The sequence below is a fragment of the Caenorhabditis remanei genome, chromosome X (genome assembly GCF_010183535.1).
Source record: "Caenorhabditis remanei strain PX506 chromosome X, whole genome shotgun sequence".
NCBI lineage: Eukaryota > Metazoa > Nematoda > Chromadorea > Rhabditida > Rhabditidae > Caenorhabditis > Caenorhabditis remanei.
Genome location: NC_071333.1, coordinates 11,021,332 through 11,304,865, shown reverse-complemented (window position 1 = coordinate 11,304,865; position 283,534 = coordinate 11,021,332). Strand labels below are relative to the sequence as shown.

Here is a 283,534-nt window from a genome sequence, read left to right as displayed (position 1 = left end):
GATTACGTACGTAAACTCTGAGTTTTTTCCCCGGATTTTCTGATAATAATATGAAGTTTCAAAATCTGAATCTTTGATCACCTTGTAATGTTTCAGCAGATTTAGTTAAATGTCAATTCCTCCGGTAAACTAAACGACTTTTAAAATTAGTTGAAGGAAATTTTCAAACCGAAATGATTTCTTTCACAAGTCAAGAAAAAGAAACAAGAAACATTGCGCACAAAAAAATGCAGAAAAGATGAGCAAAAAAGGGAAGAAAAGAAAAGAAAACTGAGCCAGAAAGAGATAGGTTTCTATCACGTGTTCTATTTGAGAAACGAGAGAAAAATAGAGAAAGAAGGCCTTCTGGAAAAATGAGACAAGTCGCTTCGAACCAACAAAACGGAGACGTTGGTTTTTTCTTGTTCCATTGTTGGTCCGCTTTCGTCAAGTAACTTGGGATTTTGTCTTTTTCTTCTCCTCAGAGATAACCAGATTTTCGAAAAAAGGAAGAGTTTGAACATCTCTAGAGTGAGATTCAGAAACGTTCAAAGAAGAGTATGCAAAAATCGAAAGTTAGTTTGTTTTCGTAGTAAAACTGTTTTTGTTCAGGAGCATACTCGAAACAATATAAAATGCAAGCTATCAAGATAAATCTACAATTTTTATTCAGTCAGCATTTCGATCAACTAAAGTGGCATGAGTATCATTTTGTACATCTGATTGATCTAACGAAACTTTATTTGATTTTCAAATACACTGTCTTCATTCTCGTTCAATTAAGTTTCTGTTAACTCCAAATTCATAATGCGATATCAGAGATTCACAATCAGAAAATCCATCGTCATATTCTCCTTGTGGACTGACGCAGTAGGCGTAATCCTGAAGCTGCTGCATACTCATCCCTGAATAAATCATCATCTCGTTGTCTCGCAAACTTGTGAAATCATAAACATCGTTATCTGAAAATAAATTGATTCGCTGCTATCATTGTTTGTGGTTTGTGGTTTACTCGTTGCCCAACAGTTGCAAATTGCTTGATTCCGTCCAAGTGCGCTTTTAAATAGATTGATAACTTCCTGAAATATTTTTTATGCTGGAAGATTTGAAGAGTTTACTAGGTACCTGATCAGTGAAAATGAAACGGTCATTTGGGTAATAATATAAAAATGCAAGTGCTTTCAGATCAAGTATCCTGAATCGTAATCCGTCCCCTGAAAAAGTAGAAAAAACACTTTTAGTTGTAATGTACGTGACAAACCAATAAATGTAATTATAGAACACGCTTCCGGATCCATACATAACCTAAACAGAAACGACCACAACCATTCATAAGCTGAACTCAAAACACTTGTTTACATCATCACATGCATTACTTACAGTTTCTTCTCAAATGACATTTTCCGGCGTAAAATTCAAACCAACTCCGATCATGCATAGTTGCTAGTCACTATGAGGTGATAACTGCAAATTGATAAGAAATTGAAGAAAAGGACTTTGTTTTGTTTTTCTACCATAAATACCATCAGAAATGTCTTCAAAACTGACTCAGCACTGTTGTCGCTGTTTCTTTTGGAGTCTGCCAACAAAACAACAAGCTGATAAACAAAAGAAAAACGGGAAGGAACAACACAGGACGTATTCGCAATTGATGAATAACTCTTTTATAAAAATAGAACTTTTCAAAGTTGAAAAGAGGCAAAAAAAAGAAGAGCGAGGTATACAACTGTACAAACATATGAAAAACGTGCATAAATTTTATTATTCGACAACATTGTACTGTTCATCAAGTTTTGTGAAATGCTAGCTTGGTTATGTTTTGGGAATGTTACAAAAATACACCGAAGAAAAACTGATTATGAGCCTCAAACGGCATCAAAATGCGAATGGGAGACAAATAAAAAGAGTATGGTACAAAAATAGGTAACAAAGAAAGAAGAATTAACGTTTCATGGAAGCCTAATGTCACTAACCCGAGTTTTCTTCATTTAAGTTTGTTGGGATTCTCAATGTATTCTCTTAAATGAAGATACTAAACTTATTCAGATTATTTGCTACATATTCTTATCAAAATCGTAGGACCCAAATGTCTAATCACTATTCAATGGACTGGGTGCCTGTGGAGAGTTAGAATTGTTAAGGTCTGAGTTATCGAGGTATTTGTGCCCAACTTGCATCGCAAAGTTTGTGATGAATTCAATCGATTTCTCGGTCTGGTTGATAAGATCAGAGTAGGCATTCTCCGTAAACACATAAGAGTATGTCCCTAAAAAAGAATTTTTGAGAGATTGTTGCTGTGAATCAGGGTATTCTGAAAATCAAAAAACTTACTAGTTCCTTTCTTAAGTTTTCCTGCCTTTGAATTTGATGTATTTTTCTTGTCATATTTCTCTCGAATTGCCCGTGAAAGTTTATAATAGTCCATATCCTAAAATGAAAATTGTAATAATTGCAGGTCATACTGAATTCAGGCTTTCCAGAACTAGACGGTACACACCTTTGTGTTGTGTTTTCTATTTCCCCACATCTTTGCTACCAACTCCTTATTCACGAGAACGAATTCCAAACCGTTGCCTGTCCATCGAAGAGCTCGCCTTGCTCTTTCATTCATAGCGATGTGCACCAGGAATCCAATGAGACGAGAAGGACCTTTCACTAAAGTTTAAAAAATATTTGGCTTTCAAAACGCAATATCTTACTCTTAATCAGTTCGTCATCAGTCATAGGCTCTTCATTTATAACGGCTGGTGGGAACACTGGACTGGGTACATATGCTGGAGTTATTTTTGTGATAAGTTTAGATTTTTGTAACTTACAAAATAATGGTAACGTGTTCATGCCTGGTAACGGAAATTGAGGTTGTGGATTCCATCTGCTTCGTGTGTCTTCTGGGGTTTGTGGAATCCCATAGTTGTCAGAATATAAGCCTCTCTGAATATTCAGACTTTGTTAGTACAAATTCCAAACTGTTAACTCACCTCATTAAAATGAATCCTTGCTTTTTTCCTCTTCACATGCTCTTCTGGTTGCGGTGCCATTCGGGTAAGCATTTGTAAACTTTCGAAAACTGTCGTTGGACGCTCGGTAACAGTCTCCTCCGTCCTTGAGGTTGTGATCTGATGATAATGAAATGAGAGAAGAATTTCAAAATGGTGACGTTAAAAAGTTAAGCGATGATTCTTCAGTTTATTAACTGTTCTTCTTATCAATGTGACTCATTTTGCTTCCAAACAACTCAAAACGGTTCAAAAATTTGCCAAAAAGTATAGTTTGTCGATGTAGAGTTTTACATACTACTAAGCGTGTTAACTTATTAAATGTATTAATGACTCAAGAAAAATAGTTAAATTTACTATGTGCGTCTTCGTGACTAATTCTGAGGAAGTATTTTTGTAAAGTTTGTTCCGGAGTCGGTTCTAGTAAACTGTAGTTGTGAAAATTGCTCATAAATAATAACTAATATAGTACCGAAAGTTGTATAAAACGTGTGAAACAAATTATTGGAAATGTCACAAGAGTCATTCTTCGCTGTAAACACAGAAAGTTGCTGGTTGTGGTTGATAAGAAAACCACAAGGTTATAGTCTCAATTTACACGAATCGACTGGTGACATGTGTCAATTCTAATGACAGGTTTTAGAACCAGTTTTTATTAAAAATGAGAATGAGCCAGTTTTTTGAAAAGTTTGTTGGCCTGATCTGACATTTCGGGAATTTGAAGGAAAGTTTTCAAAAATAAATTTTGTGAAAAGCGATTTTTGTCTTTATTCATTCGAAAAACTGACTACAGAAGCCACTACAGAAAAATTTTCAAAATCCCAAAAGGTCATAATGGACAAAAGTGAAAGTGTTATGAGAATATAAAATACCAATTTCCGGTGCAGTCACAAGGGTTGTGCATATCAGGGACAGGAAATTGAATATCAACCAAACACTGTTTCGACACAAGGTCACAAAAATAGTGTTGTTGAGCATTCCCCAATAAGTTAATACCATCAAAAAGAAACTCACTCGATTGACTGCGTGAGAGGTTGTTGACATACGATCGAAAATCGAAGATAACTGTGGTGGACTGCCCTCTTTTTCCCTAGTCGATGTTGATTCTTGCTCTTCTATACTTTTTTGAGGTTGCATCTAAAGGATACCTGAAAATCAGACGATATGAATAAAATCAAGAATTGACCTGAAATTTTACTGTATTTATACTAGTCATACCAGACTATTGAGTCACGACCAATTTTTGTAATCATAGATGACGTTACGATTTAGTCACACATTTATCTTCCAGAAAACGAAACAAAAATTATGAAATAAGAGAATCTCCTGACCACAATTATAACCGATAAAAATGGAATTGTTGATGGTGCTGGCAAAATGATAACAAAACAAACGTGTCGTATTGTTTCGCCTTTGCAATGCTTTATGAAATGAAAATAATGCAAGATAAAATTATCTGTAATGCATACAAAGTGTTCAACGAAACAACGTACCATCAATATATTTTACACACCTCTGCAAAAAAAAATAAAAATGACCATCAACATGAAAAAATTTAGAATATTCCAGAAACCGAAGAACAGGAAAAAAGAGCTGATAATAACAATAGAATTCCTCAGATTAAAGAATTCTATTATCACTTTCCTAAAGTAAACTGATAACGAGAAACTAACAGTGAAAGCTCATATTCTCTACCTGTGTTCTGAAGGTTTGCAGAGAATCGTACAGTTTCTGTTGAAATGGCAATGAGTCGAAACCGCAAGATTTTGTTATCTTAACAAAATTCCACAAACCCTTCGATTTTCCTGTCTAGACTCTGTATTTTGCATTTTGTTTCATGGTAAAGGAAACAAAAACTACTAGTATCTAGAAATGGTACGCTGCAACTTTTAATTTAAATACTTGCTGCTCACTTTTGTTCTTAAGCTATTTCACATAAGTTACTCTGCTTTTTTAAACTAATTTTAAATATATCAACATTTCTCAATAACGTGTCAAAAAACGTCATGTTCCATCATTACAGCCAAAGTGTAATACGCGTCGTCGGCTCTCCTCATCCAATTCACAATGTAGTGATTTTCTTCAGACCCACCAGTTGTTCATTATTCTCCCCCCTCCCCTCCACTTGCTGGAGTGTCTCGAGAAAAAAGAGTCCAACAGAGCTCGACTGCTGGATTTCAACCACAACTATTTCTATCAAACTGATATTATATAAATGTACACTCATAATGCGGTCGACACTTTTGACATGGTAACTTTTCATAGAGTACTTACTTTACTCATTATTTTGATAAATTCAGGGCTCTGCCGACAGTTCTATATCATCACTCAATGAAATCCCGATGGAAATGGATTTGACTACTGCAGGACCGCCTATCTCTGACGATGAAACTGAAGTGGAAACTAAGGAGAAAAAATTCTTTGTTGTAAGTTTTCAAGTGAATCAAAAAAAAATATTTATCAATCCGTTTCAGTATGCAAAACGGATTCTACCTCACGTTGGTCTAGTGATTCTTCTATTCTTGTATTTGATTGCTGGTGCATTTCTCTTCAGATACTTAGAAGCACCTAAAGAACTTGAGGTAAGATTCATAATTAGTATTACTAACCAAAAAAAAGTTCAGACTCGGAATCATGAGCTTACAACAATACTTGGCCTACGTGATGAATTTCAGGATCATATATGGAATATCACACAGGTATAATTGCAACATAAAAACTATGAATTAAATTTAAAACATTTAGGATTCTGACAATCGGATATCCAGAGAAGCATTCAACGCTATCAATCAAGAATACTTCGAGCAACTTGTCAAAAATATGTTTCAAGCTTATAGGAATCAGTTCATTACTGCAAAACACTTACTAAATAAAACAAGAGAGGATGAAGTACTGTGGACATTTCCAAATTCAATGTTTTTCGCGGCTACTGTAATTACTACTATCGGTGAGTCGGACATGAGCAAAATTAAACATGTGGTGATTTTATTGTTGACCGAAAAAAAGAATGATAAAAAATTATGGGTGGTTTCTGCGGTTTTTACAATGATGCCATCGAAACAATGAAAAGGTCAGAGAACTCGATATATACGTACAAGGAAACGCCTTTTTTAAAAACCTTTTCCGGTAAAATCGTAGACATGATGTCATCTAGTAGTTGGACTACGCCTTAATTTTGACTGAAAGGACAGTATGTCTCAGTATAAGCAAACAAAAAATGTAATAATCTCCAACTTCCTTATGTTTTGTTTTAGGATATGGAAACTTAGTGCCGATTACTGTAACTGGTCGTGTCGCATGTATCATTTTTGCACTGTTTGGAATCCCTCTACTCCTTGTCACTATTGCCGACATCGGAAAATTCTTATCTGAATTTCTGAGCTATCTCTACAAGTCCTATCGTGGATTCAAACGAAAGGTGAGTTTTTGAATGCTTCTGTTATTGAATGATATATTGCATCCCCATTTGGATGTTGAATGGATTTTTATATTAGTCGTAATCTCATTTTCAGTTGATAGCAAGACGCAGAAGTAGTGTTGCGCACGCGGTAAGACCCCTCCGTTTACTTCTCAGTTCTTTTTCTATCCTTGGATTTCTCATTCTTCTTCTTCCGCATCCATATTTTCAGTTCTACACAAACTAACATATTTCGATGTTGACAAATGTGACAAAAAGAGCACAAACTTGTCGTTCTTATGCATTTCTAACTCATCGCTTCTCACTTTTTTGGAAAGATTCTTTCTTTGCATATTAGAGCAAGGATGTTTTGTGTATGAGCGCACTAAACACACAAAAATAACAAAAACAGGACTTCAACTCTGATGAAACAAAAAATGAAACTGAACTAACCAACAGAATCATATCAAGTTGTGCATTGTGATGAAACATAACCATTTCAGCTCCGCCGTCAATCAAAAAAGATTGCTAGCCAGTACCGATCACAATCCCAATCAAGATCAAGTTCAGTTATGGGATCTTCGAAAGCAGGGTCAATGAATCTCCATGATATTGATTCTGAATCCGAAGACTCTGCTGGTGATGAATTGAGAATTCCTGTATTCATGGTTCTTTTGGTACTTCTTGCTTATACTGCAATTGGAGGATTTCTGTTTCAAGTAGGTTCTGACAAATATTTTCGAAAATCACTCTATTTTTATAGTCGTGGGAGCACTTGGAGTATTTCGAAGCATTTTATTTTTGTTTTATCACAATGGCAACTGTTGGCTTTGGAGATATTGTGCCGAATGAACAAGTCTATGTGTTTTTCACAATGGCATACATCATTTTTGGATTATCATTGTGAGTTGCATTTTACCATCTTGAAATGGTTTATAGAAAATTTAGTGACAAACTTAGTGAATGTTTTGTGCCTGGTAACAGTGACAATGTGAATTTTGTTTGCTCTGTGAAAGATAATTTAAGTTTCATCATAACGAATAACGTTTTCAGAGCAACTATGTGTATTGACCTGGCAGGTACCGAATACATTCGCAAGATCCATTACCTAGGTACAAAAATGGAAGATGCAAAAGGCGCAGTTATGACGTAAGTGAAAAATTTGATGTCGGCTGGTAAACTGAGATTTCAGTGGTTTACAAGCTGGAGAACACCTACTTAAGCATACTGGAATAGAAGTTATCAAAACAGCCGGAGGAAAACTTGTTCAAGGTAAACTTTAATCTTAAACACTGAAAAATGGAATTTCGTTTCAGTGCGTGGAGCTGTACTGAGTTCTAAAGAAGCCCGAGAACTGGGTATGAGTTACTTACTGCAATTCAACTATCAACACAAAAATGTTCTGTATGAACCATTGACAGGGAACTTGGCGAAAGTCGTCAAAGAAGCAAATATCAAAGTGGGATACTCAGATTCCTGTTTTTAAACGCAAAAAATGGAATTTCAGATTCTCCCAGACGATATCACCGAGAAAGATGGTTATATTGTGCAAAACAAAAGTTATGATCGTCCCGTTCTTGGAGAACGTGGATTTGTCCGATTAAATGGGAATGCAATCAAACGGATAATGATACCATCCAGAAATCAAGCAATATGTGTCCCATATTTGATACAGAAAGAATCAGAAATATGATCATTTATTGTCCAATTATGATAGGAAAAAAACGGGTTAATTTTTAATGAGCATATTACTTCAAACTGTCCAAACTTTCCGTGTACATTACTGAATTGTCCGATGAATCATTTTCACTGAAAAACATTATCTGTTCTGCTTGAAACTTTCATGACATACATTCTAGCTAACGCCACTGCTTCAATAAGTTCTTCCACAATCCAGGTATCTATGCGAAGACAATTGACATGAGTCATTGATTTCGATCTGAAATTCATGAGTCTAATTTAGAAAATATTCGCTTCTAAGCATGATACCTCTGCCATGCACACTTGCATTTGGCAACAATTACCATTTGAGCGATCCGCTCGACTAGTTCTCGTGCCCTACTTGACATCACAAAAACGGGAAAAAAAGAAAAAAGAAGAGCATTGACCAAGTGTATCAAGATTGCATGGTAAAACATGGCAAATGTTTGTCATCCGATGGGTTGGGCGCCTCTGCACTGGTATGCATTTGTGATGTGAAACAGGAGATCTTGACGCCGTTGCACTTCTTGTATTCATTCCTCGCGTTGCCTTCGGAGAAGGTTGTCTCTACAAAAGCATGGAGATCCAAAACCCATTTCAAATCAGCTGGGATAAAACTACTGCTCAATCTTTTCATGATTACTTTTTTGCTAAAATTTCAGCACATGGGAGTAACCTTGCTATTGTAAGTTTCTTAGTGAGAATATGTGAAAATTTAGGAATTCAGGTCGATGTGGACACTGGAAAACAATGGAGATATTCTGAAATTCGGAACTGGTGTGAGATGTGTGCCACACGGCTCAAGGAGCTCCAGGTAAATCATTCTTTGTGAAGAATTGATGTTGCAGCTACAAGAAGAATGTTATTTTTTATTTTTTGAAACTAGTCTTTGTTTTATTTCTAGGTAACATCTAATAGTCGAGTAGCAGTCATAACTGGAACAACTGGTCAAGCAATTTTTGTTCATCTTGCGTGTTCTATAATAGGATGCTCCGCTGTGGTTGTTAACGGTTGGAGTGCTGTTGGTAATGTTTTTCTCTAACACGATAAAACACTCATTATACAAAATTCAGATGAAATTTGGACACTTGTTGACCTATCAGAAGCCACCCATCTGATTGTTGAGAATCAATTTATGCAGAAAGCTGATGACGTCCGAAGAAAAGCTCAGATGAGAGGAGGAGGAAGAATAAAACATGTTCGACAGATTGAAGATGTATTGACAGCCGAGAGAATTAATGTGGACAGTGCACGAAAACGGTTTGAATTATAAATGTGATGAATTGAAATGTGTTGTTGTATATTTTCAGGTCAATTGATGTCAAACAAAAGTGAGAATTTTTACTTTTGAAGAATATATTTTGCATGCTTTAAAAATATTTATTACAGGCCTCCTCTCGTGAAAGAAATATCTTTGGCTAAGATGTTAGTGATTTCGAAGACTACTGAATCCTCTCAATTTTCAGAAACCTCGGAGCTGTGCTAGCCGAAGACATTTCGGATTTGACGTCACCAGTTTCGGAAATTTCTGGACAATCGAAAGAGATGAACGGTGATGTGGATAGTGGAGGGCAAGACGGAGATGACGTACAAACTCCGGTTCAACCACTCTCTGGGCAAAACCCAATGCTGATTCTGTTCACTAGTGGAACTACAGGACTCGCAAAAGTTGGTTTACACATTGTCTCAAAAGATAATATTTTTTCAGGCAGCAGAGCTTAGCCACCGTTCTCTTATTATCAATATTCAACAAATCAGTTTACCATTATTTGGTCCAGTTCAAGCGAAAGAGCGCTTCTTATTGCCTCTCTCAATCGCTCATATTTTTGGAGTTGTTTCTGCATACTATGCACTTATCAATGGCGCTAGTCTTTACCTTATCTCAAAACAGTCAAATAAACTTTTGATGGACACTCTTGTCAGTAATCAGGTAACTTTTGGATACTCGTCTGAATTGTCAATTTCGTCTTATATTCAGATAAACGTAATGCATATAACTCCGGCTTTTGTACATTGGATGGCAACTGAAGCAATGGTTGATGACTACAAGGCACCTCATTTGAGAAGCGTTTTATGCGCGGGTGCTCCAATTGATTCGAATCTTGCAAATACGATGAAATGCCGATTAAATATCAAAGATTTCCGACAATGTATCTTATTAATATTAATGTTTCTAATAAAATATACTATTTCAGCTTTCGGAATGACTGAACTTGGTGGAATCTGCACAATGTCTCCGTATCAAGATGACAAAATCGAGTCTGTTGGTAATCCATTGCCAGGAATGTTGTTTAAAGTGGTGAACTGGGAGACAAAACAATTGTGTCCACCACGTCAACCAGGTCAAATAATTGTGTTGGGACCACAAGTCGCGCCTTGTTATTATAAAAATCCAAAGGCTACATCAGAACTTTTTGACGCAACCGGATTTGTCAAAACTGGTATAAAAACATAAATAATTTTGTTTTAAGCATAATTCTTTTAGGTGACGCCGGATTCTATGATGAAGTTGGAAGAATATATGTCTTGGATAGAATCAAGGATATCATCAAGTGCAAGGGAACATTGGTTTGTTGTGGAGTACACTGTTGCACCCAATTGACAGCTTATTACAGATTTGTCCGTCAGAAGTTGAACTAGTTCTCCGAGCTCATCCAGGAATTGATGACTGTGCAGTTGTTGGGAGACAAGATCATGTAACTGGAGAGGTGCCAGCTGCTTTTGTGGTCAAAAACTCTGCACATCCTCTTTTGGCTTCTGCAGAAGTTCGTCAATACGTTTCGGGTATCAGCCAAATGTTGTATAAGTTGAAATATTTATTGTCTTTCAGGAAAAATCGCGACATTCAAAGAATTACGTGGTGGCGTATTCTTTATCTCTGAGATTCCGAGAAGTGTGTGCGGGAAGATACTGAGAAGGAACTTGCGTCAGTTCTGGGATAGAGAGCGTACTAATTCAAAGGTAACAAATCAAAAATGTCACGCAGAGACAACAATTATATTCTCAGGTCGATAGTCTGACCAACAAAGAAGGAGCAAAAACAGCTGGTGTTTCCAAAGGTGCACCTGTGAAGAAAACGAACGGTTCATCCACTCCTTCGAAACGCCCGCCATCTGCCGGAAGACCTCCAAAGAAATAATTGACTTGTTTTCATGCTTTGCTTTTTCCATAATAGGAATTGTTTACTGATGATATGTGCTTTTCAAAGAATTGCTTTGTATTCTGATAGAAAAATAAATGAAAATGATACTTTTCATTGTGTGGAAAACGTGATGGGAAACCGTTGTTCTCAGTATTATGAATTATTGGTTGCCACTTTGAGATTTTTAGCACAATTGCCAATTATTATTATGAATTGTCAATGAAACAACACAACGATTGAAAAAAAGTTGATTTTATTTATTGCGTGACAGAAAGAATACCGGAAGTATCAACTACGTCGAAACTAACAAATGCGAAATAGACGGAACTGTGATGGTATTCAATAGTTCACCTGGTGAGGGTCATTGAGAAACCTGGGTGGTTTGAACAAAAATTTACGTACAGATATGATTCGACCAAATATTGGCGGAATAACATGAAATTGACTAGCGAAAGAGGAACAAAAAAGAAGAAGCATAATCAGTTTTCAAAGAGATGTAGGCGACAAGTAAACTAGTTTCTAATTATTTACAACATGTAATACTGTACATTCACTCGACTGCAGTAGTCTATGAGGAGCTTGATGTGGAGCTTGGAGGACGTCTTCGTTTGGTAACCACAATTTTTTCCTGCAAAAAAAATTACCAGTTTGATATAAACGGCAGAAATTAACTGTTCATTTATTCATAACATTTCTTTCTTGGAATCATTCTTGATGACATCTTCCCTTTTCAAATATGTATTGGGCACATAAAATGCGCGAAATATTGTCCGCTTATGACCGTAATAGATAAGCCTCGAATTGCAACGTTTTGCGTAATAAACGGGTTGTAATTTTATTATTTCATTATTTCCCGCGTTTCGCTGTCTGTTTTCAATTTTTCAAAACAGCCATTTCTTCTCATTACGATACCAGGCTGCATGAACAGGTTTAATGTCTTCTACCAAGAAAATGAAAATGTCTTTGTTTCTTTGTCTCTATTTATTTATTCTGTTCTAAATGTCTAGGCGGTCAAGCTTTGTTCTAACCCAAACAGAAAAACGGACAGGTGACTTTATTGCAAAAGCTACCTTAATTGGTTAACGTACGTTCTTTGAAAATAATAGGTATTCTCTGAGAATGACACACGGAAACAACAAGCCCTTATATGTATTTGCAGGTCAAACAAGTGCATCTCTTATTACTTGACTTTCGGAGATCATCCGACTGTCCCCACTTGTGTTTGGATTAGAGTGTCAATTACAAGATGATTCCGAAACTTTCTCTTTTACAACATGTACCTGAATCATGAATACATCGTCATCTTCTATCTTGAAATAGTGTAACGGCATGTTATACGAGCTGGATGTAAAGTCCTCACTTCGGCCGTCTCCTCTGAACAAGAAGAGCTTCATTCGTGTGTACTTCACTCCAACTTTTGGCTCCAAGCATCTGTAATAAAGGGAATATAAGACGAGTCAAGGCTTCTTCATTTCTCACGTTACGTTTCTCAATACACTCAACCTAATTAAATCATGGGATTCTCCGTTTTCTATCTTTTTTCTTTTTTCTTTTCCTATCCTTTCTCCATATTACTATTTCAGCTGAGAAGTATGCATGACTAGTCAAAAGAAGAGAAAACAATGCAGCAAAGTATTACTTCATGAATTCGAGTATTGTTGGTTCCAGTGAGATTGTTATCTCTTGGTTGACGTCTTTCTCCTCGCATACTAATTTCACAACAGCATCTTTTTTGGGTGTCAGGTCAATGTTCACCAGTTTTTCAAGATTTCCGTGTTTTTCAATCAACGTTTTGTACTGTACCGGTTTCTCCTTTTGCTCCTACAACAATGAATGATGAAAGCAACTGATAACACGTGATGATCGTTGTAAACACGATACCTGATAATAGCGTATGAAGAACCGTTCAGATTGCTCTCTCTGCTCATTTGTTATTTTCGAGCCGTTGAGCACGCGCAAGTGATGAATGCGTCCGATGATAAGGTGTAACCTCTCTTCGTTGGTCAGAGGGTCTAACAATGGAATGTTGGGTATACGGAGATCAGTGATAGAGGTCATTTTGCTCAAGTTGTCCAAACTTATCCAAGAATCAATTGAAGTCTGAAATTCGATTCATGAAAACTCTAAACCTCTGGTGTGTCTGCGTCTACCTTTGCCAGGTTGAGAAAATTCCAAAATGGGAGTTGCTCAAATTGTTTGCAATGGGTGACATCTTTTAGAGGATTTTCGCAAACAAAAACTGAGCATACATTTGGAAATCGCTTGACAACATTCATAACAGACGACCATTCCTGGAATCCGCATCTGAAAAAATAAAAGAACTGTTTTGGTGTTTTGTAGTGTAATCCAATTTCAAAATTAAATTCAAATTCGTTTTCCCAACACATCAGTCACTTTGGCGGTCGAATCGAAAGAGGAACAACGAAAGGACGCGGAGACCAACGACTTCTCGTGACACATTCAAATAATGTACGTCTTCCGAAGACTCAACCCAAGTATTCCATTCAAATGACCATACTTTCATGTTCACGTTTACTGCCGCATGCATAATTTCATTTCCGTTTCACATAGTTTACGCGACCCCGCAGATTTCAACTGGTTCCGGTGTGCATTGCGGAAAATGTCACCACAAAGTGACTTTTCGGGCCACTTGTTATTATTATAAGCATCACCAGGTCCTGTGGAATATGAGCCCTCTGTCACATTCGATATGGAGCATGGAAATGTGAAAACCGAGAATGTATTCATGTCAGTTGAAGCATAACTAAAGCATCAAAATTTGGTTACTTTCAAATTTATTTTCTCAAAAGATCACTTTTTGTATAACACTCTACCACACAGATGAAAATTGAATTCCAGTTTTCATATTTCCCGATAGGAGAAAAAAAGGAACACAAACAATGTCGGCGCGTTGAATTTGCATTGCGCAGTCTTCATTCATCATCCGTCTATACATACACAACAAAAAACTATCTCGGAAATATGACAAAAAAACTCCTGCGATGACACTTCACAAAAATCAATATGTTTTACCTGTTTAAATGAATCGTTCGGACTGTGGTGCTGATGGGTTCATCGCAGTCATCATCTTCTTTAAATTTGTTGTCTGACATGTGGAGTTCATTGACTTTTGGTAGAACGGAGAGAACAGATTGAAGGGTTTTGAATGGGAGATGGGTGCCGTTAAGAATAATGGTGTGCAGTGTAGAAACTGGCAGTTCATGGTCAATCTGAAAAGAACACTTACATTTTACGTGCCTCCAGCAAGTGTTCACATGTTTTTGTTCGTTTAAAAAAATCAAACTACGGTCGAAACCTTTGAACTCTGAGTTCATAACTTTTCTAAGTACTCTCTGACTGTATTTGTTCGTTTAAACACGTCAGCAAATCAACTTTGATATAAATCTCTCCTTTTCAAAATATCATATCACTTCACAAGTGCAAACAAAACACCGCTGCCATCTCGCCGCTCTATCACAAGTTTGCCAAAGTCACATGAAACATTCTCCCTATCGTCTTGGTTCCATTTTTTAGATAGTCATTTGACACTTTACGCACCAGCGTTGCTTTGAAAAAACACCAACATACCACGGGATTCAAAGGGTTGTGACCGATGTTCAAAACGCGGAGATGTGGCAAATTTTTCAAGATGCAAGCGACATCGGACCACTGGGAGATTTGATTCCATCCGAGATCTGCCTGCAAAAAAAAGAATAAATCAAAAAGTGTATGCACAGCTGCATAGTGTGATCACTGATATCTTATCACATCCAGACCATCCATCTTTTTTCAACCAAAGAATTGGCAAAACACATGTGACGCGCCCTTCATTCTCCCATCTTCTTCTCAGGCGCTCTCTTGGCTTTTTGAAAGACGGAAAGGAAAACAAAAACAAAAAGAAAACACAACGAAAACACAGCGATTTTTCAATCTAATGACAGGGTTCTAATGGACATATGGCAAGAAGGAATTAGAGAGAAGAACGAGTTTGCCTACCTCAGAAACATGGGAAGCCAATGTGGCAAACTTGTCAGTATCTCCGATCGTTCCGATATTCATATTGTTCAACACCAGTAGCTCCAGAGCCCGTTGACTAGCCATTTTGCATGGGGAGCATCCAGTCTGTATTTCATAATAGTCCACATTTGATTCAATCATAGAGAGGAAGTAGGGCACACAGAAACTTACAAATCCAGTAAATAAGATGTCCTGGACAATGTCATCGTCATCATCCAGGTACTTCTGCTCGAGACTCCGTACCAATGTGCTGCAACCTTCTTCCATAATGGGACGGTACAGACAGGCAGCACTACCGCAGTTCGGTATGATCAGCTGAATGACTGCTAGCTGTCTTTGTGCCGTCGTCCTACCCGTCTCTTCATTCTTCTGCGTCTCTACGCCCTTCCGCACTCCTTTCTCACTCTCAGGTCGTTGTTCTGCGTCTCTTGCTTCAACGGGTTGCGTGCGCCGTCCGGTCGGAGGTCTCCTCCCACTTACGATTGTATGATGCCGACGGCTGTTTCACGCTATTTTGCGCCTTCTTCTCAAATACTCATCCGAAGGCTTCCTTCAGCATTTTTGCATTGACTACTTGAGAAGACGAACTGGCAAGCAGACATGCATACGTACATCTCATTATAAAAACAATTTGTGCAAAGTGTTACAACTTCTAAGGTGCGATTTTTGAAAAGTGTCAAAGGGCGGAAATAGAATATGAAATATGGATATGATGATGACTGACACTCCAAAAATTGAACAGAATACTCTATCCGATTTCATTGGTTTCAGCTCCATTTTAGAAACTTGTTAGTACATTCGAATAGTGCCAATTTTTGATCCTGACAATAGTTCTAGTGGCACGTAGTTGTCATGCATTTTATCGCAACTTTCAGAATACACATTGTTAGTGTTATTTTCGCACTGTTATCTTTCTGGCAACATAAGAAATGCATGCAGTTACAGCCAACACATTTATTACAGATTCATGAGTGGTCAAGTTACAACCAAACAAACATTCTGTAGACGTAGAAGCAAAGGTTTGATAACAACGGCAACTCTGAACAAATGGTCATTCACAAAACCGGGAAATACCTGTTGAAACTGAAATAAGTAGACTTTTTGCTCATGACAGCACACGTTTGGGGGGGGGGGCCACTATTCCAAAATCCAAGATTTTTTAAATAAAAATCAATTCAGAAAGCCAGGTAAAAGAGATCGTCGTTGAGGTAGGTCATAAAATTAGTCTGATACGAGTTATAAGAACCGAATTCGCTTACCCTCGAGCACTTTTTTACAGACTTGCAACGGGCCGGGCCGGGCCGGGCCGGAATGAAAATTTCTAGGGCCCGGTCGGCCCGGAAGTTCAGTACTGAAAAAACAAATTTTTTTTTCGAAAATTTTCCGATTTTTTTTGAAAAATATTTCTTAAAAACAATTTTTGTAGGTTTCGAAGGTTTTTGAAAAATATACTTGAGGAAAAATATGAAAAATTTTCAGAAAATAAATTTTTGGACAAAGAATTGTAAAGTTCAAAAATTCAAATCCGGGCCGAAAAAAAAAATTCAAATCCGGGCCCGGAATTTTGCAAGTCTGCTTTTTAGGGCATTTCAATAGAAATTTTTCTCGTGCACGTCAAAGGAATATTTTCAAGAATTTTATCAAAATATTCGAAAAATGACCATTGACGTACAGGGAGCGATTTTTAGCACTTTGAAGCCTCATAACTCGCATCAGACTAATTTTCAGACCCATCTCCAAAACTATTCTCTTTTTTCCCTGACTTTCTGAATTGATTCATAATAAAGGTTTTCTATTTTAAAACAGTGCATTCCTCCTCAAAGTTATTTCACAACTAGACAGAATAATTAACCCGTTCTAGTAAAACATTGGTTATTTTTTGTATAAAAACATGAAAACTGAAATCAAGAATAACCGAGAGTAATTAAGAAATCTGACGTGAATTGAAAAAGAGACTGTTGAAGACTCGAGAACATCTCTGATTTGTAAAAACGATTAATAGGGTGATTTTTTGATTTTTTGGATTATCTCTCGTTTCTTGCAAATTATGTCCATTGAAGAAGCTTGTCTGAAACGGCAAGTTATATTCTGAAGATAATCAGGATTATGAAGTTTGTTTTCAGAATTTCATCTGTTTGGGTCCACAGAGAAAAATAATGGAAACAGAATATATACATATAAATATAAATCATTCTGTATTATTTTGAAAGGAGACCATTTTAGAAGACCTATATAAATAGCATACAGAAGATTTTATTGCCCACTTAAAATAATTCAGTCGGAACAAGAATTGTCAAACTTTGTATTGTCTCAGCTTTACTGTACAAGTTTACCACTGACAGAGAAATGTCTGTTTCTCCTGAAACTTCTGAGACGGTTGTTGAGATATTATAAAATTATTGATTCGAATAGCTCACTTCTCCCTAACTTGAATTAAAAAAATCATTACCAATCTGACTGATATTTTCTAGGATCATCGCTTTACCAAGACCTCTGTGGAATGTATGGAAGAGCAACATGAAACAGATTACAAAAAGGCACTCACTGAATATCTCAAACTGACAAAGACTTCTAAACGGTCCGAAGCCAAAATTACAAATTCATTATGGAGAAAACTACAATCATCTGGATCAGCCCCGATTCGAAACCTAGCTCGCTGGATGAGGAAACATTTCAGATGAAATTGTTTTTCCTTCTTGATTTTAACCATATCAATATGCATTTAAGCTCAATGTTTTATTGTTTTGTTTCGTTCGCACTCCTTCCAAAGCGATTGTTTCATTTCTTTCGTTTAAAAAAACTTTCTTTCCGGGTTGAATTTTTTTGTGCAACTTCAGATTTGCCCTTTCTGGGCGTTTTTTCATTATAGTAATGTAACATTTTCTTAATTTTTATTTACAGGTGTAATGTTTGCTATTGTTCCTTTTCATGCTATGACTTCAACATTTTGAAACTAAAAACAAGAACGATTTACCACTTTCATAAATAATTTCCATTCTATCGAGTTTAAAATGTTTACGAAATCCGGTTTTTGTACCACAAACTATTTTCTTGTTTTGAAAATTATGTTACTCATGGTACTCATGGTTCTTCAAGGTTGCGTGCATCGTACGTCTTTTTTCATATGCAGATCGATTTTAACCAACGAAGCCAAACAACAACTTGTCGTGGCGGTGTTTGCGTACATTTGCATATGGCAGTGTTTGCGTACATCAGTGTTTTTATTTTGATGTTTCTTTCTAGCATCCGCTTGAATTCCGAGCTTTCTGAACATTTTCAATGAGATAAATTCAATGCTTTTCGAATTGCAACCTCCATGTCGCAAAAACTAAGCAGATGCATCATAAATACTATTAGGTTGGCAAGAAAGTTTTTGACCATGATTTGTTTTGAATGCTGTCAGACAAATGACGAGAATTAACACCAACTATGCATGGCCTATGTTAGATAAACTCTCTGGAATTCAGAAAGTATACAGCATTTCCCTCCGACGCTTCCCTTCTGGGAGAGCCCTGCCTATTTTCTTTCTTGACCAACAATTCTTACAGCAATATTTTCGATTTCCCATTACATGTTATACTAAAATTACTATAATAGCTCAACCGATAGGAAAACTTAGCAAGGGTGAAATCTTCTATCGACACACTAAAAGTAATTTAGATCACAACGTTGAGAAATGTCATTTTTTAATGATCAAAGTATCACGTACTAAAAGACCATATGAACAGGATTTGTACATGCTGTGAGTTATAGAGGAAGAGTATCCATCCAAGTATTTTTGTGAATTATCAATGACAGTTCACACTGTTTACTACCACAGTTAAAAACTTCTTGAAACGTGTTGGCAAGAATAAAAATTGAAACATGTGTTCGACATCTTTTAGTCGATTTTAACTTTTAGCGAAGGGTAGTCCTACGACATCAATTCCTCTCTTCTCCTCCAAAATTTAGTTGATTGAACCGCTTCTTAGTTTTAACAGGGCGATGGTCTTGGACAGTAATTATTACAGAAAAGTCAAGTGACTTGGCGTTGATTGAACGCCAGCAGACATCGTCGCACGAGAACGATTCCAAATGAAAGTCATGCCTTCCCTACACAACGTATATAACTGGAATCTTCTAGACAAGTGCAAAACCATAATCTTACACTACTGTTCTTTCACTGTGCAAAAAATTAAAGCTCTACGCAAGTCCTCAGTTTCACGCGGTCAAAAAATCCACCGCCTCCATGATGTTGCGCATCCGCATGTTACATAATCGACGACGTACATTTTCACCTACTTTTGCAAAATACTTCTTGCTCACACAAATTACAGCTGTAACGTTCCTCTAACAAAATATCATATATTCGGGGTAATACAGCGTGCTACAGCTGGACAGGAATTCGAAACTTAAAGTCAAGTCGAGAAATAGGTCCAAGTTTATTTTAGCTTGAAACAACCGGAGTTTTGGCAGGAGGGTATCCGGAATGTACCCAATAAACATCAGACTGTTGTGTACCAATATAGTCACTACGTATGCTATCGGGCATATTTTCTGTCTGAGTAGGAATGACTTGAGTTATGGTCAAAAACTTTCTTACCAACCTAATAGTTTCACTGAGTCACTCTACTCTATGAGCTGTATTGTTTTTGTTTCTTTCTTGTAAAATTCAAACTAAAGAAGTCCAAAAACCAAAAGGAATAATGTGGAGATGTTTTGCCTACTAATACCTTTTATAGTTAAATATTTCAGAAATTATGAGCGATCACTGGAATGAACAAAAACAATATTTGCTTATTGAGAAGGTTCCAAATCTTCTCGATTTGTGCTTGAAACCAGCTTCTAAGAGATTGATTCAAGGTAAGTGAATTATACAAAAAGATTTCACAAGCTTTGCAGTGTCGTTACTAAGCACTTCTGTGGCAAATCCCCATTAAATAAGTTAGATTAAAGTTTTGTGAAGTAAGGAATTGGTGGTAGGAATTGGTGGTGGTACTTCCCAAAGCATGCAGTGAAAATTTCAACTGTAGATAGCGTTTGGAGAAAAAAACGAGTTATGGAATATGATCACTTACTTGAAATAAGCAGCAGCAAAGTCTAGCCATGGACTTTCTACTCTTTTTGAAAATATTCAAGAAAATTCAGAAATGATTGTTGTCACAACAAGCCAATTCTTGTCAAAATTTTTGTTCATTTGCCAAGAACGATTGAAAATGAGTAACTAGTTGTTTACCCCAAAAGTCCAAAAAATAAGATAAAAAATAGAAAACATGAAAGAATATTTTTCGTAAACGTTGGAAGTTCTTGTGGCTGTGTTTTTTTGAGATAACCGAGAACGCTATAACTTATTTCAAACAATAATTTCAGGAACATATCCAGCCGGAATAACACACGAAAATGACAAAAAAATAAGCAATTTAATTTTTCGACAAATTTGCATTAACAATGAAACAATCAACGATAAACGTGCAAAAACGATAAACGAAACATTGGACATCACGGCGATCACTTTGGACTCGTGGATGGTCCACAAAGACTTCATGAAAGGTGTCATATTTCATCAATTGAAAACGCTGAGATTAAAATTACTGTTTCAAATGAATTGTTTTCAATCACCTAGCCCAACATGCACTGAGAGTAAGTCATAAGTTTTCGAAAAAGTTACTTTTGCAATATCACCATAATTTTCAGACAGAATGTATTATGTCGATATTATCGGAACGCTCAAAAAACTTATTGGAAAAGATCATTCTGATAAATTGAACAATCTTTGCATTGAGGGCAAACACGTGAAATTCGATGAATCTTGGATTAAAAATGTTTTTTGTTTTTTGTCAGTTTAAAAGTTTATTAGAGTTATTTTATTTCAGATGTCCAATACATTTCCCAAACTGGAATCTCTCGATCTGACAGGATGCGACCTGAATAATTCTCAGTTCAAAGAACTTGCAAAGATGTATGAGAACATGAAAGAACTATCACTTGCAAAGACGGAAATTACATCAATTAATGAAATATATCGAATGAAAAACCTCGAAATACTCAATCTATCAGGAGTTGAGTTTCGCAATTCTGAACAAATGCAAGGACTATTCGAGTTGAAAAAACTACGTGTCCTCGATATTTCTTGTTACGTGTGAGTGGATTATATTTTTTGATAGAAAACGTTAATTTTAATTTCAGAGAGGAATATGTCAGCAACGTAGAGTTTTACTGTGAATCAAGAAAACATTTGCCTGAACTTGAACATATCGTGTGCTGTGGAAATGAAGTAACCACTGAACAAGTTCTTTGGTTGGATCAAAATCATAAAAATTTGAGAGTTATTGATCTCGTCGGTAAGAGAAATACTATTCATTCGAAATGAGAAGATTGCTAATTCAGATACTGAACTTGATTGTGATGATTCAATTCAAGAAATGAAGACGAATGCTCAGTTGATGACTGTTCATACTTTGGAAAATTGCATTCAAGTTATGAAGAAATGTTATAACCCTTTCCGATCTCAACAAGTTCGCCGAAGCATGATGAGAATTCGAGAACTCCTCATTAGTGAAGTGGATGAGCATCCCCGAAAAATGTATTGGATATGTTTTCAATGGATCCAAAATATATTCATGCACAATGAGTCTTGTGATAATTTAATTGAAGTAGCCATCGAATGCATTTATCAATCAAGACGACTACTGGAAATCATGTCGGCGAGAGATTTCAACATAATTATTGAAATCTTTTCTGTACTGCTCAAAAAACAAGAATACGTTGATGGAGGGTATCAATACCCTGTGTATTGTGGCTCAATTTGGACAACATTATCGGAATTGTTCTTCCAAAATCATGCAACCACAAAAAATAAGAACCGAGTCTGTGATTTATGCATCGAATATATTCTTGCTGCAGAAGAAGTTAACGATATTTCTCTGTATCAGTGTGTGCTCACATTCGAGTTATGGCTTCCATCGCTTGGTCATCCAAGAAGCGGTGTTTTCAAGCATTTGGTGTCTTTGGTAGCATCTTTCGATGTTGACGATTTAGAGCATCCATATCATATAATCGACATAGTCAAGAGATGTTTATCGAACTTATGCAAAAATAAATTTGCAATTAGCGACGAAGAAGAAACAATACAATTAGCCACTAAATTGCTCGAAATTTTTAAAGAATTAGAAGAAGAAGAAGACAGAAATGCTAGAATGGATGTAGTTCACTGTCTCCAACTTCTGGTGAAGGTGGCGGTACCAGGGCCATTTTGCATACTTTTTGAAAAGCATAATCTAGAAATAATAATGTAAGTTCTCTGGTCTCTGAATTAATGGCACCTCTAAACAATTGTTTCAGGAAACCATTCGTTTTGAACAATGAAGACGAAGAAATAAAGGAATCGTTTATGACAGTGCTTATCCTGGCTTATTGCCGCTCTATCCGTAAAGTGATGATACCCAGATTTTCATCAAGTATCTTGAAGAAATTCTTACGCTTAACCGCTGCATTTGATTGGACCAAAACCGATGCATGTATCTCTGTTTGGAGTTTTATTAAAACAACCGGGTATCGGAGCATTGCACAAATGGCAGCGTGGATACTAGAACAAATTGAAGATATGGAGCTAATAGAAACGTTAGAAACAGGAGGAATTGAAAGCTGTGAGCCTTGTTTTCAAAGATTCCAATCGCCATTCAAACCATTTCTTCTGAAAATGAGCTTGGTCAAACTGCTATATTGGCTCCCTCGGCAACCTGATTCAGAATACGTCAGAGGCTATGTCGGACAGTATTATGAAACGATCTTAAGTCTATTGAATAACAACAACGCAACAATAGATATGATCAAATACGCAAAGAAATTTTTTGAATGCACGGCACGTTTCAAGAATCTTTTTTCCCAGCAACAAAAAATTGTCCTGATGGACATTGGCTTGGATACCCTGAATTTAATGAATTGGACAGTTGCAAACAAAAATAATAGCGATTTTGTAAAAAACGGTGTGATCTGGACAGCATTAATGGATCACGATATTACAAAAGATGCATCACTTGAAACTACAAATGGTTTAGTTAAAATATGCGTCAAGAGTATATTGAAACTCGATAAGCAACATATCACATTTTTGAATTTGTGTCTGCGTTTCCTGACTCAATCTCTCCCAGTACTTGAGAACATTCCATTTGACGAAGAACTAATGACTTTTCTGATTGAAGGAATTTCAACCGAAGATTTCAAAACGGATCAAATAAGATACTTCAATGCTCTGGAAATATTGAAAAAAATCTATTTGACTCATCAAGATATCCATACCAAAAAAATGGATTCCAGACTGAACAGAACTTTGATTAAAGATATCATTTGGTTCAAATCGAGCAGAGAATCATTGCACAAGCTACTGAATTATCTTACCTTTTTTGCAAATTATGTCAATTGGAGAATCTATTTTGAAAAGAAAAATTATAATGTTTTTGAGTAAGTTATGTTGAATATAGATCAAACTTGTAAAATTGTTTTCAGGGACTTTCTTGTCAGCACTTCCCCCAAAAGAAGACTATTCAAATCCAAGATATTCGGCGTGTTCTGGATTCTATATTATCGCTCAACTAAAGCCCCTGTAGACGATATGGACGAACAACAAGAAACAAATTACGAAGAAGCACTCTCTGAATATCTCAAACTGACAAAGACTTCTGAACGGTCCAAAGCCAAATCTAGAAATTCGATATGGAAAGAACTGCAGACATCTGGATCAGCCCCGATTCAAAAACTTGCTCGCTGGATGTCGAAAAATTTGAAATGAAAAATTCTTCTTCAATAATTATGCTAATATACATTTGAACTAGGTGTATCAATTCCGAATTAATTTTTTCCTTGCCATAAGTACATTTTCTCTTTTTTTTTGTCAGGACACCATTATTTTTTCACTAAACACGACTCTGATGATTGATAAAACACGAGTAATTTAAGAATTTCTTCCTAACGCTGTATGACTATGTGTTTATATCGAACAAATCTGACAATAAAAGCAATTTTATAGCAAAAAAACCAGCTTCCTGTGAATCGATGAAATGCTATAGTTGCAAAAGATTTATTTGCAATAATCCAGTATAATATAAATTATTCCAGTTATGTAAGCAGTAGAAGGCATTTCAAAAAATAATAATAACACTTTTTGAGAATTGGTCTAAATATACACGACCATCCGTATAAAACTATACACCACGTGAATTTTGAATTGCAGAACACACGGACTAACCGTATTGCACCTAACGGGTTAAGGGGGAAAATAGATACGTGACAGAAGAAATCAAAGAGAAAGAAGAGAAGAGGATCAATGGAATTCAAAACTTGTCAAATCAATGAAAGAAATGGAATAAAATGATGAATTATAGCATCTTGCTAACTTCCAGTTGCTTTGATTCAATTTCCTCATTGTCGTCCAAACCACCAATCAAAGTATCAGCAATAGTTGTTGGAATGTTTTCTTCAATCCATCTCAAGTCCTCTTTGATTGCTTCATCTTTTCTTTCTTGCTCTTTTTCAGCTTCACGGAGTTTGCGAGTCTCCGCACCAGATCCGGAAGTTCTCGCTGTCAGAATATCGTATCCAGGTGCAAACGCATTGAAAATTTCATCTGAAATGACGCACAAATTGGATGCTTTGTAGCTGTCAACTCCCTTACCTTGATCGTTTTCGTCTTCACTGTCGTCCAAAAGTGGTGTGAATGCATATCGTTGGTTATTCTGTGATGGACGCCAGAGAATCATGATCACGATCAGGATGAAGCAGAAAAGCACGTGCCAAAAGGCAGTGTCAACCCATCTGAAAAATTTCTTTTTGTGAAAATACGCGACTACTATGATACTAACAGTTCTTTCCAATCTACACGGCATGTTGGGAAAATATGATAAATCATACTCCAAAGCATGAAAATCACGGAAGCCAATACCGAAAAGGCAAGGGTGTTTGCAAAATGACGATAAACGTTCAACTTCACATCGTTTCTCTTGAGACGGAGCATACGGATAGTTGCAGCAAGAGAAGTGAAGATCCAGTAGAAAATAATCATTTCTGTGAGGACCAGTGGAAGGGCGGCAAACTGTTTTTGACGAGTAGCTTCTACAGTATTCTGAAAGAAACTTTTTCAAATTCTGAACGTTTTTTGACGACTTGACAACCTTAGAAACACGAGCGATTCCTTCAATTGAGCAGAAGATGAAGTATACCAAACCGACAGCAGCCACTTGATTCAATGTTTGTCCGAGTCTTGGTTTCACAACTCCGTATCCAACTGTAACGATGATCACGAGAACTCGCGACATTGTCTTCTTCGCGCAAGATACAATCTCAGCAATTTCGAGGATTCCGTCAATACTCGATCCGGTGTCGTTCATGGTAGCGTACTCAGACAAGAAGAACGCCTTCTCAACCATTCCCAAAACAATAACAGCTCCTGAAAATTCCAATTTTCAAAACTAAACTTAACCCAATAACACTTACCAATCCAGTATTGGATACGAAGAATATCACGATAGTACTTGATGCAATAGTATACCCAAATAAGAGCGAGAGCTGAGTAAAATACACACATGATTTTGTAGAATCTGAAATGTTACTTTCGTTTCATTTCGTCTCAGGAATACAATTTGGGTTGAAACAATTAGAACTGACAATAACTCACCTAAGCAGTGGCCAGTCAATTGCAGAAAGGAATCCATATGGCGCTTTCCATTGCACCGAAATCGTCACATTGGTGTTTGCATTTTGATTCAAAGGGAAGGACTTTCCGACCACCTGAATTGAAAAATGGAAATTATTTTATTTCAAAATCCTGCTTACCTTGATGATCATGTAATATATACCATCCCGTGGAATGCTTTGAGCTGGATGGAATGAGCCGAGCCCATTAGCGTCTCTCTTCACACGATCGACATGCACTGGTGTCACTTGTTTCACTGTCATTGGTCCAGTCGGGCTGGGAAATACAAATCTTCCATGAGATCCTTTGCAAGATATGGTTTGAATCGGCGACTTGTAGTAGACAATCTCATTGTAGTCGAACGTGTCGGGAATGTGATTCTGGTTTGTCTCGTTGAAGTAGAATACCTATAATAATACAATTAACTTGATGTTCCGGTGATTGTCCATTCTTACCAAGTTCTGGCGTCTCTCGTTTTCCTTGGTGTTGAAAAACTCTTTGTCACATGGCGAGGAGCGAAGCACATATTCGGTCTGGAAATCGGTTATATGCATTGAAACCTCTGAAATACATCATATGGAAAAATATTTCGAAACATTTTGACAGTTTTTTTTTAGTTATTCGGTAAATATGGTAAGTGCTGCAGCTCCAGTAAACCTAGACATACAATTTGTGTGAAACACTTCCACCAAGTTTCGCTTTTTCTGAAAACTTACATCAAATTCAAGTTCCACGTCCGGATCGCATGTGTATTCCAGTTGGACGACGGTTCCGTTGAGAGAAGCTTGTGGTACACCGATTAGTTGATACTAGAACAAAATTGCTATTTTTTTGCACTCAGCATATTCTTGTTACTCACCTTTCCCTGTTGAATCTCCACAACTTCTGTGTATATACCGGGCATAAGAAGGTTGGCGGCAGCATGGCCTAGTATCGCCAGCAAGAAGATGGCGGTTTTCATACCTGAAATAAATGATTTTTCAGCCATAATTTGTGAGAAAGTGACAAAAATCGATTGAATGAGTGCCGACAAGAGCAGACGAACGTTAAATGTCTGCGAAACCCGACAGAGTGCCGCAATCGTCACAGTTGTGTACACACCAGATTTGACGACATATTGCGGACCGCCGGCGGGTCGCGATGTCTGGCGGAAAGGAAACATCAGGAAGAGGCAAAGCAAAATTCGTCAGACAAAAAAGAAAAGGTTTCTCGAATAGTAATTGAGTTTGAACAAAAGTTAAGCTAATTTTCAAAAAAGTTTTATTAAATCAGTGGGTAGTAATGAAATAAATGCCGAAAATTGTTTCTAACAACAATGTATGTCAGAATTTGTAACACGCCTTTTAACAATGTAAAATATAAAATCAAAGCAACTGTATTCTGTGAAATTCAACGAAACTCGAAAAAAGAAAATGAACAAGTCAGGAAACGCGGAATCGGTCGGAAGAAGATTTGTTTCAAGATAAAAAACAAGACAAATGTTTTTATTGAGACACGTGTAGTTCATTTATGAAGAAATCAGGAAGCAGGTGAAGTCTTCGATACTCCATTCGTCTGTCCAGCTCTTCCCATGCTCATTGAAGCTTCATCCAATTTCAAAGTACTGAAATTTCATGCTCATTACTAGTGTACCCTCCCTCACCCTATTTCATACTTTCTTATGAGTAACTTCACGTCGTAAACAAGCTGACGTCTTAAAACGGAAGACGTCACAATCAGAACCCAAGGGTAATGTGAGTACATTAAGTCCATCATCGGATATCTGGAATTGGAATAAACCTCTAGTTGTTGACTGTTCTGGGTGCTTGCATTGCCACTTCAAAACGAATTACAACATGGATAAAATAAATCATTGGGTTCAGTGCTACAAGACACATTTTCTTCTTTCAACTCACGAAAAATCATAAGCTGCGAAAATGTTAGTCATCCCATTCCAGGAAATTATTATTTTCAATATTTGAAGCGTCAGATTCAACATCAAAACACAGAAAGATAGAACAGCGGATATAAACAAACCGCGTTCAGCTGACGATTGGGTACTGGTTTTTTTGAAAACCTGAAAAGTTGTGAAAATAATAACAACGCATGAACCTATCTATCTCACAGTGGAAGAACTGCGTTTCCAATTTTTTCGAATGAGAAAACCAGTTATGATATAACAAGATATACAAAATATACACGTTACCAAGCAACAAAATCCATCAATATAGGATATCAACTGAAAATAGACTGAATACTACGGTTTTAGTAAACAATTGCTCTTACTGCTGTAGAAACACCATCATTGGTCAACCTCATCGCTGTAGAAGTGATAACGAGATAAAAGTCAAATTCAGGCCACGCATGTGTTGGTAGTATGGCTAAGATGGGAACGAACCATTGTGTTATAGATATCCACATTATTGTTGTTGGTCCCCAAACCTGTATTATATGGAACAGTTTACTTATTGGTAATTGATTCAAAGATTTCAAAGCCGGAAGTAAAAATGTGACATTTCTCATCAATCCTTCAGGTATTCAAACACAAATCACAGAAAAAACTGAACCCAGTAATTACGGAAATATAGATTTTTTCGAACAAAACAGACCAGACCACTCTTAACCAACGTCATGTTGTAAAACGAACCGAAATGTTCTCTTTATTGTACGTAGACACTGTTAGAGCACTCAGCAACCTGTTTACCGCGAAGACAATGTACCCAATGTAAACGACAATCTTAATAAGGAATAAGATCGATTCAAAATATTCTCAACAATTGAAAGCACAAGATTAGTCATATTAACATATGCTATGATTCTTTTCAAAAAAACTGACCTTGATATAGTAGTGAACTCCTGAGATTATCCGTGGTACAATACCAGTAAATTGAGTACCAGGTTCGAAGAATGTATAGAAGTCGGTATACTTCCGGAATCGCATTGTTAATGAAAATTCGAGAAAAAAGAATGCTTCAGCATAGAACTGAAAATATTTGGATAATATCTAAAATTCTTTTAAAAGCACTTACTTGTAGAACAACTAATTTAAAGAATGTACCACCCAGTAGAGGTGTTTTCCGATGTTTTTTCAGTGTTCGAACTATCAATGTATACAAAAGTATTGAAAAAAGTCCTAACAGAAAAAGGAGTGTCTGCTCAAACGGCATCTCAGAACAAAATGAGCAATGCGCATTCAAAAAGTGGTGATTGTGTTTTCAAACACTCTTTTCGATATGTACAATTAACTGCCAAATTCTAATCTTTGCTTCGTCGAAATGTCTCAGAATATTAGATTTGTTTCTTTTCGACACTCGTAGAGTTAATACCGCACGTGATTTTAAGCTGACTTCCCGGATGTAAATTTGTTAAGTTTTGACACGTAGGTGAACAGCTGAATGTGTATTAAAGTTTGATCAATTAAATTTATACGACAGCAGCAAATTACAAATGAAATATATCAGGAAGAGAAGTCAAATACATTTTATCTGTTATAGAATTTAGTTTATACGAGCTCACTCCGTTTGTGAAGCTTTTGGTCCAAGAGGTGGATAGAGTTTTCCTTGTTCTCCAAGGCGAAGGAAAGCTTGTCGAACATGATGTGGCAGCAGAGGTTTCTTCGCTTCCTCCTCATTGAGATCTCTAATGTCGAGAGCCTCTTCGACAACTTCTCCCACAAAGACCTTTGCCAATCCAGCAATTGCAATGACAACACTTTGACCAATATTAGCACCACCAGTGAACTGAGTGATCAAGCGACGAATCGTGGACTTTTGGAAGGAAGATCTGAAACAAAATTTAGCAATCTTTGACTCGATTAGTTGAATCGAACCTTCTATATGACTCATATCGTTCAAGCTGCTCTTGCGAGAAGTTGGAAAGAAGTAGTTGAGTCTTCAAACGAGAAATCTCGTTTTCTTCTTCCGCACGGCTAGCAGGGTCTGTTGGTGCTGAAGGCGCGGGGCGACTTGATGGGCCAGGTCTGAAAATGAAAGACGATTTGACGATGGAGTACGTCTTGACTCTGTTACCCAGCATCTTGCTTTTTTTGAAGATGCATCAAAGCTTGTAGTTTCGAATCATTGATCTTGCTCAGGTCGAAACTCTCAAGTGAGATGCTCGAATCGTGCAAACTATCTTCTCGAGTTCGTGACTGAAAATTTCATGCATTAGGTTAATTTCAAATGTCGTATGATCTCTGAATAATTCAGACATTTGAAGTATCAAATAAGAAATCAGATGAACTTCTTGGTTTTCTCTTCTCAAAAGTTTTTTGAAAACATTCAAAATTGCAGTGAAGGTATTATTATTTTGAAAAACTAGTTAGATTTCCTAATTTTGTAGTAGACAAAACTTACATGACTGGGTCCCGGTTGATCGTCTAGCCGTTGTTGTTTGCGTGATGGCTCTGGTCTCGACATGGCTTCAATCTGTAATTGTTAGCCAGCGTTTAGAATAAGTAGATAGAACAATTAATTACCCTTCTTTTTTCCGCAGCAATCTTTTCTTCTGCAGCTTTTAACACTTCGGCAGCTTTTGCAGCCTCAGCAGCTTTCGCAGCTCGTTCTGCTGCTTCTGCTGCAGCTGCAGCGGCCGCAGCGTTCCTTTTTTGCATCATTTGATCAATATCCGGCATATCCATAGAGTTATCATCATCTGAGAGAGAAAAAACGACCGGCGGTCTTGGTGCTGGAGGAGTTTTCACAGGTTGCTGGACATTCGAAGTGTTTCGGTTGGTGTTTTGCGATGCATTGACAATTTCGTCAAGATCCTCGTCTTCATCACTAGAACGGATGAAATTAATTGAATAAATGTTTTAATTACGAAAATACTCACCTCAACTCCAAATCGGCAAGCACATTCTGGTGTTTTGGCGGTATCATTCGAGAATTGTCCTCCTCGTCACTGCTCCCGCTGCTGTCACTGAGACCACCAAACAAATCATTCGCATTCATTTTTCCCTATAAAAAACGTTTTTATTATTTGGGAAACTGTTTTTATAGGTGAGAAAAAGAAATAAATGGAAATGTAAACGACGAAGAAAAATGAAACACCGACGATGGCCGAGTTTTGCGGTGGACTTAGACCACGGCCTCCGCAGCGGAGGAAAAAGAAAGGCAAATGTGAGATGTGGGCGAATAGCATCAATGAGAGGGAGAGGTCATTTTATTGATTGAGACCTTGCCATTCGAGACAAGACAAGACTAAGGAGACGATTATGTGCATCTCTCTTCTTGGGAAGGTCTATTTGATGAATGTGAACGCAACGTCCAGTGTTGGCCAAATTAGTGTCTTCACAGAAATTAACATATGGAAATCGATCAGAGATATTTTTTCTATTTCACCACACAAAGGTAGTATGGTTATGAAACCTCTGGGAGTTTAAAAATAGATAGCTTTTCCAACTTTATTCTTTAGCAAAATAATGTTCCACCCAAAATATCGACAAAACACAATCAGTTTTTTATTCACTGGTGTAATAACCCGTGTCATGAACACATTTCAAATTTCAAGCCAATGTCTTGTTTGTTGTTTTTTGGGTCGCCGGAGACACCGTATGTCCTACTCGTATTGTGTTAACGGATGCGTCATCCAATTTGAAAGCGCTGAAAATCTTTAAACGGAATGTGTCACTTTTTGAAAGATAATTGTTACGTTCGTAAGAATATCTTGGTATCATATATCATCTGCTTTCTCAACACTCCCGAAGTGACTAATAGTGCCCATGGAAAATGAGAGTACATTAAGTCAATCATTGGATATCTGAAAGAAATTAGGACATATTCAGAGAAACGTTGCACCAAAGATTGTTTTGGGTGACAAAAAGTATTAGTTTTTTGTTGGGCGGTTTAGTTCCTGGTTCAGTGTGCCAGAATATCAAAAGCTGTTAATCAGAAGTAAACAACAATGATGATTAAATTAACGTGACTTACGAAAGATCTTGAACGAAAAGTAATGTTGTTGCGCCTCCCCAAGATATAAGAATAGTTACAACTTGAACAGCTGTATTCAGAATCAAGACAACAAAAGATAAGATTGCAGAGACCAGCAAACTTCGTTCAGCCGCTGACTGGGCAGCATTTTTTCGGAAAACCTAAATAGCACCAACTAATTATTTCAAGGAGATACACCGGAAAATGTTATATTCTTGTTGTAAACTAACCGAATCGTTCCTAACACGTTTCCAATTTTTCCTTATTAAAAAACAAGTTGCACTATAGCAAACCATGCAGAAAATACATGTTCCAAGACAGCAGATTCCGTCGACGTAAGCCACAAGCTGAAAATAACCTTGTTTATACCAAAAAAGCTTTTCTTGGAACATACAGCTGTCGATAAAGAGTCGTTCGTCAATCTAATCGATGTAGAGGTCACTAGGAACCAATACGTAAAACCAGGCCAAGCATGTGTTGGAATAACACCTAATAACGGAACTGTCCACTTCAAAATTCTCACATTTTTCATCAATTGCGGAGTCCATATCTGAAATTTCGAACAGTCAAGTCCAGTTTAATCTACATATCTTGAATATCATGCACAACAACATGAAATTGAAAATGTCACATAGAGGAACTCATGGATAGTTTGAGAAGATTAATTCTAGTAATGAAGTGATTATCATACTGAAACATTCACACTGTTATAGGATGAGATGTTTATGGCTGATGTTAGACGGTTCAATGCAAACGTCAAATATCCAATGTACACAACTATCTGAAACTTGACCTTATTTGATGGGCCAATCATTTAGTCTCTTACTTTAATGTAATAATGAAAACCAGATACTAATCGAGGTATTATTCCAATGAGCTCCGTATCTGGCTCAAAGAACGTGTATAGGCTGCTGTACTTTCGAAACCTCATTGTTATTGAAAACTCAATAAAGAAAAGCACTTCCGAGTAGTACTGAAAAAAAAACATTTTGATCTTTTGATCTCCCCTGATCAAAAATATCACACAGGTTTTTTTTTGAGTTTAAACCAGTACGCGTTTGATCACATTTTCTATGGTTATACCTGCATCTCGACAATCTGGAAAAAAGATCCGCCAAGCAAAGCGTTGGATCTATGGCGTTTCAAGGTGATAACTATCAATGTATAAATAAGTATTGAAACAAGGCAGAATAGGAACAAAACCCATTGTAAAAAAGGCATGATGGATCTGTAAAAAACATTCATTTTGAATTAGAAATGGAGTAATAAAAGGTGGCAGTGTATATGAGTTAGTTGAAGTTTACGGTTGAGAAGATCATTGAAACTAGAAAAGGAGAACACAGAGTTCAATTGAACAATAATTTTGCAAATTTTTCCTCTTTTTTTGAAGTAGAGCGCTCAACCTAGTAAAATCTTTTTTTTCCCTAGTTTGAAATTGTAAGAAAAAAATGCGGCACTTTGAGGTTTTGATAGAGACATACGAAAGAGCGTGACATGTGACATACAAAAAGCTCGGTTTATAAGAAATTTATTTTTAACAAAATGCTGATCTTGATTTATTGTCGTATTTTTGTTTATACAACTCTCCGAACCAAAACTATACAAAGTATGCATGCTCATGCGAAAAGGGCAATGTAATTTGGAAAAAACAACGGCACTCAAAAAGGTATTTCTTTTCAAGAAAAGAAACATATCGGATTATATGCTGAGCCGCCAAAAAATTCCTTTCCATTGTGGAATAAAAGTCGTTATTGCTGGCGATTTAATCATATTGCCATACTGCGCTAATAGTCATTTTCGCGCACATTTTTCCTGGTCGAATGCTGATTTTTGATAGTGGTTTGATACTGGTGTCAAATCAGGATAATGGGGTCTACAAGTCATGTTTATGCATTAAGGAGAATAAAAAGCAATCAAACAATATGTTTTTTTCTCTGTATAAGGATCAGTAAATCTGACGTGTGTTCCAAAGCATATACGTGCGAATATGCAACTAAAAATACGTGGGAGAACCTAACTTTATCTTTTTTTGAAGCAAAGATAAAAATGCTAAAATTAGTTTTGTATAGCTGTCAAATTTGAAAAATGAAGAGATCAATGGGATGCGTGCCATTTGGAAAGTAACTAGGCGGGGTTTACGAAAAGCAACCTTTACATTACTTTACAGAATTGAAGGGCTGTTATTATTTAGTAGTTTTAGAAAACAGAAGCTGTAAATTATCACATGTTAGTTGAAATTTTAGTTCCAACAAGATCAAAAGATTGGATTTTGTTGAAAGTTTGTAATAAAAAAGAAACAACATAAAAATGAAATACCATAACTCTCATTTATTCAGAAAATCTTTATGGTAAAGTCAGATTTATGCAATCGGTTCGATTCCAAGGCGTCTCCACTTGATCCAGTTAAGACGAGCCAGCAAGTCTGGAATATGTTTTGTTTTTTCACGCTTGTCACAGTGAGATGGATAACACTAACCGCTAGTACTCCACGATGGTGCTCCGTATTGCCCTGTTCTCGCCATGTGAACACATTTCTGGATATATTTTCCCGAGTCTTCTGGTGTTCTGAAATCGAAATGAGCTAATTACAACCACGTGCAAAAATAGTTTTACTTACCGTAGAACGTCATCGAGCATGTTGATGTATGCAATTGCCAAGTTCAAAGTATCAATTTTGGAAAGGCGTTTTTCATACGGAAATGTTGGGATATAATTACGGAGTTCCTGAAAATCAAATGATACAACATCTATTCCAAAACTTTTGAAAAAGTCAGATTGAACCAAAAGATTAACGAATGAAATAGTAACTCACGATGAATGCAACGTTGATACTGCACATCCTCTTTCTTTCACGAACAGACGCAGTTTGGCGTTCTTCAGGCTCTTCACAATAATATGAATCATAAGAGGGATCCATGAAAAGAGAAGCTTTGAAAGTGATGGATAAGAGGGCGTTTGGTAGGCAACTAGTGAGACCCTGCCACGCCCAGAAGACGAATCTGTCATTTACATAAGTGGTTCTGCTCGAATTCGCATTTGTAATTGGTACGTTTGAAGAGGCCGGGTGTTGAACCAAAACGCATCTCGCTGCTTTGAAATTACAATCGTACATCGTGTTGCGTGAAGAAGACAAAGATGGATGAGACTATTGAAATTATACGCAAAAATAGAGCTCCCATTTTTGATTAATCTGAATTTTCTCTTCACTTCTCTATGTAGCAGTGCTTCTGATCTTTGACTCGTCTGTACAAAATCTAAACTGTAAACACATTTTTTGTTCATTTTCTTAGACAATTATCTTATCAATTTGAAAAGTACACCTGTTTGCAATAAAAGAAGAAAAAATCTGAACCGGTTTGATTTGTTTTCTCAATTAGTGCACTTGTGATCAAGTGTTTTCAAGGAAGGTGTCCGCACTGGGAGAAATGACAGGAACGGTTAACAATACACAAACTCTGCAGAATTTAAAAAACACAAACAAATATTGTTGTTCTCACGATGTTTTTCAATGCTTTCCTTCAATTCACCGGAACATTATCATAACTTCCTCTTGTGTGCATTTGTAGTTAATGACGAAGTTCTGCTATTTTAAGAAATTTGGGTGTTACCAAAATGTGATGTCCTCGCTATAAGTTGAACTTCCTTTGACAGACACTGATCTTGTCTTAGTGGACTAGAACTGTTTCTTGTTTTCAACAGGTGACGAGTCTCGATTTTTGCTTGGTCTCTTAGAGTCACAAGTTGTGTTTGTTTATTGGAAAAGTTTACGTTGAAAAGGTTCAAAAGATCGGAGAGGGCCTAGATCACGGTCCAAATAGTGACAACTGTTCTTTGCAGGTCAAATGTACGGAATGTTGACACAGTTGCGGTTTTCTAGAAGTCTCCAGGATATTTACTGAAAATAAAATATTTTCTGTTGAAAAGTTATTTTGAAATGTAGCTTTCTCAAGGAAAATTTCAGGTGTTCGAGCAACTAATTGAAATTACATGGTTTCATTATTCATGTAGTTATTCATTCTATGGATTGAAAAAGTATTAAAACGATATTAATACATCCCGAGAAGTGCTGACCATCTCACGGGTACCACCAGATCCACCGATCGTCTGAAACCCACAAATTCCATCGGAAATGCCATTCTGTCTGATAAAACTGCAATGATACAAAAATAGACATTTCTTCCAGATTTAAATGATATCACAATTTTTCCTTGACTAAAGTTCAGTTTTTCATTACTATGAACTTGTTTTGTTAAGGCATCATTTCCTTTTTAATTCAGCTGTTTCTTATCTTTAAAACAACGTAATCATTGATCGCTTTGTAATCAGTCCCCAATTTTTACTTTGTACTCCAACGGACCCTAACCTCTAACCCATCGACCAGTTGGTCCTTACTTGTTATGACATCACTCATCAAAAAACAGTGTCCAAATTTGGAAGGAAACGAATAATAATAGTACCTGTTCGTCCGCCCACCACAACGCCGCCTCGAGAAGGGGACAGTTTTGTTCTGGCGTCTCTTCTTGTTCACAACACTATTTCTTATCTCTGCATCAGCGATAGTCGTATACTTTGTCCTCGCCCTCTTCGCCCGATAATCGGAGCCATCACCCCGCCTCTTGTTGAAGATCGCGTATATAAGCGACTATTGAAGACTAAGGCTCATCAGTCAACTGATATTCAATTTCATTTCAAACTTCAAAATGTCTTCTGCACCAAAACTTGTTCGTGTGGCTCAATCCGCCGTTTTCAACCAATTCATGACCAGAGAAGCGTAAGTCAAATAATTTCGTCAGGGTTAGAAAGAAATGTTTTGTTTTCAGCATCAGCTCTGCCACCTTCCGACCAGCCGAACCAAAAATGATGGAACAATCAAAAATGAACATTCGTATCCACGATGAATCCACGCATCTGAAGTTCGGATTCCCAAAAGCCGAAAAAGTTTCTAACCCGTAAGTTTAGTTGTAGTAAATCAAAAAGCCCTGGGTTATTTAGTCTTCCAGAAACAACGACGACTTCATCCAACTGAACTGTGAGAAATTGATAAAAGAAGAACAGGATCGACAATGCGCCTTTTTGAAAATGGCCAATCTACGTATTTAAATCACGCTTCTCTTCCCGTTTTATCATCTACAAGATGTGTTTGTAATTAATTTATGGTTGTAGACCTGTAGGAACATTTGTATCTTTTTTTGTGAACAATAACATTTCGCTTTACTCAATTCCTATTTTGATGTACACTTTGAAAATAAATGACATGATGATGATAAAGGTGTTGATGGATATAAACAGACTGGAAATGTGTGAAAATGTTGTATTGAAAGTCCAAAGAATATCTAACAGGTTTTTTTGTAGGACTGGCAACAATATGAATGTCTAGGTTGACAACAAGGCATCAAAGAGAAAAGAAAGAAGAAAAAGTGGCGAAGCAATTTGCATTTTCAACTAGACGACCGGTTTTTGGTCAGGATTTTTGACCACTTTTTGAATATAAGAGAAGTCAAAACGTTTTCAGCGTTACTATTAGAAGATGAGGTTGTTTTAAGTTGACAGTAAGATGTTTCAGTTTTTAACACAAAAATATCTGGAGTATTGTAAGTTCCGTCCAGAAAGTTGTCGCAACTTATAATGAATGAAAAAGAATTCCGGCCAAGTTGCTCTTGTCGCGGATAAGAAATGGGTTGAATTGTGATTGACTTGTGTTTCTGAAACTTAGCAGTATTCACGTACACGATTCAGAATGTTTGTCCAGTTTTACAAAATTTCCATCTGTACTCATTCTCATAGTCACAAATAACTTTAGAATCAAAGAATAATCTTTATGGGTTTCCCTCATTCTCGGAACACTTATTGTCACCTCATCGTTATCAGTTTCAACGAAATGCAAAATCAAAAAAGCTTCAACGAAAACAAGAAATCACCCCACAACCAGCACAAAATCATTTCCATCGGCTCATAAACTTTTCCTACAGTAATATCACGTGACATCAAAAATTGCCATACAGAGTCAATCAAAACAAGTTAACTTTTGCAACAATGTTGTTAATTTTGATTGTTCTCTGTGCCAGCTGTTTGATAATAAAACTCCCGTCACTAATTTTAGACACATATGTTTGCCATTGTGTTAGAATGAAATAATCACCGGGCAACCGATGTATGTTTCGTAAACAACGTAGAAAACGTGTCTGAAACAAAGGGAACAAAAGAAAAGGAGAAGACTTCTGTCACTTGTAACTTATTGAGCAGGAAGTCATGAAAAGAAAAAAGAGCACATGACTAACTAGCATGATTAGTTGGACTTTTGCACAAGAATAGTATCTTGAACGAAAATAAAAGATAGATGAGGTAAACAAGGTCCCATACTTTTTCAGTGTAATATAATGTTTGAATTGTTTTCTTTTTGTTGTTTTTTTGATTGCAGTCCACTATCAGCTGCCACCATCAACTTGTTTGTTTGTAATCCTTGCTGCTGTTTCTCGGTTTTCCTTCTTTCTCCATCTTTCTTTATGTGTGTATGTGGGTGGTCGACCCTTCTTAACTTCGCTTCAGATTTTTGGACACATTACGAACAAGGTCGATTTGATCGCGGATCACGTTGTTGGACTTTGTTCTTTTTTCTACAAAGCTACAAATGTTGGTCGGTATCGATAGTGATTTCGAATCACATGGTTCGTGAACAACAGGAAAATAAAATAAAAATGTCCTTTTGTCTGATAAGAAGTCTTAAATGGAGTACAACAAAACATGATGAGTACAAAGTTACAGGGCTCGTTTTAAAGTAAATGTTTATGTTGATGGTTACGACAAAATGAGAACGTGTCGAAAAACTATGATAACCGACCGAAAGTAGAGAACATTGTATGAAAATGAACATCCAGAGAATTGTATGGATAAATAAAAAATATATAAATTCTAAACCAAATATTCTTTGATTCAGTATATACAATGTTCATGGCAGGAATAATATGAAAAACTGATAGTGTATTTCAGAGCAATCAAAAGTACAAGTTGCTTGCTCCAGAGGTACAAAAATTTAAGAACAAAACGACTTGTGTAATGGTCTGGAAAAAAGAGTATATTCCTTTTACTCAGGTTCAGTATCACGAAACCATATTTTTCTGTACCCGCTTTCTGCTCATTTAGAAAGTACGGTGGGCTCTGTTCGTAGACGACCGAAGAGTTTTTTTGTGAATGTGAATATACACACAACAATGTTTTCGACTTTTACTTCGTCTTCTTTGTCGTCTTCCACTTTGAAATTTTCTGTTAGGACAAGGTCCGCCGTTATTCGAAGAAGGAAGCGTTGGGGCTGCTCCGCCGCATGTTTTGCCATGTTTAAGAAGATTTTGAGCAGAAAAATACTTTGTTTTTTCCTATCGTTGAGAGGTTGTGCTCGTTCGGCTTTAAAACTACTCTGATTACTGAAGACAATGTTACAAATCTTCTCAATCCACTCGAATCTATTCCAGTTTAGAATTCCAACTCTTTTTCTATTCTTAGCCCCGTCGTTTCGTTGTCTCAGACTGGACCCAAAAATCAAAGTGACTCTTTTGTTGTGGGAGTATAATCCTTACTTGCTCTTTTTGTGGAGATGAGCAAGGAAAAGAAAAAAGAAACACATTGGACCTTTCTGACACTCACGTCAAAGGCCGTCTAAATGTCTTTTGTGGTTTAAAAAAGTTGCGATATCTTTTCTTTTGGACGAGTTGGAGTCGGATTGTCTTCTTGTTTGGTTGCTTTTCTCGTTTTTCGGTCGAGGAAGTTTAGCTTAAGGTTTTCTATCTAACCTCAAGTCTTCATTCCTGTTTTAGTAGTCAAGAAAATAACAATTTATTATTCATCAAGCTGAAAATTCGCAATTCAGTTAATTCCTAGAGTCGATTTCAAAATCACTATGAAACAAAGTCAATCAAAAAGGTTTGCCGCCAGCAGGGGTCGAACCTGCGACCTTGGGCTTATTAGACCCACGCTCTAACCGACTGAGCTATGGCGGCACATACAGGTGTCGCCTACAAATGACTATAAGTTCTCTCATACTCTCATGACAAGTGAGAAAACGTCTTTCACTAACAGATACACTATTTTCTATTTATGATAGCTAAATTCACAGTTATAGTAGGAATTTTTGTAGTTTTTTGCTGTAACGATACACAGACTTTTATTATTCCTGAGTAAAACAAAAAAATCAAATAAGTCTGACTAAAACACGTAACTTTAGTTGTTTGACGTGTAGGATAGATAATCAAATCCATCAGTTTTCTGAATGCTGGACAAATTGAATTCGACATCCTATATTATATTGTCTCCCGAATCAACTCTATTCATTCATCTCCGATCTTGATGTCAGCTATTTTTGGGAAACATTTTGTTCTTCAACTTTTTTTTTCATCCTTTAAAAATTCTTATGTAACCTTACAAATCGTAGTAGAGTTTTTTATTATTAGCATAAAAGATGGGAAACTATAATTAAGACCTAGTCCGTGTATAATATATCAAATAAGCTTGTTAGAAATCACAAGACCTCTTCATTTATTTTTAACGTGATGACCTAATACTTGCCCTAATGTGTAAAAAATGTTCATTAGAAATACCGGAAATTGAATAGAGTAATGGGATTTTTATCTTTCGAGTATTCTCCCATTTGTGTTTTCGTTTCTCAAAAAGCAATTTCAAGTATTTGAGTATTCACCAAGTGTACACACCTCTCATCCATAAACCCTGTTTTGGTGTCTGGAGGAACCGATAAAATCTTAAAAACTCTTTAAAATGTTGTAATAAATTATGATGTTTTTTTCTTCTCGTTTTCAACATTCAGCTTGTTTTTTGCTTTTTTCAAATGCTTTAACAAGGAAGAAACATCAAAAACAACTATTTTGTCATATTGCCCCTGGGGGATTAATATACACTCAAAAAGGATGGATGCAACTTGATGCGCACAAACACATACAACAAAATACACTTTTTAGTGTACTTTGAGCTTCTAACTGACGCACTTACTCACCCAACGAGCCACAATTATCACAGCTAATCAGGTATTCTGCTTTGGGGGGCTCTGCTTCCTCATACACTTCTTTTTCTTCTTTTTTTGTCTTCAATCGCCACTTTACATTTCTTCTTTTTGGAAAAAGAGTTCAGGAAGTACAGAAGTGCATTAAACTAAATTGGTTCCAAAGAATCCAATTGGTTTATTGGAACTTCCAGTTGTCTGTTTCTGGACCGGAACATTTTTCGGAAAACACTTTAATTTTCCCTTCCAAACACTTTGGTTCTCGAGTAAAATCTATCGTCGAGACTTAATTATAGGTGTCTTCTACCTGCTTGTGCATCCATTAAAAAACGTGACGCCCCTTCTTTATTTCTCGTCGTAACTATGACGATTGTGGAGGCGACGCCGGAGAGAAAATGGAATTGTATTCACATTTTTATTCCTTTTTTAATGTCTACCTTCTTTGGGCTTCTCATTTCACTTGTCCCCGTCCCTTTTTCAGATCAGGAGACCAACAAGTTTAGAATTCTGATCAAAACTAGAATGAATTGCTGACAAAATATTCAGCAAAGTACAATCTCACGCTTTCAATTTTCTGTGTGTGGTACGTCACAAATGTACTTTGTCTGGTAGGTGACCACTAAATTTTGCATAATGGATCGACCAACTTCTGAACTTTGTAAATGGAGTTATTATTCATTGCTTTAAACGAAAAACTGAATGATTCTTCAGGAACAGCTTTTCAAAATTCTTTCTCAATTCTTTTCCCGACGCTTCCTGAACAAAACAGAGAAATGCGTTTTGCTCCTGAGATGGAACGCTTTTTTGAGAGTTCCTCTTTTTTCATTCGTTTTCCTTTCTCCGGGTTCCCTGAAAACTCTCAAACAAAGACATCCATAAAGAGAAAAAACCGCACGTGTTTCCCTCGTGTGGGTGGAAAACCATAGAAATATGAAATCAGATTTAAAGTCGCAACCAAAAAATTTCTGTTTACTGGATGTTCCTTGTTTCTGGTGGTCACGTTTTAGATGTTGTTGGATTGAAAGTCAGACTTTCGCTATTCTCACAACTTTTCCTTTTTCGCGTTTTTTTTTCCGACGTTTTATTTCAACTCATGGTCGTACAAGTTGAACAATTCCGAGTTTAATTCTTTCAGTTCTTGCATCGCGGACTCTTCAAACACAGCCACAAAATGCATCCAATTCGCAAACGCTCATCAATCTACCAGGATGTCGACTTGACTTATACAGTAAGTTACTCGTCAAATAAACTGAACCGCAGTAATAGTCACTGCTGACATCGTCAGAAAAGAGCAGGGTTCTAGAAAATTCACACCCTTCTGGGCAACGTTGGACATAAACGAGACTGTAGATTTTGATATATGATTATTTTAAAAATTATTGGAAACATTGTGGATACTCTGAACAATGCATAATGTTCAGATTTGAATTGGTTCGAGTGTTTTTAAATTTATGGTTTTCGGTTCATTTTTCAAACTGTAAGCTATGTTCTAAAACTAAGACACAAACGTCAGAACAGCTATTTCTGTTTAGATATTGGAAAATAGTAATTATAATAAAGAGCTGATCAGAACTGGTGAAATTCAATTTTCTCGTTCTTTTCAAGTGTTATTCCCAAAATACTTGAATTCAAAGAAGCTCATCACTTCTTGACTATTCACTTTTTTTTATAATAGTTAACTCCCCCACATTCTATTATTTTCTCCAAGCATCTCCTATTCAGATTTGAGAAAATGAAATGACTTTCTTCAAGAAATACATTCATAACTTTTTGAAAACAGGAGTAGATTTAAATGTTCCTCATATTTAGATGTTAATACTTTTAGTAAGTATTCTGACTATTTGATTTTCAAAACTATTCAAGTATTTCAAATAACTCCGAATTGAATAAGGTTTTGCTTTTCATCAACATAGTCATGTGAATCTTATGATTCATTTTTCCCATTCCCCTTCTCTCTGATTTCTCACTCAACAACCGTCTCCACGAGAAAGTCTAATTATGATTCCCAGGTGTGTCTTCCATATTCACCTAAAATCTCTTCCATTACGGAGGAGTAGATGTTTGACCAGTTTTTTTGACAAGCCATCGATCAAGAGAGTCACGGCATGCTCTCAAGATTGTCCAAGACATCAGATTGTCTGCCGATTCCGTTTTTGCCCATGAGCGCATTTTGAGACGGATTCAACCTTTTGCTTTCTGTTTCGTGAGAAAATTGTGGCTCGTGAATAAGTTGTTACATCTGATTCATCTAATTCATTCCCAGATTTTCTCTGAATACGCAATCACATAGCATTTGTTAGAAACGTTTTCATAGAATCTTGAAATATTTCAGTTGGATGTTGCCAATTCGTATTGTGCAAACAAATGTTTTGTGCCCTGTCAGTTTGACATTCAAAAAGTGACAAAATTCCACTCAGCGGCTCGTTATCCCGTTCAAATATGTCCTTTTGCAAAGAAATTTTCTAACAACGGCGGTTGTTGAGCAGCCATAGAAAAAAGAAAAACGTCTTCTTTCTTTGCCTTCTTTTAGACATGTTTTCACTCTTCGAACAAAAAACACGAAAAAGCGGAAAATGTTTGAGTTCACTGAATTTTTCACATTTCCACATTCTCACACATTGAAGCTCAATACTGATACGATCGGGTCTTCTCAAGTTTTTTCGCCTACTGGATCTTCTCTCTAAGAAAAATTCTATTCATATGCATGTCTTTGCAAATGACGTATTCTCTTCTTTCGTCCTTTTTTCCTAATCTCACTTCTTCCTAGTGAGAAAATGTGCAAGTGGTAGTAGTGGTGCAATTAATTCTTGTACTACTCTGGTCGTCGTTTTGTTCCGAACAAATACGTTCATTGTGAAAACTCTATTTGGGAGAGACTTAAAGTGCTCATTGGAAACAGACTTCTTTTGTAACCGAATTGCATTTTTATACTCTAATTTTCGTGAGTCCTAGAATTTCGATCTTCAAAAGTCTCTGACTAAAGTGCACAGTCATTGTTTTTCTGACTTTCTGTTTTGATAAGGTGTGGCATCTTTCAGATAAAAAATTTGACAAGAAAACATAAAAACCAATTTTCAAATTCAGAAATAATTTCCTAGTCAAAAATGTAAGGTTTCTGAAAGATATGTTGACAAAGATCATATCGAAAAAGAAGCAAAAGTATGAAGAAAAATGACAGATTTGACATGATTGACAGAGTTATTCCGAAGTTTTATTATTTTTCATTTATGAGTAGTTCTGGGCTCTGAGTAATAGTTTCCAAGTCAGTGACGTGTCATATTCATATTTTCTCCAGTTGTTTCCCTCAATTCGAAAAAACATATACAGTACACTCATCTAGGATTGACTCATAATGCATTTTTTCAAACGAAATGATGTTCTCAAGAGTTTGAATGATGTGTTTGAGAAGTGTGTACGGGTTCCTTGCGCACAGAATACAAGATGACGTTTTAACGGTTCACTCGAAAACGGAGTAGTTTTATGAAGCGAACCACTTTATAGCAAGCTCAATTTCATGTCTGTGTAGACCGCACTCAAACAAAAAAGAGTTCAATTACTAGGCAAATTGTATCCCGTCGGAAGAAAACAATCTATTTATTTCTACCTCCAGATGTTTTACTCACCTGTCTTTCAGTTTCTACGTCTCTTTTGATCATGTGTCCCAAACTTTGAATTTTGGATAATCTCATATTGCTCATTAGTCTTTTTTCTCATTTCTCACCCGATATTCTCATTTGAGTTGGCTTCAATTTTCTTCTTCATCTTCTCATTTTTTTGGTAATCGTTGGCACCTTCTTCTTCTTTTCAAACGCAACGAGCTTGCGCTCAGACTGCGAAAAAAAGCAGAAATGAGATAAAACATGCGGGAGAGTCCTTCTTCTCGTCTCAAATTCAAATCCCATCGCTGTCTTTTTTGATAGTAGGGACCCCGTTTTTGCCACTTTCTCATTACGTGTTTTTCTTTCCACACCACGTTTTGTGCACTCGGCTCCCACACTACCACCATTCGTGGTCTTAGTCTTCGTTGACAAAGTCTTCCAAGTTATTTTTTATTCGCGGTGAAAGGCGACTACTCGGTTTGAAAAGCGCCAGTCTCTTTCTTTCCAATTTAGGGCGGCTCCTCAGATTGCTCCTCTTTCAACGTCTGCTCTCATTGTTCTCCTCCTCATCCGTTATCGCTCCGCCCTTTACGTGCACTATCTTTCTCATTTTCAAGTTGTTTGAAACAAGTGTTCAGTTCCATTCCAACCATGCCAAATCAAACCGACGAGCATTCGGTGAAAAGTAAGCACCGGTCGGAAATGTTGGATCTAGAAGTTTCGGATAAAATCACAATCAAGGTAGTGTAAAAAGTTGTTTTAAAACCTGTTTCCTTTTCTTCTTATACTGTTCTCGTATTCCAGGTCATGCTTCTTGGCGACAGTTGCACCGGTAAGACTTGTCTCTTGATTCGTTACAAAGATGGTGCTTTCCTCAACAACAACTTTATTTCTACTGTGGGAATTGATTACAGAGTGAGTAATATAAATTACGTCACAACTGGAATTCTAGAATTTGTGATTTGTCTTGTCAAATTATAGCCTTCATGATACCATGTGCTTTTCTAACTTTTTGACGTCAATTGAGTCCATTAATAGCTATTGACATGTACTTTAACTCAACTTTAACATAGAATCACAATAGTTGTAGAAGTACAGGATGATTTCAAGTGCACTTTAGAGACTTTAGAGTAGTACTCGATATTCAGAAGCTCAGAAATCTTTCCATGTCTGGGGTGATATTCCCTTGTCATTCGCAAGGTCTACTCTTGACTTTTATCTCGAATCAAAAATATCGGGACTACAGAATTTTTCGAAAAAAAAGTTAAGATTTATAGCGTGAGAAAGGAAGTAAAGCATGAGGTGTGCATTTTGCAAGATCTGAGATTTGACTAAAACACCCCTGGGAATCGTATTACATTCTAAACTTGCAAAAGTTCTGCGTTAACTTTTTGAACAATGTCTGATCTTTTTATTTCTGCTCATGAAGTCTGAACCCTTTTCTGATCTGAAACCCAAATGAAATGTACTTTCAGAACAAGTTGGTCACAATGGGAGACAAGAAGGTGAAACTTCAGGTATGACACACCTAACTAGGGATTTTTTTATTTTCTTTTCTTTCTAGATCTGGGATACAGCTGGACAAGAGCGTTTCCGTTCCGTCACTACTTCTTACTACCGTGATGCGGACGCTCTTCTCCTGGTTTACGACATTGCGAACCGCGCGAGTTTCGAGAATTGCCGCGTAAGACTTGAAAGCTCTTCACGTTGAGTGTTTTCCTTGAATTTTCCAGAACTGGCTCTCTCAAATCAAAGAGTTTGGAAAGGAGGCGGTACAAGTGACACTTGTTGGCAACAAATGTGATTTGCCAAGAGCTGTGCCAACGGATGAGGGAAAACGTCTTGCCGAGGTTAATATTCAATTATGCTCTGTGAATGGGGTCAAGGGAAAATTCTATAAACGGAGAGAAAGTTCACAAAGAGTTGTGAGAGAAGAAGACTAGGTTTTTGATCTACAGCGTTTTTTTCTTTCTACCCTGGGAATAGAGAAAGCTCATTGCATGATGAGATTGACGTTTTACGCTTTTTTCTCATTTGGCCCTGATGAATAATTTCTTCTCCCGGCGTCGGAATCCAATTTTTGGTAGGTTTTGCTGCTTCTAATGAACAAGGAGCGTACGGCTTAGCAGAAATGGAGCAACAGAGAAAGTGACATCAGTGTCTGTAATTTGAGAAGAGGTTGCGTCGGGGGGTGCCCATGTACATACTACACGTTTTTTGTCCGAGTGATTATTCTGTGTGTACGAAGGGAGTCTACTCTAAGTGTAATAGTAAAACAATGTATTATTCAAGATGGTGCACTTTTTTCAACCAAATTGAGGTTCAAAGGGTTGACACAAAACAATTCAAGATGCGTCACTGCTCAGAAAATAAAGAAACGGAAATTAGTGTCAAGAAGCAAGATGAACTTAACGATTGCACGCCATCCGTTCTTGAGGTTCTCTAATTAAATTCAAATAGAACACGGAAACCTAAAATAATGGAAAATAGTGATGATAGAAATTCAGTTGGGGATTTCCACCATGAGAATACCAAAAAACTGGGTGCGAGTAGTGTGTAACTGATAAGTTGTGGCACAACTTATAGTATTGTAGCTCCGGAGAACATTCGCTGCTATCATCATTTATTTTGAGAGAATGTCGTCACATGCCTTTTAAAATGGAAACAAGCCGAAAATTGTCGGTTGACTTTTTCGATAGACCGTTTGTTGCTTGCTATAATCTGTTCAAAGTATTAGACTCTAATCAAAACATTCCGCGTCAACTTGTATATAAAAGTCACTATTTTAATTTCATTCACAGTTGATGAATGGTTCCAGTTTTCAAATCATGCAGTCGACAAATTCAAAGATAATTGATATCACTCAGTATTCTCTAGAGAAAAAACTTGACCGATAATCCCGCCCACCTAAAATCCTTCCTTGGTTCTAGTTTTACAAAAGAAGAACGACGGACCGATGTGTACTTTTCTATAATTTTTTCGATACCTTCGACCAGGAGAATTCCAAAAGTGCAACAAAAATTTACAAAATGTCGGAAAACGATGATAAGACTCTTTGCTCAACGTTATAGAATAAGTTCAACTTGGTCCGTTCTTTACTTCCCTTATCAGAATAAGGATTCTGATCAAAAGTTTCAAATTTCATATTGTAAAAATGTCAATAAAGTAGATAAGTTACTATATGCAGTAACACAAATTAGAATTATCAAGAGAGTGAAGATCAAAACTCATAGATATGATAAACATATAATTTATTTATTAACTGCGTTGATTTCTACGATCATAGAAGTTTTTAGCACAAATAAACATAAGTTTTTCTTTCGTGACCCATTCGAAATATTTTTCTAAAAATATACAGTTCAGTCTGTACCTGAAAAAAAACTACTTTCATTAATTTCATATTCATAATATACAATTTCATAATAAGTGAACGTTTGATATTTTAATATTGATTATGACTAAGTCATTCTTACAAACTATTTTCCAACATTTATGAGTATATCGAAAAAGTTTTATCAAAACATTTAGTAAGTGCTCCTTGAAAATTTTTAATGTAATCATTATTTCAGGCATATGCAATTCCATTCATGGAGACCAGCGCCAAAACTGGACATAACGTTGACAGAGCGTTCCTTGGACTTGCAGAGTGAGTTTTTTCAAGGGGTAGAACGGTACCGTCAGTGCAGTGACAAATCGAGAATGAAATAAGTGCTATTGTTAACAAGCAAATCGGATTCTTTTCAAATAATTGAAAAAATTCTCCGACGTGCGATAAAAACAAAAATAGACATAGAAATGCATGCGATCTTATTGTTACAGGAGAATGATCAAGATGAAATACGGTTTCGTTCCGGGAGGAGAGATGGCTGACACAATTTCAATTAACGAGCCGAAGACGGCAGAACTCAGCAGATGCTGCAATTTCAACTAAGTTCCAATTTTTAAACAAACCAATTCATTTGTACTCTGGCTATTCTAAGCCTTCATTATTTTCTCTTCTTTTTTTTCTTATGTTCCTATTTTCCTTTTTTCTCTTTTTTTTTCTCTTTTAGTGCAATTTCTGTGATCTCATTCTAAGTATCGATCCGATGAAATAACGAATATCTTCATCTGACGACTGAGTCAAGCTGGTTAAGTTATCTAAAACCATAGAAGAATGAGCAACATTAAGTAGATTAACTTTATTGCTTTCCTACACTTGCAAGTTCTGGTCCATTCAAATACTCTCACTGAAAAACTTTGCACCACAACCTGAAAAATCAAAACAGATCCAATTTCTTGTATACTTTTGACTTAAGAATTCTTTTTTTTGTAAAAACGTTTTCATTTTTTGCTCTGAAATTGTCTATTTCTTATTGAATGAGAAACATTTTCTTTCTCAACATGAACCTCCGCGTATGACTTCTATATAATAAACTTGTATTATCATTTGTTGTTTAAAACATTTGAGGTCTAGGAGAAATAAACTGTAGTGGGAAGAATCTCAATGAATTTTGAGAATGCGAAAAATTGTATTTTTCCATTTGGCAGATACCAATTATCACACTGAAGATAAGACTTGTAGTGTCTGATCCCAGACTTCAAAAGTACATAGGGAAATTTTTTATTCTTTATTTGGGAGATTGATACGATGCATAACTGTTCCAATTTTCAATTTGTGTTTTCTCGTTAATATTAAAACATTAGAGAAACAAGATTGTTTCAAATACTGAATGTGAAAACATTAGAAATGTGTAAAATATTTCCCCAAAATGTGACAGCGTTATGAAAAACATTTCACATTCTTCATTTCTGATTTATCTGATAATCTCTCGTGGGCGTTTTTCATGGCAGCTGATCTAGACAAAACATATTTTCGTCTGAACATATTCTGCTGTAAGAAGAAATCTGAGAACGCAAATGACTAAGTTTTGAGAACTTCTTCTTCCGTCTTGAAAATATGGGGAAAGTAGTAGGAAATGAGTGCATTGCTCAGACGGAAGTACATCAAGAATTGATAATCAACATGTGCATTTTCCATGAAGTTAAATGACTTCTTATTTTCTGAGATATATGATGAATGCTGCTAGTTGGAAACATGCAGATAGAGTTCAGACGCACTTTCCAGTTGGGAACTCTTTTTTCTTGTTTTTCTAGGTGTCAGAGCACGATCCTCTTAATTGAAAAATATCTTTTCAACTTGTGTTTTTATTATATTGATTGGGACAATTGAGTTGTGTACGGCGAACACAAAAAGACCCCTCTTGAATTGTCAGAAAAAAAAACTATGACTGAACTAACATGGTTTTCTTCTCTTCCGCCCTCTCATGACTGGACTGATTTATAATTTTGTAACTCTGTGTGGCATGTGTCATACTGTTTGCCCCGCCATTTAATCGACATCTCTTTTCTCTTTTTTCATTTTTTTCAGATTGGGAAATACGTGGGTTTTCTCTCAGTTTGGACAGCTGTTTTCAGTAGTCTCATGACGGGAATGAAATCATGTAAATCTAGTTTTCAGATAACTTTGAAGGCGGAATTACTCTTGTTTTTTTTCAAGTCATCATATTGATTTACGAGGACTACTGTAGATCGGTGGTAAGTTGATTTTTGGATTTAGTGCCTTCGAATTTTCCGGAAATGTTTAAACATGAATGTCTGCCGTTACTTTTTAGAACTCTCAACGTTTTTATGTGATTTCCTCTCTCGTCGAACATATTCAACACCAATGATATCAATTGGAAGACGAGTTTTGATAACATTTCAAAATCACTTATTTTTCAGTTTACCAAGTAACGTAAATATCAAATTTAGAGTGAAAGCTCCTGAGTCAAGGCTTGGATTGAGTATCGTATTACCAACAGATAATATTATTTCCAGTGAAGTAATCACGTGGCTTTAGATCACTTGACACTTTTCGAATATTACTTTGGCTTCTGTTATAACTCAGTTTCTGTATATTATTTTCGATTTTCATTTTCCCGAGTGCTTTTTTTAAGGATTATTCATGCGTCGACTTTCAGTTATTTTTTTCGAGAGGTTTCTTCTCATTCACATTCCCATTTCATCAACCATCCAATCTTCTATTTCATTTTATTGACTCTTTTACTTTTATTTGGTAGATGCCGCCGCGTTCCTATCTGTCGAGACGCGGGCAGTGAACTTTACTGAACAAAGAAGAAAGGTACCACCAATCAAATAAGATAAGTCTCCCACGGAGCAGACTAAGGAATGCACTTTCCCGCTGACAAGTACATACAGATAGAAGAGAGAATGAGTTTGTTTCTCGACCAAGATTGTTCAGTTGAGGAGTCATGTCATCATGAAAATATTCTATTTTTACTTTTTTCTTTCATCTTCTCGTTATTTGTCCCTTATCTCAAAAAACCCCCTGAAAATGGCATCACTCCTGCGTCAACCACTCCTTAGAATTCAGTGAATCAATTCATGATCCGTGATCATCAGCCCTTGCCCTATTTAATCCTCCAATTCTCCTAGATTGTACGGAGAACAATGTAGAGCATAATTAGATGTGATTAGCATGTATTTCATTATAGGATTATTGGGTCTATCTGAGAACTAGTTATGGCCACTTCACCTAGCCACGAACATTGTTTTTCACATACTGTGGTCGTATTGTCTAGAAAAAATATCAGAGAAAAAGAAAAAAACATTTCACTGAAGTACTGTTGTTGTTCGTATCGAAGAAGCTATAGTTTTTTTCGTAAGAGTTATTATTTTTCAGTTCCACCTTCTCGAAGTTTTTTAACAAGATTTTCTTCTGATTAAACAAGTTATACAAGCATAACAACCAGCCAACCAAGAAAATCAAGGCGTTTCCTTCAATCACAAATAAATTTTTCCTGCTTCTCCGTTTCCGATAGATGAAATTTTAGTATTCTACTCAACTCTCAAATTTTATGTAAAATGTCTTCAAACTAATTTCTCTCAGAAATAGTCAGACTTACTTCCGTTTTTGTAGAGGCGTTTCCTTTCCACTCCTCCACAAATTGTGAGCGTTGAAAAACTACAGTAATCCTCTGTTCCAATATCTGTCGATGTTGACACTGGTTTCAATAGATGAAGTAACATGCGATTATTTCCAGACATTAAAGTTGTCAAAAAACATTGTTTGAAGTTGGCATGATTCTACCGTATACCTTCCCCTTGTCATTTGAGTATCGTATTCAATCTTTCGAAGGCATTTTCCATCAAAAGGGCCCATAATTCCGACATTCGAAAAGACGGCCGCAAAACGCATACACACTCAAAGAAGAAGACGAAGAAGAAGACAGCCTCAGGCCGATGTCTATTTCCCTCTCTTTTCCTATCTTCTTTCAAAGTAAAAGAGGCTAAAATGTGGCGTCTTGTTGTTCTCCGTCTCGTTTTCTCCTACACTCACTCGTTTTTCCCTTGCTTCCTCACTCTTCTCTATCGTTTTCATCAGCGCGCTCACCCCAATGTCGTTTCCTCGCCAGAATCGCTGCGTCTTGCTCTTTGTACATTCTTATTTGTGGAGAACTGCACACACTGCCACTGCGTTTGTGTCTGTCGTCTCTGTCGCTCTATCTCAAAGCAGCTTTCCGTCGAGAAGCTGCGTCTCTTCAGCCATCAGTACTTACTCGTTTTGACGAGATGTCTCAGCATGGGAGGTCTATGTGTACACTACACACAAAGAGAGCGTTTGAGGGGTTTCTTTGTGCGTCTGATGTCTCTCCGACTGTTCAGTCTTCTTGCAGTCCTCTCCGCATTTCAAATGATGTCTTCGGAATAGTTGAATACGTATGAGACTCCTAGAAAAGCACACTATCTAGTCGATAGGCATCGATCAAATCGTGTCTTGTTGTATGATGGTCTAGCGAAACCATAGACTATTCACCATCCAACTGGATCCATCATCTGAATCCACCATAAACAGCAAAAAAGTAAAAGAAACGAGGTGCGGCACTCCTAACTGACGGTAGGTCCCTCCCGTTCAACACTAACACAACTGAGGGAGCTCGAAACTCTCTCTTCTTACACACATCCTCTCTTTCTCTCTCTCTCTCTCTCTCTTTCCTCTCCACACCCACTGGCCACTTGCTGCATTGGACTTCTGAATCTTCACGAGAGCTACAGTAGGCATGGGTGAGTCATTGGTTTAATAAAACACCATCCTAACCACGCCTAGAAGAGATCCACCCTGGAATTAATAGACTTAGAAAAAAGAGAGATGCGAAAAGATGTACTGGCTCTGAAAAACTGGCACCAATAAATGATTGCTCAATTCTTCCTGTGTTGCACACAAAAATTAAATGGGCTTCTCATATTTCATGAAGGTCTTCAATCTTCTAGAAACTACAACGATTGTGAAAGTATTCCTGCATATTTACATGGATCGAACTAACAAGAACGGATATATTTTTGTTTTGCTCGTTGACATCCGAGAAGAGCTTCAATGCTATGCAAGAGAACCTGAAAAACAACTGTAATTGTTATTGGAGGTAAACCGATTGCCATGGATTTTCTCTGAACACAAGAACATTGCTATATTACTAGAATACGTTATGGTACACTTTTTTGTTGGGCTGAAGAATATAAATTTAAGTTTTCAAACCAGCATGAATTCAGTTTTTCCCAAAACGTTTATAAAGTCTCCAATGGTTTATTGAAGAATTGAGACCGGCATTATTGTAAACTAAAATATTTTCATGTGTCTAAACAATAGAAATACTCATTCTCCACTCTTCAATTCACCACTATCAGTTTTCACATCACGTTTTGCCATGGAAGCGACTGGAATGTAAAGTAACAAATACACTGTAGATGGAAGGTTGTCAGTAACAAACGTCACAAAACTTATTTTATTTTCTATATTTTGTTTCATCTGCTCGAAGTGAAACCGCTTCTCTTTTTTTGCTTGGTATTCCTATGTAACCACCCCAAAGCAAATTTCTAATGCGAAGTTTTGGTATTTTTGACTTCCTCTTCATATAGGACGTCCTCCTGTCTTAGTAGGAAGATCTTGGTGCCGATGGCGGCCGACTTCTAGGAACGAGGTCTTGTTGAGACGTTGACGACGTCGTACGTCGTCTTTCCTTTCGAGCGCTCAGCCTTGACTACCGTATAATTTCTACCTAGGGAAAGACTGTCCTTGGTAATGCTTTAGCTTTAACGTTCCCTAGTATTCTATGCAAATTATTTCTTTTATATATATATAGAGCTTTTTTTTCGGAAAAAAATTATTCAAAAAATTCCAATAAATGAGAGAATTCACAACCAGGAAGTGTAGATCTTTTGTATTATTTTTTTCATGTCAAATGAAAGCCTGAGCCTTATCTGTATTCGTGTTCTTATGCAATGACGTGGACGAGCTTCTTCTCGGGTGTCATTATTGCTCCACCCCTCTGGCTGCGTGGTTGGGCCATTGAAGGCCGTCGTCTTGTGGGACCCTCCACATATTTCTTTGCTCTCCTATTCCCCATTGCTGGTGATAGGACATGGTAGTGTTGTTTGACCACTATTCCTACGTAACCTTCTGATAATGTCAAGTGGTCCTTTATCTCAACCTCTCTTATCTTGGTTATATACCATTACAACTAATAAAGAAAAAACTAATCCTTGTCATGTCTTTGTCAGTGTTGAATGTGACTTCACTTTCTGTCTACAATAAGAAAACCGGAAAAGTTCCCAAACAGTTTGATATAAAATATATTGGTGTAATAATTTAAAAAGTCGATAAAAAATTGTACATATTTATATTCAAAGTTTGTCAAATACTATATAGAAAATTATATTTACAATGTTTTGTAGTCAGAACAATTATTAAAATATCTAAATACGCTCTAACTCTTGTATGTGAACAAAACTTCCCATGACTAACATTTCTTCTCCCTAAAGTGGGTTCTTTCCTATTCTCTAAAATATTTTTGTTTAAACCATCCAAATAAGCCTTGTCCATGGTTGAATAGACAACACCCAACAATCGTCCCGTCTCTTTCTCTGTTTTTAGGTGGCGTCCAGTAGTTGTAATGGTAGCATTAGCCAGAAAGACGTTGATTTTTTTTGTATGGAGGGAACTGGTATACTGTACATTGTTTAACAATTGACTATAGATTTTAGATCTCATTCCGGTTCTTACCACATGGTCATTGTCTTCATTTTACCCAGCACGCCCTAAACAGCTGTGCGAGTTCAGAGATGGTTTGCAACCTAAAAAAGTAAGATCGGGGCAATGAAATCATCAAAAAGCTTCTATTCGGTCGGCCTTTCCGTCTTGGTTGTACTATAAAAATTTTTGTTTTATATTTCTCTACAGGGCAATCAAAATGGAATAGTACTCTTCCACGAGCCCTCTTACCATCTGCCAATTTTCTTTCCGATTCGAACAGACGACCTCAATGGATTGGTTTGTCCATTGAAATCGACGTCTCGTCCTTCTTTTTTTTCGACCAATTCTCAAACCGCCCGACTGGATCTCCGATGCCTAGCCCTTGTGCAGACTTCACATTCTCTTCAGACCATCAAGCCGACTGCTTTGTCAGACTAATTTGTGACGACAGGAAAGACGAAGTCAGGTGACGAGCATACGTTTTTCAGCGTGTGGATCCCACTTCTTTTGTTTTCCTGTGAAGTTCAATGTTCGGGTAACTGCTGTTCTTGAAACTTCAGCCGACTTGAGTGATGACTTTTGTCTCAACCATGAAAAACTCTTTATTGAAAATGAAGATCTGACGATGAAACCGAAAATTTTTGATAGCGAAATTTGTGAAAACTAGTTTCAATCGTTTTTATTTCTGAATTCTTGAGATAGCGTCAATCGCTGCCGCTGGCTTGCGGAGGAAGGTTTTTTTGTCATTATTGATTGCCTCAAAGATTGCTTTTTGCTCCATCCATGTCAACAATTTTCACCATCTTCTCCCTTCCTCCGCTAAGTTTTCGATCTACCTACCATAGGAAACGTTGTTGCTGATTCATTTTCCATTTCTATCGTATTGTCTCAACATCGAAAGTTTTTCCATCGGAAAACTTATATTTTCTTACATGTTCCTACATGCGAGAGGGAGACCTTCTTTTAGTGACACTTGAAAAATGTTCTCTTTTTGGATTTCAATGACAAACTGTAATCGCAGGCAGAGCGAAAACCAGCCGTGTGACGATTCAATGTTCAGAAAATTACGATTAGTTTTATTTTCTATCCCTGTTTCATGACTATTTCGAATTCGGTGAAAAGTAGTCTCTAATCAATTTTTAACCGTTTTGTTCAGTGACGGAGCAAAAATTCGTTTTCACATCTATCCATCTATTTCTTTATTCTTTTCCTATATATATATTTATTTGACAGTCATCTCTTAAGAAACCAATTCTGTCGATCAATCATCATAAGAGCTTTTTGTTTTCCCGTCCGACGCGAATGCGAGCTCAAACATCCCGATTTCGGCTGCAGATTACTGTAATCTGTGCATTTCCTTGATGACACGTGTTTTCTCTGTTAACCATCTCTAAACCAAAAAATATTGTGCTGTTTCGGAAGATTGGCAAAGACGATGTGTCCAACGGAGCAGTCGGGAACAAACCAAGAGAATAGCGACAAAAAAAAGAGGGAACTGGAGCCGGCTGGCGCCATGACTTGCCAACCAGACCACCACATCGTCTAGTCTGGGAGTGTGAAAAAAATATTTGCCTTCCTGCCGCTGTTAGTGGAACCAAACCCCTTACTGACACCCAATACTTTGCAATGGAAAACAAAAATACCGATGAAGACGATGATCACGCTTTAAAACATTTCATATCAAAAGTTTGACAAATTGAATGACAGGCAGCTGAAATTTCTGAAAAACATATCGGTTTCCAATAGATGCACTTCAGTTTGCCCGATTCATTTCAATAGTGCATCGAAGCACTGAATATCATATTTCAAATATAAAACCTTCCGATTCTTGAGGTTTCCTTATGATATTGTGGGCCATAGTCAATTCTGAAGGGTTTGTGAAATGTGAGCGATCCACCTACACTAAGTGTTCTTTTCATTCTATTAGAAAATATCTAAGATTTTATAATCAGCATACAAAATATTTATCTCTTTTTAACATGTAATCAGAATTTGTATGAAATCTCACATGATAGATATCCATGTCTTAATTTCTATCAACAAAATTCTTAAAGTGATGCGTACTCTCTTCTGCGTAGGAAGGATGGTGTTAAGGGATGAGGATATATGTAAAATGTTATTTCGGGATCTTGGAATCTGCTCACATCACAGCCTCTCTGCTGCTCGTCCACTCTTTTCACACCCCTGTTGTCCGTCCGTTTCTTAACTATTCATGTCGTTTACCTCTCAAAAAAAGTTTTTTTGTAAAGTGACTCAGAGGTGATGGTGGCTGACCCTGTTTTTGTCATTGTTACTTTCTTTCCCACTCCTTCCTTTCAGTCGCCTCGGACACATTTTTCCACGTCATAAGTATTGTGTTTTTCTCTTCTGCTTTCTTTCAGTTCTCTTTCTCTTCTTCCTTCCTTCCTTTCTTATTTCATTGCTTCGAATTTCTATTCTGAAGATTATACTTTCAACATAATCTTTTCGTTGGCGTATATGTCGTTCTTCTTTTTCTTTCACAAAATTCAGTCCTTATATTCAATCATCGTTCTTTTCAGGAGACGGGTCGGAAATCTCTGCTTCTAGCAGAGGCTTCGAGCGTTTTCACCACACAACCGTTGGCACAAAGGACATTGAGGAATTGAAAATTTGGCGCGCGGTTTTTTTCAGTTTCCACACGGCGGAGGTCGGCCTGACGACGAGAATAGCATCTGGGAGTGAGTTCAGCAGGAGGCATATCCAACTGCTGATCTCATTGATTGTCTGATAGGTGGCGATGCCAAAACGAAAGAGTTCCGGAGAAGCGGATGAAAATCACATGACATCAGGACTAGCCGACATCAACGAAGTATTCAAAAATTTGCCGCCAACATCAACTTTCTTTTCGCGGTTTTTACCCGATAATTCACTCCCAGCCCCTACACAGGTTAGTTCATTGAATACATTCTTACAAATAAAAAATCTCATCAATTATTCTTGTCGTCAATATCTGTTATCTTTTAACCAGTTTTCGCCCTGAATTTTTGAACTTTTTTATGTGAGACAATAGTCTTACTGTAACGAGGCCTATTTAGTACAAGCACCCCGTCATTTTGCGTCTGTTCTAATTTATGCTCGAATCAAATGCCTCCGTCAGAAATGGTTCACATGTCACACAGGTGAAGTCATTGATGACCGAATGGGACTATTTATTACCTCTATCTCCCCAGGGAAAGAGCAATAAGAGTGTCTTCTGCCCATCAACTTATTTCACTCAGCAATTCGCACCCTCTTTCCTTCCGCATTGCCTCACGCAGTATTTAAGCGATAATGACGATGATGCAAATATTTCCGAGTGTCACTGGAAAAATAACTTTTGTCGGAAATATATTTTTACTCGCAAAACTGGATGGCACACGAGAAAATAGATTTGTAAAACAGAGGATTAGGATTAGACTCGAATTTTGAAAACGCTGGAAGTGAGGATGAGAGGAGTCTTGAGACTCGTACATTTTGCTATGTTGTTAAAACTCTTATGAGATAAATGGTGATCGAAAGGCACCTCACAGATGGAGCAACATGTTGACTTCTCAAAGAAAACAAGACCTCACAAGACTAACATTTTTTTTCCGCAAAACGATTCCTTGTCAATGAGCTGACTTATCATTGAACATTCTCTAGTTGACTGATAAAAAATTGGGTAACAATATTGACAGATTTTTGGTTTTGTTCACCTCCACCAGCCCCATTTTTAACAGTTCATGCATACAGTCTGTTATCTCATCCAACTGACGACAATTTCCTATCGGTACTGTTGTCTTTGATACCAGGTTGCGCATCGAGACGTTTCGTTTTTCTCTCAAAAGTTTATCATAACAACTGATCAATACTTTCTGACGATTGAACATTGCCTACTTCAAATGTACGTGCGTTTTTTTTTGACTGAATTTTTTAGAAGATAGGTTCTCAAATTCCAAAAAAGGGAAACTTGATAACCAGCCCATAATAGCGGGACGCAGAATATAAACCGACGTTACGTTGTCGGTCGCGTTGGGTTTCGCAAACTGTCCTGCCTCTTCTTTCTAACAGAACGGGAATGAACTTTCTCTTTGGCCGGGTTGTAAAAAATTCTTCATTTTACCCTCTTGGCTAAGGGACTTTATCTGATCGAAAGCCGTCTCTCATTACACTTTTTGACACTTTTTCGGACGCACTCTTTTTGCGAAGCGGATAAGAAAAAAGAGAGAACCAAACGATGCCTATAAATTCAACCACGCATCCCGGCTCAATTCTTTGTAACCGGAACGCAAGTACTGAAACTCAATAAATTAGAAACGATGATTGTTTCCATCAGTCATTCCGCCATCACGAGATATCTTATCTTGTGTGGTATGACGCATTTCGAACTCTCTTTTCATTTGCTGCAGTCTCTCTTTCTCATCCTACTTGAAAAATAGTGGTTATCTTCTTTTTTTATATCTTTGTTTCATCACGTTGCGATTTTCTGGGTCCCATTCTCACTTTTGATTCTTTGGATAAACACCTATTAGATAGCACTCCCAGGTTCTCATGGGACTCTGTCACCCTCTCAATCCTTAGACATACAGTATTACGTTGTAATTTTCTTTGTATTATTTACGCTGGTCTACGTGAGAATACGAGGGTTAGGAACTATTCAATCAATACAACTGATTGATAGATTCAATTCCAGTGTTTTAATTGAATGTTAAGTGAGTTTGTTTTATTCTTTAATTTTGAGACTGAGAATAAAATGACGTGAAATACATTAATTTATTGATAATGGTTTCTCTCGATTCCGTATGACGGCCTCTAGGCAGTAATGTCTCATGCACATGGACTGAACCGTTTGTAAGAGTGCTAGGTCAGACCAGTACTTATTTCGACACCAGTGCACTCATAAATCGTTCGGACCGAACCCTAGATTCGTTATCTGACCCTGGTTGACCCGACCACTCGAGGGACCTTTTTCTCTTTGCGCACACAAATGAGCTTTCTCTCTGTCTCTGGCGATCCTCCCCTCCCTCATGGTCCAATTGCCAAGGCCCGAAGGTTTCCTCATTATATTCGTTCGCATAGCCGGCTTCTTACTAACACGTCGCCCAACATCAGCAAATATTTCAATTCGGTGGTATGAGACTTCCCAATGTCTTCGATACATATAGAAAAGCTCGAATCTTGATTTTGGAACCTTTAGAAGAAGACGAACAAACTGAAGATGTTGGTTTCGTTGAATTTGATTTATCTATTGCATCCTATAATTATCTTGTTTTTTCCAGTTCCAAAAACCGAACCCTTCCGACAGCGAGCTACGCGCACTGAAGCGGCGAGCGGATGAGGAGGTAACTTTCAATAGAAGAACTTTATAAATTCAAATGTTTTTCCAGAAAGAAGTAAACGCTGCCGCAAAAAGTTTACTGACCTCGTCTGGAGTTGCCAGAGCCGTCATTCCGGCGGGTGCCCCTTCGATTGCTTCTGCAACCAGTAAGATGGCACCGCAGTCAGTGACGGCTACCACAAAAACTACAACTCGTGGTAAAGTATCGGGAGAAGGAGAGTATCAGGTGAGATCGGGGACACTTTCATCGGATTTACACGTTTGGGGTATGGCTACTTACATCGCTGTATGTGAAAGTTCGATGTGTATGTGAAGTTGAAGTTCGGGGGACGTACGCTACCTTTTGTCATTACTTGATTGAGATCCAACTGTGATTAGAAGAGAAATAGTACTGTCGATAGAAAAATCTAAACGTTGTCTTGCTATCTCCAATGACATTCTCAAACAGCAGCATTCGCATTACGCGGCCTGAATAACCTTCGTTGCCAATGACGCAACTGTAGAACAACGAATGGGGAGACACCATCTGCGTATTCCTCGGCCCTTGACACTGCCCTCGCTAGGTTTGGTTGTCTCGCAGCGTAGGCCTGCGTCGAGTAGGCCCAGCTGCCGCCTAAAACCTTCTTTTGTGTCTCACTACTAAATTATGATCCGCTCTGGCCAAACATCTCTTGTTCTCGGTTTTCTATGTTTGTTAGGGGATTGGGGAACGTTTGGTATAGAAGGTCACAAGAAATGGGAAGGGAGAACTACCAAAACCATAACCAAAAAATTTTCAGCTCATCAAAAATGAGGTGCTGTGCTCTCCTTATGGTAATCAATACGAAGTTCTTGAATTTCTCGGCAAGGGTACTTTCGGACAAGTGGTGAAAGCTTGGAAAAAGGGAACCAGTGAAATTGTGGCAATCAAGATTCTGAAGAAACATCCGAGTTACGCACGTCAAGGACAAATTGAAGTGTCAATACTTTCAAGGCTTAGCAATGAAAACTCTGAAGAGTTTAACTTTGTGAGAGCCTACGAGTGTTTCAACCACAAAAGTCACACATGTCTTGTTTTCGAGATGCTCGAGCAGAATCTGTATGATTTTTTGAAGCAGAACAAATTCATGCCACTGCCACTCAATGCAATTAGACCTATTCTGTTCCAAGTGTTAACAGCTCTTCATAAATTGAAGACTCTCGGATTAATTCATGCTGATCTCAAGCCAGAGAACATTATGCTCGTCGACCCACAACAGCAACCATTCAGAGTAAAGGTCATTGATTTCGGAAGTGCTTCTCACCGCAACAAGGCTGTCACAAACACCTATCTGCAGAGTAGATACTACCGGTAGGCAATAAAAATGTTGCAGATCAAAACACACCTCTATTTTCTTTCAGGGCTCCTGAAATCATCCTCGGATTACCCTTCAACGAGTCGATCGACATGTGGTCATTGGGATGTGTGATTGCTGAGCTTTTCCTCGGATGGCCATTGTACCCAGGAAGCTCTGAATATGATCAAATCAGATTCATTATCCAAACTCAAGGACTTCCACCAACAACTATGCTTGAGAGTGCTTCAAAATTACACCGATTCTTCAAAGAAGTCAAGTCGACCAGCCCGAATCATGCCAACGTCGGAGGAAGCTACTATCGTTTGAAGACAGTGGAAGAGTACGAGTCGTCCTCAACCTCAGCCAAATCCAAGGAAACCAGAAAGTACATTTTCAATGTCATCGATGATATTTCTCGTGTTTGCTATGGATTCGAATCGGATCCAGTTGAACACCTTTGCGATCGTATTGACAGACAAGAATTCGTTGATGTGCTGAAGAAAATGCTTGTTTTGAATCCAGATTTCAGAATTTCACCTGCTGAGGGCTTGGAATCAAAATTTGTAACCATGACTCATGTTAATGGATACACCTTCGCAAACTACGTTCACGAGGCTCACAAGAGAATGGAGATCTGTCGCAAGAGTGGAGCCACAATCCCAACACCATACCGTGCTCCAAATGTTCCAACTCCAATCACTCCAGCTGAGAAGGTTGTCGTTCCACCAAAGATTCAGCAGCCGATGATTGCTGTCCTTCCTGCTCAAATGAACACTCTTCCAACAGCAAACCTTTCAACTGTGGGAACTCAACCGGACCTCACAAATCTCATGCACCATTACTCACAAATGGCCGCGGCTACCAACAACGCAGCAACTGCAGCTCAGTTCTTCTACCAACCAATTCCTCCACCACCACTGTTCCAGTATGCTCAACTTCGTAAGTTTCAGATTCACATATTTTATTCGATTGATTCATAACTCATGTGTTCAGATCATCCATTCGCCGCACGTCAACCACATTTTTTATCCCTGGCCACCCCGAGTCATATGGTTCCCCAGTTTGTTCCGGTCCCCATAATGGATCCATCAATGCTTCAGGGACAGTGGCCACCAGGGGCCGCACAACAGTTCGCCGTACTCGCAAATGACATGATGCGGGCGCCACAACAAGGAGTTCAACAACTCAATCCGATCAACCAAATGTTCGCTGCCACACCACAAGCATTCACTCTCCCTCAGTTTCTGACGTCATCGATTCCAAACACCGCATTCAATGCGAATCAACCACCAATCCCGTTTCCTGAAGAGAACTCTAGTTGGGGATTAGGAACAACTGCACAACAACAACAACAGCAACAACAACGGGCACAATCGATGATCAACGGAAACAACAGACCGAAACCAATAGTGTCACAACAGCAGAAAAAGAACTCCCCTGCTCCGTCAGTGATAACGTTGTCGAGTGACGAAGATAGCAATGGTCCAAGGTGAGAAACAACTATCTAGTTGAATTTACTGACCTTAACTTCCCATTCATTCCAGCTAGTATCACATCAGCCTATTTTCAGTTCAAGCAACAGTGGTAGTTCTACGCGTACCGGTGCCGTAAACCCTGTGAGAACCGACATGCTCCCATTTGCAAATGGTATCAAGCCCGAAGATATTGTTATCCCACCGACCACTTTTGATGGACTCTCCAACCTCAATTACTTCCCGATCCCGCAACTTTTCGATGCGCAAACTGTAGCTGGCCTTCTCCCAACGCCGTTTTTTGATCCCACTCACCTTCCCAGAAACTTCAATTAATCACTTCATTGCACAGTTCGTTTCATTTCTTTTGCTTTTCTATTTTTTTCAGTTGAGTATCAATTTCTTTTTGACTGGAAGGTTTTCCAGCGCTTACTTTCAAAAATTTTTAGTTCTGATGAGATTTTTCCTCATCCTTTTTTCGTGCGTGCACCCGCCTGTAATTTTATTCACTTTTTTCGCTCCGCTTGTCTTGAATTGTTCTGTTTCTCGTCATTTTTCCTGTGATGGTTGTTTGATTTGTCCAGTCATTCGCCCCATTCCACTAGCGCTACTAAGTCAACTGGTACATATTTTTAATTAGACAAACAGACACCTTTTCCTTTTTGCTTGTCCTATTGCTTTTAAACATCCAAAAGTACTTTTTTAAGTCGGCACGTAATTTATTGTCCCAAGTTTATCCTTTTTCCCACACTCCTTTTATTGTTTTCAACTGTCGCCTCGTCCCTATTGACAAAAATTCAAAACACCCAAAAAAAGTGAATAACCAAAAGCACAAAAAAATTTTGGTCATTTGTTTGCTGCACTGTAATTGCTTGAAACTCTTTATCCCCTCCTTTTAACGTTCCCAGTTGTTCACATTTTTTTCAAAGAAAAAACTTCTTTTTTTATTTTGTCCGTACAACTGTCTGTCGCAAAACTTCAATTTTCTTAGTGTCTCTTTTCCACGAGTACAACCGTTGGTTTTCATTCTACAGTCCTATTCTGACACTGTCTGCTCCTATTTCTGTCGGTATAACTGTTTTCTGCAAAGTTATTGCAATGTTACTAACTTTTTCGTTCGCCTAATTCCTTCCTTTGATCAATTTCTGTAAAGTTTCAATTGAAATCATTATTCTACACACCAAGTTTGTAATAATTTCCGAATTGTATTTTATATTCTCCCGGATATATCAAACTAATAATAAAAAATGGCGCTCGATAAATTTCTTTACACATCAAAACATTTCAGATCACAGGAGTTTGATGGAACACATTCAAAATTTATCTTCATCCAGATATGAATCAGAATTGCAAATTACTTTTTTTAAAGCGAATTTCAGGAAGATTTGAGAAAATCATGCTTTATTTTCACTGCAAAACTAACTAAAAATTCTGATGCACGACACACTAAAGTTTCAGTCATGACTTGGGAATCGATACTTTTGAATGGACAAAAAACTAGGATTCTACGGATTTTATTGAGAGTCGAGTTCTCCATCGGTCCCTCTTTTCCCGTTTTCTCCTCTTTTGCTCTCTGCTGCTCCTCTCGTTGGCCCGTTTGCCTTGTATATATTTCCCCCACTCCCTTTCTCCACCAACAGCAGCTATGGTTGAGTGGTAGTGGTGCGGTACTTCGGTCCTCGTACTCTATGGTTCGATCCCAGTAGCGGTCTGAATGATGATGCTTCGGCCCATCCTCTACAGATCGTGTATGTTAGGTGTGCTTCGGCCCCGAAAACCCCTCTAGTGTGCTTCGGCCCCGCTAAAAACGTTGTGATTCGTCCACGTTTTGCATTTTTTTTATTTTGAAATTTTCTAGTATTCGCTTTTTTTTCCAGCATTAAACATTCAAATTCGACACAATATTATTTTAGTGAAATTAGTGAAACGAAAAATTTTTTCGTTCGCTTTTAAATTGCCCATATCTGATATGTGTGGTATCAAATACTCTTATACGTACATTCAATCACTAATAGACGTTCAGCCTGGAAGATAATTTTTAAAATCAGCGTTGTGTTACTGATAGTTTTCATGACAGTGAAAACTGAACTAGAAAAGGAGGAAATGAGTTATTAGAAAAAAAAATACAATTTTGGAGATAAGAACATTTTTGAAATTTGTTCGACGAAATCGGATAGAACGTCAAAAATGATTTGTTTTAACACTAATTTTGTCAAAAAAAATATTGAAACTTGACAAAGTTACGGAAACTTCAAGAAGTAGTCGAAATTCTAGCATTCAAATGAATAATATACTACTTTGACTAATTATTTATTGTCAGTTTGGTTTAAATAAACTCTTTTCACACCGGCGTTCACTAATAAAGCGACATCAACCACCTCTACATATTATTGATGGGCTGTACTCTGGGAAATATTTAAAGGCACATACAATTATATGAGATAAGGGTCTCACAGCGAGCCCCCCCCCTCCCCGCGTACACCATCTGGCAGGAGAATAGAAAAGGTGAGTGGACCCTCCAATTCTACGCATTCGTTTCTCTTTTTTTCTATTCCCCCTATACCTCAAGATTTTTATTGATTTATTTACTTTATTTTTTAAGATGGCCGAAGAATTCTTCTACAAACTCGAATCGAGCGACGGAAAGGAGGTTCTCTTCTCCGAGACGGCAATCAAACAATCGAAAACTCTGAGTGACTTACTGGTAACCCTCGGAAACACGGATGAAGTCATTCCAATGGAGATTATCAAGGAGACGCCTCTGAAGAAGGTGGCCGCTTGGTGTGAGCATCACAAAGGAGAAGAAATTCCAACGGCTGAGGAGAGTAATCCGAGGATGGTGGAGGTTCCTGAATGGGACAGAGATTTTCTGAAAATGAGCAACATGGAGCTCTATGATCTGATCTGTGCCGCTAACTATTTGGATATCAAACGTCTTCTCAACTACTCTTGCAAGATTGTCAGTGAGATGTGCACAGGAAAGACTGCGGAGGAACTTCGCCAGATCTTCGGGATCCCGACGGATGAGGAGGATGCTGCGAACGGATTGCTGCCCGCCAGGGATTAATTGAATTTGTCTACATCTAAATTTTTGAATTCTGCTTTTTGTTTTTTTGTGAATGATCTTGATGTGATGGAAATAAATAAATTCAAACATATCTTTGGCTCTTGAATCTCAAATCAATAGTCTATATACGCGTTGCTGCCGCGTTGCGACCGCACTGTGTCTCGCATGCAACAGATGAGAAGAAATCAGGTAATTATGACCAAATGACGTTTTTTGCACTTATAGACCATTTTTTAGTTTCATTTTGAAAAAGTGTCTAACCTCATCGAAAATCAGTTATTTTTGAAAAACGGCATTTTTGGGCTAGGCATAGTTTCAATTTTTCCAATTTTCGTCCATTCTAAAGTTTTTTTCATTGATTTCGGTTTCTTACTCTTGGAAAATGTGTCATTTTCAACAATTTCCAAAAATGGTAAAAAGTCGAAAGCATTACTTCAAAAATGTGGTCAAATCGCGGAAATAATGTGCTAACATTTCGAATAAAAGCCTCTAGTAATTACGCGTAAAATAGCTAGGTCAGTCAACGTTGCTTCAAGGAAAATTGTTCAAAACTGCATTTATATATGATTTCCGTACAATATGAAATATGGGAACATGAAAAATAATAAGAAATGATTTTTGACGACGATGAAGTGGAGACAGTAAAGGATGTTTTGTTGACAGTCTCCTGGTCCCCGAATCAGGTTCCTGTCCCACTCCAAACTAAAATGTAATTTGTATCACTAAATTATTCTAATTTAGTTTATACTTATTACGTATTTTACTTTCTGTTAATTAACTCCCTTCTTCCCTGTCCCTTTAACCCCATTTCAGGCGGAAGTAATATTCCACAATTCAAGTTGCCGCCATTTAGTCGTGTCTGCGTCTCTCCAGTCAAAGGCGCACGCTGTTTCCGACGTCCGCTGGTCTCGCCGCGCGCACACCTGCTAAACGACTGTGACCGTACTCGACCGACACCCCTCGACTGGCCTAAAGCCTTTTATAATTTAGTTGTTCCTAAGTGTTGTTTTTCTTCTCTCTCTAAGAGAGTTATTATTGTGTTTTGTAAGAGAAGTTGTTAGAGAGCGTCTTGTAGCCCCTCGAGAGCCCCCGATACGTGTATCGGGCGCTTGCAGAGTCGCTACTATATTCCCTCGATAACCCTTTTCCCCTTAAATTCTATTGTTTTGTAAAAGGCAGAACCGAATAGGTTTTTAATGCAGTTCCTCGCGGGACATGCTTTTTCCCTATAATAAATGGTTCTTGTAAATACTTGAGTTGTCAGCACATCGGGCACTTCCTTTAAATCCACTGAACCACCTATTGGAAGTATAAATTGGGCGCATGTTCCCACCCTACTCGGCACATTACCGGCGGCCTTCTGGAGACAGAAGGGGTGGCCACATTTGGTGCATCTTGACCAGGATTTCTCCGCTAGACCGGAAAATTTCGAGTTATCGATTTTTCCCCTCGACACGGACGAATCAGTCGGTTTGCCCATGTTTTGTCCGAAAAAATCGATTTTTTCGATTTTATGTGCTGCGATTCTCGTGTTTTTCCTTTGAGATACATTAGAACGGCGAAAACTTCCTTGCATTTCGCAATTTCGGTCTTTTTGTTGCTTTTTTCTCGCAAAATTCCGCTCCCCTTATTTGAATTTGGCGCCATTTAAGGCCCCACCTTTAAATTTCGGTAGCAACTGCGCTCTAGTGCGAAGCGCTGCGCCGCGATGCGGCTTTAGGCCTTCCCACTTTTGCGCGAATTTCGTCGCGATTTTTGCATCATTCCCTCGCTTTTCGGCAACGTTTTCGCGATTTTTCGTGGAAACCAGCTAGAAAATCGACGGAAAAGGCCCGAAAACACTCGGACACTCGAGAAATTCGGATTTTTCTCCTCGAAATTCGATGTTTGTCTGAAAAATCGAATTTTCCTCGGAAAATTCTAATTTTTTGGCATTCCGCACATTTTCCCGGCGAAATTTCCCAATTCCACTCGATTTCTTCGCACATCAACCTCGGATTCGCTCTCCTCGAGGATTTTTCAACGGATTTTCTGAAAATTGGTTGGAAATCGATCGGAACGCCCTCGCATCGACTCAAATGGATGGCTCGAGCTTCGCGGGCATCAGTCGTTATTGCCCGGTCCCGCTTCCCTCGGTTTTCTCCCCAATTCCCCCGTTTTTCGAATTTCGAAATATTGCGAAATATTTCGAAAATTCCGAAAAACCCGGAAACGGGCAAGGAATCGATCAGAAGTTCTACGGATCGGGTACTCTGATTGCCTCGTGCTCATTTGCGTCAGTTGTCATCGCCCTCTCCCGCTTCCCTCGTTTTTCTCCCCAATTCCCCATTTTTTCGGATTTCGAAATATTTCGAAAATTCCGAAAAAACCGGAAGCGGGCAAGAAATCGATCAGAAGTTCTACGGATTGGGTACTCTGACTGCATCGTGCTTCGTCGCTTCGTCTGCTGCTGTTTTGGTCCACTTCCCTCGCTTTTTTCTCGAGATTACGACTGGATTTCGCGATTCCGACACGCTTTGAGGTTTCGTTTCTGGTTCTTATCCCTCGTGCTACGTTGGCGAACGGTGTTGCCCCTTTCTTGCTGTGTTTTAACACGGACTCGTCCGTTTGCGGAAAGGTGTAATACTTCTAGCTAACAGATCACATCGGAGACGTTCGAGTAACGAACTAGAGGCGTCTCGCATGTCCCGAACCACTCGGAAACTGAGAAAAAATCGATCAGAAGTTCGCGATTGGATTGGATGGCTCCCTCGTGCCCTGTGGCATCGGATGTCGTCTGCTGGTCAACTTCCCTCGGTTTTCTCGGGACTACGAACGGTTCTCGCGATTCTGACACCCCTCGAAGCAATTCGAGGCGTGCCACTCGCCCCGAACCATTCGGAAACTGGGAAAAATCGATCAGAAGTCTCGTGTTGGTCTCCGATGTCGTGTCGTGCTGGAATTTGAGCGGGATTGTTCTCGTTTTGGGCGCTTCTCCCTCGGGATGAAGCCACTTGGCTATAGTTCTCCGCTCTTATTTTTTGTGATAAGTTGGTAAAAGGTACTGCCGCTTCTTGCTGTGTTTTAACACAGATTCGTCTGTTTGCGGGAGGGTGTGGTACTGGAAGCCGACTGATCGCATTAAAGACGGTCGTTGAATAAGTCAAGGTCCCTTCATGCCAGCTTGCTGGATCGGAGGGAGTCTCTTTGCGGATCTGAGCGTCTATTGTAGTCACGTCTTTCCGAATAGTTTTTGATTTCGCCCTCTCCCCTCACCGGATATTTACGGAATTCTTATGAATTCTGTACTTCCGAAGGGGATCGGTGGTCAATTACAGCATTCGGATCGATACCCTACAATCGATTCCTCGGATCTAAGACGTTGTCTGAATGTCTGAGAACCCGGAACCCCCGCTAAGCAGCCGCAAGGTAGCAAAGCGGTTGGGATGCCGAGTTTTTAGACTGAAGGATGATATGAAAAACTGGGGTTCCTCGACCTCGTGTATGATTTTGATGTTTCGGATGCTCCCTTTGATGGTTTATCGGCATTTGTCTCCAGCTCCTCGGAGCGCGAGCAGTCCCGGTGACCGATTCCCTGCCCGAGCGGTCAGCAGTTTTTGCTGCGTACGACCCCTCTCGTGGGATAAGGATCCCTCGGAATGTTGATGTTTACATGAGATCTTGGGTCGGTTTGGTTTTGTTCAGCTCACTAGGCTTCATCGGTTTAATTCCGACCCGCCGAATGTGTTGAATTAAGTACCGAGCAGGCTGGCCCCCTCGTGTGAAGCCCGACTGGTTCACCAGATACGGTTTTGAGCTTATCGGCTCGTGTTATTGACTAGCGAAAGAGATGCCAGGCAAGAGACGATCAGACTCCTCCCTCTGGAGGGCAGTCCCTGTCCCGCCTCAGGTGCTCCATTTTCTGCGTCAGTTAGGGACTGTAAGCTCTGTGTCCCACCCGTTTCCCCCGAGCGGCTCCCATCCACTAACCGTGGTCGTCTTGCCGGCAAGGGTCTCTGGTCGGCATATGAATACAGAAACCTCGAGTAAGGTACGCCACGAATCAGTGCGTATGCCATTTTCGTATAACGGCCCCTCGAGTTAACACGCTCCAATGAGATTCATTAAACGTTCCGTGAGTCTGTTCTTGCCTTATCGTTTGATTTGGTAGTCGTTTGAGAACAGTTAGCGGAAATACGTACTGTATCTGGCCCATCATCGGGACTCAGAATTTTTCGTAAGCCGTCAGTAGATAGCAAGCGTGCCTTCGGATAGTATCCTATTGCTCGGGTTTAGAGCTCGACAGGAAATGGCGATATTTCCTCGACCTCACGACCCTCGCAATTCTGGAAGTTCGACCAATGGTGTTAATGCGAGCCTCGGCGATTTGATCTCCCTCGATGTATTTCGAGTCTTTCGAATCCCCCTCACCTCGATAATACACCTAGTCAATTCTTCTTGTTAGTCATCCGATTCGCTCCCTCGCTTTCAGACTTCTAGGTAGAAAGTCGATTTAGTTCATCGATGGTTCGAAAACCCACTGGTTTAGTAGCAGGATTCTGAAGGGTTAAGGCTGATGCCTACTTTCGAAAACATCAGCGCAAGCGCTGCATTGTGAGTAGATCCGAAGCGATCGAGCAGTCGGTACCCTCTGTTTACCTGATATGATAACTAGCGGCCTATTAGATAATATCGACTCACTAATATCCACTTTCTATCCCAAGAAGACGCTACTTCGCAAAAAAATTTGGGTAATTTCGCACTTGTCTTCTGTGTTAGAACCTCCAATGGAAAGGAACTACGCCTAAGCTCGTTGGTTCGACAGACGCTTTTCAAGCATCTGAACTGCCGATCCTCAGACGACCATTCCCTCCTGCGGAGCATTTGGTGCTAGCGAGTCATCCGTTCAAATTGATTCGGAGAGCTATGCATTGAATGGGTTCCAGATCGTTCGGTCTCACCGAGGCACGTTGAATTTCGTATCGAGACCGGAACCCCATATGGGCCTACTCCCCTCGGATACATGCTATTTGAAATTCGACCGACTATGTACACATCGATACGAAATCTGACCTAACTGCCAGAAGACTTAGTTGAAGAGTGTATATGCTCTTCGGCGACCGACATATTCAGTAGCGTATTAACGTGAACTGAAACAGTCAACCCGGTTATTCTGGCTTGTTGGCCCGCTCCCCTCGTAACCGGCCGCAAGGTTGGTTATTCGGTGATCGTCCCCAATGAGCTATAGGATAGTCGGCCGTGTTAGTACGAGAGAGTGTCTTTCGTATGCTCTTCCGGTTACAGGATTTGAGGAGGATACTCCCTATGGAGCATCCTCTGGCCCCCCGGAGCGTGGATTACGCTCTGGGGAGAGTTTCTAGTACTGGATCACGTTCAGAGATTATCGTAGTCAGCGATTCAGTGTAGCCTCCGCCGAAGCATATCCCTCGATTTCGAGTGAGACCCTTCAGAGCGGAGATATACTCGAATCCTCTGGCCCCCCGGAGCATGGGTTCTAGGACCCACTGCTCCAGGGCGCCATTGACTATGAGACCCTCGGGACCAGATTTGGTACTATCAGATCCGCCTATTGGAAGATGTGTATGAAGTACGGAATCAGAGTTTCGATTTTGAATCCTAGATATTCGATCATACATAACACGGAACTCTGAGTATCTCGTGAAGGATGTTCAGTATCGAGAGTAGTTCGACCGAAATAGACTTACATTCTCCCCCAGTGGGCGAGTGTGAGCGCGTTTCCCTCGAATTGCATAGGAATTCTTGTAGCACAGATTCTTTTTTAGAATCTCGCTGTCCCGCATGGGATTTGGGGTATTTTAGACCGGATTTTCGGTAGTTTCACGTCAGGTCGCGTGGCTTTTGTACTATTTGTACATTACTGACTGTGAATACTCCCTCGAAATCTGAAGGTTGTCTAACAACCGTTGTCGACATTATTACCAATCTGGAAATCCACTCGATAACCACATCTGGATGAGAGAAAGAGAATAAACTATGTGGTGCTTTAGTTTGCGGTATAGGCAGATGACAGCGATAAGCCGGCGTTGTATGACTCCCCCTTCTCCCTCGATTCTCTTAGTGGCCGTAGGTAGTCGTTTTTGATTACGGACCCTCTCTGTCATTCGAGTCTTCGTTTTGTTCTAAGTAGGACTTGAGGTTGAAGCTTTCGGTTTAGCCGTTTTGCAGCGATTTTAAGCGGATCGGTAGAGTAACGGGCCGGCCGCCTGGCAAGCGGAGGGCCTTATTAGGCTACCAATACCTCGTCTCTATCACGAACTACACTGAAATTAGTAGATCCTCGAGACTTACAAAGAACCGATGAGAATGATAGTCGTTTAAGAGAGACCGTAATCAGCTTACGAATACACTATATTGTCAAACTAATTACATCACGGAATCCGTTATGATTCCAAAGCCTCTTGCTTTCAGAGTGGTGATTTCGATCGCTACATAGAAAGCTCTCGCTTAGCTTTGAGATGGTTTAGTATCGTGTTGCGACGAAACTTCTCGCGTAGAGCTCTAGCCAGGGATGTCTGAGAAGGTGACTCCTTCAACTGACGTCGTGGACTATCTCTCGTCATCTCGAACCTTTGTGCCTGTTGTATACGCAAGTAGTTTCTTTTTTTTGAATTCTAACTTATTTTGCCCGTGTTTTTCCGTGACAGTTTCTCGTCATTGTTCCATCCGAGCATAGTTGAATCATTTATGTTTCAGCGACCCTCGAGATCGACGATGTCGGCTAACGGATCTGACCCGCCGCAAGGCTTCAATCAGCCCTCGGAACCTCCACAGCGTGAGATTAACCAGAATTCGAGCTAGAAATTACAGATGATGGTGTTTTAGGTGTGACAATGAGCCGTGCCGACTACGATATGCTGATTTCCGGTCTGAGACTGGTTATGGTGTCCATGAGACACTTTGAGATGCAGCTTCAAGCCAGCTCTCGTATTCAGGACTCTCTGTTCAAGTTATTGAATGGAAAGTTCAAGGCCGACCTCGGAGCGGAGATTAGCGACCTCGTAGCCAAACGCCTCAAAGATTCCGATCTTGGAACCGCCAAAAAAGAGAAGGACCCTCGCATTGCGCGAAAACGCTACTCTAATTATGCGGTACCCAGTCACACCTAAATATCCCAGCGTCACCGAATGTTCCAGAAGATCTCGAAGATCATGGATCGAATCCGTGGCGACGTGGCCAACGGAGAATTGAGTGCTCGAGGCATCCGAAAACGTATCAAGATTTTCCAGTCTATTACTTACGGAGACTCCTCGGAGTCGTCTGATTCGTCAGAGGATTCGGACGGTCAGGACTCCGATCCGGATACTCCCCCATCCAACTCTAACGGCGAAGAAGACGATTCAGATGACGAAGCCGGCACGGGTTTCCAATTCGCCCCAGCTCAGTCTGGCGCAGTTGCCCCATCTGCTTGCAACGCCTACTGAATCCACTCCATAGACTGCAATCTCGTTACAACCGCGCTTCCAAGATCTCTCAATTTTCCTCGCCACCCTCGTGACAGCATTTTTTCCGCCTCACTGGACATTTTCACATCTTCACGCGTTCAACGACGTCTTGATCAGCCTAATACCTCGTCCAATCTCACTCTCCTTAACGTGTCTATTAAATTTTTCTTAATAAAACTTGTTCTTTGAACCAGTTCACTTTCGTCTTCCACGTCGGGGTAATATCTGGTTTTAACCAGCTCTATTTGTGATAATCGATGAACATGTTAGGCTCATTTTAGGCGTCTCGAACACACGAATGAGTCACTCGAACCGTTACGACAGATTCCAGATTCTGTACATCTAGAAGAGCCCGTTGACCTCGTGATTATTCGTCCCTCGTATTCTTCGCCAACTCCTCGTAAGAGAAGACGGCACCGATACGAATTTTGATGAAATTTCACCCGGCCGCCTCGGAAACTTGATAAGTTACTTCGCTGATGATTCGTTAGGCATAGGCTAATTTCTTCTGATCTCAGCCGACCCCTCGAATTCAGAGTCCAGTAATACATCATGCTCGTTAGAAACATAGAAATTCTGATTCTCATCGAATGACGGATTTCGGATGATAATGAAATCGGAGTGAAGGATGCACCGCCCTCGTAACAGATCGGATGCATCAGCCTCTAGAGTCCCTCGGACTATAAATTTTTACGCAATTCCGTTTTGAATCAGTGGAATTTTGTGGTCTTTTCACTATTTTTTCAAAGTGAACTGTCGTTATTCAGATCGTATCATTTCATTGATTTATCACAGAAACGTGTAAAAACCGTTGTATTAAGTTACCTACAGAATGCCTCTGTCGGACAGTGCTCCCTTCGATTTCCCAGCGATCGGATTCAGTCTTCACTCGATCAATGCCCACGGTACTCCGTATCTGTCGGTACGAGTCGACTACGACCCGCTCAATTTCGAGTCCTTTTCGGAGGACGCGATTAAATGGTATCAATGGGTAGATGATAAGTTCGTTCTTTATCATATCAACCCACCTCGACCACCTCCTGGATGCCCCGAAGGCCCACATTCACATGTGAGAAAGCACTATTCGACTCAGCCTCGTTTTGTATTTCAGGACGGAGGATTCTTCGTAAAAGTCGAATTCGCGACTTGGCTGCGGAACTCGGTTCCCGTAGATCATCCGCGTTGCCAATGCAACCCGTGGTACGACACTCCGCTCTACGATCATTCTGATCCACCGGAGTGTCAAGCCCTCGCGTTCGCAGCGGTAATCGCCGATGGTCTCCGTGAAGGAAAAATGATGGAGGATATTAAAATCGAGGCTCATCTCTTTGAGCTGCCCTCGACTAGTCGTACCCAAAATTATTGGCCCTCGGAACCCACCCGCGCCGAGACCCTGTCTGGATTATCGTCTCTGAGAAGAGCATTTTCAACCTGGAATCTCTAGAAGCCCTCGTTTGAGCTTCTTTGGCCGTTCTACTAACTACTTGTACGTTTTTAGCACTGTCGCTTGGTAGATTTCAGCCTGGAAATGGCTTTTCCTTCAAGGAAAATGGCCATGTAGGTCAGAATTGCGAAATTTGAGAGTTTCGAAAAAGTACGCATAATTTTTTCTTAGCTAGTTTCGAGCCAGCAGGCAGCTGACGCACTTTGCGTGTTACCTGTACGCACTTCCGGTGTAGTCGTTTAACATGGAATGTACTTTATTTGCCCCCCCTAAAGTACCGATTTTTTTTGCTCATTCGATGAGTTTTGCGAAGAATATACAAGCCATAACGGGTTTTCCTGTGACGTGACCTTGTTTTTGAGAAATTGAGATTTTTCGAAAAAAAAGTTTTTTTTCGAAATTTTTTCTAAATTAATTTTTTTCACTAGCTAGATGTAATATTGAAGAAAAGGGATTGTTGCATAAAAGTAGCGAATTTCAAGGGCTTCAAGAATAAAAATTGAATTTGTAAAAAAAAGTTTTTTTTGAGTGTCAAATTTTCAAAAAACTGACACCAACTCGAATTTTCGAAAATTTCAAACCGCTCTAAAAAAATTTAACGGGATTATTTATTTTTTTCCTGTTAAGGGTAAAAAGTGCAAAAGATGTACATTATTGTTGTGCAAAAAAATTAGGAGGGTACCCCCCATTTACGAGAGAAATTTTGATTTGAATGGTTTTTTCAGTATACGAAAAGGGCCTGTAAGATAAGAGGTCAGAATTCTAACAAGACATCTATTTTAGGATGTAAGATGAGCAAGCTCATTTACATCGGTCGTGTTTCAGGTTCCTCGTCTCAATTCTCGCATATTCTCACCTCGTTGTTGTTTTTTGTTGAAGTTTGCTAACTGAAAATTCCGTTGGACCGGAACAGCTCCGTTACGTAATGATGAGATGATGGTAACGCCCCCGTGATTTCTTTCCGTTGCTATGAAAGATTCGTTTTTCAGAGCAGCTGCCGATGCAAAATAGCATTTCGTCACCGCCGGAACGAGATCCCTCGGGATTTCGTTAAAGAAGTCACAAATCATTAGATATAATTGTCGTTATATGAGATAAAAGTTCCCACGAAAATGCCCCCTTTATGTGTTCATTGATCCCCAGCGTGTTTTTGCATGTTTGTATCTTTGTTCTGTTCGCTTTACATAGACCGGTGTTTCGCGGCTAAACTTTTATTTCAGGTAACAGCACTTTTTGGCCAATCGTCAAGCGAGAATGGATCAATTCGGTAGACATCCCTCGTGTTTGAGAAAGGAGGAAACTTGCAAAAGTATCCAAATAGATCGAATCGGGCGGTTAAATCGACTTTTTCCAGGTTCTCGCTCCATCGAGGGGACTTTTCGCTCTGAGAAATCGGATCAGAAGTCAGTTAGTTTCGTTGTTGCTCCGAGTTTCGACGTCAATCGCCCTCGGGCATCTGAAGTTGTGAATTCTAGCAGAAACGAGTATAAACACCTCGAAAAAACGATGGTTGGCCAGAAAAAGCAGACAGTTTGATCTAATGATGCCTCTAGTTTTCAGATTCGGATAGATCGAATGCCAATGGAAGTGATGGTTCGAGCATACGCCTTCGCATCACGCAATCGTGTGTGGTCAACTTGGATCCTCGTCGAAGTTGAGAGTTGTCGAGAGCACAGTGTCCGGGCTTTCGAGTTGAACGGCGGATTCTTCCTCCAGAAGACTCCGGAAGCTCTTGGAACACGTATCCCTCGGGATATGTCACCATTGGACCAGTGGGTAGCCTATCACGTAGCCATTTTGGATTATGTTGATGTAAATGCTCCTCGCCCTCGGTACTCCACTTCACGATTGTCTTCGTTGAGTTTGATTCGTGAAAACGATATGAACTGCGGATACCTACCCTCGCTACTGTCACAACATGAAGCGTTCGGACTATCAGACTTCTGTCAAATCCGTCAAATCGCCCAAAAAGCGATGCTCTTGGTACATCACAAGCTCCAATCGGGAACCCTCGATAGGATGTTTTCACTCAAATGGAAGCCGTCATAAATTGCAGAAAGACTGATTGTTCATTTTTACCTCGTAATAAAGTTGTGTCCTTCACTCCTCATTTATGCTTGTAATTCAGTAACTCGGTTTTTACCCCGTTCGATATCTGTTTCGTAAACGACTCAGTGAATTAATCATTATTTTTGTATTGATTTAGCATAAACAGATGAGTGCAGCTAACACTACTCACGACCAGGAGTCGATGAACAATCAGGTCCCTCGCAAAGTGCTTCCGCCGGTCGCCTTGATCCCATGCCCCCCGATAAGTGAGCAACGCATCGTCGAGCTCCTTGAGGTCGGCAAAGGTAAAAACAGATCGATAATGAGTGGAGAGTGACTAGCCTTCTTGTTTCAGAATCCTCGCCCGCCCCACCAGTCTTCGGACTCGGATCGGCTAGCGTGGAGCCCGGATCAAATGAAGAGAAAGAGCTTCTCGATTATGGGGAAAGTTCAGGAGAGGACAACCATATCCTCGATGAGGCCGGAAAATCGTACTCAAATGAGGACGACCTCCCGCCAAACGAGCAGGTTCTATTCGGTCCGCCAGCGTTCTACGTTGATGTCAACTCGAACGCTGACGAAGTCGATCCCTCGCAGGATTCACCAGATAAGGACCAGGACGTACGTCCAGCGCCCACATCCGGTGATGAGACCGACGGAAAGATGCCAGAGGCCGTAGCTCAACTCCTCGATACTACCCAAGAATCGGAGACGATTCCCACGATTTTTGCGATGCTGAAAAAGATCTCGGATCAGCTCGAAACCATCTCGACAGCTTCAGTCACCCATGATGACCTCGGCAAATACGTGACCAAGAAAGATCTCGAAGTGCTGGCAACCAAGACCGACCTCGAGGCCCTCGCGAAGAAAGCAGATCTGACTGATCGTATTCCTTCCCTCGATCAATGGACCGATATGATTGAGAGATTGGCCCCGATCACAACTCTCCAGGGTATTTCCAAAAATATGGGTATCTTCTTGGAGCAGCTGACTCGGATCGCGATCGATCAACGCCGTCTCTCCAGAAGTCAAGGAAAAGGAAATGAGAAAGTTGAGATGCTTTTGAAGCAAGGTTCCCTCGATTGGAAAAAGTTCGAAAGCACCTCGTTGAAAATCACCAGAGTCTACGATTCACTGAGAAGCTATATTGCACGGAAAGTGTCATCGATGGAAACGGCCACGGAGGTCAGAGACCTAAAAATCCAAATGGCTGGAATTAAAAAGGATCAGGACAGCTTCAAGCACATCCTCGAACCAGATGCCGACCACGATGACACGGTCTTGATAGCCCTCGATGAGATCGCAGCGATCGGTACTTCCTCGGACCGTGCTCACAATCGAAAGGTTGCTGAAATTGAGGAGCGAAAGCTTCATGAAGCCCGAAAGACCGTACGTAGTGTGATTTTCTTAGATCATTTCTTAATTCAGTAATGTTCAGAGTTCCACAAAATGCTTTTACTGCACCGGAACACACGACGCAGCCTATTGTGACGTGCACCTCGATCTGCAATCGAAACGTCTGGCGCTGATTACTCAGCAAAGATGTATCATCTGCGGAAAAAACGACTGCGATGGCTCGCCAGAACTCTGCAAAGCGAAACACCGTCTCTGCCTCAGATGTGATCCGTCCATGCCCTCCAAAGAACGCGAGCATCATCCTCTTTTGTGCCCTTCCCGCCACCAGAAGCATCCGTCTTCCTCGGCCGGAGAAACCTCGAAAGCAGGAAATCGCTCAGAATCTGATCCTAAAGAAGATTCCTCGTACTTCGGCGCCAACATGGGCAAATACATCGACCAGTCTCGGCCTCGCCAAGAAGGTCGATATCACGTGCAGAGAAAGTACGTCGATTTTAAAGAGAACCACTTCTTCTCGGACTCCGGTTCTGATGAAGAGAAGGCCTCGTCGAGTCACCGAGCACTAGCCCCCTCGTCCAGCAAAGGATCCGGTGGCGAACCCTCGAAGAAATTTGGTGGATCCAAGTGGCAGCGTCGTGGCGCCAAGCACAGAAGCAGTGGAAAGCGCGACGATGCGAAGAGACCGAGACTCGCCCCAGTGGCAAAGTCGGAATCCTCGATAAAGAAGGAGCCAGAAACTGCCGACTAAATTTCCCTCGAGATTTTTATAACTGTTAACCAAATTTGTTGTTTTTTATCAATTTTTGTTACGGGTTTTCTAATAAATCCCAGTTGTTGTTGATCTCGGGCGATTTCATTCTCGGCTTTTATATGAGTTCGAACTCATTATTATTTCTGTTTCAGCGCTCTTTTTCCTCGTTTCCTGATGTCCAAACACGAACTGAATGCCACGTATCTGGGAGGTGCCAGCCAATTCGCTGGACCCCCCTCCTTCTATAGTTATGAATAGAAGTAAAACCTCATACTCAGTACGCTCTTCTGATCGTTCTGAGGCTAACAGGAGATTCATCCGTCCCTATGACCTCGAGTCCGGGTAAAATGATAAACCTCGTATGTCAGTCACAGAATCTAGTGCTCCAGGTTCTCTGGACACCGATTTAGTGCAATTTGGGTTGATAATTAGCAGGCAGCTAACGCCGTATTCCGATTTGGACTAGTTCCAGCGCCCTCGGGCATATGATGTCGGACCTATCTTGGTGCACTTCGGTGTTTTTGACTCATAATCGGGTACAATCTTCCCTTCCGATTGAAAATTAATTCAATTGGTAAACCCCCAAACCTGTAATCGAAGCGATGATACTAGGTGGCTCCTCGTTTAAGCCTAGATTCAGGGTTATCCGGGTCGGTGATCACTGTGATCTTAAAAACCGGTCCAATCCCTCGGGATAAATACTTAATTTCCGGATCTATGATGCGAAAGCTAGAAAAGGAATGAGGATATAGATGATAATTTGTGTTCAGAATCTTCACAGATAGTTCGAATCGCGATTTATCAATCAAGCTAGTACATTGGAATTCTATTCATATCAGCTGAATATGAAGGCATCTGGTGCATGTTGACTTGGTATAGCCTAGCGTATTTGGTGCGTCAGAAACGCTATTACTATACACGACTGTCTAAGATCTAAGTTTGTTCTGCGAGTGAAAATATCCTACGCCGGCCGCACGTATTGCAGTATCTAGACCATGTGAGTTCCTCGGATACGATTCCACTCCCCCCACCGCCTCAGCTCAATCGATAATCGTTCCTTCGGGACTCGAGAGTCGTTTGGTCTTCAGCGCCGGGCGATCTGTTATCAAGCCGACAACTCGGTCTAAGAATTTCCTCGGTAAACATCCTCCGGGACTATACCAACAGAAATTCGCGATATTTTCAATTTAGCGCCGCCCGCAAAAATTCGGTTGAATCAAGTTCTTTGGTAAAACTGGAGCGTATTGGCACAGGTTTCGCAAGAGCGGAATTTGAAGCTCTGTCATTACGTGGATCATTCACCTCGCATACTGACTGGCTCACAAGTGTACCGTCGGACGATGTCAGTGCCCTCGGGACGTGCTTCTTCGACAACTACACCTCGTTTATCTCTATACGTCTCTGACGACTTCAGGAACGTCAAGCGACCGAACTGAAAGTGCCTCTTGTACCGAGATTTCATCTCAAATTCGTTCATCAATGTATTTTCTTCCCCCCGTTAGGGCAATGGAGTTAATCGTTCATGAGCGGCGGTCTGATTGACTTGAAAAATGTCCGCCAGCGGAATATCTCGATTGTTCCAAGGTGCTCGTTTTTGAGCCATGACGATGGCAAAGGTGCTCGTCACCTCCTTGATAAGTGATATCATCTCGTAGTCATCTACAGATGAAACCTCAGTTCTTTCTAATGCTGCCTGATCGAACTGCAGCGTATCACGAAAAGCAAGGAACCGTCTCTACCTAAAAGGATTCTTCCTTTTAATTTCATGCATCGATGAAAATTCAGCTGAATTTACCGTCCATGCGTGGTCATACCCTCGAAGATGCATTCGCCGACTGAGACGTCACAGAAAGCTACCTACTTTGAGACCTATATGACACAACGAGGTTATACGTAAATTATTAGTGCGTGTACCCCTCGTATTCCTCGTTCATTATGAACGTGACCTCTTACGTGTACTAATAAACTTGTCCACGTTGATACGTGGCTAAAATGAGATGGGCGGTTCGAGCCCCAGTGTTCAGTTCGTGTTTCACATCTTTACCCTTCGCTCCTAAAAACCCCCCGCCTTATTTTGGTTGGACGACTTGTTTATCGGTGCTAATATCTGTAAATTCCAGAATGAACGGTGCAAACCCGCTTCCTCTATGCCCATCGGATGATTTCGCTAAGCGTTTGGATGTCTCGGAAAACATCTTGAACATCCACCGAGAGTTGACCTCGTATGCTGAGCGTGTCCCCCTCATCAATGGTGATGACATCGAATACCTCGACAATCCCACATCGCGTGGATGCCACTTATGGTATTTACGTAGGGAGCAGTTGCCACACCCTGCTATCTTCCTTCGGGAAGTAGTTAAGCGTGAGCCATATATGGCTAACAACTGCCGGCTCAAAAGATGGATTCGTTCCATGCTTAGAGGTACATATTCGAGTCAACATGATCCGGCGGACCACTTGATTACGAGCGCCTGCTCTGCGTGCGGCTCCTCTTGTCTTGGCGCTGCCCTCGTGGACCACAGCGAAAAAGACTGCGGATTCGTCCTCTATCTCTCCAACGAGGAGAAGCTACAGTTCTCGGTTGCGAATACTTACGCATTTTGTGGCTTCTGTAATAGCCGATCGGTGTCTCACACTCATTGTGATATGCCGAGACGCTGCCGCAGATGCCACCGGGAGGGTCATCAACACTATCATGGTGTTTGTGCCCTCGAAAGAACCCCGCTTCAATTCCAGGAGATGGTACATGACTTGAGAATCCAGCGAGGACGCCGCATTAAGTGGTTGTTAGAGAATGGTTCCCTCGGATTCCCATTGCCAAACGATTATATCCCCCTCGGCGTTCATCAGGAGATCCGTTTTGTCCACAATAGAGGACTCACCATTCGTGGTGTCGGAGCGCTCCCTCGTCCAGCAGCGGATGAGTTTGGAAAAATCCCGGACTGTATCTATCGATGGAAACCATACTACGGTCTTCTCAATCGGGAGTTGGATCATCGTGAATTACTGGTCAATGTCACCCTTACCAGGGACGAGCATGAATGGTTCATTTTGCTCGAACGTCAAGCTCGAAGAGTCTACAGAGAAATTCGTGACTCTGGCAGGGTCCCGTATATCATGAAGTTCACTTACCTTCTGGAGGACCCCGTCTTTCCACCTGAGATTTATGCCCTCGGTTTGAACCAAGTGAGAACAGAGAAAGATCATTCTTAGAAAGACAGTCTTACTGATTTCAGAATCAAGGTGCCCGTGTTGTCGAGCTTCCGAACAACGGCGATCCTCGTGTCCCCCTCGTTCATGAAGTAAGATAGCCGTTATGGCGACTTATAAACTATACAGTAGTAACTTAATGCTTGTAGGAGCGTGAGCCACAGGCCATGGAAAATATCGACGCCCTCGTTGAGTCCTTCCGCACCTACATCCAGGCGAATCCTCCAGTAGTGGCGGATCAACGCCTTCAGAATAGAATCGTGATGCAGAGCCCAGCCGGTACTCTGAGAGAGGAGATGATTCAAATCTCGAATCGTATCCTGGCCTCCCCTCGCGGGACTGTTTTTACAATGGAAAATGGTGTCGAGACGGACAATGTCGAACTGTACAGGGAAGAACGCTGGTCCCACCTCGTCCTCCAATACATCCGTAATTACATCAATTGTATGTCGGATGATCGATATACTTTCAAAGTCTGTGCCCTCGCCGTCGCTGAGTTTAACTCAGCAGATACTCCCACGTTTAGACCAGCCATATTGTGGCGCATCCAGACCTGGCAGTTGATTCTGACGGGGCAGTTCGATGATGAAAGAGTCAGCGAAGAAGTAACTGACGTTACCCTCGCTCGCTACGTTCGATTTTTGGCGGATCTCGGTCAAGGACTGGCTGGCGCCCCTAGTGCATATGTTCGATTGGCTTACGAAAGAGTCGATTTTAATTTCCGAGAGGTTTTTATGGTTATTCCAACGTTGCGTCTCTTCGAAGACCCCATTATGATTGACATTGTAAGACGTTGGATGGAGGAACCACTCGACGGATTCGCTAGATTCAATGCCCCTCGTCATCGATTCCCCTATTCGGAGGATTTGAGAGGACTCATTGATATCGGCATATCCGAAGAGCGAGAAAGAGCTCGCGAATTGGAGGTTCAGGCAGTCATCGACTTCCTCGACGTCCGTCGCCAAGCTTTTAATTATCGTCACCGGTTTCCCTCGTTGGAGGTCATGGATATTCTTCTAGTTTACCCATTTCCTGAGCAAAAACCTCAAATCATCTCCCGAGTCCAAACGATGCAACTCACTCTTACGGGCAATTCTGAAAGGACGGATGAGCTCAACAGATGTGACGCAGGCGAATTGGAGCGTTATTACGAATTTTGTAAAGCATCGCTTCACGCTTTTCGTCAGATCGCTACAACCGGAGCCTCGGCACCGGTACGCATGTCGGAATGTGTTGTTGAGCTACTGCACGGAGGAAAGACCTCGTTTGAAGTTGCCCTCCCGAGCATGCGTGTTTATCGCCTGGAAAGTCGCAGCTGGTGGCTCGTCTGGATTGATAAAACCCTCGTTCCGCAACTCTGCAGAATCTCGGGTAATCAATGCAGATGTGGCGGCCACTCGGCTCCCGCACGTCCTCGGGATCGCCACGACGAACCCGGTCGTTAATCATTCACCCCTCGTTCTCTTCCCTACTCGCTAATAGCTACTGCTGAAAGTTTATTAGGTCTCCAGTTTTTGGCACGGCCTCCAATTGTTTTATCCACCCATGACCCCTCGGTCATTTACTAATAAATGATATAATGGTGAAGGTGTTGATCAAATTCTGAATCAAACAAAGACAAATATAATTAGCCATGCTCCTCGCAACCCATTTGTAGACCGATCGTTTGAGGCAAATTGCTTTCGAGCTACCCGTGTCGAACTCTCCGTCTCCAATGGGTACTCCTTAGAAGTGGTCATGAATTCCAGCAAGATTGAACGGTCTTCCGGAATCCCATCACCACGACCTAGGAGTGAAAAATTCATAATATGTCCCCGGATATATTTATTTTGAGCATCATTCGGTACTTCTGATTTCCATCGAATTCCTCGTCAACCGACGATATTTGGTGCAGATGTACTAAGTACAGATAAGCAGCTGTCTCGAAACCGAGACAGTCCGATTAAAACAGTTACCTCGTCTATTACAAGTCTACACGTATTGAGAAAAAGCCCTTCTTGAATTCGAGATTCATGAACGGGGTAAAATGTGATGAAATCAACTCTATGCGATGAGTAAGAAGTAGACTCGATACGATCGTTCGAGCCGTCTGGGGCGAGATCGTACTACTTCTTAGCGTGTTAAAATCGGAAAAATGTTCACCATGTGCATAGAATACGAGAATCTAAGCATCGGATGCTTCAGAATTCAACCGGTTCACTGGGAAAAGTGGGAGCTTATGGAAGAAAGCGGCATCTTAGCCAGATGGAGAGCTCCATATGTTTTAAAAAGTCCACATCGGATTCAATTTTCGCGATGCTTTCCGCCAGTTGATGAGTGGGTCGAGTCCCTCCATCGTTTCACATATCCGAGTCTTTACTATGGTACAAGTATTAGAAACACGTACAATTTCATCTCATGTCTCTAGTACAATCCTCGTGGTGATACCGTGTAACCTCGAAAGATTGTTAAAAAGGGCGACTTCGGTCGTCTGGTCAAGGAGGACATATTCTCGACTTCTCTAGGGATCGATACACGTTATCCCAGCCATAAATCCTGTCTTCCGCGTGTCTATGATACAGCAGTGATTGAATGAGCCGATAATCGTGTTACCGCTAGAGAGGGTTTTGTATAAACCGATAAGCCTCGGACAAAGCCTAGTTTCCCTGTCTAGAATCTACTATGACCTTGATCGGGAGTTGGAATAATTGAGAGATACCCGACTCCTCCCACCGAGTAGTAGTGCCCTACCGAAGGGTTCCGAAGTTCTTATTAGCAGATCCAGTTTCATCTGACGGACTACTTCAGGTAAATTCGTAGTGTTATGTTTGAAGACCTCCGTGTTGTGGTGAGAAGCCACCAGACACTGGAGAACACGCCCCTCGTGATACAGTAAGTGCGATACTGCTGAGAACTCTGTAGTCATGTAATCCACAAGTGCCGGAGCCAACGCGGGCCCTCGTCCACCTCTGTGTTGCACATAGTCGACAGTAGCCTATCATGATTTGAACGGGTACTCGTTTGGTGAACGATATCCCAGAGCCAATTCAGAACTCTCATCTGAAAAGGTCCCCTCTCGTATCTCAGAGTTGCGAGGCTCTGAACGTGTCTAGCTGACGGTACAGTGAAAACACACCCCAGCCACTTCATTTCTCGAATTCTAGTATTCAGTCTGTGTCGACTCTTCGGAAGGCGAAGGTTTTTCAACTTCCGGAGTGATGGTCGATGAGTCGATGAGCTGTGATGAGATATACGTTGTATAACATCCATTTAGGATGAACTAAGTTAGAGTTAGACGTAATTATAACTTGGTATTCGTCCTACCAAGGCAACGTCTCGGAGCTCACCTGACTCGTCCTCCTACTGAGCACAGCTGACGCTACAATTTTAGTTTTGTTGTGTAGCCTGGTTTTCAGCTTCAAATCGCGCAGTTTGTGGATGGACGTCAGGACTCGCCCGAACAGGAGCGGACTTCTTAGCGTTTTGTTTCTCTGTTTTTTAATCTTTTTATAGTCCCGCTGTCCGGTCTCAATTCTCTTAAAGAATAATTTGTTTTCAGTTTCTCATCTTTCAACACCTCGTGTGAACAATCAACCATGTCTGGTACCGGACAACAACACTCGCGGATCGACCCCTCGTCAACATCTGGAGGAACCGCCGCAAACAACAACGTGATTCAACGTCAACCCTCGGAGAACTTCAAGAAGGCTCAGAAGAAAGTCAAGACCGCGATCACTCGTGCAAGTTCTGCCGGCGTCAAAGCTGTGGCAGAAGCACAACCTTTCATTGACGACACTTCGGTCGTCCATGATGCTATCGAGCTCAAGACTATCAACGACTTACGAAAGAAGTTGATCGTCATCAAAGCAATGATCGAGACTGATAATCACTTCCACGATTTCGTCTCCAAAGTCCAGGAAGTCCTGTCCGACAAGGAACGTCACCGTCTACGCGAAGCGGCAAAGGCTCATCTCAATCTGAAGCCTCGGACCAACACCTTGCCGGTTCTCAGGACGACCATATTGGCATTGCAGGAAGCCCTCGAGAAGCAGAAGTACCGCTTTGACGAAGAGGTATCCTCTACGGAAGCCGCGGATATCTCGGAGTTAGTGGAAACTTCACCCCAGGAGGATGAGATTGCATCCGAAGAGGACGATTCCAAATCAACCTCGTTTTTGGATACCACTCAAGAAGAAATCGATCCTCCAGGTGTCAACAACGAGGACCTCAATCGTGATCAATACACCTCGTACGCTGGCATCATCAACTCCGGTGGAACGCAAGTTCCTCCAGTGGTCACTTCGGATATTCGTTCAAATACCGAAACCCACAAAGCCTCTAGTTCGGCTCCTCAAAGATCGGCCTGTCCGCTCTGTAGAGGTAGTCATGATCTTCTCGACTGCACTAGTCCGAAGCTACCGGTCTTTTGCGCTAAGAACGACTTATGCGTTCTCTGCACGTCGTCTAGACATAAGACACACCAGTGTCCATTACGGGAACCCCGGTCATCACCAATTTTCGCTAGCGCAATGCGGCCAGAAAGCGGTGGACGTTTTGTGACCTCGGCTACCCCGATAGTAGCATCTACCCCTCGTCAGGTTCAATCGAATTTCCCAACTCTGTCTGACAGCGAAGGGAAAGAACAAGATGTTTCGGCTCGCTCGCCCGCCCCTCAAATTCGAACCGAAGTTTCCTCAGATGAGGAAGCTGACGACGAATGCCGTGAGGCTCAGAGAGGCAGAAAGATGAAGTCGAGTAACAAAGGGTTGTCTTATTACGACCTCGAGTCTATTCTTCCGAAATTTTCTGGTGATGCCCTCCGATACAAAAAGTTCATTTCGATGTTCGAAAAACTTGGAATGCAAAATCCGCGACTTTCCGATGAAATGCGGCTCGCTATCCTGGAAAAGAAGCTGGTCGGAGACGCAAAGCGCTTTTATGTCGACTTAAGTGATCCTCGCAAGGCCATCGAAGCTTCCTTGGAAGGTCTTCGAAGCACCTTCGAGGGCGATACTTCTGGCGTCACGGAAGCCCTAACGCGTTTCCGGGAGCTGACGTTCCACGAGACCGACCTCAAACGCTCCTCCCGCCAATTACAGGACGCGAAAACTCTCGTCCTACGGCTCAGAGATCTAGGGGAAGATGTTGACTCCCCTGCGTTTGTTCGCAATCTGATGGAAAAGTTGCCGGAAAAGATGATCCGTGTCATCAAGCCGTTGTTCGACAATGGCGGGCAGCCATCGACGAATCAGATCTTCGACCGATACGCAAGTTATCTTAACGACCGTGCCTTCGTCGACCGTTTTCGAACTGCCAAAGTCTCTGAGAGATTGAAAGAGATCCCGGGCGAGTCAGTAATGGCTACAAACGCGATCTCAAGTACATCTAAGAATCCTCGAGGTAACTCTACTCCTGGCGGCAGTACTCGTACCGCCCCCAAATTCGCTTCCTCCCCGAAACCGGCGAACGTTAGCAATAACGCGTCTCCTACTTCGGGCAAAGGCAGCAAAGGACAGAACCCCTCGAAGAATTCGAACCAGCCGAATAAATCCGGCAATCAAGGCTCCTCTGGTCAGGCCGGCCTCGGGTACTTCGGTTCCCAAGCAACCGCCCAACACCAGGGAAATCAGGCTCCTCCGAGCCAAGGTTCCGCACCATTTGGTAGACCCTCGTTTCCGAATCCGCAAGGAATCGCGTCACCCGGAAATCGCCAAGGAGGAGGCCCCACGTCTAACCCAAACTCAGGAACCCTCAAGCCTCGGATTCCCGGCATGAAAGGGCAGCCCGGAGAGAAACTCGAACCGTGCTATAAGTACGGTAGAGGATATGATGAGCGTTTTATCGCACATACTTTCCCTCGAGACTCCGAAGTTGCCTCGAAATGCTGTTTCATCTGTGGTCCCGGACACTCCATTCTACAGTGTGCTCTCCCATCGTACGAAGTTCGGCAATTCTTCCGTTCCAGTGGGTCCTGTCACAACTGTGCCCAGAGAACCCACCCCACCGAAGAATGCAAGAGCTTCAGTACCTGCGCTTACTGTCAAGGCAAGCACAATTCGGGAGCTTGCACTTTGAAAGAGTACTACCGCGACCCTCGAAACTATCCATCCGACGCCCCGGCTCCAATCCTGTCTGAATTTTTTCGTGGCCCCCTCGGGGGCTCGCAGTAAATTTCCAGGGGTAGACCTTGGGCCTTCCTCGGTTAGCGTACCGACTGTTGCCTCGCCAGCAACAGTGCCTCTAGTACTAATTGGAACGTTTAAACGCAGTAGCACCGGAGAAATACGCTCAGCGACTATCAGATGCACGGGCAAGATCTATGAGCGTTCCGAGAATCAACTGACCCCCCTCGAATTGTCATCCTCGGATGACGACCCCGCTCTTGAGCTGGTTCAGGGTACTCATGATTCTCAAGACCCTTCGGATCCCCCTCGCATCGCTACGTTCCCAATTCTTTATCAAATGTCTTTTCACACGGATGGTACGCCATTCTCAATGTCAATCGCTAGTTCCCCTCGACTTCCGAAAACGAAGTTTGTATGCCCTCGTTTGAGCGCTGCAGATATTCGCTATTCTCGTGACAATCAAATTGCCCCTCGAAGATTACTGACGGATAGTTCGTTCAACGGACAAGTCATCGGTATGATCTTGGGCATCGATTTGTTGCCTCGTTTATTAGGAACGTCCCGGAGACTGTTGCTTCCTTATGAAATATTTGTGAAGCTAGTTAGCGGTATTATTGAGATGGTAACCCCGGAGATGGACAATACTACAGATCCAGTCTATTACATCCCCCATCGAGTCGTAGTGAAGGAATCTTCGCTCACGACGAAGTTGCGGATCGTGTTAGATGCTAGTAGTAAAAAAGGGGGAGAGCTCAGTCTTAATGACTGCCTCGAACCTGGACCCTCGAGGCTGGTTGATCTTTATGACACTCTCATTCGCCCTCGGCTACCGGATTCCCTGGTGAAGGCTGACATAGAAAAAGCCTTCCACCAGGTACGTCTGGACCCCGAAGAGCGTAACTGTACTCGTGTTATCTTGAAAGATAACGCGAAGCCCCCAGTTCGAGATAATCTTATTGAGTACCGATTTACTCGGATTCCTTTCGGAATGACCTGTTCTCCGTTCCTCCTCGCCGCCACGATTGATCATTTCCCAAATGGGATGACCGATCCGATCGCCGAGCGAATCCGGAAAAACATCTACGTCGACAATGTAATGATTACCTCAAATGATAGGGCTCAAATACAGAATATTCGGATTGACTCGAGAAACGCGTTCACCTCGTTGAATATGCGTCCTCGAGAATATATCACAAACTGTGCGGAAGAGATGTCAAAATTCCCTCGGGAGGAGATCACAGCTGATACGACGGTCAATTTACTCGGGTATCACTGGAATTCTGTAGATCACAGAAACCCTGCTGAGAAATCAGTCGTGTCTACTGCGAAATCGGTAGACACTGTCGAGAAATCGACAAAACCTAATACGTTGAAGACCAGCGTTGAAGGAAAGAGATTAGCGAAAGTCAAAGTACAAAGCTTCAGCGAAAGTTTGGTTAGAACAGATTCGAAAGTTCCGGACTTGGATGTTGGTCGTTCTGGCACATCCATCGGAGGGATGAAGATTCCGTTCGCCCCGGATTCAGATGCTTGTCGTTCAGGCACATCTGGAGATGGCGCTAAACGGGAAGTCCCGAATTTGGAAGCTAGTCGATCAGGCGCATCCAACACAAGGAATGGACTGAAGTCATCTGGTCCCGGGAAATTATTCGATAGTGGTTCCCCTCGAACAGCTAATTCTTTAGCCTTCGATGGTACACCTCGACCGGATACCCCTCGGTCAGTAGAATCAGTTCCGAAATTGGAAGCTGGTCGATCAGGCGCATCCAATACAAGGAATGGACTAAAGTCATCTGGTCCCGGGAAAATATTCGTTAGGGGTTCCCCTCGAACAGCTAATTCTTTAGCCTTCGATGGTACACCTCGACCGGATACCCCTCGGCCAGCCACCGACTTGGTTGCTTGTCGCTCAGGCGCACCCAGAAAAAGGAGAAGACTGCAGTCTCCGGACTCAGGATCAATCATGGATGTTGGTCGATCTGGCACATCCATTAGAAGGATACTACCGTCCGCCCCGGATTCAGATGCTTGTCGTTCAGGCACATCTGGAGATGGCGCTCAACGGAAAGTACCGAATTTGGAAGCTAGTCGTTCAGGCGCATCCAAAGCTGGGAAATCTCCTCGTACTCCGGATTCAGATGCTAGTCGTTCAGGCACATCTGGAAATGGATTCATGCGGGTAGTCCCTAACTTGGATGCTAATCGCCACGCATCTGTTAACGATTCTGCAAAGTTGGATTCTGATTCTAATGCCCCTCGACAGCGTAATACCGAGATAAGGGATGACTTGACGAAGCCATCAGGTTCCGCGACCTCTCATGGTGATATGGTACCCCAAGACACTGCTAATCACAGTCCAGGGGTCAGTTATCCAATGATGTCTTCTCGCCCTGACAGCGTTGATCATGCGAAAATTCGCTTACCAATCCACCGTGTCCGACCTTACCAACCTCGCAAAGCGAAAGCTAAGCTTGCACGTTATGTTCACATAACTCAAGCAGCCGGGCCTCAGACCCCCCGGAGTGTTGACAGTCTCCTGGTCCCCGAATCAGGTTCCTGTCCCACTCCAAACTAAAATGTAATTTGTATCACTAAATTATTCTAATTTAGTTTATACTTATTACGTATTTTACTTTCTGTTAATTAACTCCCTTCTTCCCTGTCCCTTTAACCCCATTTCAGGCGGAAGTAATATTCCACAATTCAAGTTGCCGCCATTTAGTCGTGTCTGCGTCTCTCCAGTCAAAGGCGCACGCTGTTTCCGACGTCCGCTGGTCTCGCCGCGCGCACACCTGCTAAACGACTGTGACCGTACTCGACCGACACCCCTCGACTGGCCTAAAGCCTTTTATAATTTAGTTGTTCCTAAGTGTTGTTTTTCTTCTCTCTCTAAGAGAGTTATTATTGTGTTTTGTAAGAGAAGTTGTTAGAGAGCGTCTTGTAGCCCCTCGAGAGCCCCCGATACGTGTATCGGGCGCTTGCAGAGTCGCTACTATATTCCCTCGATAACCCTTTTCCCCTTAAATTCTATTGTTTTGTAAAAGGCAGAACCGAATAGGTTTTTAATGCAGTTCCTCGCGGGACATGCTTTTTCCCTATAATAAATGGTTCTTGTAAATACTTGAGTTGTCAGCACATCGGGCACTTCCTTTAAATCCACTGAACCACCTATTGGAAGTATAAATTGGGCGCATGTTCCCACCCTACTCGGCACATTACCGGCGGCCTTCTGGAGACAGAAGGGGTGGCCACATGTTTCAATGAGAATCAAGATCGAAAACAAAGACATGGTGTGTGATAAAGAGCATTACAGAGACCCGTTTCAAGCAAAACTGAGATGCCCAACGACTTGAAAACAAAAATATAATGAAATAACAATGATATAATAGAAGAAAAACACTACTCGCTAGGTCCCAATGAGTTTGATTATGTTCTGCTTGATGGTGCTAATGTATTGATCAAGTTTTTCTGATGAACTGTTAAAGCCTTTGAAGCCTATTTCCTGTTGTTTCATTTGATCCATCTCTGGCGTTATTTGTTCAATAGCGAGATCAATTTGGGACAGTAAATCCCACTTCTTCAGGCATTTCCTAGCCACTTCCATACGAGCTGCTTCATCACATTCTGTATCACTGTGACTGATTTCCCTGTAGACAGACAAGTCGTTGTAAAAGAATGCCCGTTTTACATTTGTGAATGTAAAAAAGGCATGAAGTCAACAATAGCCACTTCTTTGGTGTCTTTCCAGTAACCTAAATGAAATATTTTTTGTTAGTCGAAATTAGTAAAATATACATTTTTTGAATAGATAAAGTCTTGTAAACTAAAGGAAATCATTTAAATAATTAAAACACTAACCACAATTTTTAGAATGAAGATCGTCAATGAAAAGAAACGTGCCCAGTAGGAGAATCTGCACGAGAACATCGACACCAACAGCTTCCTCTGTGTTGCCAGATAGGGGTATGAAGTCGTCTTCCCATCGGGTGACAATGTACCTGAAGTTAATACATCTTTTAAATCAGAGAACGAATTGATATTCTTACAAAGACAGTTTACTGCCAGTGAATCTTTTCGGGATGATGAACTGAACTTGTGGTCCTACGTGGATCAGCTCCAACAACTTGTAGCAATAAATTTCGTTGATTTCTGGAGATTGACCATGAGCGGAGCTATTTGACGGACCAAAGTGATGACATCTAAAACATTAATAGTTGAGGTATTGAAAATAAAAATCATACTTGATGTTAAATTTGGTTTCCTCATTCTGTCCGTGAAGTTTAACGTAGGCAATCGTGTTTTTGCGGGATCCACCGAGATGTATCGGACGAGCCTCAAACCGGCAACCAAAATCCGTCTCATCCTCGGCTCCGAGTTTGTAGTGTTGTTGTTGGAAATGGTTTTTAGTCGCTTCCCGCATCAGTTGAATATCTTCGTCAGTCCATGATGCCGGCCAGACTTCATAGCGATGTCAGTGTACTTCTTGTACTGCTCCCACCATGAAAGATCAGAGTGCCTCTAAAACGATTAATATCTGTTAATATCTGAAAAATATCTCGAGAGCAATGTTACAAAATTCCCTACCTACCCAGGCTCTTATATTAAAAACAAATGTGTTAAAGTTTTTTGTAAGATTCTCAAAAACTATTAAATGATCTTAGATAAATTTTAAGACAATCAAATCAAAAAATTCAACTTACCACAATAATTTCTTCGGCAACGTTAATATCTTGAACAGGTCGCTCAACAACGGGTAGTGTTTTACTTCGGAATTCTACTTGTTGAAAACAGGCAGGCATTTTCGTCTCAGTCTCAATTCGTTTTTTTAGGTCAGAATACATAATCTGAAATAAATAAAATCTGTCAATAAGAATGAATTACCAAAGTAAAACCTCACTATCCACTTCGATACCCTTGAACAAACGGTCGTCTTTTTCTCTAACCAAACGAATTGTGATCTCCGTCATGTCTGAAACTAAAAAATTTTTGTAATAAGCAATAATAATCACGAATGGGACCACGATATTCTGAGGCGAACCTATGCAAACTTTCTGTTTAATCAGCACTATTTTCATGTTTTTAGTAAACTAACTTTATTTTGAAAATTGACATTTCTTCACAGGGTCTCAGGATGAGTAGTGAAAATAAACGCGCTCCGCTGAAATCAGCTGAAATTTTAGCGCGAAATTCAAAATAATTTTTATATTTAAACATTTTATCTATTTTTTCAATAGAATTGATCTCGAAAAGACGCGCGACGGTCGAAAAACTGACCGAAAATGCGGAAAAACAGACATAAATCGGCTCAAAAAGTGGACGATTAAGCTGCGTATCAAAGTGCCACAGTGAAACAGCGAATTGAAAAAATTAAAATTTGAATTTACCGCCAATGTCTAGTGGAGCGCATACGATTTCACTACTCACACCTAGACCCTGTGTTTCTTGACAATATTTCTCTTCAAAACAATTGCTCTGCAAAATTTTTCTTTTTTGAACGAAGAATTTAGAAATGCGATATTTATCGAAAGGGCGCATTTGCATAGGTCCACCTCGGAATATCGTCCAACGCGTTTGCATATCGTGTTGCGTGCGGCCGTTCCATTTTGTATTTGTGCTCTGTCACAGTAAGGAAGAGAAAAGAAGGGAACACAAACGGAAAGAAAAAGCGACAGTATGAAGGTGCCACTCCAAAGGAAAGAACTGTAGGAAAAAGAGAGAGCACTCACCTAAATCTTCTCGAAGGAGCTGGCAAACAGGTATAAAATGAAGAAAACTCTCCTTTGAAAAGGAATTGCGTCGCAGAACTTCTTCAGATTTTGAGTTGTTACTTCACTTTGAAGATGTGTTTCAAGCAGAGTTCAACATTTTATTCTAATGTAAGATGAAGGATGCTTCTAATGTGAAGAAATCTGCACTTTCAAAAGAGGAGACGTGCTATGTGTTTTTTTGCCTTATCCCTGATTTCCACAGTTCCATCATGCCGCAAATGTGATAGAGGAGAGGAACGAGAGAAAACAGATTTTCTGTTTGAAAAATGCAAAAGAATAGGAGGCATTAGAGATGCTAGAGAGGGGTTCTCTTTGCACAATAAAACGGGAAACACGCAACCTTGCCCAATTAGGAAGGCCGCGGAGAGATCCAACCACCACTTAACGCAGAGAGATTTGCGGCAGGGTCATTCCTCTCTCTAACCTGATGTTTGTCCGTTTCCCTGTATGCGAAAGACATATGGACAGGACCGAGTATTTGCCTCCGTTTCTCGACAGGAATGCGAAATGAAGAGATGAATTTACAATTATGGTTGCCTAACCATACATCTCTACTTGGTAGAGTAGTTTTTAAAAGTTGAAAAATAATTTCAGAACAGCTATTATTTGAGACAAAGCTTATTTTAGTTCTTTGTATGTTTTGAAAGACACAAATCACAAAATTCAACAATATATGCAGTCTGAGAATCTAAATCATATGCTCCTCTATGAAATATCAATTTTAAAGCACTGTTGAAGTTTACTAAAAGCATAGAAAGTAAAATCGAAAGCAAAATAATAATTTAACGTCTTTTTTTAAATTTTCGTAAAACCTAGCTACCTAACTTAACCCAATCAAATCAATTCGATGACCTGCTCATCCACGTCCAATTGCTTTGCTTTTTGTTCTCCTAATCATTTTCTGACGCGGAACAGAAAATAAGTAACAATTCATTTGAAACTTAAATAGAATTCTTGTTTTCCATTTTATCACGAAGTCGAGATTTCTTCTAACAGTTTTATTTTGAAAAAAACATAAAATCGACAAACTTCATTGCTTCAAATTTTACTGAATGCTAGCTTTTTTCATCTATCATTCATTTTCTAAATGATGACGGAACTTCTTGTTCATAAGAATAGAAAAACAGATTTTTCCTGTTTCAACATTCTTTATTCAGTGTGAGAATCTTAACCGATGCTTGTGGTTACCGAATGGATGTGGTGAAATAATTGATGTTTCAGATAATTCCAACTTTTAAAGTTGATTTTTCGGTGTTCAGAGAACTGCACTAATAGATCATTGCCAGTGTGAGTATTAATAGATAGGTACTCGCTTCACTTTTTTTCACATCCTCTCTAAAATTAAAAGGGGTTTAAAAAATTCACTTAAATCACACCGGCTCCTACAAAAATTGAGTCATCAACACAACATTTTGATACTAATTTGGCAATAATGAAACTTACAAACAAAAATGTCAACTTGATGGAATTATTCTTTAAACTTTAAACCGATTACTTCCACTACAGTAACCGTATTGTGACAAAACTGCCGTATAAATTAAGCGTCGATAAAACGATCGGGTGGTTAAAGTCAACAACTTCAATTTTCCGGAAGCTTTCGAATTTCTTGATGAGTGAATATGATGGTACATCTCTGAAAAAACACAAAACTCGCGTTCGGAAGGTGCGCGTTTTCAAAATTCAAAAACATGGCTGATGATCAGAAAATCACTTCGTTGAAGCTGGAGAACGAGGTTTAGCGTCTTCTCAACGTCTGCGCTGATTTTAGAGCTGTTCTTTGGACAATACAGGTAGTGCGTTGAAAAGTGGAAAGGGGGGGGGGCAGTCATAGTAAAAATCAGTTCTGACAAGTGTAACTTCTCAAACGAGTTTAAAAACACGAGAAATTTCAGGCAAGTCAACGCATTATCCACTTCTTGAAAAAAACCTTATAAGGTTATACAGTTAGGTTCTATAGTATGCTCCGTTATTCAGCCTGTTTCTGGATCATTACTTGGTATTGTGGCTGGTCTAATAGGTTTAATAGCGCCCAATTCCTAATCCCTAAACACGGTTGAAATACACAATGGCGTAGAAATAAGTATTCTTCTCTAGAAAATTTAACATGACTGTGATTCTCAGATTGCAGTTGTTGAATAATCCAAATGTATGTAATATTTTCTCTATTAAGATGACTTAGAGTTTGTATGAATGTCTGGGTTCTGATCACTGAAATTTTCTGATGAGTCGATTGATATCGATTATTTTTGTTGATGAGTCTCATGAAAACGTTCAGTCAACATCTTCTGAACTGGTGGTACCTTGCTGCGAGGCCCTTCGCTGTAACAGAGTATTACGCTTTTGGAAACACAACAGAAAGCTTCACAAATTGTATCCAAAACCTTCTTAAATCATCATTCATGCAGAATTAAAAACATTCCATATCCTTGCAACGTGGGTCAAAGATAACCTTTTTTCATGACTCTTGCTTGTTGCAACATCATTTTCTTGTTTCAAACAGTTTCTCAATAAAATCTAGGAGCAGATGTTGTTCCACTTAGACGGCGTGACGTTACACAAAACGAAATGGAAACTTCAGCGAATTAATCATTGAGAGAAGTTTTGACATTATTTCAATTCCAGCTATGGAAAAAAACACTGAACAAATACAAAAAAGTTTCATTTTTTCACTGAATGTTTTATCAGCTGCTCTCAGCTTTTATGGCCCAAACAACACTGAGCCTGGATTAATTAGAAGCAAGTGCATCATTATAGATTTGAGATAACTTGATTTCGGCGCTGTTTGAAAACTATTATATTATAAACCTCTCAAATTTTCTTCAGGTGTTGCTTTTTTATACTCTACCCTAAACAAAACGAAAATTTTGCAATCATGCAAGAATTGCAATTTTTCCTACATTCTGATGGAATGTTGAACACGTCAGAGAAAAAACATTGAAATAAACCAAATTGTTGGAAAACACCTTCCGATTTGAAAACACCTTCCCATTTTTTCCAAAAGATCCTATTCATCTTTTTATTGGTCGATAAAATAGATATACGTTGGATGCAAATGCTCCTCGGCACGTTTCTCATAATTTTTCCAATCAGAAAAAAAGTTTTTATTTCATTTACAGGGGCAATTCATTCTAATATCCCATTGACATGCACTTTATGAGACAAAGCGTATAATGAATGGAATAGAAAATAGATTTTTGCAACAGGTCGTAGCAGTAGCCTTTCTTATTTTTGAAACAGAACAAATGGTAGTTGTTGTTTGAGAAAATTATTATATTAAGTTTAAGTTGTTGGAAACATATTATAGGAGAATCATAATTTCATCGCATTACAGAAAACACGTGCTACCTATCAGAATAGTTTTGACTTTTCGCAACTACAATCATCGTTTCAGATACTGTAACCGTGTTCATTGTATTTTCACCCAGTCCTGTGAAGGAAAGGGCGCCCAAAAATTGTACGACGGGTCTTAGTTAAGGCCCTGAAGTATTATTTAGAAATAACGTTCATGTCATGAAAACGCGGGGAGGACTATCTGTGTATGGACGGACAATTGCCGGGTTCCGCCGGCCGCTATGTTTTGTGTGGAGGTGGGCGGGGCGAGATTAAGAAGAGTAGGAGAAGACTGCTCTTTTTCTTCTTTCTTAAATTGAAAATTCTTCAATACCAGTAAACCAGTTTTTTTTTCTGAAAAGTTCAGTTTTTCAGATTAAACCAAAACAAAAGACATTGAGTTATTTATTGATGATTTTATTATTTTTTTAATGAAAGAAAAATAGTTGCAGTCAAATATTCTACAATTTAAAACTAGAGCAAAAGAAACATTAACCAGAGAGAGAGAGAAAAAATAGAGATCACGATTTGTTGGGGAACGTCATGTTTTAACCGAATATTGCTTTGGTTCTTTCCGCTTCTAACCTTGCTAGTTCATCCGCAACTTCCTTTGGAATAGAAACCATGAAGCATTTATCAAACAGTTCATTTGCGAAGTAACGGTTCTTCTTATGCAAAGCGATATATTCCTGAAAATAAATTGAATTGGGGAAGAAAAAACTACAGCTCGAATCAAACAGAAAACCTATAAATTCCACTAACATTTTCTTCGAATGATCTGAAGCGATTCTCGATTAAATAGGAAAGCAGACAATCTTTAGTCCACCAAATGCCATAATCCGTTGCAGCAAACAAACGGTTTATAACATTATAAACGTGCACATTCGAATGAAGACCAGCGGCAATGCTTTGAACAACTACTTCAACTTTCAATCTGAAATTAGCATTGATAATATCGAAGGCAAGTTTGAACACTTACAGTTGCACTGCTGAATACAATTCAGGCGTTAATTGATCTTCCAAAATAGGAGGTCGCAAAGCTGGTTCTTTATAAATGTGTCGTAGAATGAATTCTAGTACTTCAGCGGAAATAGTACTGAATTTTATTCGTTTCTCGATGAATGGCTTGCTGTTTTTGTCGTGTAAAACATTTTGGAAGTACTCGGAAAAAGTGGAAAGGATGTACATATGAGTTTTGAATTCTGTTCCGTCCGATGCAATTATTGTGAAATCCGAAAAGTCTCCAGAATTGAATAACTCCTCGAACCCGTCTGAAATTGTATTGATTAGGATTTTTTCAAAAATGCGTTTAGTTATTTTCTTCAAGTTTTTGGAAATCGAAGGTTTGGAATTCAACTGGCAAATACTGTGGGAGTGAGTAATGCAACTAACCGCATTCTGCCCGATATCTACATTTTTGCGGAAAATTCGAAATAGTCTTCTGAATCATTTTTTTAGTGAAAATACTTGCGGTGATCAAAAAGAGGAGTAAAAATGCGTGAAAACTGGTATAAACCAACTCAAAAAATGACCGATTATGCTGCGTACCAAGATTTCACAAAGAAAATAAGAAAATAAAAGAAATTTTGGATTTAACAGCCAAAACCCGTGACACCGTGAACCGGCAAACACCAAATGTAACATTTCTTCAAATAGAATGCCGAGTGTTTTATAGAACATACCTCTTGGAGTTGGTTGCGTATTCCGTTTTGCACATTTTGCACGTTTTGCTCTTGGAGAAGAATTTTCTCCATCTGAAGTTTCCTCAGAAGCGGAAGATGATCCAGCAGTAGAAGATGAACGAGCAGCCGATCCTGCAGCAGCAGCCTCAAATAAGCCACCAGGGTACGGTGCACCAAATATTGGGCCTACAAAAGAGCCTGAAGCTAGACCTTCAGCCACGGATTCAGGAGTTAATGGTTTGTTATATGCTGGAGGTCTCCATACGTTACTGCAGCAATTGAGTTGCTTTCCCTCAATGGTAATTCGGCAGATTACGTGAAGCATATCATCTGTAGTGAAGCTCGAAGGAGACTTCTGGAAAAAACTGTGTGACGGGTGAGCAGATAAGTACTTTATCTACCACAAACTTTTCCAAATCGAACAACTTAAATCCAATTACATCTTCGTCGTCCATAACATGAACACGTTCAGCTACCTTTCTTTCACCTGACGCTGTTCTGAGGTAAACAGCAATAGTTACAGGTTTGTCTGATACCGGACATTCTGAAAATAGATAGGCAAGATATATTGTGTATCAAAAGCTTCTGTTCAATTATTATTGTTTTGCAATATTGTTTTTTTTTCATAATTTGTGCAAATTAATTGCAAACAACCCACCATCACAAGTTTTAATGTTTGCGAGATAACATACTTTGAATTGAGTTTTGTGGTCCAACAGAGATTTATAATTTGAAATTGATCCTAATAATTACTCACTGTCAATGGTAAGACGCATAAAAACATCACCGTCGTCTTCCTCCATTTCGTTTGCTGGTACCAATCCGAAAGAAAACTTGTATTTTCCATTTCCAAAACTTCTGAAATGTCAGGAAAGTGTGTTGACTTGTCTAGGAAATATTCTCACGTGCAAAACTGTTTCGGTTCTTCAGAATCCATGTGGTCGGAAAAATTGTTGAGGTACCAGTCCAGCTGGTAAGATGCTCTCGTTTTTTCCAGGGAGCATGCCAACTTTGCAATAGGTGGCGGGCTGAAAAATTAATACTTTTTTTTCGGTAAGACTTGGTCAATGTGGATCCTATGGACCAATTATTATGTACACATGTAACAAGATTCTATGCACGATATATGGCACGATATATTTAGTTTTCAGGTACAATAGTACGTTAGGTGTTCAAAACTCTGGAACTTAAACGTGCGTATGTTTAGCGTGTTTTTTTCTGAATAGCAGTGTCTTCCTATCGGGAGAAAAAACTGGAAATTTTATTTTCAAGGTAAAAGGAATTTATTTCTCAACTGTGTATTTTTTCAATATTAATTAACTTAAAATCATGGGAAAAATGAAAATCCTCTTGGATGAAAGTGTGAAAACTCTCGAAGTAAACAAAAATGCACTCTCGCATTCCATTTTCATTGTAAAAATTATGTCTCTTTTCTCTCACTAGTTTCTCTTTATGATCTCCTACGGAAATTTTCATGCTAAGAATAAACAAGCACCGCAAAAGAACATTTCTGAACTTTTTGAGATGCTTTAACTTGTTTTATACTAATTTTGTGATCTATCTCCAGCAAAATTTTCTTGTGACCCCAAAATTCTGAGTGTATTTAAAAAAATACATAACAAAAATATCTTTTCTTCCTTTTTATTGACCTCAGTCTGTTTTTAGAAACGATGGCTATCACTTTAAAACGTGTGTTTGTTCATATATTATAGTTAAAATATGCATTGCAAAAGCCCAATGCTTCTAGAAAAATGTGTAGTCTTCCCATTTTCGGCATTTGTTGTGCTACCGTAACTACTCAATCCACTAACATATTACCGCTGCAATCTCCAGGATATATGAGAGGTACTCTCTCTTCCATTTCGCAGCTGAAAAAAATCGAGAAATGTTTATAATGTTGCAGTGTATGAAGCAAGAATAATTTGAAGAGTCTATAAGAATCTCAAATACTTTCCGAATTTATAAAAAAAAAATTAATGAAAAAAACGAGTCGAAGAGTTGAGAAAATGGAGCACGCGGGATGTTTCAGAAATTCCGACCTAAAAAGAAAGCAGGTATGCTAATCCTTCCAACGACACTCTTCCATATCATTCGGGATTGCAAATCAAAAAATCCATGTTTTTGCTTAGAATCATTGAATTTATTTATTCGAGATACGATTAAAAATCGTGAAGAGAAGAATCAAATCAAATACAATCAAAAAGAGTTCAGAATAATTGGGATATATGTGGTTACGCACGAAGAACAAGAAGATGAGGAAAAATACAAGAGACCTGAATTCAAAGTTCTATAGGAAAAGAAGTAAAAAAAACTGGTTTAAAAGTCATTTTCTAATTTATAATAAAGTTAAATAACTAGAATATTTCGTTTGAAATCTACTAGTCTTCAGGAAAACACGAGTTAATAAAAATAATGAAGTCATCAGAATAACGAAAACATGAGTATCATTTGGGATTCAACAACTCAATAGACTAATACAAAAACGACAAGCCGACCATTTTCCAACACTTAAAAAGTATGAAAATTGAAACTCATATTAAAGCTAAAGTGGATTGTAGAACTCAACGTTTTTACGACTTCAAACGAGTGATTAGCTTCAACGTATCGACGTATCCACAACCATTGAGCTATGCAGATTTGGGAATGACAACGAAGTCGGGGACAGCAAAATAGCTGCTTCAACCAGCAACTCACTTTTTCTCGATATCTCAGAAACTTGGAAGATAGACTTATTCAGAAGATTTGTCACAACTTTGCTGTTAATCATGTGGAAACTGATTTCGGCTGTGTTTGTTTCATGATGAAAGCGTCAGTTCGTTGTGATCATCCGATACATGCATAATCTTTTTTTGTAGTTGACATCCTTGTGAGTAAAATTAGCGATTGGTAAGGCTCATTAACTACGAGTAATTTGTTACTCCCTCTTTCTCGAAGTTGCCATCATCAAACAATCTGGATAACTTCATCTGTTCATACTTTATCTTTTACTTCCACGTTTTTTGATGCTGTGGAATGAGGACACCAATTGAAGGAAAACTCACGTGGGCTTTGTGTGACCAACTTTCTGCTCGTATAATATTCCTTTTTCTTCAACAGTCCATTCCATCTTCTTCCCTGCGGATTTCCCCTCCTCGGCTGGCAATGATGTTCCTCAATTGCATATTCCGACAACCTCCATTAATTTTGACAGAATATTATTGTCACAGTGAGGCCATATTCCATTTTTCGGTCCGCTCTCAGCTTGTGAGTCTATTACTTCTCCGAGGAACATGCCATTACGGGACATGTTTGCCAGTATGCGGTTATCGATTTTACATGCCAATTGCACATTCCGGAATTATGGGAAATATCGAACAATTATTTTTAGAAGACATTCAAAAATTATTACAAAAATCTAAAATTGAAATCGGGAGAAAAAGCTGAAACGGCCGAGGAAAAGCTCCCTAAAACGATGAATATGCCGAAAACTATTCCAAACCGCTGCAGTACGATGGAGCGCACATTCTACACATGCTAAAGGCCCTGCTCAAAGCGTGCGCGTTGCGGTTTTCAACAAGGAAAGAGCCTCGATGATAGGAAATTAAAAACTGATAGTTTAAGCTAAAATGTTTAATGTTTGGAATAAAAACATCGTATAGTTATTGTTCGAATTCACCGGAAAATTTTTGAAACTCCACTTTCAATATGCCAGGGTTCAAGAATTCGTCATGTAAATAAAACACTCTGCAACTGTCAACATCAAGACATTTTCGAATATCCAGACTCTGTGTATGACAAAGAATTGCAGGGAACTCATTCAATATTCCGTGTAGCCATTATTTTTGTTAGGTTCAGCTCAATCTCAGTCAGTCCCTGGCTGAAACAGTATTCATTGTATTTTCACCCAGTCCTGTGAAGGAAAGGGCGTCCAAAAAATTGTACGACGGGTCTTTATTAAGGCCCTGAAGTGTTATAGATTTAATGTTCTTGGCATTCAAATGCAAGGAGGTCATTCACCGTCTGTCCGGACACTTGCCGGGTTCCGCAGGCCGCTATGTAATGCACGCAGTGTGACTCCGCCCACTCTCCTCTCCCTTCCGATTATCGAAGAAAAAACGGGATGGTAGTTTTAGAAGAAGTTGGCAAATTTGGAGATAAATAATTTTTTCAACGTTTTTTCAACGAAATGTAATAAAACGTCAAAAATGATTAGGTTTGATATTAAGTTCATGATGAAAGCTTGTAAACGAGCTGAGTTGAGCGCCATTCAGAGATTATTCATGAATTTACATATGAAATTTGAACACGATTAATTTGTAACGCCATTTTTCAAAATTAACGTCTTTTATAACGTACGAATATTTTCAATAAATGTTGCAGCCGAGAATAACATATTTTCAAGAGATTTTCATACAAAAACAGATCAATAATGCCCCGTTGCGAGCTTGTTACGCTTCTGTAGTCAAAGATTTTTCGAAATAGGTTTCCCAAGGAAAATGTAACAATTTCACGTTGAGCGACAGATCAGTTTTTTTTACATTTCACTATTTATTCTGTATTGAACTTGAAAAAAATCTTTGAAGAAAATGAAGTAACACTTTTTCCAAATTCAAATCCTCTAAGATTCAATCATATGCTAAATTCCTAAATGGTTTCTTTTGTTTTGATTTTAGAGAGACAGGTGATTTTTGGCTATGCAGTCAGGATTTCATGTATATCGCACGCGAGAGAGCAATAAGAAATCTTGATGGCGGTTTAATGCTCTGAACTTCCAGTGTAATAAATAAATACAAATAGGTTTATCATCAAATGTCAACACTAGATAATTATGAATGATCCTGATTCACTTCTTCTCCACTTTCGAGTCTTTCAGATAACAAATAGCAACATGGTGGTTCATTTTGTTGCACATTGAGCAGATTGTCGAAGTTCTTGGGCAGACAAATGACCTGTGATGACTGATGCAAACTAGACATAGTTCCTTTTTAAACAGAATTTCGATTCTCTTCACAGTATCCACCACTTTGTCACAGTTTTCGGATTTGTGGAAACTATTGCAGAAGATACATAGTGGCATGTTGAGCAAGAACTCGGCTAACTGCTGCTCTTTTCTCATAGCTGGGACGGATGACATCACTGTAAGAAAACAAATGACAAACAGTAATCCGGGTGGGTTTACGAAGAATAAACTCAGGTTTTAAGAAAAGGCGAAATAAGAGGTGAACACCTTTGTAATTGTGCTGCAAAACATGGGTGAAGGAAAGTGAAGAAAAAGAAACAAAAATGTGAACAGTTGCGACGGCATGAGAGATAAAAAGAATAAAAACATGATGGACATTGGAAAACCATTTTATATTGTAGGAAAAAACACTTTACAGCATTTTTAGAATAGTAAGTAGGTTGATTTTGCACATAAATATGGTTTTTATTGATTGAGTCCCGAAGGAATGCAAATGTTTCTGATATTATGCAAAACATTACAAAAGCAATGGATTGTTAGCTTTGATAATTGGGAGAACACAATGAAAAATGACTCCATTTTATTTTTGTTATTTTTGAGAGAAACATCACACCTGAATCCATGTTTCGAACACATCAACTGGCATACAAGCCGTTTTATGACAGAAAATTAACACACAGCCGCTAAATTTGCATTCACTATTCATCAAGCCAATTACATTTGGTTTTTAATACCCTGCACTTGCTTTGTCACATTCTATATTACCCAAACAAAGACCGTCCATTTATTTTCTGAACACGTACCCTTTTCTCTGTCTAGAGACTTTACCGTATTAATTCACAAATTTCTGAATCCATTTGCATGTATAACCTGCGTAATTTGTATTAATCAAATTTCAAGCAACTTATATTTCTTTCCTTTCCAAAATCATAACTTTTTTCTGTTTTGTACTGCTCGCCTTTTGTTCATGTGTCTTTCCATATAACTGTTTGATTTTCTTTTGTATTTTTATTAATCTCTACCAACTATTATACTCTCTATCGAGAAACCTTCTTCGCTTATTTTCACCCAGTCCTGTGAAGGAAAGGGCGCCCAAAAATTGTACGACGGGTCTTAGTTAAGGCCCTGAAGTATTATTTAGAAATAACGTTCATGACATGAAGACGCGGGGAGGACTATCTGTGTATGGACGGACAATTGCCGGGTTCCGCCGGCCGCTATGTTTTGTGTGGAGGTGGGCGGGGCAAGAACAAGAAGGGAAGGGGAAGGAAGACTGCTCTCGTCTTTTTCTCTTTTCTCAAGTTGTACAAGAGCAATCTTGGATCATTTCAGTGATTTTATGCTAGAATGAATAGTTAGATGAACTTTTATTTTATGAAAGTTCTTGTAGCCTAGTTTTACCATGAAGTTTCACTAAAAAGAGCAAAAATCGAACTCAGCAGACAAATTTTTAAACAAAAGAAGCACCAAAAATATGATTTCTTTATATTCAACAACAGACCTAAATCTCATCCTGGAAAACGTTTGCTTGGACATTCAAGACTCATCGATTTCAATCAAACCTTTATCGAACATTTTCAAAAATAAGTTTGTATTTATTCTGATTTGCTTCATATATAAATGAAGAAAAACGGGATTGAAAAATGTTCATCTCAAGAATTATAGACAATAACGCATGGGGGAAAAAGTCAATGGAACAGTACCATAAAATAGATTATATGACAACAAAGTCGAAAAATAACGTGTTAGACTTTTTACAGAGTAATGGTATTTTTATTTTTAATTTGATTTTGGAGAATACAATCCGACCTTTCCCTTGTGCAGACCAGAATTTTTATCCTTCTGATTGTGCTCAATTACACTGCGGTAGTCATAGTTTCGGCTTTCTAATTTGGAACTTTCTGAAATCAAGTTGACTGAATGTTTGAGATTGGATAGTATATCAATTAACCACCTCAAGGTGTGCCAAACTTCATCCATTCTAGGAGATTCCATGTCGTCTTATCAGTTTTTATTTTTTTTTTTCGGTTGAACTCCTTAATGTCTCGCTACAATTTTCACTCATCAACAGTCTTCTCTACAACATCAGGTGGAATGTTCGTCAATGTGAGTTCACTGGAAGTAGCTTCTTGATTGTCACTGAAAGTTCAAAACATCAGATATATTCAATGCACTTTAGCTAGAACAAAAGCGAAAAAATAGCAAAAAGGTAACTAGTAACTGATTACTTTGCTGTGCCGGGAATTCCGTCTTTCTCAGTTTTCAACAAACTTTCCCATTCTGACACTTGCTCTTCCGTAGTACTTGGAAAAAAGCTTCCACGCGTCACTTGGGTTTGATTTTTCGATGAGGTTCAAAAAATTGATTCTTGCTATAAAATGCTGATATTTTTCCTGTCCAGACATGTCGGAAACTCTGAAATCCATATGATTGTCAAATGACTGTCTGAAATCGAAAATGTATTGTTAGGAATGAGAAAGTTTTGTCTCATGAAAAAATAAAAGGAATAAGTGCCATAGGGCAAATGTTGTGCATTAGACGCAAATGAATAATCATTGCGGACAAAGCAGCAAAATTCACGACAGCCTGCAGATAAAAGGGCGTCCTTTGGATGCAAAAAATCAAAAAGGATAAAAAGAAAATTTCTGAATGATGATTTGAACAAAGAAAGAGCTTTTCGAAAAATTGTTTTGAAAAAAAAACCGAATTGTAACAAACGTAAATAAACCTGTTCTGAATAACTCGCTTACGGCGATCGAGCCGTAAGCGAGTTATTCAGAACAGGTTTATTTACAAACTGATTTCCATAGGAAATAACAAGTTCAATAAGTAGAGCACGTGAACTAGGGTGCTATGCCAGGTTTATATATCTTCACGGATATAACAGTACTTTTATGAAATGTTGATTTAATTTCAGATGACACTCCGTTAATAGTCCAGTGTCTCGTGCTACATCAAATTTCAAAATGGGAATGAAGATACCTATTATAGGTTTCGGATGTGAAAAAGCTTGTGAAAACTAATACTGGTGGAATACCGCCTACAAATATGGAAAGTATTTTGACTGATAAAAAATGCATTCAACTAGGGCAGTCAAAATACATTCAATGTTAGACAATTTGTATTCAAATCTGCAATGCAATTTTCATGTTTAAGAATTTTTTGTTAAAACCAATTATTGTTTCAATGATTCTGTATTTTCAGTTCTTGTCGGAAACAATTGAATTCTAATACCTCCAGTGATTCATATTAATTTCCGAGAAATTATATTACTTCCTGAGAACTAATATTCAATTTCCTGGATTCCCATACACGTTTTTCCTCAATTTCCATTTACCCTTATCGTAATGCACTCTTCATTACACAAGGGGATTGTATCTAAAATTTCAAATTCTATCATTTTTCAAATGTTCTCTTAAAATTGTGCGCTAATGAGATTTCAAGCATTCGTCTCGCGTCACGCAATCTCTATCCCCATCAACCGAAAAAATCTGCTAATTCAGTCAGCAAACCGAAAATCTCTTCAGAATCGCTGCTTTCCTTTTTCTGAGCTCTTTCTCTTTCTGCTCATTTTCATTTTTATTTTCCAAGATTTCGTATTATTTTCTGAACTGGTTTTGGATGCATAAATGGTTCTTTTTGGCAATATCTTTTTTGGGATAGCCTGTCAAATACATGTCCGGTCTGTGATGACATCTCTTTTTTCCTTATCCGTCCTTCGTTCTTCTTTTCTGCTCCTTGCCATTTCCGCCTTCTCATCACTCATCTTTTTCCAAACATTCCTTGACGGATTGATGTCACAAAAGTCTACAAATAAACTTGTGCCACCGAGTGAATACGCGACAAACGAAGCAAGTGTTGTAAGAAAATAAGGGGAAGCAGTCCCGAATTGGTTCAATCGGACCTCCTTTTCTGGCCAAAATACACTTGTTGTCGTCATCATCTCTGACGTTTCCTTTTCTTCATCTTCAAAAATCTGATACTTGCCTACTCCGCCCACCCTTGATGTTTCCAACTTTTCAGTTTCATGTTTTATCTCATTAGGAGATGTCTTCTCATATAACATCTTTTCTTTTTTTGGTTTCCATTTTCGGAAAGTCTCATTTTCAGACCGGCATGGAATGGCATGATACCTGCAGATAGTCCATGTAATAAGTTCATTGTCGAAGTAAGTGAAGTTGTGTGAAAAAACTAATTGTGCTTAGGGAAATGCTTTTCTTATCGTATGAAATAGGAGAATGTAGCTGTTTGAAAGTTGTTTTTGAAAAATCGATGTAGTATCCGTTGCTGGAAACTTTATACTTGTTTGTTTATCATCCGGCAGAATCAAAGCTGTTTTCAAAACTTCAGAAACTGAGACACATGAGATAAATAACCTTGTATTTTCACGTATCAAGTACATGAAAATGTTTTTCAAAGATTTTGAGAAGGTCTTTCAAAAAACTCAACATGATATTCTGGTTTGTCTGGAAAACATTATTTCTTTCTTTTTCAATATCAAATTGACTAATAATCAAATATCTTCTGGATTCAAAGACCTTGTAGTACCTTATATATTATTCTGTGCAGAAGATCATGTACTCCATTTAAATGAGTCAGACAGAATTTGGAAAAAGCTCCAGCCGTGTTTTTTTTCGATTTCATATTTTGCCCACACAAGTTCGTTGAGTAGCCTGAAAAGCAACTATAATAAAAAATAACAAACAATTGTACCTTGTTGTTGATGATCAATCAGTTAATCTGTGTTTTCCTATCGGAACACTTATTTCTCATCATTTTTTCCAATCTACCCATTCATCTTTACCAAACCATTCATAACATAAAATTATAATCCTAGAGATCATATTTTCAATTGACAACTTCCTCATCAGATTACTCTGAGTGCTCCGTTGCACCAATTTCTTGTTCAAACTACTTGAAGATTTCCGGTGAGATATACATTCGGAATGCACATCAAACCACACCTCAAGCATCCTTCTTTCATTTTTGATATCTCGATATTTTGATTCCAGATGGAAACGACTACTGAGCTAGTTGACACCACTGACCACTCCATCTATGGTCTTGTCGTGTTCCTCGTCATTCTTATTTTCTTCGCCTCACTCACTACTGGACTCATTTTATGTCTGCTCAAAATATGGTGTACATTCCACGAACAACGACGTAACTCTACTTTCGACCAGGTGAACTTTGTTATTCCGTTGGCATCTAGAAGAAAAACAACTATATGTTTTAGAGAACCCGTCGGTCTATAATCAGAAGCTCGCCCAACTTTGATGATAGTGATGACGAGTCGGAAACTCAAACCACGTTGAGCAAACGACGTTTCTGTGAGTTGGGATTGCATGCAAATGAATGATGATTTTATCAATACAATTTTAGCGCAACGTTTGATGAGCTACGTCACTAAAACTCTCGATAAACGGGAAACCACAAAGGAAACAATCAAAACTGATGTAAGAGACAGATTTGTTTAGCATAAATTAGCATATGTATAATTCAGATTGAACAACCACAAATTCACGGAAGAACCGGTAGTGTTAGCAGCCGTCGTTTGCCTGCTATTAATGTAGAACCAGTAAGGGATCACAAGGGAGAGTTTGGAATTTTGAACATTTGATTTTCAGACATCTGATGTTATGGAAACATTGATGAAAGACTTGGAAGGTATTCCAAGTTTGAGGAATAATTACGAAGACAACGATCCAGCAAATGTCATTGATGTTTAATAATTCTGAATAATGGTTGCACACTTATTTTCTAATAAATTTTCAATGTTTTAAAATTCAATTCCTTCACTGGAAGCTTGACGTTCTCGAAATCGCGGATAACGCGCTGTGTTGTTTCGGGTTGATTGTTTTCAAGTCTACTTTACAATTTCAGGACGTTCCATTTGTCACAAGTTTATAGCCAACTTGGAAACTTGTAAATTATTTAACAGTTTTTGTGATAGCTCCATTTATTTGCTGATAAAAATCTAGTGGAAACTAATAAACAACGGTATAATTCTGGCTATCACGGGAGGACAATGCGCGTTAATATAAGTGAATTTTCACAACAATCGGGCTTATAAAGTAAAAAATAAACTAACATAGAATTTTGTTGAATTTCAAATCTATGACGAGAATTAAATATCACTTGTGGGGGTGGCGAAGAGAAGAATACAAATCGCATGAAGTACATGCTAATATATTGCTATGTAGCTAGAAAATATAAAACAATTGTGGAATAAACATGACTTTAAAAAAGAAGTCAAACGAAGAGTATCGCAGGGAATGGAATGAAGTGACAAAGCTAGTGTACAATCGGTTCCAAATCTGCTTATTCCTTGGCTCCTCCACGTGGGTAGTACTTCTCGAGGGTGCTCTCCGGGATACGTTTAAGCATTTCACGTGGGAAGATACGGAGGAGTTGCCATCCGATGTCAAGAGATTCGAAGACGGTACGGTTCTCGTAGTGTCCTGTAAAAGTTAGTTATTTATTTGTAATTCTAGCAGTAGAATTTTACCTTGGGAAATGAAGGTCTTCTCGAATTTGACGAGGAATTCAAGGTAGAGCAAATCATCAGAAGACAAGGCTTCCTCTCCGACGACAGCCTTCATGGCTTGTACGTCCTTTCCGATAGCGTAACAAGCGTAGAGCTGGTTAGAAACATCAGAATGGTCTTCTCTTGTCATGCCCTCTCCAATAGCGGACTTCATGAGACGGGAAAGCGATGGGAGTACGTTGAGTGGTGGGTGGATAAGACGATTGTGGAGTTGACGATCGACGTAGATTTGTCCCTCAGTAATGTATCCAGTCAAATCTGGGATAGGGTGAGTAATATCGTCATTTGGCATAGTAAGAATTGGAATCTGGGTAATGGATCCATCTCTTCCTTCGACACGACCGGCACGCTCGTAGATAGTAGCCAAATCAGTGTACATGTATCCGGGGAAACCACGACGTCCGGGCACTTCTTCACGAGCAGCGGAAACCTCACGAAGAGCTTCAGCGTATGAGGACATGTCCGTCAAGACGACAAGCACGTGCTTCTCGCATTGATAGGCTAGGAATTCGGCGGCGGTCAAGGCAATACGTGGAGTAATGATACGTTCGATGGTTGGATCGTTGGCCAAGTTAAGGAAGAGGCACACATTCTCCATGGATCCGTTCTCTTCGAAATCTTGCTTGAAGAAACGAGCAGTTTCCATGTTAACTCCCATAGCAGCGAAGACAATAGCGAAGTTGGTTTGCTCATGTGGCTTGCCTGGAAGTTGAACGAGACCTGCTTGACGTACAATCTGGGCTGCGATTTCGTTGTGAGGAAGACCGGCAGCGGAGAAAATTGGGATTTTCTGAAAAGATTGTGTTTATTGATAAGCATCATCCGGCGAATAAATGTACCTGTCCACGGGCAATGGAGTTCATGACGTCGATAGCGGAGATTCCGGTTTGGATCATTTCCTCTGGGTAGATACGGGACCATGGGTTGATTGGCTGTCCGTTGATATCCAAGAAATCCTCAGCAAGAACTGGTGGTCCCTTATCAATTGGCTTTCCGGATCCGTTGAAAATACGTCCAAGCATATCCTCAGAGACTGGAGTACGCAAAATATCTCCGGTGAACTCGCAGATGGTGTTCTTGGCATCAATTCCAGAGGTTCCTTCGAAAACCTGTAAAAACCAGAGATTAATCATCACGTTTGAAGTTATTTCTTGCAATTTCTTTTTGTTAAATTCAAAATCTCACTAACCTGGACAACAGCCTTGTTCTTGGTGATTTCAAGAACCTGTCCGGAACGCATGGTGCCGTCTGGAAGGGTGATCTTGACGATCTCAGAGAACTGAGGGAATTTCACATCGTTGAGGATGACAAGTGGTCCGTTGACTCCAGAAACGGTTTGGTAGATGAGTCTTGGGTTGGTATTGTAGTTACGGATGATAGCGGCCTTGTGCCCAGTAATTGTGTGGTTGACGTCAACAGCGGCCATTCCTGGAATTTTTTAAAGTGTTTTTCGAGGTATTCTAAGTTTAAAGAAGAAGAAAACCATAAGAAACGAGTAGAATACAGGCGGATAACAACATGAGAGGATGTTTGCCGCCTGTTTTTTACCGGAGTGCGCACTAAAACTGAGCAGGAGTTGAATGAATGAATGACATGATGGCAACGAGCGGTATTATGTGTTACAAATATTATACAGAGAGACCAATAGACCAATGGTCTTTCACCGCGGTCGTGGCCGAGGCAGTAGTCTCAGGCAATTCGCCGCAAGACCCACTTTTGTATGGTATCGCTGTCTGCGTGCATCTCTTGTCTTTACTCTCGTCGTCTGCACTCTACTGACCTTTTGTCGCAGACGAAATACAACATGGTCACATAGAAAAATGGAGAGACGCGAGAGAAAAATACGAATCTTTCGCCGTCGAATGACGGGAGACACACAAGGTCGCCTCTCGCAGTGAGACGTCGGCCGCTGGGCGAGTGGTGGGTATATAAACGCTCGCGATTCTCTCATTCTTGTTCTTCCGAGAACATATACTAAAATTGGAACAATACAGAGAAGATTAGCATGGCCCCTGCGCAAGGATGACACGCAAATTCGTGAAGCGTTCCAAATTTTTTTTGAAATTTGGTATGAATATTCATGAACAAGCTTGTTACTAGAAATATATAAATTTGGAGCAAAATATTGCTTTAGAAAAACCTGCAATCGTAAAAGAAAGAAAAATTACAAGTCCCATTCAAAGTGACAGATATTGTCCAAGAAAAAAAACAAAAATAAAGTCGAATGTGCTCAGACACACTACGAAACTGAATGTAACCTAGTAACACACACGACGTTGGCTCTTGAAAAAAAGACTCTCCACTCTCCATATTCGTATACGAGATGAAGAAAAAAGAAGAAATAGAAATAGAAAAAATAACGTTCAGTACCTTAGTTTCCGTCTGTGAGTCTAATCCGTTTCGCCGAGTTCAGCCCTCGAGCCGTCTTTTCAAACGCTCGGTCCCTGTGTCTCTCGCGATTATTCCTCATTTTCAACCGAAGACGCCAGCATTTCTCTCTCATTTCTTGGCCGGCTTTGCACTTCAATTATAATTCATTGAGAATTTCTTGATAGGCACTCATTGACTGAATTTATGAGGTCAATTCGAAAGCCGGTGCATACTGCACCGCATTACTAGCATTTTTTCTCATCACACAGACAGTAGCTAAATAAAATTTTCAATACATACGTCCAGTGTTTCTTCACACATTATAAATTACAATTCTGTGAACCACAATACTTTTAATTTTAGAGTTGTGTAAAAGCAGGTGGAAAGAAAATCCGGTGTTTATTTTTCTTTTTTAACGCCCGTGCAAAAAAAAACTCTAACTCTACATGTGTCCGTCAATGTGAATAATATTAGCTCGGAAAATTCTTGGAAGCAGGAAAACAGTAGTTTATTTTTGCTTTTTGTTTTTACATTCTTCCAAAAGTTCTTTGTTCTTCTCACCTGATTTTTAGATATCTGAGTATATCTTGTTTCAGCAAACACCTCGGTTTCATGTTCAGAATAATTTAACGAGTCTAGTGCGACATGAGCACACATCGACATGAACACTATTTTCTAGCAGACTTTCTTCATGCATTTTCCTCCGGTCCTGGAACACAAGCTTTCCCTGGTTGAGCAAAATGAAAATCATCAAGAGCATGTGTCGTCATTCTTAAATTGAAATTCTTCACTCATCTCTTTCATATTTCCTGCGTCTACATTGGATTGTGTTAACACTGCAATATCAAATAGTCGCAAAAGTTAGGGAAAGAAAAGCGGAAAGAAGGAGAAGATACAAAACGGTGGACAAAAACCCCTCTCTCTCTCTCTTGTCACCTACTTTTGTGTGCACATAATAGATAGAGAAACAACACGTTCGATAGTTCCCACCATTTTTTTGTTTCCCATTCTTCTTTTTATTCTTCATCTTCTCATTTTACCACCTTTCTTCTCATAATCAAAAAGTTACGAAAACTTTCGAAAAACCAGTGACTTCTTGCCACCAAAATGTGTTTGTGTTCTTGCTAGTCATTTGTTCGAGTAAGACGCAGATGTTGTCGTAGTAAGGTTATCCTCTTTCTGTTGTCTTCATTGGTCGCTCTCTTGATGTTCATGCTCTTCTGTGAGAGGGCATTCTCTGCTCGGGTCTCATTTATTTCTTTTCTTTCGTTTAGATATACGGCGGCTCACATATCCAAAAAAGCTACGTTTTTACGGAGGAGTTTGAAGAGATGCTTCATAGAACTTTGTTCGATAATCATTGCTATCTCATGTGTTTCCATCTGCTTAGTATCCTGTGTTTTGAACGTGGTGACAGCTATTAGAGTTCAAAATGAGTTTACCCTTTTTGAGATGAGTTCAAAAAACCTAATTACCTCATTGGAAGTTTAGAATTTTTTCTTTTCTGTGAGATGTGTTCTCCGTCACAAACTTTTGGTCCGGTCTCGTTTTCTGTATGTATCGGTTCTCAAAGAATCCATCCTGAAAATTTAAAAAAAAAAAACAGTTTTATCGAATCCATTTCAAATTTCCCCAAAAAGTCACTGCTCAGAAGAAGCACTTTATGGCGTAATTGGGGTACCCTTGAAAATTGGAAAATGCACTCCACATAATTGCTTGTTTCGTTCCATCCAACACAGAGAACGTAATTGTAGATCGTTCGAGGAATGGTGATTAAAATTCGCGCTCGACTTTTCAACCCCTCAAATCGTATAGGTTTTATGAGTTCATTTTTCTTGTTTTTTCCGAAATAATGACAAGTACCAATGGAAAAAAAGAGAAACCGACCTACTGTAGCCATCCATTTCCTTTCTACTTTCATTTTTTGTCATATGAAAACTCTGTGTAGTCATTATGGTTATAACTGTTTGACACAAGTAGTGCCGATAAATTTGTCATAAAGTCAACGACTTCTCGTTTTTTAAAAAGTTTTACAGTTTGTTAAGATAAGAATACTTTAACCATTTTCTCTCTCCGTCTATAAGAACGGCATGGGTCCGCTCATGCTCTAACAGTCTGCGTTTTAGTTTTACATGTTTTTATCAGTAAGCAATAAAGAGAAGCACAATTCCTGGGAACATTTTTTCCCCATTTGTTGAATGTTACCCGCAGAATGTTACAACTTGTATAATTTTCTGACAGAAGTCTCTGAGATGAAAGAAAATGTATCCCTACTCAATTGTGGAATCACTTTGTACTGTTCAGCTTGTATTATTTTAACAAACAAAGTATAGGTTCTGGAATATTCTTTCATTTATATACAATTTGACACATTGTGGTATCAACAACAAGTCTATTTGTCATTTTTCAAAATTTCGTTCGTTTTGTCTTTTTTGGTTTTATCCGAATATGTCAAAAGTTAACTCCTCGTAGCCACTGAGGCTAAAAGTATTAAATTTATTTCTGTTTTTTTCGAAATTTTGATCATTTTCTACAATCTGGTAGCTATCTCGTTTAGCTATTGTTCTTCTTTTTTTCTTTTTTCGAACGTTTCGATTATTTCGGCAATTTCTGATTGATCATCAAAAGCCATGTCCTTCCTTACATTTCGGGGACACCGTTTTCTGAGAAAAAAAGTGTCGGAAAAGCATGTTTCTCCAATTTCAAGCCCCTTTACTTTTGTGAGACGCTTCTCATCAGGTCAAATTATAAAGTTGTGTGTATGATGTCATTGCGCATAAGACGGCCCTCATAGAAAAAATCATATTGCCCACGTTAACCTACTCACTTGACACTCTTGGGCCCACGGGAGTATCTAGCCACCTGCGTCTCGTTTATACTATCGAAAGAGTATCCTCCGCCCCTTAGTTGAATAGACCATTTCATTCAATCTGTGGTTCCTAGTAAGTACTCAGCAGGCTTCACTATTTATTGGTCGTTATTTTCTTTTCTAGTTGAATAATCTGATTCAATTTAAAGTAATTTTCAGGTAAACCAAGTATGTCAATATCAAATCCAAGAACATCCACGGATAGATTAGATACAGAACATAAAGCTTTGCTTATCGACAAAACGGATAGTCAAAAGGTTAGTTTAGAAAAAAAATCTTCTTAAAAGAGTAAAAACTTTTCTTCGTGGAATTTCCATTACTAACTTTTAAAGATTGTATTTGATACTGGACAGAATCACCATCCAGCTTCTTCTTTTTCCTCAAAACATAATTCAAAAGGAATTGCTACTATTTTCCAACAAAAAACCTTACCATCTGTTCTTTTCAATAATTTCCGCTCATTTCACCGCATTAAAAACCATTCAAATTACACCTGCGGCTTGCCAGGTGTTCTTTTCTTCATTCATAAAACCGATGATTCAAACCACACAATACGAAAAACCCTATTATTCTTTCAGAAAAGTCAGGATATCCATAAAAATACACCAATTAGGAAACGAAGCAGATTGGATGGAGTCGAAGGATTTCATCCGAGCTCAGAAGACAAAGCGGGATTCTTCAGTAGTGTCATTTTTTCGTATGTTGGAGTTTATTGGTGGAGGACGAGAAATGCAACAACAGATGCAGAATTGTTGGAGAAACCATCAAAGAAGATCACAGCCGTCTATGCAGCATCACGATTAGAAAAGTGAGTTTTTATAAATAGTATCTGCCACAGAAGAAAATCTGTTGAAAAATAATTTGGAATGATGTTCCAATTTGGAAAAGTCCCCCACACCTACCATGTTCAATTATTTTCAAAAACATTAAAAAACATTTCAGTGCGTGGAGCTCAAACGGATCCCCAGATAGGCATTTCTTGTCAGCTGTATGGGATGCAACCAAAGTCAGCGTCATTCTTCATGCAATTCTGTTGTGTCTTGAAGAGCTCACTCGTGTCGCTCAACCATTACTTCTCCGACAGTTAATGAGTTATTATGAAATTCAAGAGAAGGAAGATTTTCTGTATTGGCCCGCAATGTTCGGTAAGTGATGTTTGGATAATTCACGTGTTTCATTAGTATATATATTACAGTTGCCCTTCTGATCTCCTTTCTGTCATTTGTCACTGTAGTCATTCACCATCCGTATTTTCATGGATTGCTGAACGTTGGAAATCACATGAGAGTTGGTACAGGAGTTCTGCTCTACAAAAAAGCACTACGACTTTCACTAGCCTCTCTTGCTGATACAAACAGTGGTCAACTTATCCAGCTTCTCAACACAGACGCAGCAAAATTGGAGCAAGCATTTCTCTTTGCTCACTACGTTTGGCTCTGTCCTCTGCTCATGTTCTTCTACGGGTTTATACTTTGGTTCTACTTTGGATTTTGTTGTTTGGTAGGATTCTTGGTGATGATGATCATTGTCACATTCCAAGTATATTATTCGTATCAACTCGGTGTAAACAGACGTAATATTGGTGATAGAATGGATGCGAGATTGAAAATCATGAGTGAAATTATAAACGGGATGAAAGTAGTCAAAATGCTCGTTTGGGAAGACAACTTCGCTGCAAAAATTAAACAGCTGAGAGAGTGAGTTAACATTCTAATTAATCAAAGATAGAACTTTTGTTCTTTTTAGAAATGAGATAGGTGCCGTTGGAAAATCTGCATTCTACTCTTCGATGGTCATGGGAATATACTTTGTATCTGCAAAAATTGGTCTCTTCGTTTACATCTTCTCGTGTTTGTACTTTGACGAAGACCTTACAACCAAAGGAGTGTTTGCAGCAGTTAGTGACTACGAATGTAATAGATGACTAATAATAATTGGTCTATTATTTACAGTCTGCACTCTACAACTCGGTTCGTTTGCCATTTGCTTTGTTTCTTCCACTCGGGTTGCTTTTTGGAAGAGAACTGATTTCCACAAGTCGCCGGATCAATTTTTTCTTCCGACTGCAAGAGTTTTCACGATACACTGTTGTGAGCGAATTGGAGACAGAGACCGAAATACTGAAGAATGAGAATGATAAGCTAGCGTTGAGTGCACTTCAAACAAATCCATCATGGATTCTGGATGCCAGCGAGACAGATAATCCAAACATTCAATTAACTGATGTCACATCTGTCTGGTATGACAAAGTTGAACAAAGAGAGAAAAGCATGAAGAGAGATGAAGAATTCGAAAAAAATGACGATCCGGCTCTCCACGTGGTCTACGCAATCCAGGGTTTTACCCAGAGTTTCAAATCAGGAGAATGTTACGGAGTAATTGGATCTGTGGGTAGTGGAAAATCATCCCTGCTACTCACAATTTTATCGGAAGCTCGTATGTCAAAAGGAAACGTCGAAGTTCATGGATCAATTGCTTACTGTGCACAAGAGCCATGGATTTTCACTGGAACAGTCAGGGAAAACATTTTGTTTGGCAATGATTATGACAGGGAAAGATACCATAACGCTCTGGAGCTTTGTCTTCTCCGACCAGATTTCCGACAACTCTCGAATGGAGATATGACAGTTGTTGGTGATAATGGATCAACACTTTCTGGAGGTCAGAGGGCAAGAATTGCTCTTGCTCGAGCTATTTATGCTGATGCTGACATTTACCTTCTTGATGACCCACTTTCCGCAGTTGATGCCCATGTTGGAAGAAAACTATATGAGAAGTAAGTTATGAGGACTAAAGGGAGACTGCATGAATCGAATCTCGGGACAAGAAAAAAATCTTCTTGGATGTAGGTCTGAAAATTAGATTAAAGGAAGTTATGAGCTGTCAAAGTGTAAAAATCGCTTATTGTGGTACACGTTTTACGTTGTTTAATGCAATTTGTGATTGTTTTCCAGTTAATTTACTCTTACATGTACTACAAAGTTTTTCTATCGAAAAAAAAACAACGTAAGAACTGTACCACGATGAGCGATTTTTGACACTTTGACAGCAGATAACGTCCTTCAATCTGATTTACAAACCTACATTTAAAAGGATAGTTTTTTTCCCCGATATTCTGCGTCGATTCGTGTAAAAATCGACATTTCGGGAATAGCGCAGTCCCCCTTTAAGTTTTATTGCTGGACAGTCCCCGGTGCATTACAAATTCTGACAAATTTCTATCCCTCTGCAAATTATTATTTTTCAGTCTGATTCGTGGATTCTTATCGGATAAGCTCGTTGTCCTTGTCACTCATCAAATCCACTTCCTGAGCACACTGAGCTCGGTGATCCTGATGAAAAACAACAAGATGATCTCAATGGGAACACTTGATGAACTAAAAACAAATTTTTCTGAAGAGTTCATCAGCCTCCAGTCATCGGCCGCAGACGACAAAAATGATGATGAATTGTACAACGAAGGCTCACCATCTTCTCCACCTCCTTCACCGTCAGAGAAAAAACAAATGATGTTTGAAAAAGATGAGGACGTTGTGAATGATATCAAGAAAAAGTCGCTGGAGAGAGAAGTTTCAATAGTGAAACCAAGAAATGAATCGAATTTGGAGTCAAGAAACTCTGGAAGTATTTCCTGGTCGGTGTATTGGAAGTATACACGCGCAGTAATTGATCCGTTGAAATTTGGCGTCTGTCTCATTATTTGTGTTTTGGTGACACAGTTCATGAATAATTTTGTTGACTGGTGGCTCAACAAATGGTGATTACCCAATCTACGATAACTATGATTTACGAATATTTTGTGTTACAGGTTAGTCGATCTGGACGAATGGAATGCAAAGAACAGCACAACAAAAGGAGAATTCAGTAAAAACGTTGATATACTCGGATACCGCTATCAAATGTCATTCCGAACATACGAAGTGACATTCGTTGTTAGCACCGTTGTTATGTCTTTTCTTGGAGTTATTCGGTCGGTTTGGTTCAGAAATGCTCAACTGAATGCATCACGTGTCCTTCACAACCTTATGTTCAATTGTCTTCTAAACACCCAAGCGGAGTTTTTCGATCGTAACTCAGAAGGTGAGAACTGATCTGATTAAGTCCACTCACTGTAATGTTTTAGGAGCAATACTGAACCGTTTCTCAAAAGATATTGGTCTCACTGACGATATGTTGGCTTTCACATATTTCGAATTTGTTTTTGTAAGTTTTTATGTCCACAACCTGCAATTATGTTATTAAATTACAGGGCGGGTTGACGTTCCTCGGTATCGTTGGACTTGTTTCGATGGTGAGACCAGTGGTGATTATCGCTTGCACTTTTATTACTATTGGATTTTATTTATGTCGGAAAATTTATGTGGTCAAGTCAAGAGAGCTAAAACGAATTGAAGCAGCTGGTAAGATTGAAGTCTGATTTTCTTTTCTAAATTAGTTTTCAGCTCGTTCTCCCCTGAACACAATCATCACTTCTACCATACATGGGCTGGCCACGATCAGAGCCTACAGAAAGGAAATGGAAATGATTGATAAGTTCTGTGCGCTTCATGTGAGTTCATTTGGCTAAAAATAGGAGATTCATATTTTTCCATCAATTTTCAAATGTTTTTGGATTCAATCAAAACTTCATTGAAAACTCCACTTCAGGATGTGTACATGGCGGCATACAATATGGGTATCTTGTCGGCTCGTTGGTTCGGTATCTGTATCGACTTCTTGGTTTCGGTTTTCGTTTCGATCGTGGCGATTGTTGTTGTTTTACAATATGGTAGGTCAACATTTATTCGCGGTATCTTATTTCACAACAATTGAGATTTATAGAAACGTTGACCGTTGGTGAAGTTGGATTGTGTCTTGTGTGCGCCGTCCAGCTGAGTGGATTCTTCTCGTGGATAATGCGGCAGAGTGCAGAATTGGAAAACGGAGTGAGTTTATTTTTTGCTGTTTCTCTTTTTAGCGCTGGGATTCCTCCGATTCATTCACCCTCCCACCTTCGCATTCCCGATTCAGCTGACTATGCCTTCGCGGTGAAACATCATGATTTTAAAGAGATTTGGTCAATGTTCAAGCGCGAACTGCCTTGATCAGACTATTCAAGTGGTTTGTCGCATTTTCCACACATCACAACAAACACAAATGGAATGTTTGCCCCGGCGCCAAATGAGCGACCCACCCGTAAATTTGCTCGGTCTTTTATTCTAAATGAATACAATGCGAAACGAATGTTGCAAACGAAGACAATGCAAATAGGGGCATGATTTAAATTTGACACGTTCGTTTTTGCAGATGGTTTCCATTGAAAGAATTCTGGAATACACTGAACTCAAGTCAGAAGAGGAGATGAGAAGACCACATGACAAGTATTTGGACGATGTATTGGAGAAAAGTTGGCCTTCCAAAGGACAGATTGAATTTGAAAACGTTCGAGTCAAATACGGAGACACTTATGTGCTCAACAATCTTAACTTTGTTATCTTCCAAGGACAAAAGGTAAAATAATCGCACAGAAGAAACAATACGAGTAATTTTCAATACAATTCAGATCGGAGTAGTGGGTAGAACGGGTGCAGGAAAATCGACACTTCTCAAAGTATTGTTTGGTTTAAAAGAATACTGTGGTGGACAAGTCAGAATTGATGATGTGGACTTGGATGGCATCAGTTTGAAGTTCCGAAGAAAAGGAATGTCGATTATTCCTCAGGAGCCTGTGATTTTCTCAGGAACAATCCGAGAGAATTTGGATCCCTACAATCAGTATGATGACGCCACGTTGTGGGAGGCCTTGGAGCAGGTAAATGATAATATTTATGATATAAGTGACAACATTGTGTATATTTGAGTGCGAGTTGAAAAATACGATTGTTAGAGAGAAAGGTCTCCACGTGGAACTCGGACAACGTGGTGTCAGTTTGTCAGTTGGCCAACGTCAACTCTTCTGTCTTGCTCGTGCCATGATCCATCGGTCTCGTATACTTGTAATTGATGAAGCTACTGCCAACGTGGATGGAGTGACCGATGCGTGTATCCAGAAAACAATTCGAAACTTCTTCAAAGATGCGACTATCATCACTGTTGCTCACCGTCTTCACACCATAATGAACACTGATATGATAATGGTAAGAGGGTTTGAAAGAGCAAACAGTGCTTATGTTCGCAACAACTTGCAGGTGTTCGAAAAGGGAGAGCTTGTTGAATTTGACAAACCGATAACCCTCCTCGACGATCAGAGTAGTCTGTTCGCCAGGATGGCTGCTCAGTCTGGAGCTGAAAACTTGGAATCACTACGCTCGGCTGCTGGGGCTTATGTTCTAGAAGATCGCAAACGATATCTTGAAGAAGAAGAAGACTGATATCCAATTTTCAATATTCATCACTAAATTCTCCTTCTCTAATACTAACTTATGTTTTTATTTCATGTTTTCTTTCCTTTGATACTTTTTTTCCCGAAAAACTACACAGTATAGCACATCAATTGTTTTGCATTCCATTTTTCCATTTTCCCTGATTTCACCGGATTCCATTGTGTTCTTTATTTCACTTTTATGCAATCTATCATTCCAACTAGACTGAATTTTCTCATTCGCAAAATTTGAAATGATCTTGTTCTCGGATGCCAAATCACAACATTTGTTCCCGGACTCTCGTGATCCCTGTTCCTAATTTTCGTGTAGCTTTATGTCCCAATGCATTTGACACTTCTCACGTAGTATTCTGTATCCGTTTTCATAAGAAGTCCCTTTTTTTTTCATTTCATTTGTCCCCTTGATTTCTTTCCCCGACTCATTATTAAAATCATCAACTGTTGTTTTTTCCTGTGTCTTGTGTTTGCTGCATCTCCAAAAAGCTCGCTGATCGTAGACGATTGTCTGATAAAAACTCGTCAAGAGACACAGACGAGTGTCCAGAAACGCTACGAAAAGTCATCGGATGCCAAAAATGGCAATCTCAAGTGGACCCCCACTATCCGCTCTAATTAGAAATTGATCGAGCGACAAACGCGGCCTCTCAAGTGATTTGGCGGAGCCTTGGAACCAGGTGCGAATCGCGTTTTTGTCGGATTTTCAAGCACGCCCCATGTTGGTGCTCGAAAAAAAGACGGTCAGGTATATAAAGCACAGAGAACAGCAGAACAGAGCGCTCCCCGTCGACCTCCCGCTAGCACCTGAGGCCAATTCAAAAACCGACCCGCACCTTTTCGTGCGTCGAGTGCTCTATTCAATTTGCACTCATCTGTGTTTTATTCTAAACATTCGATACACTCAGGTTGCAGTGACCTCCAAAAAAGTTTCCAAGCAAAGATTTCAACAAAGATACCATTGAAGATGACACACCGTTTTCTACTCTTATTTCTAATATTCCCACTGGTTTTTGCTAGTTTAGAAGAAGTTGAGTTGGATAGTGCTGAAATCGAAAAAGAAGTGGTAATTTTTAAGCCTTGTTGTTTTCTGTTGTCAGTTATGGTCCTGTAGTTATTTGCGGAATATTCCACTATTATAAATGTTGTTACTTGTTCAGCCAGCTAGATTCCGATCCATCAAAAACTTTGGAAGCCATCAGGATGCCAGCAATCAAGCAGCTGAGGTAGCTGGATCCAACGAAGATAATACAGATGACCCTGAAGTCGCACCTAATACTCCCTACTTAATGGCAGATTCTTCTCTCGAACAAGAAGAAGAATGTGTTGCTCTTCCGAACAGAACCAGAGTTCGCCCATCGTTTTTCCAATGTAAAGATGGTATGGTTCTATGTTTTATTGCAGTAATGAACTGAATTCTCTTAGATACTAAGTTTGAACTTCATGGTGGTGCCATTACTAATGGAAATGGAGATGACGCGTATCCAGTTTCATTCAACTCTCCCATTCGTATTTTCTTGGATATCACTAGTAGTTCAAACAAACGATTTGATAACTTAGGGGTTGAAGTATCAATCTTCAAGCGATCAACCGGCTGGTTCGGATGTGGGTGGATGTTTTTGCCAAGTTTTGGACTGCTGTAAGTAGTGTGTCAAAATAAATATGAACATCAACACCTTATCACAACACAAACACGATTTCAGAAGCAACTACGACATGTGTGACGACAACCCATCCTGCCCGGTGACCCCTGGACGTCAAGTTATTGAATTCGAGATTGATCCGACAAAGTTGTTTACCAATCTTTTCCGAATGATTCACTATGACTTGGTGGGTACTGACCATAAGGTAAACGCGATGGCCATTGTACTGGAGAGCCGTTGACGGACACTGAATGACAGTTTATATATTTATATATTTCATGTGATTGATTTCACAAAGCAATTTGTATTTCAGTCCGCATATCAATTGGTGGTACGTCTTCGAGATAACCGTGATCCATACCGAGAGTTATTGTGTGCCACGATTCAGACGAGAATCACACTCTGAGGAAATTCCCATGTTCCAACAAATAACTTATTTTCAAGATCACTAAGAACAGTATTCACTACCGATAACCGGGACGCAACTCATTAATTTATCACTTCCCCCCATTTTTTCTCCCCTGTGAAATCCAAACCAAGTGGTTTTTTCTCTTCTTTCAATTGTTTTTGACTCTCTGTTACAGGTTATCAAAAAATGAATAATATAGTTTTACAATTGTGTTTTGATTAATGATAACGGTCTGGAACAACTCAAGTGCAACTATGAATAACAGGAATTGGAAAACTCGTGGGATCTGGATTTCGAGAGATCTCTGTTTTGAGCATGTTTATCAGTAGCAAACTCACTAAGAACACCGAAAAACAATTCTGCTGATATGAAATTAATTTCTTGCGATCCTGAGAACGAAACTTCCAGAACACCATAATTTGGGAAAATAGAAAGAATAACAAAAGTTGGTTTCTTGAATTAATGATATGATGGAGTTGTTTAAAAGAAGTATTCATATCGAACCCTCAGAGGGCACATCCTCAGACAAGAACTCAATGTAAGATTCCAGACAACACGGATTGTAGTTATGGCATGTAAACTGAAAGGGCAAGTTCTCACACATAACCCACGTTCCCCGGATTTCAATGGAAATAAAGTTAAAGTTAGTGTGAACTTTGTTAAAATTGAACACCGGTATAATCTTCGATGGAGGAAGAAGGTAAATATCAAGAGTGAAGTGCGGGGGAATAAAAGTAAAAGTTCCGGACGAGAGCGGTAGTTGGAATTCCGTCTAGTGTAGGTGATCTGTGGCTAAGCTTTTGTGGCTGATAAATAAATAGTACTACGGTATTCAAAAAGGGTGAGAACTTTTAGAACATCGGTGCTCTAGAAAATTCTAGTGGAGAAGACTGCATCGGGCTGCAGCAGATATCGACTGTACATGTGAGCGTTGGAAAACAAAAAAGTAAAACGCTCTCAATGAAAAATCCTGAACCTTCATCCCATTAAGGAAAACAGTATTCTCATCAGGAGGATACTGGATATCAGGAGGATACATAAGATGAGAATAGGAGGATATGTAGCTATGGAAAAATCACAATTTTGATCATTTTTGTATGAGAACTGTTCTTTTCTTTACCTAGACGTCAGGTGAAAGATTATTCGTCGAGATGTTTTTCTGAGTACCTATTAGGCTGAGAACGACTGAAACTGTTCTGGGAACGATTCCATTCGGATGAGAACTATGTTTCGGTGAACAGTCATCCCTCGTGTTAACTATTCCCCTTAATTGTCACCTCTTCTATTCAGAATTTCTCGAACCTCTCGTCGAGTTCAAATGTTCATGTTCTCGATCTGTCAATGGTCAATTCAGTGTCTATCTTCCGTGTTCATTCAATTACTCATTTTTTTATTTCATGGAAGTGAAAACAAGATCAGGCGAGACAACATCAAGGAAAAAAGGAAATAATCTGTACACGTTGGCAAGAAAAACAGTTATTAGAGTATGTACATAACAATATTTGAGATCTGTAGAGTATTAGCTGTTTGGAGATTTGATTGCAAATCGCTGCCTACTACTCCGCCGATCAAGTTTATCCATCATTCCGATATGAATGGAGTCGTTCGATGCATTGACTGGAGTGGGACAGGTTGAAATGTGATAGGTCAGTAGTAATGATCCTTGAGTTTGGGGTTCTGCTTTCACAGAAGGATCCAATGGTAGGTGTCCTCGACATGAGAAGATCATATACATCCGAAGAGAGTTGGGGGTCGTTGAGTATCGTAATGCTCATTGCTGAAAAATAAAAGTTTTGTTATTGAGAAGTTTCATTCAAGAGAAGAGAGATTAGAAGATTTCACGGAAGAAAAGATATACGGGAAGATAAGATGACATGAATGAATATTCAACGGTTCCTTGCAAACCGGAAGACGTGTTCGCCAGGAGATTTAGGGGCAGGACACAAAAGATTAGGAGTTTATATATCAAAGCGGTTTTTCCGTCAGAGGGCACCCAAGGCGTGTTCTATGTACTAGTTAGTTAATTCAGTGAAATTCGAAAAAAAGAACATAGAACACCAAACACACTTTTTCTAATTATTTTGTTTGGGGGCCTACTGATAGAATAACAATTTTCCTCCTCCTTCTGATTAATCAGGAAACAACTCCCACTGCTCGCACTCACTGGATTACTTACTCTCCTCCCATTATTGGTGTCAGTAGGGGGAATAGGAGTAGGATGTAGCTAGGACAGACATCGGGACAACACAGCCATAAAGTTCATAAAAACTTAATACCGGAACTTGTAAGAAACCGTCGGTGGAGAAACTGTCTACCGCCTGTATATAGCTAACAACAGTCTTTCCCTTTCTGAAATTCTACGCGCAGCATGTGACAGCAGGTTTCAAGGTGTGAAACAAATCAAAATAGATGGAATTTGCAAAGCTATCTATCTGTAGACGACTGTCGAGAGACGCAGGTCAGAAGTGATAAGCGATGGCTACTACTAGTTCGAATGGTCATTCGTTGGAAGAAGCCAGCGAAGGTCACATGAAATTAAATTAACGAAATACTGGCGTAAAATGAACTTTGGCCTTGATTTCAGAATTGAGATTTCCTTTTTCTCATTTGAATTCAAAATACTTGAGATTTTATAGAAACGTCCATCCGAGGAGAATTCCATAATTTAGTTTGGCATGTTTACATTCATATGAAAACATGTACGTGATATGAGGAACGCGTGGCTGATTTCGTTAGATATTTTGAATACCTAACGCTCCAAACCAAATCTTTTAATCACGTTCCTGAGTGAAAACATCTAGTGATTTTATGACTCTCTGTCCGATCAGTTAGTCATGTTGTTATTCCATTAAGTACAAAACAACATAATCTCTGAATGTGTGATATCAGTGAATAACAGTCTGCTTCTCCAGAGATTAATCCAAATAGTGCATGTTAGTCTCAGTGCTTGCTGCAAAAAAAAAACTGGTGGGCGCTTGGCGCCTAATTCAATCATATCTTACAAAATATTCGGAATGAAAAACAAACTTTAATTGAAAGCAGGAAGAAAAATCAAAAAGCGCCTGTTCGCAATGTTTTATAGGGTTCGAATGCATTTTTGTCTGTTTTCCTGGCATGTGAAGTATCGCATTCTTGTGGAACACAATTCGAAAATTTCATCGTTTTCAGCAAAATGTGGCAGGAAAAACTTGATTGAGAATCAACTGAGAATTAGAGGTATTTGTAATAGTTGGAAAAGCGAAGTAACTAAAAATGGGTTGAAGTTCAAGGATTCTTTTATTTGTATTTTCTTTTTTCTTCAGCAGTTTTTCTTGGCCCAATAAAAATTAAATATTAAACTTATCAGGTTATCAGAAACCTATATATACCATATTCCAAAAATAAATTATCTTTTTACTAAAATCTAAAGTTTGTCTAGTGACAACTTTATGACGAATGTTTTTATTTCTCCGGATACAAAGTGAGACGGAGGGTGGACAATTTCGGAAAATTAGTGGAACGCATTTCAAGATTATCAACGTGATTTGACATATGGCATTTGAAAAAAAAAACGTTGAAAAGGGGTCCATTTTTGCAGTCTATGATGTTTCTTAACAAACAAAACAGTTTCAGAAGATCTCTGAAAATTTAAATATAGCATCAAATTATCACATCATTGTATATTTGTTGTAATTTGTTATTGTTGATCTCATCGTTCGCCAAAACATTAAAACGTGTGAGACATAGTGCATTATTACTGTTAGCAAAAGGAAAAAAGGAGAAGGGGAGGTGAGAAAAAGGTGTAAAATGAAGAACAACTACAAATAATAAATGAATGACTGTTGAAGAAGCGTCGGAACTTGTAAAGAAGTGAAAAAGGGGAAAGAGACCAGCTAACACCGCTAACTGATAGGTGAATGAATTCATAAGATTCCCATCTCGTTTCTATTTCTATTTCTGATTCTAAATTCGATTCTGCCTTGAAATTTCGGAATTCTGGGCAGGTCAGTAAGATGAGATAGGGAAAAATGATAAGAAGAGTGACCGGTAGGCGCCGTCAAGTGGTGGTCACTTATCAAAATTTGATAGGAGAAGAAGAGGACGTTTTAGAAAGAAGGAGGAGGGCCTACCTTGGTCAGTCACAGTTTTTTGCATTTTACACGGTTTCAAACTAGAGGTAAACATACTGAAAACGGCTACTGATCTTCCTATAACTATTTGGATCCATTACTTTTCTAACCAATTCTACAGTAGTATCTGTGTCATAATTAGCCGGGGAAATAGCCAACGTTCTCGCCGTTGGCTTTGAAAAGAAATACCAGTTTGTTGAACCTCTTCTCTCACTGGAAAACCATTACCATGTCCACTCTTTTATACGGCGTCCAGCCCGGCGAAACCACCCTGTCCGACTAATTGAAAAATCTACGTCACAGGCTGAAGAGCCGTCTACAGTAATCGGAGGCGCAACGTCACATCGCTACGTCACAACACTTCACACGTTTTTTTATTCTGAGACATCGGATTCGTTGAAGGAATTGTTCAAGTACTTTGCAATTGAGATCAAAGTTTCGGAGAAATTGAGGGAAAATGGGGGTGACCATCAGTGAAGTCAATTTGAAAGGTGAGACTGTCTGACAGCGTGATAATATGGAAAATAAGAAAAATAAGACCGGTTCAGTATATCACCTATCATTTTGAAACGTGCAGTGAAATCTGAATTCCAAAAGGTCAAACTATGCGTATTTATAATATTTCTCTCTGTTTTTTTTTTTGAAATTTCAGAATGATGTTTTCAATGATAACTGAAACATGAAGTGCAACAGTGCTCTGAAAATGTGTCGAATTTTTACGTCAAAGTTTACGTTCAGGTGACCAGGCTAGGACTTCAAAATCTGAGCAAAAACAAGAAAGATGAACTTATTTTGTTTTGATCAGAAATGATGAAGTCACTGTTTTGCTTAGAGAATTAAAGAATTAAAAATTGAACCATTTTGCTTTTTAATTTTTATTTATTATGCTTCATTCATTGTTTCAAGTGAATCAAACCAGTTTATTCCGACTACAATACGGTTTCCTATATGAGAAAATATGAAAACAATAATTATTTTAGATGATGTGCACTTTATTGAGCCGTTGACAGCAGCATATCTGTAAAATAATTATAGTCTGATCGGTGTATACAAATGTCAGCTGCTTATACCGAATCCCTGAAATGTTTGACAAAGAGAGAAAGGGCAATTGGAATATACACTGGCGCCAGATAGTAGACGCAGATGGAAACCTGCAAGAAAAGGTTGACAGGTCAAACCATATGATCGAATCAAAACTGTACTTGTAAGCCAATATTAAGAAAAGTATGAAGAACAAAGTCTCCGTTCTCCGATCCAGTTAGAACAACAAAGTCAATGTTGTCCTCGGCAAGGCGGAAGAAAAGGAAAAGTCGGCTGATGAAGTCAATGATAACGAAAACGTAGAGTACACGAACCAGTGCTCTGAAAAATGAAAAATGAAAATAATGGACCGAGTATCACTACGTCAAACATTTCTCAGGGTCGGGTGACCGAAACTTAAACCGAGAAAAACTTAAACAAAAACAAGGAAATATAGTTTACTACCCACTTTGAGAGAGAAATGCTAAACCCAGGGTCATAATTCAGTCTCTCTTTCTTGATCACAAGACAAACTGAAAGGAGAAGAAATGAAATTGCTGATGGGAGTAGCAAAAGTGCAAGTCTGAAATGATAGGATTGATATTGGGGTTGAAAATTCGAAATGATTGATACCTGGCATAGATGAAACTTTCGAACGGTAACACGAAATGCTGAATTCCCGGACTCATCAGTATAAATGCGAAGATCAGTGGCGCTATCAAGAAGTATGCTAATCGCTTTCGATTTTCGACGAATGGCCAATAACCCTGAACTTGCCCACCTTCTTATAAACAAAACACTCGAAAAAGTTCGCTGACCACAAATAGACTGGCATATCTATCAAGCGCAATGTACATCATCATAATTGACTGTAGATCGAACATCGGTTGTAGCAAAAAATCAGCTAGGTTCCTCCACAGAAATGATATTTCATCTTGATTCTGAGATTCACTCCATAGCTTTTGAAGATCCACATAAACCTGGAATACGAGTGTAAATACATCTTTTATTACAATTTTAATAAGTTTAAACTGAATTATGATTGTTTGTCAATAAACCATTTCTTTTCTTTTCGGACAAAGCTTTACCCTTCTCAAAAAAAACTTACATTCGTCAAACAATCGAATACAAATATCACTGTCATCAAAATGCATGTTATTGTCATTACCAGAATAAGGAATAAAACAAGTAATCGAATTCTAAAATTATAATTATGATGATGGTCAAGCGTAGACTAAAACTTACTTGAGTATTCCATGTTTGTTTCTACCATTTACCAAGTTTGCCACCAATACTGAGATATTGCAAATAATCCCAAGAACAGATACCCCAAGACGGATAAAATCAAATAAACTGGTATTCAAAAACTCCGGATATAAGAAATGCGAGCTTCTAAAATATAATGAATGAAAGTGGAGTGTTTTTCAAAATTGTTCTGTACAAAAACTCACGTATTGATAAACTTATTAAAAGTAATGTAATCAATTTGATCGTGATGATTATAATAGTTGTGCAGAGCAGAAAACGTCTTTTCAGAAGATTGACTCGGAGCTGAGATATTCCAAGATGTGTCCGGAATCTCAGTAATACTTCCATTAAACGACGTGATATTTGTGAAATTCATTTCTGAAACATTAAAATTTTATTTGAAAACGTGAGGAACGGAGGGCAGAGAAGGCGAGTAAGATGTAAAATATGATATTCACGGATGAGCAAAAGGGTCCTAGCGTGCATGAGGTTCATTAATCAACAGCTGAGAAATATTCAGATATTCACAGAATTAAAGTTTATCACGCTTTTATGGATAACTATGAACGTTTAGGCTCACTGAAGGATTGGGGTGAACCAATTGAAATGTGATTTCTGAACTTCTACATGTCACACCACTTACTAAAATTGTTTCATACTGTTTTGAAAACCTTTTTTGAAAAACTATCGTCAAATTCACACCAATTTTAACCGAGAGGGATAACAACCTACATGTCGATTATGTGAGTATAAATCCCAACCTGACACGGTACAGAGAAGAGAGTGGATGCAAGATTACCGGATAGACGCACAGATTAACCGGCATCGCTTTGTTGATTTCAATTGTCCGGTTTTACCACAACCACCACAAACTTTTTCAATGAGGAAATCATCATAAGTGCACGTGCGAGTGACGCTTTCAACCTTTTACTTTTTCTCGTCAGAAAACTCTTCTTCAGACATTGTCATTATATTTATTTCAAATGAAAGAGAGAAGAGGAAGGAACGGTATCCATTCTGGATTGTTTGGAAATAAGAGTACATTTGAAAACGAAAAAACATAATTGCCAGAAAAATGAACATCTAGGGGTAAAGAAACAGAAAAATTCCTAATGGGATGTATGGTGTAGCTCATTATTTTTAATGTAAGACATGATACAGTTATAGAGTAATGAGACGAGGTTCACGTACACCACTCGTAAAGCAGGCGGCAAAAAGTAGAAGTTGATTAGCTGCGCCGGAGGCCAAAGCGTGAAATCGACCTGTAAAAATGAAGGTGAGCGTAGCCATCACCCGGAAAATTATGCCTGGAGGAGGTATATTCATTGCATAACAAGAAACAAGTTTCTAGATGTATTGTGTGATCCAAGTCACAACGATGACTTGCAAGTAGAAGGTAGATCAAGTTTTTTGTTTCCAACATACGCATGTCTCCGAGTAGAAATAGCAGAAGTCTCGGAGAACATTGGTAGAATGACTAGACTACCTCATTATCAAACACTCCATGTGTTCATGATCTATTCTATTACTCAGAAAAATATTGAAACCAGTTTTTGTGTTTTCCATAGTTTACGGAATGAAAACCGATGACTGAATTTCTCGGGAATCGTTAAACAGTTTTTGTGATGGGACTTTCAGTTATGGGTCTTTGAAGCAAGAAAATGAAACATTACCTTCCAGATATGCCACATTTTTCGCCGATACTCTGCGAATGCTGCCTGTAGAGATTTTCCTTCGTATATTGCACCAACTGAAAAATATTTCGCTGTCAATACATTTTTCAACAGTTTGATTAAAAAATCAGAACACTTTCTAAATTATGCACCTGTGATGAAAGTGCAGGAGAAAAACGGGATGAACGATGTATCCCATGCCAGTTTTTTCAGCACTCGGAAATTCTTCGATCCTTTGAATTTTCTGGTATCCAACACTCGATAGAAGCAATGTAAGCTGGGTGCCATCACCAATCCAATTGCTGCCATTCTACCTGTAAAGAGGAACAACTCTTATTTTACCGTCATTTTGTTCAAATTAACGCATTGACACTGAATTCTTTTAATTTACGCAGTCCATATAATTTCCCAAGGGACGGAAGAAATGAAAGCGACTTCTTCTTATTCTCCTGACCTTGCAACTAATTAGTTCAAAAACTCGAGTTTGTCACGAAAGCTGCGAAAATAAAGTGGAGAGAAAAGAACTTTACATGTTCGCCGCCAGTCCCATCCTTCTCGATCGACGTCTCCATTAATGTGTTGCTGAATTATGTCGGCAGTTCCGATTTGGGCGCAACTTGTTCCGACATTTGTAAGCAACAAGTGACGAGCTAAGAAGTTGCGGGCGCAGTTCTTGAAAAAAAAGTAATTATGAATTGGAATTGGTTTTTTTTGAACAAAGGTTCTTTCCAAAGTCTCACCAACATATATTGGAATCCGAACGACGGACGTGGAAGATGGAGTAATTACGTATAAGAAATTGTGAATCTGTAAACTAGAAGCTCATTTTTCTTCATAGAAACAGTTCAATACTGTACCTGGTTTTAATATTTTTGAGTGAAAGAGACTAGAATATAGAGTTGAGTTCAAAAAAAGTGAATTGAAGAAAGGCGGGAATCAAGAAGTCGGGTCTGCGATAAGCCCTCGATAGGGAGTAGAGCAAGTCAATTAGTCGAAGAGCTCGAAACGAAGACTTCTTGTTATATTGTCGTCGCTTAAAATAATTGGTAGAGTCAAGAACATAAAATAGACAAGTACGACTGCAGGGCACTCACACACCTAAAACCGAAATGAGCAAGAACACCTCGTGAAGGAAGAGACGGAAGGGAAGGCATGGAACACGAAGACGACTGGAGAAGTATTGAAGACGCTCCCGATGGTATCACTTGGCCATAATTAAATTACACTGCGTTTGTTGATTGAATTTTGCAAATATTTCAGAGTACGTTTCACTATTTTTATCTATGGCAAACGGGAAGAAAAAAAATGAGATAAATCTTAATGACGTGCCATTTCTTGGATTCTAAGATCTGAAATGCAGAATGACGAACAGATCCAACAAAGACTGGGATTAAATGTAAGAAGAAAAAACATCTGCAAAAATGGGAAAAGAAAAAATTTGTGTATTCGAGTGGAGCCTGTTAGTTTTATGAGTCTTAGAAGTGGATTCAGTGAGAGAACCACTTGACTGGGGGAGGAGGAATCAAAATCTTCACTTTTTTACTAGTCCGAAAAAAGTGTACTCAGACTGCAAGTTTGATGCTCATAGATTGTAACCGATTGTTTTCATCATAACTTTCAAATCTTAATGAGGTCCTGCCAGTAGTTAAATCCCGATCCAACGTTATACTGTTCCTGAAAAAAATTCACTTCGGGTTACAATTAGCAAACTGAACGTTTTTCCTATCTCATAGAGTTTCAAGTACGCTGCGAAGATTGATTGAAGCCGCTTGTGGAGAACATGTAACACAAGACGCCGTCTCCATGTCACTGACATCTGTCATTATACTTATTCATACACAACTGAGTGAATAAGGTTCGAATTTCAAAAACAATACGTAAGACAACCCGGAGATCCAAGAAAAATATGATGTGTGTTGAGTTGAGAAAAGATACTCGATAAGTGCTTCTCGCCTTCCGTTTGTCAGTCTCAAGAGGTGCGCATTTCAACTTTATTACACTTTATTTTTTCTGCACATTGATACCAATTGACCACACTTTCTCATTGAAAAATCTATTTATATTTTTTTATTTTCTCTCATTTTTCTAAAAATTCTTTAACATTTCCATGTTCGTAGTCATTCCTGTCGTAGTTTTTCTTTTCTTTTGTTTCAAAACTATCATAAATAAACCCCCAAGGAGGAAACGGAGAAAACGGAATTGAAACGTGTGTATGTGTGTATATGTATACATTCTTTGTCTAAGGTTATATATATTTTTTTCTTTTTCGCCTTCTTTGACATCTTCCGTTTCTTTTTCGCTTAGGCCCCGAGAAATAATTAATCATGGTAAGGCAAACACTTACTCAGTCGGGTCGCCACCCGTAAAACCATTTCGTTCGTTTTCATCAATACGAAAAAGAAATTCGATCCATCGAGGACTTACCCAATGTTTCTTTCTCATCATTCTTCGTTTGTTTCTGTTGATCTTAGACTGGCGGTGGAATTGATCCAACTGTAGGAAAACGCCAAGTACTGTTCAAGAAAACTGCAATTTCTGAGGGATTTTAACTTAGGATAAGAATAAGTTGCAATTTATTCAATTTTTGACAATTTTACTAATTTCGTGTAAGAATTATATTAACGCTTATTATTTTGTTAATAGTTCTTCGAAAATTACTAGAATCATTAAGAGAGTTTGATATCTCATAACGTTTGAATAATATCAACTAACTCTCTTTGAAATATCAGATTTTCTTATTGATTATTGGGAAACATAACCTGTAAAACATTTTCTCAAAACAGTCAGATCTTCTTAAGAAATCTGTTCAGAAAAATGAATGTTGCACCTAGTAAAGCAATTAAACCAAAGTTGCAAAGACTCTCTCGTAAAATGTTACACCAATCTAATAGTAGACGGATAGCAAGAAATCGAGCACATAGGAATCAGTTGTCAGGCTATTCTCCTTGTTTCTTTGTCCTGCAAGAACACATTTCACTAGAGACAAGAGGCACCACCAAGTACACCACGAATAAACAATTCTGGACCCAACAGTCAAGAAAACGCTCCTCTTATCTATTCAACAAATCCTCCTTTTTTCGTTTTTTTCTGGCGGGACTCCTCGTCTTCCCATTCCTTTTTCTTCCATTTTTACAAGTCCGAATTTCAATCGCGGACGCAAGAAATTTGGCTTTGTTGCGAAATGTGTCACACAATTTGGGAATTTGTGAGAGTCCGAGAGCCCACACACTTTCAAGTAAAGTCCGACGGCTACTTGACGAAGAGCTCGTCTATCTTCTGTTCTTCTCTTGCACATTCTCTTTCACCAACTTATTTTATTGAAGCTTTTATGGACTAGTAGGCCAAAAAGTTCAAACAACCATATAGCTGTCTGATGGCTAATGCATGAGTCCTATTACTGCACTTACCAGTTCCCGCTTCCGATTCTATCCGTACTAGAATAATCATCTGAAACAAGATCCGGTGAACTTTTCATGACCTTGGTATTCCCACGCCTCAATGGTTTTTCCATTAGAAATGAAACTAAACTAACTAAACTGAAAGATAGATGAGCATCAGTTTTCACATTTTTTCGATGTATCTTCAAATTTAATTTTCTACTTTCTACATCACATCTGAACGGAAGCATGTGACAAAATTGAATTCATAAAGCCAGCGCAGTGCAACATTTCGCTCTCCAGACCAATATTAAACAATACGAGCAGTTTCTCAGTCACCGTTTTTGCTTGTTCATGCTCACTTTTGCTCGAATAATCCTATTTTACCCATAATCCTACACAAAAACCAAAGCAGTCGAGGGGGAAGAGATGTTGACATAGGCAAAACATGGAGGAACGATGAAAATTTGGCACAGACCCTTCAAAACGTCTCCAATAGGGTCATTGTGTGATGGTGACAAAATCGGAAGGATTAGTTTGCGTAATTTGTTCTATGTGTGTTTTGAGAAAGAGGTCAACGCTGATGAGAAGGCGTGAAATCGGATAGGAACATCGCGTTCTTCTCCTTCTTCCCTTTTTTGATTTTTTTGAAATGGGTAGACAGACACAGACGGTCATTAGTTCCTTTCTCCTTGATAAGTCTAATCTCATCACATTTTCTTCATTCTTAGTTCCTATTGCATTGATCTAGATTTTTTGATTTAACACTCGAGATTTCTTCGTAGACCAGATAGAATTCAACACTAGGGTTTCAATTGGTAAAAAGTAATTTTTGAATCTTAAAAAGTTGCAGCTACTGACAAAGTTTCAAATTATTCCAAATTGACTTTCAATAGGTTTTGCTACCTACCTACATCTGACCTTATTGTTTGTACTCTTGATTCAATTTGAATAACCTAATTTGTGAAAACCTCAAAGTTTTCTTCTTCCTTTTTCTTGTTTCATGCACTTCAACATTTCGTGTTAATTGAATTTCGTAGTTGCACCTTCAAACAGTATGGCTAGGTAGTACGTGTGGGCAGCGGATCAACATCATCAATCTCTGAGAAAGCACAGTGACATATGACATTTGTGATCATCCTCAACCTTCCCGTTCTCTCTTTCACACAACCTTCTGCGTCTCTTCTGAGGACTACACTATTTTAATGGGCTCATCTCTGACGCCCCCCAACACTAATACTGGTACACGACAGCCCCGGGGGCAGATGAGATTGGCGTCACACCACCACCACCCGTTCACCAATTTGCTTGCCCGGTTTTTTGTGCAGTCTTCTGCATCCGTTTCTTCTCATTCATCTTCCTCACCAGTCTTTTCTTCTGCTTCCTATTTTCCAATTTATTTCTACAAAGGGTAGCAATCATGAGTAATCCAGACAGAATATATATGGTGTTCATTGGTTTGTACCCTTTCGACACGCCTTCTGTAAACAAATACGCACCTTTTGAACGTAATGTTGGTCTTGAGAAACTCCTTTTTTAGTTGTACTAGTTGACAGAAAAGTTTCCAGAAGGTTCTTTTTCCATCAAGAAGTGTTTTCAGTTTTTTTTGCAATCTAGACAGAAATTAAACATCCCTTTTTTCTGAATCAAAATTTGATAGATTCTCTCGTTTTGTTTTTGAGCTCTACATCATATTGAAAAAATAATGAATTCTTCAAAGGCGAATCTTGTTTGAATTCGAGAAGGGTGATCCTACAAGATTAAAAACTATACAATTTTTTCAATTTTTTGGATTATTATTGAATTATAATTTACTCACTGAATTGTGCATTAGCTTGGCTTTAGCTTTGCATTCTACTCCAGTGAATATCTAGCAAGATCTATTTTATTACAGTGACTTTTCCACCTGCGTCTCTCCATAACCATTATCTTTTCTTCGCCATCTCCCGGTAGTCCGTATGCATGTGTGCGTGTTTTCTCAGCACGTGTGAGGTCTCCCTTTTCTCCCCACATTTTTGGTTCGTTGCCACAGCACCACCGACACCTAAGAATTATTGGCACCCCACTATTCAAAGCACTTACTTCTTTCTTTCTTTCTCTGACTCTCCGAACAGCTGTTGGAATGACTGCATTTGTGGTGGTCTAGTAAAGAAATTCCTCTCATCATAAAACTAAACCGACAGAAATTTTAACCCCGTCACCCTTCCAACACTAATTACCAGCTGTGCGTATATGTCTTCGTTTCTCGAGATGTAGGCCTACGACCTTTGAGCGTAAGGCCTACACATCACATACATCCACTTCAACATTTCCTCCCTTTCTAAACTCTCAATAATGGGTTGCGACCACATTTCAATGCCAAACGTTCATAATGATCCGTACTTCCTTCCCACTCTTTTTCTCAATTTCCAAGGATAAATTACCACAAGTGCGAAAGTGAAATATGAAACCCTTTCAAAAAACTTTTTTCTGTTTTTTGTCCTATCTTCTTCTTCATATAATCCTGGAACTATACCAAAAAAGTTTGACATGCAAAATGCTCGTTTCCTATTCGTACTTGCAATCATATATGCAGATTCAAAACAGAAACACCGGTCTCCATGTCTGAATACATGTCTTTTCTTGTTCCTCATCCATGTCTTCTTTTCCTTCCATTGTCCTTCCGATTTGGAATTATTCAAATGTGTATCATTCACAGCCTGGTTGCTGGATGCCACCACAAATTTCGGCTTCTATCTAATTATCCCTCTTTTTTGTATCATCCATGATTCCGGTCTCAAGACTATCGGTTGGTCGCTAGGAAGGGAATGTGGGCGATAGCGGCAGCAGCAACAGCAGACAATAAACTATTGAAGAATGCAGAAGAGGCTTAGACCTTTCAGAGGATTTCAATATTTTGTTCTCGGTGGGAGGTGAAACCAGTATACCTTCTTTGTTATTGAACAATATTAATTTTCAGTTTCCTTTCATCCCAGTATTTTTTGATTTTCAAAAGTTTACCTGTAATTTCACCTAAAAATAGAATACCTGTTGCTCTGATACCACCTGTCTCTTTTTTTCGAATATGAAGACTTCCGTCGTTTCTGATTGATAGAGATTGAATGGTGTCACTCAATTTGTATTCTTCCTGCGGTAGGTGTCGGCTCTTGTCTTTTACACCTATACGTTTTGCATAAATTTTGATTTCGTGTACTTCAGGCTTCAGTTTAATAAAACTTTCTAGACCAGCAATTGGTCTGTTTCCATGTGAACGGGATAAAGTAAGCAAGCGAAAGTGAGAGAAGAGACAAAATAATTGGTAATAGCGAACGTTGTTGTTGTTATGTCCCTTCGTCCACTTCTTCTACTTTTCTTCTTCTTCATCTTCTGCTACTGCTGCTAATACCCGCGCAGACACACTAGGCCACCCGGACTCAACTGATGGCAGAAACAACGAATGTGCAGGTGTTACCCTCCTTCGATGAATAGCGCTCATCATTATTCTAATGACTCGATAATCTCAGCGTTAGTCCTTGACATTCTCCAATTTCTATACCAATTCCATTCTTGTTTGCTATTCAAGCATCTCATATTTATCCCACAATACCATCTCGTTCCAGTCTCGGATTTTTCCGAGATTTGAGATTTGCCACATTATTTTAGCAATTCGTCTTCAATCTCTTTGTTTTCCCTCTATTTCTCGCATTATTTTGGCCCTTGCTGGCCCCCATTCGAAACCAAAAATTCCCATCATTTGTCATTGACTCTTGTCCTGTCCGAGAATGTGTACAAAGAAAACGAGGAGGAGGGACCCCCAACTACTCTTATCCATTGTTGCTCTGATGTTTTTGCTTTGCTTTTTGTTTTGTTTCTTAAAAGTAAAAAATGCTGACTAGTTCCTCATCTTTTTTAAGGAGCGAACTTTTTTGAAAGCTGTTGGATGATGTATCCTTCCTGTTTTTTTTTTCAAATCTTGCATTTTTCAACCAGTTATAGAATTGATCCAAACATGTTCTCATGAAGTTAAAATCAACAGAAACTTATTAGAAACTAATTCGGATGAAATCCCCCCTTGGTTCGTTGCCACAGCACCACCTCGATTCTGAAAACATCAATGCACATTTTCATTTTTCACAGCGTCGTTCTTTGTTCAAAAAATCTATTATTCTAGAATTCATTCAACAAATTTAAATGTAATCTTCCTTCATTTCCCTATATGTTTTGCTCTGAAAGAAAAACTATAATCTATCTTCAATGTCATGCGCAGACCATATAATTTTCCAGTTGGAAAGTGCAAAAATAAAGAATTCCTCTGCTGTAGGATTCAGAAGTGCATTTCTGGGACATCGTCTGCCCAGGCTCTTCCGGAATTCAGAAACCCTCGTGATTTACCTGCCATCTCACGTTGGGTCGTTTTTTCTTTATGCTCTCTCTAGAATCTAACATGGAATGTATTTTGACTGCTACCCCTAAAGTACTGATTTTTTTCGCTCATTCGATAAGTTTTCTCGAGACAAAATGGCCCATAAAGGCTTTTCCTGTGACGTGACCTCGTTTTTGAAAAATTGAGATTTTTCGAAAATGAATTTTTTTCGAAAATTTTTGTTCATTAATTTTTTTCATTATTTTACCGGATTGTTCAGAAAAGAGGCTTTTCACATAATTGTAGCAAATTTCATGTAGTTTTTGACAAATATATGACACTCATGAAAAAATAATTTTTTGATCCTGAAAAAGGTAAAAATGTAACACCCTTCAAAAAAAAAATTTTTTTTTCGAGGTCGGCAGAGGTGACATACATATGGTAAGAAAGAACAACTTATGTGAATTATTTTTTCATATAGCACTATAGTCGCTTCCAGTTGAAAATTAAGGAAAAAATTGCTCTGAAAATTTTCATTTTTCGAAAAAATGTGACATGTCGGAAATAAGTTCGAATTTCTAATATTGTCCAAGCTCCTAATCAAGTTTAATAAAAATAACAATTTTCAGAATATGTTCCACCATTTTCAAACAATGATTCACATCCGTGTTAACTTCTCTTGTCATAACACTCGTTCAAAGATTGCAAGTTTTCTCATGTGAAAGAAGTTCAACAGCTTATAACTTCTCTGAAACTGAAGGAAACAGGCTCAAAAACACAGAGCAACTCAAAAATAATTATTGATTTTTGAAAATCATATTTGGAATGTTTTTAGAAAAAAATTTTTTTTTCGATTTTTGATAAGGGGGGACCACATGAAATTTTTCCAGAAACTTGAACAATTTTTTTTTTCGAAAACAACTCAAAACAAGTTTATAAACAAGAATAAATGCTAAAAACTGTTAATTGTGGTTGTTTTCGAAAAAAAAAATTTTCAAGTTTCTGGAAAAATTTCATGTGGTCCCCCCTTATCAAAAATCGAAAAAAATAATTTTTGGAAAAACAGCCCAATTATGATTTTTGAGAAGCAATTGTCATTTTTGGGTTGTTCTGAGCTTTTGAACAAGTTTGCTTCAGTTTTAGAGGAGTTATGAGCAATTGAATTTCCACCACATGAGAAAACTTGAAATCTTTGAACGAGTGCTATGACAAGAGAAGTTAACACGGATGTGAATCATTGTTCGAAAATGGTGGAACATATTCAGGAAATGGTTATTTTTAATAGACTTGATTAGGAGCTTGGACAATATTAGAAATTCGAACTTATTTCCGACATGTCACATTTTTTCGAAAAATGAAAATTTTCAGAGCAATGTTTTCCTTAATTTTCAACTGGAAGCGACTATAGTGCTATATGAAAAAATAATCCACATAAGTTGTTCTTTCTTACCATATGTATGTCACCTCTGCCGACCTCGAAAAAAAAAATTTTTTTTTGGAGGGTGTCACATTTTTACCTTTTTCAGGATCAAAAAAATTTTTTTTCATGAGTGTCCTACTTTTGTCAAAAACTACATAAAATTTGCTACAATTATGTGCAAGGCCATTTTCTGAACAATCCGGTAAAATAATGAAAAAAATTAATGAAAAAAAAATTTCGAAAAAATTTCATTTTCGAAAAATCTCAATTTTTCAAAAACGAGGTCACGTCACAGAAAAAGCCTTTATGGGCCATTTTGTCTTGAGAAAATTCATCGAATGAGTAAAAAAAATCAGTACTTTAGGGGTAGCAGTCAAAATACATTCCATGTAAGCTATGAAAGAAAGGAAATGACCAGGAAATCTAGATATGTGCTACTCTTTGACCCAAAGATTTTTCTCGAACGCATAAGATGCTGTTGACGATATGTCTTTACCTCTTTTTATACGAACCAGAAATAGAGTTGGTCATTCTTCATTTTTTCACGTTTTTATGGTTGTGTACTCATGTTTGCATACTAAATAGTATTACCGAATAGTCAATGTTGGCGGCGTTATGCTACTTGTTATTATTCTCTTCTCACTTTTTTATTCACCGTCACACCAAACAACCTGATTTGTTTCTCTTTTATTCTGTTATGTATTTAAATCGAAACCATGAAAACAGTTTCCTAGAATAGAAAAACATGGAAAAGTTCAGGATAAGTCAGATGTGCGTAATGTACCGGAACGTGTTCGTGACACGCTTTGACCATTCATCCAACAGTCTAACTGATTTCTGAACAGATTGACATTGACCGATATATCCTAGAAAACAGTGGCGTCGTCAGTCAGCGCGCCTCCTTTTTTCCGCTCACTAATGTTGATTTTATCAGGTGTAGGTGTAGATTTGGGGACGGCGGTAGCGGTAGAGGTAGAATAGACGACGTCAATTACGAGTTGCGCATCTCATCTTATCCTCTCATTTCTCTCTTTCCCGTTTTTCTCACTTGTTCCTTTTTTTCCGTTATCCAATCCGTCATTTCTAAACTACTTTTTATTACAGGGTGTATTACATCGGATATTCAGAATGTCGGAGGACTATGTTATCGTCAAATATGACTACATAGCACAGGAGGATCAGGAATTGACAATCAAAAAGAATGAACGATTAAAATTACTGGATGATAGCAAAAACTGGTGGAAAGTGAGATTATCTAAACTTTTGAAACGTTTGTAAAAGTTGTTATCTTTATCAGCATTTATATTAAAAAATTAAAACGGCTGACAACATCTTTAAAATTGATTTTTTTTTAGAAATTCGAAGGAACTGTTCTAGATACAAAACTTCTGAAAATAACATGCTAATACAACCAGAAATTTACTACTCACTGCTTTCCTTGAAGAAATTCTGTAAATGACTCATTCTGTCCATATATGGAAAGCAGGGTATGGTGACTAATCAAAACTGAATGTTGAAATAATGTAGCCCGAGAAACTTTTTGCATTTCATAAACGTACATAAACTATCATTTCTTTGAAAAGTTTTCTCGATATAACGTTTAAACGAACATGGTTTATGCCATTCTGGAATGATTTATACTCCAATTTCATGAATCCTTTTATTAAACCCATTGATCATTTTTTGCAGGTGGTCAACGATTCGAACAGTATTGGTTTTGTGCCATCAAACTACGTGCGGAAAGAATCAATTGTGGACAAAGCAAAAGGAACAATCAAAGGTTTAGCGCGAGGTCGCAACCGATCCTCGGATCCGGAACCGGTGAGTGTTTCTCTTTTTTAAAACTCACACTCTCCTTCCAAACAAAAACAAAATCAAAAAAAGTGGTAGCATCGGGGCGCTTCCGTCGGCCAGCAATAGCTAAACGTAACATAATCAACTGTAATGTCGCACTCTCACATAGTTCTTATAACTGTCAAAACCAGTCCTCACGTGGAAGATGTCTATGTTTACACAGCCAACTTTCCATCCAAGAGAATTTTGGCTTCATTGAAACGTTCGATAGTTAAAATGAAGTAAAGACACATTGTTTCTTGTTTCGATTCATATGTAGAGTGTTATAATACCGATAATGTTTATTACTGGTGCAGTCCAGACATTCTTTCCTCTTATCAAACAACTTTTACACTGCCATCGATCGTTTCCCTCCGACCTCTCTTTTCCTCAAACTTGTGATGTAAAAAAACGATTGAGTAAACGGATCGTCAATTTATTACTTTTCACAAACAAAAAATACTGCAAATAAGTTTTATTATGCATTGCAGCCATTTATTCTTCATATTTCCCCCAAAGAAAAACAAAACTGTCATAAAATGACAAATTTCTAGAAGTTTCTAAATTTATTCTCTTTTCCGTCAGTAATTACCTTAATAACTCGTCCACTAACTTACTGCGGCGATTGCGCGTAAAATATGGCGCATACAGACTGACGCGCAGAAACCCGGACCCTCTTCCCCCACGGCCCGACCGCATCCATTTTTTTGCGTTAGTTATTGATTGCTCAATGCTGACCGAGACAGTCCGTTCGCCTTTCATTTGCCGTTCTTCTATTCATTTTGACAGGTTTGAGTTTATTATTGCCTCTTGGCGCCGCCGAAATTTTTATCTGCGCTAATAGTTTTTTCTCGACTATTGAATTACGAAAATGCTGAACTTTCTCCACACTAAACCGTCGTAAATGACCGAAACCGTTAATATTTGTGTATGCGTCTTCATGCGCTAGCGCCTAGTATCAATGTCGTTATCATGCGGATGCGGCTCCAACAGGCGACATTGTACGGGAAAACGAGGGAGAAATGAGTCGGACGGTCTCGGGTCTGCAAGCGCGCGAAATTTCTACCCTTCTTGTTTCTCTTCTTGATACGTTTTGTCTCAATCGGGGCCTTCTCTCTTCACTCCCCAACCGAATCGTGTTTCGATGTGTGTGGTTGCATGCACATTGCCTACGAGCTCAACGCTCACTTTATTTGCGTTTGTGACTGAAGGTAGCAGGTAGTGCGTAGCTGCTCCTGGCCACGTACGCAAGAATCGGCAAAAATTGGAAATTCCGGCTCTCTGGGACTCTTTTTTTGTCTGTCCCATTTTTCGAATTTTCAAATTTCATCAATTTTCTGATAATAAACTTGTTGAAGCTTTGACTATTGATTAGTACTGTTCACAGACAAAGTAGGCAACTCATTTTTGATGACTTTTGTGCCCGCACTCCTCATTTTTAGTTCTGGGTGTCTAAGTTGGGAGAAAAACGCCGGCTTTCCTGTTAATTTGGTGGTTTCTTCTTTTTGTTGTGTGTTTTCGGCACTAATTAGATGTTCAAAAGATTTACAGCTTCACTGGGTTCCAAGACACACCGATTTTGAGATTAATGTGTACATGCCTTCCTTCAGTATCCGCGTTTCCCATCTGTCTGTCTTTTTTCATTTATTTTTGAATTTTCAGGAAGAGCGAGTCAACGGCATTGAGCGTCTCGCCTTCAGCCTGAACAACAATTGCGCGGTAACTCCATCTACCCATAAGGTAAGTGTATTCATTAAATGACAATTTCAAAACAAACTATGTTTTCCAGGTCCCAATCATGAGTACAAGAACAAAAGCAGTCGTGAAGTTCACCTATGAACCAAGACTCGAAGACGAGCTTGGTCTGACCAAGGGAGAATTCGTTTATGTCGTCGAGAAAAGCACCGATGGATGGTGGAAAGGAGAAGCACCAAATGGAGGTGTCGGATGGTTCCCGTCAAACTATGTGGAGGAGGTTGAAGCATCAACAAATGGGAATCAAGGATCCATCGAAAACCGAAAACCTGTGTCTGCCGTCCCACCACCAGCAGAGTCATACCGCCAGAGTGAACCTCAACCAGCAGCTCCATCTGGATGTCTTGAGGTATAGTCGTTTTTTTCAACTCATAATAAAATTCAATTGGTTACAGACTGTCGTTGCACTCTACTCGTTCGAGGCTTCATCTCATGAAGAGCTTTCGTTCAGCAAGGGAGAACGGCTCGAAATTGTTGCTCATCCAGAACATGATCCAGATTGGTGGCTTGCAATGAACAAGAACAACAAGACTGGACTGGTTCCTCGGAACTACATCGAGGTGAGTTCTATAGATTCAACGTTTGAAAGTAGAGAATTCAGTTTCTTTTTTTTTTTCAAAAAGCTATGAGTATATTTCATTATGTAATATAAAATATTCCAGGTGATCAACGAGTCCTCTTCGAGTAACGCGGACTTTGCCCCACAATACTCGGGACGAGCCGAGCGTCCAATGGATCAGGAGCCGTGGTTCTTTGGGCGAATCTCTAGGGATCGAGCTGAAGAACTTCTCCAACATGCTCGCAACGGAGAGTTTCTTGTCAGAGACTCGGAAAGCCATGTAAGTGGAAAATTTGATTTGCAGCTCTTTTCCTATAGTTGGGATACAGAGAAATCTTCACTTGAAACTTTGTAACTAGGAATCCACGTTACGAGAAATCTAGAGAAAATGATAATAAAACTATAGATGACAGCATAAACTGAACTATTTTAATTTCAGCCTGGCGATTTGTCGATCTCAGTGCGAGGAATCGAGCGAAACAAACATTTCAAGGTGCAAAGTGTAGATGGAGAACTGAAAATTGGAAATCGGACGTTCTCCAACATGCATGCTCTCATCAGCCACTACACCACAAATCCCTGCTTTTCGTCTCCAACTGAGAAATTGTACTTGACCAATCCGCTTCCGAAGTAATTGGTCAATCAGTCTTCAATTCAACACAAATCGGTCTGCTCTCATCTCTCTCTCTATCCACATTTCGCAATATCCACCGTCATTTGGATATTGTGCCTTTTTTGTCATTTCTATCACTAGCCCTGTGTTTAGATATGTTTATTGATTTGCCATCTACCGTTATGATACATTTAACGGTTGTTCACGGTTTCAGAATTATTTCTTTACTATTATTTGGTCAATTTCCTGTCTTCCCCCCGCCTTTTCCCACTCAACTGTTTCATTGTGTTTTCTCTATGAAAACTTCCCAACAACCTCTTCAACACACCCCAAAATGCTCGAATTAACAATATGTCTTACTAAATAATGTTCCAATTTGCCATGTGATATGTAAATGAATTTTCAATTGGGCATATTTCTATTTTAAGCATCTTATCGGAATGTCCACATCACTTTTAGATGGTTTCCCTGAAAATGTCAGACCGATACTGGAAATGATGAAATCATCCGGAACTTCATATTTTCTCAGACAATACACTTTTAGGAAATAATGCTAACAATTAACTTTTTTCTGGAGCTATGCATAAATTGTTGTTCGTTTAGAACAATGTCTGAAACAGAACCCAAAAATTTATTTCCAAAATGTTTTTGTTGAGGAAAACGACATGTATATTTTTTTAGCAGTTCTAAGCTGTTGACTTTATCTGAAATATAACATCATCCAATGAATTATTCTAATGTTTCTCAAATAACTCCCCTCGTCAGAATTAGAATTTTTCATTTCTCAATACATCATTCCATTCCTAAATGAGAGAAAATAATGACATCACTGCACTGCCTATCGGTTTTGTAGGGAAAAAAAAAAGATTTTCACCCGATATGCAAATTTCGTATTCTCCTTTATGATATCAGAGAATGATTGCAACTTCGATTCTGGTTTTCAACCCACGTGCCTCGACCGATTTGTCAACAAAAATATTAATTAAATTTCAGCTGATCAGAGATGGACAATTCAATCAACTCAAAGTATAGGTTTTTGAGTTGAGATTTCGTCGAAAGTAATCCATCTTTGGTTTTTGATAAGCGGAGGCGAGAAGTTGTTGATAATCAAATAGAGTTGAGTGTCCAGCGAACCGATCTGTTCAGTATGTTGTTTACAGGTCAAAAGAGTTATCGAGATTGGAATTCGTTGTGTTGTTCTGAAACAAATAGGCTTCTTTTATCATTTGACTGTCTGGCATACTGTTGATTTTGCAATTGTACAATCACATTTTCACAAGTGGATCTCTGTTCAAAAGTTTGTACTTTTCTTGAAATCATTATTTTTCAACAAGACAATAGTTTGCGGAATAATATATGTATGATTGGTTTGAAATAAGGAGAATCGAAAACAGGAACGAGACAATAATATGAGGCAATTGAGGTGATTTTGGTGTGTGTGCTGGATTATACATTAAATGATAGGTCGAAACCTAGTGCTACCCCCAGACCCGTTAGGTAATAGTAATTCGGGTTATCCTATAGTGGATAGCATCACAAAGAGGAAATTCAAAAAAGAGGAAAACATAGGAATTGTCCTAAAACAGTGGGTAACAAATAAAAACGAAGGTAAAAAAGAGAGATTTCCTCTTCTTCCAATGGTCTCTTCACACTCGTATTCAAATAATCAAAAATGGATGGATCGAGGTAAAAGTGGAACGGAACGGCAACGGTGTGTGACCTGAGACACTTGGGAAGGTGGTCTGGTGGGGTATGCAAAATGGACGGTGATGAAGGGGGGAAACAGTAATCAGTGGTTGTCTCATTCTTTTTGCCCTCTCAGGAGATCTGGGTAGGGTCGGCTTAAAGTAAATATGAAGGAAAATGGAATAATGGGGAAAACCAGAAGGAGAAGGAGGTTACATGGTAGATGGGGAGAGAAAATGATTTCAGTGTTTGGGTGGCAGCCGATTATTTAAAAGAGCAGTCTAACGGTCAAGAGCCATCAAGTAGCGGTAGTTTTCCTCTTCGGTACGCTCGACTGGCTTCGAGAAGAATCCACGATGGAAGACTCCTCCGAACAAGGCAGCTCCCTGAAAAACGGATGATGACTATTTTAATTTCATACTTTGTAGTCGCTGACTTATTTGTTTATATAACTACTCCTCGCTAACTACAATTCACTCTGTGACTTCAATGTTTATAACGATCAACAAACTCACTCTGGATCCTGGTGCTGCTGGCTCGGTCACTGGTGCAGTGGTTGCAGCTGGAGCCGACTGGGTGCTGGCAGACTGTGCAAGCGTCTGAGCAAAGTGATTCTGTTGCTGTGGCATTGTAGCGGTAGCGACGGACATTCCTTGTTGCTTGTTGTCGAGAGTTGTCATAACCAATCCGCCCTGTTGAGCTTGCGAAAATGGATGAAGATTCGAGAAGCTTGTCTTGCGGCTGTTGTCGAACAAAGCGGTTTGCCAATCGAATTGCTGAAAATAAAGAATTAGTCAAGATATCATCACTAGGATTTAGTTGAAGATGAGATTTGGTCTAAACATTGAAAGCGTTAATGCAAAAGTATTTTGATAAACACGTACTTAGCCCTCAAAATACTGTGACCAATTAAATTTGGACAGTAGTCCCCTATTGGGGCTGCTGCTACTCAAGCTGAAAGTAGTCATTGTCAAATTCGCGAACCCTGGAAGTCTTGCGAGTTGCTTCGACGACGGCGCCGTTCCAGTCAATGGCCGATGAGGATTTGCGAAGTGGTGGCTGATGAAGACTCTCTTGAGACAGCAGAGCTGCCGAGCTGAAAAACAAAATTTTATATAGAAACGAGAACAGGAAGGAAGACTAGATGAAAAGTCAGAATGAACTGATCTAGTCAAGACCAAGAGTGATAATATAGGAGGATCATTTGCAGACACCGGGGGGAAGTGGGCGTGGCCAATATTTGACACAATGCGTACACAATGGTGGTTTTTTGACTGGGTCAAAGTACAGAAGTGGAAATTAGAATGAATGAGGGCATGATGAATGCAGGTGAATCATATTATTGTTTCACGTGAATACCTCATAAGCATTATCTATAGACAGGTCTCTTATTATCTATGCATCTGCGCATATATATTTAGAATATCTCCGATCAACACGACCGACGCATCTGCTCTATAGTCTTTCGTAATCCTTCAATAGTGGATTTGACGTATAAAATGGATGGGCCCGATTGGCAGTCCGAAAAGATGTTTGTTGATAAAGAACACTCTTTCAAGTTACATTTTGAGAGAAAAAGATGATAAGATTAGAATCAAGACTATTGCAGCGTTGTATGTGCGGCGATAAAAATTTTTAGTTGGTTGGCGGGAAAAATTGAAACACAAACTAAAGAAAAACCTTTAAAGTTACCTACTCAACTACTGGATGACAGACAACGACCTTTGGCTATCGATCTCATTTTTAGAGACGCAAAAAGTATAGTGCATAGAAAAGTGAAAAGAGGAAGATAGGCGAACTAGTCCAAACGAAGGCAGAGTGTCTCTTTTCTTCAGCATGCACTCCGAGTATCGATTTTAGTTGCAAAGAGACGCGCACGGCAGCATTCTTGGCATACTGCCAGACCTCCGACGCTCCCTCCTCTCGTCACCACATTGAGAAAAAGAGGGGCGTTTTTACTAGGAAAAGCGTCTGTCCATGTTTTAGTTGGAATACACTTTGTGTGAAATCGAAAACAAAAAGAACGAACAACGATTACCTGCATGGGAAGTGGAGTCCTGATTCGAGTTGATTTGTGCCAACAAAATTCATGTTTGTGAATTTGAAAGTTCTAGACGCGAATAATAAAAATAACTTAGCGGAAGAGATGAATGCGATAAGAACTGTCGTTCAAAGACCGTTTTATAGCAGCCAGGCAGTTTTAGTTTGGGGAGGGATTGTGGGTGGAGCCGAAAAGATAGAGGCGTTGCGAAGCGGTGAGGAGTATCGGAGGAAACTATTCGGTACGTCGCAGAGAAGAAACACAGACACAAAAGTTAAAGGTTTTTTTTATTGACACGGACTGGGGAAAACCCTCATTGACATCTGCGATCTCTCGTTTTATCATCATGTTTCGGCGGGTAGAGGCCAGCCCCACGTGGGATGATTCTAAGTGACGGGAAGGAGCGAGAAGAAAAACGGAAAAAAGAAAGATAGAGAGAAAGAGGTGGTGTGGTTTTCGGACGAGGTCGATTTGTGTCTCTATCGTAGCCATTATGTGCTCTCACAAGAATCCAAGGTCAGAGAGAATGAGGAAGCGATCTTGATGTAGCTGCTGGCTCAAGCCCAGGTCAAACTATCATGAAAAATAGACTTTAGGAAAGAGTGAAATGGAAAACTGGAACTTTTTGCAGCTCTCTAAAGCTCCAGAGCAGGTTTGAACAGTGACAATGCTCGAAATTTGACACCATTCGGAAAAGAGAGATTATTTGATCTACAGCTTTTTTCTCAGCCGGAAACTTTCAAATTGTTGTTTATCATGTTTTTGAACTTTTTCCTTCCTGTTAACCTTAGGCTTATGCAATATGATTCCGATGTAGAAAAGTGCTGATTTTGTGTTAACGCTAATCAAATTGAGTGACATTGACAATTAAACTTCGTGCTCTCATTTAACAAAAAAGATAAAATTGTAAAAAAGAAAAGCAGATAAGAAAGACAGGCTGACATTGAGTGCACCCAAAGTTTGGAAAGTTTCTCCTTTTTATCGTCACTTTAGTTTGATTTTCCCGCACTCATATTCCCGCTAACGACCACGTCATGGGTACACTTTCTTAGTCAATTTCTTTTCTTCCCAGACCGGACGGAGAGTCACACGACTGTGTTCGTACACCCCCTCATACTACAATATTCAGGGGGGCGGAAGCAAGTAAGAGTCAAATTGGGCGAGGAAGAATAAGTGAAATGGAATTGAATGACTGTACATATATATCAGGGCCGTTTAGGTGGGTGGAAGTGAAATGTGGAATGTATTTGCACAGGACGAAGCCGGATTCGTCTGGTGAATAGCATCAGGAATCAGAAACAGTGTGGCGTGCGTACGGCCTCGGTGATGTCACCGTTCTCAGGGACTAACTGACTAACTGGTTCCATTGTGACGACACTAATTCTTGACTTCAGAAAAAAGGGTACAATGAAAATTGCTGAGAATATAAGGAAAATCACCACACACTCGGCGAAGTGCTAACAGTCGTCGTTGGTAAACTGTCCCAAACTGGGCCGATTGAATTGTCCAGCGGTACCTATCTAATCAGTTCCAGAGTGAAACAACTGTGACTTCTAGAAGAAAACAGATAAGCGCTATCTTGATGACTTTTTGAAATGGAGCAAAAGTCAACTCCAGCTTGAAAAACAACACGGAATGAAATTCGTGAGAGACTACATTAATAGTAAATAGCCTGCTGGTTTTCAGGTTGCACACACATAGGCAGAGAGGCAGGACTTTTTGTTTTTTTGAAATCTGCACGTTCCCTTTCAGAATACATAAATCAGAATTAAAGACTGAAGAGTGAAGGTTAGACAGAACACACGTGGTGGAAAATGAAATGTGTTCTGGAATCAGGACTAGCTGGTTTGTTGTTGCAGTGAATAAAAAGAGGTATTTCAACGTTGCGATGACTAGTTTTTCTCTTTCCGGCTTTTCTTTCTTTTGTAGGCGGTAGTGAAGACCCCCACGTGGAGACATATGATCGTGTTAGGCTGGCGGTCTGCCTGTCAATGAAATACTTTATCGTTCGTTGATTTGTTGAATTTCGATCGTCGGTAATCAACAGATGAAAAGATCGAAACGAAAACAACAACTCTCCGCCTGTAACTTTTAATCTTACCATCGCCACGTACCGCCACTTCACATTTTTTCCTTTGCTCTTGACCTATTTCACTGATAATGACAATGATAATGACAGTCACAAAAGTTGAGTGTTATCATTAAAAATAGTTTGAGAAGGATTTTCGAAGGATTATTACTGCAGAAGACAAGCAACATGGAAAAGTCGAGACGAAAAAAAGAAGATTCGAGTTCAAAAGATTAAGAACAATTTTTTTCGGCGGGTGGTAGGAAGCAGTTGTGATAACAGTTGGTGCTGGGTTGAGTTGAAAGAAGTCTTCCTTGGAAAAGAACTCAATTACATCAGACGAGAAAAAGAAAAACATGGGCTGACGTGGCGTGATGCAATTTTTAAAGGAAGCAAAATGAGACTACACAAGTGAGAACGCAATGGGTGCTTTTTCTCCTCGTGACATCCAAATAAGGAACGAGCACACAATTTGTTACTCTGGGGAGAGTCTAGTTGGAAGCTAGATATAGCGAGTAGGAGAAAATGAAGAAACACACCCAGTGTTTGTTGTGCAACGTCATTTCTCAAAAAAGACAGAAAAGTATTGCATTGCGAAAGAGCTCCATCCGATGCTCTTTTTTCGCGCGCAGTATGTGTGTTTATTTGAACAAATCGGAGCCCCACATCTATACATATCCTCTCCGATGCTTCAATTTCTGGACTCCCTTGTGCCCAACACTGGTCACAGTGTATCCTGGGTGTATGCTGAACCCGAAGCCCCACGTGGTGTATTTCGACTGTTTCTCTGACATCAGACTCAAAAAAACGAGAAAAAGCGGCGGCGCCCGGGGACACACCTCCCAGGGTGTACTACTTGTGTGCGTGCAAATCGGGACACCACGTGACTTTTTGTATTGTGACGAAACATCCGGCAGACCCACGTGGCGACTGATTTCGTCGTCATATGTTCTGGCAAAGATCAGGTGAAGGAGTACGGTGTGAAACATATGTTCGGGTGATTAGGCAGTTTTCAGGCGTTACTTTTGAAAAAGTACAGGGATCGCCAAATGAATATTATTGATGAGTTCGAATGAAAATTGAACATTTTGTTTGAGAACTAGAATCTAGGAGACCGGAACCAAAAACTTCTTTGTTTTCTTTTTCACACACTATCATGTTGCTTATTTTTTCACACTACTAGCGATCATTAGTTGAACAAGATGATCACAAAGTGAAGCGTGCCCATTCCAATTGGTCTCTTATTTTCTCTTGCTTATCTCTGCATCATTGTTCAGGAAAATTAATAAACAACGTGTTTCGTCGACGACAATGCAAGACTGCTATAATTACCCTTGTTGACTACTGAACTACCTTCGACTTTCTTTTCCTAGACCGATGTCTATCACATTTACATCTTTCCACGCAATCTTTTTCTTCGAAATTGATAGGAAAGGAATTGAGACGGTTGGGAATGAAGACAATCAAAATTTATGGTCTGCGCAGTTTGAGAATCAGACTTCAGGGGGCTACTCTTTATCACTCAAGACGGAAATACAAAAACGAGATCGTTTTATGAGCGGATTGCACCTAGACGGAGGGTCGTTTGGGTACATTATGAGTATTTTTCGAGTGGAAAAGAGATAAAAGAAAACGAGCAGAAAAGTGATGAGAAAGAGAGTGCAACCGGGAAAGAAGTTTTCAAACATGAAATTCCTTGAAAAAATTTCTTCATGAGAAATTGAGGTATTACACTCAATCGTAGTAGTGAACTAGTAGTTTCAACTAAACAAATGGACTCGGTGAGAAAACAAAGTCGTTAAAGCCACGGAATGAAAACACCACATGGAACACTGCAAAGAATGAATTGAAAACTGAAGACTAAAAACTGTTTCTATTGACTTTTTTACTAAACAAAACATACAAACGTTTATATTTTTTGAATCAAAACACTACTAGAAGAAACTAGGAAGACTCTGGCCAACCAGGAAGCTGCAAACCACGAAAAAAAGAAAAACAACCCGTCAGCAGCAAATTGGGACAAACATCAGTTCCAGCAACTCATTGGATCTCGTCTTGTTTACCCCGGTAATTCATTGTTCTATGTGTTTGGTCCGGTCGTTTTACATTTTCTTTCTCTCTCAATCAGTTTCCTGCATTCCTGATGCAAAAATGATCTTGTTCTGCATGGTCTTTCGAACATATGACACAGAAGACGTAGTGATTCTGATGCAATTCTTCAGCCACGCGAGGACATCAGGAGAGGATACCCCCCCCCCCCCCCCCCATTTCCGTCGTTGTCGTTGAAATTTGGTTTTTTGTTGTTTTTCACAAGTTTTTAGATAAGATGATAAGGGAGAACTGGGTGAAGAAACGCGATCAAACCAACACAACGGGGCTACTGTAATTTTCGGAACGAAAACTAACGTCACAGAGAAAAACGAACACGTTGGTAAAGAAGATGCCATCAGCTGTTGCAGGAAGCTCGAAGAAAACGTGCGCAATGAAAAAAACTTTTTTCGCTGGTGAAAAGAGAAAAAAAGAGAAGAAGCACGGAGGCAAGAGGTTAGAGGCCGGGTCAGTGCTCACGCCGATGAGCAAGCAAATGAGCAAGTTCAAACCTTCAAACCTCTTGACCTCGACAGGGAAACTTATTTTGCTAAGGATTTGGAGTAGGGGCTAAATTGCAAAACGTTTATCTGCCTTGTTACAACAGTTTCACCTGTTCCAAAATTTTTTTTTCTACAATTTCTATCTCTCGTTTTCCCATTGTTACAAGTGCCAACAACAATTGAAAATCTGATAATGCACTATCTGAAAGTTTTGAAAATAAAAACAAACGATGACCAATGTGTGACCAAGATGTTTAAATTTCAAATAAGAGAGCACGAGATATCAGTCAGCATGAAACAGAGAGACAGGTCTTTGAACCTTTGATTTTCGTTTATGATCCGGAGACTGTGTACCTAATTTCGAATTCCTTCTCACTTTCTATGAACATCGTGATAATAAATCTACAACTTCCGGTGTTTCTCCTAATTCTACGTCTGTTTTGTCAATGACAGACGCACGCCATCATTGTACTCGTCTTCTTCAACATTTTTTGTCTTCTCCACGCGGTCTACGATGTTTATAACTGCCTTGATCGAAAAAGGGGTTTCCTGGACGAATCAAACGTCTTCTAACGACCGATCGCACGTCGTCATTGGTTCAAAAAATCAGACCGACAACGGCGAGTGTGGTATGAAAAAGAAGATGAGATTATCTTTTTTAAAAACAAGGGAGGAAACTCTTCTAGGGAAGTTTTCGCCGATTCAATCTTATCATTTGCTGAATTAAATCAGATAGGAAAGGGCATTTGATAAAGATGACCGGTGCGTAGACTACAGACTGCAAAAAAGGACTTCGAGATTCCGTTGGCTACCTTTTTATATGGAATATGACGAAGGGGATGAGCTTTCAAAACAAAGATTTTAGATTATCTCCGACAGGATTATCTTTGAATGCTAATTCCTAAAACGTGCTCTGATTTGGATTACGGTAGAAAATAGCTAACGGGAAATCAGATCCTTCCTGGTTGCAGATACAGTAATACTTGAATAAATGAGACCAGAGATTTGGATGTTGTCTAGACTTCAGGCTGGACTTGTAACTACCCAAATAAAATTAAAATTTGAATTTGTTGACAGGAATACTGTTGGGGATCTAAAGGGCATTTGTTGCGCACTACTTTTTTTAAATCTCTTGGCAAACACAAATGAAAGAGCATCTAATTCTGATGTTTTAGAAAAACTGATTTAGAGAAGAAAAGAAACCGCCAAGAAAAAGAGGGTAAAAACGTTTCTGAATGTACCCAACTTGGCAATCCTTTTCTACTTTTCTCAGTGCGAGTCCTCCCGCCCCAAAAAAAAGCATTGTTTGAACTCTGTTTTTGCTGCAATGTCTGCGTAAACTATTTCTTCATCTGTGCCTGCGTCACACATTTCCGATAAACACATTCATAGAAGACTAGGATTGAGGAACTAAACGGGGCCCAGTTTGATAAATTGACTGACCTGACGTTCTTATCCTGGAACTCGTTCTCACGACGGAGCGCCTGCAAAGTACGAGACGTTTGAGTCTGTTTTTTTTACTTCAATCTAGGTTCTCTGTTCACAACTTAAATGTTTTATAATCTTTAGTCTTTTTTATGGAAAAAAGTTCAAGACAATTGGTTTTTTGGTTGATGGGAACAAAAAACAGAAAGCAGACACACGGAACTTTCTCTCCAAAAGGAGTCAACAAAAAACGAGTGTCTTTAAGAATTTCGTAATCATTGAACATATGACTCTTTGTTCTAGAAACTCGGGTTACCTGGAGATTAGGATGCGAGGACACAGGTGTCTTGAGTCCCTCGTGGACGTGTTGCAAGTTGGACATGATCTTGTTAAGAGACGGATGAGCTGAAACATTGCAAATGTCAGTCTGAAACCTGGTGGGATGTTTTATTGGAGATTACATCCAGAATATTCATGATGTTTCGAAAGGTGGTTGGCCATCAAAAGTTTGTGAAGTTTCGGGTCCATTTTTCAGCTTTTTGATAAAGATACCAGCAATCAGAATTTCAGAACTTCTCAGAATTTCAGATTGTAGACGAAAGATGAGAGCAAAAATGGTTGATGCAAAAGGTAGTATTCGAAAATTGGTTTGAATAAAGAATCGGATCGAAAATGAAATTGGTAATCGATCTCGATTGAAAGTTGTTGTGAAAATCGGTAGGGGGCAGAGTGAAAAGAGCTAGCCTCGAGGTTCTGTTTTGACACAAATAGGGGCGGAGAGGGTGGAGAGGACAAAAAACAAGGCGGGCCATGTGCAGGCGACAGACAGTGGACAACAACAAAATTTATGAAAAGTGCGACCCAGGAGGTCATCAACATATATGGGAATGAGTGAAGAGTGTGGGAGAGATAAAAAGAGTACCTTCATCCTGACTGACGAGAAAATGTGGAATGTCGAGGTGCGGGTCACTTTTGCTCATTGTGCGGAGAGACACTTTCTGAATATTTTATTGTTGAGTCTTAAGAATAGAAAAAAAAATTGATGTGTGATTTCTAAAAATAAAGAAAAATACAACTTGCAGATAGAAACAGAAAACATAATGACGATTAATTGTAGTCCGTCAGAAACGGTTACATCTACGAGCTGCTGAGCAAATTTTAAATTTCCGGAGAAAATAAACATTTGCACGCTTTTTAATGCGTGCCGCTTGTTTATGTGAACTTTGAATCTCACGTTAATCGTGGAGGGTATAGAGTGTTCTTGTCTTGGATATAATCAGGATTTTATGGTTTTTACAAATCCTTCTACTTTTCTAAGTCATTCAAACTAACTTTGAATGGCTTCTACATTTGAATGCAGAGATTAGAGGATTATGTTACATGTTGGTTTTTTTCCATTTTTCGGATAGGAAATTTTCTTCAAAATGATTTATTCTTGTAAGACAGGGAAAAACCTGATCAAACGTTTGTAAAACTATGTGAAAAGTGTATGAGTGTAGTTCATGGATATTTCATATGTGTTGTTCTCATCTGCATTATCTATCTTTATATCTACATATTTTGGTCAAACATTCAAAGGTCAGATGTCCAGACAGATTGGGAGACTTTGAATTTTGTAACAATCAAAAATAATCTCTAGCCTACATTGTATATTAGCTTAGACTAACGATCAGCTTTTCCTATATGGAAACAGAAAAGGAATCGTCATGTGTTCGCTTTCAACAGGACAATTCTTCTCTGAAAACCGATTCCGAACGAAATGTATGTTTTATAGTCGCATTGTTCGTTGGAAACATCAAAAGAAAAGAAACATAAAAAAAGAAAATAAGAAACGAACGAAAGTGAAATATATGTACTTTGAAAGATAAAACATACCGGAGGGTTCATAAGATCTACTGGATGTTGATGTTCGTGATCGTCATGGTGATGATGATCATGGTGATGAAAGAATCCGTCGTGTCCGATTGAGTTCATTTTTAGGTAGATATTGCAGATGTAGAGTTTTGAATATCTGAAACTGAAATTCTAAAACAATCACGTCATAGAAAGTTGTCGGAAAAACCAAACTTCAAAGAAAACAACGTAAAAGGGCAAAACATCAGCATGGTACAAAAAACAGGTGTTCGTGTGGAAATGTGTCTAGGAAAACAAGCAAGAACAAAGAAACTTCTGCGAAAATTTGTTTCCAATTTCTGTCTACCAGATGTTAAATAGTACGAGTCATAAGATTCGTGTTGAATTTTTCTGAATAACAACACCTGTGACCAAAAATGAAAATCTACTATAGAAGCCGAGAATAAAACAGAATAATAAGAAATAAAAATGGGGAGTTTCAAATATAGAATAATATCTTATATCAACTACTTAAATTTCATGAATAACAAGGAACTAGAAATAGAAAGAGTACTAGCAATTTAACGAGATCAAGTAAGAAAACAAAAAAACGAAGAAAATGATGGGTATCTATCTATCTCGTCTGTTTTTGTGGTGTCTCAAAAAATGGATCCTCAAAAAAACAACCAAACTCCTTCTCAATTTGGAACATGAGAACGATCAAGCTGCATGTTGTATGTATGTTGCATAGTTAGGGTTAGTGAGAGAAAGAACGTAAATCATAATTACACAAAGTTTTGAACAAAACTTGTTCTCAAAGAAATGTTTCATCGCAAAAGTACTTGATAGAAAATAATTTATAACGCTTTAAATAACAAGTTTTTCCAAATCATACTTGTAGTTTGACCAGCAGTCAACAAGTTCTGAATGATAAAAATTCAACAAACACAATAAGTTTAAAAGTATCAATTTGGTTCTTAATATTCATATTAATTGTATACCCCATTTGATCTTCTAATATTGGTCAATCGAATTGAAAAGTCATTGAAAAAAGAAAAGAAGTTATTGTGAGAAAGTTTCTTTCTAAAACTTCACAATGACTTTATATTGCCAACAAACTAAATCTTATGATTCAAAAAACACCTGAAAACAAAAACAGTGAACCTCATGTTTCATTCAGATGAAATCATCCGAATTTGTTAAATAGACAGTTTTGTGTTCTCGAACTTTCTTCGACCAGAAAATGGTTGCCTATTCAGGAAACAATCAAAACTCAAGTAATCAAAAGAAACAACAAGGAAACACTTCAAAAGTGAAGTCAATTCGTAATGAATAAATGTGTAAATATAAAAAAGGTTCTTTTTGTGTCTTTTGCGTCTCTCCTATCTTCAACGTGTGTTGTATCTTGCGTGAAAAGCCGATAGAGTGGCGAGAAACAACTGACAAGACAGACGAAAAAGACTTGTTTTTAAAAATGAAGGTTTGAACTCTGGAGGAAATTAGTGCAAAGAATCGGGCAAAGTTTCAAATTTGTCTGGAGAGACTATTTGATCCTGTTTTTCACGTTTCATATTAACTTGTATACACCTATAGTTTCAGTAGCACTTATACGTCATTTTGATTCAGTGATGTACTAATGTGACCCGATCTCTTTCTTTATTCTGAGAATCGATCACAGATCAGATTTTGTCGGTGAAATTTTTTTTCAAGGTTTTAGAATTTACGACCTTGCAGTATTGCTAAGCATGGTTTTTCAACAAGAGTGCAACCTTAACCAAGAAATCACAATAAAAGCAAATGAATAGGAAATAAGAAGGAAGTGAACAGAAAATTGGGGCTGAAGAACACATTGCGAATTAGTAAGATGGAACACAGATCAATGATGTAATGGAACGCAATGAATGAAGTGACATCGATCACTCGTATTCACAATTGGCCCCACCCATGCTGTAATCACATGTAGACAAATGTTGTTTAATAAAAAAACGAAACGATGTGACGCAGTGAAACTTTGGATCATAGCAAGTGAAGTTGTTTTATTGATACTCATATAGTAGCCGAGGTTTTAAGCGAGTGTGCCACAAATGAATGACTTCTCAAGTGATTGAAGAGACAGAAAGATCTCTGGCGTTGTTTTTATGATACAGATCATTGTGGGCTACGTTTTAGTCGCCTTGGCTGATTTGTTTTGAACGTTAGATCATTTATTGACAAGTTGAAAGCGGAAGAAGAAGAAACTGGATGTTATAATTTGCTTATTTTAATTCACCATTTGCTATGTTTAGTGAACTTGAGAAAATGATAAGAATGACAAAATTTTGATCAAACTATTGAGGTGTATTATTTCCAATTTCTTGGGAATTATTCCATGTTATGATTTCCAATTGACACTAAAAGTTAAAACGATAAAAACATTTATTTGCGAACTTTCCAATAAACTTCAAAGATTTCTTGATTTGTCTTATTTTTGAACGTATCAAAATTTCTGCTCACTTCGTTTCAAAAACCACAATGACTATTGAAAACTTTGATCATAACGGCATAAAATATCAATTCATTCACGTGAATTGTTTTACTTTTAAGAATTAACAACAATCGGACTAGAAATAATCAGTTCTTTGTTATCAAAAGTCTTTGTTGACTGATATGACCAGAGAACGCACTGAATACACTCAATCTGATAGAAATTTCTGGGATAAAGTGCATTATTCTGGGGAAAAGAGAAAGACCTGAACACAAGCGCTGAGAGTATTATTAGCATCGAGCGATAAGATCATACTTCACTCGCGTCACCTGTTGAATGAAACATCTCGACGATATGTCAGATTGTCTGCGGGGGGCTATTTGAAAAATTGAGTTGGAAATTGAGGTCGTGGTCACACCTTCTAATTGTTAATCAGATGTGATGAAATGATTAAAACAGTTATGTTTGACCTGAAATTGAATTTATTCAGACACTGCAACGATCAAAATTTTAGAAACAGTATATACTAATCACCCACTCCCGGATAAAAAAATAAGCAAGGTCTTATCATTGCTTTGACAAAACTTTGATGGATGTTACCGTAAAACCTTCAATAAAGGTGCCTCAGCAAAGCTTATTTTCCGTGGCATGTCTTTTTTCATGAAGGAGTTATTAAACAATTGCCAACAGACAAAATATAGCTGAATATTTATAAAATATTTCTTCAGTATGAAAACACTTGATAACTCTTAAAGCAGAGATATTGTGCTCTAAATTTTTGCTACTGGGGGCTCCTCTATTAGAGGTTTAACAGTAGTATGAATTCTTAAATAATTACCGTCTCAAATCTTCAAAACAAACTTGTTTCCTTCACCGCGCTACTACTTTTCAAAACTCTATGGGCGTAGTTCTCAAATTTGTTAAAACCGTGAAAAAGATACCTCAGTTAATATCATAAGTTCACGGTCTACTGCCGGATTGTGTTAAAGGCATATCTAATTTATTAACACCCTGCGGCAGCAGATTGTGTCTATATTAGTGCTCAATGATTTTGCAAGCGTAGAATCGGACTATCTCCTATTATAATCCACAGCCTTACAAGAACACATCGTTCACTTGAATGACCAGGTTGCTTGTTTTCAGTACCTAGTTAAAGACGAAAACTGTTTACATTTTCTTTTAAGTGTGTAGTAATTTGCACTTTGGCGAAAGCACAAGGAATGACGCACAAAATACTTGCAGAAAAATGATTCTTGGTTTTGGAAACATCCTTCAGATTTTGAAAACGTGTGAGTTCGAACGAGGAAGAAAAACGAGAACGAAGTGTGCCACGACTCCATTTTTCCGGGAAAGTGTCACCACGCGTCGCGTCTTCATTTCGGAGAAATTTTCCAGAAAAAAAGAACTAAATGTCGTTCGGAATAAAACCATGGCAAATAGACGTTCTGCAGATTCATTTTTGTGAAATTGAGTGTTTATTTGAAATTATGAATCTTACAAATATAGTTCTCCGACGGTTTTAGAATTTTCGAATTCATCAGAAAAGTACAAAAGGATTATTGACGCTAAACTCATGTTTCTCTTCTTCTGCTCCCTTAAAAGTACTTGGCTCTACCACATTTTCTCATTTCCGTCTCTGCCAAATATCCTTTCTGTTTTTTTCCTGCTTACTGCCCATTTTTTCTATGGGTCGTTCATTCAAATGATGGTTTTTTTCTTCTTGCTTCTTTTTCTTCCAAACAAGCTCTCAATCATTCGTTCTCATTGTAGGATGTTGTGCCCTGACAAATTAATGAATAACTCATGAATGTCAGCGGTTATTATAACAGAACATTGTCGGAAGGTGGTGGTGGTGGCTCCTCCGTATGTGTCTCTTCCCTAGCTGCCCTCCGCCAATTTAGTTGGGGGGCCCCCTCGACTCCGCCTCTACGGCTCGACGCTCTCCACCTCCTCCCATCAAGGCTCATCTATTCTTTAGCATTCAATGCTTTTCAAAGAAAACATTTTTGAAACATTCATCAGTTTTTCTTGTTTTTCTTTTTTAACCCTCATTTCAAACATTTCTTTCTATTCCTCTCAAATACCCTCATTTCCATATTTTCACTTTTGTTCTTTCCCTACATTTTTCAAAACGCTCGGCTTTTCTTTGTCCAACATCAGATAAGAATTTCTATTAGACTTAGCGATTTTCATCCCAATTTCTTTATTCCACTCTTCTTATTTCTAATACCTAATACGTAAAAGTAATCAAATTCACACTTTACTTTTACTCAAGAATTATCGCACTTTTCCATCAAGAATTTCATTTATTGTCCTCCTTTTCTATTTTGTATTCTTATTCCTTCTCCTCTGCCTTCTGAAGCCATTTCACTAATCTCCTTAAATCGCACAATTCTAACCTATAGAGTTGGCTCAATGAGCCGAGAGCCTTGATTTCCTTACATATTTACCGCGTTCGGGTTTATACGCAAATATCAATTCATGTATTGGTATGTTCTTTGTTTTTAGGTTTTTAGGTTTTTGCTTTTCTCTTTTTTTGTGTGTATGCGTGGGGAACATAGAGTGGTTCTTGAAAATTCTCATTAGGCGAGAAAACCAAGGAATAATTATCACTCCTCGAGTAAGGGTTATTGCGTGTTTTTTCTTTCAGGTTTAATTCACTCAGCGTAGTGTCTAAAAACAAACCATTCTAACGACATACCATAGTTTTCTTAATTCCAAAATGTTCAAATGAAATCTTCAAAATTGTCATTTCTAAATGTCTCAAAGTATTAAGACTCCATCCGTTCGTCGTCAATTACCAACACCCTTCCCATCTTCAGCTAAGCAGTCGTTGCACACCCATTCCCAAATACAATTATAACGGTCCCGTAAGAAATTGGGCTAGGAACGTTTCTTCTAAGAGGAAGAGGACTCATATAAGACATCTGCGCATTACCCAAGCTTTTCTACACCTCTCTATAATCATTACACAATTGCCGCCCGGTACCATGATTATCCAGGTTATCTTCTTCGGCATGCTCATTTCGAATCGAAATTTTTTCCATATATTTTTGGAAGAACCTTCTTGACAATCGTGTAATTGATACGTGTTTTCATTCCGTTCAAAGCAGCGTTCCCTCCGCTTCTCGTAATCCGATATGTCCAGTCACAGAGACCTGCTTCGGGGGTCCCGCGTCGTCGTGTAGTTACCAAGTGCAGATTAGTGTTGCCGACACCTCTCGTGAAACCAAACCAATTTCTTCCTTCTCTCTGACTCGCTTTCTTCTTATTCGGTTTACTCCTTCTACCTTAAACTCCCTTATTTCAGATTTTTCCCTTTTCCCGAAAGCGATGCGAAGGACACATTGAATTCAGAAAAACAACAGATGCCTGTCGTTTTCAAAACCTTTCCCTTATTTTTATTTCTTTTACTACACCCCATTGAACCTCTTCCTTTACTACCATCTCTCATTAAACCATCAACTCCACATGCAAACTCTCAAGCATATGTGGAAACATCCAACGTCACAAGTCAGTTCACGATATACGCATCGAATATCTCAAGTTGTCGGTTCAAAACAGCTGTGATACCTTGCGAATGTTTTCTTCAAGTTTCAAATGACTATCGGTTAGAAGAAAATGGAAAACTAGTAAGACAATGTTATTCATTAAAAAACAAATGGAGAATTTTCAGCTATCTGAGTTTGCCGTTTCCCCACCAGACATCAAAATCTTCACACCGAGCAGTCATGAAATGCTAAACGAGCTGACAGTTCACATTATCCCTAAATTATGTCGAGAAGATGTCTCAGATATTCAACTCGAATATCGTTCCTTCCAAGTGAGTGCATCTGTCACCACTAATTAACCCAACAACTATATTTGCAGGTGTTTCCCGGAGAAGAAGAATCCAGTTGGAAAACTGTAAGCGCCGTCGCAAAAACGTTGAAGGACACCAAGACGAGCCTTATTTTTGGTTGCAAGCACTTCTCGGACCCCGGCTATTATCGTGTGTCAATTCGACTCTCACTGGTCAATTATACGGTGCAGGTAGGTGGTAGAGATTTTTCACGCGACACATGATTGATGGTCGGATGACTTTTGTTTTCTTCCAAAACGTAGTATTTCTTTTCATTATGTCTTCCTGTTAGTTTTCTTTGGAATTAAAGTTAGAATTAGAATATTTGATGATTTCGTGTTGGTTTGACATCTATAGTTGTACGAAAGGATGATTGTATATTCTTTTGTTATGCTCTGCCCCCATACACGATCATGAATGTAGTCGAAAACAAGAAGGGGGAAAAATCTCGCGTCTTGATTATATGGTACTTCCGCACAGCTTTTTCTATACATGTCTACCAGCTCATTTCCTCTCTTCCCATTTTTTTCTACCCCCAATAAATGGAAGAGTGGCGATGTGTGTGTGGACAGAATGAGTGGGTCACAAAAAAAGAGAGAGAAGAATACTCAAGTGGTGGGCTAAATTTCCATCACCTTTAATGGAAGCCGAATTGATAGGCAAGACGTAATTCCCCGGAGACATTGGGTTCGAGAGTTCGAGAAGCGTGCCTTCCAGTACCACTTTAGGCGCAGAAAAACGTGTATGTGGTTTTTGCCTAATGAAAAAAGTTGGAGAAATGAAAATTGCCCTTTTCTCTAGATTAAAGAAAAACTATCGGAGAAAAAGGGTTGTTTCACCAAGCACTCTCTGAGACCAACCACCCGTCACCATGACCCCATAAACCATTAAAAGAAACGAGCAATAATAAATATCAAGTTTTATGAGATCCGGCGTAGTGAGAAGAGAAAGAGCTTGTCCACTCTACACCAAATTGAAAAGTGAGTTATGAAGAAAAATGAATCACACAACATATTACAGGCTGACAAATGGATAGTGGTAAATCGAACGAATCAAAACGCTTTGAGATTACGTGAAGACAGTATCTTCCCACATTGTCAATCAGATTACACAATTGGTTGGAACTTAGCTGAATGCTCGATGGATCATTTACACTATCGGCTCCGAATTCTGGCGGTACCTGAAGGAGCAAAGAATCATGATGATGGAGCAGTATATATCGGTATGTAGGAGGTGTTTCATCATTTCATCCTAAAATGAAAAGACGTAATTGGTTTCGTTTTCGTGATTGAAAATGTTCGTTTCAATTAAAGTGGTCCCCAGTGTGCAGTAACTCAGAAGCCAATTCCATTGTTGCGCAGGAGAAATGAGTGACCGATTGCAACACATCATTTCCTGAAATGCGTAAGATTTAACAGATGAGCTGCTCGTCTCAGAAACGGCGCAACTGGAACGTTATTAATTAGAAGAGTCGCGTTTAGAAACTCGCATTTTGAAATTGAGCACCTAAACAATGGGAATGGGGACAGTTTGCAAATTTTTAATTTCAGAGGAAATTGCAATCGCTCCGGAAATGAATTCTCTGAAAATCAGCTGCTCCCAATTTGATATCATCCATGAGAAGTATTGCTTTGAATTAGTATCTGTCAACCGGAATTCTTCAGTTTCTCACACGTGGCATAGTGTATGTGTCAGTACAGAACCAGGTGCGTTTTTTTTCTTTTTCGTTATTTTTCACTTTCAACCCAAGGGATTTGTTTCTTGTTTGTGCAAGAAACAACAATAATTTGCATATTACGAATGTAAACGAGGGCATTGGCATATGGGGCTTTGGCTATTGAGAAGGCAAGTGGATAGGGGGGTCTTAGACGGAGGACGTCGAGCCAATTGAGCAGGTGACAACACCTAATGGGGCCACCTCAGAGAGATAGACAATCCGCAAGCGATACCGAAAAACTTCCGGAGTCTTCCGGTTTTTTAGACTGGAGGGAGACGAGATGTGAATATTGACTTGCATCAAGCGATTAATAATAGAGCGGCAATAAATTCATAAATTAATAGTCCCCTTTTGGCTTTTGAATCTCACGCTGCAATGGTTAACTTGATTTGCGGCTTTCTCTCTTCCACTCTCGATATTCATAATAATTGAAATTGAGTTATAAATTCTTGCGTTTGCTTCCACCCAAATGCCGCTAATCATATGCACAGTAGGACACCAAAAGCTTCCTTCCTTCTTCAAAAAAGTGCAGATGTTTTCTTTTGAAAGACACTCTGAATGCGCGAGCACATGCAAATGCTGCTCCTAATTATCGACAGCCGTTACCTGCGCTTCTATTGTATGACACGCGTGAAGCAGATGTGCGCCGATGAACCTATGTAGGGTCAAGGAGACACTTGGACATGCAACAATCCATGTCAAATATTGTCGAAATAAAAAAAGTGATACCCGGGTGTTTGCGGACTCAATGCAAAATTATTAAAAATTAGCATTGAGTCCGCAAACACCGGGTATCACTTTTTTTATTTCGACAATAGGTACTTCATTACTGAACAAACATCATCTGGTGATGATGATCACCATGCGCTCTGTAATTATTCCATCAACGGAAAAGGGCAATGTGGAGAATGGGGAAATTGGAAAAACCGCTGACGACAGACAGCTTCATTTGAAACATAATTATCTTCAATGCATGCTATCCCAGAAATGCTCATCAAACTGAGTAAGAAAGTGTTTTGGGTTAGTGTTCCATGAATACAGATGCGCCTCCATTTCTTGAGCACAATATGGTACCAAGTCGAGAAACATTGTCAATTGTTTTGATCTACACCGCCCAACTTGACCTTTGTCGAGCTTTTAGTCGGAAGAGCACCAAATGAATTAATGATGTGACAATGAATGCGAGCAATATTTAGAGATGCAGCTAATAGGTGCGCGAACAGACCAAACAAACATGGAAGTCAAAACTACAAGATGTTTCCATGTTTCTATTGGAGGCTGGGGATTTAGATTGTATCAGTTGTTCGTATTGTTTAAAAGAGCCGGAAGAGAAGACCCTGTCACTTCCTCTACTGAATTCGTTCCGTCATTATTATAAAGTGTCGTCGGAAGGTTCTCAATCTAGCTGTCAAGTGTGCTAATTCACTTCTTATTTCAAGTGGATTGTTTTGCATTGAAATAGTCTCATCATAACTTTAGTTTGGACTGCATAATAATGTTAGTCAGCTATTTGAAACAGCGGGAGCACCCAGGGAAAGTTTGAAATTTGAATGGAAATACTTAAAAGAAAAGAAAAGAAAACACAAATAAAAAGAGTCAAATTTAAAGCTATTGTTTTGTTTTGCAGTTGAAAGGAAGGTCGGAGGATGGTCGGCATGGAGCGAATGGAGTGCTTGCTCAGAAACTTGTGGTATGGGGAGACAGCGAAGAGTACGATTCTGTAATGAACCAGTTCCAAAAAGATCTAAATATTGTGACGGACCACTGATTGAAACACAGGAATGCATGCTTGCAAAGTGTCCAGAAGCAATGATGCCACAAAGTCTGTCCACAAACTGCTCGTGTGGATGTGCATTGTCATCTGAAGCAAGTTCATTTTTTGCGTCTTCAAGGTAACTACAGTTACCCACTTGTCGAAATTCCAAAGATTTCTGTTCAGGCATAGTAGGATGTGCGAAGGAAACCAAACTTGGACTCTTCCGAAAATGGATGGATTCAAGATTTCAGATTTCACTGTGAAAAAGCAAGGAGAGGCAAAAGGAAAACTGTTTTTCTTCCTCAGAGCTCCATATCAGGTTTGTTATTTTATCATATCTCATACAAATCTAACTCAAAGTATCTCAGGAATTGGTTTGGTCTTCTGATTCTCATCAAGAATACCAGTTCTCTCTTCCAATGTCTGCACCAATATTCGTAGTTCTTTGGAGTAAAAGTAACGACACTGCAAGACTGAAACAGATTGATGATGGTTTCACCGTGTCGTATTCTGTTAGAGGTATGTTTATTTTCTGTTATCCATCAAATTTTGTTGCCACATAATATCATCCGTATAATGTACTAGTTCATAATTTATTCTGACAGAAACTTCATTCCAAAAGTCAAGTAGCGTTGGATTTTTGGAATAGTTACTTATGAATGTGGTGACAAGTTAGCCATCATTCGTCGGGACATGTAAACTTAGACCTATTAAATTGTGCGAGACACAGACAAAACGCATTTCTATCTTTTCTCGCTCCTTTTTGGCTCGAAAAATGTGGACTGGGTGGTGGTGGTGTAGGAGCAGCAATTGAGACAACAAGAATGACATGTGTAGAAGGTTTTGACAAGAATGAAATTGGAAGGGATAGTGAAACTAGAAGGGGGAGAATAGAAAACGACGAGGGGTCCGAGAAGCCATCTTCATGTTCTAATTAAAATGCAACACATTCACAACTTGGAATTGAAAAAGAAGAACAAAAAGAAATGTGGGGGAACAGAAAAAAAAAGAACATTGTAAAAAATTATATATGCTGAAAGTTAGAATGACAATGAAGTATTTTTTTCAGATGCTGATTCTTCACCTACCGTTGCCAAAATCAATTCTTGTCAACCTTTCTGTCCGGAAACTATGGCCATAGCTATCATGGGTAACACTTTCCATAATTCGAGCAGAATTTTATATCTTTTTGTTTCAGCTATCATATTCATATGCATCATATTCATACCTCCATTGGTATGTGCAGCGGTAACAGCGTCCCTGAGAAGAAATACAAGTCCTGAAGTTCCACTGATTGATAACAAGTAACACAATTAAAACAGAAAGTAGATCTAAATTCAACTCATTTTAGATATGATTCCGAGATGATTCGCAGTGGGAACACAGAAAGTACTCATGTCAGTTCAAGGAACTATGTCGCCAAACGTAGCATTGGAATTCAACTCAGTGTTCAGAGCACTCCTAGGTATGAAATCAATTGTTTTCTCATTTTTACACATATCCTTTCAGAACTGCTCGTGCCTGTTTATCCCATGAATCTCCACTTCCACCACGTGGCCAATCTTCTCTTAGCGAATGTGATGAACTCGAGTATGATTATTATGATGGTACAACATTTCCGGGTAGTTTTTTGGCACCAGTGCAAGACGTTATGTATTCGCAGATTGATATTGATCAGGTGAGTCACAAAATTGAGATGCTTTACAAATTATTATAAATTTATAAAATTCCATAATTTCAGATTATTGGACAATCGGAGCTCTTCATAAATAGTGCCGAGAAAGCAGATGTTCACACTCAAATTTAACTTCTCTATTTTCAAACTTCACATCATTTGCACTCATCATTTCCGATTGGGAAAACATGATTCATTTGCCTTCTATCAGTTCTAACCTTCTTTTTCACCTTCTTATCTTTTAATTGCGGGAAACAAACTTTGACACCAAAACCTAGTTATATAAATGACTCCTTCTTCTTTAGTGATATTCCAGTTATTCAATTTTTTTTGCCAGTTTCTTTCCATTTGAGCTTAAAATCGAAGCTATCTTTTCATATGTTTTTCCAGGTGTTTTTTCTTCATGTTCTGTTTTTACATGAAATTTCAAAGTGTCAGTGCTAACTCTTCTATTTCAATAAATTATTGTAATGAAAAAACAGGTGAAATGAGTTCAAGAGAACTTAAAACTCAAGTTAGTACGAAGAACAAACATGAGTTTGATTAAATAATAGGACCAGATTATTTTCTTCATTTTTTTGCATGGCGACGGAAGAAAAAAGAAAACAGAAATTATCTGATCGGAGTTCACTCCAATTTCGTAGTGGTTTGTTCTTTCAGTGTTTACTGTTTTCAATCCTCCCTGAATTGTCCGAAAAAAAAGCAATTCAAACGGTTATCCAAACGTAACCATTTTTGCCATAGGTCAAAGCATATAAACTATTTATTCAATTTATAACTACACTTGACCGGTCAAATGCGGTTGAAAGTCTAAAAATACATTCTTGACATATGATAATTCATTTTATTGCGTCAACCTTATCTATTTTCGTGGAGTTCATGACGCTCCACTGGTACTTTGAAATTTAGAACTTTCTATTTTCAACAGCAAGCCTTCCCGCTTTCTGACCGATCAACAAGAAAATCAGAAGCAATTTTTGTTAGAATATGGTTATATGCAAATATTAAACAGCTGTCTGCCATCGATTCCCGCCCACTTCTTTGTGTCCGGAACTCGTATTGTGTTTTTGTTAGGCGTATAAAACTTGTTTTCAATACTACCATTTTCAGAGATGTCACAGTCGTCGACAATATGTACCACATTGGTATTATTCTTGTTTTGTAGCTTTGTATCAACTGCTCCAATAATTTCTTCACAAATGCCACATCAAATGACGAATAAGATTGAAAAATGTGAGCAAATCTACATCTTCCTTATAAGATTTGAATAATCATTACAGCTTGGACAGACGAGCGTCTTTGCGTTTTGAAAATGGGATCATCTTGTCCGAGCGGATTTAAAGAAGATCAACTGAGGCTATCGGTCCAGTCATACGTGAACCCTGAGGTAACTTTCTCGAATGCTTTCCAAAACAAGAGTGCAGTCTTTGAACGGACAAATAAAAAATAGAAGGATTCGTATCACGCGTATTAATATGAGCATTTATGGGAGAAAATTCTAGGAAAAATATAAAGGATTAGGAAAATCAGCATCATACTATTATTGAAAAGGTCAGTGAACAATTTGAAAAATATCAAGATCACCTAAAATTTCGTCAGTTGTCATTTTGTTCAAATTTATATTTTGGTTTGAATTGTTTTCCGCGTCGCGAACTATTTTTGTCTTTTACTGAAACGTATGCTTCCGTAAACTGACAGGTGGCATTGAACCATTCTGTAAACTACGAATGATTTCATTTTCGTAGTTTTGTTTTAATAAAATCATACTTTAGTTGTAGTCTGAACTATCTATCAATGAACATTTCCATTTCAGGACACTGCAAAAAACGGGGACAAGCTGATCATAGAAGGTCAAGGCGGAGAAACATCTTTGCAACGGAATAATTATGATTCTCTGTATATTCTAACGATTACTACATGCTGCAAATAGCTGAAGAATACAGAAATAATGTTTCAGAGGAGAATTGTATCTCGGTGGGCTCTGAATACATTGTACATTTGGTCGGGTTTTTTTATAAAGTATTCAATCTTAAAAACAAACTAAATATGTGTATAATAAAGCATTGCAAATTTCTTTTGTTCGAAAAATCAAAATAATGAGTGAAAATTAACACGTGGATTGCCAATATCGATGCATATACAGATAAGCGGAAAAAGTTTAGACATATTGTGCCTGTCTGACCTCGAACTTGTGAATATCGGTGAAATATCGGTAACATCCACAGACAGCTCGCAGAGCCCAGATGTGAATTCCGAGTTGGAATGATAAGCCTACCAGTGCCGTTAATGCAGTTTTAGCTAGAATCAAACAAATATGAAACATAAACTTGAACCATTAACTTACTGTATTCAGATTGAGACAAAGAGACATCCACAAAAAATTTAAGAATCAGTGTTGTGTTACACGCGACAGATATCAGAATGATAACAATGAGGACAGCAATTCCAAAGGTAATGGATATCTGTAAATACCAGTGTAAAAATAGAAACAGAAATCAGATCTTTGGGTATAAAAATGTTTACCTGTAAAGCAATGAACGCAAACAATAAGTGAGCTTTTTGTTGTAAGATACCAACAAACATATACAGTAATGCAATAATGACGACGATCATAGGTATTGCATAAAGCTTCATATTAGGACGGCGTTGCTGTAATATGATTACCTTCCAGCACCAATAATTACAATTATAAAAAATACCTCTTGTGAAGTAAATACACAATAAACTAGAGTTAGACACACAGCAAGAAGGGCGAAAAATCCGATGGAACAAGTTGCTATCTGAAGAAAGTTGTGAGATACAAACAGAGTCCATGAAATTGAAATTTCATTGAGAAAATTCATTAGGCCTGAACTTTTCGGAATTGCTCAGTGAATTGCCTGGTACATTTTCAAACAACTGTAATCATTTCATCAACTCTATGAGTCAAAAACATATCTCTATAGTGTATGTGAGAAAACAACCAATTTTTTGAAAATAGAAACAAAAAATTGATAACTTATTATTGAGTTAAACGTTATAACATTGTACTATAATTAGATAAAAAACTAACCTTGACATGCATGAATCCAAAACAAGTCTGATAAGTATCATGATGATGATTGAATATGCGAATACTTTGAGTGCTTTTCTGACTCTTCAACGAGCGCATGCTTTTCTGGCTCCGCACAGATCGCAAGCTCTTCATCGAATTATGGTGGGAGAGAACTTTTGGACTGCGAGGACTTTTTGGGCTATCCATTTTCTGAAAGCAAAAACAAAGATTGAAAGAGACAGATTCGAGAAGGAATGTTTTGTGGTTGAGTGTGCGTGGAAGGGCACAAAACGTTAATAAAAAATGAAGATGCGAGATAGCGGCTAAACAACTTGAAGAAAGTTGAGAGTTGCTCTATTAGCATGAATGAGTAATGAAGATGGCAACGACTAATTTATGTTCGGCCACTTTCTCGGACGCATGTCATGTGAAAATCCAAGAGGCAAAAAAAGGAACAGGCTCAGAATGGCAATGAAGAGATATTTTTGTGGAGGAATTAAAGAAATCAATCAAGATTCTTCTCGCGCATCTTTCTCTCCTTTCTAGGCAGATCACGAGATTAGTCAAGTGAGTCGGCACGTAAATCTCTTGCTTTCCGTCCACTCATCGCGTTTTCTAATCTTAAAAGTCTTTGGAACTATCGTTGACGTAAAAACTCTTATGATTGTTATTAATAGTTAATTATTTAATCCTAACGTTTTCTGAAATAAGGTTTTCACTAAGTGTTTCATTTTTATCTTTAAAAAACTTTTTTTCCCGTATCCAAAAATTAAAAGAGATTACATGCTCTTTCCTAATCTTTTTCAATCTGAAATGCCACCAGAGCTCAAAGAGTCAGCAACAAGAAAACTACTTTGCGCGAGAGAAGAGCTGCAAAAAATCAGGACACATGAAAAAGGCGTACACTTCTCCTGATAAATGGTGAAGAATTTTACCTCGGGGAATGATTTTGTACTCGGACCACAGAGAGCAGAAACGGGGAACGAGAAGAGATAAAAGAAACGTTTTTGCTTTAATCTTTCTTGCAAAACACAATTTTTTCATTTGTGATGAATGTTTCCTGCAGAGAAAAAAAACGGACAATCTGGTGATTCAGAGTGAGTCTCAACTCGAGAAGTGGAAACTGGGGGCTCACAAAGCTTGAGAGCTGGGATCTTCTGATGAAAAAAGGATGTGTTATATATAGTAATTGAATATATTTCCGGTCCAAACTTGCAACGCTTTTTTATTCGTGAGAGTTAAACGAAACAATTTTTAAAATGACAGAGGTTTGAGATTGTGGAGATTGCATTATGTTTGAATTTGAAATTGAGGGTAATATGAAGAAAAATAAGGGAAGGAAATCAAAAAAGAAACCATTCGAAGATTTACACAAAGAAGAATGTGACTAATATGAGAACAATGTAAGACACGACGAGAAGCCAATTGAAGATCTGAAAATGAGATTTATATTCATTTGGTTTGCAATAATTTGCATGAAAAAACTCACAGTGACAGCTATGAAACGTGGGTGGTAAACGGGGTCCGGATATTTTCCATTAGTTCCTGACCTCGATATATACCACGACTCAAGAGAGGCTGAAATGATTAGACACACCAAGCAGATGACGTAGAGGATGAGGAGCTGAAATGTATATCATGTTATTGAAACGAATATTGCGTAAGGTGGAAAGAAAATTTGCGTTTTCTGATAGATAATAGTTGTGAGGAATGCTGAACATACTTGTGAAGATAATAATCCCATTTAAGGTAGAGCAAGAGCGGAAACTCATATTCAGAAGGGTGCTTTTAAATGTGAACCCATTTCTAGTGCATAACAGAATATGTTTTTTTAAAGAGAGAAGTATAATAAATAGTCTTACCTTATATTTTCCAATAGTTCCAACAACATCCTTATCGAACAAGTTTGAGAGGAAAACCATCACAGCAAAAATCCATGTGAAGAACAAAATAGCCAGAATCACGCTTTGCCATCCAAAATACTGTAATAAAAAAGTTTTATTTAACAATTTTAAACCTAATTTTGACCTACCTTGTAAATGAATTGAAAGTAGAGATCAGTGTCCCTCCAAATGAAAGAGCATGCAAAAAGAGCAGCGAATCCAAACAGGACTTGAATGAAATTGATGAAGCCGTGCAGCGTTCGCATAAATTCAAAATTCATTTTTGTTCCTGAAATAGTACAGTGTTAATCATGGAAACATAACGGTATAGCATAACATTGATAATAAGAGAATAGGACGGAAGAATAAAAGCGTCTCAAACTTTAAGTCGTGTCTCTTCGGGTAAATACCATTGCAAATATTAACTAGGGTGGGTGATGGTGGCACAACTCTCGCACGCAAACAAGATTTCCTACTCGGAATAGAAAGAAAAAAGAAGAAAAAATGGATCGCACTTTCTGATCTGTGTGCAACACAACTTAAGCGTCTACACCAATTTTGAGAGTGTTCACGGAGTATTGCTAATACGTTTCTGCATAGGTTTCCTGTGAATACAGGGCGTGCTTATTTTTGAGTACTGATAACGTTTATTGACATGCATGACGAAATAGATCATTGGAGCCGAAGAATGTCCAGAACCGTAAAGTTTTGCATACACCGAAACATTATGAACCGAAAACTTTAACATTAGTAGACGGAATAGTGAATTGTGCATGTTTTAAATAGTTAGCGTCTGAGAGTTAATAGTTGTTCTAAAACCACTAAACACGAACTGATAAGAAACTATATAGTCGTAACCTGCCAACTCATTGGCATTAAGAGTATGCGGAAAGGTTATCGTAAAATTCGGTGAATTGGGGGCACTTTTATGAAAACTGCTGATGGCATCTAGATAATGCAAACAAAAACGAAAATGAGAAAGGAGGTAAGTAAAACAAACAAAAAGGGATGAAGATGGAAACAAATCATGTGACTTTCAACAAAAACTGAAAACATCCAGGTTTTCTATGTTCTTTCAAAAACTGTTACCTAAAGAATTGAAAACGAATTGAAAGCTGTCTTGATCGAATGGAACGGAATAAAAGGAAGAATGACGTTCTTGACAAAATATAATACTTTTTTCGAAATGTAAACAACGAAAGCATTCAAAACATTGATAATTTGGCACGAGTTACAGGTATTCAAAGTGAAAAGTGATTCAGAAGGAAATAAAATCATAAAAATTTAAAAGCAGCTGATCAAACTGGGCGATGCGAATAAATAAAAAAGCAAGGAGATAAAACCAACATACCAAAGTTTGTATTTAAATAGGAGACCGGATTTTTTGACGTTTTCCACTTTTAATTAAGTTCAATACTATCAATTCACTACGGCTGCCACAAAACACGACTGAGTCACAGTTGATGAGCACAGTCCGTGTCCAAAAAAGTTGAGGGAAACTGTTTGCTGTTGTTGGTTAGCAAATAGCTCTGAAAAAATGGTTGGACGGAAGAAAATGTGACGTTGAATGAGTCACAAAAGATCAGGTAAAAGAAAATGAAAGACAAGTGAATGTTTTTTGAGAAAAAATTTCTGGTGGTATTTGTGAAATATTTCAAAGTGTTTATTGAAATGAAATATTGACTTAAATTTGGGTGTTGTGTTGCACTAGGAAAATTATGATGTGAGGAAATTTGAGGAACAAAAATATTGACATGTTGGGGTATAGCAATGCAAATAGAGTTCATAGAGATCACTTTTTTGGTTTTGTTTAATAGAAGTTTCTTTCCAGAGTGTTCTTAGTTTGATTTTCTTGTTGAATGAAACGAAAAGTATAACTAGAACTGTGATAGAGCGGAAAGTGCCTAGATATGATAAGTCATAATATTTCAGGTTTGTTGTATGCAATGTTGTATGCAAAAGTGAAAATATATGTTAGTTTAACTTTTTGATCTGAAATTCGAAGTTTAATATTGAAAAACTACATTTGAAGTTTTTATTTTATTTTCTATTCATATTGTTGTATTACATTTATTTCGTTTTTTTTTAACATTTTCAAATAAACCCAATTCAATTTCTAAATTATTCTTTCATTTTGAACAATTATACAAGTTATTTCTTTAGATTTTATTCCCTATTCTATGTCCTCACACTTTCACATTCCCGATTCATAAAACTTGAATTGAACCTTTTTACCCAATTTTTTTCATAAATTTTTCTCGGGAAAGATAAGAATTCGTGTTTATTAAAATGTTACGACGTTTCCCAGGAGGCAGAAAAATATCATCCGTACTAACCGGTTTTCGCTTCATTATTTCGAATAAGCAAATTTTCGTAATCCATGATTGCCACGAAGAAGCCGCCGAGAATCCGGCCAATCGTTTTCTATTCTCTATCTCTTCACTGTTGTTCTCGACTTGTCCCTTCTCTCAAGCCAGGCTAATCAACCAGGCAAAAACAGTTCTCCGACGTTGATAAGGTGTCTCTTTCGCTTTTCTCTTCTGCCTCCACCTACCCATAGCCCGTATCCAGTTGCAACACGTTTTTAACAAAAGAAACGCCTCATGAAGCCGACGGCTTATAAATGTAGGTCAGCATTAGCCGATCCCGCCTTTTCTCTTCCCTCAGTAGCTCTTGTGTGACTGTGCTTATCCCACCATAACGGCATGAAGTATTTTATTGTGTTGGCTTGTCTTCTTGTGGCCGCTGAGGCTTACACTAAATCAGGAAATCCATTCAAAACGAAGAAATATAAGTGTGTTGAGGTTTCTGATGATGAGGAAATCCAAATCGTTCCAAAGAAGGTAACAGTGTGTTTTTAATTATTCCATATTAATATTTCTCTTTTGATTCAGAAGAGTGCCACCTCCAAATACCCATGGAAGGCTGAGGAAGAGAAAGTAAACCGTAGAAATGAGAACTCCCGCTCAACAGAAATCATTGAAATGCCAATCGCTAGAAAAGTGAGTGTTTGAAAATATTATATTAAGGCTGTAATTTTGTTTCCAGGTTAAAACTCAAAAAATAGTTTCCACCACTCCACCAACCATTTCTGATGTTCAAAGAGATGCCAAGGGAAGACCACTGATTCTCTCTCCAGAGCACTGCAAACAGGTAAGTGCTATCATAGATTATAAACTTTTATTTCAAATCTAACCTAGCCGTTTCTTATTCGTGATGTTACAGGTTGAGCACTACTCCAAGATGTATGGAGTCAAGGATGTTCTCGGATGGGTTCAAAGCAACTGCTCTTTCGCCAAGATGTATGTTCCCGGAGCTACTTGCGATGAGATTAATATTCTTGTTGCTTCCTGTTACAAGAACAGAAATTAATAATTGAAGACAATCAGTCACAACTAATAATGTATTAAACTCTATTTGAAGATCTTATGCGTGAAATCATGAACAATATGTGCAATGATAATGAAAGAATGAAATCAATTTGTTTTTTTGTGTTATGTCCTTCGGAATCCAGCTAACATCAAACTGCCCGACTTCCATTGTTTCGATTCCGACTTTCGATGACCGCGCATGCGTCTTGCTTTTTTGATTTCCTCCACTGAAGACGGGCGACGCGAATGTCTGTAAGAAGATTAACGATCGAATGAAAGTGATCGTATTATCCCAACTGGTTACCTATTTGACCTCGATGATCACTCATAAAAATGAAAGAAAAAGCGCAACAAGATATAAGATATCAAGTGTCAGACAAGCAAATGACTTGACACTTGCACTTTCCTTCATTCTCATCTTTTCTTCAGACGTATCATTCCATCACCGAGATCCCCGTTTTTCATTTCTTGGCGCAAAAAGTGATTGAAAGTGTAAAAATTCTCCGTCACTACGGGTGGGTGTTCATAAAACAAATGCGTTGTCAGAGATGATGTATTAGTTAAGAATATGAATGGACAATGAGAAAAATTTTACCTGGGCTTTACGTGCAGCAATTCTTTTCCGTGTAATGATACTATTGAGGTACGAGGCGCCGATGATGAACTGGAACTTCCAGGTTGAATGAAAATTTGAGGAGATTGAGCGGACGATGGGGCCTGTGATGAGGCCATTGATAACCTGAACATCATAAGTTACTGGTAATCGGTATTCTGCTAGTTTTGATACCTCGCCACGTTCAATAACAACTCTCCGGTAGTTGTTATACCTTCGTGACCAGTGGTTGCCACAACATGTTTTGTCAATGCATATCTTTCTTGACGTTCGTATTCTTCATTTTGTTCTGCTATGATCTCCATTGTTCTTCGAAGAGCGGCATTCTTTCCCCCTGCTGATCCGGTTACCATCCATGTGTCAGATCCGGAATTAGGCCTGAAATTTTTAACGGTTGACATGAACAAAAAGGGAAAACATACCTTAACGTTGAAACCCAATAAGCCAGAAAAACCATAAGAGGTAGGGAAACAATAACAATTGGGATGATTGCAACATTCATAAACTCTGTCATACTATCAAAACGAGGATATCTAAAAAAAATTTAGATTATGAATGTTCTAAAAGTTATTTGATACCTTTCGTATGCGATGATATGCCAACCTAATCGATTTGCAATTTCTTGATGATACTTTTGTAGAATATCTGTATTCATTTGGATTATTTTCATTTTTATTCAATATTGATATGGTACCTGATAAAACTTGTCTAGGAAGGAATGGCCTTTGTTGCCGTAAATGTGGACTTGAGGAATGAGGTAAAAGCACAAAAAATTTGATCTGTATTGTCAACGATTCCCTTCGTGGAAATCCTTCGAGTATCACAATTTGTTCAGGACCAAAAATCAATCTAAAATACACTTGTTCTTGTAAATTATCGTCAATCACCGAAGAACTAACGAGCTTCTGAGATTGCAAGCTGTTGCATTCTGGCAATACTTTGTCACCACTTTAGCCATTGTCCGGCGAAAAGGAGAAATGAGATCTGGGAGAGGCGAATCAACGCAGTAAGCTACCCGTACACCAGCAGTCCAGTCAAACATATCAAGCTCTGGAATCCTTGAAATCTGTGGATTTTCGAATGCGTAGCAAGCTACAAAATAACTAAAGAACATCGATTTATCACCATTGAACATATGTTGCAAATGAGATCAAAGAAATCACACATGTTTCCGTTTCTTTTCGAAAATAAATATCAACTCACCAACTCTAGATGGATCTTCGATATGTGAGGTATAAGTAAATACATTGGGAACTGAAAAATAAATGAAGAGAAGGCTAGCTGACACCGACGAACATCGCATCTCCTTCGGAACGAGTGAGCGTGATTCTGCAACAAAAATAGGTGGTGATTGTTACAATAACAATTGACATGTGGTGGAAAATCAGTAAATAAACATTGAGTGGCGGTTTGGTAATTGGTAGGAAAAGTTACGATTATAATAAGTTGAGTATAACAATCAAAGTGAAAAAATCAAAGCCGTTTGATTTCACTCTCCCACCGGAAACCTAACAGATTGATAACATGTGTTTTGAGTTAGAAGGGACTCGTGCAAAGTGGGGGTACTGCTGGGCGTTGAGAAATCAGGGATCGAATGACCCAAGAACGAAAAAAGATTGAGTAAAGCGTCACTAATAAATACACCGACAGGCCTAATAATTCAGCAGCGACAGCAGTTTTTGTTCGTTTCGGATTGAGTTGGCTTGCGAAATGAAGATGAAGCATTTTGAAGAACACAGCTGCTTGCTTGCATCGGCACATATGCTCACAGCCAGGAGGCTCTGTATGTTTGAGAAAATGAGAAGCGTGTGTATATTAGTGGCATTTGAAACGGGATCTTCTTGACGTTTTGCTGTTTTTTCCTTCTCAAAATGAATTGGGATTTTCACAACTTTGATGGCTTCACTCATAAGCAATAACTGTAAAAACGAATGGGTTTCTTAACAATTTTTACTGCTCTCACTCTTTTACTCAAGAATACGGGTTGAACTTGAAAAATTCTGGATGTGAACCCGCCAACACGGAATTGCATTGAGGAATTTTTCTTATACCTAAAATGCTTCAGATGAGATAATCAATATGTCATCTTCATGTGAAGAGCTTAACACTAATCTGAAAATTGAAAAACATATTTCAGTTCAAATATAAAATTCGACAAACTCTAAATTTAATTCTATTATACTATTTTCAGAACTAATTATTTCACAGTAGTTTTGTCTTCACGAGAGGTCGCAGTTGAGATCGCATTTGGGCTTCACGTTGTTCACGGACTCTACCATCTTGAAAAATCGGTTGAATCTTTAAGGAAAATTAGAAACGGACCTGAACCAACACAATAACCTCTCGAAACCGCCCGAACCAACACTGGAATATATTTATCATGAACAAATTGCAAATGCTTTCACTAAATATTTCAAGGAAGAATGTTTCTTTTTGAAAATTTTAAGAATTTGAGTTTCAAAGACAAAGGTAACAATCTGCCAAAAACAAAAGTACGGAAAAAATTGATGAAAAAATCTGTTCCAATATTTTCAGATGATCACCATGGCAATTTCCTTACTTTGCAGATAATCCAACTGGAAACAAATCAAAATAAACCTGATAAATGATGAATCATCTTAATGATAGAATTAAAGTATCCAAAAATGTCTTATGGCTTTCATTGAACTTGTGGCCCCAACAAGCTTTTTCAAAAACTTTTATCGTTTTTTTGGATTTGTTAATTCGTGATCCAAGTTATCATAAATTTATGAAATTGTATTCACAAGAAATTTCATTAGTATGTCACTCTGTCATTTTCCCGGTTATTCAACAATTCTCGCGAATTTCAATTCTTTGATGACTGCACGAAAGTAATGTGAATTATGTCGGAGCCAGAGGAAAACTCTTCACAATCCAAATCTTAATTTCCTTTATGATTTTTGAATTGGAAAAGCATATGCACACTATGTTTTGGTTACACTCTCCTTGTCTCCTCTCCAACCAGCCAGAGACACGGATTATCACAGAAGCGCGCACATTTCCTTCTTTTTATCTCTGTTAATCACAAGATATGGGTTGTGAGTAAAACTATTGCACTCACATGTTTCACACAACCGCATTCTCAAGCTCATACACTCACACGGCGCCTCAACGTTCGATTTTTTCAGTGCGATCCTTCCTCTGTTGAGAAGAACGAACCGCCCGTCGCGCTGTTTCAGAGGACAGAGTATTCATGAAATAGCATACGAAATGAGGAGATTTCATTTTTATACTCAATAATTTCTCGGGCGCTCGCTGCCGTCGTTGCCCGTCTTGCCGTCGGTGTCTCCGGCTCACATCTTCTTTTCTTCATTTTGTTTTTTTGTTTTCATGTGTACTAGTATAGTGCAAGAGGAATGACTGTGCACTTTGTATGTTTTCAAAAACCTGCAATATCGAAGAAATGCAGTTTCCTGTTGCATTTTTCAATAGTTTCTCGAGTAAATTGGAGAAAGTATGAAACACTTCGTGAGTTAAATCTTTAGTAAAATAGAAATAACTTTTTTGAGATTTCGGATGGATTGTGCTCTATTTCTGCGTTTTAATTCCTCTCAACCTTAGCTTCTAAAAATGGACCGATGTGTATTTTTTTCATGAATTTTTTTTCCATTGTTTCTCATTTAGGTTTTTCCCCATCATTCATAAATTACCCAAATTCATTTTCACTTGTAGATTCTTATTTTTGGGTTCGAAAGTTCTGTTTCTTTGTGAGCCCTATCTTTTATCAAAGAACATATTTTGCCGATTTTTCCCAATTTCCTAAATCTGACAACTCTTCACACAATGTTTCCGTGTCTAATACTGCTTTTATCTTTCTTTCTGAAACGATTTTTTGAAACGATTCAAGTGTTAACACAATTTTTCGTTTTTCAGAACTCAACCAATCTTTATTTTCTGAAGAGCGAATTGTAAATTATTCTGATTTGCTTCTCGGTATTTCAATTCCCGAAGACTTTCAATTCTTGTCAATAATTCTGAAACGAGTTTCCCAAAATTTTTAAGATGTTTTCTGTTATTATCTTACTACTGTCTTTACTAAAACTTCTTCACTGAACTTTTAAATTTTCAGACGCATTTTTTTTACAGATGACAGCTGAAGAGCTTCCGCGAGGCAATCGCAGCAATGAAAACTGGAATATGTGGGAAAAGCGTCCGTTCGTTGTCTTGAAAAACGATAACATCTTGTACCATGAACAGTTCATCCCGAAAAATTCTACTTTCCAACAAGAAATCATCAAAAATGGAATTCTTTCTCTTCAAGCAATAACTGGATGGCCTCCAGGACCTGAGCGTCTTACCGAGAACACAAAATCTCTTTGGGAAGTCAGAGTCAATAATAAAACGCGCCTTCCAACAATTTTGGTCCCAGCAACGTCATATGAATTCATGACTAAAGAAAGAGAGCAGGCGATCCGTCAGAAATTTCTCCGTATTGCTTCAAACTGTGATATTGAACTCAATCAAGACGATTATGAGAATTTTGCTCTCTATGAATGTATCAACATTCGAAAGCATCAACCAGAAGAGCGTAGAAAAGCACAGGCTCCCGTTTTCCCGGCTAACTATCCATTTGTCGAAGAAGCAAAACGTTTGGTGTTTCCTGTTCGAAGATTCCCGACAGGAATAGTTATGTTGTTCCCACACGCACCAAGAGAGGAAAAAGATGGATTGATTGAAACAATGGTATTCGAGGTGAAAAACGTTCTCGCCCCAGACAGAACGGTATTCAATGCATTTTTCTTCAATAGACTAAAATAAAAATTTACAGGCTCCAACATTTGTGGGTCATGAAGAAAATCCGATTGATCTCCTCTTCCGCATGGGAAATATTCCAACCGACCAACTAGTGAGCTACTCTGAACTGTGGAACACATTCGATTGTTTTCTTTCAGACTGCTCAGTTCTACTATTTGGCTGGAAAAATAATGCTCAATGCTACAGACCGTAGAAAAAACCACATTTTGGATGACATTCGTTGTATGGCCATGAGCTCTAAAGCTATTGAGGTTTGTGACTGCACCTAGGAAGTTTATCAAGAAATTTTTTTATAGATTGGAGCTTTCCGTCACAAAATTCCAAAAGATATCTTACCACAACAAATCACGTTCGAAATGTTCAAAGCACTGTATGAATCTCTCTTGATCAGAATCAACAAAAATAATCCACAAATTGTTGCATGGTTTGAAAGACTCAACAATCAATTGCAACCGATTTTGAATGGACAACAGTTGAACATTCCAACCACTATTGAACAAATGCGAAGGCTTGCTGTGCTGACGTTTAACTGGATGAGAACTCATAAACAACTGTTTTATGCCGGATCTAATTTCTGTGATCTCAGCGATCACCCAGTTTGGATCCGGATGGAGAAAAAATTTCGTGAAGGAACAGTAAATTCAATTGAAAATTTTCCTATGGCAATTGAGCAACGTATGAAAGTCAATGGTCAGTTGATCACAGAAGAACATGACCCAGGAAAGGAAGAACTGCAAATCCAGAAAACCAAAGCATGAAAGTAATTTCTTACTATCACTTACTATCACTAACTGGCTTTGTCTTTGCTAAGTTTTCGACTCTGCATAACGTTTGCCTACAATATTGTTCCACAACAGTTTGATTTAGTATCTTCATTAGGATTGGCTCTTACCTTTTTCATTATCTTCATGCACTAGTTATATTCCGACATTTAAATTGAATTAACTCCCTATTTTTCTAAAAAAGATAATTTTATTTAACCACACATCTTGTATTTTTTCTGCTTTGGAGATTCTTTTACACTATTCTTTCTTTTTCTCCTTTTCTATCCCGAATTGATATGGAAACATTCCTGAAAATTTTATACACATAACTTGAAATTCTCTGTTTTCTATCTTTCAATTATTTTTCTTTGTATAGCATCGAACTTCCACATTTCAATTTCACAGTCCCCCCCCCCCCTATCAATACATTTCAGATCTAAGATTATTATCTCTGTGATTGGAAACTTCTCTCTCAAACATTCCTTCTATCCCCTTTAAATCATTTTTTCTCCCAGATATTTCCATGGTCTTGTCACTACTTGAATACAAATCTTATTCGTTGTATTTCCGTAATGTTTCTTGAATAAATCCTGGAAGATCATATGTTTTCTTTGATATGCTTTCTATTCAGACCACTTCACGGACATACAATAGTTTCCAAAGAAAGGAAAAACAGAAGAAGATAACTGGCGGCTAATCAAATCCTGTTCGAAGATTATGGGGATCGAGAAAATTTTGAGAAGTCATTGACCCTTGTGATGATGTCACTGATCTCTAATAGATCAAACCGAAGTAGTCATCCGGTTTGGTAAAAGGAACATTCAAGGAACTTTTCTTCAGAAAGCCAACCAAAGTGACATCTCGAATTAGTCGGTGTTTCTCTTTTAGAAAAGGAGATATCCAATTAAGCATGCCTTTAGTATTTGCCGCACCTGAGAATCACATGACGTATAGCCGTGATTCATAAGAGAATGTACCCACTTTGTGTCGTCTTCTCCCCGAATCGTCTCCTTCAAAAACCGGTTTCTTCCTTCCACTAGCTTCTTCTATAAAAGCAAAGTGGCGGAAACCCCCACCACCATGCTTTACTTGTCCTCTTCCATTTTGACTATTAATCTTTACTTCTTTCAGAACTAACCAAAATGAAAGTTCAAACTGGTGTCTCAAGCAAAGATCTTTCAACTCTCAAAGAAATGGCTGAACTTGAGAAACACAAGGAATCAATGGAGGCTTCAAAAATGAACGAAGAGAATTCCAAAGTCGAGGCTGAAACAGAGAAAGCAGAAGAAGAACATAAAACTGATGTTGTCGACAAAATCAAGTAAGTACTTTTCAACCAAGTTGACTCTTTTACTCCGAAATTTAAAGGGATTCTTTATACAGTGTTGCCAAAGCCAAATGGGAGACTTGTTTCCTGAAACCAGACAACTGCTGTGTTGTCAAAGCTGTTCGGAAGTTAACCAACTAAATGATAATTGATTCATTATGTCTGTATATACTCGACGGAAAGATTATTTTGATATTCTTGGAAAAACTGCATTTTTAATAAACTTATATACGTGGTTGAAGTTTGTGTTGTTGTATTCGCATGAAAAATGAAACTTACACACTTGAATACTTGTAACCAATTTGAAACCGCATAAACTGATTAGGTTCAATTGTGTCCAAAAATAGAACCGAATGTTACAATCCAGCGAAACAAAAGTCAACGATGACTAATAAAAGTGTAGTGGAGAATACAATAGTCACAAATGGAGCCGAGCGTGTTTTGTAGCATTTTTTGAGAAAACAGATTCGCTGGAAACACTTATCAGAAAGCTAAAAGTAAAAGCTAGAATAGGGGTGGAATCGATATTTTAAATTCAGCGCCATAGTAGAAAGTTTATCAACCGTGAAAATATTCCTGCAATCGTTTTTGTCTAGTCTGAACCAAATTTGATAAACAATTTCATACTAGGTGGACTTCTTTTCACTGCTCACCCAATTCACGTGCCCAAAACGAAATCAGATCAATAAGAACACAAAGATCGGAACTGATCAAATAGTTTCAAACTCGATGGAGAGAGACCGCACGGAGCTGACATCACACGGGTTCCGCTCTGTAATAGAGTCGATCGGCGGCGTCGTCGATTTGCATAATCCAACCCATGGTTAACACCTCATTTAAAAAACAGTTGAAACATTTGATGGCGCTCCGTTTTGAGGCCAGCAACAGTATTCCAACAACTTTTTTCACTATCATCACTGTGCTTTTTTATCCTGTCATATTCGTATGAACGGTACGCCGTATCAACAGAAGAAGACTTCGTTCGTGAGTGGTGCTAGTGATTCTGAACAAGAATATCTAGGACTTGGTGAACTGCAAGCCGACGACGAGGAGTCCGACGATAATCACGCTTTTCTGAAACCTTTTCGAAAACCGTCGTCCAGTGAGTCATCAAGAAATAAAACCAATTTCGTTCCTCTAGAATTTCCCACTTCAGATCTTTATCTCTATTTAGGAAGTGCACTTGTCCGAACAACCAGTTTCAACCATAAACAATACCGAAGTTTGAAAGAGATGATTATCGACATAAAGCAAGAACCTGTAAAGGTGAGTGAGGAAAATGACTTCCTCCCACTTTCGATTTTTTGTTTAGAATGGTCTTCATGTTCAAGGGAATGGATCAAATCATTCAGATAGAAAAGTCACTTTCACTTTGAATGAGAATGATTTCGAATTTCCAAAGTTTCGGAGGAACAGGTCTCTCTGGATACGGATGGAATTGAACAAAATCAGTAATAACATCAACATAGAAAAACTGAAAAGATCATAATATGTGTAATTCAGAGATGAAACTGATATCGTTATCCAATTTACTATCTGATTGGATGTTCCTTGCTCTTCTAGGAGTTGCAGTTGCATTCATTTCTATTCTGGTAGACATGATGGTCTTTTCTTTTCAAGAACTGCAGAGAAAAACTGTGTCAATTTACAATATTTATGGAGCAGATCAATCTTATTTGTTATGGGGATGTGGATTACTTGGATGGTGTGGGTATATGGTTGGACTAGTGGCTGCCTCTGCATGTTTTGTACATTATGTGGCTCCACAAGCTATCGGTAGAGTAACAATGTCTACCCAAATTCTTTTCATATGTGTTTTATAGGCTCGGGAATACCAGAAATGAAAACAATAATTCGTGGTGTGATTCTGGTGGATTACCTAACTCTTCGCACCCTTGTATCCAAAATATTCGGAGTAGCAATGGCATTGGGAAGTGGAGTACCTATTGGGAAAATGGGACCGTTCGTACACATCGCATCAGTGGTTGCCAACCAAATGTGCCTTCTAGCAGCGAAATTCGATTCTGCGTATCGTGAGGAGAGCAGAAGAATGGAATGTTTAGCTGCTGCATGTGCAGTAGGCGTCGCTTGTACTTTCAGTTCACCAGTTGGAGGAGTACTTTTCTCAATTGAAGTAACAACTATGTATTTTTCTGTGAGAAGCTACTGGAGAGGTTTCTTTGCTGCCTGTTGTGGAGCAACTACAATTCGATTGCTGAGAGCTTATGTTGTGGAAACAGAAGGTAAGGATCACATGTAAAATATATGAATACAAGTTCCTAGTTTTTCAACCATTTGTTCCAGTTACTGTAAATGCGTTCTATCAAACCAGCTTCCGACCGGATGCATTTTCCGTCAACGAACTCCCACTTTTTGCATTGCTCGGCTTATTTTGTGGCATTCTAGGCGCTGGTTATATTTCTATTTATAGAACTGTTGTTTTGTTTCTGAGAAATAATCGATATGCAAAAATGGTCTTTCAAAGACAGTAAGTCTTTCATTATGTTTTTTTCTAATTATTTTTTTTGATGCAGCTGGATCGTATACCCAATTGTGTTTTCTTGTGTATTCTCAGTACTATCATACCCTCATGGACTTGGAATGTTTTCAACTGGAAGGGTTCGGTAATTGTTCGGTTAAAAAATGAGTTATTTGGTGTTTCAGATAAAATTCGGGGCAAACCTACGTGATTTTTTTGCTAACTGCTCGTTTATGGCGACAACTCCGGATGATCTTGTTTGTGGAGCAGAAATATATTCACATTGGTTGAATCGAGGCAACATTCTGCTATTATTGTTTTTATTTGTTATAGTTCACGTGAGTTGCCGGTCTTTGAGTACTAATAAATCATGATCACTTTCAGTTCATATTCTCAATAATTAGTTTTACACTGCCAGTTCCATCTGGTGTGTTCCTTCCGGTTTTCGTTCTAGGCGCTGCTATAGGAAGATTATACGGAGAGGTACTGTGGACTTTCGTGTACGAATTCTATCATAAAGTATGTTTTCAGGTACTTGGGTTGATACTAGAAGATATTCATGTCATACGGCCTGGAATCTATGCTGTAGTTGGTGCTGCTTCTTTTTCTGCTTCTGTTACCCATACGGTTTCGGTCTCTGTAATGATTTTTGAGATTACTGGACAACTTCATTTCATATTGCCAGTTATGGTGAGTCGAATCCGCTCTGAAACTTTTGGAAAAAGAAATTTAAGATATCTGTAATGTTGTCCAATGCAGTATGTGCTTATTTGCAACCTTCATTTTTTGATACTATCATCAAAATCAAACATTTGCCCTTCTTACCCGATATTCCACCCTCCAGTAATCTGTAAGTACTTATGTGCTAATTCAAAACGTTAAAGAGATATTTTCAGAGTTCATACTACTTATGCAGAACATATCATGGTATCACCGGTGAAGTTTATCACCAAAATAACCACTTATAATGAGATTCGTGAAGCGGTACAGACCGGTCTCCGCCTTTACCCTGTTGTTGATTCAAAAAGTTTGTTGAGGGAGTATAAAAGTGAAAATTCACGTGATTTTCAGATACTCAAATGTTGATAGGAACCGTTTCACGAAGGTATTTGACTATATTGCTAAACGGGAAAATTGGCGATCAGCCAAGAAAAATTGAAGCAGAAAAACGAGTTAGGCAAGCAATTGAAACCATCGATAATCACTTCAAAGATTCTGAGAAAGAATTGTCAGAAGACAGGAGAAGAATATGTTCAGAGACTGATTTCAATACAATGCAAAGAAAAAAATCGGATATAGTAACTCCGTTAGCAAAAGTCATCGAACCGACTTCCCCTGGAGAACAGAAAAAGTTAGTCCAATTACAGATCGAATAGAGTATTGTTTGTTTCAGTCGGTTTCTTGTTGTACCCCTTCCTGACGTCAGCGAACCCCATCTGTACTTCCCACCAATATCTTCTTCACCAACCGTCCCAATTGAGAACTCTTTGAAACGGAGAAATTCGGGGTCAAGAAGAAATGCATTGTTCAGTTTGCAAGATATGGATGAGAAATCTGCCAAAGGTTTGGAATTATCGATACGAAAATTGATTATTAATACTTTTTAGATTTCTTAGATGATCATGGAATTGAACACAAAACAATTCACGGAAATGCAAACGAGCATCATACGATCATCAAAAGTAAGAGTTGAAAGTTTTTCTAATTAAACGAAATGAGTATAATTCATAAAATTGGAATCCTTGTTTTCGTGCGTATCGTAGGTGTATCCATATAAGAAATTTGGAGATCTTGCTCCTTCATCGAACCATAGGGTTGATGTTTTCGGTGGTTCGATTCCACCCTGGTGTCACCGATTTTGACATTACCTTTCGTGCGAAAACATCAACCCTATGGTCCGATGAACGAGCAAGATCTTCAAATTTCTTATATAAACAAATTGAATTGAATTTCAGGCTACATGAGACAAGCCAAAAAATACCTTAACCATATGCAATTTGGTAACCACAAAAAAGGATCACATGATAACAACCCATATGATCTCTCCCCGGAAGAGGTATTACTCACCGCATAACGTTTTAGTTCAGAATGCCATTGTTTTTCAGCGGAAGGCATGGGAAGAAGAACAACTTGCGTTGAAGTTAGACTTGACTGAAAATGACATTGACCCTGCTCCAATTCAACTTGTCAAACAAACGTCTCTATATAAAATTCACTCCATTTTCTCAATGCTCCAATTGAGTAAAGCATATGTAACGGATTGTGGTAGGCTGATTGGTGTTGTGGCGTTGGCTGATGTTAGTAGATTTCTAATTTTTTCTTTTTCTAATTTCTGATATTCAGCTTCGGAAAGCTCTGGAACATACTGAAGAAGTTATTAAAACGGAGAAGAAGAATAGCAACTGTAATTCGATCCCATCAACCGTTCTGCAAAACAATCTTCGCCATATTTCAAGCAATGTCATTGACATTCTGACACCACCCCTTGAAGTTGCTCGTGGAACCACACTCGAAACGAATACAGTACTCCCTGAGATCATTTCATCTCCGAAAGAAGTAATTCCACCGCCTACATTTGAACCCCGCTCGTCACTCCGATTACGTCAACCGAGAGCCACCAACTTTGGAATGGAGCCCAGAAAAAGGTTGGTACATTGGTAAAGACTCTTTTTTTTGACCCACAGTACGTATGTAAGTACATTTTGCAAAAACGAATGGATTATGAAGAGAACCAGTGGCGGGTTAAAAGATTATGAGAAAGAAAAAATGATTATTTCTTTTCGGGCAATGGGTTAGAAGTCAAAATCGTATAGTCACTTGAAAAAAAGAAATGATCGATGAGTTTTTGCAGGTCTGGTTCGGAGTTTAGTCAACGACCCGAAGAATTTGTGGAAGCTGTTGCTTATCTACGGAGGAAGTCGCATGCAATTGTAACACCAAGATTACATGAGGAACCAGGAGAGAGTTCATCCTCAGAATAACACATTACTCACTTTTATGCACCAATAAACTTTTTTCATTGCCGTACTTTCTTTGTTTCCATGATGCAGTATCTCAAAGTTACAAAGTCCCTGATATCAGAAACATTTGGTGAGAAGGATTCCGTATAAAAACAGTGTAAACTCTGGAAAATGGTCAATGGTTTCAGGACTCCAGCCGGTTTCACATTTCTAGTGTTTCTTTGTTGTGAAGAAGACATGTAACTAATATATTAGGAGGTCCTTTTTCTTCATGCCGGTGTACTTCTTCAAATGAAAAAGTCTACTAGTCTCGCTCTTCCCTGTTTTTATTTTTAAAAATAGTAATGATTATGTACAAGTTTAATGAATGCATGTAGGTTCAGAAAAGTAATATGTACTCAATATTTATGATTAACAAGTCAGGTAGGAGTTCTAGGTTGGATTTAATTTTCAAAAAATCACAAATTATCCTTTTCGGTTGTATCATTCTGACCATTATCATAACTTAAAAATCAATCTGCAATTGATAAATCCTTAATAGAAAACTATTTTGAGATAGTATGGAACACCTCTCCATTATTATTTCCCTTGCTTTTCACAAAAATATGTGCCTTTTCAAACGGAAGAAACTAGGGGCTTACCAAAACTGATCACTTATTCTTTTTGTCGGCAATAGTCACACTTCTGACGTGCCCACCAGTGAGTCCCTTCCCCAAAAACATTATGCTAAGACCGACCCACCCAAACTTCTTAACTCATCATCGCTGACTTCGTACTGAGATTTTCCGCTACCCACATACTTTTTGAAAATGAGTTTCTTCAGTCGTCTCCCACTTTTTGATGATGCAACACTTCCTTAAATGCGAGTCTATGAATATTCAGTTTGGTATATGATTAGAAACAAATATTCATTAGTTACCTACACTCTTGGTGTCGTGAATAAGCATTTTTCGCCTCCACATCCAACTTATTCCAAAAACGTTATTTCTCACTCTTTGTGTGAAAATCATATTACATCCAAATACACCCATCCCCCATTCTTCATCACGTTTTGATTCGTTCCAAAGATAGAGTAAAAGAAGGATGTCTTTCGCACTGGCCACAAAAAAAAATTAATTAATCTGTGCATTGTTTTCGCAGTTGTTCAGTAGTGCTGTTTAGTCACTAACGTCTTGGAAAACGGATATAAAAGTAAGATGAACTAGTTCTCGATTTTTGCAATTTAAAAATGCTATTTCTTGAAGATTTGATTCCAAACTCGATCAGTGTTTGTTACAGTGCAAAACGTAAAGTCTTTGTAGGACTGTGTCAAGATAAAAATATTTCTGCCATTTCGGTAAGTTGTTTTATTTTTTTTAGTGCCAAGAATGAAATATGTTCAAATTCTGTTTCTGAGCCAAAGAAAGTCAATGTTAACTGGATTTTGTCTTCATTCCACAAAAGCTTTAGTATTATTAGTGCCGTTCCTCTAAACAAGGTTTTGTGCGTTGGCCTGCCAAAATCCTCTGTTTTTTTCTCTGCAGAATTTGGAATTGACAGCTCCCCTTATGATGTAATTGAGTCGTTTTTTCTTTTGAAAAGGAACGGAGCCCTCCCTTACAAGCTTTAGAACTCTGTCCCTAGTATAATACTAGTAGCTTGCAAATGAACAAAAGTACATTCCAATGAAATGATGAATGTGAATTTTGAAATCAGTCCAAAACAAGTGTCCCAAGTTGTTCGGCCCATTGTAAGATGATAGTGAATAGAGAGGGACCAGAGAGGAACTTGATTCCGCGTCACCGATCCAAATGTAATGAAATGTTGTTGTATCGTGGTCTGCACGTCTTCCACAATGATGTCGTCCTCAATTTTGGTTTCAAAGGTGTCACTGGTGTGGTCTCTGCTAGAAAGCACTTTTGATTCTCTTTATTCGCACTGGGACTCCGTATTCGCCCTAATTTGGGTGCTCTTTTTCTTCCTTTTTTCTCCCGTGTACAATCATCCATTTTTCTCATTTTCGCATTTTCAAATCCTGTTTTTTCACGGTTCCATTTCAATTTTTTCATTTCTCATCTCGTTCTTTTCTTCTCTTGTCTGTTTCTTTTTTTGTAATATTCCCACACAAAAGAGAGAACAAGTTGCACATAATAATAATAATGAGAATAATAATAAACAAGTTTTAAAAATGATAGGCACCAATTGCGTGCATTTTTAAGTTTCCGATGCGCCAGAATAGCTGATGGGCGGAATTATTGAGTATTTCTGAAAACTAGCGTAATTTGTGAAAAAGAAAAAAGAAGATAAAACTTTTTCGAATGACCAAACTTTATTAGCACTAGCAACTATATTTCCTCTAATCATTTGCTAACGAATTACTGGCCAGGTAAATTTTTTTACTGTACGGTTAGACAAGATAAACTCAGTTTCTCGACTTTAACTAAAAAATGCTTCAGAAGAAATCTCTGAAATTTTATAGCCCAGCTCTGCAACCCAGAACTGGAAAAGCTTTCTAACTCGCCACTGCTTCTTAGAATTTTTAACTCAGTCAGCGTTGACAAACATGCATTTCTTTTCTTAAAACCAGAACAATAATAACGTGCAATACATAGAAGCGCATGAAAAAACAAAAGAACACGGTCAAAAACGTGTTGCTCATTTATGATCCGTTCTTTACTTGTTCTCTTCCTTATTGTGTTTCAAGAGGGTGGACTGGACCATGCGTGGAGAGAAGTACGTTAGATCGTAGAGTAAAATGAATCCTTTTTTCTCTTTTTGCATATGTTTCACAAAATGAAGAATGGCGAATTGAGTCCTCTTCTTGTGTTGACGGATGAGTTGACGTGGAGGACACAATCACCATCGTCAGACTTCTACTTTTGTTCGTTTTTCTATCCGAAAACACACATCAAATTTGAATGCGGCTTTGGTCTTCTTCTTTAAAACAGGGATTTATAAGTTTTTACATTTTTTGAAGAAAAACATTTTAGGCGCACTTACTGTATTACCAAAAAAATTGGAAAGCTTAAACCTAAACACTTTTTAATATCAGATGTTGTTTTTGAACGCAAATCTCAAAGTTTTCTGTGTTTCAAACTAGAATATATAACGAAAATAAAACAAAAGTAGTTTAAAAAAAAAAAATTTAACAAAAATATTGTCATAGTTGGTGTTTCTATGATATAATTCGATAAAACTCGTGAAGTACTTTTACACAAAACGTTTTCATTTTCCTTTCATTCAATTTAACTCTTCTTAAATCTGATTTATTTCAGCATCCAACCTTCAAGCTGGCTTCCTGGTTGCTTTCGCGTCTTCTGTACAAGTCTCTGTGAGTTAACTATTCCATTAAAGATTTAAAAAAAATCAAGATTAATGTTTCATAGTGAAAAATAACCACTGAAAAAAAAACTTGCGTGTTAAAATAAATGTTATGAGGGAGAAAAGGAGAGATAGAAAAAATTTGTTCGAACGATTCAGGAGACGAAAACTTGTTGAAGCATGCGGTAAGAAGAAAAAGGTATCCATCCTGCAGGGTAGGTAGGAAATAGGTAAAAAAGAAACGTAGACGACAAAATGGCGTCGGTCTGAAAGCCTTCGGTGGTTGGTTTTCAAAATTTTAGCACATAATTTAATGCAATTGTGCGTCCTGCGAAGGAGTTGGCACATTTCCAAAAGAGAGGGACTTGGGATTGAGTTAAAACGATTCCGGCAACAATTTCATTGTCTTTCTCATCTCCCCCTCTTATTTCCTCTTGTTGTATTGTTCTTTTTTTCTTTCTTATTTAACTATTTGATTAGTCTTTCATTCGTCTTTCCCATTATTTTATATATTCTAAAAGACGTTCCGAATTTGTGAATGAATGGACCTGCCATCACATGCAAAAAAAATTGCGACGAAACTCTAGATTCTCATTCTTCGACCACTATTTCTTGATAATACACACTTCGCAAGAGACGCGGGCACCGGAAAAAAGGTGAGGGCTCCCCCTACTCGATGGGAGCTCAAACATTTCACACTTTTTTGCATCGTCCGTTGCGAAATTTAGTCTCCAAGGGGAATCAGGTATTTTCTCTCGTTCTCAACCTTTGCTCTGTTGTGATATTCTTTGTTCGATAGGAGTTGTTTTTTGAATATTTGAGAAAAGTACAGTAACCGGAGTCAAAACTATTGTTTCTTATTGAATCGAGTGAGTTTGTATCACACATGCATGAAAACAAGGAAGACTGTGATTTTTTATTTTGAAAATTCCCTCAAGTTAGAAAAATTATCCTCAACATTATATTAGAAGCTATACTATTTTCTTGTGAGTCTTTAAGACATTTGATAAATGGAAAAGATTATTCAACGCTAAAATATTCATTTTCAAAATTTTTAATGCCAAAATCCAATTTTCCTTTTTTAATTAAAGTATTCATTTTTCGTAAAAAAACCATCCATATTTCCCATGATTTTTTATATTAAAATTTTGATCTTTTCTTTTTGCATTATGAAAAGTTCATTTTTAGGTTGCTCCCGTTATAAAAAGCGTTTTCTTTTTGTTTGCTCTACTTTAAGATTTCTTAAAATGTCCAACGTTTAGTTTTTCCTCAAAGCCCCAAAAAGTTTCTTTCATTCCTAGCTTTTTCGAACGTTTCGCTTGGCCAGACAGAGTGTCCCATTATTCTTCTCCTTTTTCATTCGTTGTCCAGCAACTGTGTTCTAAATGAAGACTATGTGACCTCCATGATTTGTTTCCATTCTCAATTTCATTTATTATTTCATTCTTCTGCAAAAAAGATTCCAAAATAGTTACATCGTAATAGAATATTCAAACGCGCAAAGACTAAATTTGGACTTGGATTGACTTTTGAATCGTTTCATTCTGTTCTCGCCCACTTTAATTTGTCAGTGAAGGCTTACAACTACAACCTTCGAATTTTCTCACTACTTTCCCTGCGGCAAGTCACTAATCTTCTTTTTTACTTCGAGTTTTGAGTTAAAAATGGGCCCTCCACTTTTAATTTATCTCCCATGTTACTTTTATTTGCATTCAGCTTACTCCCTTTCTTCAAAACAGCAAGTCTCTCACTCCTTTGAATTAAGACATAAAAGTTGTATTTATTTTTTAAAAATCAGAATAGTTTTTCTTTGTAGCAGCTATGTTTCGGAGAACAGGTTATCAAATTTCCCGTTTTCGTAATTCAGTTATGATGGAATATGAGCTGACGAATGAACGCAGACAAATGGGCTTTAGACACCCCGAGTTTTGTTTCCGTGGGCTCATCGTATCATCTTTCACGTTCACACCTACTGGAGTTGCCCTGAACGTGCTACTTTTTACGTTTTGATTTATGAACCTTTGTTGTTTCATTTTTATAAATTTTCCAAACTGTGCAATACTAATTCTCCTTTAATATAATTTCTTTTTTATCTTCTGAAACTTTCAGATTTGAAAACTAGATGTTCGATGTAAACACGAAGATAAATTCTTCCCTGAAGTAAGAATAGCATCCTAAAATTGTCCCATCTCTCTAGAACCAATAGCACCATCATCACAAAGATCCATCAGAAATGAATGAAGAAAAACTTTCCTTACCACTACACATTTTTCATTGGATGTCTTGGTCTCACAATCATCCTACCAAAAAATGTTGTCTTTTTTGTGATGTTTTTTCTTTCTTTTTTGAAAGTCCTCCGTATACGCAACACAAAAAAAACAAAACTCAAAACATGCATTCATTTTCCTAGGTCATTAAACTGCACCAAACCGGTCGACGGAGGAAGGAGCTCGTTTTGAATTCTTATGACATCCTCGCGGTTGTATCATTATGATTGGGGGGGGGGGGGGGCTCACACACACACACATAGACCAACTACAAACCAGCCAACCTCACATACGAGACGATACCCCGGAAACTGCTCATAACGAGGCCAGAATTGACGGGGTGGTGGATGAAAGACGATAACTTCGTTCCGAATGTCAGTTTTCAATGCTGATTTGTTTCTTTCGAACCTTTTTGGTTTGGGTTTCTACCGAATTTCTAGTTTTTTTTTGGGCAGGATGTTCGAATGAATGTTGTGAACCGAGACAGAGATCCCTGCACCAAAACCAGATTTTCGTTTTCATGTCCTGTTCATTGCGTTCTTGTTCTTTGCCAGAAGCACGTCCCATTTTCCAAATGTCGTATTCTCATTCTCTCTCAGAAACTATTGTCGTGAAAGTCTCATCGTCGGCTCTAATAAATGACTTCATTCGATTTTCGTTCATTTTTTCCGTTTTCTTGCACTTCGTCCCTTTCTCAAACACAGCTCAAAAGAGGAATGAGTCGGTGCCATCCTCGATGAAGGAATCGTCACATTAGTCTCCGAATAGGGCACTCGATTCGGTTGCAATTTCCCTTTTTCAAATCCGTTCCCGGATTTTTTTGTGTCTTCTTGGAGCCGATTTATTATACTCCCCAACGATGCACGAAGGGTGTTGAAAGCGATGAAAACGGCATGGATCCAAGAGCGGGAGAGAGTGAGATGCCACTTCGATGACGCTTCATATGATGAATTTTGTTTTAAATGGGTTTTTCACACCTGGAGAGTTTGAGTTGTTACAAACGTCTAGTCCAGTTGGAAATCATACCGAAACGTAGTTTTTCTATAGAAATCAAGGTTTGATTTCTACAATGCATACTGTTTCCATGCAAAATTTTTCAATGTGTTTCGAAGTTTTCCTAGTTTGTGTTTTAAAGTTACATGGATGTTTTATACAAGTTTAGGAGGCGCTAAACTTTTTCTCCTAGTGTTTTAGTGCTAACAGCGTTACCTCAATTCTCAAAAATCTATAAATTTAGTGTTTCCAGGTTTTTCTAGTGTCTTAACTGTTCCATATTCAGATCCAATTTCCCACTCACAGTCCTGTCGTGCTAGTCTAACTAATTTTCCCTATTTCTATTTTTCTAATTTTCCACGCACATTAGAACCATGTTGGGGCTCAAAACGTCACTTTTCCAATTCATCCTTCTGTGTACCTCATCGTCCACATTTAAATCTGTTTTCGCAGTAGTACAAAATTTTATGGAGCTCTGCCCTTATTTTGCGCCTTTGCCAAATGTCAAAAACGGGGTGAACTATTTTAGGCTCACCAAAATGTAGATTTTGTAATACATCATTCTGTGTGCCACCTCTTTTTCCAATTTCCTTTCCTGATGTGTCTTCACAGTAGCACCCTATTTGGTGCAGTCCCGCCCATTTCTCCATTTGACTCATACTCAATCTCATTCCTTGTCCGCAAATGTCAAAAACGTTCTGTGCCATTTTTGACTCCCAAAAATGTTAATTAACTAATACATCATTTTGTGTTCTTATTTCTTACGAATTTACATATAAATCTGTTTTTTTTTCTTTCTACGGTCCAAAATTTTGACTCCGCCCATGCTCTCAATCTCCTTGGTTCTCATTTTTTTCATTATGTACTGACATCGGAAACTCAACATTTCTAAATCGTTTGTTTTTGAAACATTAACTTGTGCACCTTCCATTTCTACTTTTCTTCTATATGCGTTGTGTGTATGTTATTGATCTACAATCCATCCCTATGAGCCAAGATTTAGATGAGGCTCATCCGTGTCTCACAAATTTCAGATGCATGGCTTTTTGGTATATTCGAATGTGTATGTTGTACAAACGCGTGTTTTTTTTCTAATTTCGAAGATCCTCAACGGTGACACGTACACATCTGTCAAAGAAGTCAAAGTGTCAAAAAGGTTTCCAATTAGAGAGAAGAAAGCTTTGACAGGAGGAGACAGGACTTCTTTTTTTCTAGTCGCTGTTGCAAATTGTGCCACTCTTTTCCGACTGGTCTTGTCTGAAAAACACGCATTTCGTGACTTATTTTCTGACTCCAAAAAAGGACAGTTGTAAATATGGCAAAGACTCTCGAAACGCTACAATTATACAACCAGTAGTTATTTGAAAGCCGTTCTTTTTTTGTTCTACTGATGAAAAAAGAGTCTCCGACTCGTGTTGATTTTTTTTGCTCCTGGTCCACGATTTGGATTCCGATTGGCATGCTGTTCAAAGCAGAGAGTGTTAGAATCAATCCATCTTTACATCGCGTGCGTGTGTCAAAAAATTGTGCAGACGCAATGGAAGAGATAGATATAACAATGAAAATGAAAGCACCTGGATCACACCTGTGGTAATTGATTATCTGTTTTCGTGGTTTCCATTCCATTCGTACTCTTTGTTCTTTTTCTTTCCAATTCCCGCAACTAAAGTCATAATTCATTTTGGCTTTCGGGTTTTCTGCGTTATCTCATTCCCGTCCGTGCATTCCGCAGAGAATCCATCTTCTGCCATCGCCGGTTTCTCGGTTCGGCTCGTCATTTATTTTTTGTGTGGAAAATCAGGAAGGTCTGTGATCATTTTTCATTCCCTCTTCCCCATCCGGTTTGCACCACCCTTTTCCACTCTTTCCCATTTTTGCACAACGTTAATCCGTTGAAAGTCAAAAATAATAAGTGAAGAAGAAGAAGATGGAAGCGAGTGTGCTCACCAGTTTCATACGTTTCTTACATATCCGTGTGAAACGTTATTATATTCTAAATTCATCCGATTCGCATCGTCAGGACCCAATAAAGAAACATTTATTATTTTTTCTCCTCTTTTTTCGCTTCTTATTCTTTCCTTCGTCATCATCATCTTCTACTTCTGACTCTTCTGCTCCATTAGCCAAAAATAATTCGCAATAAGTGTCTGGCGACATCAAATGTATTTCAACTCATATTCTTGTTTATGTTTTGGTTGGAAAATCTGGCAACCTCCGGTTCGCGTCTTAGCTCTTCCACAGAACTTGGTTTTTTTTCTCAGTCGGAGCTTGAATCTCTCATTTCACAGATATTAATGAAAAGGTCATGACATTTCATAACTACGTTTTAGTTTCTCGGAATTAAGGTGGTTCTGGTGAATCAGAATCAACAAAAGTTTTTATGCGTGGGTGTTATAGGATGAACGAGAGTAAGATTCACACTGAGGGTACTCACTTATTGGAAAATTTCTGGTATTTAAATTCTTAAACTGGTTTTTAAAATCAGAATTTAAGTAACTAGTGAGTCAATTAGTATAAGTATACAAATCAAGAAACATTGATTATTTGATTTGTATTTATTAAAAAACAAGGAACCCTTATGCTAGACACACTTTTTTTTAAAGCATAAAAAACTTTGAGTCAATTTGCAAGTATCTTTTTTGCCAAATGTTGTCTTGATGGGAACACCCGCGATGTCATCGCCTAGTTCTTTTTCCATGACGAACACCATTTCAAGCCATGTAAAAAAGAGAAAGAGACAGTGAGAGAGAAAAGATTGTGTCGGTTGCAGCAGATGATACCCATTTGACTTGTAAGCAAAGTGAGCCCTATGTGACGACGATGCTCTTAACTCTTAACTTGGACAACCGCCGTTCATGTCCACAACCAATTGTTTTTGCATTTGCTCCTGTTCCATTCACTATTTTCGTGTCTTCACTTTTACGTAATTTGACGACTAGTAGAAAAGAAAGGAAGAGGCGAACCAACATGATAAGCTGCTCATCGTTAAAACATTCCATCTGCTATTTAATACATTTGCTCCCATTTTCGACGAGTTCTTTTAAAGAATTTCTCATACCGCCAAAGAAAGAAAAAAGAAAAAAAGAGTTCATGATGGGGTGTCGAATGACTTTGACTTCTTTTCTTCCCTCTCACTGAATGTGAGCCCCGGAGCCCACCCTTAAATGTGAAAATGTGTTTCGAGCCAAAAAATCTTCCCCCCAAAATCATCAAAAGCCTCTTTGTCCAACTTTTCTATGCTCTTGATTTTTGTGTGTTCTTTTCCCACCCACAAACTTTCTCTTCCTTTCTCCTTACATCTAAACACGAAAAAACGTCCATATGGTTTAATTTTGAAGTTTTCGTCCCTTTCTATAAACAGTTTTTAATTTTTGCAGCGACTCTGAAGAGAGTGGCGGAGGTGGACCACCGTCAGATTCACTTGAGATCCCAGATTTGGTTCGTTACGGTGATCAAGATTCTCGCGACCATCACGACCCGGCAAATCTAGATAAATTAGGTAAGTCCTAAAGTGTAATAATGTTAGGGAAAGGTTTTCCCATTTTTTTCTAAAATAGGATTAAGGTTTTTTTGGTTCGTGGTTATCTCAACTATTCAATTATCTTTGTTCGAAAGAGCTGGTTTGAGTACAAGAGTTTAGATTAATAATAACAATTCACACACAGTGTTTAATATTATGAATAGAATGCATCAATTTCTTATTGTTGAGGGAGAATGAGAGGAGATACTGTTTTTTTTTTCACAAAACACTTCGTAAAAACTGTTACTTATGATTTTTTAAATTTTTAAATTTTTATTATTTTTAATCAAAAAAACCGGTCGCAGGAGTTTTCCTTTCAAAAATTTCACTTAATGGTACATAAAAAGTTTTAATACTAACGGCACACACAACGTACAAACGTACTCCAAATAAGTTAATAACTGACAAGTGGTAGCTATAATACGATTTGAGATACTTTAACTTGCGCAGACACTTCTCTGTTGCTAATTCTCCATTAAGGTTTTTTTTTAAACATTAGTCTCAACATTCACTAAAACTCTCATTTTCATTTGAAACTAGTTTTTACAAAATTACAGGTGGAAACTTTCTTCATCACCCAGCAGTCATGGGGAGTCTGGAAAAATTGATAAGGTTAGTTCAGTTTTATTGGTCTTTGTTCTTCAAAACTTAAAAACTTGGCAAGTTTAAAAGTTTGACGAGTACAACATAAAACATCAGAAATATATGTTGTGGTGTGTTTTGATCTTTGCTCGTGTAACTGGTAGTTTCCGACAGAGAAGATCTCCTAGGAACGTGCGGCTGTGGTAAAGCCAACAAACCGAATTAGACCTTCATTTCTAAAAAAGCGAATGGACCATGTATCTACCTGTTACTAGAATGAAGTACTACTCCGAGTTTCGTAAAAAAACCTTTTTTTCAAAATAGTCTGCATTTTATGCTCACGCGGGGGTATCTATTTAGGAGGCTATCCAATAAACTACGTATTTTGTAAACTATTGCCTTTTCCCCAGGTGCTCCGGGGAATAGGAATAGAAGTTTGAGTTTGACAAACCTAACCTAATCGAGTGCATTCTATTTTCTATTGAGTGGGTCCTTTTTACCCCTCCCCTAATCCTCATTTTTTTGTTATCGAGACTCTGAGTTTCTTTTGAGCGGCAAGTTTCGGAAGAAGACGTTGAATTGCTGCATCCTTGAGCATGATTTCCCTCGTTGACCGCTTCAAGTGGTATATTGAATGTCTAGTGGTCACATAATTTTTGTGGATATCCTCATTTCTACCCCTTTTCATCGCTTTTCCGATAATTCACTTCCTGATCTTAGAAAATCATAATTAAGTATGAAAAATGAACACTCTTTTGATTAACTCCGTACTGTCTTTTTGTTTCACAAATTCCAAGCTAAAGTATTTGTTTTGAAAATCGTTTGAGTCATTCCTTGTTCTGAGAAAATATAGTTCCAATAGTTTCATGAGTTCAGTGCAAAAGGAACAATTCGAAAAAGACATATCTCCCAGTTTGACCTTTTAAAAGAGAAAAAAAACGAGAACATAAAAAATGAGCTGATATTTTGAAATGAGGGCGAAGATTTAGACCATGCACAAGTGGAAGAAGGCGAGTCGAATCCCCATGACACCTAAAGAGCACCAAGTAACAAAGAGCCGCCGATAGATGAAGAAGAGCGCGTTATCCCTCATCGCGTTTAGACTGCTCATCACACTTCTTACATGTTTTCCATGTTTATTTTGTTTCCTACCATCATTTTAATCATTGAAGTCATTAAAAATTCAGAGGTATTTGGAATTGGGTAGTGGTTTTGCAATGAATTCCACATTGTCTCATTTTTTTGAATCGGAAAAGACGTTGAAGACTCTTTAGCAAACAAATCTGCCTACTCAACACAGCAATTTTGTCATGTAATTTCGGTTTTGTGACTCCCAGACTCCAGTTTTTCCTTTCTGCCTCAATCCGCCGCCATGTTTGACTGGACTGGACTGGACTGCCAGTCACGTTTTGACGAGCATCATATCATTTCTTTGAACACGACAGCGGTACTGCTTCAAGCGCCTCCGCGGACCCCGGGACCCCCGTTTTTCTTCTCATATCATATTGAAAAACACCGCTTATAAACGTCTTGTTTTGTTTCCGACCGCTTTCTTCTTCTCCACCAAATGTTGAGAAGGTAGGTCATGCATATTTAGATTTTCAAGCCATGAGTGACATATTTGCCTCTCGGATTGCTCCTCGTTGTACACCATTCAATTTTTTGTCTGAAAACCCTGAACAGTTGTTTTATGTTTGCTGCAAGTAGATCAATTATCTGAAACTCTCCCAAGGGATTTCACAAAAAAAGGGAGCCATCCAAAAAAAAGTAGTTCCTTCTTCAAAAATATGAAAGGTCACAGTGTAAATTAACTGATTATGAAAAATAATCAGATCAGAAATTTCTCCTTATTTGTATTAAATGTTTTATTTGTTTTCAGTCAAAACATTTAACACATAATGGTCATTAGCCAAAAAATTCAGTTTTTTTTCAAAAACGCTCACTTCTCTCCAACTGTCGTAGCCTCTCACATTTGATCTCAATCGACTTGATTGCTGTGGTGTTCCAACATTTTTATTGTGTGTTGGAACCCCAATAACAAACGTTTCCGTCACTTTCCGTTATCACATGGATATTGTGGCCAGGTCCGGCGGCGCTCGTTTCCAACAACTCTAGGAACACATTGCCGATTGACAGAAGGAATGAGCTTTTTTCTCTTTTCATTCATTCCGAAAGACCACCTGTTGCCTTATCCCAATAATGCTGACGACTGGTTACATCCTATTTCTGATTGATCCGTTGACATGTCGCTTGTCACTTTATGACACCACCTTATTTTTTGTTTAAGTTTATTATGATTTCTGGATTTCAAATTGCATGTCAACTTGAGACAACCTAATGTTACAATTTAAAACCAACTTTGATAAGAATTGTTCATTCTGAATGAATTTTAGTTTAGTTTCTAGTATTTCAGATTTTTCAAATTTCCTGGAAAGAATGCAGAATCTCTTTAAAAATTCTTATCACATTCTGTTATACTTTTGAATCTGGCACAAGAAAAAATATGCACAAAATAATCTAGTTCTTCACTAATTAAAGCTGGAATAACTGATCTTTTGAACTCAATTGAATTTCACAATTATCATAACCGGACACTATTCTCCCGAAAAATGTCACTGGTGACAAACCGACATCTAATACTGATGGAAGTGATGAGTTAACAAGATCAAAACACATAGAAGATAAGAAACAATTGGTGGGACCACTGCGTATACTTCCTCATTTTTGCAACTAAATAAATCATTCTTCCGAGTTGACCTTAGAGTAGACGGGGTTAATTGGTAGAGAGAAAGAAAAAATAAAATGAAGAAACTAACCTAATCTTTAAGCACTCTCTGCTGATGATCGAACGTAAGTCAGCAGAATATCATTTTCAGTCGTCTCTTGATCTATAGGATAAAGTATTCCAACACGCAACTAGTCAGCAAAAGCAAAAAAAAACATCATCTGCTTTGCTTTATTTCTGGAAAATCATATGATAATTATGCGGGAGGTATACATTTTTCATTTCACTTCGTACATGTGTCTACGGATGCCCATCACTCATCTGGTTGCTACTCCATTGTTAGACATTTTTGGTTCAGTTCTCGACATTTTTTGCAACAGAAACAGAAAATAGTAAAAAGAGATGTTGCTCCACAAAACGTTTTTCCGGGTCTTTTTTCGTTTCACTCACATTCATCATCATTGATACCAAATTGGAAAAAAGAGAGGGCTGAAAAAATGAGAAGTTATTCTCTCACATATCAAATTTCGGTTCCATTCAGTAACTTCTCACGTATCTTCTCACTACAAGCTCTCACTGAAATTCAAAATTCATTTGGACGTCATTTAACTTTAACTCGATCCCTTCTTTTCTTTGAAGTGGTGCCCTCTCTTAAAAGTCCGTCTTAAGAGACATCTCTCTTAAAAGTTTCGTCTTACTTTTTTTCTTGATCAAGTTTCCACCGGTTCGCTTCGTTTTTGCATTGTTGCACTCTTTCTAATTTGTTATTCAACACTTTTTTGGGGGGAGGTGCCCCCACTGAGGACTGGTTGTGTATGCTCTTGACTTTCGCGGTGAAACGTATGAAATTTGAGTTTCGAGCTGAAGAATTTTCAAATAGTCACTGAAAATCTTATGAAGTTCCGGAAAAGAAACTCCCAAAGACACTTGGTCAAAGAAGAAAGAGAAAGAAATGAAGATTTTTAAAAGTTTTTTTTGGAAGTCAAAGCCGAAATTTCGTTTTTGGATGTTCCATTCTGTTCCTCTCTGAGATTTTGAAGATTTTTAAATGCGATATGTCTTATCCTCACCCTTTACTTCTTTTTTTCTTCAAGTCATATGTGAACGCTGACGACATTCAGCAGCCAATTATTGTTCGTTTCTAATTCGCCTCACTGACTTCACCAGATTTTTGGCGCATTTGCACAAGGAGGGGCTTTTCTTCGGGTTCCACTACGATTTATTTTTCCTTGTTTTCTTTCTTCGAGAGCACAACAACAGACACTAGAAACCTTTGCGGAGAAACCATTTTCACCAATAATTCATTTTCATTTTATTGGCTCGACAGATTTCGTGCGGGTCTAGTGACGTTTTAACGTTTTTTTTCACTTCATTGCTCTGAAGATTTTTGTGGAGGAGTGTTTTCTGTTGTTGACAAGTTCAGTAGGAAGCAGTGAGGTTCTGGTTCTGATTCAGTTACCAAAAACTGTAGGTGTCTTCCTGATTTGATGAATTATAGTATTAATGGAAGTCTTAGATTTTTATGGTCCATTTCTTTGGTGATATTCTAATTCCCTGATGCAAAATTATTGTGCTTATGAGCCATAAAGAAGTTAATCCGGAAATTCAAAAAAAAAAACAAATGGTTTTGAAAATTCATGGCAATGAACTATAAAATGCTATATTCATTCGCAATTGTTATTTTTTGTTTTCCTGGAAGTGAGTTCTTCAGTTGGCATTTTTAAACAGTTCCCAATCAACTCAAGCGAATTCCAAAAACCAATCATTTTAATTTAAGAAAAAAGTTCATGTTTGATGTCGCACATGACCTAGACCTAATAATAAGCTTCCAATTTTCAAGAATCCTTCCAACATAAAAGGGACGAGTTTTGTCTCTTCCTTTCCAGTTGGTATTCAGATTTTTTCGCTTACTTCCTTCTACTAAAAGAGTAAAAGTAGTTTCCAGAATTTTCTCTTTCTCTCTTCCCAAACAAAAATTGGGAAGCATGAAATGAGGTTCCATCATTTTCCAACCTCTTAAGACATCGTCTCTCATTTTGCCGCCCCCACTAAAAATATCCGTGTGGTTAGAGTTTTCACTCACTCCATCCTGTCAAAATGATCAATTGTAGATCAGAAGCAGACTTCAGCTGTCAATAAGCCATCCAATTGTTTGAAAGAGCTCGTAAAAAGTGACAAGAATCGGGCAGGCATATCATCAAGTTTTGATTTCTTCTGATGTTCTACAATCGTTTCCTCGTCTTTTCACATTTTTCCTCAAACAATCTCCTCTCTTCGTGTGGAGTATCTCCAAGTATTAGTGTGATAGATTGATAGATAGCATCATCAGGTAAACGACGAAAAATCTGTTGTGGTCAATGTCACAGCTCGTTACCTCTTCATATTCTTCTTACGCCGTTCCCCCACTATCTGTTTTCTTCATCTCCTTCTTTTTCTTCATTGCAGTTTCTTGACACTTTGTAAATCCAAAAGGTTTTACTAGACGAGTGTATCATTTATTTGCTATTCAAGCTAGTTGAAGAGGTGAAGGGAAATTGGGAGTAAAATAGAAATTGTGAAAATGGATTGAGAGATGGAGAGAGATAGAGAGAAGAAGAAAACCGAGTTCTGAAGGGAAAAAGATGAATAAGTAAAATAATTAGATCTACTCTTATTTATCTGAAAAACCTCAAAAACATTTTTGAGTTTTAGGGTTTCTGTGATTTTCCAAATATTCAGAACAGTGCAGTCTGTTGGTTTCTATTTAATAATAGTTATGTATAATATAATATAGTTTGATAAAATATCGAGTTTTAACTTTTGGAAATTTCAAAAACCATAGTAAAACCTCTTTCAGAAACTGTTTTTACGGTTTCATCTTTAGTATTTCGATCAAATTTTACAAAATTCGTTTTTAGTATAGTTCCTAGTAAATCAACTTGCAAAAAATTGAACCTCTCTTTTTTCCAGACATAAATATTTCTGTAAACTCCTATTCTTTTCCTTTCTGTCTAAAGATTTCCATCTCTCATCCGATTTTTGACCTACCTGCCCATACCTCCCACCGATATGCTTCCAAGCTAAGCGAGGGTGTTTGTATCCGGCCCCCGATAGTTCACACGAATATCACTTTCCTACCATGTACACCGTCATACCCACTCACGTGTCATTTTCCTTCGTTTTCTCGTATTTGAACCACTCGAACTTGGAAAAAATTCAGAAAATTCGGAATTTTGATATCCTACTTTGTGACTCTCAAGGCGGCAGATGAGCGTCTATGTTCTGAACTTGGCAGATGCAGAGGGCAACATGGTTAAAGGGTCAGTTTGTATTTAATTTCATAAAATCATTTCTAGATTTTCAAAAAAACTCTGTCGGAAACTATTACAGTATTGTGTTTGTGTGATGTTGTGTCTTCTAGATTCTAGATGTTGTGTCTGTGTTGTCGTTTTCCGATTCCCCTTTCAGGTTGTATTTTGTGATTTTTCGCTTGTGCTCGGACCAACTCATGCCTTTTCATATAAACGTCAAACCAAAATGGTCGTTAAGGAATTGAAAGTGGGTTGTCTCCCAAAGCAACGATGATTGCAAAATGAAACGAGGCAAAGTTGCGAAATAGTTGTTTAACAATACTTCCCAATACTTTGCCTCCATACACTTTACCTCCAGACAGGAATAATGTATTTTAAGTTGTTACTTTCTTTCAACTTAGCTCTTATTCATCTACTTAGAAATGTCTAATTTCATTAGACAAGATGCACTCTAAGATTAGTACTTTTCTTCCTCACAAGTTGACTTTCCCCCAAAAAAAGAGACGATAGTCATTTAGAAACCATCGGTGAATCCGCAGCCTTTTGTCCGCAAAATTCTTTGAAATCCATCTATTTTTTTCCCAGAATTCTGAGAGTCATTTCTCCGGAAGAAATACGAGACCACATTTGTTTTAAGGTGTGAAGAGAAAATGATTTATTGTCATCGTAGGAATCTAATAAATCGCCAAACCGAGAAAACCAATTCATCCAGAATGCCGGCTTCAGTTGTCAGTTGTTTTGTTTTTACTTTATGATGGAGGAACTTCTAAACCTCGCTTCATTACACCGTTAGCGTCTTTTATAGTTGAATGTCTGAAGTTGTGGTCACAATAAAAGTAACTATGACTAGACCTTGTGAACTATTAGGGTATTTTTGAATATAAGGTCTATAAATATAATATTTAGCTAGAAAGCTAGAAAAAATGTTTAACCTTTTTGAAGTAAACTAAATTTTGGGCCAACGCCAGAACGGTTCACTAACTTCATTCATCCGTATCGAATGGAACACTCCTCCAAAAGGGGTCAACTCTCTTGAGATTCGAAATCTATGTGCATAATCCTCCTCTTGAACTTTGACCGCCTTGACATTTTATTCGAGAAGACTTCAAAAGAAGGACATATCAATAATTCACATCAAATATCATCATCTCCTCCTGGTTTGTCAAAAACCTTGGGAGGGAGGAATATTGAGGTCCTTCCGGATTTCCATTGTTTTCCATTTGTTTCTCTCGTCAAATTTTTTCAGAAGTTTATTTGAGCTTTTTCTTCAATAGTATGTCAATATCTGAAATGAGACAACCACGGGAAGTACAACAGAATAAGATGCGACTAACTTGGACTAGATTCCATCCGGTAATATTTTTGGGTACTGCTTTTTATGCGGCTCTGAACACTTGTGGTGTGAGAGCTGGCACTGAGGATGTGCTTTTGACAAATCATTCTCTTTTCTTCTCGTTCTTCTGCGTCTCGAATTCGTTGACGAGATGAGATGAGATGCTTGTCGCTTTGTTCTCGCATTCATTCTTCGCACCCAATTTCATTTTCCCAATTTTTTCGAGACGTGGAACTTTTTTTTGTGGACAAGGGTGGCCGATACATTTTTCTGCAAAAAAAAACATCCCTCGTTGATTTTATGATTTTTTAAAACCTAGGTGAAGAAAGATTGAATCTTTTCCTCGATTGACCCAACGAAATGACGTTTTTCCTTCCATTTCCGATTTTTCTCAATTCAGTTCCACTTCCAGTCCATCAAATCTGGAACCCAGTCATTTTCATGTCACTTTCAAAACGCCGAGAATAACGTTGGTCTATTGTTTTCAAGTCGTCAATCACAATCGGAAAACCGTGACAGAAACGATTTTAAGAACTGAAATTGTTGCTTTCAGATTTCAAATTAGATGTTTTCCGTTTCCACGTAGTTTAACGTTAACACAATTTTTTTTTAGTTTTTTACACACGCAGAGAGCAAACAGCTGTTTGCACAATTTACGTTATCGTAGTCCTTGCAGAAGTATTAGAATACTTCAAAACTTTCTTATCGGATCAAACGATCAGCTTCTCTTGCCATCACTTTGAATATTTCACTTTTGCGTTATTCAATCCCATCAATATCACTTTTCCATCCAACAGAATCACCACACTTGTTGCCGAACCAGGTGGTGAAAAAACATACACAATTTATTGATGGGAACAAAAGAAAATGTCGTGTAAAACACAAAGACACTGAGAATGCAACACTTGCAATAGACCGCCTCGTTGAGAGCATCATGCTTCATCTATCAATTGTCTTAATATCGTGGCGGGGCACCATTCAGACAAACACATTGAGCAGTGGGAAAGAAACAAAAAGAAGAAAAAGAGGAAAAAGGATGACGGGAATTTTTCGTTGTCGACGAGATAGATCAGTCGAACGAGTCCTTCTTTATCCAACCTTTTTTGGATTTGTTTTCATTTTTGTTTTAATTTAAAACTGTCTTCTCCAATATGGCTCCTGTTATTAATGAAAGTCATACCCGTAGTCGACTACCCAAACTCTTTCCGCGAGTGTCATTATTTGATTAAAAGTAGCTATGTGTCAATTAGTATTCTGCAGACAATAACAAGACAGAAGCTTCGATGTCTGCGGCGGTCCGTCTAATTGTCATATTCAATGTAGTTAGATAGACAAAGACGAATTATTCGCCAGCGCATTTCTACGCTTGCCTATCTCTTTTCTTTCCCAAATATTTCGGTTTTACTTAATTTTGAGACTGGTGATTGACTATCTTTCTGTGCCTTTTGGCCCTTTTGGCTCAGAAAAAGAATACTAGTGTTGCCTATGGCAATATTGTTTTCCAAAGTCAAGACTAGCAGCGACTTAGTAGTTTTACGAATTTCGCTCCAAAATTTAGTACTCAAAGAGAGCAGTTTTGAACAAAGTAGTCATGAAAACAAAAATGAAAATATTGTTTGATTTTCATCGGCGACGCCAATTTCTGTTAGTTTTTTTTTACTTGGGAGCTCGAATTTTGACAGTTTTTTCAAATATTAAATATATCTTTCGTTATACTGATGATCAGCGTATTTACTTTATCTTCGCTCTTTCGAAATTTTCAATACAAGACGTCAGAAAAATTTGCAAAAAGTTTCAAAAATCCTGCGATATCTTTTTTTCTCTTCTGATTCAAACTTTATTCCGAAACCACTTGAACATCTTGGTTTCCCTGAGCATTTTTCAATTATTGATGGATACTTCAAGTGTGTCATCAGCAAGTATGAGTGAAGTTCCCACACCACAAAATTGCTTGTTCTTCTTTTATTCATTCTCTTTTTCTATTTTCTTGAAAAGACTAAGAAGAAAACAGGCAGATCCAGCGTGGACTTTGGAATCTATGAAGTGCTCTGAAGTGTGTTAAAATTTCCGCTTCTAAGGTCAATGCTCTCTTCATCTCCTCCCTCTCTTTATGTTTTTTTTTTGAAAGTTTTCACACTTTCTACACGATATGGGAAGAAAGTTCAAGGAGACCTCCCTTTCCGGGACCACAATGATTTCCGGCAAAAAGCATGAATAGAGAAGGGGGAGAGACACAAGATTCCGTGTTATGAACTAAATATTTTTTGCAAAATCGGCAAAAAATATTCCAGCTTCTTCTGCTCTCACAACAATCTTCAAAATTGTGTATTTTCAAGTATTGTGAGTATTGTGCAAGCAAACACAGACCTGATCATCCATCAATCATTATAGGTTTACACCGCGAGAAAATCTTGTTCTTTCATTTTCATGAATCAGAAATTAGTGTTAGGAATGAAAAATTAAATTATTTCTCAAATAGAAAAAGAACATTTGTTCTTAGCTCTGTTCTGCTCTATGTTCTGAGAAATAATCGAAGATCTCTTTGAAAAATGAAATATCCCTATTGCTGTTTTCTGTTTACTTTTCTCTTCCTGCAAATTCTAAGCGAGAGGAATATCTTTTCTCTAATCATGAGAATTTTCACATTTCTTTGTCTTCTAATTCAGAAATAAGAACGGAATACGGCAAAGACGTTTTCGTTTCTCCCAAACATTCTTCTTTTCATTTTTTCCTCCTTTTGTGGTGTCGTTTTTCGCTTTTTAGCCACCCATACTCATTTTCAAAGACAGAAGAGAATGAGATGGAAAAGGAAAAAAAAAAGAAGAAAAAGGAAAGAAGAACGGAGTGAATATCAGCATCGTTCGTTGAGCGTATGTGTGGATTTGGGTGTCTGTCAATTTCACACTTGCCTGGTCCTCTTTGCCCCCCACTATTTTTTGCCTTTTGCTTCTATAAACAACCGAAAACAACCGAAAATGGGGCACACCTCATCAACGTTCTGTTGTTTTTTTTCGTCTGGGTGCTCTTTTCTGTTCCAAGTATGAAACGAGATAAGTAGAGCGAAGGCTAGCACTGTAACTAAACTGGAGTTAACCAGTTCTTAAGACTTTCAATGTTATAGAATTCCACTGAGTCCAAAAAACCAGCCCACTTATGTTCTTAATCAAAAAATTCTGGAAAGTTGTAGGTAAACTCTAATCATTACATGTGATACCTTGAGGTGTTATATCTTGATTCAAATATCAATTTTGTGAAGCCCACACTTGGCTTACTGATTGGTTTTGACACCAATAAGCGTTTACTGCACTCTCTGACACTCAAATTTCTTAAGTGGGAGTTTCAGATTTTCTCGTTTCCCTACTGGTCTCTGAGATACAAGTATCGCTGATCATTCTTTTTTTGAAGGCCTAGACATCTCCAATCACATCACTTTCCCACATACTCTTTTTGCGAATGAACTTTTTCCTCCCCCTTCTCATTGTGTTCAATTTCTTATCCTAGAACCACTTTGGTTACTCTATTTGACAAAGCAATAGGTCTCCCCCATCGCTTCTCCCTAAATCAGACCACAGAATGCAATTTCTTGTCGAAACGCGTCAAACCAATCAGCGTCTTACATATGTCCTTCTTCTTTCCGTCCTTTTTCTTCGAGCTCTACCCAAAAATCTACACTATTGGCAGTAAGGCCCTTCTTTTCTAATCTGACAACTTTTTACTGGACATGATCAAAAGTGGAAGACGAATTAATCCTACCATAAAGTGTTATGTGCCGCGTATTCATTTTTTCCCGTGTTTCTTGTTTGAATATTCTGAATTGATAATTGAGCAATACGGAAAACACCTAAACATCGATAAAGGAATCTCAAGTATATTTCATTGTTTAAAATTGTTAAATTCCGCTGTTGCCTATTAGAACGTCCGCCAATTTCAGTTTACAGAAAAAAACTAAATTTTATCTTTCAAAAAAAAAACACATAACTGTTTTGTAGCAATTGGAACATTTGTGCACTTTCAATGCTCAAAGAATAAAACAATTTGCAAGAAAGAAAAAAAACAAAAGGGAAACTCAGGCATGCACAATAAACACTTGTAAGTACAATTCATCGTCTTCTCCACTTTTCATCTCCTATCTTTTTCTCTCCCATGTTGTTTTTCGCATAATTTCGCCGTTACCGCTCATCGGATATTCGAATCGGAAGCATCATGAGCATTGCTTCCATTCTGAATCTTTTTTTCGCTGACGTCTTCTCATATTTGTTCTGTTTCATCAATAAAGATTGTGTTTTCTTCAGCTGCAAAACTGTCGTATTTGTTGAACAGGATGGACTTCTACCGACCGCCCGAGTATAGGTTTGTTGCTTTAAATTTGAATGCTTTGTTACGTGTCGTATTTTGAAATTTTTTTGTGTTATGTTATATTTTTGTAATTACTCTGTGAATAATTAATTTGAGTAGAAGGTGAAAAATACAATTTATGATTGCACCTGTCACTTTTTCAGGTTCACGTATACATATATAAGAACATGATTTCGTAAATCGATTTTAGTCCTAGAGCCCATTTCTAAACTTTCTTTCAAGTTTCCCACTCAACTATCTAATTTTCAAACTTTCACTTAAGAGAATAGGAAATAAAAAAGAGAGGAAATGCGGGGGAAAAACCAAAATAATTGTGATTCGCAAAAGTTTTATGGTCCAAGGTGCGTCTCTAACTAGTTGAGAATGCTGCAGCTCGGCTCAAGACGGACGGCACAAAGTGCAAAAGTAGTCGAAAGAAGCAATCTGATTCGTTTGCATTGCATCAATTATTCTTGCCGTTTCTGAGACCGCCTCTAGCGCCAACATTCAATATCCACTTGTTCGGATTGAAAACTCCTATGCATTCGTTTTAAGGGGGTTTCAGTTTCGGTGGTAATAATTTATGAAAAAAGTCTGAAGCTTTTTCTCTTCTCTACTTTTTTGTCTAATCCCAACTCTGCCCTTTTTCAATCATATTTCAAATATTCGCGGCTCTTAGGCGTTTTGAAGTCGGTCCTCACAACAGAAAAGAAAAGTACTTCAAACAGGAACCGCCTTGTTCTTGCCCTTACCAAAAAAGTTCAGCAAGTGATTCAAAATCTCTTCTGCGACATTCTTTTGTCGAACAAAAAACAGAACACGACGCTTCTCGTTCTCTTCATAAGCCAAACAAATCTTTAATGAAGTATAGCAAAGAGACTCAAACAAGACTCGTGCTTTGAGAATATTCAACTACAATGAGAACAGAATCCGTGTAGTTGTCTGCTGTTTTCTATTACCTTATTTTCCTTTTCCCTATATTTTTTGCTTTATTCGATTTTTCTTCTTGACAGTTTTCTAGAATTAAAGAGAATTAGAGAATACTTTATTCTTGATATCCACTTTTTTGCTACTCTGCTCGATGATCTTTCTAGGAAAATCTAAAATCTCTGTGAGAAAATAAAAGAAGAAGAAAAAGAAAAAAAGAATCATCATGTTGCTCATTTCTCTAAGAAGCTCATCTCCATCTCACGTTCTTCCTCCTATCATCAACCCCAAAGACGAAGAAACGACGGAAGAAAGGCTGTCTCGAAGAAAAGGACTCCTCAGGCCAGTCGGCGACGAAATTTGAGAATAAATGAGCAATAGATCGCGTAAAAACAGGAAAATCTGAAGAGGGAACTTGCGGTTCGGCAATTTGAGAGAGTGCGATTCGGTGCCGATTCGCAGAGAAAAGGCAAGATGAGACGAAACGGCGCCAGAAGCATCGGCTGGAAAAACCCTACTCCGCCATCAAGGCTGGATATGCGAGAAGACACGTCGGGAGATGGGACGGCGGGGACGGGAGAGGACCGTGGTGTGTGTGACGGAGCCCACATAGTGCGAACCGCCGAACATGTTTTATCCTTCTGTCTCTCGCTCCCTCTCTTATTATTTTTGTGACAAGATTGATTTCATTTGACGTGCTGCACTAGGAACAAACTTTTTTGAGTCCGCTGTCTCACCCGTTCTAGGATAATATATTTTTCGGAATCCCCAAATTTCTTTAACCTTCTCCCATTTTCCAAACGCTTTTTTTTGAATTAGACCTTTGCTTTTAGAATTTGCGCCAACTCCCTGGGGTCAAGTTTTCTGGACGTTAGAAATGCTTTGCTCCATGTCCGTGTCACTTTTCGGGTATTTGTATTTTTTGTATGTTTTCTGGAGCACAAGCCCTCTTTCTAAAAACCTGGTTCCTTTCTTCGCATCTTTTAGCAGGTCTGTCAAGGGCATCCTCTTCTCACGAAAAAGTGCTAATTATCGGCTCGTTGGCTTCTCCTTTTCGCCTTCGTTTCTTGTCTATCTGACTCCGTCGTATTCCTCGGAAGAAAGCGCATAATGTACAAAAGTTGTTGATGCGCAAATGAGACGAGCAAATCGTCAGCGTTAGAAAGGCAGCAATTATGTACATGCACAAGTTGATAATTAGAGAACTAGTGCCAGTCATTGCCGACTACAATCAGTCAATTCGTTTTTCTACCAAACTTTTTCCCTCTTCGAATTCATTAGAAAAAACTTCTAATCCTTAATTCTATGTCTATTCTGCTATTTTCACTCGTTTTCTCCAACGTTGTTGTTTTAAAGAGTCTTGACTTACCATATGAATAAATATGGGTCCGAACATGGAAATAGAAAAATCGAAAGGAGTCATGCAGGAAATTTTATACGAGGTTATCGAGAAAAGGTTTGTTTTTTTATATTCAGTTTTTATGTATTTTATGTTGTTCTGTCGTTGCATGGTGTTATATAAAATATATCAAGTTCAGAACTATAAAAATATTCTCAACGAGAAAATAAGAACAAAGTTTCACAAAACCGCCTTTCTAAAAAATCATTTTTCAAACAACGACCATTTTCAGCGAATCATACAAATTCATCCGAATGGCTGATGATCTTCACGATGTGGCATCATATCTTAATGATATGCGTATATGCTTCATTGCGTTAACAGTCACAGGTAATTAGCGTTTTTTCCTTGTAATTGAAAAAAATGGTCTGAAAACTACTAGAAAATTGGTTTCAAAAATAAAAAACAAAAACTCCTAGCAAGTTCTTTTAAACTTATTTAATAACCAAGTCGCATAGTTTTCTTTCACTTTTCATTTGTTCATTCCATCTTTTCCGTTTTCTTCAGACATCTCTTCTTTCTGTTTCATAACACGGAGGGCGCCTAGTAGAAGCATATGAAATCAGATACTTGAACATGGGGTTGTTGTTGTGCGAAAGGCTACGGATCTTGGCTTGTTTTAAAGTCGTAAATCAATTGAGCACATTTGAAGCTCATCTGGGATCCAGGGTCATAGAGTGATTTATTGATGAGAATTAGCACCGAGAATTGGATTGAGATTGGGAGAACACGAATAAAAGTTGCAACTAATTTAGAAAATTTATTGACATTTTCAGGATACATCGTTCTCATCATCTATCTGTTTGTCTTCTGCTTCCGACGAAACCGGAGGAACCAGCCGCGACGTCGCTACGGAGATTATCAGGTAATCAGAATAAAGAAAATAGAACATTCATGGAATTAATTGATCGTTTCAGTTGGAATCTCAACGTGAGTTCAACAACACGCAGACAACCAACGATGATCTACAAACAACGGTGCGAAGTGATGTGAACAGCAGCTACATGGGCAGAAACCATCACAGGTGCAATAGTTGTTTCTAACATTTTGTGAGATAATTTATTGATAATAGTCGAAATCTTAAAAACTTAATCCCTCAGTTAACAAGTTTTCTAACGAACACGTGTGAAGTGACCTATTACGTGTGACTGATTAATGCCCAACACCTCACTCACGTTTATTTCAAACTGATTCAATAATTTTTAATTTGATCACAAAAATTTGAGTTGACAACAATTTATTTTTCCATATTCATAACGGGAGTTTCTCTAAGCAGTTGAGCAGTTGACAGTTACTCATTTATTTATCATCCTTGAGTTTTCATTCAAGCAAACGCAATGATTTATTTGATGATTCTTATTTTAGAGGACGGATTCGACAGGAAAAGGTGGGGACATTGAAATGAACTAATCGTTCAATTATCTATCCTATATTTATGTTCAGTTTTTCATTATTTCTGTGCTACTAGTTGGCTGATAGTTACTCAGACTAGAAAGCTTTTCATTATAAAAAGACTCACTCAAAGTTTTGATAGTGCCACACTAAATATCTAAAAACTGAAGAAGAAACAAAGCATGATGGATCTTTATTTCAACTTGTGCCCATGTTTTCATTCCGTTGTCAGAAGAGAAAAAAGTGAAAGACATAGCATGAATTATCATCATTATCATTTCAAAGTCATTGGCTTCCACTTAACAGCTGCACTTCTACAACCACATTTAGTCAGCACGACACATGTTGAAGTTTTCTCATCTTTTCATGCATTGTGTGAAATTTTGGTTCAATTTTGCGGTTAATCTTGACCCCACGACGTTTGTGGATTCTAAATTTGGTTTTTCCCTAAAAACAACAAATAATGAAACAAACTTTCACATATGGAACGTTGTTTTTACCACAGTTTTATTTCTTCCTATTAGGCTGTTCACTCTGTAAACGCTTTTTTTCTCAGGTCACATCAGAATACGGCGCCAACGTTCATGCGCCACGGGCACATGAACCATCAGCAGACGACACGACTCGTGGCGGACAACGACGGATCGGCGGTAAGTCATTCTTCTCACCACTAATTATTCATTGAAATCAGAAATTAATACTATTGATCAAAATCAAACGAGTGTTTAAATAGAATGAATTTCAGGTGAAACACCAAATACCACACATTACAACGGAGGCGCCAACTGAGGAAAAAGCAAAAGTCCCCCAACTTGTCAAGGACTCCATCGATTCGTCTTGACTTTATTTTCACTTCATATTCCTCAATTTCCTAACTAAAAAAGTCTCTCAATTCTCAACAAGTTTTACAAGTCTGCATTTGGTCATTTCCCCCCTCAATTGAAATGTATGCCTTTTTGTTTCCCATGTGCCCAAAGATTTTCTCTCAATTATGTCAGTACCAGTTTTATCACCCAATATGAGCATTCATTCTAAAATTTATGTCTCAATTCATTCCGATTTCTTGCTACGGTGAAAATATGTTTCCAATTTTTGAACGATCCTTCCTCAATGTTTCTTATTTTTCTTGTCCTACACTAATTTTGACAAAAATATATACTTCTTCTCAAAGAGAACATCTCATTTTTCATCTTTCCCGTTTCATTCTAGAATTTTATCTGATGTAAAAGCAATACTCTTTTTTTCAAGACTCATTATTCCTGAATTTAGATTTGAGGTCTTGAAAATCTCAACTTCTCAAAAGTTATGGTATTTAGTATATTTCATTTCTCAAGCGTCATGCAATTGCCGTTCCATCCTGGCCCCTCGCGGGTAGTATTAATATCCCGAAAACAGTTCTTCTCAAATCCACATGTTAGCCATTATCCTATATATTTTTCCAATTTCTCACAAATCCTAATTCTGCTTCAATTTTCTCTCCGCATTTTCTTTCCCAACAAAACAATGAAATTTTAGATTTTCTTTTTTTTATAAATAAATTTGGTGCTGATTAAAACAACAAAACAAATCATTTTTCACAAAAGCTATTTATCATTTCTGCAACAATTGTACACTTGCTCTTCGCAAATTCTATGGTTCAAAGTGAGGCGTCGACATTATCATACCAAACAGACACATTATTATCAGAATTGTGATCAAAAGAAGGCACAATCTGTCTAGAGCCATTGCTGCAAATTTCCAATCCTCTTGCTTGAACAAATATTTTCTCTGCTTATCTAGACGACGATTCAGTAGTTTCAACATCTCATCTATTTGCCGGTAGTACGTGATTATCATCATCGAGTAGGTAGAGTACGTGGAGTTTTCTGAAAACAAAGAAAAAGTAATTTTTCATTTCAAGTCTTCACTCCTACTTCTTAGTTTTGCGTCGTCAATGCATTTTTTGATGTACTTCTCAAACTGGGTAAAACGTCGACTTCGTAATGAATGACTTTTGTTGACGTTCTTTGTTAAAACCAACGGTCGTCGTTGACTCTTCAGAATTCCGTCGCCCACTTTCCTATCTAGATGCAGATGCTCGGCAGGAACGCTTAAAAATGTGGAATTTGATTGATAGATGCGCTTTCGACGCAGCTAACCTATGCATCTTTTTGAGTAGTGGCTTTGGACGAGGTGGAAGCGGAAGGGTGTCGGCGCTGTCAATGGAAAGGGAGTAGTCGAACTCGGGAGTTGGGAATTTGGGGCAACACTGGAATTTAAGTTTTTGTTTAAACTTGAATTACATATACAACTTACATCATCATCTCCGTTGTCAAAAAAAGAAATCTCCTCTCTGGCTTGCACAGTTGCTCTCCGCTTCTTATAGAAAACGCCAGGACGTTTCATAAGAAGTAGCCATGGAATCCAAATCAAAAACACTTTATAGAACAGTGGGTGCATGTGTATGTTCTGGACCTGTCTGTATCGGAAATTCAGTACCGTAATGGTGAATGCAGTGGACACAGAGCTAATGAGTGTGAGTGAAGAGAAGAACATTCCTGAAACGTTTTTTTTCTGTTTTAAACGGATCGGAATGCCTAGTTTTACCTAATAGAGGTACTGATTCAGAAGTGGGCGGTGTCATTTCACTTACAATGGTCACAAAGAAACAAATTGATAGCAAAATTGTGGTTTCTAAAACGAGACGTTTTCCAAATTCCATTATTTTTAACTTACGATATCCAATTTTTTCAGACATGTCGTGAGCTGGCAGACAGAATCCCATCAGTGTCATTATTGAGATCAGAAGAGACGGAAGAATAATATTGAATAAATAGAACAGAGTTCGTCGTCTGAAATCAGAACAATATGCCGATTATGAAATATTTTTGATGGTTCACCTCAGAAACATGTAGAATGTGACAGTTGAGTAAGGTTCTTTGCAACACGAATTGAATTTTACATCTTTCACAGCAGGAGCCTTGGTAAGATGCCACTCCCCACTTGGTGTATATGTGGATAAATCAATTGAAAACTCTGAAACAACACTTGACATGTACAGTACACCATGTGTTCCACAAACCGTCTTCATCTTCTTCAGCTACGATACTCAAGTCCAGGGCCAACCCGTGATATGTCCAAGAACCGAATTTCAAATAACATACCTGATCATCGAAAGGAAAGTAGGTGATATCCATTTTGCAACTTGCGCGAAAAATGCCCGGAGGAATCCAATTAACCTCTCCGGTGTTATAAACGACCTCATTGGATTTGAAAGACGAGTCAAAGTCTTCACTAGCACTATTATAAAGCAATATATCAGGTCTCCAGATTTGGTTTTCACCGCCAGCGAATCGGATACTTGTAATATTGTCATACTGTAACGGATCCCATTGTAAACGGTAATCCATCCAAACCTAAAAAATCTTAGTTAAAACAAGTAACGAAAGAGAACATACGTATTTGAGCCAGGCGTTGACTTCTATTATCTGGTTTTGTCCATCCTGAAAATAATTCATATTTTATAGTTTTAGATCTTTGAAGTCTGCCTACCAAGTTCAAAATCTGCTGGAGAAAAACTTTCATATGAACTTTGAGTACATTCCTTGGGTATCTAACAGGTCTGGCTAACTTCAAATACCCGCTTAGTATATCTCTGCAACAAGAAACTACAGTAATTAATGATAATGTCACAAACCTGTATAACTTATTTTCAGCTTTGCTACATTCGAAAACATCTATGAATGCTATAAAAAATACGCATAACACAAAGAGTCGAATCAACATTCCATTAAGTGGATAATGACGACAAGACATTGATCAGTACTCTAAATCTGTAGTGTTTGTTTTTCCCACTCAACATTTATTCGATCAAGACTGTTGGACATTGTGAAACAGAAAAAATTCTAATGGAAGGAAAAATGAAAACATTCAGAGAAAAGGCAGGAGGGAATTTGGAAATGCACATTCATAGCGATAGGGGGAGTCGGGTTGCTAAACGTAGAAATTATATTCAGAATACAATAGAATTGGAGAAATTGAATCAGATGTAATATGGAACCATATTTCAGTGAGCAAGCTGATATGCCGATAACAAAACTTGTGAAGTCTACAACATTTTAAAAATCGGGAATATCAAAATAAGAGAAAAATTGCAAATAAAATATATCTGAATCAATGTCTTTGAGACTTGATTTAGAAATTACCAGCTCTAGAAGTACTACTCGGGGTTTCGGTAAAAACCGAGAAAAAAATGGTAGGGTTGTGAATGAAAACGGAAGTTAATAGAACATGGTTGACGGTACAGAAATGGAAATCATCGGACAAAATAATCACAAAATCATAAAGTACATTGAACCCCTTCGCAATAGATAGCCTTTTTGACAATTTAATATCGGATTAAAATCGAAAGACCAAAAGATTACCAATGGGGATCAATATACTTGAGAAAAGAAACTTATCAAGTTCTAAATAGGTGCTTATTGGTGATTATATAATAATCATGATTATAACCGCTAGACGGTTTGTGAGTGATACAGTTACTTGTGACTTTTGGAAATACATTTAATCTATTGTGCCTTGGAAGTCGATGGTACATCAGAAGATGCTGGAACTGAAGCAGATGGCCCCTCCGGTGTGGTCACTTCCAAATGAGGTCCTGCGTGTTCCTCTTCCTTTGGTTTTTGCTTTTTTGGTTCCTTTGGCGATGATCTCATCTCTTGAATTTGCTTGATTAGATACGCCTTCTCATCATTAAACTGTTCATCATCAGTACGGTCGTTGTGAAATTCTCCTAGAAACTCGACCTGCAAAATTCCCATTAAAGTTTCTTTCTTGTTTGTGTTTCATGTGACACAATGGAATTCTTTTGGTTCTAATTACTTTTATCGTTTCGTTTCTATGACTGCCAATATGGGGTTTCAGGGGAAAACTAATTAGTAAAACGACTAAACGTTACTCACCAATTTTTCACGATTACGGTTGAGAATGTCGGAAATTGGCTTTGGCTTGTTTGGATTGGCTACGAAAACTTTGAAGACATGGAATGCTTCATATTGAATATTTCTACTCTTATCTCTTAACAGCTCCATCATCAATTTCAAGTTATCCGGGTTCGAGATGTATTTTGTCATAATATTGAAGTTGTGTCTGTCGAGAAGCAGTTCTCCTAACAATTTCAACGACTGACGGCGGGTAACATAATTACTGGAGTTCAAGAGATTTTGATATTGAGCTGCAATCAAAGACCGTTTTCAAAATGCGTGGGTGTGATTATTAGCTTACAGAAAAAATGGTCATAGTTGGCATCCAAGAATTCCGCACTAATTGCCTTATGTCTAGTCGTCAGTTCTTTGAACGTTGAGAATGCGTCGGATGCAATGTCGAATACCTGCAAATCAGATTATATGTATAAAGAATGATGTCACATTCCACATCTCTTCTATTACTGACCTCACTCTGGACATATAAGAAGAAAGTATAAAACACATCCGATGTGAGAATGATTTTTGCAAGATGGTCGTGACGAATACTTTCACGAAGCATAAGTCCACACGTCAGTGCAATATCCGGAACAGAGTATCTGAAATTTCGATATGCGTGAGAGATTTAGAAACAAGTAGTGTGACGCAAGAAACGTACCCTTGAACAAGTTGAATGAGAATTTCTGGACGAGCTCCCAAATACTCAACAGTAGGGGAGCGAGTTCCAATTTGACGACGGAGAAGATTGTTGAAGATTTGCCCGACATCTTTTTTGCACTCAAACTCAAACTTTGGAAGCATTTTTACCAACATTGGCAGAATGTTTGCATTGTACACCTCCTGAGCAAGTTGAGCAACTTGGACGACGTGCTCACTGCTTGGTTCAGTGGTGTCATTTCCGTAAATGAACGACTTGATCATCGCAACGTTTTTACTGACCTCGTCAAGCGCTTTGTCGTACTTCTTGTCAGTTTGAAGATTGCCCTAAAAATGAAGTTTCGTAGGTTTCAAACTAGAATTCAAACATCGTAGATGTTCAGCGCCACAAGTCACAACACTACTTTCTAGGTATAATTATTTTTCAGAAAAATTATTTTCTCAGAGTTCTCAAATATTATTACGTTTTTGATTTCCATATATATATCTTGAGCCATACTTACATCTTTGTCAATTCTTGGTGGCTGCATCTTGTCCAAGATGATGAGCACTTCTCGGAGAGATTTGACAACATCAGCTGGTGATTTGTGACTTTTGCCAAATAAGAGAGGCATGACCTTCTGATGCCACGGATCCGACTTAAACCGTTTCAAGAACTTCTTTGGGTTTCCTGAAAGCGGTTCTTTTATAGTTGACCAATTCTGGTTTTTTTAATTTGAGAAATCACGAGGTACACGCCCCAAAAACAGTTAGAAATTAGAAAAAAATGGTTGATAGAAAGGGAAACGGAGAAGATTGTGAGTGTGGACAAAACGAGAAGAACATGGGAAGTGAGAGGACGAGAACAAAGAAGGCTGAAATAGTAGTCTTTGTGAAAAGACATAATGTTATCAGTGATAAACGTTTTGTTGGAGTCCCCGCTCTACCCTCATGAAACATTATAGGTTGAGACGGAGAAAAATAGTAAGTGAAAGGAAGAGAGAGCACCCATGCCGTATGATACTACATGTTTTCAATCTTTGCTTTTTCCGATTTTCAATACATTTGCCGATGTCACCGGATGCAGAAAAAAGTATTCTGGCCTAGAGCTCAAGCAGAGCATAAATAATACATGACAGAGCAAAACACATACTGTAGTTTTTGAATGATATTTCGAAAAAAATATAAGAAAACAATATTCACCTTCATGAGTCAGATCATTTGAAATATGCAAGCAGTTTTTTAATCAAATATTGACATGTTGACTCATGGAAAAATAACTACGTTTTTCAAGAACGAAATATATCCAATTTTCATTGGATTTCACAAGTTTTGCAACTTTCATTAAAAATGTAAAGTCCTAAACGCCATGATGCTTATTTTTTGGACAGAAGAAATATCTGGTCACAGACAGTCTCATCTTGTTTCTATCTATGCAACACTCGTTAACACTACGTGACCTTTTTTCAATAGTTTGAAATAGAAATTGCCTTATCAAGTGTTGCGGTCGACGTCAGTTCTCGTCAACTATATAAACTTGCCAAACAAACTGAAGTCAACGCTAGCAGGTCCAATTCTATGGAAGAGCTGACGTTTTCTATTCATAAACATCGGGAAAGTGTAACTTGAACCAAATGTAGCCTTTGTGCATATTCAAAGCCGAGCGTTCAAGAGAAACATGCGAAGAAGTGGACGTTTTCAAAAAAAAACGAGATAGAGAATAGGCAAACGCGTGGGGGCTTTGCTGGTTGAAGGTGACTAATGAGCCGTCAAACAAGGCTTGAAACAAAAAATGAAACGCAGCAACGCAGCTGAGAAAAAATGGAGAAATGGGGGAGAACGCTCATAGAAAAGTAGAAAAAGAAAAGGAAGGCTGAGAGCCAACTCTTTTCGTTGTGTAGGAGGGCCGCTTGGAACCACTTCCTTTTCTCCGACCACTTCCGAAAAAAGGTTTGAGCAAGGGACAACTCTGTCGAAAAAAAAACGGAACAGCGTCAGAACTTTCTCTTTTCATTGCAAAAGTTTTGTTGTGTTGCGAAGCGCCACGACTCATGGCAATGCAAAATATGAAGGGGAGTTTGACGTGAATGGAAAACACAGGACATTCGAGGATTTTCCATTTTTCAACATAAAAGCAGGAAAATTGAAAATCACTCTGCATGTATAACATGAAATATTAAATCCGGGATTTATCGGAACAGCAACAAAAAGAAGCCAATGGAAAAAAAAAGAATGGAGAGATAGAAGAGAGTGTTCTGAATGCTCTCAAATTTCTTTAGTTGCTGACAATTTTGATCTTACCAATGTTGTAGTAGCACTCAATGACTCGAGTAATATAACGAAATCGTAAACTAGATAGGAGACCTATACAAAAAACATATGATATCATCCTGTTCTTTGTCATTTTTTGACGTAGAGGCCAACGACGTCGTGGGTGAAAATAGAAGAGAAGAAAGAAAAAGAAATTGAGAAGAGGAATTAAATGAAATGAAAAGGAAGAAGAGCGGTGCCTTTTCTTTTTTCTCTGGAAGAGGTCGCAGAAAAGAATTAATGTTTACTCTAACCAAACCAGCCCACTCTAATAAATCTCATCACGAATTCAATCAAGATTTCCGGTAGCTATTGTAAACTGCGGTGAGACAAAACAAAGATATTGGAAATGAGAAATCGGAATCAAATGGAAACTTTCAAACGTGTATATTACAATATTTCGAAAGTTGTTTGGTGTGTACGAAAACATAAAAAAGAAATACGAGTTTGCTTAGTAACGTTTACAATGACGTTATCGCCATTTTTGGTGAGTTTTTTGTTGAAAAGCAAAAAAAAAGAGAAAATTGTTTTTAAAAAAACAAAGAAGAATTTTGACCGTCCAGCGTACGTAAAATTTCACACGCCAACTAAATAAGGGACAATAATATCTGTTTTTGACTGAAAATTACGATTGAAAGATCACAATTCTTCAAACTTTTCAACTGATGATGCCACATCATATGATGCGGACATTGTGTGTGTTTGAACAACTATGCCTGGCGCCGCAAACATTTGTCAGCTGGTTTTATTCTCATTTCGAGCATTGAGGACAACTTTTTCACAGTTCACATGTGTTCGTCACATCGGATTGTGTTTTGGTTCAACGGAATAAAACCTAAATCTAGATCTCAATTGGGAATGATATCACAGAGTACAAAAGATAAAAGTTGGGAGTGCAATTTGAATGACAATGAAAGTAAACATGAACAAGGAAAAGAGGAAGGAAAAAAAAAGAGACTCTGGCCTCTCGTTATCTTTGCTACTGCTGCTGCTGCATTCTCAGGGAAATAGAAAAAAGAAAAAGCAAATGGAACGCGGAGAGAAAAGAGACAAGTTGTAGCGCGCAACGAGAGAGGGCCGAGGTCGAAGCGTGACCGAATGAGTGAGAAATGGCGACATTCTATTTGAACTACGGATATCTTGGAAGAAAAAAACTGAGCGCAGAAGGGACACCGGTAGAGCACGCTTGCATTTTTTCAAGTCCTTTCTCCGGTTTTCTCCATCGATGACGATTGTTGTGGTTCGAATTGTTTACGATTTTCGCTTTTAATCGTATGACCTCGATAGCGCCGTTCTTTTCACTATCTGTCCCCGGTGGATCATTGGATAATATTGCAGACCGGCGACTTCATTGAGAACTGCGTAAAAGCCTACTTCAGTTTTTTCTGCGCCGGTGAGTCTTTTGAAACATAGTTGAAAATTTCCGATTTCAAAAATTATGATTAAAAAGTTTTGTTCTTACGCAAAAATCCTAAAATGAATTCTTGGGTGCAAAAAAAAAGTTTTTTTTTAAATTCATAATTTTGATGTCTAAAAGTATTTATCACGATTTTTGAACAGCTATTGCAGATTACCTTTTGAAAAAGCTTCCCATTTTTTTATCCCTCCAATCCTTAATATCATTGATATTCAAATCCCTTCTTTTGCCTCCTTTGTCCTGTATCTTTTGTCAAAAACTTCGAGAACAGTGACGTATTATGACCAAGTCAAAAACGTGAGAACCTTCGCTCTGTTCAAAAAATCATCTCAACACCAGCAAAAAAAATCAGCAAAAATCTTCTCTTTCTTGTTACTACCATTTTTTGGTTTTTTTTCTGCCGAAAATCAGTGTTTCCAAAAACACAACACACACAAGAAGGGACAAATTGCATGTGAAATCGATGAGTGAAAGGAAGACATCTTCATCAGCAGTCTTTGATTGCAATTCGTTCACCAGTCAAAGAACAAACAACTATGATGATATATCTTTTAAAAAATGGAAAGAATGAAATAGCGGACTAACCTCAAATCATCTATTTTGACTGGCACAGCTTTGTAAAATGATCACCTTTATATCAAAAAAAATTGTGCAAAAAATACGTTATGTTAGTATGCACATATGTTATTCACACATAAAATATTGTGAACACGTTGTAATTCAAAATGCGGGGGCGAGCATTGAAACTTCTCAAAAATTGAATCAGAAAGTTAAAAACAAAAAACTACCGCGAGATGTGAATGAGCGAGAGACTGATCTTGTAGGTTGCGAATGTATCTTATCGTCCTATATGTACGTTCAACCATTGATAAAATTATCTCAAAGAAGGAGATGAGCGACTGATAACATCTGTCAGTACTAGTTGATACGAAAAGTGAGCTTTTTTAGCTTGCTACTTTTCAACTAAGTTTTTGAGAAATAATCATTTTTGACGTCTGAGCTTATTTCGTATGAAATATGAGTTTTTATTAGCAAACGTTGCCTTAGTAGCAGGCTTTGGGAAAGATTAAGCATTTCAGGCATTTGGAGCATATTTCCACTTGTCTAATTTGTATATTTCATCTGTCTGAGTAACAAGTTCCTCCCATTCAATCATTGAACAGTTTCATATGTTACATCATCTTTCCCCGGTAACAGTAAAAGATTACTGTATCGATACACTCCGTATCTTCTTATCTCAATCTTCAGATCACGTGACTTCTAACAGAATACAATGCTTGAATAGAAATATCTTTAAACTGATGATTTGGTCCCCTAATAATATAAATTTTTGTTTCAACTCACTCCCTCTTCAACTTTTCGGAAAACATCTATGGCGCTCGTTTAATGAGATTGTGCCCTCTCAATGCTGGCACCAGTAACTGGTTGTACACAGATGGAAAAGAGACACGGAATGATACGTAACGACATGTGCACCGGGACAGTCACGATGAGTGCGGTAAACACTAACAATGCAATAAATTCTAATAGTTTTCAATTAGGTCAACGCTTGTTTTTCTAGCTGGCGTTGTAGAGCGAAAGGCGCTAGAGTTTGATGAAATGAGAGATTATGAGAAGATTCAAGAATAATGCTATTTTTCACGTGCAGGAATTGGAACTACCGAGCGAGATCCCTACTTACTCCACCATCTTTTCAAATTTCGAATTTAAAAACGTACTGTTATACTCTGCAAGAGTTCCTGCAGTGCCAAGTGTAGCTAGACGGTCTACCATATCTCCGTACTGGGTTCCAGCAAAATTATCCGGTGCTGTTGCTGGTTGATTCTCCGGTCTCAGCACCTTGACTTTGATACCTTTGTTTGATTTCTCTTTTGCTCCCGTGTGAACTTGTGTAGATTCGTTATCAGAAGCAGTGCCGTCAGCATTCTGAATATTGAGTACAACCTTTTTCACCACAAATCTATTTGGTTTAACTACCTTTTGAACGACAGGTGTTGAAATCCAAAAGTTTAGCTGACCGTTTTCTGGGAGCGCCTCTTTTGGTTCCAAATTCTTTGCTTCTATTTTCTTCAGTTCGATTTGTTTCGGCTCCTCCTCAACATTGTTTCCATGTTTCTTCTCGGTAACTTTCACAGTCGACAAGCATGGCATTTGAATGAAGAGACCTGGACTTGTTGATCCATACCCAGTGTCGCATTGACTGCCATATGTGCGGGAAAACAAACTTTCTCTCTTTTGATAGTCTTTCAGACGAGCTTCAGCTTGCACGGAGCTGCATGGTTGATCAGCTCCCCAAGTTTCAAAATCAGTGAAGATTGAATAATAGCTGGTACGGCGAACAGCTCCAGAACGGTTCGTGCTCAGAGGGATCACTGCAGAAGATCCCATATCGACATTTCTCCATTCAAACTTTCTTCCAACATACGGGGTGTCCTTTCTTTTAACTGGCATTTGAGATTCTTCGGCGCATTTGATAATTGCTCCACTGTTATCTTTCAGAATATTTGACGACGTAACATCTGAGGTAGTGTTCGGTGATTGAGCCGGGTCCACCTTCTTCTTCTTCTCATCTGTTGGATTCTCTGCCGGAAGTAATCCCGACAGATCCATTGTAGTATACACCTATAACACATATTTGGAGACCATAAGATACATATGAAGTTACTTAAAGCGAAGAATGAAGGAAAAGTACGGAAGAAAACAGAAGATAAAAGAAGAGAAGAAGAGAGCTCGGCCGGTCGAGTCTATGTCCGAACAGACCGAAAGAACCGAACGAATGCCAACGGCCAAGGGGCGGGTCATAAAAGCAAAACAGTGCCAGAAAAGAAGAGGGCGCCCACGTGCATAGATTGTCTTTTTCGTCAAGTGTCGAAAAATGAGGTATTGATTTGATGGATGCATAGAGGTATGTTTTTTTTTGCGAAAATGGCAACAGTGTTGTTTCAATCGAAAGTTTTTTTGCCAAAAACCGCCGAGAGAGGAAACCATTTATGGTGCGATAAAAATATCGGTAAACTCTGCAAATCCAGAACATCCATCATGAACCGCTAATCATTAATAAATGATTAATATGAGGTGAAAAGCATTTAAAGAATCAGAAACAGTTTGGTTCAAACGAAGGATCCTAACAATGGAAAAGTGTAACATGCATTTTGTGGTTCAAAACAAACCACAAATAGTAATAGGAAGTTACCAAAAGTTCGAAATAATAACGACCCGGTTGTTCATTAAAAGTATGATGATAGACGATAGATTGGGTGAAAGTGATATAACCGTTCTATCTTCATATCGCCAATCCTTGCCCTCGCCGTATTGTCGGGAAATCAGTCACACCTTTTTCCCTTTTTTTCGGCCAAAAGAAAACAGTTTATGTTAAAAGATATTTGGTTTCTTACTTCTCTATCAAACCATCATAACTATCGCATGATCTCTTTTCTCAACCAGCACATCCCCAAACTTTTCACAGAAAAGACAAAGTACATGGCGCATCCGGCTGGCTTCCAAAACGAAAGAGATGCATGGGAATCTGTGCACCGACAAAGAGATTGAAATTTTGGGAGAAATCGTTCACGTGAATCTTATCCATCACCCGACAATCCGAAAAATACCTTTGGTACTGTAGATCTAACATCATGTCTCTCCAAATCGAGAAGGAAAAAGGATAGATTTTGGGAAAGTGTAAAGAGTGTGTACTTCATAGATATGTATGCTCATTTGTAAGTGACAAAAATCTTGCGCGGCGACACCTCTCTTCCCGAACACATGTACTGTGTGTATCGTTTCTCTGGCACTCTCCAACTAGTCTCTTTACTCTTCTGCAAACGATAAAAGGTCACCTTCTGCTAGTGGCCCCTCTCGCATCCATCTGTCTTTTCCATCATCGGAAAGAGGGAGTACTCCTTATTGATTTTTTTGACATTCGCAAATCCAAGAAAAGCGTTTGACGTGCTGATTGTGAGGTAAGATTTGGGATTTTCTCATTTTTATGAGTTTTACGGAGCTTTTGAGTCTAATTAATTGGGATTTTCTCGGCTCTTGCGTTTATGATGATTCTATAAACGTTGTTATTTTAAAAAAACGTTGTTTCTTCCAGTCGATCGTTCCTTATAAATGTTTATAGTTCCTGGTTTGGCAACTATGATAAAACAAACCCCTTGCAGTTTTCTTCTAAACCAGTTTACTTCTGTACTTGCGCACAAAAAGTTTCATAATTGAACTACAAAAAGTAGACACACATACATTCTTTATCATGTCATCGTCATTTCAACTTGTCACGCAGGCAACACAAAATTTCCTGAAACGACATTTATGACTCCTCCCCTGTGTGCCCTAAAACAAAGGGGTGAAAACAATGGGAAAGTGATAAGTTGATAGTGGGAAGTGAAGCCATATGGTGCAACAATGATTTTCGAATGATAACAGTCTGAAAACATATAAATATGGGACAGAAGTGTAGTTTGGGTCTTATCTCGTACCACATTCGGTAATTTTTGTGCTTACTTCCTAATTTCATGTTATTTTTCAGTGCATGCATCAAATCTACAGCAGTGATCACAGTTTAGTCTCTTCAAAAGGCAAAGCTGAAATTATCACAATGGATGAGGAACAACCAAGACGTGAGAACATCTATCAAAAATCAAAAATTCATAATATTTGTTCAGAATCCTGTTGCACATGGTTCCACAGTCTGAAAGTTCAAATCTGGATTGCATGGCTTGGAGTGTCCGCTGGAGTTATGGCTGGAACCGTCTTCGCTATCCAGTATCAAAATTGGATTGCTGTAACCATGTGTTTTGTGTCAAGTGGTTTCGCTACTCTGGTTCTTCATCTTCATATGGCGTATAAGAAAACTCAAATGAGTGGATGGTCATCGACAAAGTTGAGATGTATCGCTGCAGTTGGTAAGTTTATTTTTTTCTTGAACTGACGACAATTTCTTTCTTTTCGAACAATAAAAAATGACATTTTACTTAGAATTGAAAGTTACCAATAGGTCAGACATCCGTTCTGATTTTATTGAAAACACTTCCGCCGGACATTAGCAACCGCGTTTGAGAGTCTTTGACATAAACAAGATCCAAAAACTATAATTGATGAACTTCCAGGTGCCACCGTATCGTTCTTGTCGTTCATCGCTATGATCTACTGCTTGGTGGTTGCTGGAATTGAACATCAAACTATCGACAAAGCTGGACTCATGGGAGCAAATCTCTGGATTGCTGCTGTTTGGTTCTTCATGACAGCCAAGTGGAGTGCCCTTACTTGGAGATTTGCAAGAAAGTACCGAGCCTACTGTGATGAAACCCAACCACTTCTTGCTGCTCCACCACCGGAGTACTCCGTTACCATCTGAAAAACTTCTCAACCCATTGATGCGTGTATATATTCTCAAACTTGGTACACTTTTTTCGATTTTTTTTAGTCTTAAACTATTCAGTTCAGTTCAAAAGTAAAAAGTGAGTGTTGTGCGGGTTATGTTTATATGTGTTCCAATAAACTTTAAAACTCGTTTCCGTTTTGTTCGTTAAAGAAGAAGCATACTTTTGTGATTTCTGATGGAAATAAAAAACGACCATCCTGATAATAATTTTGAGGTTTTTCATCATGGTGTCTATATGATGCAAGCGTGTGAAAAGTTTAGTGAGATAACAACCCCACGTTTCAACACTACAATGAACATATAAGGGCGGGTGCGCTTTGGAAGAGAAGTCAATCGGAATGTAATCCAACAAGTTTCATTTTTGATCAAGATGATGGATCACTTATCGTTGAAAGATTCTGTAAAAAAAGAAAGACAACCGTTCGATTCTGTGATCAATCAAGTAAAAAACTATACGAAAAATAGAAACAAAAATAAAATGCTTATGTTGAAAGAAAATCATTTCATTGATTAATTGTTATAGTTTCAAGAGAGAAAGAAATTGAATCGTACATCGCTAAACTAAACATTAGAGAAAGATTAAAATAATAAATGTTAGGATTCAAAACATCATCTATGCTCCTTTGTTTCGCTCAGCAGGAAACCGGAGAGCTGAATCTCGTGGGGGTAAGATGAACGGATTTGTCGAAGGATTTCGTTGTCAATTGTCAAGTTATGGTCACAAATATCGAGTTTCCGTTGAAGCTTGTCACGGTCGTTCTCCAACTTCTTGCGACTTTCCTTAGCCTTATCTGAAAACTAACAGTAATAAAAATTACAGGTTACTTTGAGTGTACCTAGTTGATTCTCCAGACTCAGAAATGTTCCTTTTAACATCATTAACTCTTGGTGAAGAGCATGCTGCGCTTTATCGTTACACAATTCGATTCCAGGACGGAGACCGCGTTGGTTTTGTCGAGAGAGTGCAACTTGTAAAGGACCACTTTTTTGCTTCAAACTGAATGATATTTCCTCAATGGCGCCATCCGCATTTTTGATCTCTTTGTCTTTTCCGTTTACCTGTAACAAACGAAATAAAAATGTTTTGAAAGATTCAAGCTACTTGAGAATGCAGATTGTCTTTCCACTCCTGCCAGTTTCTGACGGAATCTTTCAGCAAAGCTTCCACCGCGATTGCTTCAGTTCTCAGCTGAGAAGCCATCTCACGAAGTGACTGGCACAATTTCTGAAAATAGAAGTTACTTCGTATACAACTGGTCACTGCTTGGTACCTGTCCAATTTTACGGCTATGAACTCTTGCTCGTGCCGCGTAGTTCAGATTATTCCCGGTGTTTTCTATCCATTCGGAGTATTCACTCATTCTTTGAAGTGGTGCTCCTTCTCTGAAACATTCTTACTGAATTTCAATTGTTTCAATGTTTTCCATACCGGTAATCCAATCGATCCCCATCTGGAGTTCTCACCACACTCTTACTCCCATCAGCTCCAATTGCCACGGACTTGTGATCCAAGTTTATTGCTTCTTGCTTCAAAGTGAGATCACGGAGTAAATTCTTTCTTGCTGCTTGATTCACTTCTAGCTGTCTTTCCACACGTTCCCCAACTTCTTTCATTTGTTTTACAGTTTCGGACATAAGCTCCTTCTCTTTGTGTAATTCCATATCAACTCTATCAGACGTGTGGTCTCCAACTTGAACTTTCTTTCTGCGTACTGCAAGACAACTTTCGTTGCATCTAGTCGCTCTTCCAGTTATATCCAAACAGAGCTGGAGACGACGATAGCATCGGAGAAGGTCATCGTGTTCTTCCTTGACGTCGGCGAGCTCTCTGAAACACAATACCTTATGAATGACACTTATTTTGAACAAATCATCACGGACCTATCGATTTCTCCACTCCAATACTTCAAATCCTTCACTCTTTGCATCAACTGTTGGGTAGTTTGACCCTGCATTCTTGTTGCTCGCATATTGGCTTCCTTGACTGCGAGTCGAGCCATTCGCACAATTTCAATAGGATCATCATACTCTGTTCTCTGAAAATTGAACATTAACTGCTAATTTCCTGTTATAACTTTTCGAAACTGTATTAGCTTTGTTGAAAATAGCTTACCCGTGACATTTCTGGAAGTTCGAAGACTGAAATAGAAGACGGATTGAAAAATAAGCGGAGTAACTTCTGGCAGAAAATGAGCTCTCAACATTGCTTCGATTCCTTTAAAATCTTGCTCGATGAAGCTCACATCCGGTTTGAAATCCATAATGACGTCCATTTCACACTTCACTTGATTCCCAAAACTCCCGCCAGTTTTCAATTCTCGGGCAGCGACGCGTTAATTTTTAGTTTCAATTTTCAACAAAGTTTTTAATCGAAATTCCGTTTTTTTCCGGAAAATCGCGAAAAGTTAGGAAAAAATAAATGAAAAGGGCAATTCCGAGAGGACTACACGACCTCCTGGCCTAGCGCATCCGCGGCCACCTCCCAGAAAACGAAACGACATAAACCGATAATGTGTTTCCTTTAGACACTTAAAAGACATCAATTGAAGCGATAGACTTTATTCAAGCAATAAAAGATGGGATGGAGATCAATCAGAAGTCATTTTTAAGATTTTCGTCACAGGAAAAAACGTATTAAGACAAGTTAAAGAGAGAGAGATAGAAAAGGAAAACTACGTGGGAAATGAGGGAAAACCGGGAGATCTGTATGAATGGGTGACAAGAAGTATTTAGGTGCTGTGTGCGCGACGGAAACGGAGTGGACAGTAGAAGCGATTGGTTGATCCTGAAAATTACAGTTTGTTATCGCTTTTCATTAGTATTCACGAACAATAGAAGATATTTATCTAAATATGTCCATTTAACCATTTCCAATTTTCAACCTAATCTCACTTACGTGGCACACGAATCAAACCGCGACCGTTGACCATCTGCCACTCATAATCCTCATATCTGAAGGTAGCGTCGTTTTTGTTCGAGAGATGAACAAATAATTCCTCTCTGTATTGAGCTTGAACAAGTGGAGTCTGAATGGCGATACGATCATTGAGCTCGTCGAGACGTTTACGAACACTCTCGATACGTCGAGCCTCCAGGAACTCCTCGGCTTCTTCCTCACTGTAAATTCAGAACTTGCTGATTGTTTTTTTCGGTTTTTGACTTACGTCATATTCTCTGGAACCGCTGGTTTCATTCCATAGAAGACTCTATCCGAATCTCCTGCTTTTTTGCGTTGTTGAATGGACCAGAACACTGTCTCGTTCACAGTTTGCTCGTAGTAGATGTCGTGTGGAGAACGATTCTCTGAAAAACAAAACATTTCCAAAACCAACTCTCGGGATGTCATAAAAATCTACCTGGATGGCGAAGGAGGAATCTGTCAGCTCTCTGTTTCAACTCCTGATCTGGCTCGATCTCTTCAACTTGAGCGCGACACTGAAATATTTTGCAGTTTTAGTAATAAAAAATTGTGAAAATTACCATTGGACAGACGCTGGTACTTGCGAGCCAGCGACCGGCGCATCCTCCACAGAGAGAATGCTTGCACTTCACAAAGATGACTGGGTCCGTGTTGACGTGGAAGCAGACGTGACATTGAACGTCTATCAAATCCAAGTGAGCCAAGAGGTGATCGATATTCTTCTTATCCATTGAGATCATATTTGAGGTTTTTCCGACTGAAATCAAAAGTTGAGATAAAAGGCTAGATAACATAGAAAGTCAGAAAAGAAAACGGATGTGAATGATTAATCTGAAAAGTATAAAAAAATTGAAATCAAATCCTTGTGAATTTTGTATGATTAACCACATTTTTGGAGTCAAGAGGGTATCATAAGACATAACTCAAACACCAAAATATAAATTTGAATGTTCATGAGTAATTGAGCCGCGATCTAGGTGAAATGAGCACTCTACCTAATTGAGCTACAGCCAAAACAGATAGGAATTATGTTCAGGACAGGAAAAAGTGAAGTCACTCAAAAAACCTAAAGTTGTGCATGTTTTTCTTTTCTTTCTCGAAGACAAACTGATTTGGACGGAAAGAGCACTTGAACCAAACAAACTGCAGAGCGTTCGTCATAGACGAAGACAAGCCAACATCCATTCTTCCCCTTCATTCATTAATGGAATTGGGGGTGGACACCCTGTACTCAGAGAACATAATTTTGGAAGCTAAATTAGAGTCCAAGTAAAAGGGTGTTCACAGTTGACTGCGTTCCTCTACTTTCACGGCGATCTTACTCCAAAATGCGAAAACTGGATAAGGGCATCGAAAAAAGGAAAAAAGGAAAAAAAGGAAAAAGGACACACGGAGAAGAGCCCATTCACTTCAGAATGCGTTGAACGTGAGTTGGGAGCTGAATCTCTCAGGCTTCTTGAAAAATTCGTAACTCCGTGCTCATGATTTATACACCATTCCGTGGAGAAAAGAGTGCTCATATTCCGATAAGAGTGTAGAATGCATTGGAAACTTTGAGTGTTGGACATCGGAAACCAACATTGCAGGTCAAATAACCATCTATGAATTTTTGACAAGTTTTTTCTATAAGAGGTCGTATGTATATTGTTTTGTAGAACACCGAAATGGAAAATGAAGCACCTTTTTATAAAGGTCGGAAAGAGAGCAAATATTTGGAATCGGCACTGTTCATAGACTTGAGTAATAAGTAAAACCATGCGCATAAACATCTATACTGTTATAGTTTGATCTGGTAGTTAGAGCTCATTCTCAGACAACTAACAAATAGTTATATATATATGTCAACGAAAAAAAAAGAAAACTGAAAATAAGACAGACCAATCCGCCCACAAAGGTTTCCCTAGATACATGTTAGTCGACTACTATTACTGCCTGTCTACTCTAAAATCCAGACGCTCATATTACTGAATAAATGATGACTTCATTCGTTGGCAAGACTTTGTTATGTAGAATTTGGAACTCCCTACTCTACTAAATGAACGGAAACGACGGCACGGAATGAGATGAGAGGCGAGAAAAGCTTAGAGAGACAAGCTCGTGCCAACTTAGAAGGATTATCTAAGAAATGCATACTGGAGAAGAAAAAAGAGGAGGAGCCAAGCCAACGACTCTTTCTTGATTAGGACATTCCGGTTCGTGGGTCCTTTTTCTTCTTCAAATCTTCAGGAAAAGTCATTTAATGGAGTTTTGTGAAGTTGAAGAGGAAATAAAATCCTCACATTGTGAAGATTGAATCCGAGAAAAAAATACGAGTTGTTTTGAAGAAAAATATTTGTACTTCTTTGTGAGAAAAAATTATTGTGGGAACGTATGGCTCAAGTCACATGTCTGCTGCTCTACAATTCCTCAAGAGATCTACAGAATTTGACTACAAAATCATACTCAAAACAAAATTGTTATGATGAAAGAGATTTATGGGGAAAACTCAACTCGAATTAATAAAGAGAATGTTAATCGGAAACATGTTTGCTCTGAATCCGGATGTGAGTGACAGAAATGGAAAAATGAAGAGCTCTAAGATTTATTTGAGGACGAGCTAAGATCTCCTTCTAAGCGTTTATTTTCATTCCGTGTCTCGATTGCTTACATCAGATGTTGTGTACATCACATGAAAAATCAGAAAAAACTGGCATTAAGCGGTTTTTAGATTGTCACATTTTTCTTTTATGACGGAATGGATCGAATGTGAATGATGAAAACACGGAATGAGTTATGAAGCAATTAGAAAATTGATACTCTTTTGTCATGAGAACACTGAATATTTAAGAGGGTTCTCATGTGAGGATATTGCAATCTTTGCACTTTCGAGCGTGATGAATAAACAAACGTCATTTGGATTGAGTTCCTGCGAAATACTAATTCGAGAAGGGAACCCACTGGAAACGATTAGCATACTAACAAATGGTTGGGAACAGATCGGCTGAAAGAGACAGAACTTTGGCTTCTGAAATTTTGGATGACTGTGGCTGTACAACTCGTGCTCTAAATTACTGGGTTGGGACAGAGATTGACGGCAGAGAAGCCAAGAATCAATCGTAATCTATGATTATTTCAGTATTTTTAGCCACAGTTTTTTGGAAGTTTGAAAGATTTTTGGTTAACTAAATGATGGTGATACTTTTGTTTTGTGGAAAACGATTCGTAAAAGTTAATTTTTAATGGATTTCGTCATAGACACAAAAATTCCGGTCAACTGGTTGTTTGAAATGAACATTGGAACAATGACTCGATACATCTTCCTAAAATTTGACTCTCCTACCTGACTTTGATTTTGCAAGTTTTGTGAGATCTTATTTTTCTTTGCCATTGAGCTTACTAAAAATTTGGTATGTTATCAAAAAATAAGTTGTGAGAGATTTGAGTAGAACTAACCGTAAAAACTGTAATATAGGCGCTTGCGCCTCTATTTTTTAAAAACCTCTTGGAAGTGCGCCTCTATTACATGGGCGCTTCTATTTTTCAACCTGTCCGTTCTACTATTTTTTAAACTTTTAAGTCATTAATTATCAACCAAGGTCAACATTTTTTCTGACAAAATTGCACAAAAACCCCCAAATTTGCAGTACTTTAAACGAAATAATTGGGTTTTATTTTCTTTTTTTGATAAACTTTGGAAAATAATGACTGAAAAGTAGAAAAAATATTTCTAACACTGAGGGTGCGCCTCTATTAGACGGTGCGTCACTATTATTCAAAGCGCCTTGAAGGGTGCGCCTCTATTAGAGGGGCGTCTCTAATAAAGGGGCGCTTCTATTACAGTTTTTACGGTACATTGTACAGGAAGAATGAGACTAAAAATGCAAAATATTGAAAAAGTATATAGGAATACTTGATTCAACAAGACACCAAAATTCTAGTTCTGACGTTATTTGACGTTCAAATTCGTGGTAACTGGATGACCAGACACACTGTCTGGCGGGAAGGCTCTTGAGTCTAAATAATATCAACTCAAAACAATTAATCAAAGAACTAGACGGAACAAAAGGGCAGATACCAACAATTTCAGTCTCACATCATAATGTTAACTTGGAAAAAATTGAGAAATAAATTGAGGAAGAAAGTAGTTGAATGAATGGGGAAACGCCCTCTCCGCCGTTTGAGCAAAAGGGCAATTGTAACACAAAGCATATTGAGAACGCGGGGCTGAGAGATAATTGCCTCCGGAACCAATGGAACATGTTTTGGGGTTTTGACTCTTAGATCTACTGAATGCGCGACATGAAATAAGAAACAAATGGGCGGAGTTGCAACCTGCAACTAGTGTATGATTTCACTTGGGTACAACATGGCTTTGATAAGATTTGACAAAACGGAATTATACATACGGTACCAGGGGTAATCAAATTTATGAAACAGGAGGCCACATTAATCTTATTGAATATGCATGTTGTCATTCCCCAACAAACACCCAAAAACAGGCAACAAACAACGCTACAAATCCGTAGAGCTCATTTCACTTGATATATACTCGGAGGGGATTAGAAAAGGGCGGCGGCGGAAGAAACCAAGAGAACGTGCACTCTTGGTGTCTTTGACTCACGAGTCCCGTCGAATAAATGTGACTCTCTGGGGGGTGAGAGAGTAAGAAAGTCTAATGAGAACATTCATATTTGCCGAAAATTTATTATTCAGAAACTGGAGAAGAGGGAAGAGATGGGAGGGAGGAAGAAATTACAAATCAATCAAATTAGAAACGTTTACAAGAAAAAAATGACAAGAAAAATGGACTGCTTCGTAGAGGGACAAGAAAATGGGACAGGATAATCGGGTTTTTTGGTAGAATTGATCATATGAACATCGATCCATAAGTAAGAAGATACAATCAGTGAGGGAGAGTGAAAAATGACTGGAATGTTGAGATTGGGGAGGGAAAAAGAAACTGAGAATGGAGGGATCAGGAGGTGACTGGATAAATAATATTTAGAAAGGATAGAAACATCTGGTAGAAAAATTTGTCAATGGCCTGAGCTAAGAAAACTGTTAACCAAATTACGGAAACAAACTTAATTTGGCTGATTTGGTCGCAAAGTTTGGTTTTTCTCTTTGGGAAGAATTTTCTAGAGATGTGGGGAAGTTTTGCTAGTATTTTTTAAGACAATATTCAAAATTTGAGAGTTCAGAAATTTCACAAAATCTATAAGTCGTTCAGTTCTAGACAAAGGTAACAGGGATGGAATACAAAAAAGCAGTGAGCATCGGGTAATTTTCAAAAAATCTCTAATCGTTGGCTGTGTTTAATTTCGAAGCTGTGGAGTAGTCGGTCGTTGTCATTCTTATAAATTTTACAATAGGCGTAGTAAGAAATTGGTATTAGAGAGCTAGAGATGGATTGGTCGTGAACCGCACTACAAAACCGTTGAAGAAGCAAAAAATGGAAATGGTAATTATGATAGGATATGGTAAAAAAATATTCTGGAATGGGGGCAAAGAAGGAGGAAAGTGAAAATGAATGACTGTTTCTGTAAGGATTGAGAATTGGGGCAAAGTTAAATATAAAAAAGTCAAAAAATGGGGGAAGAAAGGAAGATAAAACGCAAGCGAAATAAGACACCAGGATGTTGAAATCATTCCGTATGTTGGAATGTTGAAACCGGAAATGATACAGAAGCACTCGAATTGTTAGACATCAAACCAAAACCACCGTTCCGCACCACACGCATTATCAATCCTCACAGTCCGATTCGCCGCCTTTTCCCTGTACAATTAATACGATATTAGTTTCGGTTATCTCCGTTTATCAAATTCCGTACCCGGTTGATTTTGTCGTCCAACATGCGGAAGAAGTCGGCTTGGCTGGCACTCTCGACCTCGCTGAAACGTTGAACATAAATCAAAATTTTCTTCATCTAGATATACGTTATATTTGAAATTCGAAATTTAGTTCCTTCTTTTGGTTTTTTTCCAAAAGGAGGGAACCGGGGAAATGGGGATTGAAAGGAAAGAGTCCCCAATTCGCAGATGACGCAGACCGATCCATCAAGTTGGTTTTCTGACTCTTTATTGTACAGTACTCCGTTTCATTACCAACTCACATGATTGGTTTTCCAGCAATCTGCAAGACATTGCCGTTGTTGGCACTACGAAGTTCTTGCGCTGGAGCACGGTTCGTCGAGGCAGATTTCTTTGCGACGGGCTCTGGAAACCAATTTTTATTTCTTCGTGGCATGCAGCACTAATATTACCTGGGGTCTTATCCACGCTCTTGCGGATGTCTTCGGTCGATGACGTGCGCGAGAAGTGACAGCCCATAGTGATACGGAAGCAGTTGATTGAGATTCTCAGGGAGTTAACTGGAAAATAAGAAAATTACTGCAAACACTGGCACATTGAAAAATACGCATATGACGTCAAGATTAGCAATTATAAGCAAACATAATAATAATTAAGTCTAAAAGTCTCTGGGAATTTGCAATCTTACTTGTAGCTCTGAAGAGGAAGCAAGCGATTTTCTGTCGAGTCTCTACTCAACAGCCTACTTGACTAAGCGAACGTGAGCTGTGTGACATGTAAGGGGAAATGTGAGAATAGAATGGGAATGCTCCTCTCATGACGAACAATACTTTGATTTAACACTTTTCAGTTAAACGAGAAGACACGACAATTGGTGGAATGAAAGAATGACTATTACTGCCTATTCAAAGAAGTGAAACCATCTCAATAACAAAAAATGTACCTAATTAGAACATGACGACTGTTGAATTTTTTAGTAGAAGGCAGTTTTCAGTTTTTGTGACAATGTTCAAAAAACCAAATATAATACGATGGTTTTCGAAATTTGTTAGTTTTGAAGCTGAGAAAGACATCTGACTGATCTCAAACCACATAAACTTTAAATATTATGTTGTTGTTAAGGTTTTTAGCAGATATTAGTTTTCAACATGACAGCAGCATTCCAATTTTTCTCTAATAAGTGCAAATCTTTTGAAACTTCCGTTTCAAATTAATCTCGTATCTATTCTCTGTCCCTAATTATGTTGCTGTCTCTACCTCTCTTCTACTCAAGTGTATAGATACATTCAATCCCAGACAAAATCAAGACTCAGTCCCACAAGAAGTCAGTGAGAAAAATCCCAATGACACTTGAGAAATCACGTCATAAAACGGAGAAAAAAACGAATCGCTCGATGGCGTCGTCCATTTTTAATTATGAACCCACGCCGTCTTGCAACAAGTGAAGATCTATTCAATCAAAGAGGGGGACCTCCTCTCATCGTTTGACGTGCTCCGCCAACTAGGTCAAGTGATCTTGCTCAATGAATCCCTGAAGGCGTTAACGAATAGAAGTGGGAGTGATGAAAGCAGGGGCGACCGAAAAATGTCGAGAAGTTCGTTCCCAATCTCTGCTTGCGGGAAATTGGTGCTTTCTCAATTCTTTTTTTTCAGGGAATCGGAGCGATTCAGCTGACAGAACAGAAGAAGCGTAAATGGAAGGGAGACAGGCAGAAAGAAAGGCGAAAAAAAGAGAAGGTGCAAAAATATGGACGCCGAAACACTAACCATGTTTTTGTTTTCTTCCTCCTTCTGCCCAGCCTTCTTTCAAGCCACGCCCATTTTTTTGGGAACAGAAATTGAACCGACTAGAAGTGGGATGGCAAATGGTAAAAGAGCAAGAAAGGAGGCGGAGAATGTGGGAAGAAGAAAGGCACGACAATGTCGATTAGCCGCGATTAGATGCGAAAAATGCCGAAATCGTTGGATACTGTAGTTAATTTGAGAACAATTTTTTATGAGCAGAAAAACGGAGCAATTGAGTGTGGGGGAAGATGAAATGATTCGCATCATGAGAGAAATAACAAAAGATGGAGAAATGGAAAAAAAAGAAATTACAGCAAAACTCTAGTTTTATATCAGAAATCTCCATCGAGAAGGGCGAAATTCGCATTCTATTTGACACCTACCCAAGGCAAATTTGATATGACTGAATAAATTTCTTCTCCGATTACTATTACTTCCTCGCGAAAACATTTTATGCTCTTTTCTGAGTAAACGAGAAAAAACCCTTCGAAGCAAAAAGAGAATATGAAAAAAGAAGAAGAAAACAAAAAACGGGTCGAGACGGGTGAGCAGTTCAGAAACTTTGCTCGTTGAGCTGAGCTATTGAGCCACATTGCTTACTTGTCTAGAATTGACGATTCGTAGAAAAACTGGATGCCTACCGTCTTCCATGCACTAGAAAAAAAACGTCTATAAATCTTTCAATTTTTCGAAAGTGCCTCTCTTGGTAGAAGTATGACTACAAAACTGAAAAAGTTGAAAAAAACAAAAGAAGAGAAAAAGTTGGCAATCTGACTAATTGGAGTTGAAAGCTTAGAGCCTCACACCCACGTCATCCAGGTTGACTACTCTCATGCACTTCTCAAACCAACTTATTTTGTGCACTTCCGTATAACATTCATCCGGGGCGTGAGGGACGAAGAAGATTGAGAATGTAATGAATGAAAAAGATTTATTCGAATCAAAGGTGCAACAACTAAAAATACACACACTTAGCATATCAAAATAGCTGTCTTTCTATTTCTGAAACAAGTTAGATAAGCTCATCAAGATCTCTGAACGGGAAAAAAAGTTCTGCGTTCGGGGGGAATCGAACCCCCGTCGAATGCTTGGAAGGCATCCATGCTGACCATTACACCACGAACGCGACATGAAAAGTATCACGAGGTTTTATATTTGCTTGCGTTGTTTGCAGTCATTTACCCGTTGTTTAATGGGGGTAAAAAAGTTTGTTTGGTGGTGACGGATCACATAGACAATGTTTCGGAAGCTAGACTTTAGTGAATTTTGTTTTTTCTACTGGGGCACAAAGAAAGATCAAAATGAAACTATTTCACCTTATAGTTATTTTTATGTTGACAACTATATTGAGCAAGAGAAACTTGTTTGTTTTTCTCGTTTGGAAACTTTGAAGTTCAGAAACAAATTCTTCCAAAATATTTGAGTTTCTGTTTCTTGAAACTTCAATTTACCACATAAGAAGTTGTTTTTTCTTATCTGAGACATCTAACTCTTGAAATAATTAAAAGACGTCACGCAATGTCAAAAGAGGGCAGAAGACTCTATGTTCCATGTAATATCTGAATAAAATCTATCACAAAAAAGAGTCCTCTCTGAAACGTGCACTCGCTTTCGACACATTTTTATTTTTCCTATTAATCTCATAATCCACTCATTCGTAGTCGAGATTAACAGTTACCAAAACGGAATTGACCCGTTTTCCGTTTTTTTCAAGAGCAAACGAGTGGAAAATGATAAAAATAATCTGACGAGAAAGATCAAAACCGAAAACTCAAAATTCACTTTTTTCTTGGAAAAATGTCGAGCACTCATTCTGAGAGCTCTTCAATGTAGAAGTGCAAATGGGCAAGCGGAACAGTTGAAAAAGAATAAGAAGGCGAAGAAAAAAGAAAAGAAAATAAGAATAGTGAGCTTTCTTCAATTTGAATTGAAGCATCATGAAAACGTCTCAATCTACTTCCATTCACCGGGTGCTTCGTTTATTCAAATTGGCTCTCCCACCAATTTTCGGAAAGTTGAAAGATCTATTCTGCATTTCTGATCTTTTACTATTTTCTGCACTTTTTTAGATTTCGAAAAAATTGGATGTTAGGAATTTGGAAAACTTGAATATTTGTGTTAGCGATGTTGTCTAACAACATACTGCACGTGATAGATAATTAGAGAAACACAGAAATTTCGAGATTCGGTTGGGTGCACTCTAATTAAGGGTTTCGATTTGTCCGTTTGCACAGTAGCACACCGAAAATTGTACCGAAACGTCATAAGTGGGCAAGTAGAGAAAAAAGAACATAATAGCTCTATCGCCGAAAAATGAGAAAACAGGATTAACGGAGAACGTTGAATGATGATAAAAGGATATGATGAAAAAGAAAAAAAAGAAGATGGAAGAAGAAGGATGGCGTTCAAAGGAAGGATCTATTGAGTTATCTTCTCGAAAATATTCTGACGCCTCATCTACATAATTTGCATTCAGCAGACTGGCCCCGGTTTCTCTTTATTTCGACTTTTTGTTGTGACTATTGAGTTCAGTTTAATTGAGAGATTAAAAACAAAGAAGTGATCAGAATGATCTGAAAATGTACATGAATGAGATCATAGTCAAACAATCATAGGAAAGTTCATTTCAATAGTGTCTTCATCATCAAAAATGACGTATTGAGCTCTCTTGAATGAACACTAGAAAACGACAAGAAGGTTTCAGTCTCAATTGTGTAAACAGCAAGAATTCAACTGACGAACAGACAATTCCCAGTTGATCGTTGACAATTTAATGGGCAAAGAAAAAAGGGCAAACGTGACCTAACCAACGACGGTACAGTTCCATTTAATTTGATCAGATGAAGATCGAATTATGGCCCAACGTTTTCTACCTGTACTTTTTTTCAAGTAGTCTTCGGATTTAGTGTGACGGCACAGAAAAACGAGTTAACGTGTGTCTTGAACGTTTGAATTCTTGATGGTGATAACTTTTCTGATTGTGATGTCCAAACTGATTTCTGCCCTTAAATTCCCTTTTCCTGTCACTCTAAGAATACGGAAGAATCTCATCGAATATGTGTTCCCTAAGCAATCCAAGAAGCCACTTCATACTCAATTAACATAAGCTGACCTCGCCAAGCTTTTCTTTTTTCCAAGTGATAGAGGATGGAGAGACAGAAAAAACGAGAAATGCATAATTGAATATTCAGAAGAGACAAGGAGGAGGAAAAAGACAGGAGAAGCACGCAAGAATCACAAATGGCTCAACGACGATCTGTATTTCGAAGTCATATTCAAAACTCAGTGAGTGGGAGCCAAAAAGGGAAAAAACGACTGACTGGAAGAGAGGAAAATGGATAGGAGAATTAGAGGAAAGGAAAACGAAACGAGGAAAAGAAGACGAAAGAGAGTAGAAGGTTTTCAAGCTGAGTACAAGACCAAGACCCCACAAAATTTCTTGTCTTCTCCCACTTTGCGAATGAGAATGACGCTATGTATTTTCGGAAAAGAAGAAGAAGAAGGACCAATGTGCAAACATACATCCTTTTTTATTTCAACACAGAAAGCAAAAAAAAAAGATAAAATACACAGATACAAGAGAGAACGGACACCCGTGAAGAGTGGGGGAGTGAAGAAGGATGGGAAATATTAGACGAAAGTACCTGATGTCATTTGAAGACACGTGACAAACAAGGAATTGAACGCACCGAAACCGAGTGGATATATATTTTTTTGAATTGGTGAGTATATGAAAAAGGTGGTCGTGGTGGTGGTAAATATGAGCAAAAAGGAAAGAAGAAGGAGAGGAAAAGCAAGACAAAAAATGAATGAAAGATGTGCAATATAAGAAAGATAGATATGAACCGGAGGTGTGATGGAAGAGGGAACAAAGTCTTATTAATATTCAACTGAACGTGGTTTGTTTCTGTTCTTTGTTTTGAAACATATATTCATTATGTGAGCAGCGCATTCAAAATCACAGAACAAAACTGATAATCACTATCACTTGAAACCTAACTATAATAACTTCAAAACGAAATACTAGGTTCCAGACAATACAAATGACGTGATATCAGTGTTTCCCAACAAATAGAACAGGTTAACAAAGAATCTTCTCATTGACTCTAACAAAGTGAATTCTGACCTTTTGACCTCTACCCACCACTTCTCGCACGCTGATTGAGAAACAAAGAAACATCGCAAAAAAAGAAGAAGCCGTGAAGATGATTAGTTCGACGTCAACGCTGTGCCGACCGAGTGCCACGAAAGAAAAAGAGTCTTCAGAATCGTTGGCGGACGGAGAGCACACGTGAGAAAAAGGCTCAAGTAGTTCAGTTCACGCATATTAAACAAAACTGCAACAATCAGAGGCAACAGAAACCATGGGAAAAAAAGGAAAAAACGAAAAACGACACAAAGGAGACACATAGACGGGAAAGGAATGTTTTTGGTGTAGAGGCTTCTGGGGTGAAATGGCGGTGCTACTAGTTTTGGTGCCCGCCCGGTCGTCCCCCTTTTTGCTTCCAAAAATCTTGCCCTCTCACTTGTCATGTACATAAATCCAGGCCGGCCAATTTTTTGTGGAATATGTTGCCACTGGGTATTGCACATCTCACATCTCCTTCTAGTAAAAAGAAACGACACCACCGCACATAACGCGCAACAATTTAATTTTGTCAATCTTCTTTTTGTTTTCTTTTTCTGTTTTTCTATTCTTTTCAGGATGTCCTGTTTTGTGGTAGTTTATCTTGGTGTCAGATTCGAACTGCCAACCAAAAAACTTCCACTGGCAAAAAAAGTTTTTTTTTTCTATAAAAGTATGGCAGGTGGAAACTAGGGTTCAAAAAAGAAATCTAAATGGTTGTTCAGAAATCAAAGTTTTTCTTCTTTAGCCATTGTTGCTAAATAAGTAATGACGTTGCAAGCACGCTCAATTAGTGAAAAAGGAAGGGATTAGTGAGCAACTGTTACTGAAGTTAAACATTTTTGTTTTTCTTTAAACTATTCATCATTTGTAAAACGATATAAAAAGTCGTTACGAGCTTCTAGTCTTGGTTTCAATTTCGAAAAGAACCCTTTTATTTGATTTTGAAATAGGCTTTCTATTTAATTATATCAACGATATTTGAGAATAGATCTCAAAAGAATATATTCTTTTTAGTTATAGTTTTACGATGTTTGCAGGAAACGCTGAGAAAATCAAAATGCTAAAGTGTTAATAGCAAGGACAAACCTACGCAAAAAAAGCGAATACCGGAGAAAGAGAATGAATGCAGTAAATGTCAATTAGATGCAAATTGCTTAATTGGATAAGTGCACGAATCGTTGCTCTTTTTGGTTGAATTCTCGAAAATCTATTAGGATTTAGGGTCAGAAGAAAAAACTGCATTCGAAAATAGTTTAGACAGAAAAATTCCAGGACTACAAAAAATTGGTGGTTTATGTCCACATTTTGTGGTTGGTCTGATCTACATATGAATGTCTTCCATTCCCGTCTTTTAACTGACATTCTGACTTTTTTCAGCCAAACGTTCTTTGTATTGTTTGGAATCTTGAACGCAGGCAAAAGATCGTGATCGAAGAAGTATTATCAGAATATGACCTAGTTTGGTCAATTGATACTTGCAAAAGTTCTTCTTCATGGATAGAGAAGTAGTTGTGCAAACTCGATAAGGAAACAAAAGAAGAGAAGAGGAAAGTAGAGTGCGTCCGTGCATCTGGCCACTATGATTAGGTGTATTGTCGTATTTAACCGGAACCCTTTCAAGGCAACAGAGCTCAACAAGATTTTCGAACAACGGTTTTTTCTTCCTTTTTTCTCTTGCAATCTGCGGAAAGAGATATGACGTCGAAAGAAAAAATAAGGAGAAGAAGTCATTGCGTGGGGGCACAACAAAAAAGGAAAGTAGTTGCAAATGACAGGCTTCGGAATCGATGCCAATTGCCTCGTTCACGTCGTTTCGCCATCCAATGGTTTGTATGAAAATGGAATAGTTGGACAGTTTGACGAAAATAGATGACACTTTCGATGTTTGTAGAAATATGAAATTGAAAGAAGGAAAAGTGGATCGATATATGGAAATGTGCTTGTAAGGCGCTTGGTTGAAAATGTAGACATGTTTCTGTGGGAATATTTGTGTTGCTGGGTGACTACCACCGGAGAAAAGGTATGTCGTCAGGAAACATACTTGAGACTGAAATTTAGTCATAAATTCTAGTGGCACTTCAGTTCAAAAAAAGTAAGACTGGCTGTAAATCAGAAGAGGTATATCAGAAATATTTCTGGGAGAATTTTTTTTTTACTTTTAGGGGACTGAAATTATTAAAAACCAGAAAAACAATACCGTGTTAGAAAACAAAGTTCAGTCCAAATCAATTTTCTCTTCCCTGGATAGGCTATGAATTCAGACTACAATTGGTTTCTCACTCTAATCAGAGTGAACTCAAAAACATATTCCATGACGTAAAGTCCCTAAGAAATCATGAGAAATCACAAGAAATCATGCTTTTGAGGAAAGTGAGAAAAAGTTGTAGTAATCAAACACAATATTGCGTCTTCCAAAGTGCTGACGTGAGTGACTCGAGACGTCGAATAAACTTTTAGAGTGAAGGGAAAAGAGTACGTGGGTTGGGATCAAAAAAGAGAGAAAACACACGAGAAGGTGATGTATCTGCATTTATGATAACGCTCGATTGGTGGATAATGGTCCCGTCTGAGTGAGGAAGTGAAAAAAAGCGAGAAATTTGATTTTCGTGTTTGTTTACAATAGTGTTTTTCCTTCTTGCTAGGCGTCGCCGGACGGCCTCCGAACAGATGCATTCTAATGTGGTTCATCGGGATAACTTGGATAAAAACAAGATTCGGACCACATTATATTTGGTCGGAATTAGTAATAAAAGTGACCTAGGGACATTTTAGAAACTTTGGCATAGAGATACTGAGACTAGAAAATTTTAGTCATTTGAAAAGATGGTATCGGAAAGAAAAGAATAAAAAGAATAAACCACTTTTTGAAAAATGTGAGGTATGCGAGCGCATGATAAAGAAGAAAAGTTTTCCAGAGAACACACCACTTTTTGTCCGGATGTTTTTTGTAAATCAATCACATTTTTGAAATGATCAAACAAACAAATCTTCCGAAACAAAGCGATCAATCAAAAAGTGAAACGGGACATGATATATTTTGAAATGAACTGAATTTCTTTGCAGAAAAAGATTTTGAGACTGGACTACAGATAAACATGAACATGGTTTGTGGTTTCGATCTTTTGTCTCGTTCGAATATTCTGGAAGACAAATCTGATGAATCAGCAAACTACAAAATTGAAACACGTACATTACTAAACAAGAATAATAGGTTTATGATCATCAGCAACTCCGTAGAGATGACACGTTTATGTCTACAGCTGCAAATACTAAAACTCAATGAATGACTGTGGCTGAACATATCCAAAACAAAAAACAGAAGACAAACAGACACAAAAAACATTATGTGAACCGTCTCTTGAGAAAAACGATGTTTCTGTTGCATCATAGGTGTTCGTACGAAACATGTTAAAAATGTCTTATTGGCAGAGGAGGGGTCGTTCAAAACATGTCGCATATTCAATTTTTTCTTCTTTCCTTCCTCAAATGTTTTTGGCTTTTTGCGGCATTCTTAAAAGCAAGAAATGAAAAATGATGCGAAGATTTGATCTTTTCAAGTGGTAGGCATTTCATTCCCACCAATGTTTTCAAAAATAAAAATAAAGTTGCTAGTTGAAGAAAAAAAACAGGGTGAAACAGGAACACATCTTCGATAGAAAAGGCTCGATGGAACCGATTGGCAGAAAAAAACCCCATTGGACATGTGTTATGAAGTGCTAATATCACATGTATGATCTTTCTGCAGAACAATGAAAGAAATAAGGAAACATGAAAAAAAGCGGGGGGTTATGATGAATGAATGTATAATTAATAAAGAAAAAGTGAAGTTGGCTCCAAGCGGGAGATGTGTCATTTTCTAAAAATTATCCAGTTATGGATGAACACTGCAATTTGTTAATTTTTGGGTTCATTGAAAAACTAGGATTGGATATCTAAAAAAATTCAAGCATTATAAACGATGACGTGTAAACTAGAGTTTATATATAAAACAAAAACAGTCTCACACGATCAGATAATAAATCGAACGACATTTTCCAGATTGTTTCACTGCTCAAACTTATTATTCTACCGCATAGAAAAAGCAGTTAATTATAAATGCTTACGTAAATTGCAGGAAAAAAGTGTTAGGAATGTATGGGATAACATGTGATTCGGCGTTGGTTCAGTTTTGAATTTCATATGAGATGGCTGAGGAATGAAAACCTTTTTTGGGACGTGGTGAAAATGATAGGGATGAATTATAACTTTAATGAATAAAAAACTTTAAAAGTATCGCTACACCTTCAAAATCAAGCAAAACAGATTTAGTTATCCTTTGAAACTCTCATGTAATCAAACGTTGACGACTGTATCAGAAGTCATTGTAAACAAAGTAAAATATATATTGTTACTTGTAGAGAAAACAGAAATCATACACTTATTGTTGAAGAATCCGATTTGATGCTGGCTGCAAATGAAAAAATCGAAAAATCCTGAAACCCGACATTTTAAAAATATTCGTTATTTTTGTGTAACCAATTATATCCCCAAATTCTAAGATTTTCCTGTTCCGATATTTGTAAAATGGAATCTTCACCTTATATATTTTCAATTTGCCAAAGCCTCTCTTTCACTTCTCCACCCTTTCACCATATTTGACAACATTACTTCTTTCACCGGGACAACCTTGGTCATGTTCTCCATTGTTCCTATTCACGTCCCGGATTCCGGTAACAAATACTGATATGCTTGCTTAATAATAACTGGGAGTACGTCTTGTTATAACACATTTGAATAGTTACTCGTATTGTTCCATTCGCGTGATTCATTTTTTGGCATTCTCACCAACCGTTTTAGAGTTTACTCAGTCTTTTTCTTTACCTGTCACCGTCAGTGGTTGTGTAAAGAAGCGACTTTTTTGAATGCGAAAATGTAACATTTTTGGAGTAGAGCTCTGCAGTTTTCTGTTTTTTTAAAGAAACGTTTCTTTTTCACTTTTCCACAGTTAGAGCAACATATTCCAACAGTTGTTCTCAATAACTTTGTTCCTTCAAATTATTAGCCTATCAGAAGCGAATATATGATACAATATCTCTTATACATATTTGCACTGATGGATACTCAAGTTGATTAAGTGGATGAACATCAATCCGTTTGAATAAATATCACGATCACGCAATACCGTCAATCGGTCACTCCTCCAGTCAGTCGGTGTCTCATCAAAAGACAGTTACGTTGGAAGAATAAGAAGGGCGGCATGAAGGCCGCCTTGACAAATTTACAGCGGACAAAACTTGTGTGCGGCAGATGATTATATCGTCGTGTGCACCGCCCGAAATCCGATTGCGCAATCCGACATGCTAGTTTCGGTGGCTATTGTGAACACGGACAGCTAGTGAAGGTTACTTGTCGGATATTGACTTATAAAGATGTCTTTGAAGGTCTTTGTGTTTTTCTTTGCAATGTACTCGTTAGAGAGCGTATTCGAATATCCTTGAACCATCAACCAACTCTTATTCTCCATTTCCTTTTGTGTCGTTTTAATGTCTTCGGTTTCTTTTTTATTCTGTTTCCTTTTTGTCATCTTTTTGAATTTGTTTAGATCAATCTAAAATTCAACAAGAATCAAACAAAAAATCTAAAAATCTTTGAATTTCAAACGCTCCAATCCTAAATTCTATAGAATAATTTCTGGATCAGCGAGCAATTCCTCAAGATTCGACTCTTCCACTTCCGCGATTTGTGTTGTGTTTCTCTCTTTCACAAAACCATCCAAAATGCATATTGGCACAACAGGCGGGCGTCGCATATCAAACTTTTTGAGGGTGTCTATTCTTTGACAGGTCATCATGAATAAATGTACTCCCGTCAACGAAACGTATAATTTTCAAACGTTTTTTTTCCTCCATAAGCGTAAGTTTTTTATACTTTCTATTTTTTACTACTTCACTCCCGCCTATTTTTTTCTTCTGAATCCACTCCATCAATCCATCATTTCCATTTTTTCGGCCTATTCATTTTTTTGAGTGCACACATCCACACATGTGTCTGAAAAGTTTGTCTTGATAAGTGTGCTCTCGAGCATCTGTTGCCCAACTAATCGGTCACAACTAGCGGACACATCTCTCTCTCTCTCGAGACAGAAACATTTTGAGAGAGGAAATGTCATGCAGGCGTGTGGTGACAGGTCCGATTCTTATCGCGAACGGCGTTCCATTATTCCTGTTAATGACAATCACAGTTCTATCTAGTAGTTACATCTTTCCAAAGTCGTTATTACGAATCCTTATTATGGAAATGGGGAGAAGTACGTCAAAACCTTCTCGCTTCTCACACTTCCTTCCGTTACTCGCATTCGAACTTAGTTCACACGGAATTGTAATGAAGCTCATTCACCTTCACTCGTTCCTTCTAAATTTGCATTTGTGTCCTTCTTGTTCTTGTCACTTTCACATTTTCTTGTCTTTTGTTTTGCTTTCTTGCGATAGATTCAAAAACAAAACGGACATCTTGACCCGACTATTAGCACCATGATCCAGATGGTGTTACCTTATGATTTAAGCCAATTTGTTAAATGCTCGACGTCATCCGCATCTGCCCTTAGAACATTTAGGAATCAAAATTCTACCTAATTTTCTGTTCCTTCCCTATTACTCGATCACGTTCAAAAATTATCTCGTTTTTTTCAAAAAACTATATTGTCGTGAAGATCGTCAAGATTAGCTGAACACTGAAAAGAAATACTAATCCGTTAAAAGTTGTTATGTAGTGCAAATGACACGGGAATCCGCTATTCTTTCAAATGCCATCCCCAATCTAAGCCAATCTTCTCATCTCAGAGTCGGCATATATTCTTCTTTGTAAAAACATATGTGCAACGTCTACAAAGTGAGTTATCCTTCCTGTGTCATGTTTTCCCTCATTAACCCTTCCCTGAAGACATAGAATTTTCAAATTGCTACACCCGAAATTGATTCAATTTGTCTGCAAAGCATGTAAACATAACTTCACCCCCTTTTTCTTGTAATCCACTATTATCTTTCTCATCACCTTCAAAACGCCAGTACGTCTACCATCCGCCTCATTGCACTAGACACGAGTCAAGTGTTAAAACGGGAGATATATTCCATGCATCATTTACTCAATCACATTGTCTAACAGGTTATTTGTCCAAAGAAGAAGGAGAAGAACACCTTCGATTTCATGCCTCTTTCTCCTCTTTTCCTCATTTGCATACATATCTCCACATTTTGAATAAAGGGACTGCAACACTCCCACCAAATGGATCTCCAATCCGCTTTCTTTCAAAAAATCTGGTTTTTTCATTGACATTCTAACTACCTTTGATTTATGGCTCTTCTCTGGGGTTTGTGAGAGACTCATTGAGCTCCCTTCCAAGTTCTTGACACTTCGGACACAACCTGGCACCGATAACGCGTATGGGAGTTTCGGAACCCTCAGAACTTTATTGTCATCAATTTATCAAGTCTTATCACTCATTATCTCACACTCATCTGTCTTTTTCCCTCCGATCTTCTTTTTTCTCCACTGACCCAAAACTCTGGTGCCCACACGACTGGTGGCACTTGTTGCCCGTTTTCCAATCATAATTCAAACTCCTCTCTCCATTTTTCTTCATCCATTTCTTCCAATCTATCTACACTTTCGATCGAACAAAAAAGTTTAAAGTGTAGAATCGAATGTGATACTTACGTGCCAGGCCGCGTTTTTGAGGCGAGACCGGCAGCCGGTCGACGGCATAATCCAGAATGGAATAAACATTCTTACGGATCAGCTTTCAAATCAAATCCGCAGTACGTTACATTCATTTTCCACATCCTTAATTCTCTCACACTGGTGTTGATCTATTTTGTTACTTTTTGTTGTGCTCCAAGGTGCTAACCAACTAACCAAATAAGATAGTGATGATTCTCACCGGGAGGTTCATGTGAGGTGAAGTGGTGCCTGTTGGTGTGATGAGAACCTATCTTTTACATGGCAAACACAGTTTTATGTCGTTTTCCAACCTATTCATTACAGTACCTATTTGAAACTACTGATCCGCTCATGGAACCATAAAACCGTTTTGGTCATCCTCTTATATAGATCGTAAACTAAAGTCATTGTATTTTGAGTCAACAAAGAATTTACATACTACTTTATTGTCATTGATTACCAAACATTGCGTGTAGTTTTTATTCCACTGACGCGGTGTAGCATATCTGACACCCCTCAGTTGCTGATGTCACAATAGGCTACACGGTACGTCTTTTCGCTTTCAACTCGCAAGTCAGTATGCAAAAAGATCCGATTGCGCAATACTAGCTCCGCACTCTCTAATTATTAGAACCCATTGTTTGCATTCTAACACCTACCAATATTTGGATTCCGGGGCACTCATAGTAATTGGTGCATTTAGCAAGAGGATGCACACCTCGGACCACCTGAAAGTCAACGATTGTGTTCCATTCATTTTATTAGTATTTCTTTAAAAACTACATTTCTCGAATGACGTCTCCTTCATAAGAACAGTTTGATGATTTATTCAAATCCATGTTTCTCTTACGCTTGTTTTCTCAATTGGCCAGGTGTCGAAAACTCATTTAACTGTAGTACCTACCTTCTAATCCTTGTCCGACGATCCTCTTAACCTCAATCGAGAAATTTACGGTGAGAAAATTGTGAGAACCTAGTATTGAGATTAGAGATGACTCGTCAGTTGAATCTGGAGGAAACGTAAAATTGAGACGGATCGCCTTAGAAATAATTCATTAGTCTGTCTATTCCGAATACATACATATGTTGTTTATGACAGCCGCAGGTATTCGTTAATTGATGACTGGGAGAGGAGTCCGTCTCCGTTCTTATTCTTTTTTCAAAAGCGGCTGTCAGTAAGCAAATACTATCATTGTAATGAGGTTGTTGTTGTGTCTTGTAGAACAAGAAACATCAGTGATGCGCGGGATAGTGTACATCCCCCAATTCAGTTGATTAATCGGTATACAGCTCTATCCTGACGCCGTTTCTTTTTCCGAAGATAACACCGCCAATGATGTCTGACGAGCAGTCGACAACAGGTGCTTTTCCTACACTCCTGTGCCGCTAGGAAACTGGTAACCGAACACTTTCTCACAGGTGGGTTAGAACAAAAACCGGACGCGCATAATTTTTTTTGGGAGAATAGAATAGATGAGCATTGGAGTGCAGGGTATCAACTTTTCGAACATATTAGAATGGTCTTGGGAACCTTCATTCAAGAATTTTAAATGTAGTCGAAAGAAACAAATAATACTACCACTTATTGTTCTTCTGCTACAATCAACATAAAATTCCAAACGGATCATGCAATCCGTGAATACAAAATGAGGAGATTTCCGGCGTTTTTTTTTGTGTGGCCCTCCTTATGTTACTCTATTTCACTCTCGAATGTTGCATAAACTCTATGCCCTTTTTTGAGAGCAATGAATCTTTCCTACCAACACAATAGAGGTAGAACCTCCCCCTTTTCAACCGTACCGCCGAGAATTTATTATTTCTATTCTACTCCTCCAAATGACCGGTTATAAAAATGGGATTAACCTGTTGGGTTGGTCCTATAGGGTAGAGGGTGGGTTACGGCATATTCGACAGAATAAATCCCTTTTCTCAATAGTTTGTGTAGTTTTAGAAAGTCAGATTTTGGAAGTTTCATTCATTTCTGTTTTGGTTCTCATTCCATTGTATCTTTCCTTCACTTTTCCTGCTGGCAGTTGACCCCGCCTACTTTTTGGTGTACACTCCTACCGGACACCACTAGCGAGTGTGGTGAACGAAGACGCCCTACGCACTCCTTATCTTTTCCTCCCAGCAACCACCCTTTCTGTTGTTTTTGAACACACATGATACAAATATAAAATCTAGAAAGTGAGAGACTGGAAAATGTTATTTCTTGAAACCGCACTCCAAATATCTGTGACTACTCTACTAACATTTGAAAATCTGCTTGAATTCATTAAAAACGTGAGAGAAAAAAAGAAAGTATCTTTCGGAATTGGCCTAGTTAACAACGAATAACGAGCTAGAGTCGTCCGAGTTTTTGACGATTTGCACTCGTCCTCCTTCCCTCCCTCACTTTTCCTTCTCTATTTCTAAACTTTATCGTTTTTTTACAATGTTGCAATTTCGTGTGTGTTGTTGTGTCGCATCCCGGCATCCCTATTCAAAAAAGTTTGTCCTAACAAACAGCCACCAGCTTAGCTATGCTCTGTGTATTTGTTCTTATTCAAATTTCACCCCCTCCGACTGCATTATTGAACCTTATAATTTTCAAGTGGTTTTTCTTTCCTATGGATATCTTTCCATTTTTCCAATTTCCTCTGTTTTCACCTTCGTTGTGTGGTCTCTAGTATCTGCAACTCACTTTTTCCAATTTTTCTAATTTTCCAAAGTGCGTACAAATCTTTTAAGCTTTGTTCATCTGCTCATCTCTTTATTTTCTCTCCATTCTTCTTATTTTCTCCACCTCTGAAACTTGGGAGGCGCGACAAAAATAAATGGAATCTAGGATAATTCGAATTATGGCTTCCTCCTATCCCTTCATTTTCACGTGTTTCTTTCATCCCTCATCCTCATTTTTTTCTCCTCATCCATCTAAACGCTTTTTTCATAGCCTCTAACTCTTACTACCATCGATAATATATGCTAGCACATGACGCCAACTGTCATTTCGAGAACCAGTGAAGGTCCCACTCCAATCGCCTCCCGAAAGAACACCTTAGCAATAAGCAATTGGCCAATAAATCGGCAGTTGTGTAATCCGTTAAACCCATCCTTCTTCTTCTTTCCTCTCTCGCGTCAACGATCAGCACCAGTTGCTGGACCCTGCTGGTGCAAGTGTCAACCAGTCACAGTAAATGATCAGTGCCCACCGTACAAAAACCCGTATAGAAAATTGTGACCTTCTCACGTATTGTATTCTAATATTCTTAATAGGCGAAGATGAGCAACTCTCCAAAACCATTACCGGCATTTGCATTACCTATTGTTTCGAGGGCACTGCTCTTTTTTTAGAGGTTAACGGATTGTCTCCCCTCAAGTGTTTGTATTCTTTCCTCATTGCCCCCCCCCACACATTCCTTTTTTCTTTTTCCAAATCTTTTCATTCTCGAACTGCCTCCGGAAATTTGGTGCTGACTGACTGGAGACTGGGGACGTCTCCAAAAGACTCTCCTTCATTTTCAATGCTTAATCGTCAACTCCAAAAGATAGACGACGAACAAAGACGTTCAAGAGGCTCCTCTCAAAACGCATCTCCATTCTCACAAAGGCAACACTAATTATTATTACCTTAGCTGGTGGAATGCGTGCTCAAGTTCTATTCTCTCTCCTCTCTTCTCCTGTTCTTTACGCTTCGTCAAGTTTTACTCATAACAAACAGAAATAGTTTGCAGATTCACATCAGCATGAGGTTATACAGTATTATCTTAATACTTAGTGCAACTAATTTGGTAACTACTTTTGTTGTTCTTCCATACATCCAAATTGATTATGCACATCTCATCCGAGTGGCTCATTGCAAGGCCAAGTGTTCAGAAAAGGTAAGCACGATTAGTCTTAATTAACCAAATTAACTTTTTTGTTTAGTACGGATATCCAAAAACACGACAAAACTTGGATGGCTCAATAGATGAATACTTCTTCGTGGACACTGATGAATATACCAAATGTGAAAACGGCTGCCTACAATTCCAACATAGACGAGATATGAAAAGAAGTAATCTCACCGGAGAAACACTTCAAGGTGCCAAATTCTGGTTGGAATCCACCGCTCAGTCAGGTACTTTTATAACAATCACAAATGTTTCACCATGATTTATTTTCAGGAAAAGTTGGGTCATCACCGGTTTCCTCCGTGGAATTATTGTGTCAGATGCCATCAGCAACATCCGATTTGGACGACTCATTTGAGGTGAGAAGAGGGCTCATGGGGAGGGGTGTCAAAGAAGTAAATGTCATTGTTTCTGTTTTGACTCATGAGGTGTCATAATTAATAACAATTACAGGGACTTCTTGGATTAACAAAAATCCGGCCATCTGGTCCAGTACAGTATGTTGTTCAGTGGAAGCAAAGAACTTATGCACTTGGATATTATGATGAGAGTCAATGGATTACTGCCTCGGTATTTTGTCTCTATCTTTATCGTCTCAATAATGTTTTTATATTCAGGTGGAAGCTGACAGTATGATTAAAGTTGATGGCATGATACCTGGTGTTCAATACAAATTCCTTGTCACCATTGTAGGTCCAGCTGGAAAACTTGGAGATACAATTCAAAGCGAGTGGACTGAAATTTCCAATATTCTCATAGTGAAATCTCCGGGGTCACCTTTAATTGTCAAAAATGGTTTTAATTCCGAACAAGGAGTCGTTGCACATCTCCATTTTCCGAGGTAAGCATTACCATAATAGCTATTTTATTTTTTCTAAGAGCTTCCGCAACAATAATAATGAAGGGGGTAATTAGCCGAAATCGAGTGAGTGGTTCATGAGACCGGCAGGATTTCTTTGACGGTTAAGACCCGACAGCTTGAGGATAATGTCCGGGTCGTTCAATTTATCTATCCCTTTTCTTTCTTTCTACAGTTAATTAATCTTATTTCAGGACCGCATATGACAGTTGCTATTTCCGGCTACAAGTCAAAAATTCAACAAACGCAGTTGTCGCAGATCTCCGAGTTGACCCTACATACTCTATTCTTCTTTCTCATCTGGAGTTTGACTCTTCTTATGCAGTGACACTTTCTGCTCTCTCGTCAGATCAGAACACTGCAACTTCACCAATATCCGTCAGATTCAACTCATTCCAGTGCAAACAAGTTTACGGAAAAGGAAGTCTCCAATGTGGTATGTAGATGCTCGCAGAGCTGAACAAACTTGATATGAGCTCAATCTGAAAACAATCTGAATTTCAGCACCAGAACCCGTCTCCAACATCAGAGTTGCAATTGAAGCCAATTCTACAGCAATGATTTCCTGGACTGCATCCGCTGAACCCGAAAACATCCTAACCTACGCTGTGACGTACCAAGCGTACCTTGGACCATGCAATAAAGATCCAACAACAGTGTACCTACCTGCTCCATCAACAAGTTATGAGATGCCTCTCCCACGAGATGTCCACTGCGAGTTTATGTTCCGCATCACAAACTATGATGCAATCGGTACGATATTGGTTCTTTTTCGCTTAACTTTTTAATATTTACTGACCTGTGCACAGGTTGTAAATCTTTATTGCGTTACGTAATCGTCCATATAGACTATCAATCATTATACTATTGTGTTACAGGTCGAGAAGCGTTTGCTGAGACGAGAATCGCCGTGATGCAGGAAAAATTGATCAGTTCTTCATTCAAAATTCCACTTATTGCCGTTGGAGTATCATTTACTTTCCTCATCCTCGCAGTTCTATGTTTCGCCGTCTGCAGATGTTGCAACAAGTGTCCTGTGAAAGTTGCGGAAAACAAAACTAAACTTACCGATTATGCCTAGAAATCTGGACAAGATCATTTTACTCTGTAGGGTTTAGTTAAACTTTCTCTCAATGTATTATGGGTCAAAAAACCAAAAACTTAGGTTTGTTGCAAACATCTTCTTTCGGGTTTTGTATTCATTAGAATTGTTTCTTTGAATGGATTATTGTCATCTTTTATTTATTGTTCCTTGTGTTTTTCTATCCGGTTTTGTATATAAATATAGATTTGATTTCTGTGAAATTTTACATTTTCTTTTTGAATGAATCTATGGTATTTTAAAACAACTTATCCTTTTTCTAGCCCACCTAAAAAGACTATGCATGTTATCTTTAAGACAAAAAAAAAGAACGTGGGCCGGACCGGGGATCGATCCCGGGACCTCTCGCACCCTAAGCGAGAATCATACCACTAGACCATCCGGCCACAAAAAAAGACCATTTCGGAAATCAAAGAAGAAAATGTATGTTCCTGCATATCACCGGTTCTTCCGAACTAGTCACCTTCCGATCGAGAACAGTGAACAGTTTACGACGCATATGTTCCGAAATTAGGACACGAGGTAAATGTGATCATTATCGCATTAACGGAAAAAAAATTTGCGAACTATTATAGTTTTGAATAATTTTCCAGATCATCAATAAAATCATACTTGCCAAAATCGGGCCGGCCGACTCGGCCCGTCCGCTCCTCTCGGATTCAAATATGGAAGCCTCTTTTATGTCAGAATTTCTTAAACTTTTGAGTGAAATTCTGAGTATTCCGAGTAAACGTGATTTTAGTTGAAAACTAGAACTTTTTCAAAAAATTTTAATTTAGTTTCGAAACTGGCCGAGCGGGCTTCGCCGAACCGAGATTATCATTGGATCGGCCTGGCCCGTGACAAGTCTGAATATGATCCGTTTAATCAAAAAAGTCAAAAAGTAAGTGGGCCGGACCGGGGATCGATCCCGGGACCTCTCGCACCCTAAGCGAGAATCATACCACTAGACCATCCGGCCACGTCGGTGCGAGAACGTCATTCGATAGACATTGACGCTCGGAAGAGAAAAAGAGAGTTGATGACTAGGCAGTCGGAGAGAAGGAGTAACAACTAGTCTCTGCGTCTCTCACTATCTAGATAACAAACAGAGGAAGGTTGACCTTCAAGACGATGGAGTGTGTTTAGAATGAGTGGCCTCATTGCTACAAGGAAGGAATGTAGAAGACGTGAATATAAAGAACATGAATGAACGTTTTGAAGGTTTTTGCTTCTTCAATGCATGTACGGATCATGTCAATCAGGAATGAAACTTGATCGGTTGACAGTAAATGAAAAAAAGACCAAACAACCCTGAAAAAAATCTGACTTTATGTATCACAAAAAATATCTGAGTTTGAAAAATATAATTGATTAACTGTATCGCAAAAATCTAGTGACATAATGAATCTCAAACATGCAAAAAGGAATGGGCCGAACCGGGGATTGAACCCGGGACCTCTCGCACCCAAAGCGAGAATCATACCACTAGACCATTCGGCCACATTTCTTTGCTGTGCAAACACTAGTGAACTAAAAGTCGTTTGGTCAATTTTTACTTATTAGTGGAAAAACTACGGTGGTTGCATTACATAGAAGCCATTTCGTCATGTTTCAAAAAAACCGGAATGACAAGAAATATATAGATAAATGTACAACGAACATACAGTGATCCTTTGGAAAGTACTTGAAAATTGATTTCAAAATACTTCATTATCCTCGGTCATCTATAAAACAAGATGGTCCGTTCCTCAAAAATTTAATATAACATCCAATTCGTATCTTTCTTAGATTGTCCGAAATTAGTGTTGATCACAAACAAACAAACTGAAAATGAGTCAGTAGTCATGATCCCATTTACTGGTGTCTATTTTAGATTGAAAACTCGAACACAAGACCGATTATTTATTGAGCTGCCATTTTTTTCATAGAAACCAACTATGATGTTATACTAATATAATGTTCCCGAATCTGTTGAATTTTTAGAATAACATCCATCAGATGGCCTGCTGTTTCATTTACTTTCTTCGAATTCGTTTTTCAGTTTTTGGAATTTCAGTTTAGTTTTTTTAATGTCATGTCCACCGTCATTTTAACATTTCCGAACCCTCTTCCTCATCGATAAACGCTATAAATCTCATTCTTCCTTCCATTGACTCATCATGAAGGTCATTGTGGGTAAAGTCCCTAAGAAATCATGAGAAATCACAAGAAATCATGCTTTTGAGGAAAGTGAGAAAAAGTTGTAGTAATCAAACACAATATTGCGTCTTCCAAAGTGCTGACGTGAGTGACTCGAGACGTCGAATAAACTTTTAGAGTGAAGGGAAAAGAGTACGTGGGTTGGGATCAAAAAAGAGAGAAAACACACGAGAAGGTGATGTATCTGCATTTATGATAACGCTCGATTGGTGGATAATGGTCCCGTCTGAGTGAGGAAGTGAAAAAAAGCGAGAAATTTGATTTTCGTGTTTGTTTACAATAGTGTTTTTCCTTCTTGCTAGGCGTCGCCGGACGGCCTCCGAACAGATGCATTCTAATGTGGTTCATCGGGATAACTTGGATAAAAACAAGATTCGGACCACATTATATTTGGTCGGAATTAGTAATAAAAGTGACCTAGGGACATTTTAGAAACTTTGGCATAGAGATACTGAGACTAGAAAATTTTAGTCATTTGAAAAGATGGTATCGGAAAGAAAAGAATAAAAAGAATAAACCACTTTTTGAAAAATGTGAGGTATGCGAGCGCATGATAAAGAAGAAAAGTTTTCCAGAGAACACACCACTTTTTGTCCGGATGTTTTTTGTAAATCAATCACATTTTTGAAATGATCAAACAAACAAATCTTCCGAAACAAAGCGATCAATCAAAAAGTGAAACGGGACATGATATATTTTGAAATGAACTGAATTTCTTTGCAGAAAAAGATTTTGAGACTGGACTACAGATAAACATGAACATGGTTTGTGGTTTCGATCTTTTGTCTCGTTCGAATATTCTGGAAGACAAATCTGATGAATCAGCAAACTACAAAATTGAAACACGTACATTACTAAACAAGAATAATAGGTTTATGATCATCAGCAACTCCGTAGAGATGACACGTTTATGTCTACAGCTGCAAATACTAAAACTCAATGAATGACTGTGGCTGAACATATCCAAAACAAAAAACAGAAGACAAACAGACACAAAAAACATTATGTGAACCGTCTCTTGAGAAAAACGATGTTTCTGTTGCATCATAGGTGTTCGTACGAAACATGTTAAAAATGTCTTATTGGCAGAGGAGGGGTCGTTCAAAACATGTCGCATATTCAATTTTTTCTTCTTTCCTTCCTCAAATGTTTTTGGCTTTTTGCGGCATTCTTAAAAGCAAGAAATGAAAAATGATGCGAAGATTTGATCTTTTCAAGTGGTAGGCATTTCATTCCCACCAATGTTTTCAAAAATAAAAATAAAGTTGCTAGTTGAAGAAAAAAAACAGGGTGAAACAGGAACACATCTTCGATAGAAAAGGCTCGATGGAACCGATTGGCAGAAAAAAACCCCATTGGACATGTGTTATGAAGTGCTAATATCACATGTATGATCTTTCTGCAGAACAATGAAAGAAATAAGGAAACATGAAAAAAAGCGGGGGGTTATGATGAATGAATGTATAATTAATAAAGAAAAAGTGAAGTTGGCTCCAAGCGGGAGATGTGTCATTTTCTAAAAATTATCCAGTTATGGATGAACACTGCAATTTGTTAATTTTTGGGTTCATTGAAAAACTAGGATTGGATATCTAAAAAAATTCAAGCATTATAAACGATGACGTGTAAACTAGAGTTTATATATAAAACAAAAACAGTCTCACACGATCAGATAATAAATCGAACGACATTTTCCAGATTGTTTCACTGCTCAAACTTATTATTCTACCGCATAGAAAAAGCAGTTAATTATAAATGCTTACGTAAATTGCAGGAAAAAAGTGTTAGGAATGTATGGGATAACATGTGATTCGGCGTTGGTTCAGTTTTGAATTTCATATGAGATGGCTGAGGAATGAAAACCTTTTTTGGGACGTGGTGAAAATGATAGGGATGAATTATAACTTTAATGAATAAAAAACTTTAAAAGTATCGCTACACCTTCAAAATCAAGCAAAACAGATTTAGTTATCCTTTGAAACTCTCATGTAATCAAACGTTGACGACTGTATCAGAAGTCATTGTAAACAAAGTAAAATATATATTGTTACTTGTAGAGAAAACAGAAATCATACACTTATTGTTGAAGAATCCGATTTGATGCTGGCTGCAAATGAAAAAATCGAAAAATCCTGAAACCCGACATTTTAAAAATATTCGTTATTTTTGTGTAACCAATTATATCCCCAAATTCTAAGATTTTCCTGTTCCGATATTTGTAAAATGGAATCTTCACCTTATATATTTTCAATTTGCCAAAGCCTCTCTTTCACTTCTCCACCCTTTCACCATATTTGACAACATTACTTCTTTCACCGGGACAACCTTGGTCATGTTCTCCATTGTTCCTATTCACGTCCCGGATTCCGGTAACAAATACTGATATGCTTGCTTAATAATAACTGGGAGTACGTCTTGTTATAACACATTTGAATAGTTACTCGTATTGTTCCATTCGCGTGATTCATTTTTTGGCATTCTCACCAACCGTTTTAGAGTTTACTCAGTCTTTTTCTTTACCTGTCACCGTCAGTGGTTGTGTAAAGAAGCGACTTTTTTGAATGCGAAAATGTAACATTTTTGGAGTAGAGCTCTGCAGTTTTCTGTTTTTTTAAAGAAACGTTTCTTTTTCACTTTTCCACAGTTAGAGCAACATATTCCAACAGTTGTTCTCAATAACTTTGTTCCTTCAAATTATTAGCCTATCAGAAGCGAATATATGATACAATATCTCTTATACATATTTGCACTGATGGATACTCAAGTTGATTAAGTGGATGAACATCAATCCGTTTGAATAAATATCACGATCACGCAATACCGTCAATCGGTCACTCCTCCAGTCAGTCGGTGTCTCATCAAAAGACAGTTACGTTGGAAGAATAAGAAGGGCGGCATGAAGGCCGCCTTGACAAATTTACAGCGGACAAAACTTGTGTGCGGCAGATGATTATATCGTCGTGTGCACCGCCCGAAATCCGATTGCGCAATCCGACATGCTAGTTTCGGTGGCTATTGTGAACACGGACAGCTAGTGAAGGTTACTTGTCGGATATTGACTTATAAAGATGTCTTTGAAGGTCTTTGTGTTTTTCTTTGCAATGTACTCGTTAGAGAGCGTATTCGAATATCCTTGAACCATCAACCAACTCTTATTCTCCATTTCCTTTTGTGTCGTTTTAATGTCTTCGGTTTCTTTTTTATTCTGTTTCCTTTTTGTCATCTTTTTGAATTTGTTTAGATCAATCTAAAATTCAACAAGAATCAAACAAAAAATCTAAAAATCTTTGAATTTCAAACGCTCCAATCCTAAATTCTATAGAATAATTTCTGGATCAGCGAGCAATTCCTCAAGATTCGACTCTTCCACTTCCGCGATTTGTGTTGTGTTTCTCTCTTTCACAAAACCATCCAAAATGCATATTGGCACAACAGGCGGGCGTCGCATATCAAACTTTTTGAGGGTGTCTATTCTTTGACAGGTCATCATGAATAAATGTACTCCCGTCAACGAAACGTATAATTTTCAAACGTTTTTTTTCCTCCATAAGCGTAAGTTTTTTATACTTTCTATTTTTTACTACTTCACTCCCGCCTATTTTTTTCTTCTGAATCCACTCCATCAATCCATCATTTCCATTTTTTCGGCCTATTCATTTTTTTGAGTGCACACATCCACACATGTGTCTGAAAAGTTTGTCTTGATAAGTGTGCTCTCGAGCATCTGTTGCCCAACTAATCGGTCACAACTAGCGGACACATCTCTCTCTCTCTCGAGACAGAAACATTTTGAGAGAGGAAATGTCATGCAGGCGTGTGGTGACAGGTCCGATTCTTATCGCGAACGGCGTTCCATTATTCCTGTTAATGACAATCACAGTTCTATCTAGTAGTTACATCTTTCCAAAGTCGTTATTACGAATCCTTATTATGGAAATGGGGAGAAGTACGTCAAAACCTTCTCGCTTCTCACACTTCCTTCCGTTACTCGCATTCGAACTTAGTTCACACGGAATTGTAATGAAGCTCATTCACCTTCACTCGTTCCTTCTAAATTTGCATTTGTGTCCTTCTTGTTCTTGTCACTTTCACATTTTCTTGTCTTTTGTTTTGCTTTCTTGCGATAGATTCAAAAACAAAACGGACATCTTGACCCGACTATTAGCACCATGATCCAGATGGTGTTACCTTATGATTTAAGCCAATTTGTTAAATGCTCGACGTCATCCGCATCTGCCCTTAGAACATTTAGGAATCAAAATTCTACCTAATTTTCTGTTCCTTCCCTATTACTCGATCACGTTCAAAAATTATCTCGTTTTTTTCAAAAAACTATATTGTCGTGAAGATCGTCAAGATTAGCTGAACACTGAAAAGAAATACTAATCCGTTAAAAGTTGTTATGTAGTGCAAATGACACGGGAATCCGCTATTCTTTCAAATGCCATCCCCAATCTAAGCCAATCTTCTCATCTCAGAGTCGGCATATATTCTTCTTTGTAAAAACATATGTGCAACGTCTACAAAGTGAGTTATCCTTCCTGTGTCATGTTTTCCCTCATTAACCCTTCCCTGAAGACATAGAATTTTCAAATTGCTACACCCGAAATTGATTCAATTTGTCTGCAAAGCATGTAAACATAACTTCACCCCCTTTTTCTTGTAATCCACTATTATCTTTCTCATCACCTTCAAAACGCCAGTACGTCTACCATCCGCCTCATTGCACTAGACACGAGTCAAGTGTTAAAACGGGAGATATATTCCATGCATCATTTACTCAATCACATTGTCTAACAGGTTATTTGTCCAAAGAAGAAGGAGAAGAACACCTTCGATTTCATGCCTCTTTCTCCTCTTTTCCTCATTTGCATACATATCTCCACATTTTGAATAAAGGGACTGCAACACTCCCACCAAATGGATCTCCAATCCGCTTTCTTTCAAAAAATCTGGTTTTTTCATTGACATTCTAACTACCTTTGATTTATGGCTCTTCTCTGGGGTTTGTGAGAGACTCATTGAGCTCCCTTCCAAGTTCTTGACACTTCGGACACAACCTGGCACCGATAACGCGTATGGGAGTTTCGGAACCCTCAGAACTTTATTGTCATCAATTTATCAAGTCTTATCACTCATTATCTCACACTCATCTGTCTTTTTCCCTCCGATCTTCTTTTTTCTCCACTGACCCAAAACTCTGGTGCCCACACGACTGGTGGCACTTGTTGCCCGTTTTCCAATCATAATTCAAACTCCTCTCTCCATTTTTCTTCATCCATTTCTTCCAATCTATCTACACTTTCGATCGAACAAAAAAGTTTAAAGTGTAGAATCGAATGTGATACTTACGTGCCAGGCCGCGTTTTTGAGGCGAGACCGGCAGCCGGTCGACGGCATAATCCAGAATGGAATAAACATTCTTACGGATCAGCTTTCAAATCAAATCCGCAGTACGTTACATTCATTTTCCACATCCTTAATTCTCTCACACTGGTGTTGATCTATTTTGTTACTTTTTGTTGTGCTCCAAGGTGCTAACCAACTAACCAAATAAGATAGTGATGATTCTCACCGGGAGGTTCATGTGAGGTGAAGTGGTGCCTGTTGGTGTGATGAGAACCTATCTTTTACATGGCAAACACAGTTTTATGTCGTTTTCCAACCTATTCATTACAGTACCTATTTGAAACTACTGATCCGCTCATGGAACCATAAAACCGTTTTGGTCATCCTCTTATATAGATCGTAAACTAAAGTCATTGTATTTTGAGTCAACAAAGAATTTACATACTACTTTATTGTCATTGATTACCAAACATTGCGTGTAGTTTTTATTCCACTGACGCGGTGTAGCATATCTGACACCCCTCAGTTGCTGATGTCACAATAGGCTACACGGTACGTCTTTTCGCTTTCAACTCGCAAGTCAGTATGCAAAAAGATCCGATTGCGCAATACTAGCTCCGCACTCTCTAATTATTAGAACCCATTGTTTGCATTCTAACACCTACCAATATTTGGATTCCGGGGCACTCATAGTAATTGGTGCATTTAGCAAGAGGATGCACACCTCGGACCACCTGAAAGTCAACGATTGTGTTCCATTCATTTTATTAGTATTTCTTTAAAAACTACATTTCTCGAATGACGTCTCCTTCATAAGAACAGTTTGATGATTTATTCAAATCCATGTTTCTCTTACGCTTGTTTTCTCAATTGGCCAGGTGTCGAAAACTCATTTAACTGTAGTACCTACCTTCTAATCCTTGTCCGACGATCCTCTTAACCTCAATCGAGAAATTTACGGTGAGAAAATTGTGAGAACCTAGTATTGAGATTAGAGATGACTCGTCAGTTGAATCTGGAGGAAACGTAAAATTGAGACGGATCGCCTTAGAAATAATTCATTAGTCTGTCTATTCCGAATACATACATATGTTGTTTATGACAGCCGCAGGTATTCGTTAATTGATGACTGGGAGAGGAGTCCGTCTCCGTTCTTATTCTTTTTTCAAAAGCGGCTGTCAGTAAGCAAATACTATCATTGTAATGAGGTTGTTGTTGTGTCTTGTAGAACAAGAAACATCAGTGATGCGCGGGATAGTGTACATCCCCCAATTCAGTTGATTAATCGGTATACAGCTCTATCCTGACGCCGTTTCTTTTTCCGAAGATAACACCGCCAATGATGTCTGACGAGCAGTCGACAACAGGTGCTTTTCCTACACTCCTGTGCCGCTAGGAAACTGGTAACCGAACACTTTCTCACAGGTGGGTTAGAACAAAAACCGGACGCGCATAATTTTTTTTGGGAGAATAGAATAGATGAGCATTGGAGTGCAGGGTATCAACTTTTCGAACATATTAGAATGGTCTTGGGAACCTTCATTCAAGAATTTTAAATGTAGTCGAAAGAAACAAATAATACTACCACTTATTGTTCTTCTGCTACAATCAACATAAAATTCCAAACGGATCATGCAATCCGTGAATACAAAATGAGGAGATTTCCGGCGTTTTTTTTTGTGTGGCCCTCCTTATGTTACTCTATTTCACTCTCGAATGTTGCATAAACTCTATGCCCTTTTTTGAGAGCAATGAATCTTTCCTACCAACACAATAGAGGTAGAACCTCCCCCTTTTCAACCGTACCGCCGAGAATTTATTATTTCTATTCTACTCCTCCAAATGACCGGTTATAAAAATGGGATTAACCTGTTGGGTTGGTCCTATAGGGTAGAGGGTGGGTTACGGCATATTCGACAGAATAAATCCCTTTTCTCAATAGTTTGTGTAGTTTTAGAAAGTCAGATTTTGGAAGTTTCATTCATTTCTGTTTTGGTTCTCATTCCATTGTATCTTTCCTTCACTTTTCCTGCTGGCAGTTGACCCCGCCTACTTTTTGGTGTACACTCCTACCGGACACCACTAGCGAGTGTGGTGAACGAAGACGCCCTACGCACTCCTTATCTTTTCCTCCCAGCAACCACCCTTTCTGTTGTTTTTGAACACACATGATACAAATATAAAATCTAGAAAGTGAGAGACTGGAAAATGTTATTTCTTGAAACCGCACTCCAAATATCTGTGACTACTCTACTAACATTTGAAAATCTGCTTGAATTCATTAAAAACGTGAGAGAAAAAAAGAAAGTATCTTTCGGAATTGGCCTAGTTAACAACGAATAACGAGCTAGAGTCGTCCGAGTTTTTGACGATTTGCACTCGTCCTCCTTCCCTCCCTCACTTTTCCTTCTCTATTTCTAAACTTTATCGTTTTTTTACAATGTTGCAATTTCGTGTGTGTTGTTGTGTCGCATCCCGGCATCCCTATTCAAAAAAGTTTGTCCTAACAAACAGCCACCAGCTTAGCTATGCTCTGTGTATTTGTTCTTATTCAAATTTCACCCCCTCCGACTGCATTATTGAACCTTATAATTTTCAAGTGGTTTTTCTTTCCTATGGATATCTTTCCATTTTTCCAATTTCCTCTGTTTTCACCTTCGTTGTGTGGTCTCTAGTATCTGCAACTCACTTTTTCCAATTTTTCTAATTTTCCAAAGTGCGTACAAATCTTTTAAGCTTTGTTCATCTGCTCATCTCTTTATTTTCTCTCCATTCTTCTTATTTTCTCCACCTCTGAAACTTGGGAGGCGCGACAAAAATAAATGGAATCTAGGATAATTCGAATTATGGCTTCCTCCTATCCCTTCATTTTCACGTGTTTCTTTCATCCCTCATCCTCATTTTTTTCTCCTCATCCATCTAAACGCTTTTTTCATAGCCTCTAACTCTTACTACCATCGATAATATATGCTAGCACATGACGCCAACTGTCATTTCGAGAACCAGTGAAGGTCCCACTCCAATCGCCTCCCGAAAGAACACCTTAGCAATAAGCAATTGGCCAATAAATCGGCAGTTGTGTAATCCGTTAAACCCATCCTTCTTCTTCTTTCCTCTCTCGCGTCAACGATCAGCACCAGTTGCTGGACCCTGCTGGTGCAAGTGTCAACCAGTCACAGTAAATGATCAGTGCCCACCGTACAAAAACCCGTATAGAAAATTGTGACCTTCTCACGTATTGTATTCTAATATTCTTAATAGGCGAAGATGAGCAACTCTCCAAAACCATTACCGGCATTTGCATTACCTATTGTTTCGAGGGCACTGCTCTTTTTTTAGAGGTTAACGGATTGTCTCCCCTCAAGTGTTTGTATTCTTTCCTCATTGCCCCCCCCCACACATTCCTTTTTTCTTTTTCCAAATCTTTTCATTCTCGAACTGCCTCCGGAAATTTGGTGCTGACTGACTGGAGACTGGGGACGTCTCCAAAAGACTCTCCTTCATTTTCAATGCTTAATCGTCAACTCCAAAAGATAGACGACGAACAAAGACGTTCAAGAGGCTCCTCTCAAAACGCATCTCCATTCTCACAAAGGCAACACTAATTATTATTACCTTAGCTGGTGGAATGCGTGCTCAAGTTCTATTCTCTCTCCTCTCTTCTCCTGTTCTTTACGCTTCGTCAAGTTTTACTCATAACAAACAGAAATAGTTTGCAGATTCACATCAGCATGAGGTTATACAGTATTATCTTAATACTTAGTGCAACTAATTTGGTAACTACTTTTGTTGTTCTTCCATACATCCAAATTGATTATGCACATCTCATCCGAGTGGCTCATTGCAAGGCCAAGTGTTCAGAAAAGGTAAGCACGATTAGTCTTAATTAACCAAATTAACTTTTTTGTTTAGTACGGATATCCAAAAACACGACAAAACTTGGATGGCTCAATAGATGAATACTTCTTCGTGGACACTGATGAATATACCAAATGTGAAAACGGCTGCCTACAATTCCAACATAGACGAGATATGAAAAGAAGTAATCTCACCGGAGAAACACTTCAAGGTGCCAAATTCTGGTTGGAATCCACCGCTCAGTCAGGTACTTTTATAACAATCACAAATGTTTCACCATGATTTATTTTCAGGAAAAGTTGGGTCATCACCGGTTTCCTCCGTGGAATTATTGTGTCAGATGCCATCAGCAACATCCGATTTGGACGACTCATTTGAGGTGAGAAGAGGGCTCATGGGGAGGGGTGTCAAAGAAGTAAATGTCATTGTTTCTGTTTTGACTCATGAGGTGTCATAATTAATAACAATTACAGGGACTTCTTGGATTAACAAAAATCCGGCCATCTGGTCCAGTACAGTATGTTGTTCAGTGGAAGCAAAGAACTTATGCACTTGGATATTATGATGAGAGTCAATGGATTACTGCCTCGGTATTTTGTCTCTATCTTTATCGTCTCAATAATGTTTTTATATTCAGGTGGAAGCTGACAGTATGATTAAAGTTGATGGCATGATACCTGGTGTTCAATACAAATTCCTTGTCACCATTGTAGGTCCAGCTGGAAAACTTGGAGATACAATTCAAAGCGAGTGGACTGAAATTTCCAATATTCTCATAGTGAAATCTCCGGGGTCACCTTTAATTGTCAAAAATGGTTTTAATTCCGAACAAGGAGTCGTTGCACATCTCCATTTTCCGAGGTAAGCATTACCATAATAGCTATTTTATTTTTTCTAAGAGCTTCCGCAACAATAATAATGAAGGGGGTAATTAGCCGAAATCGAGTGAGTGGTTCATGAGACCGGCAGGATTTCTTTGACGGTTAAGACCCGACAGCTTGAGGATAATGTCCGGGTCGTTCAATTTATCTATCCCTTTTCTTTCTTTCTACAGTTAATTAATCTTATTTCAGGACCGCATATGACAGTTGCTATTTCCGGCTACAAGTCAAAAATTCAACAAACGCAGTTGTCGCAGATCTCCGAGTTGACCCTACATACTCTATTCTTCTTTCTCATCTGGAGTTTGACTCTTCTTATGCAGTGACACTTTCTGCTCTCTCGTCAGATCAGAACACTGCAACTTCACCAATATCCGTCAGATTCAACTCATTCCAGTGCAAACAAGTTTACGGAAAAGGAAGTCTCCAATGTGGTATGTAGATGCTCGCAGAGCTGAACAAACTTGATATGAGCTCAATCTGAAAACAATCTGAATTTCAGCACCAGAACCCGTCTCCAACATCAGAGTTGCAATTGAAGCCAATTCTACAGCAATGATTTCCTGGACTGCATCCGCTGAACCCGAAAACATCCTAACCTACGCTGTGACGTACCAAGCGTACCTTGGACCATGCAATAAAGATCCAACAACAGTGTACCTACCTGCTCCATCAACAAGTTATGAGATGCCTCTCCCACGAGATGTCCACTGCGAGTTTATGTTCCGCATCACAAACTATGATGCAATCGGTACGATATTGGTTCTTTTTCGCTTAACTTTTTAATATTTACTGACCTGTGCACAGGTTGTAAATCTTTATTGCGTTACGTAATCGTCCATATAGACTATCAATCATTATACTATTGTGTTACAGGTCGAGAAGCGTTTGCTGAGACGAGAATCGCCGTGATGCAGGAAAAATTGATCAGTTCTTCATTCAAAATTCCACTTATTGCCGTTGGAGTATCATTTACTTTCCTCATCCTCGCAGTTCTATGTTTCGCCGTCTGCAGATGTTGCAACAAGTGTCCTGTGAAAGTTGCGGAAAACAAAACTAAACTTACCGATTATGCCTAGAAATCTGGACAAGATCATTTTACTCTGTAGGGTTTAGTTAAACTTTCTCTCAATGTATTATGGGTCAAAAAACCAAAAACTTAGGTTTGTTGCAAACATCTTCTTTCGGGTTTTGTATTCATTAGAATTGTTTCTTTGAATGGATTATTGTCATCTTTTATTTATTGTTCCTTGTGTTTTTCTATCCGGTTTTGTATATAAATATAGATTTGATTTCTGTGAAATTTTACATTTTCTTTTTGAATGAATCTATGGTATTTTAAAACAACTTATCCTTTTTCTAGCCCACCTAAAAAGACTATGCATGTTATCTTTAAGACAAAAAAAAAGAACGTGGGCCGGACCGGGGATCGATCCCGGGACCTCTCGCACCCTAAGCGAGAATCATACCACTAGACCATCCGGCCACAAAAAAAGACCATTTCGGAAATCAAAGAAGAAAATGTATGTTCCTGCATATCACCGGTTCTTCCGAACTAGTCACCTTCCGATCGAGAACAGTGAACAGTTTACGACGCATATGTTCCGAAATTAGGACACGAGGTAAATGTGATCATTATCGCATTAACGGAAAAAAAATTTGCGAACTATTATAGTTTTGAATAATTTTCCAGATCATCAATAAAATCATACTTGCCAAAATCGGGCCGGCCGACTCGGCCCGTCCGCTCCTCTCGGATTCAAATATGGAAGCCTCTTTTATGTCAGAATTTCTTAAACTTTTGAGTGAAATTCTGAGTATTCCGAGTAAACGTGATTTTAGTTGAAAACTAGAACTTTTTCAAAAAATTTTAATTTAGTTTCGAAACTGGCCGAGCGGGCTTCGCCGAACCGAGATTATCATTGGATCGGCCTGGCCCGTGACAAGTCTGAATATGATCCGTTTAATCAAAAAAGTCAAAAAGTAAGTGGGCCGGACCGGGGATCGATCCCGGGACCTCTCGCACCCTAAGCGAGAATCATACCACTAGACCATCCGGCCACGTCGGTGCGAGAACGTCATTCGATAGACATTGACGCTCGGAAGAGAAAAAGAGAGTTGATGACTAGGCAGTCGGAGAGAAGGAGTAACAACTAGTCTCTGCGTCTCTCACTATCTAGATAACAAACAGAGGAAGGTTGACCTTCAAGACGATGGAGTGTGTTTAGAATGAGTGGCCTCATTGCTACAAGGAAGGAATGTAGAAGACGTGAATATAAAGAACATGAATGAACGTTTTGAAGGTTTTTGCTTCTTCAATGCATGTACGGATCATGTCAATCAGGAATGAAACTTGATCGGTTGACAGTAAATGAAAAAAAGACCAAACAACCCTGAAAAAAATCTGACTTTATGTATCACAAAAAATATCTGAGTTTGAAAAATATAATTGATTAACTGTATCGCAAAAATCTAGTGACATAATGAATCTCAAACATGCAAAAAGGAATGGGCCGAACCGGGGATTGAACCCGGGACCTCTCGCACCCAAAGCGAGAATCATACCACTAGACCATTCGGCCACATTTCTTTGCTGTGCAAACACTAGTGAACTAAAAGTCGTTTGGTCAATTTTTACTTATTAGTGGAAAAACTACGGTGGTTGCATTACATAGAAGCCATTTCGTCATGTTTCAAAAAAACCGGAATGACAAGAAATATATAGATAAATGTACAACGAACATACAGTGATCCTTTGGAAAGTACTTGAAAATTGATTTCAAAATACTTCATTATCCTCGGTCATCTATAAAACAAGATGGTCCGTTCCTCAAAAATTTAATATAACATCCAATTCGTATCTTTCTTAGATTGTCCGAAATTAGTGTTGATCACAAACAAACAAACTGAAAATGAGTCAGTAGTCATGATCCCATTTACTGGTGTCTATTTTAGATTGAAAACTCGAACACAAGACCGATTATTTATTGAGCTGCCATTTTTTTCATAGAAACCAACTATGATGTTATACTAATATAATGTTCCCGAATCTGTTGAATTTTTAGAATAACATCCATCAGATGGCCTGCTGTTTCATTTACTTTCTTCGAATTCGTTTTTCAGTTTTTGGAATTTCAGTTTAGTTTTTTTAATGTCATGTCCACCGTCATTTTAACATTTCCGAACCCTCTTCCTCATCGATAAACGCTATAAATCTCATTCTTCCTTCCATTGACTCATCATGAAGGTCATGATACTATTCGATGATTCACAAAACTTGACCAAAATTTCAAAATATACCTTGAAAACGCCTTCCCAGTCAACGTCGAATACGTCATTGTTTGCTCTTTTCGATTGGGAAACGAGCAACTTCTCTTTCGTTTTCTTCTGACAATGCAAACTGATAACAGTATCACGTTGAAAACTTTGTGAGGCAAAAGGCGGTTCGCCCACTTACAATTCACAATCGATTGTCATTTTTTTCTAGTCTCTGTTTGACTTTTGCCTTTTTAAACCCTTAACTTTGTTGCTTTTCTTTAGATGTACGGTCGCTCGTGCCGGAGATCTTCTTCCTCTTCCTCAAGTTCTTCTTCTTCTAGCGGCGGTTCTTATCGTGCTCGTGTTGTACCAGTTGGAGTCGCAACAATGCCAATCGGATATGGAGCTGGCCCACCACCACTTGGAGCTGGATATGCCCCACCACCACTTGGAGCTGGATATGCCCCACCACCACCAAGGCCAATGGGGTCCGGATATGCCCCACCACCACCAATGGGAGTTGGAATAGGAGCAGGAGTAACTCCAGGTATGCCAGGATACGTACAACAGGCTCCACCACTTCCAAATCAACAATACTCGTCCTATGGACCACCACAACCAGGACTTCCAACACAACCATATGGTTCAAGCATGTATCCAAACACTCCCGGATATCCACAACAGCCATATCAAATTGGAACTGGTGCCACTCCAGCTGCTCCAGGTATGTATCCACCACCACCACCTGGGCAATATCCACCAACTGGACAGTACCCACCACCACCAACTGGATACCCAGGATATCCAAGAGGATATTAAATTTTTGTTGATGTAAGCTTTTGTTCTGAATTTCATTCCATTTTCATTTCTTATAATCCGCGAATAAATTTTGATTGTACAACAACTTCTATTTCAGGAAACATTTTGCAGAAAATATTATTGTCTTCCTGGTATTAGAAACCTTGGTCCAATCCCTGCAAAATTATGGACTTATTGTTATTTCTAAATCTCTAAGTACTAGAACCCAGTATAATAACTTGAATCTGAATGTTTTGTATAGAAAATTCATTAATATTTACTATGTACTCCGGTAAGTGTGACCAATATACTTAAATAACTTGTCCTACTGGAACCCATTCCACAAAAAAGACGGAAACCAATAAAACAATGCTTATAATTGAGCGTCAGAAGCACTGTTCGGTTTTAATTTTCGGCGGTCAAAAAGCATCTAACCGGTGCAAAGGAAAAGCCTCCCCATCCCGACATGCCAATAAGTATTGCGCAGTTTATTCTAGTTCGGGTGCGGTTTCAATTGTTTGAAACGGGCCAGGTGTAGGTGAAAGTGAGCGCGCGGAACCTGGATGAATGCGATGAAACTCACCGCGCGCCTTGACTGACCTGTCATTGTCTAATGAGCTTTTCTACCCTCCACTCACGTCTTCAGTTTCCTTACTTCTTTTCCGTCAGCTTCTTCATTTTTCTTATTTTCACATGGAGGATCTTTTCAGTTTCCGTTACTTTCAGTTACCAATTCGAATTATCATTCACGAGGGGTGAAAAAATTATTTTCATATGCATAGTTCAACATAAAGATTTCGTATTTGTCATCTACTTGATGAACTCTTCAAGTAACACTGCAAGGACGAGATCTTAGCTGAATCGGTTTTTTATATGTCATTCAAAAGAAAAACTCTCAAGTAGTTCAGAACTAGCTTCTTCCATCCGCCCCCGACTGTCTCTTTTCAATTTTCATTTCGCACTTCTTCATTCACATCTCACTTTCAGACATGCGATTTTTGATTCTTTTTTCTACATTTATATTGGTTAAATCCGCCCCACACAGTTTGGAAGAAGAAGAGTTACCGTTTAGTACAGATGTGAGTTCAATCATTCATACTACTTTGGATAAACAAAATGGATTTTTCCAGAACTTTCCAACACTTCTGGATGAAGCGAATTCAAGTTCGGAAGAAGAAAAAGATGAATTGGCCATCAGTTGTAAGTTTCAAATTCAATATTTTTTAATAAGAAAAATTAATAGATTCCGACCAAGCTGACGTTTTAAAGAAGCGTATGAAAATGAAGAGTATGTTCAATACAAATGGTCCTCCAGCAATTGGAACCGATTTATTCTCAAATGCAGCAGTTGAAGAAAATGTGAAAAGTGAGTTATTTACCCAGATTCCTATTTTAATTCATGTTGAACTACATTTTTTCAGAACTATCTTACGAGGGATCTGGTGAAGGTGTGGATGAGAATGAACCGTCCACAACCATTGATTATTTCAATATCGGAAATAGCTCTGCTGTTGAAGACGCTGTTGTTGAGTCATCGTCTAATTCAAGCACGTTATACGACCAGAACACAAGTGACGCTCAAGTGGAAACAGTATCCGACACGCTCTATCAGAAGACAGAAGCTGAAGTCAATGCCATCCTGCATACAAGTGAATCCAAATATGGTGGAGAAAAAGAAGATGAGGCAGTTGAGGAAGGTACCAAGATGACAACTGTTTTGGATGTTCAAGACTATTCTGGAAACGATACCGGTAAGAAAGCGGAATGCATAAATACTGGTATAATAGAATTGCTTCAGATTCAAAAGTGGTGTGTGCTGCTCCTCCAGTCTGTGGAAAAAACTGCTTTGTTACTATAAATGACAAGGGGTGTCAAGATTGTCAATGCTTATGGATAGCTCAAGGTTTGTGAGTAAAACAGTTACCAATAACTAGTCATTATTTTTAGACTGTGAAATTGACAAAGATTGCACCGAAAAGAATCAATACTGTGATCTGGGAAAATGCAATTGCCAACCTGGGTACCAGCAGAATATGAGAAAATCTGGAGTCTGTGAAGTGGAATCAGGTTTGTTTAGCTTTTATGGCTTTCACATAATTTAAGAAATTCCAGACTCTGAACAAGGTCTTATACCTCCACCAGGTAGTACAAACAGTCGCGAAGTTGAAGAAAATGTGAGTAGTTGCACTCATAATACACGTACAAATAGCTTATTTCCAGGAAATAACCAAGAAAAATTTGAAAAGGAACAAACGGTCTTCAAAACCTCGATTATCGGAACGACTTGAGTGGCCAGGTAGATTGCAGCTGTGGTGATGGATCATAAGCACGTTGACTTTTTCGTTTTTTGAATTTCGAATCAAATGTTTTAATGAAAAGTGAATTTATTTTGGCACGGTACACTTTGTTCCTCATTTCTTTTTTCATATTTCTCCGGTGACAGTTTATTATTTATAGAATGAATTGCATGAAAATGATATTGACTTGTGTATGAAATTTTGCACGCGGTGACCTTCTCTAGATCAACGTTTACATTTTGAGGTGTTTGTGATAAGAATGAACAGTGTCCAGACAATTTAGTATGTATTCATGGAGATTGTTGGAGCATTCCTGAAAAAATTCGACGGTAATTGATAATACTTGTTCCAGTAGGTCATCAAAAAACTAAATTCAGATCAGATGACCCTCCGAGAACTGGTAATGTGATCATATCAAGAAACACAGGTATTAGTGAGGAATATGAGTAATTAAAATGACGAAATATTGTTTAGATGAGGAAGATGAATCAAGAAGCGTGTCTTTTGATACTGATCAGATAATGGAACCAACAACACAAAGTACACTACCAATTCCGTCCGAACCAATTATTATAACAGCTACAGAAGCTTCTAAAAGGTACATTCTCAGAATCTCATTCAGGTTCCCATATGTCCATAACATATTTGATCAAGTATTCAGTCACAGAATGTTTTCAGAGGAATGGCAAGGTTTGTGTCTGAAGATTTTGCCAAACAGCTTCAAAGAACGACTGCCAAGGTCAAAAAGTATGATTGGTTCCCTCCGACAACTACTTCAACGGCACCAACCACTCAATTTTCGATGACCACCAGACGTAAATACAGTATAGTTGATGTCTAACTTTCAGTAACCTTCTATTTTCAGCTGTTCCCACCGCTCCACCACTTACAGTAGACCAGTTTTTCATTATTGAAACCACCGTGTCCCCATCTCCAATACCACCTACACCGAGAAAAATTGAGGATGATCACAAAATGGAGTATATGAAAGAGAGGTAATTCAAGATATCATTAAAACAATCTGTATTAAGTTCCCTGTCTTTAGAAAACCAAATTTTCTGGGGGTGAAGGAGGAAGTACAAGAATTGGAGTACCCCGTGTCGTCACAATCTCATATCAAAAAGATACATTTAGAAATGGTAATTGAATACTTTCGAAAACATCCAGTCCCATATACTTGCAGCCACCATCCCTACTCCCACACCGCCGAAAACCGAAAAAGATGAAAACAACAACAGCCACTCCAGATGATGCTTCAGAAGTGGAGGAAATGAAGTTATTCTATTTGATCTTCGTTATTTCAATCCTTGTTCTTTTCAGCAGTGTTGACGAGATTGAATTCCCGATTTCATCAAAAATCAAGAACGGTTTCAAGAAGCCACGTGCTTTGAGCGCCGAACCAACACGAGAGGAATTAAAAGATCACAAGAGTTTAGTTGATCTTTTCAATTCACACGCGGCTAGAGGTTTCGAAAAGTAAGAATTCGAGAAGTCTATTTTGAGAACACAAAACGATTTCAGAAACACTGATGACGTAAAACCTAGCTTTCAAATCTTACAAAGCTTCACCAGCTCAAGTCCAGAGCCCACTCCGGAAATTCAGGTTTCTTTAGCAAGCGAAGGTTAGTCATTTAAAATCAATGGAGTAATCTCACAAGTTTATAATTTTAGGATTTGGAAAACAGTTTTCACCGATACCTGATTTACCGAACGAAGGCAAAATCATAACTGAAAGAAAGCCATGGATGATTCAACAAGGAAAAATATATAATATCCCTCCATTGAGTAATATAAGTGAGGATATGGCATCAGATGATCCGCCAGAGGTTACTCCGGAGCCTGCACCATTCCAGCAACACCAAATGGGGGTATGGTATCCAATGAAGAAAGGAGATATCCCACATTTAGGTATTTTCAGTGGAGAATTTAGGTGAATCCGAAAAATCCAACGACACTATAATGAAAACTCTATTTGCAGACGATCCCCAGTAAATAAAATCAGAACGACCGATGATTTCCGGTTATACAACGAGTACACAAAAGCTAACCGTTTTAATAGACCTATCCGAATAGAAATGGACAATGCTGGTGGTAAGCGTCCCTCGTCAATTATATCAAACGTGTATTTTGTAGATCATATGCGGAATGAATGCCGGGACGATAGGAATTGTGGTAATCAAACCGTATGCTGCACCAAAAGATGGTGCGATAGGACTAATAATTGTGGACTCGGGAAGTTTTGTTTGACAAGTTGCGCATCCAGCAAATTGACATTCCTACCATCTTCAAATCACGCAGAAAGTGTTATCGATATTATGTACGATTAGGTTTTATTAATTACTACTAAAAGATAATGTCATATGTATGCATATATTAATGAACAGGAATTGGGAAAATAAAACGAATCGGAACGTTGTACCCGTTACTATTTTGGATTTTTGCGTTGCACACATATAGAATCGTTAGATGTATTGGCTGAGTTGAATGTTGAAGTCGCGGAGTCCATGGACGACCTGTTCACTGCTTGGACGTTCTTCACTGAGAATACGCCAACAGCAGAGCATTACTTTGTACCTGAAAACGAAATTTTTGTATTTCAACTCTTGTCTGTTCAATCTTCATACAATTGGTCTGGACAGTTGTTTGGTTGATGTAAGCGGGCTCCTTTGAGAATCATTGTATAAACATCTTCGGGATCAACTTCTGCGTATGGTGAGCCTCCGAGCGACATAAGTTCCCACATGAGCACTCCAAGGGACCACTGTAAACACTTTTATTTGATCAACCTCGTTTCGTAAACTTCTAAATATAACTCACCACATCGGCGGCCGAAGAATATAATCCACTGGCGATGGCCTCTGGAGACATCCATTTCAATGGACGGTTTTCGTTATCCCCCAAACAGTGATAATCAGCTGGGAAGAGGTCACGGGAAAGTGCAGAATCACATAGCTGAACTTGTAAACGTCCGCTGACCTCAGCAATCAAACAGTTTCTGGCAGCAATATCGTTGTGGACGATTCGATACTTGTGAAGATGAGCAACAGCAGAGGAAAGTTGGGTAGCTAATGCAACCAACTGGTGAGTACGAAGAGTTTGTGCGCCTGAAACCACAAAAAATACTATTTCTTCTTATTTTCTCTTCTCTATACCTTTAGTTTTGTCACCAAGTCTACAATTGGCTAAGAACTTCTTCAAGTTTCCAAAACCTTGATGCCTGTAACAGACCAATGGAAAATCTGTGACAGTTTCCGGGCGGTCGAATCTTCCGAATGAAGCGACGCATGCCACTTGAGACAAGTTTTGGTGAGGTGTGATGTTGTAGAAAAGAAGCGCGTCTGACAGAAACCGATCCAGCTGAATCGATGAGGCATTCTTCTTTAATGTTTTAGTGTAAACTGCTTCCTGATTGCAGAACGCATCCTCTTCATCATCAACGTCTCCATTGAGTACGTCGTCTACTTGACGCCAAATTGCATATCTCACTTCGCCGAAAGTGCCTGAAGTTTTTAGTTGAGAAAAAAAAACATTCAAGATCCCTCATTGTCCCTACCTTCCATATCTACATAGGGTAAAGGTTGGAATGCATCTCGATCTTGGTATAGTTGTAACAATGCACGTCTCACGTCAATCTGCAATCAACTCAAAACCTACGTCAGCTTGTCACTTTTCACAAAAACTCACGTTTCGTGGCTTGTCCGGGATTATTGAATTCCCCGACGTTGAGGAAGAACAAGGAGCGCTTGAAACCGCAGAAAGCGTTTGAGGTCCTGCAAAAAAGATCACATTCTTTGAAAAAGAAAAGAAACGGAAGGAAAGTGCCGGATTACCATCTCTCGGAGTGCTCAAAAGGAATGGTTGCGCGCTTTTTGTGGATTTCAACGAGTTCCGGAAAGATGTTCTGAACAAAGATCATTTTTTGTGGGTTCTGTGAATACGAGAAAATGAAACTAACGGAAGACGAGACTGAATCATATCTTCTTTTTTGGATCGCTTGAAATAACAAATCAGGGTGGCTGCAACAATGAGCAAGAAGGCAGCAGCAATACAGATGATAACAAAAAATGCCTTGTCGATAGATTCATGATCATCAATTTCAGCTCCTTCGTAGCCTCCTGTAATAATTTTAAGTTTTATGTGAGAATCATTCATTGCTTACACTATTACTCCTCAAATTTCAAAAACAATTACTAATTATTTCCCTCCAGCGACCATATTGAAATTCATTATGAAATTCTGAATCCAATCCATTTCTCCCAGAATAACAATCATTATTTTTCCATTTGAAGCGCCTCTATTCTCTTTCTTTGAATAGTCGGGGACCTCTTTCTCTTTTCAATTCAACTCATTTATTTTCGTCTACCGCCGCTTCTGTGACAATCAAACAGCTGCACTATAGAGCGTGTCATTCAATCATTCGGAGTCAGTCTTCTCGTCCTCACAAAAATGTTTTGGGCACCAGGAGGAGCCGGTGTCAAGACACCCCGGCAACACATGCATATTTGTCATTGAATGGGAGGAGGATGGGAAAAGTATGGGAACATAAAAAGAAACTACAATTCTAAATTGAGACACATACCATTTAGACCCCGTCGACCGTCTCGCGACGCACATATTTTCTCTTGTCTCAATTTAACCGGCACCGTCTTTCCGTCATAGTAGAAATTGAAATATAGACTGACAGTAAATTGTCCAGATCTGTGGCCCGCGCATCTGTATTCGACACTGAAGTCTGTAAAACGAAATAAATTAGAAATTTGATGAATAGGAGGATTTGGTACCTTGGAAGGAGGCTGGTACACGACCCTTTAACGGAATCCGCACGATAGGGAGAACCGAGGAATCATCAGATTCTACACGAACATCATAATCGACCTGAAAATGAGAAATTTGAGAAATCAGAGAAAAAATGAATATGCTCTCTATCCCCCCTTTTTGGTTTTGTTGAAAGATGAGCCATTTTTGTTCTATTTGCTCAATAGGTCATAAAGACCAACTCAGATCCCAAAATACCTGTCCAACAGCATTCCAAGTGAAAGAAACATAATCAATGTTAGCCATAACTCTGTAGTGAAACTTTGTGGAATAAGTGTTGATGCCACCCATTTCAATGTAGTTCAGCTCAGCTTTCACACCTGAAATATTTGATTTTTATGGTTTAAATTAGAAAATTAGAAAAATATTACCCAAAGTTCGATTCATTTCCTCTTTGCTGATGAACATGTTGATATTTGCAAGACATAGGGCCCACAGCTGGACAAAAATTATCAGCTGGCGGAGGGTCATCACATTCGCTGCAAGGTTTCAAATTTTCAATGGAAGGATTCGCAACATTGAGAAAAAAGAGAAGATGAAAAGAAAAGGAGGCAAATTAATTCATCGAGTGTTCGAAAGCGCGAATGGAGAGTGATGAATGATAGTTTAAACCTTGGAATACGACAAAAGAAGTCTTCTGGATAGAGAATAGAGGTCAACAAAATGCAACATTTTGGACAAAGTTTCAAAAGAAAATTGGGTAAAAAAGATACAATTGAATTTGAGAACTAAAAAAAGAATTTCAACTCATCCTGAAGTTCGCTCAAATAACCCAAATGCATGTAGACTACAAGTATCATATTTTAACAGGATAGCAGAAAAACGAAAAGCAGTTTTCCCCCAACTTATTGGGTCGTAGTTCAGGTGAATGTGATGGAAATGAAATGAGTAGAAGAAGGTGGAAGCAAAAAGAGCAAAGAGACAAAAATGTTCAGAAATAGAATATTTGAAATACGATAACTCCGCCCACTGCTAATTCTTTGTT

The 283,534-nt window shown here is 38.4% G+C and overlaps 52 protein-coding genes across 52 annotated transcripts; 25 read left to right on the top strand and 27 right to left on the bottom strand.

Annotated features, from left to right (window-relative positions):
* Window positions 1-744: 744 nt before the first annotated feature.
* On the bottom strand, window positions 745-1,277 carry GCK72_024229 (uncharacterized protein; the record flags this gene model as incomplete). Its single annotated transcript, XM_003117835.2, has 4 exons — window positions 745-941; window positions 992-1,058; window positions 1,105-1,193; window positions 1,241-1,277. The coding sequence occupies 4 exons, from the start codon at window positions 1,275-1,277 to the stop codon at window positions 745-747; spliced, it is 390 nt and encodes a 129-aa protein (XP_003117883.2).
* A 792-nt stretch (window positions 1,278-2,069) lies between these two features.
* GCK72_024228 (uncharacterized protein) lies at window positions 2,070-4,112 on the bottom strand (the record flags this gene model as incomplete). The annotated part of the gene is made up of 7 exons (XM_053735783.1): window positions 2,070-2,245; window positions 2,311-2,407; window positions 2,477-2,634; window positions 2,679-2,753; window positions 2,796-2,910; window positions 2,958-3,095; window positions 3,990-4,112. 7 exons carry the CDS (start codon window positions 4,110-4,112, stop codon window positions 2,070-2,072), a joined length of 882 nt encoding a protein of 293 aa, XP_053579349.1.
* Window positions 4,113-5,190: 1,078 nt separating this feature from the next.
* Window positions 5,191-8,065, top strand: GCK72_024227 (uncharacterized protein; the record flags this gene model as incomplete). The annotated part of the gene is made up of 12 exons (XM_053735782.1): window positions 5,191-5,226; window positions 5,276-5,401; window positions 5,450-5,557; window positions 5,600-5,674; window positions 5,721-5,922; window positions 6,230-6,393; window positions 6,876-7,091; window positions 7,136-7,275; window positions 7,426-7,521; window positions 7,565-7,644; window positions 7,689-7,831; window positions 7,880-8,065. The coding sequence occupies 12 exons, from the start codon at window positions 5,191-5,193 to the stop codon at window positions 8,063-8,065; spliced, it is 1,572 nt and encodes a 523-aa protein (XP_053579348.1).
* A 55-nt stretch (window positions 8,066-8,120) lies between these two features.
* GCK72_024226 (uncharacterized protein) lies at window positions 8,121-8,441 on the bottom strand (the record flags this gene model as incomplete). Its single annotated transcript, XM_003118074.2, has 3 exons — window positions 8,121-8,181; window positions 8,225-8,311; window positions 8,362-8,441. The coding sequence occupies 3 exons, from the start codon at window positions 8,439-8,441 to the stop codon at window positions 8,121-8,123; spliced, it is 228 nt and encodes a 75-aa protein (XP_003118122.2).
* A 209-nt stretch (window positions 8,442-8,650) lies between these two features.
* Window positions 8,651-11,212, top strand: GCK72_024225 (uncharacterized protein; the record flags this gene model as incomplete). The annotated part of the gene is made up of 12 exons (XM_053735781.1): window positions 8,651-8,758; window positions 8,801-8,887; window positions 8,978-9,098; window positions 9,147-9,333; window positions 9,540-9,745; window positions 9,852-10,003; window positions 10,052-10,223; window positions 10,269-10,514; window positions 10,559-10,641; window positions 10,689-10,857; window positions 10,904-11,034; window positions 11,081-11,212. The coding sequence occupies 12 exons, from the start codon at window positions 8,651-8,653 to the stop codon at window positions 11,210-11,212; spliced, it is 1,794 nt and encodes a 597-aa protein (XP_053579347.1).
* A 1,238-nt stretch (window positions 11,213-12,450) lies between these two features.
* Window positions 12,451-15,499, bottom strand: GCK72_024224 (uncharacterized protein; the record flags this gene model as incomplete). Its single annotated transcript, XM_003118401.2, has 8 exons — window positions 12,451-12,646; window positions 12,855-13,036; window positions 13,097-13,315; window positions 13,366-13,519; window positions 14,249-14,445; window positions 14,804-14,914; window positions 15,212-15,337; window positions 15,404-15,499. The coding sequence occupies 8 exons, from the start codon at window positions 15,497-15,499 to the stop codon at window positions 12,451-12,453; spliced, it is 1,281 nt and encodes a 426-aa protein (XP_003118449.2).
* Window positions 15,500-24,585: 9,086 nt separating this feature from the next.
* Window positions 24,586-26,859, bottom strand: GCK72_024223 (uncharacterized protein; the record flags this gene model as incomplete). Its single annotated transcript, XM_053735780.1, has 10 exons — window positions 24,586-24,833; window positions 24,882-25,021; window positions 25,069-25,328; window positions 25,378-25,652; window positions 25,700-25,803; window positions 25,881-25,993; window positions 26,039-26,305; window positions 26,354-26,431; window positions 26,615-26,707; window positions 26,758-26,859. The coding sequence occupies 10 exons, from the start codon at window positions 26,857-26,859 to the stop codon at window positions 24,586-24,588; spliced, it is 1,680 nt and encodes a 559-aa protein (XP_053579346.1).
* Window positions 26,860-29,389: 2,530 nt separating this feature from the next.
* On the bottom strand, window positions 29,390-30,829 carry GCK72_024222 (uncharacterized protein; the record flags this gene model as incomplete). The annotated part of the gene is made up of 6 exons (XM_003117602.2): window positions 29,390-29,660; window positions 29,707-29,856; window positions 29,906-30,027; window positions 30,233-30,304; window positions 30,355-30,658; window positions 30,711-30,829. The coding sequence occupies 6 exons, from the start codon at window positions 30,827-30,829 to the stop codon at window positions 29,390-29,392; spliced, it is 1,038 nt and encodes a 345-aa protein (XP_003117650.1).
* A 696-nt stretch (window positions 30,830-31,525) lies between these two features.
* Window positions 31,526-32,738, bottom strand: GCK72_024221 (uncharacterized protein; the record flags this gene model as incomplete). Its single annotated transcript, XM_003118361.2, has 6 exons — window positions 31,526-31,637; window positions 31,808-31,968; window positions 32,038-32,154; window positions 32,202-32,357; window positions 32,499-32,588; window positions 32,634-32,738. 6 exons carry the CDS (start codon window positions 32,736-32,738, stop codon window positions 31,526-31,528), a joined length of 741 nt encoding a protein of 246 aa, XP_003118409.2.
* A 1,429-nt stretch (window positions 32,739-34,167) lies between these two features.
* On the bottom strand, window positions 34,168-34,919 carry GCK72_024220 (uncharacterized protein; the record flags this gene model as incomplete). Its single annotated transcript, XM_003117768.2, has 4 exons — window positions 34,168-34,229; window positions 34,284-34,372; window positions 34,425-34,531; window positions 34,620-34,919. 4 exons carry the CDS (start codon window positions 34,917-34,919, stop codon window positions 34,168-34,170), a joined length of 558 nt encoding a protein of 185 aa, XP_003117816.1.
* Window positions 34,920-36,507: 1,588 nt separating this feature from the next.
* On the top strand, window positions 36,508-36,907 carry GCK72_024219 (uncharacterized protein; the record flags this gene model as incomplete). The annotated part of the gene is made up of 3 exons (XM_003117767.1): window positions 36,508-36,578; window positions 36,628-36,756; window positions 36,808-36,907. The coding sequence occupies 3 exons, from the start codon at window positions 36,508-36,510 to the stop codon at window positions 36,905-36,907; spliced, it is 300 nt and encodes a 99-aa protein (XP_003117815.1).
* Window positions 36,908-45,061: 8,154 nt separating this feature from the next.
* On the top strand, window positions 45,062-48,341 carry GCK72_024218 (uncharacterized protein; the record flags this gene model as incomplete). The annotated part of the gene is made up of 7 exons (XM_003117910.1): window positions 45,062-45,151; window positions 45,215-45,325; window positions 45,886-45,927; window positions 45,975-46,094; window positions 46,144-46,260; window positions 47,980-48,056; window positions 48,230-48,341. The coding sequence occupies 7 exons, from the start codon at window positions 45,062-45,064 to the stop codon at window positions 48,339-48,341; spliced, it is 669 nt and encodes a 222-aa protein (XP_003117958.1).
* An 8,896-nt stretch (window positions 48,342-57,237) lies between these two features.
* Window positions 57,238-62,920, top strand: GCK72_024217 (uncharacterized protein; the record flags this gene model as incomplete). The annotated part of the gene is made up of 7 exons (XM_053735779.1): window positions 57,238-57,387; window positions 59,738-59,800; window positions 59,846-60,022; window positions 60,576-61,126; window positions 61,177-62,051; window positions 62,106-62,601; window positions 62,683-62,920. The coding sequence occupies 7 exons, from the start codon at window positions 57,238-57,240 to the stop codon at window positions 62,918-62,920; spliced, it is 2,550 nt and encodes an 849-aa protein (XP_053579345.1).
* Window positions 62,921-65,186: 2,266 nt separating this feature from the next.
* Window positions 65,187-65,651, top strand: GCK72_024216 (uncharacterized protein; the record flags this gene model as incomplete). Its single annotated transcript, XM_003118426.1, has 1 exon — window positions 65,187-65,651. The coding sequence occupies one exon, from the start codon at window positions 65,187-65,189 to the stop codon at window positions 65,649-65,651; it is 465 nt and encodes a 154-aa protein (XP_003118474.1).
* Window positions 65,652-73,946: 8,295 nt separating this feature from the next.
* Window positions 73,947-74,558, top strand: GCK72_024215 (uncharacterized protein; the record flags this gene model as incomplete). The annotated part of the gene is made up of 2 exons (XM_053735778.1): window positions 73,947-74,183; window positions 74,226-74,558. 2 exons carry the CDS (start codon window positions 73,947-73,949, stop codon window positions 74,556-74,558), a joined length of 570 nt encoding a protein of 189 aa, XP_053579344.1.
* Window positions 74,559-76,133: 1,575 nt separating this feature from the next.
* GCK72_024214 (uncharacterized protein) lies at window positions 76,134-78,711 on the top strand (the record flags this gene model as incomplete). The annotated part of the gene is made up of 4 exons (XM_053735777.1): window positions 76,134-76,541; window positions 76,765-76,912; window positions 76,963-77,996; window positions 78,046-78,711. 4 exons carry the CDS (start codon window positions 76,134-76,136, stop codon window positions 78,709-78,711), a joined length of 2,256 nt encoding a protein of 751 aa, XP_053579343.1.
* Window positions 78,712-89,315: 10,604 nt separating this feature from the next.
* On the bottom strand, window positions 89,316-90,020 carry GCK72_024213 (uncharacterized protein; the record flags this gene model as incomplete). Its single annotated transcript, XM_053735776.1, has 1 exon — window positions 89,316-90,020. One exon carries the CDS (start codon window positions 90,018-90,020, stop codon window positions 89,316-89,318), a length of 705 nt encoding a protein of 234 aa, XP_053579342.1.
* Window positions 90,021-91,434: 1,414 nt separating this feature from the next.
* Window positions 91,435-92,448, bottom strand: GCK72_024212 (uncharacterized protein; the record flags this gene model as incomplete). Its single annotated transcript, XM_053735775.1, has 4 exons — window positions 91,435-91,652; window positions 91,887-92,026; window positions 92,075-92,227; window positions 92,270-92,448. 4 exons carry the CDS (start codon window positions 92,446-92,448, stop codon window positions 91,435-91,437), a joined length of 690 nt encoding a protein of 229 aa, XP_053579341.1.
* Window positions 92,449-92,719: 271 nt separating this feature from the next.
* On the bottom strand, window positions 92,720-92,995 carry GCK72_024211 (uncharacterized protein; the record flags this gene model as incomplete). Its single annotated transcript, XM_053735774.1, has 2 exons — window positions 92,720-92,872; window positions 92,921-92,995. 2 exons carry the CDS (start codon window positions 92,993-92,995, stop codon window positions 92,720-92,722), a joined length of 228 nt encoding a protein of 75 aa, XP_053579340.1.
* A 4,679-nt stretch (window positions 92,996-97,674) lies between these two features.
* Window positions 97,675-101,914, bottom strand: GCK72_024210 (uncharacterized protein; the record flags this gene model as incomplete). Its single annotated transcript, XM_053735773.1, has 8 exons — window positions 97,675-97,815; window positions 97,889-98,060; window positions 98,106-98,397; window positions 98,809-99,163; window positions 99,210-99,352; window positions 99,566-99,666; window positions 99,714-99,836; window positions 101,850-101,914. The coding sequence occupies 8 exons, from the start codon at window positions 101,912-101,914 to the stop codon at window positions 97,675-97,677; spliced, it is 1,392 nt and encodes a 463-aa protein (XP_053579339.1).
* Window positions 101,915-107,873: 5,959 nt separating this feature from the next.
* On the top strand, window positions 107,874-109,476 carry GCK72_024209 (uncharacterized protein; the record flags this gene model as incomplete). Its single annotated transcript, XM_003118195.2, has 6 exons — window positions 107,874-107,915; window positions 108,760-108,930; window positions 108,984-109,077; window positions 109,130-109,203; window positions 109,251-109,325; window positions 109,375-109,476. 6 exons carry the CDS (start codon window positions 107,874-107,876, stop codon window positions 109,474-109,476), a joined length of 558 nt encoding a protein of 185 aa, XP_003118243.2.
* A 505-nt stretch (window positions 109,477-109,981) lies between these two features.
* Window positions 109,982-111,007, top strand: GCK72_024208 (uncharacterized protein; the record flags this gene model as incomplete). The annotated part of the gene is made up of 3 exons (XM_053735772.1): window positions 109,982-110,216; window positions 110,270-110,562; window positions 110,795-111,007. 3 exons carry the CDS (start codon window positions 109,982-109,984, stop codon window positions 111,005-111,007), a joined length of 741 nt encoding a protein of 246 aa, XP_053579338.1.
* On the bottom strand, window positions 110,069-111,720 carry GCK72_024207 (uncharacterized protein; the record flags this gene model as incomplete). Its single annotated transcript, XM_003117624.2, has 4 exons — window positions 110,069-110,208; window positions 110,256-111,084; window positions 111,134-111,403; window positions 111,484-111,720. The coding sequence occupies 4 exons, from the start codon at window positions 111,718-111,720 to the stop codon at window positions 110,069-110,071; spliced, it is 1,476 nt and encodes a 491-aa protein (XP_003117672.1).
* A 3,983-nt stretch (window positions 111,721-115,703) lies between these two features.
* Window positions 115,704-121,883, top strand: GCK72_024206 (uncharacterized protein; the record flags this gene model as incomplete). Its single annotated transcript, XM_053735771.1, has 17 exons — window positions 115,704-115,790; window positions 116,112-116,341; window positions 116,476-116,678; window positions 116,729-117,230; window positions 117,280-117,430; window positions 117,486-118,309; window positions 118,781-119,290; window positions 119,342-119,613; window positions 119,657-119,736; window positions 119,783-119,933; window positions 119,976-120,082; window positions 120,181-120,301; window positions 120,355-120,458; window positions 120,820-121,023; window positions 121,076-121,324; window positions 121,374-121,649; window positions 121,701-121,883. 17 exons carry the CDS (start codon window positions 115,704-115,706, stop codon window positions 121,881-121,883), a joined length of 4,254 nt encoding a protein of 1,417 aa, XP_053579337.1.
* GCK72_024204 (uncharacterized protein) lies at window positions 121,446-125,669 on the bottom strand (the record flags this gene model as incomplete). The annotated part of the gene is made up of 6 exons (XM_053735769.1): window positions 121,446-121,797; window positions 123,041-123,118; window positions 123,175-123,299; window positions 123,348-123,525; window positions 123,688-123,778; window positions 125,498-125,669. 6 exons carry the CDS (start codon window positions 125,667-125,669, stop codon window positions 121,446-121,448), a joined length of 996 nt encoding a protein of 331 aa, XP_053579335.1.
* GCK72_024205 (uncharacterized protein) lies at window positions 123,031-123,937 on the top strand (the record flags this gene model as incomplete). Its single annotated transcript, XM_053735770.1, has 4 exons — window positions 123,031-123,268; window positions 123,314-123,527; window positions 123,592-123,736; window positions 123,845-123,937. The coding sequence occupies 4 exons, from the start codon at window positions 123,031-123,033 to the stop codon at window positions 123,935-123,937; spliced, it is 690 nt and encodes a 229-aa protein (XP_053579336.1).
* A 3,356-nt stretch (window positions 125,670-129,025) lies between the features above and the next one.
* GCK72_024203 (uncharacterized protein) lies at window positions 129,026-130,693 on the bottom strand (the record flags this gene model as incomplete). Its single annotated transcript, XM_003118038.2, has 9 exons — window positions 129,026-129,067; window positions 129,120-129,200; window positions 129,252-129,411; window positions 129,539-129,652; window positions 129,703-129,836; window positions 129,888-130,049; window positions 130,178-130,268; window positions 130,315-130,461; window positions 130,521-130,693. 9 exons carry the CDS (start codon window positions 130,691-130,693, stop codon window positions 129,026-129,028), a joined length of 1,104 nt encoding a protein of 367 aa, XP_003118086.2.
* Window positions 130,694-131,426: 733 nt separating this feature from the next.
* Window positions 131,427-132,736, bottom strand: GCK72_024202 (uncharacterized protein; the record flags this gene model as incomplete). Its single annotated transcript, XM_053735768.1, has 5 exons — window positions 131,427-131,579; window positions 131,991-132,067; window positions 132,143-132,304; window positions 132,521-132,662; window positions 132,731-132,736. The coding sequence occupies 5 exons, from the start codon at window positions 132,734-132,736 to the stop codon at window positions 131,427-131,429; spliced, it is 540 nt and encodes a 179-aa protein (XP_053579334.1).
* Window positions 132,737-142,257: 9,521 nt separating this feature from the next.
* On the top strand, window positions 142,258-145,910 carry GCK72_024201 (uncharacterized protein; the record flags this gene model as incomplete). Its single annotated transcript, XM_003117795.2, has 7 exons — window positions 142,258-142,374; window positions 142,819-142,950; window positions 144,625-144,702; window positions 144,752-145,066; window positions 145,113-145,277; window positions 145,380-145,556; window positions 145,716-145,910. The coding sequence occupies 7 exons, from the start codon at window positions 142,258-142,260 to the stop codon at window positions 145,908-145,910; spliced, it is 1,179 nt and encodes a 392-aa protein (XP_003117843.2).
* Window positions 145,911-147,856: 1,946 nt separating this feature from the next.
* Window positions 147,857-149,666, bottom strand: GCK72_024200 (uncharacterized protein; the record flags this gene model as incomplete). The annotated part of the gene is made up of 4 exons (XM_053735767.1): window positions 147,857-147,961; window positions 148,091-148,351; window positions 148,560-148,671; window positions 149,614-149,666. The coding sequence occupies 4 exons, from the start codon at window positions 149,664-149,666 to the stop codon at window positions 147,857-147,859; spliced, it is 531 nt and encodes a 176-aa protein (XP_053579333.1).
* A 5,510-nt stretch (window positions 149,667-155,176) lies between these two features.
* GCK72_024199 (uncharacterized protein) lies at window positions 155,177-156,680 on the bottom strand (the record flags this gene model as incomplete). Its single annotated transcript, XM_053735766.1, has 4 exons — window positions 155,177-155,303; window positions 155,719-155,759; window positions 156,017-156,105; window positions 156,623-156,680. The coding sequence occupies 4 exons, from the start codon at window positions 156,678-156,680 to the stop codon at window positions 155,177-155,179; spliced, it is 315 nt and encodes a 104-aa protein (XP_053579332.1).
* Window positions 156,681-163,468: 6,788 nt separating this feature from the next.
* GCK72_024198 (uncharacterized protein) lies at window positions 163,469-169,118 on the top strand (the record flags this gene model as incomplete). The annotated part of the gene is made up of 13 exons (XM_053735765.1): window positions 163,469-163,510; window positions 163,674-163,820; window positions 163,868-164,029; window positions 164,859-165,060; window positions 165,389-165,544; window positions 167,183-167,447; window positions 167,495-167,630; window positions 167,680-167,830; window positions 168,381-168,461; window positions 168,510-168,615; window positions 168,663-168,776; window positions 168,821-168,989; window positions 169,053-169,118. The coding sequence occupies 13 exons, from the start codon at window positions 163,469-163,471 to the stop codon at window positions 169,116-169,118; spliced, it is 1,797 nt and encodes a 598-aa protein (XP_053579331.1).
* A 980-nt stretch (window positions 169,119-170,098) lies between these two features.
* Window positions 170,099-170,916, top strand: GCK72_024197 (uncharacterized protein; the record flags this gene model as incomplete). The annotated part of the gene is made up of 3 exons (XM_053735764.1): window positions 170,099-170,219; window positions 170,267-170,373; window positions 170,800-170,916. 3 exons carry the CDS (start codon window positions 170,099-170,101, stop codon window positions 170,914-170,916), a joined length of 345 nt encoding a protein of 114 aa, XP_053579330.1.
* A 228-nt stretch (window positions 170,917-171,144) lies between these two features.
* Window positions 171,145-172,227, bottom strand: GCK72_024196 (uncharacterized protein; the record flags this gene model as incomplete). Its single annotated transcript, XM_003118222.2, has 5 exons — window positions 171,145-171,284; window positions 171,331-171,448; window positions 171,510-171,635; window positions 171,686-171,766; window positions 172,039-172,227. 5 exons carry the CDS (start codon window positions 172,225-172,227, stop codon window positions 171,145-171,147), a joined length of 654 nt encoding a protein of 217 aa, XP_003118270.1.
* A 1,160-nt stretch (window positions 172,228-173,387) lies between these two features.
* Window positions 173,388-174,184, bottom strand: GCK72_024195 (uncharacterized protein; the record flags this gene model as incomplete). The annotated part of the gene is made up of 4 exons (XM_003118238.2): window positions 173,388-173,453; window positions 173,510-173,644; window positions 173,883-174,002; window positions 174,053-174,184. The coding sequence occupies 4 exons, from the start codon at window positions 174,182-174,184 to the stop codon at window positions 173,388-173,390; spliced, it is 453 nt and encodes a 150-aa protein (XP_003118286.1).
* A 2,424-nt stretch (window positions 174,185-176,608) lies between these two features.
* Window positions 176,609-177,275, top strand: GCK72_024194 (uncharacterized protein; the record flags this gene model as incomplete). The annotated part of the gene is made up of 4 exons (XM_003117894.2): window positions 176,609-176,746; window positions 176,798-176,905; window positions 176,952-177,056; window positions 177,129-177,275. 4 exons carry the CDS (start codon window positions 176,609-176,611, stop codon window positions 177,273-177,275), a joined length of 498 nt encoding a protein of 165 aa, XP_003117942.2.
* A 122-nt stretch (window positions 177,276-177,397) lies between these two features.
* Window positions 177,398-179,190, bottom strand: GCK72_024193 (uncharacterized protein; the record flags this gene model as incomplete). Its single annotated transcript, XM_003117609.2, has 8 exons — window positions 177,398-177,524; window positions 177,870-178,013; window positions 178,062-178,265; window positions 178,310-178,420; window positions 178,466-178,532; window positions 178,582-178,736; window positions 178,787-178,937; window positions 179,091-179,190. 8 exons carry the CDS (start codon window positions 179,188-179,190, stop codon window positions 177,398-177,400), a joined length of 1,059 nt encoding a protein of 352 aa, XP_003117657.2.
* Window positions 179,191-181,994: 2,804 nt separating this feature from the next.
* GCK72_024192 (uncharacterized protein) lies at window positions 181,995-183,421 on the top strand (the record flags this gene model as incomplete). The annotated part of the gene is made up of 4 exons (XM_003117507.2): window positions 181,995-182,630; window positions 182,677-182,754; window positions 182,801-182,914; window positions 182,960-183,421. 4 exons carry the CDS (start codon window positions 181,995-181,997, stop codon window positions 183,419-183,421), a joined length of 1,290 nt encoding a protein of 429 aa, XP_003117555.2.
* Window positions 183,422-184,569: 1,148 nt separating this feature from the next.
* Window positions 184,570-184,895, top strand: GCK72_024191 (uncharacterized protein; the record flags this gene model as incomplete). Its single annotated transcript, XM_053735763.1, has 2 exons — window positions 184,570-184,748; window positions 184,811-184,895. 2 exons carry the CDS (start codon window positions 184,570-184,572, stop codon window positions 184,893-184,895), a joined length of 264 nt encoding a protein of 87 aa, XP_053579329.1.
* An 804-nt stretch (window positions 184,896-185,699) lies between these two features.
* Window positions 185,700-190,214, top strand: GCK72_024190 (uncharacterized protein; the record flags this gene model as incomplete). The annotated part of the gene is made up of 19 exons (XM_053735762.1): window positions 185,700-185,856; window positions 185,929-186,020; window positions 186,067-186,205; window positions 186,258-186,530; window positions 186,578-186,997; window positions 187,059-187,242; window positions 187,289-187,373; window positions 187,419-187,571; window positions 187,618-187,716; window positions 187,765-187,923; window positions 187,968-188,083; window positions 188,130-188,260; window positions 188,305-188,584; window positions 188,627-188,796; window positions 188,841-188,915; window positions 189,189-189,289; window positions 189,339-189,530; window positions 189,577-189,878; window positions 190,085-190,214. 19 exons carry the CDS (start codon window positions 185,700-185,702, stop codon window positions 190,212-190,214), a joined length of 3,258 nt encoding a protein of 1,085 aa, XP_053579328.1.
* A 24,672-nt stretch (window positions 190,215-214,886) lies between these two features.
* On the top strand, window positions 214,887-217,097 carry GCK72_024189 (uncharacterized protein; the record flags this gene model as incomplete). The annotated part of the gene is made up of 6 exons (XM_003118405.2): window positions 214,887-214,921; window positions 215,097-215,194; window positions 215,641-215,729; window positions 215,782-215,888; window positions 216,813-216,906; window positions 217,002-217,097. The coding sequence occupies 6 exons, from the start codon at window positions 214,887-214,889 to the stop codon at window positions 217,095-217,097; spliced, it is 519 nt and encodes a 172-aa protein (XP_003118453.2).
* A 788-nt stretch (window positions 217,098-217,885) lies between these two features.
* On the bottom strand, window positions 217,886-220,051 carry GCK72_024188 (uncharacterized protein; the record flags this gene model as incomplete). The annotated part of the gene is made up of 11 exons (XM_053735761.1): window positions 217,886-218,121; window positions 218,170-218,345; window positions 218,395-218,504; window positions 218,552-218,793; window positions 218,843-218,929; window positions 218,972-219,087; window positions 219,136-219,271; window positions 219,318-219,651; window positions 219,694-219,738; window positions 219,788-219,890; window positions 219,933-220,051. The coding sequence occupies 11 exons, from the start codon at window positions 220,049-220,051 to the stop codon at window positions 217,886-217,888; spliced, it is 1,704 nt and encodes a 567-aa protein (XP_053579327.1).
* Window positions 220,052-220,803: 752 nt separating this feature from the next.
* GCK72_024187 (uncharacterized protein) lies at window positions 220,804-228,190 on the bottom strand (the record flags this gene model as incomplete). The annotated part of the gene is made up of 8 exons (XM_053735760.1): window positions 220,804-221,040; window positions 221,197-221,468; window positions 221,519-221,624; window positions 221,687-221,816; window positions 221,876-222,201; window positions 222,378-222,544; window positions 227,299-227,506; window positions 227,558-228,190. 8 exons carry the CDS (start codon window positions 228,188-228,190, stop codon window positions 220,804-220,806), a joined length of 2,079 nt encoding a protein of 692 aa, XP_053579326.1.
* A 1,918-nt stretch (window positions 228,191-230,108) lies between these two features.
* Window positions 230,109-230,933, top strand: GCK72_024186 (uncharacterized protein; the record flags this gene model as incomplete). The annotated part of the gene is made up of 3 exons (XM_053735759.1): window positions 230,109-230,196; window positions 230,242-230,481; window positions 230,686-230,933. The coding sequence occupies 3 exons, from the start codon at window positions 230,109-230,111 to the stop codon at window positions 230,931-230,933; spliced, it is 576 nt and encodes a 191-aa protein (XP_053579325.1).
* A 636-nt stretch (window positions 230,934-231,569) lies between these two features.
* GCK72_024185 (uncharacterized protein) lies at window positions 231,570-233,082 on the bottom strand (the record flags this gene model as incomplete). Its single annotated transcript, XM_053735758.1, has 7 exons — window positions 231,570-231,751; window positions 231,797-232,019; window positions 232,063-232,185; window positions 232,232-232,343; window positions 232,390-232,788; window positions 232,842-232,996; window positions 233,074-233,082. 7 exons carry the CDS (start codon window positions 233,080-233,082, stop codon window positions 231,570-231,572), a joined length of 1,203 nt encoding a protein of 400 aa, XP_053579324.1.
* A 607-nt stretch (window positions 233,083-233,689) lies between these two features.
* On the bottom strand, window positions 233,690-234,620 carry GCK72_024184 (uncharacterized protein; the record flags this gene model as incomplete). Its single annotated transcript, XM_053735757.1, has 5 exons — window positions 233,690-233,745; window positions 233,857-234,077; window positions 234,125-234,263; window positions 234,317-234,395; window positions 234,441-234,620. 5 exons carry the CDS (start codon window positions 234,618-234,620, stop codon window positions 233,690-233,692), a joined length of 675 nt encoding a protein of 224 aa, XP_053579323.1.
* A 4,982-nt stretch (window positions 234,621-239,602) lies between these two features.
* On the bottom strand, window positions 239,603-240,189 carry GCK72_024183 (uncharacterized protein; the record flags this gene model as incomplete). The annotated part of the gene is made up of 4 exons (XM_003117634.1): window positions 239,603-239,635; window positions 239,691-239,751; window positions 239,973-240,075; window positions 240,123-240,189. The coding sequence occupies 4 exons, from the start codon at window positions 240,187-240,189 to the stop codon at window positions 239,603-239,605; spliced, it is 264 nt and encodes an 87-aa protein (XP_003117682.1).
* A 16,815-nt stretch (window positions 240,190-257,004) lies between these two features.
* Window positions 257,005-259,091, top strand: GCK72_024182 (uncharacterized protein; the record flags this gene model as incomplete). Its single annotated transcript, XM_053735756.1, has 8 exons — window positions 257,005-257,139; window positions 257,186-257,378; window positions 257,425-257,510; window positions 257,605-257,721; window positions 257,769-257,992; window positions 258,205-258,446; window positions 258,515-258,763; window positions 258,889-259,091. 8 exons carry the CDS (start codon window positions 257,005-257,007, stop codon window positions 259,089-259,091), a joined length of 1,449 nt encoding a protein of 482 aa, XP_053579322.1.
* Window positions 259,092-270,373: 11,282 nt separating this feature from the next.
* On the top strand, window positions 270,374-272,460 carry GCK72_024181 (uncharacterized protein; the record flags this gene model as incomplete). Its single annotated transcript, XM_003118088.2, has 8 exons — window positions 270,374-270,508; window positions 270,555-270,747; window positions 270,794-270,879; window positions 270,974-271,090; window positions 271,138-271,361; window positions 271,574-271,815; window positions 271,884-272,132; window positions 272,258-272,460. The coding sequence occupies 8 exons, from the start codon at window positions 270,374-270,376 to the stop codon at window positions 272,458-272,460; spliced, it is 1,449 nt and encodes a 482-aa protein (XP_003118136.2).
* Window positions 272,461-274,921: 2,461 nt separating this feature from the next.
* GCK72_024180 (uncharacterized protein) lies at window positions 274,922-275,458 on the top strand (the record flags this gene model as incomplete). The annotated part of the gene is made up of 1 exon (XM_003117998.2): window positions 274,922-275,458. One exon carries the CDS (start codon window positions 274,922-274,924, stop codon window positions 275,456-275,458), a length of 537 nt encoding a protein of 178 aa, XP_003118046.2.
* A 968-nt stretch (window positions 275,459-276,426) lies between these two features.
* On the top strand, window positions 276,427-280,061 carry GCK72_024179 (uncharacterized protein; the record flags this gene model as incomplete). The annotated part of the gene is made up of 19 exons (XM_053735755.1): window positions 276,427-276,516; window positions 276,568-276,637; window positions 276,681-276,803; window positions 276,859-277,188; window positions 277,236-277,340; window positions 277,385-277,504; window positions 277,550-277,611; window positions 277,658-277,733; window positions 277,979-278,063; window positions 278,112-278,161; window positions 278,209-278,332; window positions 278,413-278,549; window positions 278,600-278,729; window positions 278,780-278,873; window positions 278,918-279,210; window positions 279,256-279,356; window positions 279,406-279,664; window positions 279,713-279,825; window positions 279,868-280,061. The coding sequence occupies 19 exons, from the start codon at window positions 276,427-276,429 to the stop codon at window positions 280,059-280,061; spliced, it is 2,556 nt and encodes an 851-aa protein (XP_053579321.1).
* A 135-nt stretch (window positions 280,062-280,196) lies between these two features.
* On the bottom strand, window positions 280,197-282,957 carry GCK72_024178 (uncharacterized protein; the record flags this gene model as incomplete). Its single annotated transcript, XM_053735754.1, has 12 exons — window positions 280,197-280,308; window positions 280,359-280,495; window positions 280,552-280,838; window positions 280,887-281,234; window positions 281,288-281,366; window positions 281,419-281,504; window positions 281,565-281,635; window positions 281,690-281,849; window positions 282,314-282,466; window positions 282,516-282,609; window positions 282,748-282,869; window positions 282,921-282,957. 12 exons carry the CDS (start codon window positions 282,955-282,957, stop codon window positions 280,197-280,199), a joined length of 1,686 nt encoding a protein of 561 aa, XP_053579320.1.
* Window positions 282,958-283,534: the final 577 nt, after the last annotated feature.